The 260006-nt window shown below is 39.1% G+C and overlaps 9 protein-coding genes and 1 long non-coding RNA gene across 14 annotated transcripts in view; 8 read left to right on the top strand and 2 right to left on the bottom strand.

Annotated features, from left to right (window-relative positions):
- The first annotated feature begins 44513 nt into the window (after positions 1–44513).
- eif4e1b (eukaryotic translation initiation factor 4E family member 1B) lies at positions 44514–53393 on the top strand. Its single transcript, XM_056247290.1, has 7 exons — positions 44514–44557; positions 44768–44859; positions 44997–45092; positions 46819–46882; positions 48131–48244; positions 48452–48591; positions 53008–53393. The coding sequence occupies exons 1-7, from the start codon at positions 44534–44536 to the stop codon at positions 53120–53122; spliced, it is 645 nt and encodes a 214-aa protein (XP_056103265.1). The 5' UTR covers positions 44514–44533; the 3' UTR covers positions 53123–53393.
- A 4992-nt stretch (positions 53394–58385) lies between these two features.
- Positions 58386–66586, top strand: casr (calcium-sensing receptor). Its single transcript, XM_056247392.1, has 6 exons — positions 58386–58630; positions 59705–60011; positions 61310–62149; positions 62265–62495; positions 63163–63286; positions 65429–66586. Exons 1-6 carry the CDS (start codon positions 58434–58436, stop codon positions 66571–66573), a joined length of 2844 nt encoding a protein of 947 aa, XP_056103367.1. The 5' UTR covers positions 58386–58433; the 3' UTR covers positions 66574–66586.
- A 1516-nt stretch (positions 66587–68102) lies between these two features.
- On the top strand, positions 68103–84344 carry b4galt4 (UDP-Gal:betaGlcNAc beta 1,4- galactosyltransferase, polypeptide 4). 2 transcript variants are annotated; one of them, XM_056247389.1, is made up of 8 exons: positions 68103–68169; positions 68894–68960; positions 69409–69839; positions 71525–71757; positions 75275–75462; positions 77936–78058; positions 78351–78455; positions 84055–84344. In XM_056247389.1, the coding sequence occupies exons 3-8, from the start codon at positions 69554–69556 to the stop codon at positions 84194–84196; spliced, it is 1077 nt and encodes a 358-aa protein (XP_056103364.1). In that variant the 5' UTR covers positions 68103–68169; positions 68894–68960; positions 69409–69553; the 3' UTR covers positions 84197–84344. The 2 variants fall into 2 exon arrangements, with proteins under 2 accessions (XP_056103364.1, XP_056103366.1); XM_056247391.1 differs by lacking the exon at positions 68894–68960 and having other exon boundaries at positions 68152–68169.
- A 2506-nt stretch (positions 84345–86850) lies between these two features.
- On the top strand, positions 86851–127716 carry arhgap31 (Rho GTPase activating protein 31). 2 transcript variants are annotated; one of them, XM_056247387.1, is made up of 12 exons: positions 86851–87030; positions 107146–107248; positions 107388–107532; positions 108544–108626; positions 110211–110318; positions 110641–110783; positions 117914–118121; positions 118351–118475; positions 120038–120097; positions 121213–122019; positions 123311–123447; positions 124528–127716. In XM_056247387.1, the coding sequence occupies exons 1-12, from the start codon at positions 86877–86879 to the stop codon at positions 126730–126732; spliced, it is 4278 nt and encodes a 1425-aa protein (XP_056103362.1). In that variant the 5' UTR covers positions 86851–86876; the 3' UTR covers positions 126733–127716. The 2 variants fall into 2 exon arrangements, with proteins under 2 accessions (XP_056103362.1, XP_056103363.1); XM_056247388.1 differs by lacking the exon at positions 86851–87030 and adding an exon at positions 92244–92702.
- Positions 127717–128916: 1200 nt separating this feature from the next.
- Positions 128917–132024, bottom strand: tex55 (testis expressed 55). Its single transcript, XM_056247289.1, has 3 exons — positions 131144–132024; positions 129895–129957; positions 128917–129171 (listed from the first exon to the last, which is right to left on the bottom strand). The coding sequence occupies exons 1-3, from the start codon at positions 131282–131284 to the stop codon at positions 129115–129117; spliced, it is 261 nt and encodes an 86-aa protein (XP_056103264.1). The 5' UTR covers positions 131285–132024; the 3' UTR covers positions 128917–129114.
- Positions 132025–132772: 748 nt separating this feature from the next.
- zbtb20 (zinc finger and BTB domain containing 20) lies at positions 132773–195501 on the top strand. Of its 3 annotated transcripts, none has more exons than XM_056247384.1 (4): positions 132773–133427; positions 180996–181185; positions 188648–190213; positions 193395–195501. In XM_056247384.1, the coding sequence occupies exons 3-4, from the start codon at positions 188668–188670 to the stop codon at positions 193955–193957; spliced, it is 2109 nt and encodes a 702-aa protein (XP_056103359.1). In that variant the 5' UTR covers positions 132773–133427; positions 180996–181185; positions 188648–188667; the 3' UTR covers positions 193958–195501. The 3 variants fall into 3 exon arrangements, with proteins under 3 accessions (XP_056103359.1, XP_056103360.1, XP_056103361.1); XM_056247385.1 differs by lacking the exon at positions 132773–133427 and adding an exon at positions 135513–135570; XM_056247386.1 differs by lacking the exon at positions 132773–133427 and adding an exon at positions 157998–158072.
- A 23405-nt stretch (positions 195502–218906) lies between these two features.
- Positions 218907–243718, top strand: si:dkey-251i10.3 (uncharacterized protein LOC553498 homolog). The gene is made up of 15 exons (XM_056247363.1): positions 218907–219098; positions 219270–219399; positions 221458–221528; positions 222425–222489; positions 222573–222721; positions 223577–223732; positions 228274–228393; positions 234700–234794; positions 234876–234999; positions 235086–235163; positions 235278–235608; positions 237827–238239; positions 238543–238727; positions 242966–243065; positions 243325–243718. The coding sequence occupies exons 1-15, from the start codon at positions 219061–219063 to the stop codon at positions 243616–243618; spliced, it is 2349 nt and encodes a 782-aa protein (XP_056103338.1). The 5' UTR covers positions 218907–219060; the 3' UTR covers positions 243619–243718.
- A 1826-nt stretch (positions 243719–245544) lies between these two features.
- si:dkey-251i10.2 (uncharacterized protein LOC562682 homolog) lies at positions 245545–251216 on the top strand. The gene is made up of 5 exons (XM_056247383.1): positions 245545–246015; positions 247587–247699; positions 249533–249642; positions 249830–249894; positions 250994–251216. The coding sequence occupies exons 1-5, from the start codon at positions 245823–245825 to the stop codon at positions 251098–251100; spliced, it is 588 nt and encodes a 195-aa protein (XP_056103358.1). The 5' UTR covers positions 245545–245822; the 3' UTR covers positions 251101–251216.
- Positions 251217–251277: 61 nt separating this feature from the next.
- On the top strand, positions 251278–252789 carry LOC130082519 (uncharacterized). Its single transcript, XR_008806779.1, has 2 exons — positions 251278–251775; positions 252680–252789. It is a non-coding gene; the product is annotated as an uncharacterized LOC130082519 (long non-coding RNA).
- Positions 252790–258032: 5243 nt separating this feature from the next.
- The window catches only part of si:dkey-251i10.1 (uncharacterized protein LOC100038774 homolog), a 5080-nt gene continuing 3106 nt past the window's right edge, over positions 258033–260006 (bottom strand). Inside the window, exons 3-4 of the mRNA XM_056247381.1 lie at positions 258570–258710; positions 258033–258452 (exon numbers count right to left, since the gene is read on the bottom strand). Coding sequence (XP_056103356.1) covers positions 258295–258452; positions 258570–258710 — 299 coding nt within the window. The 3' untranslated portion in view covers positions 258033–258294. The remainder of the gene's footprint in view (positions 258453–258569; positions 258711–260006) is intronic.

Raw genomic sequence — 260006 nt, 5'->3', positions numbered from 1 at the left:
TGCAAATTGACATCTGTACAGTAGAGGGCACAGCTCTAACAAACCTTTTAGCTGCTGCCATTCTGGACAGAAGAAGAATAGGACGCAAGATAAGAAAGTTCAGCATTGAGCAATACAAATAAAAATAAAAGAGTGAAACATAAATGTGATGATTATCTAAAGCATTTTTATTTATCGGAAAGGTTGAACAGGATCATCAAAGGTCAGCAGCAAAGACTTTGGTTAATAAAGTGAGATTAAATACATAAAGTATATAATTATTGCAGTTTGCTTAATATTCTGAGTTTGCATTTGACTGGTTTTATTCATTTTGAGGAATACTGAATCTATCACACAATTCCTCTGGACTTACTCACGATTCCTCTCAACAGGAGATCTGTCCGTAAAAAAAATGGGGAAAGAAAGTAACTTGTGTTATGTGAAAAAGTAACTCAGATTTTTTGTTGAAAATTTAAAAGTAATGCGTTACTTTAGTTACTTGAGAAAAGTAAACTAATTACACAATTCAGGTTACTTTTTAAGCCCGTTTAACATAATTTAAGTTGAAATGAATTTGTACAACCAAGATGATTCTACTTATTTATTACAGTGTAAGAAAACGGCACAGCCAAACGTTTAATGTTCACCTAATCTTCTAACATCCCAGACATCAATCTCATTTCTGATTGCAAAGTAAATGTACAGTCCTTGACTATAACAAAGACCCATAAATATTTAACATTGAATACATAACAGAAAGTAATTCCATGCTGAAATGAATGCAATGTATTTTTTTTAAAATACTGCACTGCAACCATATGAAATATACTACTGTTCTCTAACATGTCTATACAAAAGTATATAGTATAATAAATAAATGAAACAGGGAATGTTTCAGGAAATAAAGATGACTGGCTGAAAGTTAGAAAGATAAGGGGCAAAATCTGTTACTTCTTGCTGACTCTTATTATCAGTGGCTGAAGTCCATGACTATATCCTGAATAGCATATTACTTTCATGTTACGTAGCTTTTATACATTAGTCCTAAACAAGTAATTACTATTGAGCAGCTTACATTTTAGACAATAATTGGCCAATTTGCATATTTCTTGACCAACAATGAAAATACTGTAAGTATTTGATGGCCAAGGCCAAGGCCTCAAGTTTTGTGTCTCACTAAGCAAGGCATGGAAAGGCTAAATAGAGTATATATAAGACTACAGTATGCCTATATAATATTCAGTATGGTAAGATTTCGTTCCAAGCATAGGTAGAATTATGCTATGTAAATGTGCCAACGCCAACCTATCACAACAAAATAAACTAAAGCCACTATAGTGGTTCTGTGGTGCCACATTAAAAACATATTAGGAATCAGTATGTGTGTGTCATATTGTTATTCAGGTTCAGTAAGGCAAAGGTACGGGATAATGATTATTACAATTTACAACTTAACAACCCAATAACCACAGGTGTGTTGAAGCTGACTTATAATGTTTGACTGTCGGGTAGTTTTCTCTTTTAAGTAAATGTGCTTAGGTAAATAGATTTTGTATTTTGTTGGTAGAAAGTTGGAGTGACTTTCAGTGAAGAGATCATGTGGATTGATGTAGTTATTTGCTGAAAGAAGCAAAACTAAAGCAGAAAAAGACCAAAGGTCTAATATGCCAACTAGAATGTAATGTTACAAGACTAATCATTAATTTTTCTTTAATAATCTTTAATGATGGATCTCCTAAGGCTTTTCTTCCTAATTATCCATCTTACGTTCTTATTTGGTGGGTATGTACAGTAGTCATGAAATTACACCTGAAATACTAAATAGGCTACTTTATCTGTATTTAGTGACTTTGATCTGAAATCAATCTGACCTTGACTGACAATCAATGTAAATTTGCCTCAAATGTCTTTTGCTGTCATTTATTGTGTTAATTTTTCTTTTAACTTTTCTTCACTGCAAACCCTAATGTTTAAAAGTAATTGTATTGAGTAGGGGAAAATCATATGATACAAATTAGTTTAAATTAATTAACCTTGATGAATATTTGGAGCTTTCTATTTATTTTGAGTTTAACGAACTTGTCTCTAAATGTATATAAACAACTTTTTGTCAGTTTTGATCACAAGACCAGTGATGTATGGGAAGAACCTGTCTGTTATAACTTCTCAGGGCATGCAGCTGGCAACGCATAGATCGATCGGTTATCCGCTGAAGCTAAAGCTTGTGTCACGGTACGGTGCCCAAGAATACTCACGAAGACGAATTGACAAAGAGAATAGTATTTTAATCCAAATTACTCAGGGGAATACAGAGAGACAGGTAGCAACACGCACCAAACACAACATTAAGTCAAGTCAAGTCACCTTCATTTATATAGCGCTTTTAACAATATAGATTGTTTCAAAGCAGCTTTACAGTGATAATAGGAAATTAAAGTAACAGAGATTGTTTTGGCTTTACAGCAGCTTTAAGTTATTGTCCAGCTAAATTTTGTTTTGACTGATTCACTTCCGTTGCAAAGATAATTAGTTATTAACGTAGGGGCCGCTTACACAACACCGTTCTAACAGAAAACCCTTAACGCACTCCGGCCTGCTCATTCGCACAACAACAGTGCCTAGTGGCTTGAGAACGCTAACCTTGAAATAGGTTCCATGTGCAAGCATTGAACATTTTTGAAAAAAAGTTATCATCTAAACTTAAATGCGAATCTATGAAAACTGTGAAAATAATACAGATTTTTTTTTACCGCTTCCATGTGAAGTGGAATTATTTTGACAAATAATTATTTTGACAAAACTAATTCCATAGTTTTATCTGTACTGAGGTAAAGGTAAGGGAAGGAAGCCTTCACAGGTGAGAGACTAGTTGACACTTCAGGATTGCGTTGTCGTCGTGTCCTTCATCAGTTCTGGATGAGCCGAGCGCAACAGGGAGACAATTAAGACGCCATTAAGACAGGTCATTGAACTCAGGAAACATAGATTAATACTATACTATTTATACACTATAAATACTAAACTAAATGATGACTAATAGGCTAATTAATTGATAGCAGGATAACTAAATGAAACTAACACAGACTAAAAAGAAGGTTAAGACAGGAACAAACAAATCATACTCCTGACAGTATACCCCCCTCTGGAAAGGCGCGTCCTCGTGCCGTACAAGGTCCAAAAGAGAAGGGAGGGAGGGGGTTCTGGAGGAGGTTGAGGAACAGAAAAAGGGCAAGACAAAACCAAGTCTAATGAATTAGTCCATGGGGGAGTGGAGAGTGGGAGGAGCCAGGGGAAAGCCAGGAGCAGGAGAAGCCAGATGTAAACCCAGATCACAGTCAGCATGCAGTTTCAGGGCAGGGTTGCAGGGGGGAGGAGCCATGGTGGAAACTTGAAAGATGTAACCAGGGGTACAAACTCCTGCGATGAGCCGGCCATGATGGAGACGAGGCTTGCTACGATAGTCCGTGTTACCAGTGATGCATCGCCACCCTCTGGTTACATGAACGTGTCACCACCGCATCAGAACTGCAACATGGGGATTTTTTTATAGACAATCCCACAATCCCTCGGACGGTAATGTTGTGCGAAATTTGGGTGTCATTTTTGATAAATCTATGAGTTTTAGCAGTCATGTTAAATCTGTGGTTCGTTCCTGTTTTTTCCATCTCAGGAACATCGCTAAGATTAGATCTGTGGTTTCTAAAGAAGAGCTGGAGATGCTTGTTCATGCTTTTATTTCTATTCAGGTTGAATAACTAGTTCTTCCAATGTTTCATTATCGGACTCGCGCTCGGATTGATATAATAAAATCGACGTCATAGTTACTTTCTTCACAGTGTATACAATCGCTAAAGACTGAGGAAGCCTCCGGAGCTGAACTTCAGTTATGGTAATGGGTGTTTAGCTTCCAACAAGCGCTGTAAGCGGTCGACCAATCACAAAAGACTGGGCCGCCCGGGCCAATCAGAGCAGAGCAGGCAGCGGAAAGGAGGGATTTAAAGAGACTGAATCATCGGACAATTCGTTTGAGAATCATTGAAAAATGTGGTGATGTACAATGTATATTATGAGAAAATGAAAGCGTTTGTTGTAGGAGATCTCCAAAGCAAAATTAGTATTTTCACCCCCAAAAAAACGTTTTTAAGACAGTTATTTATATCTTTTGGTGTAGTGTCAAGTAGGACATATCCATTTACATTTCCAAACATTTATTTTGCCATTATAATAATCCAGTGAGATTTTTATATGCATAAGGAGGCTGACAACAGCCAGTATGCTCCACACGGAGATCTGATCTCACCATAATCGAGTCCATCTGGGATTACATGGAGAAACAGAAAAAACGACTAAATCCAGAAGAACCGCGGCAACGTCTCGAAGACTCTTGAAGAAATCTTCCTGAAAAGCTATGTGCAAGTCTACCTGGACAACAGCTGTTTTAAACGCAAAGCGTGGTCACACCAAATATTGTTTTGATTCAGTTTATAGAATCTAATTGATTTTATAAAATCTATTTATGACATTATTTTGGAAAGCTTACTCACTTTACAGCATTTTTACATAAGTGTCTAAAACGTCTCTCAGTACTGTAGCTTTGCAGGAAGGGTTCAAACATCTTGGAGACATTGCTGCAGTTCTTCTGGATTTAGTCTTTCTCAGTTTTTTCTGTTTCTTCATGTAATCATATACAGGCTTGATTATGGAGAGATCAGATCATACCGGCTCTTGTCACTCCTTGTGCAAACAAAAAAATCTCACTGGAATATTACCATTAATGGCAAAATGAATGTTTGGAAATGTAAGCTGACACACTACAGCAAAATATATAAATAGCTAGCTTAAAACTCTTTTTTGGGGGTGAAAATACTAAAGTGCCTAAGACTTTTGCACAGTAGTGTATATATACAGACTTTTGCATGCACACAAGAAACTTTATCGTGCCCTCGAGAAACTATTTACATGCGCACGGGAATTTTTTTCCATGCTTACAATTTACAATTACACATTACAATTTCTAGTTTTATATACTAACCTAATCTATGAAGAAAAAGAGAGGAAATATGCACATGAATTAATAGAAATCTGGGCCTATTTGCTCAAAATTTGGCTTTCCTTGGGGTAGTACCTCTAATATCAAGGCCTAATGTCCAATTTAATGCATCCTTTGTGGCGGCAAAAAAAACATGACACGAAATGGGCTGATGGCACAATATGGCTGTGTGCATTGTCCTATTTGCCAAGTTCAACGGTCTATAAAAACACTGGTGCTTAAAAAAAAAATGTGGTCAAAATTTCATTAGGACAGTACATTATCCTATTTCAAAGCCTTAGGTCTGCTTTAACACATACTCTATGGCGGCCAAGAAACCAGACAGTGAAATGTTCTAATGGTGCAATAGGTGGCATAGTGTCCATTGTCTATGCTAAGTTTAATGGTTTCTCATGCGCACACGAAAGTCTGCATGTTTTATTTTGCAAAGATCCTTTTAGTGGCTCTGTAAGAATGCTAAGAATATCATGAGAAGAAACCGAAAACACTTATAACCTGCATTTTTGCATAATGAAAAAGTGCACCTTGAATTCATTCAGTCATTTTTGACAATCACTAAACAGCTGTCATGAAAACACTTCTTGTATGATAAATTTATTTTCATTAAATTCTTAATTTTCTGTTATGGAAAACTAAATAGAGTCAATAGTCTGGAAATGCAAATATTTTCCATACTCTGCTTTCTTTTTTTTCCATACATTTCCAGACCTGGAAATTACTCAAATCAAATTCCATACTTTTCCAAACTGCGTAGGAACCCATTCCGCGTGTAAGAGAATTCCGTTTTCATGTGTAAATTCCGTGATTCCGTCCGCGTTTTACGCATCACGGAAATCTTAGGGCTCTACCTATGTTCCTATCTCAGAAGCAAGCAACATTTTCTATGGTTTTATTTACATTTTTTTACATTTTTTTTCCAGTATTTCATAGTTTGTATGTAAAATAGAAAGATTGAACTTATTAATTAAAGTTAAAAATCGATTGTAGAATTGCAAGTTTTAAATCAGGATTTTTTCAAATGTGTCTGTCCATTAGGATGTACAGTGGGTTCGAAAGCCTGTTACTGAATCACATTTCCAGTAATGCTGATTGAAATTTCGTACATAAAAAAAATCTATATCACAGTACCGATACTTTTTTTTTTTACTTTTTCACAGAATTTACAGTTCTTGAAGTGCTTGAACATATAAGGAAGATGAGGAAGATATCTACTCGGTTACTATCGTAACCTCAGTTCCCTGAGAGAGGGAACGAGAATTCCGTAGCTATACGCAGTGGGCAAACTCCTTTTCCTCGATTTACTGAAACCTATATGTAAAACGCATTTGCAGCTGCACAGCTAGCACACTGAGCGTCTGGCACGCTCATAGGCTGTGCTGCCGCAACTGCACAACCAATGGCGCGGGCGACTCTGACATACAGCCAATGAGCTAGCTCAACGTCAGAGCCCGTCAAGGGGGTGTGGTTTAGCCTATAAAAGACCCCCGAATTCGCCATTATAGCAGGTTTATACGACTGAAGCGACAACTTCACCCGTTACTAAGTGCGGCCGGCTACGCAATACTCGTTCCCTCTCTCAGGGAACTGAGGTTACGATAGTAACCGAGTAGTTCCCTTTCGAACGGTCACTTCGTATTGCGTAGCTATACGCAGTGGGGACGCCCTGTAAAACGCCGCACCCTTAGTAACTGGTTGCACTGCAACTCAGGCCCCCTGAGCTAACAGAACAAGCCAGAACCCAATATAAGAATATATATATATAACAGACCAGACACTGTCAGGCCTGAATAATATATAAGAGTCAGTAACAACCAACAGAATATACTAACAAACCCCGACACTGTCAGGATTATTAGTACAATTCATAACCAGCCTAAGCGGGTTTTATATATGTATGTATGTGATTATGCACAGTAATTTTTTGTAGACAAGACCAGACAGCATCGAGTCTTAATCATACTGAAAGAACCTTCGCCTGCAGGGAAGGCACCTCCATATTATAGAACTTCATAAATGTGGAAGGCGAGGACCAGCCGGCCGCCTCACAAATATCTTGAATGGGAAACCCAGATGACCAAGCCCATGACGAGGCCATGCCTCTAGTCGAATGGGCCCTGACACCTATAGGGCAAACCTGACCCACTGAAGTATAAGCCATAGAAATGGCATCCACTATCCATCTAGACAGTCTTTGTTTGGTAACTGGACCACCCTTAGATCGGCCACCAAAGCAGACAAACAGCTGTTCTGACTGTCTAAAAGACGCAGAACGCTCCAGATAGACTCTCAGCGCCCTGACAGGGCAGAGAAGATTAACCTCCCCATCCTCGGCAGAAGGGGGAAGGGCTAATAGCGTGATAACTTGCGCTCTAAACGGCGTTGAGAGCACCTTGGGTACGTAACCATGCCTGGGTTTGAGAATGACTCTGGAGTCATCCGCTCCAAACTCCAAACATGCCGGACTCACAGAAAGGGCCTGCAGATCTCCCACTCGCTTGATAGATGCCAATGCCAACAGGAGAGCAGTCTTGAGCGAGAGTGGTTTTAGACCCACCGACCGGAGCGGTTCAAAAGGCGGCCCCTTCAGGGCCCTGAGGACCGTGGAGAGGTCCCAGGGAGGTACTGATGGGGGCCTGGAGGGGTTAATTCTCCTAGCGCCCTTCAGAAATCTTACTACCAGGTCATTTCTTCCCAGTGATTGACCAGCCACCAACGCATGATGCGCTGCGATGGCTGCCACATAAACTTTGAGCGTGGACGGGGTGCGGCCCGCGTCCAGTAGCTCCTGCAGGAAGGAGAGTACCACCGATACCTCACATGACTCTGGGTCAACTCGATTTTTCGAGCACCAGCTGGAAAAACCCGACCACTTCAAAGCATACAGACGCCTAGTAGACGGGGCCCTTGCTTCAGAGATAGTGCCTAAGACCTTGTCAGGAAGGCCCCCGGGTACCCGTTTAGGGGCCACACATGGAGGGCCCATAAATCGGGTCGGGGGTGCCATATCGTCCCTTTGGCCTGTGTGAGGAGGTCCCTCCTCATTGGAACGGGCCAGGGGACCGTGTCTGACAGCTGAACCAGCTCCGGAAACCATGGTCTGGATTTCCAGAGAGGAGCCACCAGAAGGACTGGGCATCCGCTCTCCCTGACCCGTTCGATGACTTATGGGACCATCGAGATGGGGGGGAAAGCATAAAGAGGGCGGTTGGGCCAGGGATGGGCCAGCGCGTCCCTGTTCTTCGAGAAAAACACCCTGCAGTGGGTGTTGGCTCTCGAGGCGAAAAGGTCGATTTCGGCCTCGCCGAATCTCTCCCATATCAGACTGACCGTCTGAGGGTTCAGAGACCACTCGCTTAGGGGAGTGTTGCCCCGTGAGAGCATATCCGCGCCCAGATTTTGGACGCCCGGGATGTGCGCTGCTCTCAGGGAGCTCAGGTTGGCCTGTGCCCATAGGAGGAGGTCCCTCGCCATAGCATACAGGTTGCCCGACCTGATGCCACCCTGGCGATTTATGTAGGCCACCACTGACATGTTGTCCGTACGGACCAGGACATGGTGACCCCTGAGGTTTAACAGAAATGCTTTCAGGGCCAAACCAACTGCTTTCACTTCCAGACAGTTGATATGTAAGCTCTGCTCCGTGCTCGACCAGAGGCCGGAGGCAGGCTTGCCCTCGTGCAGCGCTCCCCAACCCAGGTTGGATGCGTCTGTAAAAACCACCTTCCTCCTGGAAACTACCCCCATGGTCACCCCCTTGTGGTACCAGTCCTGAGCCCGCCAGGGAATCAGTGCTCTTAAACACCCGTGATTCACCATAATGCGCAGGCTGCCTGACTGCCATGCATGGGTTGGCACACGGCGTTTCAGCCAGTGCTGCAGCGGGCGCATGCGCAGTAATCCCATGTGGAGTACTGATGATGCGGCTGCCATTAGACCAAGCAGTTTCTGAAACCTCTTCAGAGGCGCGTGCTCGCGCGCCCTGAATGCGGCTGCCAGTGTCTGCACAGAGAGCGCACGCTCCTGAGTGAGCCGCGCTTTCATTGTCACCGAGTCTAAAACCGTTCCCAGAAAGACCACAGTCTGGCTGGGGTTCAGTTCGCTTTTGGCAACATTGATTGTGAGACCCAGGCATTTTAAATGGCCGAGAATCAAATCCCTGTGAACTATTAGTTCGTCTCTCGACTGCGCTAGCACCAGCCAGTCGTCGAGATAATTCAGCACACGCACACCCTGGCTTTTTAGCGGGGAAAGCGCTGCATCCATACATTTCGTGAATGTACGGGGTGCCAGACACAGACCGAACGGCAGAACGGTGTATTGATATGCCCTCCCCTCGAAGGCGAATCTCAAGAATGGCCTGTGACGAGGGTCGATCTGAATATGAAAGTATGCATCTTTCAGATCCATTGAAACAAACCAATCCCCCGGGCGAACTTGCGCGAGAATTTGTTTGAGTGTTAACATTCTGAACGGCCGTCTCATGAGAGCCCTGTTCAAACGTCTCAGATCTAGTATGGGTCTGAGCCCGCCGTCTTTCTTTGGAATTAGAAAATAGCGGCTGTAAAACCCCGAATACATTAGCGCGGGAGGGACTGACTCTATCGCTCCTTTTGCTAATAAATTCTGAACTTCGGTGCGAAGCACGTGACCCACGCCGCTTCTCACCGATGTCTCGATAACCGCCTGGAATTTCGGGGGCCTGCGAGCGAATTGGAGCGAGTAGCCTTGCTTTATAGTGTTTATGACCCAACTCGACACACCGGGGATGGCTTGCCAGGCCATCACCCGTGTGGCTAGGGCTTGACACACTGAATGGGGGGGACCGCCTAACAAAGGGGGACCTGATACCCTTACACTGTGATTTGTGCACATACTGAGTGTTTGACTGATTATACCGGCCTTTGTCCGGGGGGATTTCAGTCTTACAACAGGGCGGGGGCCGCCTAGTGAAGGGGGACCGTGAACCCGTGTGATGTGATTGTGAAACATACTCTTTTTGTGCTTTATTTGGGTCGCCGTGAAAACGGCGTTTGTTTGCAAAGACGCGCTCACTGCTGCGGGCCTGTTTACAATAATAAAATCCCCAGCCGCCTGAACTGAACAGGGAGCTGTGGGAAGTTTTGCCAGCTTTTTCGAGGGTGGTCCGGCTAGCGCGAGACACGAGCCCTCTCTCTTTCCTCTCCGTGCTAGGACGACTTCGGAGGCACCTGGTCGGCCGCGGCGCTGGGTCGAGGGCCTTGACGCCTGGGGAGCGGGTAGCGCTTCGCGGGCCTTAGCTGGCGTTGGCTATCAGCCGCAGGGCGGGGCTGAGAGGCCTGTTTCACCGGCTTGGCTGGATGAGGCGAAGGCGGCGGCTTGGGCTTGCTGGTCGCGGAGCTCGACCGTTTCGGCAAGAAGTGTCGCATGGCCTGGGACGCTTTCTGTGCCTCTGTGTACCTCTCCGAGAATCCTTTCACCGCCGGGCCGAAGAGACCGGAGCTGGACACCGGGGCGTCGAGAAACCTCGTTCTGTCGGCGTCCTTGATCTCAGTGAGGTTAAGCCAAAGATGGCGCTCGAGCACGACCAAGCTCGCCATGTTTCTTCCGATGGCCTGTGCTGTAGCCTTAGTAGCACGCAGCGCTAAGTCTGTAGCACTCCTCAGGTCTCGAAAGGTCTCCGGGTCCGGGCCAGACTCGTCCATGGACCGGAGGAGTTTGGCCTGGTAGACCTGCAACACGGCCATCGTGTGCAGGGCCGATGCAGCCTGACCGGAGGCGGAGTACGCGCGTCCAGCGAGGGCTGAGGTGTTTCGGCAGGGTTTGTTGGGATGAGCGGCTCTAGCTCGCCAGCTAGCTGCAGTGCTCGGGCAAAGATGAGCTGCCACGGCCTCTTCGAGGGGCGGCAAAGACTCATAACCCTTTTCCGCTGCGCCATCCACGGAGGAGAGCGTCGCGGAAACTGCAGAACCCACACGTGCTGAGTAAGGAGCGCGCCAGGCCTTGGTTAGCTCCTCGTGGACCTCGGGGAAAAATGGCGCCGGTTTGTGACGCGGGGCCTGCTGGCGCCCCTCCAGAAACCATCCATCCAGTCGACTACGAGGCGGCTCCTCGGGCGAGGCCCACTCTAGCTCGAGGTCCGCGACGGCCTTCGTCAGGATCCGAAGCATTTCGGCGTCGGAGTTCGTCCTGGTCGCTAATCCACTGGCCACGGATTGAGAAGCGGTGACGGGGTCGAGAGAGCCCGGCCATTCGTCCTCAGAAGCGGCGATGGATATGCTGTCGTCGCGCTCGAGAGATCCGCCGAAGGAGACGAGGCCCGCCACGTGTGGGGGGGGGCGTTGGTCTCCTGTGAACAGGACCGGTGATGGCGTTTGAGTCGGAGAAAGTGAAGCACGCGGGGACGCGGCCGGCGTGCGTTCACAAATCTCCATACCCTCCGGTTGCCGTTGGCTGCGACGCTTCTTCTTCCTCGGAATGGAAAGCGTGGTTGAAGCGGCATCGCCGTCTCGAGAGAGAGCTAGCCGATTGCGCAGCACGGAGATAGGCATGCAGTCGCAGGCCGCACATCCGCCGGCAGAGAGTGCATTCTCCGCGTGGTCGACACCCAAGCAGGAAATGCAGCTCTCGTGTTGGTCTGCCTCGTGCAGACGGCCTCCGCACGTGGCGCAGGATGAACGAGGCATTCTGAAACAAATCACAATAATATAAAGGATATAGGATGTCGCCGGATAGCCACAGGTGAGACGGCGTCAGGAGACAATCGACGTGCAGGCGAAGTCTGCTGAAGAGAAGCTCGCTCAGGCTGAAAGGCTTGTTCGACGGCGAATTCACAGTAAAAAGCTCAGGGACATGTGTACTGTCGCTGAAGGAGTAAAATCTGCTATAATGGCGAATTCGGGGGTCTTTTATAGGCTAAACCACACCCCCTTGACGGGCTCTGACGTTGAGCTAGCTCATTGGCTGTATGTCAGAGTCGCCCGCGCCATTGGTTGTGCAGTTGCGGCAGCACAGCCTATGAGCGTGCCAGACGCTCAGTGTGCTAGCTGTGCAGCTGCAAATGCGTTTTACATATAGGTTTCAGTAAATCGAGGAAAAGGAGTTTCCCCACTGCGTATAGCTACGCAATACGAAGTGACCGTTCGAAAGGGAACTGTATTTAAAACTTTAAAAAGTAAAAGAAAACTAGCTTCCGGCCAAACGAACACACGGATTTGACTTAAATCTAAAGTGCAACTTGAATATTAATATTTTTTTTACACAAACGCATCGCTTCGCTTCAGAAGGCCTTTATTAAACGCCCAGAGTAGTGTGAAGCACTTTTATCATGGATAAACGCACTTTTATGATGGATAGATGCACTTATGGACTTTCAAAACAGAAACAACCATTCACTGCCATTATAAAGCTTGCAAGAGCAAGGACATTTTTTAATATAACTCCGATTGTATTCGTCTGAAAGAAGAATGTCATATACACCTAGGATGGCTTGAGGGTGAGTAAATCATGGGTTGATTTGAATTTTTGGGTGAACTATTCCTTTAAAGGTATAGTTCACCCAAAAATGATATTTGTCATCACTTACTCACCCTCATGTTGTTCCAAACCTGTATGAGTTTCTTTATTCTGCTGAACACAAAATAAGATATTTTAAAGAATGTGGGTAACAAGAAAGTTGACAGTAGCCATTGACTTCCATAGTATTTTTCCCTACTATATATTTTCCTAATAACTACATATTATATTATTATAATATAATATTATCATTATTATTAATTATTTTGAAAATTACAATAATATTTAACAGTAATGTATCAATTTAGATATTATAGTACAATACAGTATAATTAATTACAGCAGAAGCAGACCAAATTACGAAATACAGTAAAAGTACAGTAAAGTAATATTTTGTAGTTTACAGTACTGATCTTGTGTACTGTAAAGTGAATTATTACACTACAGTTACTTACTGGAAATCGAAATACAGTAACTTGCTGGCAACCGTGCTGCCAGTAATGTACTGTCAAAATACAAGAAAACTGTTAACAGAGAAATTGTTTCAAAGAAGCACACAGGAATTGACTCTAACGTTTCCTCTAACATTCCTAGGTTTATTTTGTTATGAATAAACAAATGTGCAATCTATGAAGCAAAAACCTTACAATTAAAGTTAAAATGTTATAATGTTCAAGTTTTTGATCTAAAAAAAGAAAGATGCACACAGAAAATGACTCTAATTTGACCATATTGATTGATTTGAATATATTTAGTTTGTTACAAACAATGTGCAATCTGTAAAACAAAAACCTAAAAATTAAAGTTGAAATGATACACTGCTGATATGTTTTTGAGAAAAAGCTTAAAGTATAGATCAACAATTTTTATGTTTATTAATTTATTTCATGTTGGTACATTTTTGGGAAGTACACCTGTTTTGACCTGACGTCCATTGAAATGGACAAAAAGATATTACAATTAAAGCCAACATTTTTTATTTTATTTTATTTTTTTATTTGGTCTTATTTGTAGAAGCCTCGTGAGCTGGGAAAATGTACAACTTGAAACATAATTCAGGTCTGGAACATTTGTTTTTTAAGAAAACATCCAGATCATTTGTATGAAAATGAATTGGAAATAGTTTAACCTTTAGGTTCTAAGAGAATGAAGTACAAGTTGTGTGCATTTTACCAAACGGTTGGAAATGTAGGTGGAAAGTATCGATCTCATCTTAAGCATATTCACTTGGCTCTGCTGGTTTGTTATTCACATTTGAAAGAGTTTGGTATGGATGTCATAATAAAACCATTGATAGATGACCTAGAACAGCTTTCACTGTAAGTGTCTGTGGAACAGAACACAAAGTTTATGTTGCTTCAAAAATTCTCTTTTGGTCAGAATGACGAGGCCAATAAGCCTGTTCTGTTGTCTGAATGACTTCTTCAAACTTCAGGGATCATAAAAACAGCTATTTAGAAATGGTGTCTTTTTTTAGATTGTTGCCATTTATAATGGGACATTGTGTTCCTCCTGTCATCGTGTTCTTATTATGTAGAGATTGCAAATATTGTAGGGGTGGAACAGTGAACAAAAGTCACGGTTCGGTTCATACCTCGGTTCAGACATCACGGTTTGGTACAATGGAGGGAAAAGCAAAACAAAACAAAAATTGTACATGTCTCAGGCTGTACCACCTAGTGTATTACTACATTTGAGTAATTCATGTAATTAACGTATTACTATTGGAGCATTTTCCAGGGGTGATAGTAGAAACAAATCCTGAGCCTGAACTTTTTTCCCTGGGAGGTAAGCGGGTCAAGATATATGCCCTGATCAACATAATTGTCAAGCGGGATCCAGGGGTGTGCTCCCCTGAGAGAACAGTTTGATAAATACCGTAAGGTAGTTTTAAAGATATAAAATGCTGGATGATGCATAATTTCCTGCTACTAAATCCAGATAAAATGGAGGTATTACTTGTTGGTCCAAAAAACTATCCACAAAACCACTTACAATACAACTTTAATATAGAAGGATGTCCTGTTACTTTATCCTCTACGGTAAAAGACCTGGGTGTTATACTAGACCACAACTTGTCTTTCGAAAATCATATTTCATATGTTACAAGAACAGCCTTTTTCCATCTTAGAAACATTGCTAAATTACGTAACATGCTATCTGTTTCCGATGCAGAAAAGTTAGTTCATGCATTCATGACCTCGAGACTAGATTACTGTAATGCTTTATTAACTGGTTGTCCTGCATCCTCAATAAACAAGCTACAGTTAGTGCAAAATGCAGACGCTAGAGTTCTTACTAGGTCCAGAAAATATGATCATATAACACCAATTTTATCATCTCTACACTGGTTACCTATCAAGTTCCGTATCAATTACAAAGTACTATTACTGACCTATAAAGCCCTAAATGGTTTAGCTCCTGTGTATTTAATGGACCTTCTATCGCCCTACAATCCATCGCGTTCTTTAAGATCACTAATTCGAGGCTTCTAGTCATTCCTAGGATATCTAAGTCCACTAAAGGAGGGAGGGCGTTCTCACATTTAGCTCCTAAACTCTGGAATAGCCTTCCTGATATTGTTCGAGGCTCTGACTCGCTGTCCCAGTTTAAAACTAGATTAAAGACGCATCTTTTTAGCCAAGCATTTACATAATGCTTACCTTTTATAATACTGCTGAATCAGATCAAATGCATTTAATACTATAAAACTTGAAGAGACTGTAGGTTATCTGTATAGGTTGCATAGTATTTGCAGTCATTACGTTCCTGTATATTGCGTGAATGACGGGTGGTTGGGCAGATATTGTGTTTTGCGGTAGGTGGTATGCCATACGGAACCGTTGTCCACTGAAACTGCCTATTCACGCACCAGTGGGGCTCGACAGCCTTAGTCAACGGGTTGGCGCGTATGGTTGGGCTGCGGAGAGATTGTGAGATTGTGGTTAGGTCTCAGCAGCAGGAGGGATGTAGAGGTCAGTAAGCTGGGCTGAGTTGAGTGGGGGACGGAGGGGGGTGATTTTGGGATGCAAGAGTCACTGTCTTCATGTTTTGTCATTTACGCCTGTGTTATGGAAATCATCATTATGAACAGCAGCTACGCTAATTATTTTCCCTTTGCTTTTCTGCTGTTATCTCGGGACGCGAGTTCCGAGAAAATGGCGTTCATCAGCTCCAGTTTGTATCCAGCCTCTCACGGAGACTTCAGATGCTCCAATCACAAAGCCTGTGAAGTGACGACTCAACACGGGCGATATGGACTCTCTATGGTGGACGGCACTGATCCTCAACAACTCGTCTTAAGACCGGCGTGCATACTTGGACTTCCAAAAAATACTCTAAATGTTCCGATCCAATCTGACTTGTAATGCTGCCCGAATCATGCACTGTTCCTTCGTTGGCCAGAGGAGAACTGGCCCCCCGACTGAGTCTGGTTTCTCCCAAGGTTTTTTTCTCCATTCTGTCACCTGATGGAGTTTTGGTTCCTTGCCACTGTTGCCTTGGCTTTTGGCTTGCTTAGTTGGGGACATTTAACATTTAATATTATTGATCTGCCTTACTTAAGGTGGACGTTGACGCAATTTCTTTTAGAAACAAACTTTGTTATATTGTTTTCATGTTATCACTGTGAAGCGCTTTGATACAATCTGTATTGTAAAAAGCGCTATATAAATAAAGGTGACTTGACTTGACTTGACTAGTCCCTTAAATGATAGATTCTGGTGACTTTTGATATAAATGGACATCATTCAGACATGAGATGAACAAACCAATACAAGCCTATATTACAGTAGCATCTTTGTGTAGAGCACCAGAGCTCCTGGGACCCTGGGGCTGTTCATTAATCCATCCCTGCTTTTAACTACCGTATTTTCCGCACTATAAGGCGCACCGGGTTATAAGGCGCACCTTCAATGAATGACCTATTTTAGAACATTTTTCATATATAGGGCGCACCGGATTATAAGGCGCATAAGATACAGCAGTCAAACGTTTGACTGAGTTTGCGTTATGCATCCACAATGTGCTAAAGAGAATGTAGCGAGTGCGCGGTGCCGAAGGCGAGCCGGTTATTTGTAAGCGTGAGCATATATTATATTATATATATACCAATTGATCCATATATAAGGCGCTCCGGATTATAAGGCGCACTGTCGTTTTTTGAGAAAATTAAAGGCTTTTAAGTGCGCCTTATAGTGCGGAAAATACGGTAGTCACTTATCTGCATACTTATTGCTTGTATAGCATACTGAGACTACAGATACAGCCATACCAAGAAAGGTCAGTGGGTGGCAGTTATAATACTCCAAAGTAAACTAGGAATTGATGAGTAGCCTAACCATTGACTTAAGATAGTGCTACTTAATTTATTATTCCAATATCCAAATATGATACTAAATCACACAGAAAAAAGGACTTTTATTTGTTACATGCTGTCTTTGCATTTGAACATTGCACATTTTAAACGGGACACGCATTAGCTGAATAAACGTTAGCCAATACAAACATATTTATAAAAAATAGTTGACAATGAATAGACAGTAGTCCAATAATAGCAAAACGAATCACTTATCTTAAAAAGAATATCAAGTATAAGTTTAGATGAATCCTAAATATGGGGTTGTGTTAATAGTAAAACGTCGGTCATTTAACGAATTTTTAAAAACAATGATGGATAATACAAAATACTTTGACATTTTGACAGAAAAAAACACAACGAAGAACAAAATTTAAACATAGCCCGTCAATTTACAATGATCTTCTCTCTCTGTGCGAGCGGTGGTGATTGTGAGAGAGAGCTCGCGCTGCACTGAAACAACGGTACTTTTTAATCCATAACTAAGTAACTAACACGCTAGTTTTCATACAAAATAATTATATAACAATTAGGTACTTTAGTTATTTTTAACTCAATAACGTAACACATGCAGGCTACGTTTCACAACACTGAGAATTAATAAATAAACGCCAGTTTCTCCAGACTCGTGCTTATCAGTAATCTACAAATCACAGAACTTTCATAATCACTAAGCCATAGCGATTTTATGATTGAATGATGTCTTCCTCTTATCTGAGTGACCATGAATGACGGAGTATTTTAAGATAATCCATGCGATCCCGTGTGACCCACCCCCCACATTTACAAAATCCTGCAATGCCCCTGCATCGAATCAAGATTAAGTTAACTAAAAACAATATTTTAACTTTCCACATCCACCCCAGGCCGTTTACCTTCAGGAGTCAGAAGTACTGTGACTACTGTACTGTCCTCGTTTATGAAATCAGTCAGATGACGGGCCGCGGGAGAGGAAGCGGGATCGAGATTTTGCGGGATTTTTTATTGCTGTCAATTTTCAGTCTCTTTTTAATGATAGGCCTTACGCATCTGTCAATCATCCCCGCTTGCTATTTGGGGAATGAACCCAGCGCTATGATTGGTCGAACTCCGCTTCTTTTGCTGTTGCTTGATTTGAGGACTGTCACAGCCCTACCTGTAATCCTTTTTTTATGAATTAACCAGAGAAAGAGAAAGTAATATTGAAGCTTGTTGGTTTAATTAATTGTAACTGACTGGGAAACCAAAGTTTTCACAAACTTGCTATCTTAAAGAGGCCGGCGGGTCCTCTAACTCTTGTGGATCGCCACCACTCATGATACTCGTCCTTAGTGCTGCTATCTCTGACTCACTCACTTGACCGTCGTCGACCTGACAAAAAGACTGCCTAAATCGGGGCTACAGATTATGTGTCCCTAAAGAACCCGTGTATCTAACAGTAGTTCCGCATTACATTAAATAATTTGCACGTGAGTTATTTATTTTTATATCGTGCATTCTCCGTGTAAATTCATGCACTGAACTGTGACGCCCGTACCGTTTTAGTTCAATACGAATACATGTACCATTCCACCCCTACTACCTTATACAGTACATTATCCCAGATTAATGTTAATGTATGGTCCTCTTCGTCCTCACTGGTGTATGAGATTCGAAGGAAAACATCAGTATTTTAAGAATCTGACTTCTAATTGTCGAAGTTTTGTAAATATAACAATGACGCTGAGCAATCAGACCGTCTTCCTATTTCCGGCGTGACGATCGAGTCTGTCCCAAAAATACCTCTCAATGCGCCCTCGTGGACTCGCGCCAAGTGCCCTATAGGTCTGCACTACATGACGTCACCAAAGTGTTCTTAAAGGGTTAGTTCACCCAAAAATGAAAATTATGTCATTAATGACTCACCCTCATGTCGTCCCAAGCCCGTAAGACCTCCGTTTATCTTCGGAACACAGTTTAAGATATTTTAGATTTACTCCGAGAGATTTCTGTCCCTCCATTGAAAATGTATGTTAACAAAATAATTTGTTTTTTTTACTTCCTTCTCATTTCAGTTTAAAACAACAAACGTAGAAAGGTCTATAACTAAACCGTGGCCAAATGGCATTGTTAAACATGTTGCCTAATAACCATACGTCCTCACATTCACGTGGAGGGAATGAAATGTCGAAATGAGTGGCTCCTGATAAGCTAACGGTGGCTGCGTTTGTGGTAAATGCGCCCATTTGCATACTGCTTGCTGATCTAACCAGCGGTCTCATAAAACGTAAAAAAATAGGCAAAAAGAGCTCTATTCGGTACGGTTTTCTGTGCGCACAAACCCAACCCGAAGCGTGCAAGTGTGTCTGAATAGACAAATACACACAACATTGTCTAAATGTCCGTTTTGGAGAGTATTCATGTAAACCAGTGGTCTCAAACTCGCGGCCCGGTGATATTTTGTGGCCCCCTACTTGACATTTAAGTTTAATGTTAGTGCGGCCCGTTGTTGCGTGTGCCGCGTTTTTTTTTTAGCCCTTATGGGCTACCATAGATAGTCTCGTGACAGCTTACGGAGGGTTTGTTGTCAATAGTTGTCATAGACAACCGCGAAATACAAACATACTGCGCCTGGAAAAAATAAGCGCGTCGCTTCAATTATGAGCGCGCTTGCCGCGCGCCTACATTTGAAATAATGAACTTGAGCGCGCAAAATATGTGAGCGCGATATGTGAACAGGCCCCTTGGTGAGCTACCACCAAGCAGGCCACGAGCTACTGGTAGCTCGCGAGCGACGTGTTGGAGACCCCTGCTCTAAAACAATGTGAGAATAATCATTTTGAGCTTGTAATATGTGTCCAACAGGTTGATAAGAAGGTTTGCTTTGATTCGTGCAAAGTCAGTAATTTGCCTGAGACACTATAACGTACATGTGTAGAATGAATTTAATAAGACGGGCAGACATGACTGCAAATATTTGTATTTCAAAAGTAATAATTGTTTTTCTAAGTATAATAAAAGGAAATGTGCCTTGCAAAAAAAACATTCAATATCATATTGAAAATAAAAAGGACATGAGCAAATTAGGGCTGTCAGTTAAACGCGTTATTAACGGCGTTAACGCAAACCCATTTTAACGGCGTCAATTTTTTTTATCGCGCGATTAACGGTCTTTTTGGCCCAGCAAACTTTGTAGTTTGTTTCACATGCTTTTGCAACATGACGCCGGCATGCGCGATTAAACCCATTCATTTCAATGGCTTGCGCCGCGCGAGGACGTTCTTCGTCGACCAAAGCGCAAGCGGATCTAGCTAGACCAGAAACAAAACAACAGGCACGACGCCGCACACACTTGTTTGGGCTTGCGAGCCGGCCAAATAGTTGGTTAACGTTACGCGAGACGCCGAAATGGATGCCAATAAGATTCTGAATGGAAAGTTTACTTTTAAAAAGTTGCCAAATGGTTCCATTGACAAGACCAAAGTGATCTGTGTGTTTTGTCGTTGTGAACTGAGCTATCATCATCGCGATTGCACGTCCAGTCTGAAATACCACTTGATGGCCAAGCAAACACACACAGCTGATGCGAATTCTCCGCCCCCTCGTCAATATCAGGACCTCGTCAGTATTTCTTTCACCCTTTTATTGATGGACAGTGTTATATTGTGTGAGAGATTATTTGCTCCAAGTGAGAATGTTAGTGTGAAATTGAACACAGTATATGCCAATGTTGTTTTCAATAAAAAACATTTGCACAAAGCAAGCCCCCGATCCACTTTTCCATGTTGATAAGAGCATTAAAATGAGAAAAAATAATGGGACAAAAAGAAATCAAGAGACATTTAGAATAGATAAAAATGTGCGATTAATTGCGATTAATCGCGAGTTAACAATGACATTAATGCGATTAAATATTTTAATCGTTTGACAGCACTAGAGCAAATATAAGTATCACAAAGATGTTGTGTATAAGGAAAAGACAAAGAAAGTTTGTAAAATGAACTTCAACTGTCAGAAGGACAGCTCATGAAGAACCAATCATGTACAGAAAGGAATGTTCAAATTCAGAGGAATAGTTCAGTTGAAACGTTAATAATAAAGACTGAGAAGATTCGATCAGTTGTGCTCCTTTTTTGGAATACTTGAATACTATTTTTTTGTGGAATACTTGATGCGGCCCAGCCTGACCCAGACTCTACCTCCAGCGGCCCCCAGTTAAGTTGAGTTTGAGACCCCTGATGTAAACTATGTCGGTTATGTCTTAAACAGTTGTGAGTGTATCGGATGTGCATCAGTGCAATTGGATCCGCATGTCATTGGACATGATCTGGTATTAAACCTAATGCGGTCTGTGTCCTTAATATTGGTCAAGCAACAAAAGAAAAAGAGAAAAGCATTCACTGTTGGTTAATAGGTTTAAGGATTAATTATATTTAATTCATACAAATAAATATGATTGCTTGAAAGAATAAAGAATGATGTAGGCTATGCAAGTAAAGAATGCACATATCATAGGGGTGTGACGAGATCTCGTGCCACGAGATCTCGCGAGACTAAAACATGATGAGATTTCTCGTCAGGTGAAAAGTTGTCTCGCGATATCGCCATGACTAAGCGTGAGGGTGAGATTACCATAGAATATTCCACCGCTACACTCACATTCGCCTAAACTATCGTTTTGCTGTTTTTTATAAAAAAAAAAAAAACATTGTAAAATAATGTAAAAGTCTGCGCTGCTCATCCAGCACGAGTTGCCGTTGCAATCAGTGCAGCACGAATCACAGTTCACTGATCGCTTGAGGATGGCGGAGGATTCGTTACGCAACATATAACGTCTGATTTAACGTCCAATATGTCTTATTGTAGAATGCACGCTCAGCACCGCTGCTCCGTATACACAGAGTAGGCGCGATCACGAAAGTGAAAGTAAAACACAAGCTCCCTGATGTGCATTGCGCACAAATTAGGCCGCGAACATCCGTCTCCTAATACCCATCTCTGGACTGTTTATTTGCGGCTATGGACTCAGTTTGCACTTCGAATATATTGAGAGAGTACTGTAATGTCTTAAGGACAACAGACAAGGGAAGCTCTGTTTCTGAACTTATAATCGGAACGCAAGAACAGCTGTAGAGACAAACACACCAGCCTCGTTTCTCTCTACCCGGCCTTTTCCGAACTCACCGCATTAACCCTATAACTGCCGGTGCAAAATAAAACAGCAATTTGAAAACAATTATAAAGAGTCTGTGTGCTAACTTTGATTATGGTTGCACTTGCACTTATTGTTTGATCGATACCCCTTTGAAGCTGTTATATTAAGGTACAAATCTTGCATAGTGTGCCTTTAAATAAGACATCTAGCGCTAAAATGTGTTTTTGAACTCAATCTGAGCGCACCCGCTGCTATTAGTGTCATGGATACAGTGTTCTCTTGTGGCGGCGTGCGCGCAGTCTTTACTCGGACGCGCTCTTCAATCTATCGCCGTTGCGGAGACGCCCTATTCATTCCGGTGAAATCACAAAATAAAATGCACACAAACGTGTCCCTGCTTGATATAGACTGTAACCACTGATGAACATATTCAGTTTTGATGAGAGAAAAAAAAAATACAGAACCTGTAACATCTGACAAAAGATTACCACTAAACCATTAAAGAACTCAAACAAAACTTGCGGATCGATGCATTTATTTATGGGTTGAGCAGTGAGGCTCATTCTCTTTTCCTTTTCCTAGTCTCTTCCGACCACATTTTCTTTGCTTTTTCCATCGTCGAGTATCACGTCTGAAATGTGTGCAAGTGTCTTCGTGCTTCATATGTTATTGTTGATGTAAAGCATGTCGTGATTCTCGCGAGATTTGTCGGGGGCGCTCCTCTCAAACTTGCATTGCTGTTTGAGAGGCATTGCATTGCAAACTTGCATTGAAAAACCAGCGGCGTCCCCCCCAAGCTTTACTACCAGGATGACCATACTACTATACAACCATATCACCCTACTATGAGTTTGTTTACCACCGAAATGACTTTGAAGCTGTTATATTAAGGTACAATTCTTGCATAGTGTGCCTTTAATTTAAAATTCATCAATCCTACCTTGTAACTGTTACCTTCATGTTACTGTTATTTTTGGCCAGAGATTTGTTGAAGATTTGGCTGAATTTTGAATGTGCTTTGCTGAATATATTAAGTTTAAATAAAAAAAGCTGAATTGTGAGTTTGTGTAACTGAATTTTTAACGGTCAATACTGCTTAGAAGTGAAAAGAAAACAAGCAACTCCGAAAAGGCAAAAATAAAATAATAATTAATAAATGTAATTTGAGAAAAAATAAAACTGATTTCATATGGCCCTAGAGAGAATTGTTGCCCTCCTTTACAACTGTCATTAAAGTCGTAGTTCCCCCAAAAATGACAATTATCACTTACTCATCCTCATGTAGTTCCAAACCTGTATGAATGCTTACTTCAATTGATATTTAGAAAAATATTGGCAACCAGACAGCTGACGGTAGCCATTGACTTCCATATGAGAAAAAAATACTTTAGAATTTAATGGCTACCATCAACTGTTTGGTAACATTCTTCAAAATATCTTGTTAAACAGATGAAAAAAATTAAACAGGTTTGGAAAAACGTGAGGTTGAGTAAATGTTTAATGTCCAAAATACAAGTTGACACTGAAAATTAGCAAGGTAATAAAGTAAATAAATAAATAAATAAAGTCTGCAAAAGCTCAAAGATCTGAAGTGTTAAAATGCTAGAGAGTTAAGTAAGTAAACTGATTAATGAACTGCTCATTGGGCCTGATGCTTTCAGTTTTGTTTTTAAGCTCTGAAGGAATTGAAACACATCATAGATGTTAATTTTAATTTTAATTTTTTATTATTTTTTTTACAGGTTGTATACAGAATATCCAGTATGAGTTAATATTTTACTTGCTAATGTTCTGTATTTTATACTCTTACTAGAATGGTTACATTTTAGTTTAAAAACTTGTAAAACACACACCTATGTGTTAACTGGTCATTGGGCATATGATGCTTCCTGTTTTATCTTACATTTCTGAAGGAATTTAAACATTCTACATGTTAATTGAATTGTTACAATATGAATTGAGAATGTTTTGTACTTTATACTCAGAATTTTGTTACTTTTGTGATTAAAAAAAAATGTGAAACATGCACACTTCCTCTGTTTTGTATTTAAAACAACAAAATGCTGGTTAACAAAATGCTCACAAAGCATAATGCTTCTGAAGGAATTAAATTGCACCATGCCCTTTGTTTTCTCTCAGAAGTAGAAAGAACTTTTCTTTTACTATTGTTTTTTTTTTAGGACAAATCAGTTCCGCAGGACATCTGTGATATGATCTGGGAAAATACCAGGATGTCATTTTCTAACCATACCAGGACATAATGGTACATTTCTAACACTAGGGGTACATACATGTTCTTTTAGAGGTACAAACAATAAGGTAGAAAAATTTACCAATGTTCCTGTACCTTGATTTTTCTGTGTAAGGTTAGTTAATAAAAACACAACTTTTCATTGTTAAATCATGCAATCTAAGGTCAATTAAATTATATTAACAACAACTTTTAACTATGATTAATACATTTTAATAAGTGTGTAGTGAAAACCCAAGTGTATTTACTAACAAAACTTGAACAATATACAAAAATAATCTAAATTTGACCATGAACAGAAACATAAAACTCATCAAACAGAGGTACAAAGAACAAGTAAACATATGACGAGGAAACATTACTGCCTGTTTACAAAATAAAAGACATCCAAGCATGAACATGAACAAAACTCCCCTCTAATGGCGGCTCCAGACGCCTTTACAAAATATTATCCAAAACAAAACAAAAGTCCACAAGGGTGTTGGAGTGGAGGTAGTCTTGGGTAAGGGTGGAGGAACAGGCTTGTGAAGGGGAACTGGAACATGGCCGGGACTGAGGAGTTGTGGTAGACATGGACTATGGAGCAGTGGTGGTGCACATCGACTGGCCCATATCTCATGGACTTAGCGGATCCGTCCCAAATGGCACACTCCGAACTTGTGGACTTCCTCAGAGTCAACACTTTGGTGACGTCATGTAGTGCAGACCTATAGGGCACTTGGCGCGAGTCCACGAGGGCGCATTGAGAGGTATTTTTGGGACAGACTCGATCGTCACGCCGGAAATAGGAAGACGGTCTGGTTGAGAATGTTAAGAATGTACTTGATCTGTACTTGATCTGCCCAAACACAGGACTTTTTTCAACATGTAAAAGGTCTAATGTCAACACATCACTAACAGGATCCTTAATATTGTCTGCAGAAAGTTTAGAGACACGTTGTATTATTTTACCATCAAATTCTACTTTCTCTTATGCCCCTTTTCCACCAAAGCATTTTGAGAGCCGGTTCGGAGCCAGTGCCTACTCGAGAACCAGTTCTTTGTGTTTCGACAGCCAAAGAACCGATTCTTGGCCAAGAAAATTGGTTCCAAAGCGGCACCAACTCTTTGCTGGACTAGAACCGTTCTTTTACCACGTCATGCTTACGTTGGGGGCTGGGGATGGGTAACTGTGAACAACAACACGATGCGAATGGGAAAGCTAAGACGTATGGCGACATACACAGTGACGTAATGACGTCGTTCGCTGGGCTCTCTAGTCAGTGGAAAAACAAACAGGTTCTGAGAAGGTTCACAAGTTGAACCAACTTTGAACCAGCACCAGTTCCGAACCAGTTCTTTTTTGGTGGAAACGAGGTATATGAGCAGTCTGGAGATCAATGGGTAAATGGACTGCATTTATATAGCGCTTTCACAGACCCAATGGCCACCAAAGCGCTTTACATTTTGCCTCACATTCACCCATTCACTCACTCATTCATACACCGACGGCGGTGTCAGCCATGCAAGGCACCATCCAGCTCATCAGCAGCAGTTGGGGTTAGGGGTCTTGCTCATGGACACCTCAACACTTGATCAGGTGGAACCGGGGATTGAACTACCAACCTTCTGATTTATAGACAACCTACATGAACCACTGAGCCACTGCTACCCCATAGGCGCCCGGGTAGAGACAATAAAGGTGTGCAGATACTTCTACCAGGCACCTTTTCAGAATCACCCAAGATATTGACTGACGAATGTTTCCAGCATTGTTTGAACTGGTGACAATACTGATGTATCTCCTTAAAATACTGATGTTTTCCTTTGAATCTCATACACCAGTGAGAACGAAGAGGACCATACATTAACATTAATCTGGGATAATGTATAAGATAGTGACATTTAAGTGTTAAAACATTTCCAAATACTTCTGTCATCTCTGAAAGGAATGCATAGATTTGCTAGTTCATCTTTCCTCAATTTAGCTGCCATGACAATATCTGCAATCTCTTTACACAAAAAGAACACGTGCCAATATATGTTCCCAGGAGGAACACGATGTCCCATTATAAATGGCAACAATCTAAAAAAAGACACCATTTCTGAGTAGCTGTTCCTATGATCCCTGAAGTTTGAAATGCATGTACAAGTACTTCTAGATTCGCTAGTTCATGACAATATCTGCAATCTCTTTACATAATAAGAACACGTGCCAATATATGCTCCCAGGAGGAACACGATGTCTTATAAAATGGCAACAATCTAAAAAAAGACACCATTTCCGAGTAGATGTTCCTATGATCCCTGAAGTTTGAAATGCATGTACAAGTACTTCTAGATTCGCTAGTTCATGACAATATCTGCAATCTCTTTACATAATAAGAACACGTGCCAATATATGCTCCCAGGAGGAACACGATGTCCCATTATAAAATGGCAACAATCTAAAAAAAGACACCATTTCCGAGTAGATGTTCCTATGATCCCTGAAGTTTGAAATGCATGTACAAGTACTTCTAGATTCGCTAGTTCATGACAATATCTGCAATGTCTTTACATAATAAGAACACGTGCCAATATATGCTCCCAGGAGGAACACGATGTCCCATTATAAAATGGCAACAATCTAAAAAAAAACACCATTTCTGAGTAGCTGTTCCTATGATCCCTGAAGTTGAAGAAGTCGTTCAGACAACAGAACAGGCTTATTGGCCTTGTCATTCTGACCAAAAGAGAATTTTTGAAGCAGCATAAACTCTGTGTTCTGTTCCACAGACACTGACAGTGAAAGCCGTTCTAGGTCATCTATCAATGGTTTTAATATGACGTCAATACCAAACTCTTTCAAATGTGAATAACGAACCAGCAGAGCCAAGTGAATATGCTTAAGATGAGATCGATAATTTCCACCTACATTTCCAACCATGTAGTAAAATGCACACAACTTGTACTTCATTCTCTTAGAACCTAAAGGGTTAACTATTTTCAATTCATCTTCATACAAAGGAAGTCTTAAAGCATATGGATGTTCTCTAAAAAACAAATGTTCCTTGAAATAAAGTCCATCCTTATAGTCCATCAGAAACATTTAATCTTGGACCTTGTTATTTTCAGACTGTATTTGATTCATCTTCATGGGAACAGTATTTTTTTTAAACTTCTGAGATAGGAACATAGGAATAGGTTTCTATTTTGTGCCCTGAAAGGCCTCTCAGTGTGTGGTGTACAGGCTCAGTGAAGTCCATCTTGGCCTTACAATGTTCTTTAATCATATGCGAAGAACAAACCACCTCCAAAGCTTTATCAAATAAATCAGATGAGTGCAAAACCTGCTGAAGTTCAGGGCACTTTGAAATATCAAAACCACTATTTTCAAGATTATAAGTAATAAAAGAACCATAGTTTTATTTGAAAAAACAAAAGAGAAATTTGACATCATCTGCAATGTCTTATTGTTATTGTATACTTTATTGTCCCCTTAGGGAAATTTGTCTTGGGCACAGTGTATGCTGCATTTCCAGAATAAAAATAAGACATTAAAAAGAAATAAAAATAGATAAGAATTTATAAATAAATTCTAAGTCAATCACAGAATAAATCAATCACATGATGTATCTCACCAAAACAATCCATACAGTAGAGCAAAACATGTAGACCATGTAAACGGTCGTCATACTGCACATCTAAAAAGACCACTGTTATCACACAAATAGTGGTGCATAAACCTTAAGACCAGCAACAAAGTAACAATAAATAAAAATTATAATATAGAGCAATAAATAATGTTAAGTAATCAGTCCAAACCAGAGACAAACAATCATAGGCCTTTGTCCTTGTCATTCAAAAGCCCAATAGAAACGGGAACAAAAGAGTTTTTAAACCGGTTCAATCGACATTTGGGCACTCTGTACCTTCTTCCTGAAGCCAGAAGCACATATTCAGGATGAAGGATGTGAAAAGGGTCAGCTAGTATCCTTTGTGCACCTCTGTACACAGACTGCACATATAATGTTTGGAGCAATGGATGGTCTTTCCATCCCACAATTTTCATTGCAGTCTTGATAATGTTGTAAAGTCTGTTTTTTAATTTTACAGAGAGATTACCATACCAGGCTTGGATCCCATGCCTGATTAGACTTTCCAGAACAGCCTGATAAAACACAGTCATGATTTTGTTGTTGTTGACACCATACAATCTGAGTCTCCTCAGAAAGTACAATCTTTGTTGGAGTTTAGAACATAATTTGTCAACATGAACCTGCCATGTGAGCATGTTATCAAATGTAGATGCCGAGGTATTTGTAAGAGCACACCTGTTTGATTTGAGTATCGGGAATGACAACAGGACTGTGAGCACCGACTGCTCTGGGATCAAACACCATCTCATCTATTTTTTTTTACATTTAAAATCAATTTGTTGGCATCACACCACTGTTCAAAGTTCCTTATATCAGAGTGATAGGAGGATGGATCACTGTCTTTGAACAGTAGACTCAGGATTGCTGTGTCGTCTGAGAATTTAAAGATGAAATTTCCCTTGTGTGAACTTGTGCAGTCATTAGTGTAGTAGAGTGTAAAAAGCACAGGTGAGCTCACACAGCCCTGAGGAGCACCTATGTGTGTTATTTTTGAGTCTGATATTATTAATCCTCACAGCCTGAGTACGGCTAGTTAAAAACGAATAATACCATTTGATCAGGAAAGGGTTAACATTCAACTGGCTCATTTTCTGGATCAGAAGGTGAGGTTGAACTGTATTAAAAGCAGAACTAAAGTCTACGAAGAGCAGACGAGCATAAGCTTTGCTGTCTTCTAGATGTTTTAAAAATCAAGTGCGTAAAACTGTTGACAGCATCATCACCAGTACCTTTCCTGTGCCTGTAAGCAAACTGTAGATGATCCTGCAGCGGATCAGTATCGGCTCTAAGCAGGGATACCAGAATTTTTTCCAGACATTTCATTACAACAGATGTTAACGCTATTGGTCTGTAATCAGACCAATAGCAATATACCAATAGTTCTTGTTGAACTGACAAATGTAGAAAGTTTTTCTCTATGCATTTAAGAATGAATCCAAACAGATTATCTCTGAAATCTTCTAATTGTTTATCTAAAAGTGTCGTAACTATTTGAGGATCAGAAGAATTTGGATCAGTCTCAGAATTTTGCTGATCCGGGTTCAAGCTGTGTTGTGCTGTACGGCTGACTCTTCACTGGGACAGTCACTTTTGTTATCAGATTGTCCAAAAACAAAGCATCTGTGCTGATCTATACCACAGGTGATACTAAAATGTGGTTCATGTGCATGTACAACTCCAAGATGTTGGATTAACTTCACAAGAGTGAATGTCCTTCGAGTGCACTTTGGGCAATGGTACAGTTGAGGCATGATGAGGATCTAATACAAAAGGTTTATCATACGATGTAAAGTTACTGGCAGTGGCTTGTCTCCCTCTTCCACAATGTTGACAATGCGCCTCTGAAGGAAAGTCAGTGTGTTTTTCAGGTGTGGTGGATATGCAATGTTCTGTATGTACTTGAAAGTAAAGTACATACAGAAGGCTGTTATAAAGGCTTCATCAAGGCTGGTCCACTGGCACACTTCTATTCCATCTACATTCACCACACTGAGCCCTCTTGTCAGGACACTGACAACACACTTACTGTAGAAAAGGCCCGAAAGTTATGTCAGTGTTATATTATTTAGTATAGTTGACCATATTAGGCTTTATGTTTCACGTTTACTTCCGTTTATTCAGTGCTTGTAACGGTAGCCGAAGCGCGCGCTGGTCTGTATACTATCTGACGTCACACAGTTAGTATGCAGTATGATAGAGATAGTCAGTCAGTCGGTCGGATTGTAGATGTGAGCTGCACCTTTCTTCAGAGTGTGCGTAAATGAAAAGAAAACCACTCAGAATTACACTCACCCTCAAACTCAATCACTCAAGAAAGAGGAATAAAGATACAGATTTAGAACTATTTCTCCGCTCTTTATTTCATACTCTGGAAAATTTGGCCTTAAGTGGTGTTCTGGCCGACAAACCTGAGTGAACTTGGTGATAAACCCAGAACTAGCACCTAGACTAAGCGTCTACCTATTTTCTTCACTACATTGATGGTCCTTCGAGTCGGATCACTGAGTTTACATCAGAGATGGAACTACATCAAGAGTATGATGCTAGTGGTGCACGTCCCAAACGGCACATTCGCCCACCTGTGCGCTATGTAGATTATGAGGTCGATCATAGAGGCTACATTGGTCAGAGGTACAGAGAGGAATCAGAGAGTTCTCACCAGGAGGGAAATGCCAGGATGACATCCCTCACCTCCCCACCAGACTCTCCTCTTCGACGCCAAAGGCGGGATGCTATTCTTCAGGAGATGGACCTGGGCTATAGGGCGGAGAACCTACAGCACAGCCAGAGGAATCAGCTAGCCCCCCAGCAGTTTCCAGAGAGTGAGTTTAGGGAAAAGCTACGAGATTACTCTACTCCCCTACCTCCAGCGCTGCACCCCATACATACACAGCATGACAGCCAAGTTGAGTTAGATGACATTCGTCATGAAAGACACCTCCTGCAGCAGACACAGCGGCACATGGCATCAGACTTGGTCGAGCTTAGAGCGCTGCGAGCAGACATGAGACAGTTAGTAGATTCTGTTTGCAACATGCAGAGTCCAACCTCTCTTCATACCAGAAAGCCAGAGTTAACGGTGATGTCATCACGGCCACCTGTTGAAAGTGAACCTAACCCTGAGGAAGAGGATGATTGGCCGGCACCACCACCATGGCCAGACCCAGTAATTGACGAACTTCAGCCTGGTGACCCACCTATGCTAAATTCACTTATTAGGAGAAAAGATGAGGTTCCAAGAACTAAGGAAGAAGCACTACCAGCCCCAGCTCTTGACATGTTTGTGGGCCAGCCACAAGTTTATCACTCAGCACGTGGGGCCCTTCCTACTGCAAAGCCATGGAATGACACTGTCCGTCATCCACCGCCCTGGTTCAAGCCTGTTCAGTTTCTGCCACAGCTACACGGATTACCTCCTGCTGAGCCCAAGTACTCTACAGCTTATGGTGGTCAACGGAGTGAGCTTGGCTGTAACCCAACGCATGGCATGGACACAGTCACTGCCTTTTAGATCACCTCAGGGTCATAACTCCAACGTCCCAGAGCCAAGTTACCGTGGGCCACGCCCAACAATCCGCAACTTCGCCAGTCGGGACCCAAGTGAGTTCGCACGGCTCAAGATCTCATTGGAGAACCTCTTACCACATGACGCATCTGAGCTGTTTAAATACCAAGTGTTGGTCGATCACCTGCAACTAGAAGAAGCTAGGTTAATAGCAGATGCTTACCTTAACTCCCAAACACCCTTCTCAGACACAATGGTTGCCCTAAATGATAAGTTTGGCCAACCACATCAGATAGCGCTGAGGCGTATTGCTGCTGTGCTGGACTCACCCGACATAAGACGGGGAGACTTTGCTGCATTTGAGAAGTTTGCACTCCAGATACAGTCACTCGTGGGAACGCTGAAAACACTAGGCCACCAGGGTGAAGTGGAACTATAATGCGGCTCACATGTTGCTCGTCTGCTGAGCAAGCTGCCATCTGAGCAAAGAGCCGAGTTTCGCCGCTGCATGTATCATCAGGGAACAAGAACCCACACCTTAACTAATTTTTCAGATTGGCTGAAATACGAGTCTTGGTGCCAGGACTTTGAAGGACAGTTAGCTGTGAGAGGAGCGCGGGAGAAGCCGGTGTTCCGACAAGAGGGTAGGAAGGGTAAGCAACCTACCACTGTCCTCCATGGTGTGAAGGACACAGCTAAGAAACCCGAGACTCCAGTGCCATGCAACTCCTTCAAAGGGAACAAGAGCAAGCCATACTGTCCATTCTGCAATAACGAGGAACACTACCTTAGCCAGTGTACAGAGGTATCCAGGCTAACAAAGGATCAGCTGACCGAATGGATAAAAAGGAACAAGAGGTGTTGGCGATGTGCACGGCCACACCAGGCGGCTCAGTGCAACTTAAAGAAAACATGCAGCCTCTGCCAAGGGAAACACCTCCAGGTGCTGCATGAGGTGAATATGAGGTCACCTAAGGAGGCATCATCGACACCAGCAGCGGAAAGCCATGGCATAAGGGGCACAACAGAGGTTCTGTATCTAGACAGACCCACTGAAGGCAGTCGGGTTCTTCTTAAAGTTGTCAAAGTCCGCATTCACCATGGTGACCAATCAATCAACACCTATGCCATACTTGACGACGGTTCAGAGAGAACTATGCTGTTGCCAGATGCTGCAGAGAAGCTAGGTGTTCAGGGGATTCAAGAGGACCTACCACTACGCACAATTAGAGATGAAGTGCTGCATCACTCCGTGGTGCATCAGTGTCGTTCTCCATTTCTTCGCTGTCAAAGCCAAAGACTAAGTTCAAGGTTATAGATGCATTCACCAGTGCTCGTATTGGACTAGCTACCCATACTTACCCCATGGAGCAACTCAGGAACACATACAAGCACCTCATTGGCCTTCCCATTCAGACCCTTATGAATGTTAAGCCCTTGCTTCTCATTGGGAGTGATCACCCCCATCTCGTCACTCCCATTGAACCTGTCAGATTGGGACCTCCAGGAGGGCCTGCTGCCATCCGCACAAGGCTGGGCTGGACACTGCAGGGCCCAGCGAGTGTAGTCTGTCACCTCACCCAACCACGGCAGTGTCTATTTACAACAGTAGCACCCCAGGTGAGCGAACTGATGAAACATGTTGAGAGATTATGGCAGGTCGACGATGTCCCATTCAGAAGCGAGAAACTAGTTACTCGTTCAAGACAGGACCAAGAGGCCATCAGCATCCTGAAGACCAAAACCATCAGGGTAGAGGTTGATGGCATTCTACGTTACGCCACCCCGCTGCTACGCAAGAGAGACATGCCGCTCTTTCAGGCTACTGAAGAAGCCGTCATGCCCAGTTTACGAAGTGTAGAGAGGCGACTGGCGAGGCGAGTGGAGATGGAGAAACTTATCAAGACGGGCTGTCATCAAGTGTGGACCGAAAGTTTCAGCCGAGGAAGGTCGTGAGGAATGGTATATTCCTCACCATCTGGTGAGCCATAATGGCAAGAATAGGCTGGTATTCAACTGCTCCTACCAGTATCGAGGGCAGATCCTCAATGACCATCTACTGCCTGGGCCGACATTAGGAGCATCACTACTGGGAGTTCTGCTAAGATTCCGAGAGCATGCAGTTGCGGTTAGCGGAGACATCAGAGGCATGTTCCACCTAGGGGTGGGCGATATGGCAAAAATATCATATCACAATTTTTTTCAGGAAAATCACGATTAACGATTTTATCACGATTCTTTTTCATGTTGGTTTTACTATTTTGCAAGTGACTGAGCATTACAGCCAAACTAATGTCCCTATTTAAAAAAAAAAGCCTTATAGGTAACAAAAGAAAAAAGAATGGCAGACATTTAGGCCAAAGTGGCGAAGATAAAAATCTTTATCATTATTTTCTTTGTTATTAAGAATTAGGAACAAAGATACACATTAAGCATACACAACTTAATATACAAATGAAATAAACAGTGCTTTATTTTTTCAGCTACAGTAGGGGTATTTAACAGTAGCATTGAAGAAAGTAATTAGGCTAAATGAACAAATACGAAAATAAAACACAACATAGACTTCACTGTATAAATTATACATTGATTATTATTAAAGCTACTACTAAAGTTCTCAGTCAAGAGCAGTGAGTGATTTCCTCTTTGTGTTTTGTTGTTTTATTAACATTAAAGGGATAGTTCTCCCAAACATTTTAATTGTCATCATTTACTCTCTCAAGTTGTTTTAAACCCGAATAAGTTTCTTTCTTCTGTTGAAAATAAAAGTTATTTGGAAGAATGTGGCTAACCAAACAGTTGCTGTACTCCAGTGACTTGCATAGTATATGTTTTCCTACTATGGAAGTCAATGGGGACCAGCAACTGTTTGGTTAGCCACATTCTTCCAAATAACTTTTATTTTCAACAGAAGAAAGAAATTAATACAGGTTTGGAACAACATTAGAGTGAGTAAATAATGACAGAATTTTTATTTTTGGGTGAACTATCTCTTTAAGGACAAGAGGCAGCTTGTTTACTAACTGGCTACTGTCGCTTTAAGAGCTGCACGCGACGCGTCTAATATACACGCATTTGACAAGCCGATTTTCTCTCATTTTTTTCTGTTTGCTTTCACTTTAGACATAACCAACTTTGTTTATGTAAACCTTGTGTGTATTTGACAATATTAGCGCAATAAGACTCGAAAGATAACTTATAACGTAGTCCAGTAAACAGACGCTGTTAGACAGGCTTTTAGTGCCCGTGTGCTTCGGGTGTATGCGCTCAGAAAGCACACGTCAGAACAGCGCATCAGCACGTGAATTACATGTTTAACCAGCAAGGCTTTAAAGCACATGCAAATAATGAACTTCTGTGAACTGCAGTGTCCCGTTCCTCTGCGTTAACATTTGTTGTATGTTGAGACGGAGCTCGGCGCCAGAACTGCAACTGATAAAATGCACGATACTACGATATTTCTTCAAAAGCAGATCGTGGAGACATTTTAATCGTCCACGATCAAAAACCGTGATATCGCACACCCCTAGTTCCACCAAGTTCGCCTCCTCCCAGAAGATCGTGCTCTGCTCAGATTCCTTTGGCGCGACGTCAGTCAAGAAGGCCCTCCTGCAGTGTACGAGTGGCAGGTGCTACCGTTTGGTACAACATGTAGCCCCTGCTGTGCTACATTCGCCTTACAGCGCCACGTCTCTGATAACAGCCAGCCAGATGAAGAGGTGAGGTTCTCAGTTGAGAAATGCTTTTATGTAGATAACTGCCTCCAGAGTGTTCCCAATATTGCTGAGGCGAGGCACCTTGTAGACAAGCTACGAGCCCTTTTTGCGTCTGCAGGCTTTGATCTGCGTCAGTGGGCAAGCAACGAACCAGGTGTAATAAGTCACCTACCAGAAGAGAGCTGCTCTGCCAGTGTTGAGCTATGGCTGGCTCAGAACAAGACAGATACCCCAGAATCTACTAGGGCTAAGCTGGCTCTTCCACACGGATGTCCTTGGCTACAAGCATCGCCATGTGGAGTACGGGGTTCCCACGATGCGTAATATCTATAAGGTGCTGGCGAGTCAGTACGACCCCTTGGGGTTCATCCTACCCTACACCACCAGGGCTAAGATAATTGTCCGACAGCTTTGGGACAAACACAGGGGATGGGATGATCCATTACTACCGCAGGAGCTTCTGCAGCAGTGGAAAGACTGGGAAGAAGAATTACAAGTCTTACCTCAAGTCACCCTGCCCCGACCATACTTGTTAAAGGACGTGGACACCTCCGGTCTTCAGAGAGAGGTGCATGTATTTTGCGACGCCTCAGAAGAGGCTTATGGATCAGTGGCATACCTCCGGACCACTGACAGACAAGGTGAAGTGTATCTGTCATTCCTGATGGCCCGTTCTAGAGTTGCTCCCAAGCGATTTCACTCTATGCCCCGATTAGAACTCTGTGCTGCCCTTACTGGTGCACAGCTCTCGCAGGTGGTGAAGAGGGCATGGCCGAGATACAGGAGCTAACTGACAGGCATGCCTGGAGATATGTTGATACCGCAAGAAACCCTGCTGATGACATAACACGAGGGAAGAAGCTGAGAGAGCTTGTTCAGCCAAATAGATGGAGCCTGGGACCTGCCTTCCTCCTGACCTGTCCAGACTCATGGCCAGAGGACCCTGCTGTTGAACAAGCAGAAGATACCTCAGAGCTGCGCAAGTCTACTTTCTGTGGGGTCGCCGCAGTTGCATCAAGCCAGTCGACTTCAGACGTGAGTCAATACGGAAGAGACAGTGCATGGGGCGGCCAACTCTAATGATAAGCCCACAGCTGAAGACTACCGACAGGCTGAACAGTTAATACTTCAGAGGGCTCAGAGGGATAGTTTTCAGCAAGAGTACAGCCTCCTGAAAGCTGGTAAACCAGTTCCCAGCAGCAGTCGACTCCGCACGCTGTCTCCAGAGCTGGATGAAAAGGGAGAGCTCATTCGTGTTGGAGGACGACTCCGTCGAGCAGAAGGCCTAGAACTGACCACTCTTCATCCTGTCATTTAAGACCCAGGTCAACGAGTGACTATGCTCTTGATCCAAGACTTCGACAACCGCCTACGCCACCCAGGCCCAGAGCGGGTGTTCACTGAGCTTCGACGCTCCTTCTGGATCCTGCGAGGATGTCCGGCGCTACCAGTATAGCTGCGCTGACTGTCGGCGATGGAGGGCAAGACCTGCAGTGGCGAAAATGGCAGACCTGCCATCAGCCCGTCTGCGCCTTTACAAGCCAGCTTTCTACTCTACAGGGATGGACTGCTTTGGGCCATTTGAGGTCAAAGTTGGCCGGCGCCCGGAAAAGAGATGGAGGATCATTTTCAAGTGCCTCACAACGAGGGCGGTGCACTTGGACCTCCTTACCTCTATTGATACTAGGGCTGGGTATCGATTCAGATGTTCAAATTCGATTCGATTTCGATTCACAAGCTCACAGTTCGATTCGATTTCGATTCTCGATTCGATTTCGATTCTCAATTCGACTATAATGAATATAGATGTAATACAAATCTCAGTCTAAATATCAGTTATCATTTTTTAGAATTTTTTTTATTACATTGATCTCACCTAAATGTTTGTTTTTACAATGGGGTAATTTTTTTGTTAAGAGTTTATGCAACACATGGAAGCTTGATTTCAATCTTTGAATTAAATTGAAAAATGTAGCACAAATAAATACAATAGAATAGGCCTAAAGACACAAATAAAGAGACATAAAAAGAAAAGTTTTTGGGTAGGTCAGAAATACTACAGAAACTGAATAAAGTAATCCAATGTAAAATAACACTGGATAGTCTTTTAGTCCTGACTGAATTAAATACATAGGCTATTAATTCTGATTCCTTACACAATTAATGCTATATTATGTTGTTTTGACAACAAAATTAATGACAGACACATATGGCTGCGTTTACTTTAAGAACTAGTGCACGGATCCATTACTGTTTCATTATACTGTCTGTCACACGCATTTTATGCTTATTTAAGACATAACCGACTGTCTTTACGAGGTTACTCACCAAGGCCAGAGTTTTGACATAACTTTGCGTGTTTTTAACTGTTAAAGCGATATAATCCACGAAAAAGAACTTTTGTTACTGGCGAGCTGTTTGTGGGGCGGATTTAGGCTGTATGCACGCAATGAAAAACACGCGCGAGTGCGCGAGCACAGGGTAGTTTAAAATTGCTTGAATGTTTAAACTGGTAAAACTTAAAAAAGACGTGAAAATGATAAACGTTAGTTACGATGCAATGCTGGCCCGATTGTGCAAGTGAATCATGTCCCGACTCCTAAACACGATAGTGTATCGACGCCTGCAGCGCTTGACGCTTGCCTTGTGCAGAGAGAAGACGCAGCACCGCGAGCCCTGAATATGGAAAAAATCGATTCGTGGCCATTGAGAATCGATTTTGAATCGACCACATTTTAAAAAAACGATTAATCGAAAAATCGATTTTTTTGCCCAGCCCTAATTGATACGGGTGCTTTTCTGATGTCCCTTCGTCGGTTTATTTCCCGTAGAGGAACACCTGCCAAACTGTTTTCCGATCAAGGGACAAATTTCAAGGGAGGTGAGCGAGAACTCTGTGAGACCTTCGCTGGAATGTCTAAAGAACAACAACATCTCCTTGCACCACAGAAGATCTCCTTACGCTTTAACCCCCCAGCCGCTCCGCACTTCGGAGGGGTGTGGGAGAGGGAGATACGCTCAGTTAAGAGTGCACTCTATGCCACAGTCGGTGCTCAACCTGTTCCGGAAGAAGTGCTTCGCACTGTACTTACTGAGGTGGAAGGGATCCTTAACAGTAAGCCCTTGGGTTATGTGTCTTCAGATGCCAGCGACCCAGATCCAGTGACTCCCAGTGTTCTTCTTATGGGGCGGCCTGATGGTTCGTTGCCTCAGGTAGTCTACCCCGAAAGTGAGCTCATCTGTCGCCGCCGTTGGAAACACTCCCAAGTTTTGGCTGACCACTTTTGGGCCCGTTTCATCCGACTCTATGTGCCGAGCCTGCAAGCTCGCCAGAAGTGGCAGGCTACACCAGCTGATATTGAAGGGGACTGTGTAGTGATGATCGCTGACCCACATCTTCCGAGGGCCCTCTGGCCCATTGGGAAAGGGGTCAAGACTCATCCCAGCCCTGACGGGCACATCAGGTCCGCTGATGTAAAGGTGAAGGAGAGAATCTACACACGGCCAGTTGCCAGGCTGGTTTTCCTCCCTGCACTTCCTTCTGGGGAAGATGGAAACGGTTCCACTCCTGCCACTACACCCCAGCCATAGAACTTTGTTGCCTTTATTGATGAGCGAATGTATTACATACATTCGGGGGCGGCTGTAGAAAAGGCCCCAAAGTTATGTCAGTGTTGCTATTATTTAGTATAGTTGACCATATTAGGCTTTATGTTTCATGTTTACTTCCATTTATTCAGTGCTTGTAACGGTAGCCCAAGCGCGCGCTGGTTTGTATACTATCTGACGTCACAGTTAGTATGCAGTATGATAGAGATAGTCAGTCAGTCGGTCGGATTGTAGATGTGAGCTGCACCTTTCTTCAGAGTGTAAGAAAACCACACTCAGAATTACACTCACCCTCAAACTCACTCACTCAAGAAAGAGGAATAAAGAAACAGAATCAGAACTATTTCTCGCTCTTTATTTCATACTCTGGAACATTTGGCCTTAAGTGGTGTTCTGGCCGACACACCAGAGTGAACTTGGTGATAAACCCAGAACTAGCACCTAGACTGAGCGTCTACCTATTATCTTCACTACACTGACAGACAAGCTTACTTTTGATATTAAACAAAGTCTCAACTTTCAAATGTGGGTAATTTAAAAAATAAAATTCACCATCCAGCAAAAGCCCAAATGAGCAGACAAACTCTTGTTAAACACATTTACCATTTACACCTTTATCTTATTGAACACATTTACCAGATGGGACCCTCATAATGCTGTCCTTACCTTGGATTAGTGAATGAGGCTGGAGTTCTTCCGTAGACTGAGCGACTTTGACTGGTACCGGCTCTAATACAACAATGGTCTCAGTCTCCTTGTATTGGCGTACAAATTGTTGGAATTTTAGCTGCTTTTTGAAGGAACCATCAAACAGGTAGCCAACCATGGCTTCAGTGAGTCCACAGTCCACTGTTTCTCCATCTTCTGAACAAACACAAAATTACAACAGTTATAGACTTATAGCTGTAAAACACACACAGACTTAAGTAACGTTATGCCCAAATGTGTGGAAACCGAGAATCTCAACTCTATGAACTGCTAAACTGAGCAAAAACAAATACAGTGCCCTTATATTACTTATAAATGGGAGAAAGTGCAGAATATGGCTTTGAGCGGTGAGGGGAGTCTATCTTAAATTCTTCTGATTGGCCATTGCGTTCAAGAAATCAACACATATGTCTGTGATTGGCTACATCGCTCAACGCTGCAAACATGTTATAAATAGAAACTCTGGCCTGTAAATTGTTTCTATTTTGTTTTAGTTGTTCTTGTTGCTTTTCTGCAACAGATGAATAAAAATGTATTCGTTTTTATGTTTTATTCATAGATATTTCTAAACACAGAGTGAGTCCATTACTCCATCAAATCTAGTCCCGCGCCGCACTCTATTGCGTTGGGAGTGCATGTCTCTAGATCAAGGGCCCGGCCCGAGGATAGTAACGTGAAATATCGGCCCGGGTCGGGTCAAGTTCGGGCTCAGGCAGAGAATCTAATGGTGTGTTCTATTATTGTCAACGAACCGACTCGGCCCTCGGATTTGACGCCATTTCCACACTTCATTCGTTCTGGTATGTTTTGCGCGTCCGAGTCGGAGAAAAAACATGGCCACCACCCGGAAAGCTGCTGCTATGGTAGCACTGGCCGAGTACCAGGCGCTTATCAAAACTCAGCCATTTGAACTTCTAAAATTTTCACTTTATTTCATGTTTTAGTTTATCTTCTGTTAGCAACGCTAGCCACGTAAGTAACACCCGTTTCAAACAAGGCTTCATTCAATATTGCACTCACAACAAGACCGATTCCCATACCCACAGGCAGTGATACGGACGCAGTAAGGTATTGCAGTAACGAGTGATTAAAATCTTCATTTAAACAACCAAAGCGGTCCAAAAACAATGAAAACAATTCATCCTAAGTCACACAGGGCGCAGCCATCTTGGATTCCGTATCAGAATTCTTGCTCGGTGTCCTCACGGGTGTCCGAAATCCGAGCGGGAAAATCCGAGGAAAGGGGGTGTGTTGGTGCGTTTTGCTAGGCAACGTCTATCTTCCTAGTCGGAACTCCGACACGGATAAATAATAGAACACACCATAAGCTCTAAGCTAAGTTAGAGGACTCACAGCCTTTCAACACATGTTTTTTTTCTTTTTTTTTTTCGCTGTGATGAGTCGTTCATGAGATCCATTCATTGCCTCTGTCACGCGACAAATTAACAAAAGACTCGGAAGGTAAAGTAATTATTTATGTTCCCTGTAAATTATTTTCGACTGCATTAATGATTTCTGAATTCAGAATATGATCAAGATTGCGTAGGTGGATGTGTTCGGGGGAATTAGCCTGTTAAAAGTATAACATTTTTAAAGCCCCTGAAATGAACGAAATGACTAGGAAAAAAGATTAGTTCATTTTGATGAACGAGATCGAACAAGAGAGTCAGTAAAATGATCCGAACGTCCCATCACGGGCGTGACATGGGGGCGTGGCAGCATCGACGATTCCATTTTATAATTCGAAGTTCGAGATTGTGACTTCATTTTGGTCGATTTCGATGTGACACCCCTTATATCTACCTACCCTATAGCTCTACCGAGCTAATCTTTTATAAATAATAAATGTTGCATCATTGCTAAACAACAATACTTTTAGCAGATTATTTAACATACAAATGATGTATGATTTTCATTCTAACAATATTAATCTTGATTATACGGTATTATTACTTTGTCTTCTGGGCAAGTTTCATCTTCATAAAGACAGAACCATTCATTGTAATCCTGATTTAAGAATATTCTCCTCTGATATAAAGTCCCTTTTTTCTTCTTTTAAGAAAATGTCAAAACCTTTAAACTTAAAGGTTTCTAAAACAAATAATATGAGTCTGTTGTAAAGAACCTTTCATTTTTTATATTGACAAAATGTAATATTCTATTGATTTGTGTAGCCTAATTCAATCTCTCTCTTTTGATGTCCATTTGTTTTCTTTCTCTTCTCACTGTTAATGTCCTGTTCCTGTAAGCTTTCATTTGCAATACAAAATAAATAAATTAATTAATTTAAAAAAGATTGTTAAACATAGCCTACTTCAACTCCTGCCACTGTACACATCAATAACAACAGGGGCGTAAAACTGCCAGGGGCGTATATCTACCGGCTCCGTCAGATTTTGTTGCTGAATTGACAAATGTTAATTAATTTGAGCAGTTTGTGAGATTTCAGGATTTCCTCGTCCTGTAGGGTCATTTCACAGCAGACTGCGCGACGCGGGAAAAAATGGGTTGCACTGCCCAAGACTGCAGGGCCTCTTGCTTAACGTAAATAGCCTACCATAATTTAATGGCGATGACAAGTGGAAATATTTTACGCGACTTGAGTAAATCAACAAAATACCCATGTAACCCAACAAAGCCATAACTTACTTAGTGCAGTTAGCTAATTTACAATAGTTTAAGTCATGCTTGTAAACGTTGTCAATAGCTAACGTTAACATTAGCATGAACAGAAAAGTAAAGCTATGGTTACTTAAGTTACCCCTGAATTTCCTTGCCTCTTCTTCGTTGATCTGTATTCCAGCTTCAATAATTTTTAGAAGTAGTTCATCCGTGGACAAACTCGACAAAAATGGACAATTAACCGACATTTTCACTCATTTCACGCACTCCTATGACTACTTGTTGTGCATGAGAGAAAGCGCAACTCGCATTATGGCGACTTAATTTCGCGCCTTCTCAATAGAAGAGCCAATCGCTGATTGGTAAAGTAAACGCGTCATCGCAGCTGCCGTTAAAACACTAGTCCGGTTGCTATGGAAACAGTTTTCTTTCAAAAAGGAGGACTTGAGAGTGATAAGCCACTTTTACAAAGTTAGTAGGCTAAAATCCCAGTAAATGACTTATTTTTATTTTGTTTGTTTTTTTGTAAATATGCTGCTCACACAAGATTGCCAGAACCAATTTACCAGTATTTTTGAATGTCCTGTTCACAGATAATTTACAGGGAGTTAACCAGTGTGTGAAAAGGATGATAGCCTATTCGTGGTATTTGAATAGACCATATCATGATCCTACATTGATATGGTATTTTAAATCGATCCAGTAATAATTTGCATGAAAACAATGCAACCTAATGACTAGCTGAAAGTTATTAATGAAACTTATATAGGCCATACTGATCAAGAATTTGAAGGAAATTTACCAGTAACCTTTTTGATGTGGCATGAGTGAATGAATCAATGGCTGAACGAATCAGTTGAATTAAAGGAGCTGTATGTAAGATTGTGGCCAAAACTAGTACTGCAATCACTTTCAAATTACTGTAGAGTGGTGTATCCCCTCCCCCTCCTCCCTGACTCGAGGTTGCCAGATCGGCTGCAGGATCCAGCAGGAACGTGACGAGCTGCAGCTGTGGTAACTAGAGCAGAGCTGGCAACCCGGATGCCGCAACACTACTGACTTCGTGATTGGTAGATAGGTGGAGGGTGGAGCATCAGACCAAAACACAACATGACAACATCAACATCAGTTGAGGGCTGCAACTGCACTTTTTAAATGACAATATCCTGGCCAGACTGTTGTCAGTGATATAAGTATATGAAATGTACATGATTTCTTAATGTCTAGTGACATTTCAGGGCCATTTTATGATTAATTGAAATAAATTTCTTACATACAGCTCCTTTAATGAATGTACAACTGTACACCGTACACACAAAGCGCTTTACAATCAAAATGAGTCAATCATTCACTCATATGACTTGTCGCCACCTACTGACATAACAATGTGGCAGAAAGGACAAACTGACAGTCTGTTTTGTCAGGAGAACAATTGTCAATAAGAAAGCAAGAAAGACTGGTCATATCTTTAATGAATATATATTTTATTATTATTAATTAATCAATGGTTTGTACACTCTGGTATGTTTTTTGTTGTTGTTGGATGTATTAATATGTAAATTATGTATACTATATTATTGGCCTACTACTAAAGTTCATTGGTTAATAAAAAACTGACAGTCTGTTTATAGGCTATTATTATATTATATTGTATTATATTATATTATATTGTTATAGGCAAATGTTTCACTCATTACTAAAAAAATAAATGTGCTACTGAAAAAAAATATTCATGAACTAAGAAGTATAGTAAAGTATTTGTGCAATACAATTGATATATTTTTAATATGTATAATATCTAAAAAATGTTAAATATATTATCTATTATATTTTTACAAATATAGCATATTAAAATTATATTGAAACACATTTTTATGTAATGTTTTAAAATATTTTAAAATATATTATATTCTAGCTATCATCAGAGAAATTCATAGCCTATTGGTATACATCAGGCCTTTATTTAAAAAAAAAAAAAAACTAATACTATTAACATAGTTTTTGGTGATCAGAACTGCAACAACAAAAGTTCACAAAAAGGGATTTTGAATAAATATTAAATTGTGTGAATATGTTGTGTTGCATTTTAGAGCCCCATTTCAAATAGCGGTTGACAGAGACCTCTGGTGGTGAGATGAACGCACTGCACTGGATGTCACAAACCCATTCACCTTGATATGAGACAAAATATGTCCCACAACTTCACACCTGCCATTAGTTGTTAGAAAAGTTACAAGTAACGTTTAAAATAAAGGCTCCTTTTACCAAACAAGAGATTTAATGTAAAATTAGGCTTCTATAACATGGCCAAAGGCCGGGGTGTTATAAAATGATTAAAAAACAACAACTGTTTTTGTATATTGTTTTGAAAGTGTGGTAGGTGAGTTTCCAATAATTCCCAATGTCAAAAAATATTTTCCTTTCAAAATCATTATCTTAAAATTTCTGAACTTATAAATGCGAGCGCGTTGTGCGCGAAGCTCAATCAGTCTCGCGCTACAGGATTGACATCATGGCGTCTTGCGCTGTACAGCTGGTGAGCATAAAGCCTACGAAATGTAACCGAAGTACTCATTTAAACGTGTACGCGTTTTATAATCTAATAACGTTTGTGTTGGTTTGCCTGAAATAACATTTAAATACCTTTGTTCATTTACTGAAGCGATTTCATGTCAAAAGTTTAACGGCGTCAACCGTAATGATGTGGTTGTGCCCCGACAATCATATATTTTTTACATTTTACCAGATTGACAAAGTGACGAGGAGGAAGGGGGAGAAAAAGAAATTTGAAACAAACATTTTGAAGGGCCCTTGTATAAAACACCCTTTACAAAACAGGTGTGTTGTTCAGGCTGATTATGTTTGAAAATCTGTCGAGACTTGAGCGTTCCTTCGTTCACTCTCTACCATGTCTGATTAACTTGCTCTTTTCTTGTTCCTTGTGTCATGTTGTACTGTTTTTGTACTGTGTGTAGATGGGGTCTTTGGTTCTACAAGCACGATAAGAGCAAAATGTGGCAAGACAATCTAAGGCTCATCACCAGGTTCGACACAGTTGAGGACTTCTGGGCGTAAGTTCACGGTCACTTGTTTGCAATTAGACAAACAAACCCAGTTGTCCATTTGCTTGGAGAACAAGGGTTTCCAAACTTTTGGAGTCAGGGAGCCCTTATAGGGTAGAAAACTCTCCAAGGACCCCCTCATAATTATAACTGTGATTAAACCCAAATTTAATGAGGGTGAGAGTCATAAACACAATATGGGCAGTCGGATTGACTGGGTTATTAACAGAACAGTTATTGTAAGGTTAAGTTTATCACTGCATTTTATCATACTTTATGTACACTTTTTTAACAGCATTATGGCAAAAATGAGCACTGTAAACCCTGTACATGACAGGGTTTTGCTGACGGACCAACTGTTTCTTTCAGTTTTTCCCCTCCGTTTGACATAAAACACTGTGTTCGTGGTCATCCAGTTTGAAATGTTGATTACAAACACAGAGGTTTTTCAGATTTTCCGTCGCTGTGCTCTCTCCATATCTCCATACTCTCTCCATATCTCCATACTCTCTCCATTTCCATATCTACAACATGCTGAATGCCTGGAAACTGGAAATAACTCACTCTCGCTAAACGTTTACTCTTTGAATTCTTGCACTCAGTAACAAAAGTCGACACCATTGACTAAAAGTTTGCTAAGCAGGATTTCCTCCCAAAGCAAGGCGGTATTTGACTCTGGTTAACATGCCCAGTGTGTTATGAGTGTTGAAGTTTTCTTCCCTATTTGACAAAATGAAGACAATAGCGCTTGCTTTATTTTCTCTAGTCAGGTAGCACTGATTTCAAAAGCCCATTTTGCCAGCGGTGAAGTACTCTTTAAAAATTAGGCCTACAGTTATAATTACTCACTCCATTACAATTTACACATTTCGATAGGAACTTTTGAATTAAATATAGTTCAAGGATTTGATTTCAAAATGTGTGGTAAAAGGTTACAATCGCCAGGCTTTTGGCCCCCTCTGCAGGACAGGTTAATCATTAAATTTTTGAATGACTTTTTACTTTTTTTGTTAATGAATATATATTTTTTTTACTATATAAAATGACTCAATGGGCACCCAAATACTATTACGTTATTAATTTTACCAGTATTGTGCAATAAGATGTATTTGCTATCAGTTTTTTTTTATCTGAGCATTATTGCATCATGTATTTTAAGTCATTTAAAAGGCTTAGGATTTAACTAATATTTTTCTTTCTTTATATTTTTAAAGCAACCAATGTTTTCTTCACAGTATATTTTAATTATTTACATAGAAAAAAAGCTGATTTAAATGATCGATATTGAACGCTCTTTAAAAAAAATTAACATTTCAAAAAATGGTATCAGATTGTTTACTTTTTCGTCTTTTTTTTTTTTTATCTTCCTGGGTGTCGAAGCAGCAGCAATATGGGATGTTAAATGTTTATCATTTAAACAGTTCAAATCACTTTATATATATATATATATATATTGCAATATGGCATTTTGGCCAAATTAAGCAACTTTTCAAACACCCACAGCAAACCTGGAGCTCCTGGGGGGAAAAAACAACATTTAAAATAATCTGATAAATCATATTTGTGTATTTTCCCCAAATCGTTCAGCCCTATCTCAGTTTCCTCACCGGGAGGCCTTAACCTCTACACTTGACAGACTAAATGCACTCTTACATTTGAGTTCTCCACTAAATATTAAGGTGTTTGTCAACTTCATCTGAAAAATGTTTTTCTGATTGACTTTCAACTGTTTCAGATTATACAACAACATACAGCTGCCAAGCAAACTGTCCTCTGGCTGTGACTACTCTATGTTTAAGGTGAACATGGTGTAACTGGTTTCTTACTACTTTTCTTTAGGTTTTTAACATTGTGCATATCTGTCCCGTTAAAGGGATAGTTCACTTTGAAATAAATTTTTGATATGTTTTAGCTTACCTCAAGGGCATCCAAGATGTAGGTGTCTTTGTTTCCGCAGTAGTTTCAATTTTGATATTTTTAGGTCAAACCGTTCTTGTCTGTCAGTCATATAATGCAGGTCTATGGTCACCACCTCAAAGAGCATGCACAGAGAAGTCCAAATTAAACATGATTTAATGACTCGTAAATGTAACGGTACTGATCCACTTGTCCGTGCGACACTTCAGTCGCGCCGCACTCCACTTTATTCCTATGGGTGACGTCACGCGACTTTAACGCGCCCGCAAAGCATCCCGGGAAGGCGGCGCTTCATTTGGAAAAATGCTGCGCGTCAAAAAGCTGGCCGATGCCCAGCTTTATGTAAATGAATCCGTCAAACGCGACGCGTCTATCCAATAGAAGTAGTCTCTCGAGGGGCCTTTGTTCTAGACTGGCCGCTGGGTCAAAACCACGCCCATAGCGGTAAACTTGAGGAACGCGCATCAACTTACAAATGTGGAGAGGGTGCGACACCACGCTTCAGTCGTGTCGCAAAAATGGATCAGTACCGTCAGTACACATTGATGGCCTAAGACACGAAACGAGTGGTTTGTGTGAGAAAACGAACAGTATTTATATCGTTTTTACCTCTTGTAAACACAGCCACGTCCAAGTGATCTGAGGGCGCGGGCGCTTCGGTCTGTGCGTTACAAGAGGTAAAAACGATATAAATACTGTTCATTTTCTCACACAAACCGCTCGTTTCGTGTCTTAGGCCATCAATGTGTACTTACATTTACGAGTCATTAAATCATGTTTAATTTGGACTTCTCTGTGCATGCTCTTTGAGGTGGTGACCATAGACCTGCATTATATGACTGACAGACAAGAACGGTTTGACCTAAAAATATCAAAATTGAAACTACTGCGGAAACAAAGACACCTACATCTTGGATGCCCTTGAGGTAAGCTAAAACATATCAAAAATTTATTTCAAAGTGAACTATCCCTTTAATGACTGAAGTACTGTTTACAGTTTAAATCATAGCTGTCTACATTTAGTTCTGTTAATGCAATTCTATTTGCTCTCAACAAGAAATGTAATTGAATCATTTATATTACACTTCCACAGTGACTCTTTGTAAAGCATGTTCTTTGTTTCTTTACAGGATGGCATCGAGCCCATGTGGGAAGACAGAAGTAATAAATGTGGCGGCCGCTGGTTGATTACTCTAGCCAAGCAGCATAGACACACTGAACTTGACCGGTTCTGGCTGGAAACGGTCAGAGACAATATATTAGCTTGCTTTATTTAACCTTTGGATTTAATTGTTTGTCTGTTGGAAAAAGTTAAAATTCTCTTCTTTCTGATTATAAATTATCAGAACTTATCATTGTGTGTTTGAAAATATTAATTACTTTGTGCTGTTTTTGTTAAACCCTGAACTACAGTAAAATATATGATGATCATACGTTTGTTCTTGTGGCAGATGTTGTGTCTTATTGGAGAGGGCTTTGGCCCCTTCAGTCGGGATATCTGTGGAAGTGTGATCAATATCCGTGCCAAAGGGGACAAAATTGCCATCTGGACCTCCAATGCTGAGAACAGTGAGACCGTTACATACATTGGGTAAGCATGCTTTTAGTTCTATTGTATAAACATATGCATTAGCTGTTAAATCCTGCTTTTTATGGCCAACACTTCTGCTTTATTTATTTATCAGACAATATGAATTCATGTCTGGAAGCTTGTTTCCGCCACGAAAAAAAAAACCTAAGGTAATTGCGACCCTTTTATCTCCCAACTTTTTTTTTTTTTTTTTTTTTACACAATTGTGAGTTAATATCTCAGCATTTTGATAAAGAAAAAGGTCATAATTATGAAATATAAACAACTTTTTTTTTGCACTTTGGAATTTATTACTCTCAAAATTATTAGTCTCAGAATTGGGATATAAACTCGGAAATGCGCGTTTTAAAGTCCGAGTTGTGAGAAAACTCGCAATTGTGAGATAAGAAGTCAGAATTGTGGGATTTAAAAGTTGCAATTACCTTTTTTTTTTTTTTTTTTTTTTTTTTTTTTTTTGGTGGCGCAAACAAGCTTCCATATGAATGAGGGCTTACATCTGACATATTATGATATGCGTGTATTTGAATCCGTGAGTTTTTTTGATTTAATAGATTTGAACATCTTTTGAATGATGTCAGGCAGAGCCAGATGTGAGCATTTGACCACTCATGGTGCTGTAAACATTAATGATCATGAGAAAGGAATTTGTGCCTAGCAACCTAATGAAGCTAATTATCCATCATATCAGACGGATGGGGAACAGCCTGCAGTCCTCCGCTGCTAGGATATACTGTACAGCTGCGAGATTCCCAGTGGTCTGAATCTAAAGTCTAAACAGTATTTGATCTAAAGCATTTTCTATTAAATAATAGTCAGAGCACATTAGGGTTTAATATTGTTTAAGGCACACTTGCTAGGGTTGGGCATTGACACATTTCATGATTAGATTTTGATTCACAAGCTTTCAATTCAATGTTGATTAATTTGGGATGTATCAGGTACAGTACATGGCCAATTTATGGCACGCCACTAAGTTTTGTTCTTTCATCAACTGAAAACAGCATAGTAGAGCTGTACAATTCTGGATAAATTGAGAATTTAGTTTTTCTTGTTGCAAATAGAGATACGATTCTCATGGGTTGAAAAAGTGTAATTTTTTGAATGAAGGATTCAATGACTCACTCATGAAGACATCACTTGTTTCAATATAAATAATACTGGATGAATCAGCTTAAATGTATTTGTCATTGAATTACTCAATCAAGGGATTAATTTAAAGTCACTTGTCGCCACCTACTAACGTAACAACTATCTTCATTTGAAGCGTCAAGTTTTTTCAAAAGGTGATCTGCTCTATTTTAATAGCCTCAATAGACATCAGTGTTTATATCTGAAATATAATCTTTTATTTCAGTACTTCTGTGAATTAATTTGAGTATTTGTAACGCATAACCATACTGTGATGTTGAAAAGACTGTTTGTGAAGCTGTTTCATACCTAAACAAAACTGCTTTCTCTGGATCAGCTGCAGCACTAACGCAGATTTGAGGTTTAATAGACACAGGTGAATCGTTGTCATTTAGGAATAAGATCGTGTAGGTGTTTGAATCGAGATTTCGATCAATCGTGCAGTTCTACAGCATGGACTAAAAGCTCAATTCTTGGGATTTAAGAATAGATATCGGTTCATCAAAATGAGAATCGATTATAATTGAGAAATCAATATTTTGAACCGAGCCCTAGTACTTGCCTTGCGCAGCACTCTTCACTTGCAGACCACAGAAATCAGAAGTAAACATTTGCTACTGTAGATAGAAGAGTGCTGGGTAATTCCAGCGTTATGGATGTGACATTTGAACTCATAATGACAGGTGAAATGTCTCAGAAAAAAAAAACTTCTTACAATATTTAAATTGGAAATGCATATTCTCAGAGCACCCAATCTGGGGAATTGACAGGCAAAATATGTTTTTCTAAAATATATTTAAGCACCCCCAAAAAAGGAAAATATGCATGCGTTATGGATGTGACGGGAAATGACAAGAGTTTTTGGTATACTGTTCGATTTCCTTTAAAGTCTGTGAACTTTTAAATCCAATGTATAAATATTGCTATCCACATGATGAAGGGGTCTTAGCTGAACATAAAAATATAAATGTTTAAAATATATATATTTTTATGAAGTGTATTATGAGGAAAAACCAGCGTTATGGATGTGACAAAAACCCTGTTATGGATGTGACGTGTCTGAAATACATAGAATCTGTTTGGAAAATCAACAATCAAACCATCATGGCACTTTTGTTGATGCATAATGGCTGTGTTTTCACATTAAGAAGACTGTCTGAAATGATTCTGAAGATCCCCCCCCCCCCCAATTATGAATTAGTTATTTTTTTAGCTTGGATCTTACTGTACATCTTAATTCAATATGTAAAATAATTGACAATAAGAGAAGATGAGGGTGAAGGTATTTATTTGATTTATGTATTTCAGTAAGCGCGAGCGAATTAGAGGGCGCCTGTTTCGCGCCTAAACCAATCAGGTTCCTCGCGCAATTGCAGGACGCCTCTCGACTAGGACGTGAATAGGCTACTATAAACACATAGACGGAACATTAAAGCAGAGACTATTACGGAAGACAGTCAAAATAAAATACATAAACAATTAATGTTTGTCATATAGGAGTTCAAATCACAGGTTTCCTCCACAGTCAGGTGAACCGATGGATATTATTGTCCGTAGATGTGAGCCACTAATCATGTAACGCGATCATTTAGACACAAAAAACGTACGTTTTTTTGTGTCTAAATGATCGCACGGTTTTCGGCCAGTTTATGGATTTTAATGCACAGTCGCGAGTCAAAATCATCACATTTTATTTCGTATAAAAATGATTTGACAAAATAATTGACGCAATATTATTAGCCTATTATTATTATTTTGTCAGCGCGATCGTACCGAGCCTAAAGGGACGTGTTGGTGGAAAAAGCACATACAGATTACACAATCAGAGAGTTGCCTATTTCTTTTCGTTTTGATCTTTGCAATCTTTCTATAGATAGGCTACATATCTGAGAGGCATACGTTGAGTTTCTGTTCAGTTATGAGACGCGCTCAAGTTTACGTGTTGCAAGTGATCGCACCTCCATGCTATATTTGCTTATTAAATCCAGGCAAATGGTTGATGAAACTTTGATTTAAAATAAAGATACAATTTATACAAAACGAAATTCACTTTAAATAAAGTCTTTCTAAAAAACAAAACTTGAAATGAAGTGGCCAAAATCATTTCTGTCTTGAAACAGATCACAGTCATATGCATGATTTAATATGAAGCGTCCGTAACGGTCACGTCCATAACGCATTATTATGGTTGTTAAGAGCAAAGTAGTGAGATGAATTGTCTATCCTAATAGGCATAAACATAATTTAGCTTTGTAAATAAAGTTTCAAGTTATTTGCATTTATAATTGTCATATTAAATAAACTAAACCTTTAAAACGTTATGGATGTGACAGTGCACTGAAGCGTCAAGACCTCTTTATTACAGCCCTTATAAATTCAACAGGCAGTGCTGTTATGACCAAATTAGTATATTTATTTCTCAGGCATGCCTCCATCTTTCTGCAAAATGCTTACTGTTAAAATAAAGTTTAAAAAGGGGGGTCTTTGATACCTTTTTTTGAAAGCATGAAATATGGCTGGTTGAAAATGTAATTTAAGCATTGTTGCTCACCTCATATCTGGTGGATAAACAAGGCAATTTTCTTAATTTTTGTTAAAGCACATTAATACAGTATATTACAAACCTAAATGGACAACTTAAAAAGGGTTTTGTTCTTTTGGTTAAAACTTTATTTTTTCATGGTAAAGATGACCTTTGCATGGAATTGCCCTGCTGTTCTCAGATCTGTCGGCCGTTCTCCACCAAAGCATCAGTACATGAACCTGATGTGTGTCAGTATTTAGTGTGACGTTGAACCGATAAACCGATAAACCGAGTTTTGGTGACGTTCCACACTCACTACATTTTTAAATGTTGGACCCTCAGCGATGCCATTTTGGTTTCTTAAAGAACCGTTTTTAAAAGAATTTCTACTTTTTTTCCCTTTTTACAATAATTTTTACAAACTAAAGATCCATTTTATTAGAAACCAGGAACGACCCTTTGGTATTATGGAGTTTTTCAATAAGCTGATTTTCAATAAGCTGATCAATGTGATGCCATTTTGGTTTCTTAAAGAACCGTTTTTAAAAGAATATCATCTTTTTTTCCTTTTTACAATAATTTTTACAAACTAAAGATCCATTTTTCACTATAAAGATTGTGCAATGAAAAGGATCCATGGATGTTTAATGTTTTTCATGGAACCATAGTTGCCAATAAAAGAACCTTTAATTAAAGTATAGGTTCCCAAGAAGACTTGTCTGCTCTACAAGTTGTTCACTTCTCTCATATTGCTTCCCTTTCAGTCAAAAGTATAAAGAAAGTCTTGGACTCCCGCAGAAACTTGTCATTGGATATCAAGCCCATGCAGACACTGCAACCAAGAGCAACTCCATAACCAAAAACAAGTTTGTTGTTTAAAAGTGGGCTTTAGTTTGATACTGTTGCAGGGGCCTAGATGTTTATATTGGTATACGATGAGTATTCTTGTATTCATGTTTTTGTTACTTTGTGTGGCTGTAACTTGTGGCATTTATATTCACATTGATAATATGCAAGACTTTGTAAATGTTTTAGTTGTACTTTTTTGTGGTGTTGAAGGGCTGTAAAATGCTAAGACTTTATTTATTTTATTTTTTTGAAAATTAAAATGATCTACTTTTGCAAATGTTTCTATGGCTGTATGCATGTGTGCAAAAATGCTTTGGCTATCCTTTAAGTTAAAACAAGTCTTAAAAATATGCTGCACTGTTCATTTCAAAGAAGTACGGATGGATGGAGAGCATGTTGTGTGATTTCTGATTTATTAGAAACCAGGAACAACCCTTTGGTATTATGGAGTTTTTCAATAAGCTGATTTTTGTGAGTTATCGGCGTACTGGTGTTATCAATGTCACAAAGTTGCTTTTTTGATTAGTTACCTGGAGTGTAGAAGCTAATCTTTCATTAACACTTTATAATAAGGTCTCATTTGTTAATGTACTAACTAACAATGAGCAATACATTTGTTACAGTGTTTATTAATCTTTTTTAATTTGAATGAAATAACCAAATTTTTTGTTCATGTTAGTGCATTAATGTTACTAATCGAAAATGAACTAACATAGATTAATAAATGCTGTAGTAGTATTGTTCATTCTTAGTTCGTTAAAGTAGTTAACTAATGAAACCTTATTGTAAGTTGTTCCCAATCTTTTTAAGTTTCTGTCCAGAACATTTCTTTGTTTAAAGGAATTTGAGTCTTAATCTTAAGGCTCTGAGCGTGTTAATTAAAATATAGTAGTTTTTTGTTTCAAACGCATTTCTCAGCATTTAACTGTGCTGGTGAAATGGCTTTAGTGACTGATGATTGGTCACTCGCTGCACCACATTGGAAAAAGGAATCATGGATATGTCAATGAACCTGGGTTGGTACAGAAAGGCATGGTTCATCAACAGTAACCATTTGTTGAATTATATTAAATCCTCAAAACAAAGCTTGCGTGTGCTTTGAGTGCTTGCTTGTTATGATCCTGCCAATTACTAAGTGTAAAGAGCCGGTCTTGTTGGCAAAGGCAATTTACACTAACTCTGCCCACCAATGTCTGGTTGGGCCACACAAGATTAAAAAACCCGAGTTCGAATGCGTCTTTTTTTCATTTATCATTTATTTTCAATAAAAATATAGAAAATATTTGAAAAGTGGAAAGTGCCTAACGATTGTTTATTATCGGTTAGGGGAAGGTGTTGTCCAAATAAGGTCTCATCCAAATAATAATGTAGTCATTTACACTATTACTGCATCCTGTTAATGTACAACAATACTGAGGTGCAAGTAGTATCCGCCAGAAATAGTATCTAACAACTCTTTGCACTTTCTGCTACAAAGTGTAAAAACAATATATCACTATATTCACTTAGTGTAAATGGCATCTACAGCTTTGCACTGTGTAAATAGCATCTATAATATATATATTTGCACTTAGTTTAAATCGCATCTATTGCAAAGAAAATATGCTATTTTCACTTGTAAATAGTGTCTAATTGCCTAAAAATTAAGGAGGAAAAACTAGTAGCTACTTTTGGGTACAGTTTTTATTTTATTTATTATTTTGGTCTTTGTTTCACCATAAGAAATCAGATATTTCTGCTAAGACATTCAGCTTTAGGCTCACTTTTGTTTTGTTTTTGTGTGCAAATCTGCATTATGGAACACCTTTTATTCTTTTGGGTTTGAAGTGTGGTGACCATTTTAATATTTCAGCCATGTTGTTGGAGGTGAGTGAAATAGGAGTGACCACAGGATGACCAAAACCAGCCAGAGGAAATGGACTGATGTCTCTGGTTAATGTTTAACCCTTCTCATAGGAACAGCACACACAGTCACAGCACTCAGCATTAATGGAGGAACTCAAAAAATGATCTAACATTCAAAGCAGAGGCAAATAAGAGAGAATAATGATTCACAAAATTAGGGTTCAGCACTACCAACAGTTGGTTGTTTCCGTTGTAAATTGTTTGTCCTAATATTAACTAGGTGTTGTGTAAAGAGATCTGGCTTTTTTCTTTTTGTATGGAATTTGGGACTTGATGCTTTTGTTACTAAGGTAAGTGTCTTTGTTCTGCATTGTTTTTAATACTTATCGGGTTTATAATGCAATATGAATTATATAATGCCTTTTAAAAATATTTTCAGTTGTGATGCCTGCCTTTGTGCAAGGAAAAGCCAATAATGTGCAAATAACTGATCTACCTCGCTACGTTGCAGAGAGAACGATTTTAAATCTGCATTGTGTGTGGGTTCACTATACCATGAAGGCTGGCATGTTTTGCATGTATTTAAAGAGTTTTGAGCACATTTGCCATTGATTCATGAATTATTCTTAAATTATTCCAACAATTTGTGGACAAATGGTTTGTCGAATGATTTACAGACATTTGTGTAATCCTTCATGAATGAGGCCAATTGCATTTTTGTTGTACTTGATTACATTCTAAGAGTGTACAAAAAAATCTAGATTAAGAGTATCATATTTGTCCTCAAACTTAAACTTTTATTCATCAATACTCTCTGAATTTGCAGATGCACCCCATTCTCTAAATGTTAAACCACCCTTAACCTTTTTTCCAGGGACTTGACCAGTTTTTTTGTGGAATAGCCAAATCCTGCTGGAGCATATTTCCAGAGTTAATGAGCTGGATTCTGAAGCGTTACACCTGGGAAGTGACTCTAAACTGGCCATAGTATCACACAGAGATCCAGCAGTGGGAAGGTTAGTCATGTGGAACTCTCAACCTAAGAGAAACCATGCGGATATTTTCAGAAATGAACAAAATTGTGATATCCACCAACACGGTGAAACCGTCATTGAGGTTTAAAAAAAATACAAGCTCTACCTTTCATATTTAAATTCTGCACGAGGTGTAAACATCTGAAATAAAATGGCTCTATTGCATTATTAGACCAATGTTGTTTAAAAATATTAACTCTTGACAGTACAAACAAGTTAAATATTACAAATTGTAGTTAATTCAGTGACATTATTTCTATTTCATTCACCATGGAAGGTCAAGTTGAGCTCATACATCACTCTATAAAGGTCACAGCATTACATGACTCTACACAAATCAATGTTCTATTTTTTTTACAACATTTCTCATCAAATTTATAGCTTTTATACATTGATTCCAAATTAATAACTAAGAACATCAACAAATTTCATGTTTATTATATTTAACGGATGTTCAGCTGTTCTTTAATAGTGAACTTAATTTTGGATCGTCAGTCATCAAAGCTCTGATGAAAACACTGGAGATGTCGTGATGTCACAGACACATTAAAAAAAAACGTACAGATCATGAAATTATTGACTTTAGTAGATTACGGTGTGTCCATTGTTACTGCAAATCTGCGTCAGATTAGTAACAGACTAGATTTCAGTTTTGAGTGGAGCATAGGGCACACCAACTGCGATTTTACAGTTCTGGCTAATATTTGGAACTAATTCAAACATAACAATTTATTACGTCAGGTAAATGTATCATGCCAATTTCATAATCAGTTCAAAGATAATCAATACTATAACATCAAATGCTCAGAGATAAAGAGTAAAAGATGTACCTGGCTCAAGAAATACATAATGCTGAGTGTCTAAAAGACACTCGACATTATGGGCCGATCTCATTACAGCCTCTTGTGCTCTTTCTTTAAGTACTCAGACCGAGACAGAAACTTCTTTCACATGGAAACATTTGCTAACAATGGGAATTTGCATTTTGAGTTGACACCTTTTGAGGGCCGGATGCCATTTGCCTGGAAGACAAACCCTCCTCTGTGTGAACGTTATCTCTAAACTCTTAAAAACGTTATTACCTTTTGGTTTACTTCTGTGGAGAATGAGACATTTGTACCAGTCGCACTGAGACATTTCAAATGATAGAAAATGATAATTGATAATTATTCACATTAAACCATAGATTTTTGGGTGAATTTCGGTGATCTCAGCATGAGAGAGAGAAGGAACGGGGGAAGAGGGAAAGAGATGTAGATTAGGATGATACTGAGGTAAGACTTGCGTCTCAAAGGGTGATGCTAACTTCACGAGAAGCTTTCATGTTATTTTATTTTTAATTAGTCTTCCCACCTCCTTAGTCTTTCTTCCACAGTCTCATGTGACTTTGCCCATTTGTTCTCAGTCACCCCCACCAAACCCACGGCACATTTTAGGGGGTCTGTTAAAACTCAAAGGGCTCAGAGGAGGAATGAGAGTCGCTGCTTCCCACTGTAACTTTATCCATTGGTGTCCCTGTTGGACCGTGTCACTTTAAAAAAGCAAGTGTTTTTTTTTTCTGTTTTTTTTCTTCTCGTTACTTACTCTTCCAATTTTTTTAAGGAGGCACTGCCTCCCTTGCCTCCTCCTCCTCGGATAATATCACACAAGCAAGTCTGCAGAAAGAGTCACTGAAGAATCCCCAGCCCTGTTGAATGTGCCTGTGTGGAATGAGCAAAAAGATGAACGCAGTGATGCTTAAAGAAATTGATTTTGAACAGTACCTTACAAACCTTTAAAGACAGGCCTACTGTCAGTTGATTGATAATTGATGGTATATGATGAGGCCATTTAAAAAAAAAAATACTTGTATTCAACAGCAAAATTCTGGTGAAATAAACAAATTATCTATGATTCTGCAAAAAAACCTCCTCCAATCTGAGGATCGCGACAAAGGCAGCTGAAAAAGTGGACGGGCACTGTTGCTGCTTGGCCAATCGAATTCAAGAACTGTTGTATCAGTATAAAGTAAACATTCATTGTTTTTACTGTTTTGTTCAATTAAGTATCCCTTTTATGTTTTCTTTAGGGATATTCAACATTCAACCAATCACCGTGTGGCGAATCAAAAATCAAACTACTGTAAATTCCTTTCATGGGCCGTGGTTTCCTTAATCCATCACATAATGAACAGGAGAGGAGTTTACTGGAGGAAGGAATTGAAGGATCAACAGATCCGCAAATAAACCCGTACATGATCAGCAATGTGGGTGGACTCCCCAGCTCCTTCACCCCTCAAAAATGTGTCGGTGCATCTGACACTTTGCAATATCTGTTGATTCCATCAACTAAAGAATTGGTTTAAAAAAATAATAATTCTGGTTGAAGAAGGAATTGAAGAAACTAGTGTAAAATCCAAGACTTGCTGCCCTGCCAACATCTACCTTGCTCCATGAAGGCCGCATTAGAAACCAACTGAAGCAATGAGGTTTCAACTGAAGTATTACTTGCATTACTTGGTTCTATTGGGCTTCAGCTGTGTAATTTCTACCTATGGCCCATATCAGAGGGCCCAGAAGACAGGGGACATACTGCTGGGGGGGCTTTTCCCGATACACTTTGGGGTGGCCTCCAAAGACCAGGATCTTGCAGCAAGGCCAGAGTCAACTGAGTGTGTCAGGTAGAAACACAACATGCTAAACTTTTCAAATGTGGTTATTTTTTTTTAAGTGGTTTTCAAGGTCTTTTAACTGACCTTTGGTAATTAACACAACACTTTGATGACTAACCCTTCACATAATTTTGCGTTTTATGTATTTGGGGAAAGATGTATTTTACAGCCATAGCAAATGCAACTCTTAAAGGGATTGTTCACCCAAAAATTAAAATTCTGTCATTAATTACTCACCCTCATGTTGTTCCAAACCTGTAATTCATTTTTGAAACACAAATGAAGGTCTTTTTGATGAAATCTGAGAGCTTTATGTCCCTCCATAGACTAATTCACAACTACCGCTTCAAAAAGTTAATAAAAAGATCCTAAACTAATCCATATGAATTGAGCGGATTAGTCCAAATTTTCTGAAGAGACTCAATTGCTTTATATGACAATTTAGGCTTTTATTCACATATAAACATTGATCAACTCACACATCAGTGGTAAACAGAAGCTCAAGCATGTTTGCTTGACCTGCGAGAACCAATAAGGTTCATTCTCGTGTTACGCATCACGTTTGAGCTTCAGCGAGAGGCTTGTTCTCGCGCATCAAGCAGGTTCAGTTCAGCTTCTGTTTATGTTCGCTGATCAATGTTTAAGTGTGAATAAAATCCTAAATTAAATGTTCATCAGAGAGAGAAAGCTCTCAGATTTCATCAAAAAGATCTTAATTTGTGTTCTTAAGATGAATAAAAGTCTTACAGGTTTGGAACAACATGCGGGTGAGTAATTATTGACAGAATTTAAATTTTTGGGTGAACTATCCCTTTAAGAACTTTAATCAGCATAGAAAGCCATATTTAGTATGAGGTAAAAGAAAACACAGCTGTACTTAGCTAGTGTTTGTTAGCTTACATATACCAATCAGTACAATCTAATGAACATATTTTATGTCTATCTCACAGCCTGTTTTCTTTTGTGTCAAATTACACGTTAAGTCAATTCTAGATCCATTCCTTATTGTTTAACTTGACTACTGTAAAAAACAAATATGACCCAAAGTGTGAGTCTTTATAGAACTACACTTTCTTTTTCCAGGTATAACTTTCGTGGATTCCGTTGGCTACAATCTATGATCTTCGCTATAGAGGAGATCAACAACAGCTCTACTCTTCTTCCAAACCTCACGCTTGGCTATCGTATATTTGACACATGCAACACTGTCTCGAAGGCCCTGGAGGCGTCGCTAAGCTTTGTTGCACAGAATAAGATTGATTCGCTCAACTTGGATGAGTTCTGTAACTGCACAGGGAACATCCCATCAACCATTGCAGTGGTTGGGGCGTCTGGATCTGCAGTGTCTACAGCAGTGGCTGACCTAGTGGGCCTCTTCTACATTCCTCAGGTGCTTTTGCATTTTAACATCAATTAGAGTAGTTTCTGTGGGAAATTAAAAAGTAACAAATGGGCTTGGTAAATGTATTATGAATCAGTTAATTTTGGAAGAAGATCTTAAAGACAGTTGCATTACTGGATTACCTTCAATAAATGCTTTAAGGCAAGACACCACAGGTGAATTGGGTACAACTTTTAACTAATAGATATCACTATACTTCCTTAGTTTATTAATCGCTGTATTAGGTACAGTTGTTTATGGAATGTTATGTTTCAATGATGCATCATTAAATATACACTAATTTGCATACTTTTCTGAACATTGGATAAAGCCAGGTTCAAAATTATTTTTTCATTTTATTGACACATTAAAGGTTTTTACAGAGGGGATTTTGGATACCTCTTTTTATCATTTCATAAATCAGAAAAAATGTCAACAACCAGAAAAACAGAAAAAAAACTTAGGAATAAAAGGTTTTATAAATCAGATGAATGATATATAAACGAACCCCTCAGTAAAAACTTTCATAAAGTGGAGATTTCTGGCTAATTTTGAGAAAATAGCCTTTATGTATTGTAATTGAAATCTAATAATGCAAATGGATAAAGTGTAATAAAATAAGCACTTAAATGTGTACTTTGGATGCTTTTTTTCCTTTCTACTTGTTATTGAAGAAAATTAGCTCAATCTCAAAATTGAACAATTCATGAAAAAAACAAAGGTTTTATCTGTAGTGTCTTGCTTTAAAGTAGTAGTTCACTTAAAAATAAAAATTCTGTCAGTTACTCACTATTATGTCATTCCAAACCTAATCCATTTTTTTATGTGAAACTCAAAGGGAGAAGAAAGTACCTGTATGGCTGCGAATGTCTGAGACGTTACAGTAGTCCATGCAACACTATAGAAGGCATACGTATTCTTAAGCCAATAGCAAAGTGTGATGAACAGACTAAAATTATTAACCCATAACGATAACTGATGAACCGTATGTGTCAAATGAACATCGATGACATCAAACCTCATTGTTTCTCACATGTCTTTTGACATTGTCATCTCAAACCCGACATTAAGCTTCAGAAAGCGCCATATTTGATTGAAAATTTGTAATTTAAGTCTTTTCCTCAATGCTGAAAAAGAAACAAAAATCATATGGCTTTGGAGGACTTGGAATATATATCATATGAGACCTCCATACTTTTTTTGTGTCCTTTTTGGAGCTTGACAGATATGGTCTGTCTCTATGAATTGTCATTTTCTGAAAAAGCTGCATCTAAAATGAACTGTCCCTCTCCTCTACTGTCTTTCAGATCAGCTATGCTTCATCCAGTCGCCTTTTGAGCAACAAGAATCAGTACAAATCCTTCATGAGAACTATCCCCACAGATGAGTATCAGGCTATTGCTATGGCTGCCATCATTGACCACTTCCAGTGGAACTGGGTGATTGCTATCGCCTCTGATGATGAGTATGGCCGTCCGGGGATCGAAAAGTTTGAGAATGAAATGTTTCATAGGGACATCTGCATCGATCTTAATGTTTTAATTTCACAATACATTGATGAAGCTGAGATTCGCCGCCTGGCAGATCGCATCGAAAACTCAACCGCCAAGGTCATTGCTGTGTTTGCTAGCGGACCAGATGTTGAGCCACTTATTAAAGAGATGGTGAGGCGAAACGTCACAGACCGGGTCTGGTTGGCGAGTGAGGCATGGGCCAGCTCTAGCCTGGTTGCCAAGCCAGAGTACATCGATGTCATGGGAGGAACGATTGGCTTTGCACTGAGGGCTGGGCACATACCCGGCTTTAAAGAGTTCTTACAGCAAGTCCATCCAAAGAAGTCCAGCCACAATGAATTTGTGAGGGAATTTTGGGAGGAGACTTTTAACTGTTACCTAGAAGATAGTCCAAGAAATGAGGACAGTGAAAATGGCAGTACAAGTTTCAGACCTCTGTGCACTGGTGAAGAGGACATTGCAAGTGTAGAGACACCGTACCTGGACTACACGCACCTAAGGATTTCTTACAATGTGTACGTGGCTGTTTATGCCATAGCACAGGCACTTCAGGACATACTTACCTGCACACCTGGAAAAGGGTTGTTTGCTAATGGCTCTTGTGCAGACATTAGGAAAGTTGAAGCATGGCAGGCGAGTTACTTACTTACCAGACAACATGGGTTCCCCTCTTCTCTTCTCAATTGTAGGAAAGTTTCATACAAATGTAATGATATTCATATGCCTCTCTTTTTTTTTATTCTAAAAGGTTCTGAAACAGCTGAGACACCTCAACTTCATAAACAGCATGGGGGAGAGGGTGCGTTTTGACAACGGCAGTGAGCTCTCAGCAAATTATACCATCATAAACTGGCATCGATCACCTGAGGATGGGTCTGTTGTATTTAAGGAAGTTGGTTATTACAGCATACATAACAAGAACGGGGCCAAACTTTCCATTGACAAGACAAAAATACTGTGGAACGGCCGTCTTACTGAGGTAAGCAACAGTACCCGAATTTCTTGGCACTTAGATTAGAGCAAATGTTATGCAAATAGCCTAGCTTTTATTAAAGCGATAGTTCACCCAAAGATGAAAATTCTGTCATCAATTGCTCACTCATATGTCGTTTCAAACCCATTAGACTTTCGTTCATCTTCAAAACACAAATGAAGCTAATGTAAGTTAAATCTGACCGTCCATTGAAAGTCTATTAACCCACAACTCTGATGCTTCAAAACGTTCATAAAGAGATCATTAAAGAAATCCATATGTATTGAGTAGTTTAATCAAAGTCTTCTGAAGAGACACAATCGCTTTAAATATTAAAATAACAGAGCACATAGATCACTCAAATTAAATAAACTCAAGCTTTACATGCGAGAACCAGAGAGGTTCATTCTTGTGTCACGCCAACACATCTGAGCTTCCTCACGAAACAATGAGGTTTGTTCTCACGTGTCATGCAAGTACGGTTGAGCTTCCGTTTACCGTATTTAATGTGCTTTATTTATGTTAGCTGATCAATGTTTATATGTGAATTTTTGGGTGAACTTACCCTTTAACTAATGGTGAACCCAAAGGATCCTTGTCCAGTCATTTACAGCAGCAAATGTGACTTGTTTTATTACATGAGCCAATTCATTGTTTCTCTTTTCTCTGCCAGGTACCATTTTCCAACTGTAGCGACGAGTGTGAACCTGGAACCAGAAAAGGAATTATTGATGGCAAACCCACATGCTGCTTCGAGTGTACAGAGTGCTCAGATGGCGAGTACAGTGATCATAAAGGTTAGCAAATTAATAATTCAGCAACTTAATATCTATTAGAACAGTCATTTTTTCAATGGTGGAAAGAGACAGTATCAAAGTATACAAACATGAGTCAAGACTTAAAGCAGGGGTGTTCAATCCTGCTCTTGAAGGACCACCTTCCAGCTGAGACTTCCTAGCCCTTAATTAATTAAACACCTAAACCAGCTAATCAAGGTCTTCAGACAGAGTCCCTCCAAAGCACAGAGCCTTGAGAATAGCCACAAAAAAGGACACAGGAGGAGTTTTTTTTTAATGGATGTCAATGGAGGAGAGGCTTCAGTATGCTGAATAAACTGTTTTTATGAAGAACGGCTTATCACGTAATGAATTGACAGCCTGTCTGCTAATCTAGTTCAACATATTTTCCAATTACAATTTTTTTATTGATGTAAAATTTTTTGCTGTTTTATAAGAGAATTTTGTGACAGGTATGATTTAGCATCAGGCACTTCTTATTCATTTATATGATATCCTGTCATACAAATTTGACTCCAGTTCAATGCTGTCAAGGCCTTTAATGTGTTTGGTTAATAAGGCATATGTGATCCAAGTTGACCGTTACGCTGTCTCCAATGGTAGAGCCACAAAGGTTGATATCTTTCCATATAAGAGAGTTTAACTGTCTCATCTTGAAGGTTGTGCCTTCCAGAGTACGTCATCAAGGTTGTCTCATTTCAGAAAACTTACTATTGGAAAATTGACCGTTATTCCTTGTGAGGCGTAAATTATTATAATCTGTATATGGCCTCAATGATGAACGAGGCCTCCAGAAAGCGCAGCCTTCTAAACGAGACAGCATCTGATTTAGGATGTCTAGAAACTAGTGAAGTTTGATTCTTAAATTAATTGTTCTTTTAAGCTGGTAACTGGTCGAGTCAGTTCACAGAATCGAACCTTAGTTCTTGGTTGATGATGACTCAAGCACATATCGAAGTACAACGCAATCTCATTGTATTGCACCAAATAAGCCAATGAGCATGTCCAGATGACTTACTGAATCAAAGAATCGATTCGAAATGAATGAACCCTCAGAAAACTTTGACAGTTAGAACCGACTTGTTTCCTTCTTTTTGAGTAGGTTATTTTTGATTTGTTAATTTCAAAGTGATTCTTTGGTTCAATAAACTGTCTGGACAAGCTCATTGGCTCATTCGGTGTTTACGTCATCAACCCAGAACTAAAGTTTGATTCAGTCCAATTCTGGGAATTGACTCGACCGGTTACGGGCTTAAAAGAATGATTCATTCATTCAAGAAATGAACATCACTACTAGAAATGTTCTGGCTGGTGAGTTGGAGCTAAACTCCTGGGCTGTGTTCGAAATCACCCCCTATACCCTCATTCACTATTCCCTACATCAGTCCACTAATATAGTCCACTTGAAAGAGTGAATGTAGACGAGTGAGTGAATTCGGACACTGAGTGTCCCGGAAGGGCTGCTGCTTTGGCATAGGTTGTGCTTGCTGTTTAATAATCATTTGAATTTAGCAAACTGGCATACACTCGTTAATGCGGTGCATTGTGGGATTGAATGAGTGCACTCGATAAGCATTTTGGACTCCACTACAAGTGGCCGTCCCCTCAAATAGTGCCCTATTTAAGGGTATAGGGGGCGATTTCGGACACAGCACTGGAGGGTTACCATCCTGTAGAGTTCAGTTCCAACCCTAATCAAACACACCTGAAACAGCTAATCAAGGTGTTCAGGATTACTTGAAAATTACAGGCATGTTGGAGCAGGGCTGGGACCAACGTCTGCAGGATGGTTGCTCTCCAGGAGCAGAGTTGGCTACCCCGACGTAGTCGTAGTTATAGTTAATTAGAACATTTGACAATTACATTTTTAATATCAAAAGTTGTATCCGTTAACATTAGTTAATGCACTTTGAACTGACATGAACAAACTGCATTTTATTTACCAGCATTAACAAAGATTATTAAATGTAAAGACTGTATTCTTAATTGTTAACTGAAGCATGTTAAGCACTAATGTTAAGCACTAACTGAAGCACTAATGTTAAGAATCGAGACCTTATTGTAAAGTGTTAACGTAATTATCAGAATATTGTATTTTCTTCCTGAAAGACAATTAAAATATATATTTTATTTTCTCCACAGATGCCAGTGTTTGCTCTAAATGCCCAAACAACTCCTGGTCTAACGGCAATCACACTTCCTGCTTTCTGAAGGAGATTGAGTTTCTGTCCTGGACCGAACCTTTTGGGATCGCTTTAACCTTATTTGCGGTGCTTGGGGTTCTGTTAACAGCTTTTGTGTTGGGTGTTTTTGTGCAATTCCGTGATACTCCAGTTGTGAAAGCATCCAACCGAGAGCTCTCATTTCTTTTGCTTTTTTCGCTTATCTGTTGTTTCTCTAGCTCTCTTATATTCATAGGCGAACCACAGGACTGGACATGCCGTGTACGGCAACCAGCCTTTGGAATCAGCTTTGTGTTATGCATCTCTTGCATTCTTGTTAAAACCAATCGTGTCCTACTAGTGTTTGAAGCCAAAATCCCCACCAGTCTTCACCGTAAATGGTGGGGACTGAACCTGCAGTTCTTACTAGTGTTCCTGTTCACATTTGTCCAAGTGATGATCTGCGTGGTTTGGTTGTACAATGCTCCACCAGGGAGTTACAAAAACTATGACATTGATGAAATCATCTTCATCACCTGTAATGAGGGCTCCATGATGGCGTTGGGATTCCTCATTGGCTATACATGCCTGCTGGCTGCCATCTGTTTCTTCTTTGCATTCAAGTCTCGAAAACTTCCCGAAAACTTCACGGAGGCCAAGTTCATCACATTTAGTATGCTCATTTTTTTCATCGTTTGGATCTCCTTCATCCCTGCGTACTTCAGCACGTACGGCAAGTTTGTCTCAGCGGTTGAGGTCATTGCCATTCTGGCTTCCAGCTTCAGTTTGCTAGCCTGTATCTTTTTCAACAAGGTGTACATCATTCTCTTAAAACCATCCAGGAACACAACTGAGGAGGTTCGCTGTAGCACAGCAGCTCATTCTTTCAAAGCAGCAGCGAAGGCGACTCTACGACACAGCTCTGCCTCCAGAAAGCGATCAGGCAGTGTGGGGGGCTCCTCTGCCTCCTCGCCCTCTTCATCGATCAGCATGAAGACCAATGGGAATGAAACAGAGTCCCCCTCTACACGCAGACACAGTCAGAAACCAAGGGTGAGCTTTGGAAGTGGAACAGTCAGTCTCTCCTTAAGCTTTGAGGAAGCTAGAAAGAACTCGGTGAAGTGATTAATAAGAACTTTTGGATAAAGAATATGATAATCAACCGTCGTATCAGTCTCCAAAAGTCCTTTTCTCCAAAGTCATTTTCTAGAATCAACCTCCACTAAATGTGAAAACAGCCAGAACACCTGTGCTTCAGGCACAGACTAATCTCTGTCAACAATGCTTAGACCTGCCAGAAGAACTCACTGACACAAAAGAAAAGACTCATTTTCGTGCAAGCCATTTGTTGTCTTTCATTGGCACTTTTTACGTCACTCTTTTTAAGGCATCTGTTATATGTCTTAAATGTAACACAGAAGCAGATAAATAAAACAAAAACACCTGATTTATGTCTAATGTGATTTTCTAGTCCCTTGATAATAGTTGCACTATGTCTCCTGTTTATATTACCAGAGCCAAAGGTCTTTAAACCTGCTCCAGGAACAGGGTTGAGAAACACTGCTTTAAAGCAGTAATATGTTAATCGAAATACTTGTCCTGAAGGTTTTATCCTATTTAGAAATTCACTATTTTTACAGATATTTTAAAATTATATAAATGTACATGAACCAGGGGCCTCATTTATACAATGCACATAGGATTGGATTTGATACTAAATTCCATAGATTTTATTCTACGTCCAAAAGTGAGAAGTAAATCTGGATTTATAAAGGTAGAAACTGACATGAAAATGTTCTTATGCATATGCTAACTTAAGAACATATAAACAATTTTTGGTGCTCATATGCACACGCTGGATTCCCTTGCCCATTGATGACTTCTGATGAACAATTAAGAGATTTTTGTTGCCATTCTGTAGGTGAAGTTGATTGTGCTTGAATTTAAGATGAACAGTGACTTCTTTAAAAAAGGATGCATTTAGGAAGCTTTTTTTGTGCATACAGATGTTTTATAAATCATTCATAGCAATGTAAGCAAAGTGAACAATTAAACCATATAGATTTTTGGACCAGGTGAATTTCAGGTGATTTCAGCATGAGAGAGAGAGAAGAGAGGGGGGAAGGGAGAGAATTGTAAAATGGGAGGTGATCAAGATCAGCTCAAGTGTGATCGTGTCTCGAATGGCGATGTTAATATAGCAAGAGAGTTCAGATGTTAATTTCCTTTGTTTTCTCAGAGAGTTGCCCTCTCTCCCAGTTTTTCCAGTCTTACATTTTTGAAAACTGTTCTTAAACCACAATGGATCATTCAAAAAGGCGTGCCATCATGCTTCGCCAGTTTTTAATACAAAGAAACCTTGTTCATAGAGAGATTACAAGCAAAAAGGGAAAGGAACAGATCCTGTAATACAGCTCATATCTACAGTACATCCGACTGCTTTTCAGAAATGCTTTTCAGAGAACCCGACTTCAAAGCATTAAAAAACGGCAATTTCTCTTCCTCTATAGCTGTTCGCCTTCAGAATATTAAATATATATATAGCGAAGTCCCTGAAGTCTTTGGTTGTAGTTTCGGCATCTGCCTGCAGGTGTTGGGATGGTTAACAGCATCTGTGTCAGTATGACTCCAGCCAATGACGTCCCTTCAGAGCCTGTATTTGCGGAAATACTTCAGTACAGTATATGGTCTTGAGCTGAGGGTGCTGCTGCTTTCACTGTCGTAAGTATTTTTAACCTTTATTTAGTTTCTACTTTTCATATATGTTTGTGCTCTCGTCTAAAAATACCTGTGCTAACCTAGATAGCAAACTAGCATGCGAATCGCTATTTTGTTTTGTCGAATGTGCGACCATGCTAAATCACGCTGTCAAATAACGTGAGTGGTCACTTAATTTTAAGGAATGATGAACCGATGTCGAATTATTTAAGTCGATAAGGGATAATATACAGTTATCCAAATAATACAAGATTGATTAGTTTATAGTGCAGTGCAGTTAGACCCCCACCCAGCCATGATATACAATGTTTTTTCTTTCGGCTGAGTCAAAAGTAAAACAAAAAGCAACAGTTTGAACATATTTAGGGCAATACATTCGTAAACAATACAGTTTATAAATTGTTTGACGTGGCAAGGACAAGACAAGGTCCTGTTACAAAAGAAACTGATGACGAAATGCACACAGTAGACCTAAACCACTGAAGTATGTCAACACGAAACATGAGAATTATAGTGGAGGATGGTGGTGACAGAAGGTGTGTGAAAAGGAAAACGAACAGTATTGTTCAGGGTGGATAAACCTGAGACAGACTAACAGGTAACACCTGCTAGTGAGGAAAGTTATGTGATAATGGTTAATTGATGAATTAAATCTTTTTTGTGTGTGTGTGTGTAAATGTATCTTTTATTTTTGCTAACATATGGCCTCTGTATGCTTGTTACAAAGCATCCCAGGTGCACCTGAAGTTGGTTGAGTGAATACAAAAATTTTGCAGAGCTGTAATCTAGACAAGGTAATTATGATAAAATCTAAAGATAGAAAGATGAAGTTTGATTTATTTTACAGTTTGTTCTCTTCATTTTACTTTTTTTCACAGTGCTATGACTAGTCTGTGCTAAGATTACATTTTGTTCATTCTCACTGTTTAGTTTTTTTGTAGTTCACTTTAATATTACTGCCGTGTGACAAATGCATTTTTAAAATTATCAGTAATTCATGTATTCTCTCAGGCCCTGTTTACACATGGCATCGAGATGCGTTTGTAGGTGTAAACAGGAGTCTCCCTCGTCTACTTGTAATCCGATCGACCAAAACGCATCTTAATACCAGGTGTAAACCGGGCATTAGTTAACATTAACACATGGTCAAGAAAAAGTCACATCAACCATTCTAATACAATTGGGGTTTTTTTACAGACTTGTCACAACAGTTACTTCAACTGAAGTATTTTTCCTCTTCAGATGAAAAAATGAACAAAAAAACAGATGAAAGAGACTTTTGGAGGAACTCTTGTCAACTTTAAGAGTGATTGTTTAACTTGGAGCAGATGCTCAGATGTCTCTTGTTTGCCGTTCTCTGGATTTCACCCCAAACTAAACTTCAGTCATGGGAATCTTTCCCTACATGTCCAAGATCATGAGGAAGGGGAAGTTTCTGTTTCTTCTACTGTTGTGCCTTTGCGTTGTAGCATGGATAGCAACATTCTCAAATGATGACGCAGTTAAAACTGCCCAGGAGGAATCAAATCCACCTGACGACGATAAGAGTATCGGGGGCTTTCGTCAGCTGGAGCTGGAGTCAGAGATGATGCAGAGCATCGAGGAGCGTGTAGAGACGCCTGTAGAGGAGCAGTCTCCCAAACAGAGCTGTCCAGAGCATTCACCCCTACTCCGTGAGTGTGCTCTCATTTTATCTTTAATACGTTTTTGTGGGTTAATCTTGACTGAGGTTGTGTTCTGTTTGCTTGGTTAGTTTTGTCCGGACCAAAAAACAAAAAACTTTTAGTCCTTGACTTGTCTGTTTAGCGTTCACATTGGCATATTAACACCGAACCTAAAGGCATATGTTCACAACCTGATTGGTTGGCTTTTATTTCGAGACGGAACTTACCGAACATCCAAACAATGCTGTGCTCTCTGGAATAAATGCACTCGTTGAATGTGCATAGACGAAACTATGATGGTATTTTGACCAGCTGAGAACTCGTGAAGAGCTTATAAAATGTGTAAAAGAGTCAAAACAGTGTCGGGAATCCCTCCGTCACACACAAACAAAGATCTGCTGTGAGGAGACGCGTTTAGGACACCTGTACTGAACCGTGATGAGCAACATCGCCATTATGACGAGAAAAAACAGGCATGCTTGAGCATTCTGTCCTTGTTAGTGTCGCATCTTGTGACATCATGTCCTGTTTTTGGTTCGTTTACATGTCTTTGGTCCGTGTTGCGTTCATATTTTATTCGAACTTCACCAGAGTTCGTTTGGAAGCGGAGCGAAACTCATCTTTTCAGTGTCTCGGTCCTCTTGTTTGCTGCACCAGGGTTCAGTGTTAAGTGTGAACACACCCTTTAAAAAGAACACAATATTGACCAACGACATCTAAACTAACCAAAAACAGGACGTGATGTCACAAGATGTGAGCCTGTAAAGGACAGAATGCTCAAGCATTCCTGTTTTTTCTCGTCATAGTGGCGATGTCCACATTCAAGCATTTTATACAATGGGCTTAAACAGCTCATCATTTTGCAGCAGATTTAGTTTACAAATAACTGATAGTCATGACCTAAATATGATTTCCATTTACAGTGATTACTTAAATTTGGCTTTAGTAAGTTATTTTTCACACCATCTGTCGCGCACACACTCAAGCTCTGAGGAATTTGGGATGAACAATTTGGTGAATTGTTAACTGTCTTTGACTGGATGAGTTGATGACTCGAGAACAGCTGCAATCTGACCAGTCCAACAGGTTAATTGAAAAGTGTCAATTTCTATAGTTTGATATAATGAGAAACAATGTGTTTTTATGAAGTATGATATTACTCTTTGGACTGTGGTAAAGTAAAAGTAAAGGTTTCCCAAAATGAAAATCTCTGATAAAGTAACTAACGATACTTGAAAATTTGACTTATGTGTACAGTAACGAAGTAGATGCGCATTTGTTGCAGTCCATTGCATCTCATTTTATGTTTCATGGAAAAAAGAAATGATACCGAATTGGAATTACATGTGTATATATTTTTTTAACATATCTTCTAAACATTTGGAAATCTTACAGTAGGTCTGTGCAAAATGAGCTGATAATACTGGGTACAGATGGGAAACCATAAAACTGCAACTCTGAGAGAAATGTGTGAGAATCTCACCACCACCTCTATGTGAATGTCAATGTTTACATATTACTGTTTTTTTTCTTTCCACAGCTGCTTGCTAATTTGGGCTTGTTTCCAAAGATGGGGCCCTGTAATTAATGTGGGCCCCAGCTGGTGCTGTATTTAAAGACTGCACCTGGGTTGTGGGCCTTTCACTCACTTGCGGGCCTGTTTACATGCGTGTTTATTTTTTTCTGCTCCACAGGAGGTTCTTTAAAGCTGTCATTTGAGCCCTCGCTGACGATGGAGCAGGTAGAGAGTGAAAACGGGGAGGTCATGGAGGGTCAATATAACCCCCCCGACTGTACGGCCAGACAGAGCGTGGCCATCCTCATCCCTCACAGAAACCGAGAGAAGCACCTGCTCTACCTCCTCTACCACCTTCACCCTTTCTTACAGAGACAGCAGCTTCACTACGCCATCTATGTCATTCACCAGGTAGGCAAAACTCCCATTAGCTCTGGCAGAAGTTGAGAGTTTTTCTAGTCATATGTTGCTAGGGTTTGCCAACGAAGCTTCCAGAATGACTTGCTTGGTGCCATTTTTAGTGGGTTCAGGTTTTAGTAAAGGTTTCTTGGACCAAAAACATAATTTAGTTTTTTATGACCATTTCCTACCTTCTTTCTGACTTTAAACGGAACCATTTATTTGCTTTAAACACTGTTGAGGCTTAAACGTAAACGCCCTCTTCATACAGTATGTGAAATGCAAAACAGTATTTACTTATGGCTTTGCTGTTGGGCCCATAGTTTGCACTGGCCCATCCTTAAAGGATTAGTTCACTTTTAAAAAAACTTTTGCTGATAATTTACTCACCCCCATGTCATCCAAGATGTCCATGTCTTTCTTTCTTCAGTCGAAAAGAAATTAAGGTTTTTGATGAAAACATTCCAGGATTTTTCTCCATATAATGGACTTCCATGGGAACCAGACGGTTCAAGGTCTAAAAGACAGTTTCAGTGCAGCTTCAAAGGGCTTTAAACGATACCAGACGATGAATAAGGGTCTTATCTAGCGAAACGATCGGCCATTTCAAAAATAAATAAGAAAAGTTGAAGTTTAAAAAGCACAAATGATACACGTTCGTGACTCTCCTGTTCGAACTCGTTCATCAAAATGAACAAATCTTTTTTTCGAGTCATTTCGTTCATTCAACTAACGAAATGAACGAAATGACTCGAAAAAAGATTCGTTCATTTTGATGAACGAGTTCGAACAGGAGAGTCACGAACGTGTATCATTTGTGCTTTTTAAACTTCAACTTTTCTTATTTATTTTTGAAATGGCCGATCGTTTCGCTAGATAAGACCCTTATTCATCGTCTGGTATCGTTTAAAGCCCTTTGAAGCTGCACTGAAACTGTCTTTTGGACCTTGAACCGTCTGGTTCCCATGGAAGTCCATTATATGGAGAAAAATCCTGGAATGTTTAAATCAAAAACCTTAATTTCTTTTCGACTGAAGAAAGAAAGACATGGACATCTTGGATGACATGGGGGTGAGTAAATTATCAGCAAAAGTTTTTTTAAAAGTGAACTACTCCTTTAAATAAGTGTGCTTGCAAAGTCTGCAGTACATTGTTACACACATTCACCAAACAATCTAACTGTTTAAAAATATTAGACTCCCTTTCCTCAAAGTCCATTTGGATGATACTCTTTTTGTTCTTTAGTTATACAAAAACTGTAATGATGGTATTGTTGTCTTCTCCTCATTATTACACTGGGACTGAGGAAGCCAAGTTTCTAACTACTGAATTACCATTTCTGACTTGTAAATGTGGGCAGTTATGTGATAATGTGTTTAGTCTGATTGACACAGATTTCATAACAGTCTGTTTTTGCAGCTTAAAGGGACGATGTGTAGGAATTTCTCCCATCTAGAGGTGAAATTGTATTTTGCATTCAAACGAATTGTGCTCTCCAGTGCCTAGCTTTTTCAAATGCGTGTTGTATCTACGGTAGCCGTTATGTACCAAAAAGCTATGACAGGATGTCTTCTAATAGCACTTCGTCGAGTGTTCCTTCGGGTGAACAGGTTTTTTTTTTTTTAAACAAACTGCAACTTGACACAACGAACAAACGAATGTTACGGTATGAATTACTGACTGTGAAACTTGCCGTGGCAGTGACAAGCGCCTCTCACTGCTCTTCTCCTCCGCTTCTGCTGCTTTCAGTTACGTCACGCTGGCTCTGAACGAAAACACGTTGGCTTAGTACTTTTTGTCCCTCTCTGCTATTATAGTTTTTCAAGATGGCGGAACTACATGGAAGCCTCCGTGGACCTACCCGTCCCATGTATATAAAGATAATAAATTCTTTGTTTACGAGGATAAGTCAGATAATTGGCAGAGGTATTTGTACACCATTGAGGACATATTTATGAATAAAAATATTGATTTTAGATAATAAAATACCTAAAAAAGTATACATTGTCCCTTTAATGTCAACATATGGTCTTTTGGACTGAAGTGGAAGTTTTGAGTTCTGAAATGTTTTCGTATTAAAATCAACTTTCTACATCATGATATGACACTTTTAACAACAGCTGAGAAAAGTACCACCAGCTGATGCTGGTAAAATAAATATATTGCATTGTACAATTTTCATAGAGGAAATGTAAGGTTAGGTGAAGTAAAAATGATAGACGCTGAAGCTCAAGGTTTTTTGAAAGGTATACATTTAATTTTTTGCAATGTTCTCATTCTAGTTTTGCCAGTAGCTCTTTCAGTTTCTGTTAAGCTCTAACAACAATAATTATTTTCTTGCTTAAAATAACAACTCTTTAAAGGCCCATTCACTCCAAGAACAACAACTATAAAGATAAATATAACTACTTGAATACCTAAGCTCTTTATGGCTGTCATTGTTTTTATCGTTCATCAGCTGGAAAACAATTGTTCTAAAAGTGATTCCAACTATATTGTTTCTCTGTGCTGTTATCGTTATAGTTGTGGTTTGGACTCTGCTATTCTTTTATATTTTAAAACGATTTTTAGAACTATATCGTTAAAGTTATCGTCCTTGGTGTGAACGGGCCTTCCTTTAGTCTTCATGTCACTGACTGCATACACCTAAAGAAGTCATTTATTCAAATAATTTCTTGGATTTACCTTTATGGTTTTGTAAACATTTCACGGGGGTAGAATCACATAAATAATAATTTCCGTACTGTAACACAGTATTTACTAATGTTGAAACATTTGTCTTTTTTGGTCCTTTACTTTGTCCGCTTTCCATTCTCACTGGTGTTTTTTAAAACTATATAACAGTAATATATTATTATAATCATTTTCAGTATTATACTATTTTGCATCAGTAATGTATTCTGTCTTAAATTGTTCACTGTTATGTAACCATTTTAAGGCAATCTGATCAAACCCATTTGACAGTTCTATCTCTCTAAAGTATATACTTGCATACTAAAGTATTGAGGAGGGGTAGCTAAAAGTAGTAACACCACTAGTTGAACTACATTTTTCAGTGTGATAAGTAGTTATCAAACAAAACAAAGATTACTTTCCAGTGTGACACAACACTACATCACCTTTTTGTAATATTAAACACAGGAGGTAATAATCAAACGCTCACCTAAAATATCCATTTTCTCATATGATGCACTGGGGACAAACCCATCTTGCATTAGTTTGTGTATATGTGATATAGTTTTTACGCATATATTCTTCATTCTGTCATTTCCCTAAAAATGGAGTAAGCAGTTCATCTCTTCTGTCATTGCACATTCCAAACAAAAAATGTTGGTAATTTTCCAAATGTTAAAAAGTTCCTTGTGTTAAGCCTTTATTATACTTTAGTGTGAGCGTGAGAAAACCAAGTCTGAGCGTGATTCTCTTTAACAGAGGAATATAAAGTTTTTTTTGTTTTTTTTTTACACAAGATTTGCTCACGTCTAAAAACTGTGTGTGTGTGTGATGTATGTGTCTGTTTGTCTTATAGGCTGGAGAAGCTACATTTAACAGGGCAAAGTTATTAAATGTTGGCTACCTCGAGGCCCTGAAAGACCAGAGCTGGGACTGTTTCATCTTCCATGATGTTGATCTGGTTCCTGAGAATGATCATAACTTATACATGTGTGGGAAACAGCCTAAGCACTTAGTAGTGGGGAGGAATTCCACCGGCTACAAGTGAGTATTACTGTCTTCATTTAACAAACACGTTGCAGAGCAAATTACAGACCATTCTGGGATTTGACCCAACAACATTTGGGTTAGAAATACAACGCTGTAATCAGTTCGCAGTACTGTCAGTTTGATATACTAAAGCAACAGAAGTGACAATACTAGTTTAACAACATTTTCCAGTAGTTCAACATTTTCCTGTTTTTGTGATGAGCTGTCAGTGTCCAGAAGTGTGACATCTTTGCATCAACAGTATTTGTTCAGTTTAGTTCTGTACACATTATACAGATTTTCTCTAAGGTGCTGTGCAAAAGTCTTTGGCACATGTTGCCACCTGGATTTCACTGGATTTCACTTTTTATGGATTTTTGAAACCCAAAATGATGGAATTTTTCTTTCCTTTAATGCACTTACACTCACCTAAAGGATTATTAGGAACACCTGTTCAATTTCTCATTAATGCAATTATCTAATCAACGAATCACATGGCAGTTGCTTCAATGCATTTAGGGGTGTGGTCCTGGACAAGACAATCTCCTGAACTCCAAACTGAATGTCAGAATGGGAAAGAAAGGTGATTTAAGCTATTTTGAGCGTGGCGTGGTTGTTGGTGCCAGACGGGCCGGTCTGAGTATTTCACAATCTGCTCAGTTACTGGTATTTTCACGCACAACCATTTCTAGGGTTTACAAAGAATGGTGTGAAAAGGAAAAAACATCCAGTATGCAGCAGTCCTGTGGGCGAAAATGCCTTGTTAATGCTAGAGGTCAGAGGAGAATGGGCCAACTGATTCAAGCTGATAGAAGAGCAACTTTGACTGAAATAACCACTCGTTACAACCGAGGTATGCAGCAAAGCATTTGTGAAGCCAAAACACGCACAACCTTGAGGCGGATGGGCTACAACAGCAGAAGACTCCACCGGGTACCACTCATCTCCACTACAAGTAGGAAAAAGAGGCTACAATTTGCAAGAGCTCACCAAAATTGGACAGTTGAAGACTGGAAAAATGTTGCCTGGTCTGATGAGTCTCGATTTCTGTTGAGACATTCAGATGGTAGAGTCAGAATTTGGCGTAAACAGAATGAGAACATGGATCCATCATGCCTTGTTACCACTGTGCAGGCTGGTGGTGGTGGTGTAATGGTGTGGGGGATGTTTTCTTGGCACACTTTAGGCCCCTTAGTGCCAGTTGGGCATCGTTTAAATGCCACGGCCTACCTGAGCATTGTTTCTGACCATGTCCATCCCTTTATGGCCACCATGTACCCATCCTCTGATGGCTACTTCCAGCAGGATAATGCACCATGTCACAAAGCTCAAATCATTTCAAATTGGTTTCTTGAACATGACAATGAGTTCACTGTACTAAAATGGCCCCCACAGTCACCAGATCTCAACCCAATAGAGCATCTTTGGGATGTGGTGGAACGGGAGCTTCGTGCCCTGGATGTGCATCCCACAAATCTCCATCAACTGCAAGATGCAGTCCTATCTATATGGGTCAACATTTCTAAAGAATGCTTTCAGCACCTTGTTGAATCAATGCCACATAGAATTAAGGCAGTTCTGAAGGCGAAAGGGGGTCAAACACAGTATTAGTATGGTGTTCCTAATAATCCTTTGGGTGAGTGTATATCTGTTTGCTTTAATATGATGTACTGTAAATCAGAGGCAGGACAGTTGAACTCATTCATTTGTTTGGGTTCAGAATTATGAATTTTGATAAGCTAATATTGTTTGTCCTCCACTTAGGTTAACATTCTTTGCAGAAATAAGACCATCGCTTCCTTGATTTTTGCATTAAATTCAGCGATTTCAAAAATCTCTAAATCTTGGAGGGATTGGCATTTGTTTTTAACCTAGCAATCAATTAACCTGTTATATTTGTAGATACTTTTATTTTGTTTTATGATATTTTTATGACATGAAAGAAGCTAAAAGAATTGTTTACTGTGAACTGTTAAGTAATACCTCTTCGGTTGTCCCCCGAAAACTAGGGCTTGCTTATTTTGGGCTTGTTTTTTTGTGTTTTTAAGACCAGCGGCCAGTTGCAAAAACATAGCCAATATGTTAAGACTGTGTCTTAAGTACTAGTATCTAAATTATGTAACTGACTTAAAAAAGTTATAAACAGTCTTTAAGAAAAAAATTGTGATGACTAACTTGTAAGACTAGTCTAAGCAGTTATATCCAACCGGCCTCAGGTCATCTATTTCTCATTCATTTTTAAGGTAGATTGCATGTAGGTTTGTTTTAAGCATCTCAGAAATGCTTTCCCCTGTTTTTCAAAATATGGTAGTTAAACTTCTTTAAGCAGCTTGATATTCTCTGTTCGCCATTAGTATTCAGCTACATCAAATACAATGTACCCCTAAGTAATTTCTTAATTGCATCACTGAGCTGTTTTGTGAAATGACATGCTATAGTTGTTTAATATTTGAAAGACATTTATTACTTTTTGCCACTGACTTCCCAGACTCAGATACAAAGGTTACTTTGGGGGGGTTTCGGCAATGACGACGGAGCAGTTCCACATGGTGAATGGCTTCCCAAACTCCTACTGGGGCTGGGGTGGAGAGGACGACGACCTGAGGAAAAGGTAAGATGAACTTTGAAGGACACAGTTTAGGATGTGCACAAGTACTACACGCTGATTACAATCCACTGACTACTATAAGTGACTGCTATTCTTTTTCCATAATGTAGACAAAATTACCAAAAATGAAATGTTGCTTTTCAGTTCAGGTTGACAACATTTTGAAAAATCTAAAATATAGATGCATGTAGCAGTTTTGAAGCGAGTTCTCTCATTTCTCATCTCTCGTTCGGCCTCTCATCTCTGAACGTTGCTGTATTCTCGTTGATGATTTTAATAGAACCATATTTTTCAGGGTGGAACTTCAGAAAATGACGATACTGCGGCCGTCTCCTGAAGTGGCGCGCTACACCATGGTCTTTCACAAGAGAGACAGCGGCAATCAAGTCAATAAAGACAGGTCAGGTCAAGTGTGAATGAGAAATAAATGTTGCAATATTAGAGTTTAATTCTGGTCTTGCAAGAGACCACAGCTAAAGTAAGGAACATTTTTGAGAGCTTGCTTTTGTTACATTACAACAAGGAAATGAGATTGAGACATTCAGTGTCTTACAGCATACTAAAACATTATGGTTTAGATAAAATATGTACTGTACAAGTTATAAGCTATTAAAACAGTTCAATTATACTTCCTGTCCATGAAAAAAAATTAAAATGTGAAAACAGCCTAAATGAAATCTGTGGCACCTGTTTGAGCACTGACGCCACAGTGTGTTCCTATACAAGCCAAACAGGGTTGAAGTTAACTTTTTTAATAATCAGCTGAATTTAAGTTACCAGTCATCCAAGTTCTACTAGCCACAACACGACTTCTCAGCTGGTCAAAATAATATCATATGTAGGCTATATGGCAAGCCGTTTTAACTTTTATTCATTTCCAGGATATGTTTTCACTAGTTAAAATTATAATTATTGATATCAGGAATTATATTTCTACTAGTAACAATGGCAATTTTTGATATCAGGAATTACATTTTCACTAGTAACAATGTTAATTCTTGACATCAACATTTACATTTTCACTAGTTAAAATTATAATTCTTGATATCAACAATTGAATTGCAACTAGTAAAAACTATAATTCTTGATATCTGTAATTGTATTTTCACTAGTGAAATGTCACCAGGCTGCCATTCAAAATCAATTCTTGATATCAAGAATTTATTTCTTACTAGTTGAAATTCCAATTTCACATATCAGAAATACAATTCTTACTAGTAAAAACCTTTATTTTTGATATCAAGAATTCAATTGTCACTAGTTGAAATGTCTATTCTTGATATCAACAATTGAATTGCTACTAGTAACATTGTTCATTTTTGATATCAATAATTCAATTTTTACTAGTGACAATGTTCATTTTTGATATCAATAATTACATTGTTACTAGTAAGAAAGCCATTTTAGATATCTGAAATAATATTGATATCAGAAAAACATTTTCAGATATCAAAAATGAAATTTTTTACTAGTAGCAATTCAGTTGTTGATATCAAGAATAGACATTTAGACTAGTGATAATTTAATTATTGATATCAGGAATTCGCATTTTTACTAGTAACAATGTAATTATTGATATCAAAAATTATATTTCTACTAGTAAGAAATCAATTCTTGATATCAACAATTGATTTTGAATGGCAGTCTATGGTGACATTTCACTAGTGAAAATACAATTGTTGATATCAAGAATTACATTTTTGATATCAATAATTCAATTGTTGATATCAAGAATTGAATTGTTGATATCAAGAATTCAATTGTTGATATCAAAAATGTAATTGTTGATATCAAAAAATGTAATTGTTGATATCAAAAATGTAATTGTTGATATCAACAATTCATATCCTGGAAATGAATAAAAGTTAAAACGGCTTGCCATAGGCTACGCACATACTCGCGCATTTATCCCAGAACACAGCATTGTTTGGATGTTCGGTAAGTTCCGTCTCTAAATAGGCATTATGTCATAAAAGCCGACCCATCAGGTTGTGAACATATCCCTCCCTATGCCTTTAGGTTCGGTGTTTAAATGCCAATGCTAAGCAGACCAGGAGTACTTTTTTTCTTTTTCTTTTTTTTTTGGTCCGGACCAAACGAATCAAGCGAAAGTGTGAACACACCCTAAAAGCCTTATATTTTATTTTAAAAACCCGTGTTCTCAGATGCCTAGGTATTAAGAACAGGTTGAAAATTGGCCTCTTGTCTCCATGCAAGTGTACTGTTATGCTTTGTTTAGCAAATGTTGGAGGCAAGCGGGTAGCCATGATATCGCAAGTTAATTTTTCAATCTTAGCCCACCAAATTGGCTAGGGAGTTGATGGTTACCTGCCACGGTTGTTTTTCCCCCACATTTGGTGGGATAGTGGGTGTTAATTTCAAACCCTGATGCCAATTTATTTGCTTATCATAACTATAGGACATTGGGCTTTTATCTGATAAGAAGACATTTCATTTATTTTATTTGATAGGGACAATGCTCATTGATCAACAAACAAGTTACGGTAACGCTTCCTTTTACAGTACAGTACTTACATGTACTTACAGTGTACTTACCTAGAAAGTACTGGCTAATATAAGGTAAGTACATGGGTTAGGGGTAGGTTCAGGGTAAGTACCTAGTTATTACCCAGTAATTATAGTTACTATAATAAGTACATAGTAAGTACATGGGTAACAGGACTGTAAAAGGAAGCGTTACCCAAGTTACTTGCTGTAAACAAGCCAGAGTTAGCTACAAGTGCTAGTTTACATCTGTTGTCTCTAGCCAGATCTTAACAGGCACCCTAAAATACAAAAGTCAATAAAAATACACTATAAATTTTATAAATACAGTAGAAATGTAATAAATACAGCTGGAATTTTAAAACAATATGAGCCTACCCTCAAACAGACAATACATTGCTCACCTCACCCTCAACATAATTCCAGTATAAAGTAAATACAGTATAATAAAAAAGAAAAAAAGCAAAGTATGTTCATGGACTTAAGTAATTGGTGTATGGTTACAATTGTAATTGTCCCTAATCCAAGATTTAAGCTGTTTTTTAAAAGAGTAGAGACTATTACACTCCCTTAACTCATTGGGCAGACTATTCCAATAATGTGTAGCTCTGACAGAAAAGGCTGTGTTTCCAATCCTACTTTGTCTATATTGAACTATGCAGTCCCCTCTGGTGGTTGCTCTCGTTACTCTATTGACCTTATCTTTCTGCTTTATAAACTGGCACAGTGGTGGTGGAGCAAGCCCACGGAGTACCTTAAAGACAAGACAGGCATCAGCAAAGTGTCTGAAGTTTTCAAAGCTAAACATGTTGTGTTTTTTGATTATGTGACAATGATGATAGCTATTACCCTTACGATCCAATGTCTTTAATGCTTGTTTATAAAGTGACTCCAATGGTTACAATGTTGTTTTATTGGCTTGCGACCAGCTAGTTAAACAGTAAGAAAAATGTGAGAAGATCATCGCATGCAAGAAGAGCTTTGCGGCCTTCATTGATAGGTATGATCTTATGTGCTTAAAATTTGCCCGGTTAAATTTAACAATATTGGCCACCTTTTTTGTATGGCACTTTTTTGTGAGTCTAGGATGATTCCCAGATATTTAAAGTCAGATACCAGTCTAACCTTCTCTTGGTTAACAATTACCTCAGGGCCATAAGTCACAGTAGTTTGTTTTGTAAAATACATACATACTGTTTTACTTATGTTCAGGTGTAAACATGAATTAATTAGCCATATGGATACCTTACTCATGGCCTCAGTCAGTTGGTGTGCAGCTTGTTGTTTATTTTTAGCATGCACGTAGAGGACTGTGTCATCTGCATACATTTGTAAATGTACAGATGGACAAACAGTGGGCAGGTCATTTATATAGAGACTGAACAAGAGGGGGCCCAGGATAGATCCTTGAGGGACACTTATTTTATAGTTTAGATAATATAGATTGAGTGTTGTTAATGTGTGTGCTTTGTTTTCTGTCAGTTAAGTTTGATTTCATCCATTTGATTGCATTCCCACAAAAATTGAAATAGGATAATTTTGACAAAAGAACATCATGATCGTTGATCGGTGTCGAACGTTTTTTTTAAACCTCAAAATATTGCACCCACCACGCCTCCTTTCTCTAGATTCATTTTAATGTTCTCGATAAAAAAGCAGTTGGCTGTTTCTGTCGAGTGATTACTTCGAAAGCCAAACTGCATTGGGTTGCAGTGGTGTATGACCTTTACTAAGATGAGTAATCAGCTGTTTCGCCACCCATTTCTCTGCTACCTTGGATATTACAGGTAGTATATGAATAGGCCCCATCTCAACATGCGCATAAACTAAGATGGAAACACATTTAGTGAATAAATCCCTCGATGGGCAACACAAAACTCACTCATGTGACTTTGCCTCAACAGAGGATGTGATTTTTTTGTATAACTTGGACTAATCCGCAGACCAATCGAATTTCACAGCATCTCAAATCAAATGTTGGTTTGGTCATTCTGAAATGCCTAAGCCAAAATCTGTCATCATCAGAATAATTTGGTTTAATTCCCTCCCGGAACGGTCTCTCATAATTGCGTTCTCAAACACCAGGGGCCTCATGTACAAAGACTTGCGTTGAATTCATACTAAAACATTGCGTACGGACAAAGCTGTAAATGTGCGTACGCACAAAAAAAAGCAGATGTATGAATCTCTGCGTACTAAGGATCCCACGCATATTCTCTTTGTACATCCCAATTAACGTAAAATTGAGCGCACATGCACGAGCACAACGCCCCACCCAGTCTCCTCCCCCAATTAAATTAATTTAAATATGGTAATTAGTCCAATTTGGCAAAATAAACCTGCAAGAACATGGCTAAAGCAAGCAAGAAACGAAATTTCACTGAAAATGTCTTCTATGTGAATATATAGTAAAGTGTTAATTTATTCCTGTGATCAAAGCTGAATTTTCAGCATCATTTCTCCAGTCTTCAGTGTCACATGATCCTTCAGAAATCATTGTAATATGATGATTTGATGATCAAGAAACATTTATGATTATTATCAGTGTTGAAAACAGGTGTGCTTCTGCTTCATATTTTCGTGGAAACCATGATATAGTATTTTCAGGATTCTTTAATTAATAAAAACTTAAATCAAACAGATGTCGAAATCTTATCTTTTGTAACATTATAAATGCATTTACTGTCACTTTTACTTGTCACTTCAATGTGTCCTTGCTGAATAAAAATATTACTTTCTTTTTTTTTTATCTTTACTGACCGAATTAATGAAGTTTATTTTTTTTAGTTAAGCCAACGCTGCCATTGCTAGACGGGTTGTATCAATTTGGACATGCTTTATATATGTTCTTACTTAATTGCATAATATAATATTTTAATAAGACTCGTGTGACAATAATATGTCAAATAATTGATCAATTACAAATTATAAGCAATATCTGACAGCTGGTGGTGCGATAGAACAATTCGTAGTGTAATGTTTGCCACTTCACTTTATTGCCTCTATGAGTCGCCAACGGACAAAAATCACGACAAATGTACGTACGCCAGACATGAAGTTTACTTGGAGGAACGCACATTCTTACGTTAATTTCACTGTTAGTACATCTGGCCGTGAACGTGAAAGCTGGCGTACGCTGTGTTTTTGTGCGTACGCAGTGTTGATACATGAGGCCCCAGGCATCCGAACGCAAGACAACGTGACAGCGTTTATTGCGTTTGGTCTGCGCGCTCTGAGACACAAGTCATCTATGATGGTGGAAGAAAGAGCCACAGTGGCTTCCCCGATTGCAGCAACTTCCATTTTTATTACAGATGTTTTGTGGCAATTTCACAGGACGTGATGATTTTTCTTCTCTTGAACACATGGAATCACAAATATTTTATGCCATATTCCAAGTTAAATTTGCAACTTTGGATGGAAACATTGCTACTGAAGGGATGCGTAGTTTCAGTGTGGCATCTGACGCTTTGCTTTCACTTTACCCATCACAGGATGCAGCTGTTACGCCGTACTCCCCAGATGTGGAAGAAGGATGGTTTGAATTCCTGTTCCTACAAGGTTCGGTCTATCGACCGAGCCCCACTCTTCATCAACATCACCGTGGACATCGGCAAGCCTGAGCGTGCTCACTGAGCCATGAGTTCGGATGCTCAAGAGACAGCTTGCATTGAAACACAGCATTCACCAGTGCCTGCCAGAGCTAATACGAGGTGTTGTTGCTCCACACCAGGTTGCACTACCGATCTGACCTGTAAGACAAAATGGCCAGAATACTGATCAAACACTGCGTTTGAAGTATTACAATAATCAAGTAGACTTTAAATCGATCAACCAGGTAAACCTTTCAGGATTGAAATTAAGAAACTAATTTAATATTCATTACTTCTACTTTCTCATAATGCATTCTGTATGGCTTGTATTCATTTAGGTCATCACAGAATATGGGAAAACAAAAGAGCTGTAACCTGACTGGTCAGATGAGATATGTTATTATTATGTACAGTAGGCTCAAATATTGATGTATATGGGCAGAGCATGTTCTATGATGTTGATTTCAGCTGAACATGTTCTAATATCGGTCCGGTGGAAACTTGTAGATTTTTTGTAGGTGTTTGGGTCCAGGGATAATGTTTAATCGGTTTCATTTCAGTGAAATGTAGCTGTAGATGGGTTTATTATTTTACATTTAGGCCAATGTTTAAGACAGAACGGCTGTTCACTCATAAAACTGGGTGGTTAATTTACTGACTTTATGATCAGAGAAAAAAAGACTTGTGATTACTTAACATAATATTATATTATATGATGGGCTGTCCTGTCGGGGTTTATATATAAAAACCTTAGAATGATTCATACATTACAGAAACTTTCCAGAAGCCGAGTATGACTTGAAACTGATCTTGACACGCTGAATTTCACCACAATATGGCCATCTTATCAAACCAGCTGATTGATGAGCGTGGGGAGGACAGAAATGCAAGTTTGGATTTTATATGGACGATTATGAACTCCAAGAATCTGTATAGTCGACCTGGTCATTATCTAGTGTTCTGTTGAAACTTGACAAACGGAAATCAAACCCTAGGCTAAAACAGTTACACAACTACTTAAAGAAAGTGCATGAAGATCAAATTAAGTAACAATTTACTTATTTTCTATTACCTTTTTGTCATAATTCGATTTTTATTTCAGAAAATAAAGATTTATTATTTCAGTCAAACCTGGTATCATCCTGGTATCACATAAAATCATCTTAACTCAGTTTTTTACTTTACATTCTGTGGCACGTACACATTTAAAAGATTTGGGTGTTGTAACTCTGAACATTTATATGAATTTTATACTGTGAAAAAATAAATCATGGGCAAAGGTTTGTGAACATTAATCAGAATTTTCCACGAATAGGGTGCAAATTGGGATCCTGTTACTTTTTGTATAGCAGTAAGGTCTGAAATCATGTTCTGTGGAATGGGAAATTATATTTTATATAAATTGTTAACTTGAAATTACCACACGAGTACCTTTAATCCCACTGAATATCTCAACAGCCCCCTTGAAATTGTGATTTAAAAAAGAATTATAATTATTCTATAGTATAAATAATATATACAGTTTGACATCTTGAGGTTTTTCTGAAGGTTTAGCACTTCATCTGATAAATCTTTGTTGAAAAGGAAACTTTACGCCTGTTTTTGTGCCCTTTTCATGGAAAATCCTCACCCCTCATGCAGTGTTGAACCTGTGTGTGTGATATTGAAAAAGCCAGTTTACTGATGTTAATACTTCAATAAAAAATGGCATTCAACAAAGACTGCAGCTTTCTTTCTTTTGTGAAATAGATATACAAGTTTGCTTGTATAATACCATATATGATCTAAGCATATTTACTACTCATATATGTTGATTGGTCATGAAAATCTTTAATAATTGATCACAAATAAATTTATTATAAGAGGACTATCTCTAAGAAATGCTGTTGGAAATTGTTAGCTCTCTCTCTCTCTCTCTCTCTCTCTCTCTCTCTCTCTCTCTCTATATATATATATATATATATATATATATATATATATATAAGTCAACATTTGAAGTGGATCAAAATAGTTCATCAACGTTGTCCTAAGACAAGAACGGGTATTGTTCAAAATTTATGTATAACTTTCTTTATGAAAGGTTTTGATCCACTTCAAATGTTGAGTACTGTATATATTTGATGCAGAGTACAAATGCAAACACTGCAGTTATTTGTGCATTAAAGGTGCATTCAGTAGTTTTGGTGTTAAAAGTTTTACTCAATAAGGAATAAATGGTTTCTATGATGAGATGAATCCAAGACAACATATTAGATCTTACTACTCCCTCTAGTGTCATTTATTGGAATACTAACACAGAAAATATAGCCTTCTGTGGCCTATATATAAATGGAAACATGTGTGAAAGACATGTAACAAATCAGAATTATTCACAGAATATACTCTTTTAAAGATTATATTATCAAAATATGTCAAATTAAAATTAATAGGCTAATTAGTGTGTACTCTATAAAAAATAATTGCATCGAATATACATATAGTCCTCCTCTTATAATACATTTATTTGTGATAAATTATTTAAATGTATCATGACCAATCAACAAAAATATGAGTAGTATATATTCTTAGATTAACTTTTTTTTTTTTTTTTTAAGGAAGGGTACGTGATTTGTTCCAGAAATATTTTTTGTTATGCTCTCTTCACATCCTCATAGCAATCACTAACTTAAGTGGTCTAGACCGAAATGTATTTATAGCTTATATTTATCGTCTGGGGAAGGCATATGACCATAAGCTTTTGTTTGCTCCCTGTTTTGAAGGAGGCATGGCTTTGGAGACGCTCTGAAGGGAGGGTGGGATCTCATGCTTTCAAAGCTAGCTCGCTATTGCTAGCCTCCCGAAACTTCCAGACGAAGGACCAAGAATGTGCATCATCAGGTGTGTTTTGCTTTTTTGTTTTTAATTCATTTATGAAGCCACTACAAACTTAATCGTTATATATTAAATTGTCATATTACAATGCTATCATGTTTTGTGCAGGCTATTAGCTTATTTTGTTTGAAATAAAACAGCCTGACAATCAATTTCACTGCTAAATGTGGTTTTCCGCCATGTTTCTCACTGACACACACCTAAGCTCAAAGAAAATCCAGAGTTTCCTAGTCCTAATTAAGTCTTTCCCCGCCATTGATGGAATTTTCCATGGAATTTTCCTGCTTTCCTTGTTTTTACTGTTATATGGTAGGGGGCGCTGTTATCGCTGTTATCTTCTGAATCTCTAGATCAGAAAGCAGGCACAAAAAAAAAAAGAGAGCAGAAACAAGCGATAAAAGCATTGCTTATGCACATTGTAGCATGATTTTATCAGATTTTTGTTCAAAATGTTGCTTTTTTTAAATAAACGTACCCACAGTGAAGTGTTGATAAAAAAAAAATGGACGAAGCTTGAATAAAACTTCTCTTTTAAAGCAGAGGCTCTGTTTTTCTTTTGATATAGGCTATTGCGTGTTCAGATATTCATAGCCTACAATAAAATATTCTGGGGGCCATTACATTTTTGTGAAAATTCAAAAATGCTGGTGGTGGTTGGTGACTTTTTAAAAACGCTGGCGGGGAAAGAGTTAGGCCTAAGACTTTGTGATGGCGTTCATGTGCGTTTAACTCATATATGTCCGAGTGCTTCAGCAAGTGTATGACTAAACACTTTTAGGGCACAAAGTTGTTCAGTCACAATTCAGACACCATTACAAAATGGCCAACACCCTATAGCCTAGTACACTGTATAGGGGACAGGGAGGGATTTCAGACACAGCATCCGATGCATCCTCATTCCTCAGTATTAAGAACACATCTGGGTAATTTCATGCATCCTCTTTTTGATGATTGGACTTGAACGTTGTCGGTTGATGATGATGTAACAAGACTCAGACTGTTTAAGAATGCATTTTGGGAAAGGGAAACGGGCAGTATTCATTTGTTGGAGTAATGAAACTTGTGGCAAGTTTTTTGGCAAAAGAGCGTATGAGTAGCAGTAACTGTCCACTCCCATAAAGCTCCTCAGTCTGCTTTTTTTAAGCATTTGTTATTAAATTCCCATGGAGAAAATTAATGGGAAAACACATATGGAACCAAGGCTATTGAAAAAGTAGACCGTTTTCACTCTATTACATCATGGACTGGGATTGTCTGACAGGCATCCGATTGAATTCGCCCTTTGTTTGCTCCTGTCACATGATTCAGGGCTGCTCTATAGGAAGAACAACCTTTGGCACATGGTGGCTTGACACAAAAAAGTGTCTGTTCTTCTTATGGTCTAAATGCTTTAATCTGTGCGGTCTGATTTTTCTTTTAATGCCATATTTGAAAGGATCCCTTTTTTGTCTGTTGATAATAATGCTTTCTGCGCCTGCTAGGAAAAGCCATTCTAAGAAATGTTACTGATAAAGCAGCATTTGTAATGTATCAAGTAAAATTAGAAGCATATTTTCCCCATCTTTTACATATATTTTATCCTTAAATTTAAATTTAAATTTATAATGTTACAAAAAAATCAGTTTCAAATAAATGCTGTTCTTTTAAACTTCCTATTCATCAAAGAATTCAAAAGAATTTTTTTTTTTTCTTGAGCAGCAAATCAGCATATTAAAAATGATTTCTGAATGATCATGCGACTCTGAAGACTGGAGTAATGATGCCGAAAATTCAGCTTTGATCAAACGAATATATTACATTTTACAATATATTCAAATAGAAAACAGCTATTTAAAATTGTAATGATATTTCAAAATATATTTTTTTAAAAATCCAATTTTTGGAGAGACTTCTTTCATACAAAATAATTTTTTTACCAACCTCAAACCTTTGAATGTATTGTACATCGACAAAACTTCTCTGAAGGCAAACATTATCTTCCGTCACTTAACTTTATGAATAACATTTTCATCTGCAGCAGAAATGTGTACAGATAGTGAGTTATTTTAAATTTTTCCTACTGATAAAGTATGTTTACGAGCTGCTTTATTCATAAAATTGAATTCAAATATTAAAAAAAATGTATTGATTAAACCTAAACCTGAAAAGAGTACAGTAAAGAGAGGCTCGATCAAAGGCTTGGCATCTGCTATACAAATTATGATAATAAAAAATTAAAAACCTACAGTATATTGGTTAACCAGTATCTGAATATTGAGGGTTGGGGTTAGAATCTGCCCTAGTATTTTGACCATAAAAGTTTAGCAACAACCTTTATAAATGAAATAATAAAAATATTAATAAACCTCCTGACATTTTCTCACACACACAAACGGCAATGAGAATGAGCCTTTTGGACATATAAACAGTTTTAAAATAGTAGAAGATAGATGCTTCCTTACTTGGTGGATCTTTTATGTTAATAATGTCAAGGTTACTGCTTGTGCTTGCATGGCTAAGTTTGTCAGCATATACTGTCCCAGATCCTTTATACTTCCTTCCTCTCAGATCACAGCAAAATACCTCTTTGCTGGCTGTCACACACACATAGATGTATATGTATGTGAATGACAATACACTGATCGCCTCAAGATGGCTGGCGCGTCGACGTGTCTTGAGTGGTCGAATATTGCATCTACGTATACATATCTATGGTCACACATTTGTATTTCTCTGAACAATATTAAATACACACAAAAAATATTTGACACTTTTTTTAATCATTCGACAAAAGTACAGATTGGCTGAAAATGATGCACAATAATAAATACTCTATTCTTTATTTTCTTTAAACATCACATTTCAATATTTCATAGGCTCCAGCCTCCCGTGACCCTAATATAAGGATAAAAGTGGTTTGGATAAGGGATGGATGGATCTCATATTTCATCTCAAGCATGTTCTTTATTGACTTGTTTGGCTTGTTAGTAACCAACTGCACTACCTTTTGAAAAAACCTTGAAAATGGCAAGAATGTTGACGGTCAAAACCAGACATACTGTAAGTTGTTTACATACTGTGCAGTAAATATTAAAATGGTCAGTTTCTTTACTCTTTGTTTACATTATCATAACTTCTATGAAAGATTTACTCCTAGAAGAAAAAGTTCTATATAGAACCTTAAAGAGTTCTGCCAGGCGAGATAGAACTTTTTAGAGGTTCCAATCATAGGATCATTTTATGGATTCAGGTTTAATAAATACATTTAGTTTGAATTAAATTTTCAATTTGATTTAAATTTGATGAATTAAGCAGCTCGTAAACATGCTTTATTAGTTGAAAAAAATTAAATAACCCGTTAAACATTAAAGTATTATGCAATAATTTAGACATTTCTCCTTGTATAGAACCATTTTTTAAATAAATGTTTCTTTAAATGGTTCTTTCTACCCTGCTGAAAAGTCCAGTACTGCTTCTCACCAGCATAAGGTATGTTACGCATGCTGGTCTCCAGCATGGGATGCTGGTTGCTGGTTTGGTACCCAGCATGAGAAGCGATTGTGCTGGTGGACCATGCAGCATAAGGTATGTTTTGCACACTGGGACCAGCTTGCGATGCTGGTGTGCTAGTGGACCAGCATATGTTGTCTTTTGGGTGCTGATATGATTACAGCAAGACCACAACAAAACTGGTGTATGTGTTAAAAGTTGTTTAAGTCTATTTGAAGTCACCATTATGATGATTAGTGTTTCATGGTGTGGCTTTCAGTTGGACACTTGGCCCTTGACTTTGGTTGAATTAATTCTCTTTCAACAACTGTTGAAAGTGCATGCTATCACTATTGACTACAATATTTCATGCTCCTGACTGCAATGGCATACCTTTTACTATGTGCACTTTTTTGGGATCAGTGACTGACCGCTGGATTTTGACATTCGAGCTCCCAAAGGACCATTTACAGTCTTTAAAATCAGCAACTTTTCATTTTGTGCTTTCATTATCTCTTTCTTAGTAAGAGCTCTTTTCATAACCCTGGTTATTGAACAAATAACCTTTGTTTTCATATCAGTTTTTGTTTTGCAATGTACACAAGCTCTTTTTAATTTATTTGTATATAGAGTAAACAGGAGACAAATCCTTTGATCCTTTTAAACGTTTCACCAGTTTAAATTGTTACTGTTTAAATTTCAGATGACTTTAATTAATACTATAATCATAACTAAAACAATTAAACCAGTTTTTCTTGAGAATAGCATGATTATGCTGGTTCTCCAGTTAGACCAGCACTTACCTGCAGAAACCAGCCATGCATTCATGCTGGTTTATGCTGGATTTTTAAGCAGGTTATATTGAACCCCACTGAACTTTTTAGTTCTAAGAGTGCAATACTATTATGATGGATTTTCATAATTCTGGGACAAAAGTAAAACAATAAAAATCTAGACATAAAAGGCATTTGAAAAGTGGCAAAAAATATGATAAGTCACAGTTAAAAAGTTTCCAAGACAGAAAATCTGGAAAAAGGTATCTGTTAGTTTTAATGAAAATCAGCCCGTGGGACATAGATGTGCCTGTAGTTGAAGAAACACTCAAAATGGCTAACTAGCCGTGGTTAACGGGAACCTTGTGTTTTTCCCCCGCTCTCATCTGCTCTGTAAACTTCTCCAGTTTTTTCTGCACCCTCTCTGTGTATCTCATTCTGCCTTTCTCTCTCTCTTTCTCCCCCCATCTTGCTGTCCCTCTCCCCAACGTCCTTCTCTTGGTCTGTTTTTGTTTTCCAAACAAGGTTCCCTTTACAGGAAATTGTGTATTCTGGAAGCGTTCAGGAAGGCAGAGAGCAGGTTTCCTGTTGGAGCCATGGCTACAAAAAAAGAAAAAAGGAGGGAGGAAGAGAGAAAGCGGGGTGGCCGGGGGGGTTGGGTGAAAGGGGTTCGGTAATGTCCAAACTGGTGAAGAATAAGCAGGCAGTTATTTCTCTCTCCTCCCCTCGCTCTTCTACCCTCCCCTTTGCAAAAAAGTTCTGACATTTCAAGCCTCCACTCAACATCAGCACGATGACCTCCTGAACAACGTGGAACGAAAAGGATCGATAGATAGATAGATAGATAGATAGATAGATAGATAGATAGATAGATAGATAGATAGATAGATAGATAGATAGATAGATAGATAGATAGATAGATAGATAGATAGATAGATAGATAGATAGATAGATAGATAGATAGAAGTGGAAAGGACAGGAAACTGTCTCCTCTGTAAAGCTTCTTGGTGGGACTGAAGCTTGTGTCGTAACTTTTCTCCTCAGACTCGACAGAATCTCACCTCTCTCTGTTCAGGGCTGAAGGGAGGAGAGACCCTGATGATGAAGTGACGTTGGGCGTGAACCGCTCCAGAGTTCTTCGCCCACACCAGATCTTTGGTGGCTTAGTCAAGATGTGAGCGGATGATTTCTTTTGTTTGACACTGTGGACTTCCTGATTTTGGGGTTTTCTTTTCTTTTTCAAGCGCATTTCCCCCCCTTCCCATCCCATGCGTTGTGGGACCAATGGTTGATTTTAAGGTGTATTTACTCTGATCTGGATACGTTACGGAAGCCTGATGAAGAATAAGGCTGCCAAGCTGAAGTCCAAAAGGAAAGGAACTGAAAATGCGTTCGGCTGTGACTTGACTGAACATCTGCAGAATTCAGGACAAGACGGTAAATTCCTCTTTTCCGTACTCACTCCTCCTCTTGCCATTCATATAACGGCTGCCCCTTTTTTCAAAGCCCCAGCAGTCATAATAAGTTGACTTTATTAGGAACCCACACCAGAGCAGAAGCCTGGGCCTCTGCGTAAACATTAGCTACGTGTAATAAACCAACACCCATTTCGGGTGCTGGTTGGCTGAAGTGTCTGTGTTTTTGTTGCCATTGAAACAGAAGATACTTTATTCTTTTGAGTCCTTGCGGTGGACACTTTTCCTCTTGCCTGAAACCATTTAACTGGAAGCTATTTGGTCAATAATCTCCCCTTTTTGAGTGTGTTAATGGGTATAAAACAAATCTGAATGTAATCTTAACCTGTTTAGTGCTCATAAGCATTAAAAGAAAATAAAGAGCAAAGGAAATGTTCAGAGGAAGAGGAAGGGGGGGGAAAGAGGAGGAGAAAAGGGAGGACTCGATTTTAAAGATATACTGTTCACGTAAAATACCGACATTCTGTTTATGAAATATCACTACATTTCTCATCAAAGGCTGTTAAACTAAAAGCACCGGTTCCTCTTAAAGTGATCATGTATTATTGAGAATATCACTTAATTCATGTCCATAATATTTCGATATGCCATTGGACATTCATTCTTTGTTAGCTCAAAGTGGAGTTTTTGTTCCCATCCGTAACATCATTTACGGTGTGTGTTATGATTATACATTTTTAATGGATATCAACAATAACCTCTTCATGCTGATCCAGAAGCAGCTTTTCCTCTCCGTTTCCCAAGCTCTCACATTATAAGAGACAAAACACAATGCTGATCTGGAAACAGTGCGGTGCCACCCGTAGTTTGACAGATCCATGTGACTTGACCGAGTTCATCTGAAGCCTGTAACTGTGAAACAGTCTTTTGTTTAAGATCCTGTCTGCTCACATGTTTTGATCGTTGAGGAAAGAATGACCACAAATGCTCTCGAGATATTTATTGGAAACTTTATTTTAAAACTGTGCAAATTATTTGATTCCTTTTCTGTGTTGAAGTAAGATTATATTCTATTGTAATATTGTTTACATTTTTTTAACTACAGTAAGAAAACACAATTGTTAACAGTTATTACTAATACTTGCTTATCAAAAGCAATTCATTGATTTTCTTTCATTACTTAAGCATCTTAGTTTTTTCCCTCACAGCCTCCTTTGGCTAGTGATCTTTAGACATTATATGAGCACAAAATGGATTTATACTTTGTGGATAGATATAAGTGCTAACTAAGTAACATCCACCAACCCCGTTGTGTGATATCAAATAGTGTTTCCAAAGCAATGTTTTGGCAGGAGTTGAGCAGGAAAGTCAGAATCCATTTTGGATGAATTCTTATATCCACCATTCGCCTGGTTACTCCTTCATGAATTTGTAAGACAGTTTTGCAGGTTAAGCTGGTAAAGAAGCCTCGTGTTGGACACCAACACACCAGTATCCCATATGTGAACCAACCTCCAAAACACAACATGTGTTAGTGTTCTCAACAAGATATGCTTTACTTTTCACTGTCAGCATCTCCTTCAGGTGGAATTTACTAAATACACCATATGAAAGCTAAAGCAGTTCAGTTCTAAAGTTAAAACGAAAGCAATCATTTATCAATGATTGTAAAACACTGGAAAAGTATCTCTGTCTGCCAGCAGGTCAAAATGAGAGCTTCCTCTCACAGAACAATCATTCATTCATCCGTCCTGTTGGAGGTCTTCACTGCATCCCAAGCAGAATTACTGAATAGTAAATCATTTGTATTCGCAATTTTTACTTTCCTTTCTTTAAAATTCTTTAAAAAATATATATATTTTGCCTTTACTGAGGGATGTATGGAAGCTTGTTTCCACCACAGAATAAAAAATAAAAAAGGTAATACCTTTTAATCTCACAATTTTTACCCTTTTTTTTTTTTTTTTTCGCAATAGTGAGTTAATATCTCACAATTCGGACTTTATAACTCCGAGTTTAAATTTCACGATTCTCAGAAAAGGCCAGTATTGTGTCTGGAGATATAAAGAATGTCAGAATTGGGAGATATAAAGTCGCAATTGCGAGTTATAAAGTCTAAATAAGTTCGCAATTCTGACTTATAACTCGCAATTGTGAGAGAAAAAAGAGAATTGCGGAAGTTGGAATTGCGGAAAAGTTTGAATTGTGTGATATAAACTCAGAATTGCAAAAAAAAATTCAGAATTGTGAGAGAAAAAGTTGCAATTACCTTTTTAACTGTGAGTTTATATCAGAATCTGGAGAACAAATCTGAATTGCGAGTTCTAAAGTCAGAATTGTGAGAAAGTCCAAATTGTGTGATATAAACTCGCAAAAAAAGTTTCTCGCCATTCTGAGTTTTGTATCTCGCAATTCTAACTTTTTCTTCAGATTCAAGCATTGTGAGAAAAAAAGTCAGAATTGCATGATAAAAAGTCACAATTACTTTTATTTTGATATTCCGTGGCAGAAACAAGCTTCCATAGGGGAAGTGCTGTACTGTGTGTGTTGCTTTTCAGTTACCATCTCTCTGTAGTTAAAGTCTATTGATAATGGAAATCCCTTTTTCTTTTTTTTAGATAAAGTGCTGTGCTACACATTTAGGTGAAAGATTTGTGCTTCAGTTTGTAGATAAGGGTAGATTAAGCATGGGAAGTGTAGACTTCCTCAGACTCTGGATGGTTCATTGGTTCAGGGCTGCAATTGCTAATGTTGTTTCCTACCGTGAGAGGGCTATTTCATTATTTAAAGCAGAGCACTTGAATAATACCCTCAATTCTCTTCTAAATGGACCATGACCCATGCAGTGCCTGGCAATTTATTCTGTGAACAAAGTATTTCGCATTACGCTTAAAAAGTGTTAAGCCTGTTACTCTAGTATAGACCTTATGTAGCCCCGCCCCTTTTCTGTCTTCCGGTTTGTATTTCCACAGCATGAAGGCAAGATCTTACGGATTTATGAATGAGCCGCTTATTTAAAAATCTTCCCGGTCTACTGACATTTGTTATGACATCCGTCGGTTGTCCATTTACAATAAGTAAATCCACTTCACCAGGTAATTCGAGCGCGATGCCATAGAAATATACAGAGCTACTGCAAGAATGGAAGTTCAAAGTAAAAATTTGAATGCACGCTTGTTTCTCTTGCACATAATAAGATCTATACCTGTCCACATCTACCAAACAACAGATGCACTCTACTTTCTGAAATGTAGTCTGACATAAATAGAGTCTCCTCCCCATGTTATAGGCCTAAGAAAAAAAAACTTTTCTGACAATCTCCAATATCAAATTGATTTGAATAAGAACTTGAAATATATGAAAAAATTGGGTTTTTAAATAAAATGCTAAAACTATATAATCTGTGGCCTAATGTTTAGTTCATGCTCTGATATATCAGCGCTCATGTGGGCAAGATGAGCTCAAGTTTGATTTGTATACCATATCCTCCCACTTTTCCTCATCAGGTTTTCTCAAGTGTTTCTGTCCAACAACAATAAAAGGCCAATGAATGATTGAATTTTTTATAAATTATAATAAAATTAGGTTAAATTAATTCGATTGTGGCTCAGAATCAGGCTTAAAAACAAACTGAATTGAAACAAACTCAGGAAAACAGTAATATCAGATCCAAAGTTTCAAGGTCCAAAAAGGACACAAACGTTGCGTGAAAGTAATCCATGGTGGTTTCTGAATCGATGCAATCACTTTGTATGATGAACAGACCCAAATTTGATTATTCACCATCAAATCAAATCACACAACGACATCAGAAACATCAAACCTCATTGGTTCTTATGATATTGTTGGTCAACATATTGAATCTAGGCTCTGTCTTTTTGGCTAAAGGGAAGAAAATGTGATTTTGTAGTGTAAGGGGAATCGGCCCCAGCGTCCCTGCGACACTTCATAGGACAAGTGGTTTGGAAAATGGATGGATTGTAGAGGTGTAGAAACAATTTTCACCCAGAAATTGCTAGTAAATTTCACGATTAATTGCAAAGAAATGACATAACATCGAATTAAATGTGAAATTTTGAAGTAGAACGACTGAAATTGTGTTCCCTTTCGAGAGGTTCCTCCTATTGCGTAATAGCTTACGCTATGGGAAAACTCCTTTTCTCGAGAAATATTGAAGTCTTTATGTAAAACGCATTGCAGCTGCACAGCATACAGCAATGAGCGAGGCAGCTCGGTCATTGGCTGTGCTGCGGCAACTGCACGAACCTATGACGGGGCGACTCTGAACCCGCTTCCAATGAGCGTGCTTCGCGCCCACGCGCGTCAGAGCCCGCCAAGATGGGCGTGGCCAAGGGCTATATATTGGGCGCCCCGTCGTCTGAGTTCTTCAGATTTAATCTCCTCCAGCAAAGAACCTTCTCTTCGCTGGATCCTCCGGATTTGTTGGAGTCTTTTCGCCGCCGCCGTCGACAAGCCTACAGCAGGACTGCTTCGAGGACGCCGGCGCCTTCAGCCGCCTTCGATCACCTTTTCTGCTAAGCCATCCGGCGCACATCATCCTATATCCTTTCAAAAGCTTCAGTGTTCGCCCCCGCAACACTTTTCTAAAAGAGCAAATTAACAAGGCGTTGTTTCAAATGCCTTCCTGCGCCTCGTGTCGAGGCCCTCTTCAGGACGGGGATCGTCACATCATTTGTGCCCGCTGCTTGGGACCGGACCACGCAGAGGCTGCCCTTACTCGAGGCGGATGTCCCGAGTGTGACGCCCTGGGCCTCACCGAGCTGCGCGCTCGCTTCGCCGTTTTCACCGCGAAAGAGCCCACCTCTTCCGTGCTGCCATCTCCTCTGGTCGAGCCGCGCAAGAAAAAGCACCGCTCACAGAGGCCGCCGGAGCACGCGGTTTGCAGTGATGTCACGCCGGGCCAATCCCCGCGTGCTTCACCACCACCCGAAGACTCCCCGCCGCCAGTCCAGTTCACACAGGCGGACCAGCACCCCTCCAGCGGAGCGATGGGGCTCATCTCGTTTGGCGCGTCAGGGGATGACGATGACAAGGATGACAGTTTTTCCTGTGATGCTGCATCCGACGACTGGCCGGGTTCGTCGTTCGAGCCCACGCCATCGACATTAGCGGGCACGCCAGCATGGACTCGGAGATCGTCCGCATCCTGTCTAAGGCCGTGGAAGACCTCAGGCTCGATTGGTCTTCCCCGGAAGAACACGCCCGCAGCCGACTGGACGAGTGGTTCCTGCAGGGGCGCCGACAGGCCCCTCGACAAAGGCCCTCCCCCTTCTTCCCGGAAGTTCACGACGAACTCACGAAGTCGTGGAAAGCCCCTCACTCCGCTCGCCTGAAGCCTTCTTTTTCTTTGTCGCTCTCCTCTGTGGACGGCGCGAAAGAAAAAGGCTATGAGGGGACTCCGCCCCTCGAGGAGGCTGTGGCCAATCATCTGTGTCCACCCTCCAACGCTGGATGGAAAGCTAAAGCTTCTCATCCCTCGAAGCCTTGCCGGTCTACTTCAGCTCTTGCCGGTCGCGCATACGCCGCCACCGGCCAAGCTGCATCAGCGCTTCAATCTATGGCTGTCCTCCAGGTGTTTCAAGCTAAACTTCTCCGCAGTATGGACGAGTCTGGACCCGATCCTGAGGCATTCAAGGACCTGCGCAGCGCCACTGACATAGCGCTGCGAGCTACAAAAGCCACCGCCCAATCCATCGGCCGTGCTAGGGCTAATCTGACTGTCCTTGAGCGCCATCTGTGGCTGACGCTAACAGAGATGAAGGATGCAGATAAGGCGTCATTTCTCGACGCGCCTATCTCCCAAAGCGGCCTGTTTGGACCAGCTGTGAAGGAGTTCGCCGAGCGCTTCACCGAAGCCCCTAAGGACTCGCAGGCTATGCGTCACTTCCTGCCCAAGCGATCTAGCTCATCGCAGAGCCGCCAAAGGCCGCCTCAGCAGCAGCGAGCTAAGACGGCGCCTCCTGTCTCTCAGCCCAGACCTGAAACGGATTTTCGACGCCGCTCGCGCTCTGCCAACAGGAAGCAACCGCCCGAGCGATGGGGACCTCGGCCCAAGATTGTGCTGAACCCAGAGCCTCGTAAGTCCTCCTAGCTACAGGGAGGAAAAGGGAGAGCGCGTGTCTCGCAAGAGCAGGACCGTTCTCTCCAAAACGTCTAAAACATTACCCAGTCCCCTTACAGGCGGCTGGAAATGTCTATACAGCAGCCAATGTGCCAGCCACACAGCTCGCCCACCTGCAAACAAACGCCATTTTTACGGCGACACACAGAAATCACATAAAGAGCCATTTTCTGCCTGTGTCATTAAAGGGTCACGTGTCCACACCAAAGTGCGCATTCCCACATATCAAAACTGTCAACGCAGTGCCAAATGTTTTCCCAGCTCAAGCTGGACGCCCCATAAATGTAGATTGTGTGCCAACTGTCACGTATGCACCACTACACATAAGCACTGTTCCCACAGTTATGAACACTTCCCCAGTAAAAGCGGGAGGTTTTATAAGAGTAGCGCGTGTGCCCGCTGTTATGCACGCACCCCAACTCACAAACACTGTTTATATGACCAAAAACCTCCCGCCCAAGCGGGAAGTTTTATGAAAGTGGCGCGCGTGCCTACCACAGTCTATGCACCCCCACCCATAAGCACTGCCCATACAGTTTTAAACATTTCCCCATCTCACTCTGTGAGCATTACGGCGAGTGTGCCTGTAATCTCACACGCACCCCTGCACTCGGCATTCAACAAAGCTGCTCAGCGCGCGCCCGCGCCGCTGAGAGCTGTAAGCTCGGTATTAGCACAGGGCGATTCGCTGGCGGGAGCCATACGTCACTGCGACACGCCCCCAGCCAGCATTCAGCCCATATGTGTGCGAGCAAAAGCTTGGGAAAATATCCCCGACATGCCGAAATGGGTTTTGAACATAATAAAACACGGTTACTCGCTTCAATTCGCTCGCAGACCACCCGAAATGTATGGATGCAGCACTTTCCCCCCTGAGGCAGCGGGGAGTGCGAATACTAAATTATCTCGACGATTGGCTAATCCTAGCACAATCAGAGAGCCAGTTAGTGACACACAGGTCTTGGATTATCAGTCATCTAGATTGCCTGGGTCTAAGAATCAATTTTGCAAAGAGCATGCTATCCCCCAGCCAGAATATTTCTTTTCTGGGAATAGTGCTAGATCTCGTCAGAGCGCGCGCTCACTATCCGGCGCCTTGCAACATCGTTCAGAGCGGGTGCGCGCGCCCCCGTCAAGCGATTTCAAAGGATGCTCGGTCTCATGGCCTTAGCATCAGCTGTACTCCAGCTAAGATTGTTGCACATGCGTCCTCTCCAACGCTGGCTCAAAAGCCGTGTCCCCACTCACGCGTGGCGCTTGGGACACTTTTTAATCAGAGCGAATCACGGCTGCATAAAAGCCCTGACGCCCTGGAAAGCTGTCGACTGGTATCAGTCCGGCGTGAGTTTGGGCGTGAACACAAGGAGAAAAATGATCACGACAGATGCCTCCAAAATAGGCTGGGGGGCCCTTTACGAGGGGAGGCCTGTCTCCGGCTTGTGGTCAAACCCGGAGAAGCGCCTACATATAAACTGTCTGGAATTGAAAGCGGTCGCTTTGGCTCTCAGAGCCCTGCTCCCGTACCTGAAGGACGAGCACGTCCTAGTCCGAACGGACAACATGACGGTGGTCTCGCATATAAATCGTCAGGGTGGACTCAGATCGAGCTCCCTGCACTCGATGGCCAGGGAGCTCCTCCTATGGTCCCAGCGCAACCTGCGCTCGCTGAGAGCAGCGCATGTGCCAGGTGTTCTGAACCAGGGAGCGGACATGCTGTCCAGGGACAAAGTTCTCCCAGGAGAATGGTCTCTCCACCCCCTGACGATTAAGTGGTTATGGCAAACCTTTGGCAGAGCAGAGGTCGACCTCTTTGCCTCCAAGGAAAATGTGCACTGCCCTCTCTTCTTTTCAAAGAGCACAGACGCGCTCGCCCAAATCTGGCCGAGCCGCCCGCTGTATGCCTTCCCTCCGGTCGCAATGCTACCTCAGGTCATCAGTCGGATCAGGGAGGAGAAATGTGCAGTGCTCCTAGTAGCCCCACTCTGGAAGAACCAGACGTGGTTTCCAGAACTGATGCAGATGATGCAATCTGCCCCATGGCCAATTCCACTGAGGCTAGACCTCCTCAGGCAGGCCAACGGGATGATCCTCCATCCCCGCCCCGATCTGTGGGCCCTCCATGCGTGGCCCCTCAACGGGTTCCCGGGAACCTCCCCAGTGGAGTGTTGAGAACCATCACTGAGGCGCGAGCGCCCTCTACGAGGCGCTTATATGCCCAGAAATGGAAGGTGTTCAGTGACTGGTGTAAATCCAGGAACCTGAATCCTGAGACATGGGAAGTACCAAATGTGCTCGTTTTCCTACAAGAGCTGTTGGAGGCAGGCCGCACCCCCTTCACGCTCAAAGTATATGTGGCTGCCTTAGCGGCATCACACGACCCTGTAGAAGGACGCACACTAGGGAAAAACTACCTAGTTGTTCGTTTCCTGAGGGGCGCCAGGAGGATAAATCCCCCATGCCCCCCCTCGGTGCCGATCTGGGACCTGGCTACGGTCCTGGACGCACTCAAGCGTGCCCCGTTCGAACCCCTCCGAACTGTGCACCTTAAACAGCTCTCGCTCAAAACTGCTCTCTTGCTGGCTCTCGCCTCGGTCAAGAGAGTGGGCGACCTGCACGCGCTGTCATCAAGCGCTGCCTGCCTGGAGTTTGGACCTAACGACAGCAGGGTTGTCCTCAGGCCAAAACACGGGTATATTCCTAAGGTGCTCTCTACCCCTTTCAGAGCACAGGTGATATCTTTGGCCGTGCTATCGTCTCCAGCAGACGAAACCGACGCTAATTTACTCTGCCCGGTCAGGGCACTCAGAGTATATTAGGAACGTTCTGCCCTGTTCAGACAGACAGAGCAATTGTTCGTATGCTTTGGCGGCCGCACTAAAGGTCTCGCTGTTTCAAAGCAAAGAATATTGCGCTGGATAGTTGATGCTATAGCGCTGGCTTATGAAGCCAAGGGCCTTCAGTGCCCCTTGGGCATCAGAGCTCACTCTATGAGAGGCATGGCCTCCTCGTGGGCGTGGTCGAGTGGGATACCCATTCAAGATATTTGTGCGGCAGCAGGCTGGGCCTCACCGTCAACATTTATCAGGTTTTATAACCTACAGGTCCCCTCATTGCACTCTAACATACTGTCGGTCTAACTATGCATAGGCTGGGGTGTGTACATGCTGAGCATTGTCTCCTCCCTCATAGAATCCGTCTCTGACTGATGTAGAGGATTTTTCATGCATGACAGTACATAAAAATGTGCTTGTGTGTTTCTCTGGACGCCCATTTGGCCGCTCCACGTTGTCCTTTTATGAAGCCCGCCTTCGGCTGGCTCGTTGGATAATTACTTTGCTTGAAGGCTCAGGCATCTGCCTCCGGCTTAATAGAGCGAAGTCAGCACGCACGGCGTTTTACATGGCGTTCCCATAGCGTAAGCTATTACGCAATAGGAGGAACCTCTCGAAAGGGAACGACTCGGTTAACGTAACCTCGGTTCCCTGAGAGGAGGGAACAAATATTGCGTAATCTGCCGTGCTTGTGCTTGGTCAGTTTGCTTCAGTCGATTGAACCTAAAGAACTCAGACGACGGGGCGCCCAATATATAGCCCTTGGCCACGCCCATCTTGGCGGGCTCTGACGCGCGTGGGCGCGAAGCACGCTCATTGGAAGCGGGTTCAGAGTCGCCCCGTCATAGGTTCGTGCAGTTGCCGCAGCACAGCCAATGACCGAGCTGCCTTGCCCATTGCTGTATGCTGTGCAGCTGCAATGCGTTTTACATAAAGACTTCAATATTTCTCGAGAAAAGGAGTTTTCCCATAGCGTAAGCTATTACGCAATACTCGTTCCCTCCTCTCAGGGAACCGAGGTTACGTTAGTAACCGAGTCGTTTTCTTGTAAAATGTACTCAAATCTTGGTTTTACTTTGAACATGATATGATGGTGTGGAACACAATTTCTCCATTTGTGTTAAATGGTAGAAATAAGCACAGTAAAATAAAGATTATAAAATGACGTTTACTGTGATAAACTTCAGGATTAACCATGCTGTAAAATAACTGGAAAATGCTAGCCCATCATGATACTGTCTGTTTAGTGTCCTCTAAACAAACCTAAACAAAGCTTAAAGATATCATGGCTGAAGGTATGTTAGGAAGTGATGAAGTTGGGTGGGAACTTTCCAAAGGCCCTTTAGAATAAGAGGAAGTGTCATAAGTAATACCAGCTGCAAGGCCTGGGTGTGTCAGGTTTCCTCTGAAACAAACAAACCATTTTTAACTTCCTGCCCTGGCCCACCTTCTCCACAATAAGCAGCCCGACAGGATAAAGGAAGGACGGTGTAATACTGTAGTCTACATGAAACACCACCGTTTCAAAGAGAGAGAGAACAGAAATGCACATACTGTACAGATTATTTAAAAGGTCAATACACAAAGAACTCTGACTTTAGGTATGTTTCTTATATATTTTGCAATGATGTAGTTAGTTGACGAATATTACTTTATGTATGTAACCAAAATGTAATAAACATTTGGCTTACATATTGTCGGTATGTGTAGGCCTCTCTTTTATTCCTGGATACATAACAACTGAAGATTAGCCTACTTCAAAAGTATTAGCTTTAGGGTACAAGGTTTTTGGGGTTTCGGTCCATAATTTTCTATACTTTCTCATATTTACTACATATATACCCCAGACAATCTTAAATGTGTCTGTTCTAGAGTTTCTCAACAATGTCTCAAACTGTTTAAAGTCTACAATCAAAAGTCAGAGATTTCACTTGGAACTGCAATGTTGTTCCTCAAATATTTCCTAAACAACAAAAATCTGAGCTGTCTTATACATATAGCTCTATATTTCTGTATGTCGTTGATTGTTACTCTTGTAGTTGCTTGTTCTTCTCTTCTTCTGCCATTGAAGTCAATGGCAGCCCATAGAACTGTATGGTAAAAGGTTGTGAAATTTAGCAGTCTTTAAAAAGGATAGTTCACACAAAAAATTAAACTTCTGTTATCATTTACTCACCCTCAAGTTGTTATATGACCTATATATCTTGAGCTATATGTTATATGACCTATGACCAATATTCATTTGATACATTGCATAAACTGCTTTAGCGTAATGCGTCAACACTTTAACAAATTGCTTCTGAAATAATAACCTGAGGTGTGTTTCCAATTTACAATGTAACTTCTTTTGTTTGTATTGTTAGAGGGATTAACTAGCTATAACTGCTCCCTGAAATCGTGGTTGCACTTCCAGTGTTTAATCCACGTTGGTTCAACAAAATAAGACTATAATTATTGATGTCATGCGGAGGTGGTGGAGTAATAACTTCTGCAAGTTAGTCGATTCTAGATCACAGTTAATGTCAGATTATCATAGTACATCTATGCACAAACAACAAAGTCTTTCAGTTTTTTTTATATAACTTTAACAATTGTATACGCTTTACTCCTTTATACATGCGGTTCATTCAGTCAGCAGCGTTCTCCAATGTGTTTTCTCTGAGATGCTGCTGTAACAAACAAGGCTTTACTTATTTCGTTCCTCGACATTTTACTTTATTTGATGTTTGGTTCATCGCAGGTTCCCTCCCTTTAAAGGCATAGTTCACCCAAAAATGAAAATTGTTTGAAACAACTTGAGGGTGAGAAAATGATGACTGGATTTTTATTTTTGGGTAAACTATCCCTTTAGGCCTGTTCACACCAAAGACGAACTTATACAATAACGATAAAATATAGTTCTAATTGAAAAAATATATATACACTACCGTTCAAAAGTTTGGGGTCGGTACGATTTTAAATACTTTTAAAAGAATTCTCTTCTGCTAACCATGGCTGCGCTTATTTTATTAAAAATACAACAAAAATCAGTTATAGTATGAAATATTATTCCAGTGTAAATCAGCTGTTTTCTGTGTGAATATATAGTAAAGTGTAATTTATTCCTGTGATCAAAGCTGAATTTTCAGCATCACCAGTGTCAGTGTCTTCAGTGTCAAATGATCCTTCACAAATCAGTATAATATGAGGATTTGATGCTCAAGAAACATTTATTATTATTATCAATGTTGAAACAGTTGTTGGTCTGTCAGTTGTACAGATTTTTTTTTTTTTTTTAGGATTCTTTGATGAATAGGAAGTTCAAAAGAACGGCATTTGTTTGAAATAGAATCTTTTGTAACATTATAAATGTCTTTACTGTCCTTGATAAATAAAAGTATTGATTTCTTTCTTCCAAAAAATAAAAATAAAATTCTCACTGACCCCAAACTTTGAACGGTAGTGTATATATATTTTTAAAGTTAAAAATAAATAAAGAATAGCAGAGTCCACATTACTTAACTATAACGATAACCACACTGAGAAGAAACCATATTGTTGGAATCACTTTCAGGGCGTTTTTTTTTTTTTTCTGCTGATGAACAATAAAAACATTGCCAGCCAATCAGAATCCATCCTGCTTTAAAGAACTTGAGCATTTAAAGCAACAGGCAAATAAAAACCGTAGCTCGCTCTTCGAATAAACAGAACGTTATCGTTAACCCCTAATATAGTTATCTTTATAGTTATTGTTCTTGGTGTAAACGGGCATTTACTGCTTTTATTTGTAAATGGATATAACTCTCAAATGGAATGAGATATTTTTGCCAAATTTGATTAAGGACACAGAAAAATAGCAGGGCTATAACAGCAAAACATGAAAACGACCTGAACTAGAGAACTATGAATTCAAAATTGGCATGCAGTGTCTTTATTGGACTTGCTGTCATAGTTCATGATGACAGTTCTCATCTTGAGATATATGGTCTGCATTTTAATGGCAAGGTGTCAAAAAAGATCTGATTACACTTTCTGTCAAAATGGCATGTCCTGTAGGAGAATACTGTACATAGAAAAGGATGAAAAATGGCTGTAAAAATGTTTTCTGTGACTGCCATGTGTGTCATCAAAGTGCTCACAACCAAACCATACACATTTCCCCAGACTCAGAAAAAAGCATTATTATTATTATAGTTTGCACTTCATTTTACAGTATGTGCACTTGCGTGTACTTACAGTGTACTTGCCTAAGAAAGTACTGGGTAATCTTAGGCAACTACATGGGTTTAGGAGTAGGTTCAGGGTTAGTACGTAGTTATTACCCAGTTATTGCAATAACTGGGTAATAACTAGGTACTAACGCTGAACCTACTCCTAAACCCATGTTCCCATGTACATATCTGTACATATGTACATGGGAAACAGGACTGTAAAATAAAGTGCTTATTATTATCATCAGTCCTTAATGCAGCTTTTCCTGCATATTAGTGCGACAGTAATAATAAATGCATTACATATTGCATTTTCACAAACGTTTTGTTGCAGTTTTACAGGTGTAGATATTTTCATTGTTTTACTCAATCATTAAACAATCATTTAAAAGAATAGTTTATCATTTACTCAGCCTCATGCCTCTCTAAACTCATGTCTTTCTTTCTTCTGTGGAACACAAACTGAGATATTTTGAAGAACTTTCATGCTGTTCTTTTATTATTCAATGAAAGCTTACAGTGACTGGGGGGATGTCAAGCTCCAAAAAGGTTAAAAACAACAACAACAATCATACAACATCATAAAAGTCCATATAACTTTGCTATATTCCAAGCCTTCTGATGCCAAAATAGCATTTGTCTGAGGAGGAGACCGAAATTTAAGTAGGTATTCACTGATAAACAGTGCTTAAATCTCATCCATGCTCCATACAGTATGTTGAAACATGCTGCCGTCAGGTTGCAAGACATCATTGGTACTCGTGTCTTTTGATTAATCATATAAATAACTTATGTTACACCGACCAATTTTGCACCCGGAGAAAGAGTTTCTCACACGTGAGACTTATAAAATCCCACCTGTCAGTGCTTGAAGTAGGAACTACCAGTACCTGCACTTCTTCGTCTACAGATTACCAGCAAATTTTCTTGTGCACTTTTATATTATTATTATTTTTATTTATTTATTTATTTTAGCACACAAAGCTATCATGTGGCCTCAGAAGACTTGGAATGTAGCGCAAAAGACATAATTATGTCATTATGTCAGACATACTTTTAATGATATTCATTTTTATCTACGGTGTGCTTTTATCAAATTAATGAAATCAGCACAAACATTCTTCAAAATATCTTAATTTGTGTTTCTTGAAAGACTGAACGTCATAAAGGTTTGGAATGATATGAGGGTGATTAAACAACACCAAAAAAATTACTTTTTTGGGTGATAAATTCTTTCAATAAATTGAGCTTTTTTTGACAAATCTGAATGACCATTGATGAATTTGTCCTGTTTTTGTCTAGTTCCTCACGTCCTGAAGACTTGTGCAGACTTCATCGAGAAACATGGGATTGTGGATGGGATCTACAGACTCTCAGGAATCACATCTAACATTCAAAGACTCAGGTTGGCCAGTTTTTAGACTCACACCTCATGCATACAATTGTGTTGGAACTTGGATGGAGGGAAACCCTTGCAACAATCAATTCTTTGTAGTAAATGTGTGTTTCTCTCTCTCTCTCTGTGTGTGTGTGTGTGCATACAGACAGGAGTTTTGCTCTGAACTCTGTCCTGACCTCACTAAAGAAGTGTATCTTCAGGATATCCACTGCGTTGGCTCTTTATGTAAGCTGTACTTCAGAGAGCTTCCCATCCCTCTCCTCACTTATGAACTCTACAAGAAATTTACAGTAAGTTTGTGAGCAAGAAAAAAAAAAGACTAGAGCAGAATAGAAGAATGATGTAGTTGCATCTGATACAGTGGCTTAGTGTCTTAAATAAACGGTACAAATAAAAAAGTGTTTGTGTACAAGAAGTGACATTTATTTTAAGGACAGCGGATACAGAACTATACAGAGATATAGTACAAAGAGGACGGGGGGAAAGAAAGCAGCCAAAGACAGGAAACGAGGAGACAAATAAATTGAGTTCAGTAATGCAAAGAGGTTATAACTTCAAAAAGTAAAAAAAGCACCCTATAAAGACTACTGAATCATATTTGATATGCCAATTTATCAACAAGATAAAAACGTTGCTGAAAAACTACTACTTCATCAGTTTCTTCTTCTACTTTAACACCCTCTGATTGATAATTCATAATTTTATGAACTACATTTAAATAATCTTTTTGCTGTGAAATCTTGGCTGATTTTTATAAAAATGAATTTAAGAATAACTTTTAAATACAGGTGAAACTCGAAAAATTTGAATATGGTGCAAAAGTTCATTTATGTCAGTAATTCAACTTAAAATGTGAAACTAATATATTATATTGACTCATTACATGCAAAGTGCGATATTTCAAGCCTTTATTTGTTATAATTTTGATGATTATGGCTTACAGCTTATGAAAACCTTATATTCTAATTTTGACTTTGGGGTTTTCATAAGCTGTAAGCTATAATATATATTAGTTTCACCTTTTAAGTTGAATTACTGACATAAATGAACTTTTGCACGATATTCAAATTTTTCGAGTTTCAACTGTAAATAATAGGATATAAGCATTTGATTAGTTTTATCTGGACCACTGCAACTAACTACCATATTTGAAATGATTTTTTAGCTATACAAATACAAGTGATGTCCAGGTGATCCATATTGACAGATGTGTGTCCATTGACAAAAATGAAAAACATTGAAAAACAATGTTCTCCTGCATCCAGGAATTAATGTTCCTCCGTCTGTATTTTTGTGCAAAGGCTGCAATGTCAGTTAAAGAGGAGCAGGAGCAGCTCCGAAACATCAGGAGTGCCATACACGAACTTCCCGTTTCACACTTCAGGTACAGCTCAGGCTTATTTTAATATGTCTGTAAACTTTATCTGTACCGGTATATTTACTCACACGTCATTCTACACCTGTATGTCTTCTCTTCTGTTTGGAACACAAAAGGTGAAAGTTTGAAGAATACCCTCGAGTCTTTTTAATATAATGTAAGTTATTAATAATTGGGACTGTCAAACGACAAAAAAGCATCATAAAATATTTTATTTCTAAAATCTTGACCCTAGTTCTCGTATTGCGACAGAAGATATTCATGAAGCATCTATTCTTTTGACTTAAAGCTCACAAAATCTAAGGTACGGTTTGAGGCACGTTTCCCGTACAATGACTATTATTGCTGTGTATCTTCCATGATGCGTTATTGGACAAATAAACTATAGACACAATTGTTTCTCGAAACCATAGTAACTTTGCCAAACATCAGATGTTCGAACCATGATGGTAAAAAAAACTTGTTAATAACATCTCGCGGGTGGTGGAGTAATAACATCTGCTAAGATTGAATTAATGTCAGATTGTTATTGCTAATTTCATTCCATTGCAATAAAAAAGAGCATAATCTATTTAAAGTGATAGTTCACCCAAAAATGAAAAAAAGAAGAATTTTTTTTTATTCTGCTGAAGACAAAAGAAGATATTCTCAAACAATTGACTTCCAATTTTATTTTATTTTATTTTACTACGGAAGTCAATGAGGTTCTAAACACACAACTTTGCGATGATGTCTACGAATGTTTGCTATAGCGAATAACGATTTAAGTGTCAGACTGTTCATCAGACTAAATTATTTCATTCAATTCAATTTACGTTTATTTGTATAGCGCTTTTCACAATCACAAAAAAGTTATGACTCCTTAATATGACGTCTCTGTAACCACTTTTACGATGCTTTTAAGGTGCTTCCTTTTTGCAAGCTCTATTCATTAGAATTGCTTTGAACAGAGTACATTAGTCCAATTTTCTCCTTTTGTTTTCCACAGGAAAAAAGTAAGTTAGACAGATTTACATAAAATGAAAAATGCAAGATTTTCATTTCCAGGTGAACTGACCCTTGTTGTAAGAAATGACCAAGTCAAAGTGTAATGTAGATGTAAACCTGAAAGGAAATGATTTGACTTTTCAACTACAGGTGACACTCGAACAATTCGAATATCGTGCAAAAGTTCATTTATGTCAGTAATTCAACTTAAAATGTGAACCTAATATATGATATAGACTCATTACATGCAAAGCGCGATATTCCAAGCCTTTATTTGTTATAATTTTGATGATTTTGGCTTACAGCTTATGAAAACCCCAAACTCAAAATTAGAATATTGTGAAAGGTTTTCATAAGCTGTAAGCCAAAATCATCAAAATTATAACAAATAAAGGCTTGGAATATCGCGCTTTGCATGTAATGAGTCTATATAATATATTAGTTTCACATTTTAAGTTGAATTACTGACATAAATGAACTTTTGCACGATATTCAAATTTTTCGAGTTTCACCTGTATGTTACTTGAAATGAAGACATGGTGAGTAATACACATGAAATTAAATCGAATGGCTTTATGGCTGTATTTTGTTCTGCTTTCCTAGAACTCTGGAATACCTCACCAAACATCTGGCACATTTAGCTACCCTCAGTCACCAAACCAACATGCATGCTCGCAATCTTGCCCTGGTGTGGGCTCCGAATCTACTCCGGTGAGTCTGGCAGAGGTTTTACTTTCATTCATACACTAGTTATCCACTCTCTACATAATTCTGTATGAGAGTCATACAATTGGTTATACCACAAATATGTAAAGGGTCCTCAGGGAACTCATAGGAGTATATACAATTATATAATTATCATACTCATGGTATTATTATAGTTGTCTGTTGATGATTGTTGATGATGAATGGGATACGTTCTTCGTGCTACGTGCTAATATTCCTCACAAAGATGGATGATTCATTCCTTATCTTCACTGCAATCCACCAAATAAACATGCTTTTCTAAGTACTCTCGTTTCTTTTGGTCCAGCTCCAAGGAAGTGGAGGTGCCCTCCTGCAATGGTGATATAGCGTTTCAGGAGGTGCGGATCCAGCAGTCAGTTGTAGAGTTCATTCTCAACCACACTCAGCAAATCTTCAACCAGGACCTTCAGCCCTCCAAGTCCAGAGAAGGTACATCTAGCATTAAACTGTTGTAGCATTAGCCTGTCAACTCTCAGTTTGCAGGTAGCGTTTTTTATAATTGCCCTTTCCCCCATCACATATTTTAGTTTTCATTTGGTATCATTCGAAAGCTTCGAAAGCTGTGAAAAACGCTTTGAAATTGGACATCGCCTTAACATTGAAACAGGACTTTAAATCCTTTAGGCGGGCTACATTTTTTGTGATATCAACTTCAAATTTGTAACACAAATTGGTTAGACATATGGCTTTGATTTCCTAGTAATTTTAGGGTACGTTTACATGACAACGGTGTACTAAAAACAGAAACGGTTTTACTTTTTTTTTTTTTTCGTGCAGACGTCAATGTTTTTTTTTTTTCCAATGTGTTTTTTCAACCTTATTCCAAAGCATTCATGAATTACAACCATTTAAGGTCAGATCTATGCTCAAAAAGGGGTGTGACATTTAAAGGCACACTATGCAAGAATTGTACCTTAATATAACAGCTTCAAAGTCATTTCGGTGGTAAACAAACTCATAGTAGGGCGAATCATCCTGGTAGTAAAGCTTGGGGGGAGGGGGACGCTGCTGGAAAAACCAGCAATGCAAGTTTGAGAGGAGCGCCCCCGACAAATCTTTCGAGAATCACAACATGCTTTACGGCAACGACGTCACACACATCAACAACAACATGAAGCACGAAGACACTTACTCATTTAACAGGTTAATGCCCCGTTTACACGAAGGGAAGACGCAGATATTTCCCTGCAGTTTGGCCTCTCATTTACACGAAAACCTTGTTTTTATCACAGAAAACTATTATTTCTAAAAACTCCGGCCAAAGTGGAGATTTCTGATAACACCGGTTATGTCTTGCCGTGTCAACTGGGAGAAACGGGGTTTTAGGTTCTCAAACGTCACATTATGCGCCAGAAAATGCTTAACGTCACGTGAGCGCCCAGTTTGGCATAGTTATGATCATAGATATCCATAATAAAGGCTAGATGTCTCGTCCGCGCTGCTGGCCAATGGAGGTCGAGGTCCGCACCTGGCGGCCATCTTGTCACAGGCAGCTCGCTCACTCGTAACATTGTGTTTTAATGGTGCATGTACTTTTTAAATAGCCATAACTTGCTCAATTTTCTACCGATTTTCAAACGGTTTGGTTTTTTATAAACGTCAGAGATGTAGTTATGACACTGCATACTTATGAATAATAAGTGTATAAATAAATACTCATCCAGAATAATAGCCACGTTAATAACGTTTGTAAGAAACCAAACCGTTTGTAAATCCGTCAAGATTTCAACTAGATAAGAGTATTTGTGTTCGTGCTGATCACTCATCTTACATCAGGCACCACAGAGCCCGCCAGAAAGCTTGCCTGTGACAAGATGGCCGCCGGTGATCACGATAGAGACTCCGCCGTAAGACATCTAGCCTTTATTATGGATATCTATGGTTATGATGGCGCTCGACGGCGTATTTATGCGGGTTGATGTAAATGACAACTTTTTTGAAAACAATATTGTGTGCACGATGTTATTATTGAAAACGGAGGGGGGGAAATATTAGTTTCTCTAAATACCCGGCTATGTGTAAATGTGGCCTAAGTTGTGGGATAACAGGAACAATGTAGTCACAATGAACGGACTATGCACTGTATCTCTAAATAGCTGTGCTGTGAGCAAAGATGCCAGATGTTGTTAGTATATTCATTTAAAAACCTTCATTCAGAAATGAAATGTGTAATTTTTGAATGAGAAGAGAAGCAGTGAGAAGATCTTTTATTTTTTTAATGTAAACCATCTGGGCATATTCTGTAACCATGCTGTGCAAATCAAAACAAAATATACAGTAATTGGAAATTACAGCTCATTAAGGTAATTAGCATACAGTTGTAGTCTATGCTCAGTGGAAAGCCATGCGGTCTCACACAGCTTGTGATAATTTGATCAGGGGACTTGTGCTTGCTTTATCCCATTCTCCTAAAGCTCCTGCATTAGCCTCTGCTTTTCTAATAATACTCCTGTTTAGAAATCTGCCTATGAATGTGCTGACCAGAAATAAACTATGTCATATTAGTATGATTGCAATTAAATTAGCTGAGAACGCGCAACTAATGCACAATACAATTGTACAACTCCCTCTGGGTGTTTGCATACTTTAATAATATCTTCTAAATAAGTTTGACTGTGCTTTTCGTGACAACTGTGATGATAAAGTCAGGAAATGGGTCTTAGATGTGGCGTGGGGTGTATACACAATGGCATGAGATCTGCAGCCAAAAATGGACAAGCAAAACAATAGGCAAGTTGCATATAAAAAAGCAAACAGGTAATGGCTGCAAACAAGCAATTGTGTTTTCATTTGTTGTTTACCGTGTTGAAGGTGTATACAGTTATGTGTTTTGAGTAGATACTGTACATTTTGAGTAGATATTGTATGATGAAAACAGGGTATCGGTAATTAAAGCTAAAAATACTAATAACATGTTTGTTAATTGGAATAAAGCTTAAATAAAATAAAATATTAGAAATAAGTGTAAGTTGAATTACTAAATGTAAATTTTACTTTATTCATTTTAAATAAATTAAACTTAAAATAAATTAAACCTAAATAATATTAATGAAAATGACAAAGGACATTACTAAATTACTATAAATTGAACTAAAAACTACTGAAAATCAAAAGAAAAGCTAATTCAAAATATTAACTCTTTCCCTGCCAGCGTTTTTTTAAAAGTTACTAGCCACCGCCAGCATTTTTGATCACTTCCACAAAACTTTCTTGGCCCCCCGAAATATTTTGTCATATATATTTGTATATATATCTGTTCTGTTTTATTCTAGCTTCATGCATTCTGTTTTTATCAACACTTGAGTGTGGGTAAGTTTCATAAGAAAAGTTTCATCATTTTGAACAAAAAGCTGAGGAAATCATGTTTAAAAACATAAACTTGTTTCTGCTTCTTCTTCACCTGTGTTTTGATCCGGAGATTCAGTACTCTTATAGAAGATGCGTAATAGACTTTTGAAGGCCAAAAAAATGGATAATAAATAGCTTTAAAACCATGTCAGTGGGCATTAGATTATTTTGTCAATACCTGCTCTCTCCTCATCTACATCTTTCTTTTTCTCTCAGTCTCCTAATCCTGCCCCATTTATTCCCCTCCTAAAGCTGAACTTTGACTGATAGTCTTTTCATTTTCGTCTGTGTCAGTGAAGAAAGTAAACATAGGCTTAACTCTGATATATGTTTTATGAATCATTTTCTTAAACAAGTTAATTACTCAAGGCTACCAGGTCAGTATTGCCAATAGGAACCTTCAACAAGCTTTGGAATTTGAATAGGAATTTTAAATAATACAAATTATAGGCTACGTTTAACCAGTGTTGGGGAAAGTTACTTTGAAAAGTAATGCGTTACAATATTGCGTTACTCCCTTTTTTAGAAAAGTAATGTGTTACGTTACTTTTGCGTTACTTTTTATCCACCTGGGCTGGGCTTGTTTTTTTATACCAAAAAAGATGTATTTTTGGGCAAATGTAAAGACCCTTTCACACCAAAAGTGAAATAATAAGCCTCAGACTGAAGGAAATGCAGATTTACTCCTGTACAGTAGAGTACAGTAGTGTTCAGTAGAGGGCGCCGCTCAAACAAACCTTTCAGCTGCTGCTGTTCTGGGTAACAGAAGAAGAGGATGCAGGAGAAACAAATTTAACACTTACTTTACCAATAAAAACATCTAAAAAAATCTATTGTCATTTTTGCTTATGGTTTAACCGAAAAATCGGAGGTCAGAAGCAAGTACTTTGGCCAATAAAGATTAAATGCATAAAAATGTATGTTTTATTTAACATATTTGTATTGGAGGTTTGCATAGTGTTCTGATTCTGCATTTCACTGATTTTATTCATTTTGAGGAATATTGAATCTTTTTTGTGCAAGTGAGATGAGTAAATCCACGCTTACATTTAATCTAGAACTATAATAACCATCATGTTTACACACAACGCCTCTGCACTTCGATTTGTCTCAACATTAGGACAGAAGAGCTGTCAATCAATAAAGGGGAAAACAAAGTAACTTGCGTTACTTATTAGAAAAAGTAACTCAGATATTTTGTTGTAAATTTTAAAAGTAATGCGTTACTTTACTAGTTACTTGAAAAAGTAATCTGATTACGTAACTCAAGTTACTTGTAATGAGTTACCCCCAACACTGCGTTTAACGCAGTTGGTGGAATTGGCAGACGTTCCCTCATCATGCGCTGTGCAAAAGCGTCAAAGCATTCTCAGGTATAATAAATATGCAGCATTAATGCAGGTGATTTTGAACGAATATTTAATGTCGATATACAATGGTTACATAATGTTAAAACTAATCCTGCTATTGATCTCTCTGTAAGACCCTATAGAACAGTGGCTAGGGAAAACAAATGTCAGGCAAAATATCGAACCTAAAACTAACTTTACCGCGCTCAACCACCGTGAGTGCATTTCACGCATTTGTGACCGCTCGCGTTCAGCGGGGAGGAAGGAAGGGAGGGAGGTCGGTCGGCCCATATCGGGACCAACGAGATTCGTTGAGATTAATGAATCTATTTATTTATTAATTTATCTGAGGTGCCGCCTTCCGGACCGTTCCGGCCCACTTTAACCCCTGCACACACACCACACTCTTAAAAATAAAGGTTCCAAAAGGGGTAATGGAAGAACCATTTGGTTCCCAAAAAAACTTTTAGTGAATCGTTCTAAAAAGAACCATTTTTTGAGATGATTTGGCCGCTCATTCCACCTAGTGTCAGTTCAGAAATCCAAAAGTATATTTTTTATTAACTTTGAGAAAGGTTTGTGTATAAATATTCATTCTGTTAAATTTAATGTGGTTCTTTATCTGCATCATTGACTCTATAAAGAACCATTTTATTCCACAAAAGTTTATTTATAGTGGAAAAAGGTTCTTTAGATTATTAACATGTTAAAAAAATAGTTATTTTTAGAACGATTCACTAAAAGGTTTTTTGGGAAGTTGGGAACCAAAATGGCTCTTCTATGACACCTATTTTGGAACCTTTATTTTTAAGAGTGCACTGTATAACATTGAAAAGCCGAAAGATTATGTCTCATAAATGACGTAAAATTCCCAATTGCGGGTAAAGAGGATAATCCACGGCTAGCTGTGCATTAAGCGATTTGAATGCACGATTTGGAGGCAAAGAACCATCGGTGATCAGAGTGCATTTAAATCATTTAATGCACACTGTGGATTATCCCATTAATACCCATTCACCTGTATTGACAAGTTGAAGATGTCACTTATGTATGAAGTGCTAAATTTGACTGGATGGGTTAAACAATGTTTATTTTCATCAGTTACCAATTGTTAGGTCTACCATTCTGTCCACTTTAAATCAGACACAAAGATAAAGTAGTTTAATTTGATTGAATTATAGGCCTAACATTTATTTGAATGAATTAGCCTATAAAGAGAGAGAGAGAGAGAAAGATGCGTGTGAATTACCTCTGTTCATTGTCTCTCTGGAATGAAGCTGTGAGTTGAATTACTTCAAAAACAGCATTGTTACAACCTCCTTGCTGAGTAATATAATGTAGTGAGTGTGCAGCAGCGCAATCAATCTCCACTCTCTGTGTGCGAGTGACGTGTGTGTGTGCACTGCAATCGAGTATTCAGACAGACCATGGTATAATAAAAACTGGGTCCCACTTTATATATTAAGTGGCTTTAAGTTCTATGTACTTACATCGAAAAATAAGTATAATGTACTTATTTTGCTCAGGTTGTATTGTAAAACACTTTTGCTGCTATTGAGGTGTGATACGGGTAAGGTTAGAGACAGGTGTGTGTGGTATGCGTAGGTTTAAGGGTGGGTTAAGGTGTAAGGAGAGGGTCAACAGTGTAATAGGCTTTATGCACAGCTTCACTACTTCCTGAACTTCAGCCAGCCCTTTGTTTCCTGTCTGTCATTATTGGACAAACTGATTAATCCAGGTGTGCCTGATTATTGTTACTGAGGCCAGGCACACCTGGAATAATCAGTTTGTCCAATAATGACAGACAGGAAACAAAGGGCTGGCTGAAGTTCAGGAAGTAGTGAAGCTGTGGCATAAAGCCAATTGCATACATTAATTACAGCTGTAATTACATGCAGGTATTTCTAAATATAAGTACAATGTAAAAGCATGTATTGTATCAAATTATTAATTTCAATGTAAGTACAGGTGAAACTCGAAAAATTTGAATATCGTGCAAAAGTTCATTTATGTCAGTAATTCAACTTAAAATGTGAACCTAATATATTATATAGACTCATTACATGCAAAGTGAGATATTTCAAGCCTTTATTTGTTATAATTTTGATGATTATGACTTACACCTTATGAAAACCCCAAATTCAAAATTAGAATATTGTGAAAAAGTTTTCATAAGCTGTAAGCCATAATCATCAAAATTATAACAAATAAAGGCTTGAAATATCTCACTTTGCATGTAATGAGTCTATATAATATATTAGTTTCACCTTTTAAGTTGAATTACTGACATAAATGAACTTTTGCACGATATTCTAATTTTTCGAGTTTCACCTGTACATAGTACTTAAAGCCACTTCATATAAAGTGGGACCAAAAACTGTAATATACATAATACTAAAATAATACTGGATGAAAATACATTTTAAATGACATGCATGCAGCCATGACTTGATGATCTATAATACAGTTATAGATTTCATTTCATTTCATTTTATTAGAGGATAACCCCTTGAGATGGAACATCTCATTTTCGAAGGGGTCCTCAAGATAACACCAAACACTTACACATTCGCACATACTAAAGCTCTTCCTCACAACCAACCACCCCAACCTGTCCCACCTCTGTCCAAAGCATTTTCACATAAACAATATAGTATGACATTAAGATATTACAGGAGAGAACCATATTTGACGAAACCACAAAAACAAACAAATATAACCTACATATACATACCAATACAAAAATGCATACCTATATACACATATGCATACAAACATATGCATATATTATAGATAAAGAATACAATAGTTTTTTTTACTCTCAAGACATGCTACATGCAACTGTTTTTTATGGTTTTGTAGGCCCTAGCATGACCTGTGGGGAGAAGTACGCCACCTTGCCCGCCAGCACACAGTGCGGTCCCATGAAGCTCATGAGTCTTGAGGAAGCACAGGCTCGCTCTCTCAGTCCCAACCATCCAGCAATGAGAGAGAGGCAAAGAGAGAACAGCCTTCCAGATACCAGCACTGCGGCAATGTATCATACAGTAATAGATCTGTCTGACAGCAGGTATGATGCATACCATACATGTATGCTCGCCTACACACTCTCCTAGCATGTGTACTTTAGGTTTAAACATTAACAGCGTTGAAACTGTATAGGCATACATGAACTGTCACCGTTTACAGTAACCCAGTAATGCTTTTTAAAACCCAGAGAACAGCACTTGTTAAACATTTCTACATTTGAACAATTTCCATTACATTCTCAAACATTCATAAACCTTCTCACAACACAGAAGAAAATTCTCAGGAAAATCTAAGAAGTGGAAGTCCATCTTCAGTCTCGGACGATCGGTCATCGACTCCAAAGGGAAACTGAGTCGCAATGGGAGTGTCTTTATGAGAGGCCAAAATTCCTCAGGTAAGAAAGAAAAAGAAAGAAACATCCAAAAAAAACAATAACAAAGATAAAAATGGGAAGCTCTTTGTTCAGTTTGACTAAAAGCAAATAACACGTCAATTGAAAAAAAAAAAAAGTTATATTTTTTATTTAAGAATAGTTATAATAATTATTAGCCTAATAAAAATAGTTCATTTTTAAATAGTATTTTTGCCTGATGTATACAGACGTGTTGATATGCAGAACACATACTGGCTTGCTTTACTGACTGCAGAGATTATTGTGGGTTTTATATTAGTACATAACAAAAATATGCATATTTTAAAACGACAGCACAATAAACATTAAAGTCGGCATGAAATGGAAGTTGTGATCGTCTTTTCTTCCCTATTGTGAGTATCGTTTGAATTCGAGCAACTCTAATTAGGTATAAAAAAAATTTGAAGTAAAACATTTAGATATCAGTCATATTTAATCTGTGCCGTTATGCGAAACACTCTGTTGCAGCTGAATACTATAAACATCAGCCGCCTGAACACATTCCTCAAAGGAAGCAATGGCACAGATTAATACAACTTTATAGATGAATACAAAGTTCAGGTACAGAAATTGAAATCAAATGTAAAATTACACTTCATAGATTTATTTTCATAAATAAAATATAAATCAATCCTTGTTAAAGTTGTAAAACTTATTCAGTCAAGATCAGTGGGTAATTTTCATTTTCTTTAGTTCTTTGTTTAACGTTATTGACACAGATGACATCAGGTATATTAGGCTGCTGTCACTTTAAGAGCTGGACAGATCCAATATACAGTTATCAACTGTTTACATTCACTTAAGCCATAACCAACTGTTCTTATTAGGATATTTTGACATTATGTTGTGTGTATTTGCCCGTTCAAGTGCAAGAAGATACGAAAGAGAATTCAGTATTCATGCACTATATGAGAGGCTGCTTTTTGCGCGTCCTCTCTGGATCTGTGTGTGGCTGTGCGCACAGAAAACAGCATGAGTGCTGAGCTGAGTTTTCTTTCGAAACTTCTTTTGGTTTAAAATGGTTTGTGCGTGTTCTCTTGAATCCACAGTTCTTGCAAATTTTGCTCCGGTGTTCTGATGATTTGTGCTACCCGCTCAGATTGTGCAAAACAGGATTGCACAATTCGACAGGGAAAAATGCTATCTATCAGATTGTGCTACCAACATCATATTCATGTGGTTCTAGGCTTTATCTTTCACCCCTACCCTAAACCTACCCTTAAAATAATGCAAATACAGTGTTGGTAGCACAATATTATAGGTAGCATTATTTGCCAGAACACCTGTTGTCGTACCCAACCTTACTTGTGACACGGCTTCTCGATGAAGATAAAATGTAGGGCGGGACTTGATTTTGTCTATTGGGAATTGATTGGATGGTTGTGGTTTGCTATTGGGTCGATCTCATGTGAGTGACAGGTTACCCCTGCCCTCAAAATTATATTTTCGTATCGTAGCTAATTTAGCTTTTGTTTATGGTAAAATTAAGTTGTAAAAAGCCAAAAACATTATATGTTTTAATGCTTGTTTCCTCTCTTAAACAGAAAAAACTGCTATACGGCCATCCAAAAGCATGGATTCTCTCTGTTCTTTTCCAGCAGCAGGTGGGGCTAGATCTCCATAAATATACTTACCTCAGTGTGCTGTCATTGTGCCTTTTATTTTTGCTTAAAACATTTCAACAAAAGGTTTGAAACAGAGACATATAATATGAATAAATATACAAATATATTAGATATTTAAAAGTTAGTAATTCATTCACTACTTTAATTAAAGGGCTAGTTCACCCAAAAATGAAAATTCTGTCAGTAATTACTCACCCTCATGTTGTTCCAACCCCGTAAGACTTTCGTTCATCTTCGGAACACAAATTAAGATATTTTTGATTAAGTCTGAGAGCTGGATCACTCCTCTATAGGCTTCTTAAGGGATCGAAACTGGCCGGCCCAAAAGTTATTAAAGACATCGTTAAAATAGTCCGAGTGACTACAGTGGCTCAACCTTAAGTTTATCAACTTGCCCACAGGGAAGAAAATGAATAGTTGAATAAAGTCATTATTTTTGTTTGTTTTTTGCGCACAAAGTATTCTCGTCGCTTGATAAACGTAAGATTGAGCCACTGTAGTCACTCGGACTATTTTAACGATGTCTTTCATAACTTTTGGGCCAGCCAATCCCTTAAGAAGCCTATGGAGGAGTGAGACAGCTCTCAGATTTAATCAAAAATATCGTAATTTGTGTTCCGAAGTCTTACGGGGTTGGAACAACATGAGGGAGAGTAATTACTGACAGAATTTTCATTTTTGGGTGAACTAGCCCTTTAAGGTGTCAGTGTGGCACATGGTCTATAAGCAAATTATGAAGTATTATATTACAGAATAGGCTCATGGCAGGTTTATATCTCAAAGAAGGCTTTTTATCTGTTTATTAGTCTGTGTATGACTGAAATATAAAAAGTTAAAACCAACTGGTTTGGTTTCAAGTGGATGTATTTGATGGAAGGCCTATAACATTAACTAAGGTCATGCTTCCTTTGACAAACAGTGTAAGTTTAATGCTTTATTTAATTAATTCTAATAAACAAAATTGGTTTGATATTGTGTTATGTCATACAAACATTTTTAAGTGTGGCTGAAGTGTGAAAATGCTTTTTGGGACTGCTGTATATTTGTGGCTTTCAGGTATCACCATCAGTTTTCTCTTTTTCAATCTCACTCAGATGAGGACAAAGTACCAACAGAAGGAAGCAATGGCATCTTCGTCCCAGTTCTTAAATCCCGGACCCTGGGCTCAGATATCGACTACAACCCGAACAAAAAAGATCAAAATTCGGACTTAGATCCTCATAATGCTTCAGGAGGATGTCTGAGTGAGAAAAGAGAAGGAGCATCAAATGCCTCTTCTTCATCACCATCTTTATCCCCACTGCAGAAAACTCTTCCAGAACAGCTGAAAGTTTTCAAAGGTGACGACCGCGGCGGCTGCCAGCCCACATCTCCTAAAAACCGTCGGATGTTGTATTCTGGATCTGCCAATAATGGATCATCTAGACCGTCTTTTCCAGGCAGCCTGTTTCCGCTGGAGTCTTCACCGCGGCACCAGCGGAAGGCCCTCAACATCTCGGAGCCGTTTGCAGTGTCTGTACCTTTACGCGTGTCTGCGGTTATTAACTCTAACAGCACCCCCTGCAGGGCACCTGGCAAAGAACGGGACAAGGGTTTAGGGGGACTCTTTAAGCCTCCAAAGGAGGCCGGACCTCTGGAAGCCCATCGGAGGGAAAGTATTGGCACTGCTGGATTCCCTGTCCACATCAGTGGCAGCAGTGGGAACTTTACGTTCACAGACTGGGAGACTGGACTAGCCGCTCACACCAACAGTACTGGGTACCGAGAGCACCCGCTCAGTGACAGCAGTGGAGGCAGCGGATGCAGTATCTATAGCAACAGCAGCTCTTTCCCCATGGAGAAAGAGGATCAGACAGGGGAAAGAGATATTACAGATCCCATCACTCTGGGGACAACAAAGAGTATGACGATTGTAGTGTGTGTGTGTGTGTGTGTGTGGTTCAGCTATTCCCTGCATTATGCAGACAAAATATAAAAAAATTTGGTCCCCATGAGGAAAACAGATTATAAATCATACTAAATGTCGTTTTTTGAAAATGTAAAAATGCAGAAAGTTTTCTGTGATGGCGTAGGTTTAGGGCTAGGGTTAATGTAAGGGGAGAGAATATACAAGTTGTAAAGTATAAAAATCATTATGTCTATGGAAAGTCCCCTTAAAACATGAAAACACGACGTGTGTGTGTGTGTGTGTGTGTGTGTGAATATAAGTGTATTTTAATTGAGTGAGAATCATTTTAAATCTGCATTTGTAAGTTGATTAATTACATTTTAATATAGATTAAAAACAAAAAACAAAAAAAAGTTAAACACTGACATACTCTTTTACTCTTTCATTATCATATACACTGCCCGGCCAAAAAAGAAAAAAAAGGGTCGCTGTTCGAATTTTACTAGGCAAATTCATAAGAGTCTATGATTGGATCATTATTGCAGTGATTATTCTAGCATGTTATATGTTTGGAAACAGTTCTTCTTCTAACCCTAATTGATGGAGAGTGTAGCTTTTCATATACAGTAGGAAGACACATCATGGCCATATTCCAGGATGACAATGTCAAGATTCATCAGGCTCAAACTGTGAAAGAATGGTTGGGAGGGAGTTTGAAGAATAATTTTCACACATGAATCGGCTCCTCTGAGTCCAGACCTTAAATTCATTGAAAGTCTTTGGGATGTGCTGGAGGAGACTTTACAGAGTGATGAACTCTTGCATTCACAATACAAGATCTTGACCAAAAATGTATGCATCTCTTGATGGAAATAACATCACAACATTCATTTCCATCAAGAGGTGCATCAATTTGTAGTTTCTTTTACCTTTTTTTTTTTGGCCGGGCAGTGTATTATCAGATTTATTGAGCAGTTAGATGAAGTAGAAAATAATTCAGATCTATATTTTTTTAAGCAATAACTTAAAGGTGAAATGTGTCGTTCTACTAAAAGTGCAACATCTGTAGGTTGTAAACGCTGTGGTGCTTTCGAACATTGCCTTGTTTTGAAACCCGACCAGAACAGCAAGACTCAACCAATGTTGTGTGTTTGGGCTAGACTGTCGGATATTTAATGGCTGATGAGGGAAGTAATTGGCAATCACATTATTTTTGCAATTCTGTTTGGTTATGCTAATGCCGCAGAAATGACACACTGCACCTTTAACTCTACTACTCTAACTGATTATCTGTGCTTTCTCAGGAAATGATACAGAAGTGAGAGAGCTGATAGCCAGTGTGGAGAATTTTGAACCTCAGGTGTCATCTGAGACTAAAGCAATAGGGGAAGAACTGGAAACTACATCAACACAACAAGAAATAACAAAATTGGACAAACTGGTATGATTTGAATTGATAAAACATCAATTAAACAGAATTAAATGTACCCCTGTAGTTTTTAATAAGATTGAAGTACTACTAGTATATAAGAAGACCAAATAATTTTACTGTAAAACTAGCCAAGATGAAAAGATAATAGTGGTATATATTTCTATTCTTTTCTATTTTATTCGGTTCCAGTTTATTCTGTTCTATTCTTATTCACTTAATTCCTAAATTATATTTAGGTCATAATTTATGTATTAAAAAAGTTTAAAGGGTTAGTTCACCTCAAAATGAAAATTCTGTCACCATTTACTCACCCTCATGTCGCTTCAAACCTATAAGACTTTCGGTCAACATTCGTTCAACTTAAATGAATATATTTTTAATGAAACCTGAGAGATTTCTGTCCTTCCATTGTAAGTCTAAGTAACCAAAACTTTGATGCTTCAAAGAGTTCATTAAGACATTCTAAACGTACTGTGTGAATCAGGCGGTTTAACCCTTAAAGTCTTCTGAAGAGACACAATGGCTTTATATGATGAACAGATTTAATTTAGGCTTTTATTCACATATAAACATTGATCAGTGAATGTACATAAAGCACTCAAATATGGTAAATGGAAGCTGAAGAATGTTTGCGTTACGTGTTAGAACCAATGAGGTTTGATCTTGATGTGCATCAATCGAGTACGATTGAGCTTTCATTTTCCATATTTGAGTGCTTTATGTATGTTTGTTTATATGTAAATAACAAATTAAATCTGTCAGTTCATCATATAAAGCAATCGTGTCTTTTCAAAAGACTGCGCAATTCAAATGGATTACATTTACAATTCTTATGAAATTTTGAACTGTCAAAGTTTTGGTGACAGTATCTTCTTCATTTGTGTTCCAAAGATAAACAAACGTTTTATAGGTTTGGAAGTACATAATGACATGATAAATGATAATAGATTTGATTTTTTTAAGTGAAGTAACCCTTTAAGCCCACTGTCTTAGAAAGATATAATTGTGGCTTCATAAATACTACTGGAACAAATGCCTCTAACCAGTCCTCACCTTTTTTTCTTATTTTTGTTTCTTTGTGCTTGACAGGAAGTACTCAACGAGGTGTCATCGTCTGACGTGCATCAGAAAGTTTTAGTCACCGAGGCTAAAACAAATATGCTAGATGAACAAGTGAAGTCCAGCTTCACCAAAATGACTGGAAACGAGGACAGTCTCAAGCTAAGTGGTCAAACACGGAGAAGAAGTAGTTTGCCCACAAATACTGCATCATCAAAGGGACTCTTTATAGACCTTACCAAAAACGTAATGTTTGATCATCCTGGTGCTACTACGTTTAATTCTGTCATGAAGCATTTGCCTGAAAGATTGTTGTCATGTGATGGTGGCTGGAATTACTTGGATAATAATGTTGACAGGACAGACCACAAGAGACTAGAGTCACAAAACATAATAACAACCAGTCTACAACTTTCCCCATTTCTCCACCTAAAGGAAACAGATATTCTCCAAGATGCAGAGCCATGCAGTGAAGAGGAACTAAGAACAGATCCTGTCGAGAAAGACAACACTTCCAAAAGTGACTTGAGAGATCATTCAAGCAGTTATGTAAAATCAGACATTCAGACTGCTCTTCACTCTGACACAAAAGAATCATTAGTAACAAAGAATATTTGTGAAAAAGGAAATAAGGAGGTTATTGATGAACCCAGGAAACTTGACTTAGCAGGAAGAATCAAGGGAAGTTTAGAAAGACTCTCAACTTGTCTGAACGAACAGCATTTCACATTGGAAATTTTGCACCAAGATGACGTAGACACATGGGGAGGTAATTTGGATCAGGTTGAACCATGGGAAGACTTGTGTTCTGCCAAGCAGTGGGTGACAAGCCCTCTCCACTCCCCAACACTTGAGGATCTCTTACCTATGCCAAAAGAGACTATGCCATGTCATGCAATTCACAGCCAAATTCTTGATAAGCCAAAAGTGGACGAGTTGCCCAACAGCAAGAAGGATGAAGCTAAAGAACCAACTGTGCTTATTGACATTACATCATCTCAAACAGAGGCTGCTCTAACATCCTGTAAACTTGTAAACCCAACGGGAAACAAAAATGCAGACACAGATGTAGCTTGCTCTGCACAGGTAACAGCGCATTTTGATAACCGCAAGTGGATGGGAGACAAAGATGACAAACTTGAGGTTCCACAGGTCAAGATATTGAAGACATTAACTGATTCAGACGAGACCACTGAACTGCAAGACTTGAGCAAAGCAAAACAGAAGCGCTCTTCTCCCTCTCAGAGATTTCACCGACAGACATCCCACGAGTTCTGCATTGTGGAGAGAAGTCAAGAAAACATTAAACCTAAACTCAGGCCATGCTCCCTAAACCTTGATTTAGGACACCAAGGTTTCCGAGACATCTCAAATAGTCAGTATCTGAAAGGTGCAAAGCAATCAATTGCACAGGAATGGGTGACACATGAAGCCAAGCATGGAAGCACATCTCTAGAGTTGGAGCTATTCCTGAGTGGCTCCAAGGCACCTATGCGACGCAACTCTGCACCAGTCAGCGTGTCATCAGTTCGCACTGCATTCATGATCAAAACCTGCCAAGCAAAAGCTGTTCCTGTTATTCCACCAAAGGTTCAGTACAGCCACATACCTCATGCCCTACTTGAGGGGAGCACTGATCAAGTCAGTAAGAGTACACCTGAAAAGAAACCTGCCAAGAGCAAGTTGGGAAAAGCAGGTTCTGCACTTCCCCTCCAGAAAGTCAAAGACCACAGGGAGGAGCTGCCAAGCAGTGAACCACCATCAGGGGTTCATAGACAGAAGCCCACGAACAATGCGACATGCAATGAGAATTTCAAACCAACATCCATTCCCGATCTTCCAGTGTTGAGAAGGAAGCGATCTGCAAATGGGGACACCTTTATGGATCGTCCTAGACCTGATCGCTCAACTCTTCTTCAGAGATCGTCCTTTAGAAATCGCCCAAGACCTCAAAGTCTCATCCTGTTTAGCCCCCCTTTTCCAATCATGGACTACCCTCCGGTAGGGCAAGATGGTAAACTAGTCCTGTCTCCCATTAAAGCTGAAGCCTCACCGTTTGACGTCTATGCAAAAGAACTAGCTGAAAACCTCAAAACTCCTGAGGGGGTAACCTTGCGTAATAAAATGACTTTGCCAAAGAGTGGACAAAGGCTTGAGACCTCAACCAGTTGCTTTTACCAGCCACAAAGGAGGTCAATGATATTTGACAACAGAAGTAATAGGCAAATTGAGTGAGAAAAGACTGACTTGTTACTGGCCATCATGTGATAACTAGCAAACTTCCAGCTTATCAAATGTGCCCCAGTCTCAGTATACCCTATAGATGTTTGGAAATCAAGGTGCCGTTAATCTTGATAATCAGAATTGTAAGTATTAAGCTTTGTGTAAAATGATGCTGCTGCTAAGGATTTATATCAGAGATTTTTTTTCTATCTTTGCAAGAAAAACTGAAACATGCTTAAGGATAAACCTGGGAAACTTAGCATGCTCCTACTGTATATGTAAATACAAATTGTACAAGCACATCTCAGTTTAAATCGACTCAATTCCCTTCCTGTGGAGCTGAAGGTCTTTGTGTCTGTTGTTACTTTATCATGATTGGATCATATTATGTTTACAGTTGGAGCATTTATAAATTATCTACATGATGAAATTAGGTGTTCAACATGCCAGCCAATGAGAAAATAAAACTGTTAAAATACTTGACAAAACATCAACAAAAAAACAAACATTTATTTATTCAATAATCTTGTTTTGCCATACAAAACTGTACTCTAAAGAGTAAAAATCACTTTGTACAAATTTTTGGGGTAAAAGTCCAATGATTTGAAGATAAATGTTAAAAGGTCAATGTTCTTGAATAATTCAAACATTGCCTCTAGCTGTGTTCTCTTCTCTAGTGGATATAGTAGATGCAGTTTTTTAATATTTTCAAATCTCCTGATTACTTGGTTAACTGATATGTATGAAACAAATATGGTGAGTTTTCAAAAAATAAGATTATAAAGAAACTGTCCGAATTTTATATAAACCATAGAGCAAAGAAGTTTTGGTTCAAGTATGAGAGGAAGTTTAAGGACGAGAGATCATGATGGTGATGTTGTCAGTTATTGTAACCAAAGAACACTAACCTTGTAATATGTTCTTTTTGTATTCAGTCACATTGGATATTGTATGTATTCCATTCTAAACAAAATAATAAAAGTACTTCACATGTAATGTGTACACTGTGACATACACTTAAGCGTTTCCATGCCATATTTCTATTTGCATATTTATAATGTAAGGGAACGCAGATCTTAAATATATATATATATATATATATATATATAAGATCTGCGTTCCCTTACATTATAATATATATATATATATATATATTACACACACACACATACAAGGGAATGGGGTAAGTTTTGCCACTTACCTGCAGTTGTCTTCTGCAGCTGGCAAATATGAATGATAAAAAATAGAAGCAAATCACGTATTCAGGATGTGTGCAAAAATGGAAAAGTAAACCCTACATAAATGGTACAATAAAGTGGTTCAGGGACACAATTTGCTTCATGCTATAGGGGTAAGCTGTGTCATGTCAAAGGTAAGTTGAATCACTGTGGAATATAGGAACAATTTACATTTTAAATAAAACAATGGCCATAGTGTATAAGAACAAGAATCACATTCCAAAGTCTTATGTTGCAGAATAATATTCAGTTTCATAAACCAGCCAGGGAACGCTTTAATATTCATAATATTTGAATACAGTGAAACAATTTACAATATTATATATATATGTAAAATGTAAAGCTAGCTACCCTTTAGAAAATGATTAATTTTCAGAACTGGTAAAGCATCGATATAAAACCTAATAATTATGCAATGTTATTACTTCACTAATAAATTCTTATAACATCATGTGAGGGTTTAAATGCATCTTATTCTACTCTCGTTTACTCATTACAAACATATTAGAGTTGTGTTTAAAAAATACACAATAAATGCAAATAGACAATGTAACTGTCAACTTATTTTGACATTTATTTTCTTTTAAAAATGAAGAGAACGCATGTAATAAACCAGTCTTGAAACACAAGATGTTGCTTCAGAGTAAATGTAAATAACTATAGAAATACACTGTAAGAAGAGCAAACTATAAACAAAGACTTCCTTCATTTATGCAGCTAAAATACATCATGGAAATTTGAGTACAGAGCAAAAGCCAGCTTGTGCCTGGCTTACAATGTTATGGAGAATACTTGTAAAATGTATAAACTTAGAAGTTGCTCTATCTTATAAAATGTATTTTTTTCAGATTACAATAACAATCTGAGAATTGTGAGTGATAATGTCAGCATACAAATCAATCCATTCTGTGACTCGATATCCAGAGAAAGCATGTCAGTAATTACTTTTTTTTATATATATATTGAGATATTTAAAAATGTAGGTCACTCACAAACTTGATAAATTTGTAAGACAGTTGCTTGGAAACAACAACAATGCAGAGTCACTGAATGACCTGCAGCAACCAACACACCTCACTTAAAGAAATAAATAAATAAAAGTATAAACATGCATTAAATTCCTTGCAAAGCCATAGTTACTTTGCTTTTGAATTCATTATGATTTGACAAATGTATTGCTTGATTCATCACGGATTTTGATCTTCATTTGCACCTGCAAAAGTTTTTGTAAAGTCAGTTGTGACCGATGGTTCACAGCTATTCAAAAATGTCACTTTTTATTATTAAATATAATCCATAAAATGAAAAAGGTACATTTAAATCATGTTTACAAGGCCAAGTTAAATAGGCTAAATTGCCTGAACAGTGACAATATGCAATATATTTAACAAACTCTTTCTCTTAAATAAGACCGCATATATTGTACACACACACACACACACACACAGAGAGAGAGAGAGAGCTATCTAAATGGGGAAATTCCATAGATGTAATGGTTTTTATACTGTAAAAATTGTATATTCTCTCCCCATACACTAACTCTACCCCTAAACCAACCTATCACACAAACCTTTCTGAATTTTTACATTTTCAAAAAAAAATTATTTACTTTATTTTTATTCCAGATACACGAGGACGTACCTAAAGGGAGGTTTTTGGTCATTTCTGGGAACAAATTTGTCCCCAAAATATAGTTAAGTAGGTGTACACACACACACACACACACACCAGGCACAGTATCTCCAATAGATTAGGGTCTATCCTTCTTAAATATACTGTCATCAATCATTCTAGAAAGACTCAAATCAGTCAAGATTCTGGATATTGTCTGAAACAAATATACCGGTATATATATATATACGTGTATATATATATATATTATATATATATATATATATATAAACATGTAAACTGAAGGAAAGTAAAAAAAAAATACCTGTTCTAACATGAACTGAAGTGGATCATCTGGTCTATCAAAAACCAGTTTCTCTGTGATGTCCTGAAATAGCACAAATGAAATTGAGTGAAAAACACAAAACAATTATGCTTGTCTTGGAAGTCTCAATCATCAAAAGGTGCCTTCTGCTGCTAAAATGACATTGGTAGTTAGTAAGGGCTCTTTTAATGCTGTAGAACTTATGAAGCAATATGTAGTAGTTTCATTATGCAATAATTATGAAATAATGCAATCTTTTAACCCCTTCAGAACCTGTTTTTTTTTTTAAACCAATACAATTTATGTTTTTATAATATGAGCAATCCTGGCCTCTTATTGGTCTCTGAACAATCAATCACAAAGAAGATTTGACCCCATGCTTTTTTTTAAGTTTAATGTACATCGCAAAGGACATCAGGTGTTATCTGCTGGAACCTCAAGAATTAGTTGTGTGCCAGGTGTGAAATTTGTGCAAGCCTTTCAAAGCTAAAATAAAGAACTACAAATTATATGTTAATGCATTAATGTTAATTAATTAAATATTATTAATATGACTTTATGTCTTCAAAGTGACCATAAACTGTCCATCAACTTTTCATTGGTTTTAGTGAGAAACAGCCACAGATGAATGACTACACAGCAACACACACACCCTCCACACACTGATGCCTTGATGCTATATATAATGCACACAATATATTCATCAAAACAACCAGCAAGTACACATAAACACACCCACATACACACAAAGACATATATACTCAGATTCACCCACTGCAACCAACAAAAATATAGTTTTTATTGAGACTTTATATCATCATACTTTTTTTTTCTACGTTCTTAACTTATGTGTTATTTTCAAAATCTTCAACCACTAACGTTAGTTAACAAACTCTAGTTCATAAGTATGGTTAAAATATGAGGATTTCTATGTTGATTTAGTCGTGGTGTCCATGTAAAAAAATCTAATAAAAAAATTAGTTGGCAAGAATTTTTTTTTTTTTTAGATTAATTTCTTCCTTGAAGAATAACGTTAGCATATTTCAAATAAAAAGCTCAGTGGGAAAAAAAAAATCAGGTCTGAAGGGGTTAACATAACTAAATTTTTTAACATAGCGAACCGTTTTACTTGTTAGTTCTGTTAGAGCTCTGAATTGTGCTTCGCCATTTTGTGCTAAGCCATTCATCACTGTCTACCATTTTCTTCGTAAGAAAATATATCAGTAGCTGCAGCTTTGTTCTTTCTCACCTGAAAAATCTGAAGAATATTATGAGTCTCCATATAGTTAACAGAGCGTTCGTAAGGGTCCGTGAACACTGACGAGGAGCCACGAATGCTCTCCGCACTCTCGGTGATAAGCAGTTTTTCTGATAGAACAGAATCTGCCATCCCACAAAGTCTATGCTAATGTAGTCAACTAAAAACGATATATATACAAAAAGTAAGTTGCGAAGAGTACTTCCGAGTAGCATTATAACTCAAATAGTTAGCGTTCGCTCTTTAAGAAAGGATATCAGATGCATTACCTCAGTTTAGAACAAAAATACAACTTTTTGTCTTTAGTCCGTTTTATGCAAATAGAGAAATGAGACCGCGTATCTCGAGCAGGACGGTTGGAAATGTCACCCTGTAACCCCTAGCAACTGTAAACAAAAGGCTTGCATGATGTCATTGGGCACAGTTCCCCGGGACATCGCCTTTGATTCGTGAGGAGTCTAGAAAAGGGTTATTAAAAAAGCAAAAAAACTGTGTTCGTACGGTCGAAATATTACTTTTGCAGTTGATGCCAATTTTACGATCTATTTTTGGATAAGAAACTACCTCAGAAGACCTCGGGCTAACGTTTACAATACGACTGACAAAGGGAAGGAGGGGCTAAACTGCTGTTTCTAGGTTGCTAGTCGTCCTCAGCTGACACTTCGGCCTACAATGGGTGCATTTTATGTAGGGCAGACGGTGTGCGTGTCCCCCGGTGAACCTCTCGGCGGAACATTGCTGTTCGTGTTTATAACCGAAAGGGGGAACTCGATATCAAGAAAAGCTTTCAAGCAACGGAAACCTCCTACTAAGCGGAATAATATGGAGGAGAGGGATTGTTACATGTGACGAAATACTTACGTGAGCCAAGGTCGAGCAGCTTTTATCAAATTAATATACAGAAGATATATAAGTATCGGTTTATAATATGCCTCTTTTGACGTTTGACATCACAAAACCTGGGACGTCGCCTAAGTTATATCGCTGCCAATATCCCGACATAATATTCATGTTAATTACTGTTCACTGCTATCATAACACTAAGACAGGATCAGTCGTTCAAAGGATTGTATTCTGCTATATATATATATATATATATATATATATATATATATATATATATATATATATATATATATAAAATAGCGCATGAAAAAAATCACTTAGGCTTGAAGGTTGATTATTCCTCGTCTAGACTACAGTCGACCGCGCGCGCGCGCGCACACGCACACACCTGTCATTGTCTAGACTGGGGGGTGTCGGGGGAGGGGGGGGCTCGTGAACCACTATTGCATTATTTTGTGTCTGTCACAACGACTCTGTGAACGTATTGGGGAACAAAAAAGTTCGGTGTCACTTTTCACGATCTGATTGGCCCTCAATACCGTCAGCAACTCTCCTTACGTTTCCTTGAGGTCAGCTAGGGACGTTAAAAAATAAATAAATGAGAAAATAGAAATGCGTAGAAAGTAAAAGGCACGGGGTGAACAATCTAGCTTGTTGGTCTTCAAACTGACGGGCAGCGTCATCATCCAATGTGGGACCAGATGTAATTTGGATACATTTATTGACACTGTCTCTAACCAATCGAAAGTAGGCTATCTATAAATGATCAACATGAGGGGTTCTCGGATGACTGGCCTTTTGATCGAGGATGGGACATGGATTTCAGGGAGTTTCATTCGCGCCAAATAACAGTAATTTCGTGGTAACGTATGCATTTCTTTATGCTCAAGAATCAAGCAGAAACTCCTCAAAAAAAGGGACGCACTGAAATACTTAACGGAAAACGGTGCACTTGTACAGTGGCCGATCATTAAAGAAACTGAGGATGCGTAGTGTCCATGCTGGTTCAAACACAACAATTGGATAAGGCAGAATAGTTTCACTTTCAGAGCCACAATGGAGCCAGTTTCAGCGCTCCTCGCTGCGCGGAAGGGAGGGCGTGCGGCTCACCGATTGGGGTAAAGTCATGTTGAACGATTTATATCACAACCTACGTGCTTCAAGAAAGTCCATTCTGTTCCAATCGCCAGTAGAAAGGCGTGGCTGCCCAAAATCTTCGACGAATAGTGAAAAAATGGGAGGGCACGAGCGAGCTGCGTGATGTCCTCTCCGAAGGTAGGCTGCAGCGTGTGTTTATTGATGAGATGAAAGAAGATGGAAGTGAGAAATGAAACAAAGTAAGGGACAATATTAATAAACTCAGTCCTTGCCTGGGGAAAAGCTGTGAAGCGCTGTAGCCACTGGAGAAGAAAGACCCTTAAAGCAGCAGGTAAGAAATAGGGAGAGGGAAGGGAGGGGGAGGGAGGGTACTTATACCTACTATTTATGTTAGGCTATTTATAAGAGTAATAGCAGTCGTTCCCTAGATATGTGGTGAAAAAAAACTTAAGCATGAAGCATGAACTAATAGCTCAAACGCAAGACTTGTTCAGCAATATGTTATGCATAAACCAGCCGTGAAGAAAACTTCGCGAAATTACGTTTAGTTGTGAAAGAATTGGCACTCTGGATTATGTGAGTTCTCTCTAAACATCTAATGTTTGTCTGGAATGGAATTAAACAAAAAAGATTATGAAGTGACGTCTCTCGACCATATAATTCCTTGCTTGATCACCCATTTTCTATAGTTTAACACTTGTCAGGCTATCGAGACTTTGTCTGTAGTTTTAATATTATTTCAGTAGGCTGTGTGTTTTGATATTTTGCGAAGTGTTAAACGTACCACTGAACCATGACACGAAAAGCTCAATACGACTCAACGGAGCCGCTATAGGGACTTCCCTATACGACCAAAATATTTGATAGAATAACACCCGCTCTAACCGCGAGTTAAGTGTCAAGAATGATATCGCTACAAGACCTATATGATCTGTTTCACTACAGACGAGATAGAAATGATTATTCAAACATTTCAGCCGCTTATCTGGAGTCCTTTCCGGGCTATTGCTAATATTTTATTGACCCCGGTAGTTTTGCGCTAGCCTCTGGTTTCGGGCTCTCTGAGGCAAACATAATTGTTACCAATATTGTTGTTTTGTGTAGACGCTGTCGGACAAATTCTATACGAAAGTAGCCTATGGAGTTTTGTAGGGAGTGTATCTGGCGCTTTACCATGTCCGTTATTTGTCTTCATTGAATTAGGATACGCAGCCTAAACGAAGTGACCGAAATATTAGTCCTCGTACCAAGAAACCGAAATTTAGATAAATGCCCATCTTGTTCTGTATTCTAATGCTTGTACTTACTGAATGACCTCTTTTTGACTCCGTGTTGTGAAGTGCCAGCTTGTTGCCTATAACGCACGCGTTTGTAGGCTAAGCAAACAATAAATCACTCGGCCATTTTAACACAAAAAAACTTAATATGGCAAAGCAGAGAGGAGCGCTTCTTCAATATTTTGGAGGTTACGGGGCCTTCGAGCAGCGTCCGATCACAGCGCTGATTGTATTGTTATCTCAGTGTAGTTCGAGACGGCGGGTATGAGAACCATGCAGTGGAAAAACACACCAGACACATTTTTCATTAATTTATCATATGCCCTCTGTTTCCCGACGCTGTATTATAAAATGTCTGGCTTATATAATCTGTGTATTTATAGCTAATGCCATGAAAAGGTTGTCAGTTATGTTGGGAGATTCTATCCGATGTTGCCTACTTTGATTATTGGGATGTTTTATCTGAGCTGAAAGATGAAAAACCCTGTTGCAAACACAATGCAATAATCTTATTTTTAATACAAATGTTAGCAATGTGTAGGCTATGTGTGTTTGCTTTTTTATTATTTGAATTTGCTGACCGCCAGTCTCTCAGACGGTCAATGCGGCCTTGGAAGTTTGACTGAACCCCTTTACTTATTGATACAAAAACACAACTATTGAAATAGCCTACTTAATTCAACGTTAAGGATTTTTTTTTTAAAGTAAAGTGCTGGTGTATATGGAATAGAGGCAGATTGTATTATTAAAAAAAGAGGTTTGCACGTGTAAATCATGGCCTCTGTTCTATTAACCCTGTGTGCTGCTCTAGATTCGTTGCTAGCTTAGAAGTGTTAGCAAGTCGTCAGTCTCCTAAACCTGTGGATGTCTGAATAACATTTTTTTTCTTTAACCTACTTCAATCAATGTTAAATGTCGGCAGTTTCACGATGAAAACTTTCATCTCTATCTTTGCATCTGATTCAGAAGAGGGTGATGTATAGGCTAGTTGTGCATTAACGTAAGGCAAACAAACTATAAATCATCATAAAATATTATAGCGTTCTTTTTGCTTCTAATATTATTGCAAGTGCATACCTATGTTAGAAACAATATTTCTTTCACAAATTTATTTTTTTCCCACTGTACTTTTTTTTCCCCTTTAGCTGCTACCGGCCTCATTTTCATGGTTTTGTAAAATTCTTCGTGTCTTTGCAGGTAGGGCAACGTCGAGGAAATTAACTCTTTCTATATCATGTCGAATTAGGTTTTTATTTTAGTCAGCTCATTTTGTAGAAATGCAAGTTATATAGGCTATTACTTTATGAATCAAGCGTTCCCCCCACGTGTTCAAGACTGCTCTGCTTAAGCTACACGTTGTTCTTTATTGTGCACCTGTTTAATTCAGTTGAAATCCGTTTTTAATCGCGTGTGTGTATTAATGTTTTTCAATGCTTCATGGATGATTTGGGCAGTGGGGATGGGGAGGAGGGCCTTGCCTGCGTGCAGGTCGTTTGTCTGTCAGCTTTACCGAGTTTTAAGTTGCTGTATGCGTGAAAAATACCTTGAGATGTATGTTTTACGTTAGTATACGATAGTGTATACAAAAACTTCAAAATAAACTTGCAAATACACTGTAAGTCCCAGCAGTCGCACTATAGATATAGCAATGCTCCTCCTGGAATTAATTTTCATGTGTTAATGCACCATATAAACGAGATTTTTCTTATTACTTTTCTGTAATGAGGCTATAGCAGCTCAGTTATGTGATGCTTGGAAACGTGTGACACTTTTGTCTGTAAAGATGTGCCTTTTAAGGGGGTATGTACCTGGATGTACATGTGAGAGTTTATTCTTAAGTGGCTTTATGTTTCTTATTTAAACAATAATGTATTGTTGATAAGTTGTATCATATAACTAAACATTAACTAAGAGCACTGCTTTCCCAAACATGAATTATCAATATGTAAGCCTGTATTTTTATATGGCTTATTTGTCTGCTCTAAATATGACTGTGTTTATTAGTGCGATTATTGATCTGAGGGGCATATTGATTGTTGCTTATATATAATGATAAACTTATTGAGTTTAATCATTATGGTGGCAATATAAGAGGTCGTGATCATGATTTATGTTTTTAAACATATTATTTTACCTTCACACTCCTTGACCTTTGATCAGTTTTTGTGGATGTTTAATGATACAGCAAAGTGGTTTAATTTTTGTGTGTGATTATTGATTTGTTTATTTAGCCTGTCATAGATGCCGTATTAATACTTGTAGACTTAGAGTTAGTGGCAACTAATATAACCCTATTCTTAATGTTCACTAAAGTTTTTAAAAAATGTTAAACATTCTTTTGTCTATTTTTGGGGAGATTGAAATGATAAATTTGACCAAAAGACAACAAATAAATCATGATCTTAGGAATATTGGGATTCGTAGATCAAAAGAAGGCATTGTGTGCTGTTTATTTTGGAAACTTCAAACCCTCTTAGTGCTTCAAACATAATGCTCACATGCCACAGCCGAGACCAAGAGTTTGTCAGTTGGCTTGCAATTGATTATTTGACAGAATGACGCATTAAAAATATGCAAAATTGCAATTAAAGAATTGCAGGTGTACAAAATTTCAATGAAATTGTAAGGTGATTGATCACAGTGGGTAGGGCCGTTCTAATTATACTTAGAATTGTATGATAGCAGTTATTACTATACTGTTTGCTGTACCATACCAGAGGTTACTAAGTCAGATTACAGAGATATCTTAACCATCTGACCAGTTTGGACAGTGACCTTCACTAATGTTATTAAATGTCAAGGTCCGATAATTCCTCTTTAAGGAATCTTGTGAGAATCAGGACAGGAGAATGAGAGAATAAAACAGTGCCAAACACACATGTCCACAAGATGCAGAACTGACGGCAGCTATACTTTACATTATAAACACACTGACATGAACTGACATGCTCATCAGCTTACACAAATTTCCTAATACTTTCCTAACAAATTTCCTTATTGTCAGTAGGTGACAGCAGGGGCGTAGAATTTAGTAGGGACGCTAGGGACGTGTCCCTACCAATATCGAGTGACACTGATATATCCCTAGCAATATTTTCGATCAAAACTTTAAATATATTAAATATTGATGTCCCCGTCCCCACCAATTTCAAAATAAAACCTACGCCACTGGGTGACAGTACTAAGAGGGGAGGGTAATTTTTTTTAATCTATTATAGGCGTTTGACCTTTTGGCTTTGCTTTCTTCATGATATAGTTGCAACACATAAATTTCAGCCTGGCATGTGTAATGATATTTCATATCATAATGATCATGTTATATTCAGTTTGATTGCTTGGTATATCACGTGTCTGTGTCACGTGGTTTGAGGAAATCCTTGACCAGAGGATGGTTAACCGCACTCCTTCCCGAATTGATATCCTGTATTATTTAACATAATGTATATATGCTAAGGTTTTAATTATACAAACATGCATAACAAGAATTCTTTATTTATTCTGATGTTCAGGGCCTTACCAGTAGGAGGAGTCATTTTACTTTAGGGCAGTTTTTTTCTTGATTTTCTAAGATAAATTCAACTAATTACTGGTAACATGTAAAAATGCAATAATGCCCTTAACATGTAACTGAAGACAAAACAATAGGCTTAAAAACTAAAAGTGAGAACATGAAAGAACTAACAAAATTCCGTATTGAGTTGAGAATTGCGGCTTATTCAGAATAGATCCATTCAAATACTGTATGTTATTGTACGAATTTTAATACATGATGATGTTTCTCTTACGCAGAAGAACAATTTGACATCAAAACTCATGACATAGCCTGAGGGGAAACCATGGTAACAATGGTCAGACACAAGACAGTGGCAATTTGTACACACTTTGATTTTGCCTGCTTTCTTTCATTGGTCTACATAACAATACAAATATATGACCCCCCTATCCAGTTCTTTTGCAAAAATGCACATATAAAATTCATCAATATGTAAGTTTGCATATGTAAAAATGGCTTAAAGACGACGCAAATATCCCACGAAGACAGAAAACGCGAAAAGATACATTATTACACTCAAAAACAGTAGCCGTTTGCTTTTCACACTGATCACGCAGAACAGTTTGTGAAATGTTGGTTTTTGTTGAAGCTATGAAACTTAGATGCTTTGCGTTAGCCCTCGAGAAAACATCTAGAATTGGGTTGTAATTGGACTGTGAAGTTCTGTTTTTTATTTCTTTTCAGTTTTTTGCTTTTAGTGAATGCTTGCAATGTAATTACTTGACAATTTAATCTGAGAGATCTATCAGAATTAGTGAGCTATCCACTTTTCCTAATTGAGCTGAACATTCCCGTACCCCTCTAGGCTTTATCTTAGAAGAATAAATTCTATTCTTTTTTCCCCCCCTGCATATGAGGTTCGTCTTGATGAGTGATTTCCTAATGTTCACGCTATTTTTAAGAATGTGGAGATAGGGCTGATTGGACTCACCAGATTGCACAGAGACTAGGCTAGATCTTTGATTCCTGTCAAGTTTCGAGATTTGTGGCTTGAGACGTCCACAGTTGTGAGAGGGAATGCTGTACGCAACAGCTTGCGGGTTTAAAAGGGAATTCTTAATATAGGCCTAGATCCAGGTCAAAGTTGAAACCCCTTTGTCTTTTGTACATGTGCCCCTCTAAAAGTGTAATTGTGCTTCCCTGAACAGCAGCTGCTTCGGTGTTCACTAGTGACGGAGACGTCCTTGTGCTTTCCACCTTGATTTATTCCCAGCGATGCATTTTTCCTACTTGTAACACATTGTAGTTTGTACTGTACGCCGCTCACCTCAGATGACCTGAATGAGGCAGCGTCACTTACTCGCGCTATCTTCTTCACACACCCACATCAGGAAAACCAGTTTTAGGCAGCGAGGTTTAGACCTCACCTGGCAGACTAGTAACATTTACCTCAGAAAGAAGAGTTGCTTTGGTACAATGGGGATTTTCCACAGCGAGTGTGCCAACGACTCTTTCCCGCCCTTTTGCATACATAATTGTCAGTCATGTGTTGCAGCATTAACTTGGTGAATGTTTTTCTGCCTAAAGTTCGATGTGAAGTTACACTTGTGAAATAAGCAAGAATGTATTATTTTCAATATGACACTGTCACAACAACGCAAACACTTTTGCTTTCCCAAGGTAAAAAAAAAAACATAAACAAGGGTCGGGGAGTTTGTTTTTGGTACATGCAAATAAAAGCCTTCTTGTTCTTTTTTCTCTTATATTTTAGTGTGTAGGCATGAGACAAAACGCGCACGTCGCAAGGATCTTTTCAGCGTGTCTCTTTAAATGCATAAACGAGTACACAGGCATTTCACTGATGTGAAAAATGTATCTTGGATTCTAATAGGGAAGTTGTATGTTTGCCAAGGTGCTTTCGTGTCCTCAGCTAACCCCGGCACTCATATGGTTTTCTACAAGTCTTAGTGAGATCACTGCCATTTCTAAAGGAAAATATCTGGAAATGGTTTGTAAAAGGGAGATGAAAAAAATAAAACAGAGGTAGTCAAAGAGTTCTCTCTCAGAGTTTGGCCAAGTTTACTTCTTATTTGTTTACAACTGGGCTGTATAAAGCGGGCCTGGCGAATGCAAGGGAGGGAGCTGCTTTGGAGCACAGAGCACTCAGAGATAGAATGTCCTCCATTTTGGAGAAAAGGGCAGCTCCAAACGTGCTCACTGTTCCAATAGGAGAAGTAATAACGACACATGGGTTAACAGAAACGGCGGCACAAATACGGAATCGAGTAAAGGCTGTTTCACACATTACCACTCCACATTGTTAACAAGTCTTTATTGTTACTGGCAAGACTAGTTTTTGAAGACGATCAGTGGTGGGCTGCACGAAACAGTGGAGGATCTGGTGGGACAAATATATAATGTATCATGTTTCTGAGAACTGTCATCGAACGCACACACACACACACACACACACACACACGTTGTGTTTTCATGCTTTATGGGGACTTTTCATAGACATAATGATTTGTATACTGTACAAACTGTATATTACACTAACCCTAGCCCTCAATCTACCCGTCACAGAACACTTTCTGCAAAGAAATGTCAGGGATTTCGGATATTGCCATCTTTGTGGGGACATTTTGTCTCCATAATGTAGGGTTTACCAGGCCACACACATAGCGAGAGAGAGAGAGAGAGAGAGAGAGAGAGAGAGAGAGAGAGAGAGAGAGAGAGAGAGAGAGAGAGAGAGAAAGAGAGAGAGTGTTAGCGAGGTATTTAAGTCCAGAAATATAAAACAAATTTTTTTTTTTGCATATATATATATATATTTAAATCGTGGAAGATTCCAGCTGCCAAAAGGAACTTCAATATGTAGACTCTTTAAAGGTCACGATTGTGTATCTTTATGTAAATATTTTAAAGGCGTATTCTTTCCCCCCGAGACCCTGGTCTTAAAACAGGATCAGTGTGTGTTGTGTGTGTTGCTATAGTTTGAGGACATTTGTCTGTGACTTGCGTCTGGTTCAGAGGGGAGGGAACAAGCTTCACGTTATTGCAGTGTCTCTATCCAGGTGTTGTTTATCCTACTCTGTATTATGTGGCCATTTTGGAAAGAGCACTTGACGTTTTTATGGGTATGTATGAACTGGGCCAGCTTAAAGAGGACAGCTGCTGAGCTGAGGAAACATTTCGAACGTTTCGAAGTAAGAATGGCCTTGAAAACTCGCTGCATAGGTGTGCATACCTGTTGCCAGGACAGTTATTGTTGCCAAGGCAATTTGGCAGAGGAGCAAGTGTGTGAATTGTTTTCTGGCCAGTAACATTTTTGAGATTTTTTAATCTACAATTTCCTCACTGATTAGCAAAAACGGAGAATATGGAATCATGTTTTTATACTTTGAATCGCCCAGGGAAATGGAAGGTATACCGCGTGTACTATCGTCATACAGTACAAACAAATACTATTTTTAATATACACTCTATGATTATTTGCGTCCAGGACAGTTGTTACAAGGCAATTGGACAGAGGGACAAGTGTTGGAAGTGTTTCTGTATCGTTTTCTAGCCAGCCGAACACAATCGGCATTCTACAAAAAGCAGAGAACAAAGAATTATACTTATGTTGCCTACTATGAAACATTTTGCAGCGTAATTATCTTTTGATTAGGGTTGCAACAATTAATTGATAATAATCAATGATGTCACACAGAACAAGATACAGCAGAAAAAGTGCACAACACAAGTATGAGAGCAGTTCACAATAAACCTTTTAAAGAAGGTCACGTAGTAGTGTGTGTGGCTAGGTTTCTGTGTCGAGTGCTTTGAGTGCTGGGATTGTTCAATACAGTTGTAAGGTTTATACTTTTTACTGTTCTTATAATGTGCGTTTTGTTCTAAAAGTATGTGTGTGTGTTTCTGTTTATATATATACTGTATGTGTTTATATATATATGAGTGTGTGTGTGTGTATGTATGTATATATATATATATACGTGTGTGTGGGTGGGTGGGTGTGTGTGTGTGTAATATATATATATACATACATACACACACACACACACACACACACACATATATATATTATATATATATATATATATATATATTTATATATAAACAGAAACACCCATACTTTTGGGACAAGTTGTTTTGCACACACACACACACACGTATATATTTATATATATTGTGTTGGTGTGTGTGTGTGTGTGTGTGTGTTAATGGGCTAGATGTGGAGCATGCGCTTTAAGTATAATAGAAAATAAAACGTTTAATTTTTTTTTAAGATTAATAAAAAAAATTCATCACCAAAACTAATTGCTGTCTTACCTTTAATCACAGTCAATATTGTTGCTGATATAAGTGATTGTAATTCTATAGAAATATATTATTCAGTAGTATTTACAGTAGTAGTAGTTTAGTAGAAAAGGTACATAACGTGTACCAGTATGTGGATGCGTTATACAAGCAACTCTTTTGAGGATGGCATTTACTTGCTTATTTTGTAGAATTCATTTTAACATATTGATTGTACTTTTTCCTACACTTTAGGTGTATGTAGCAAGACTCTTTCACACATACAGGCTTTTATGGAAAATACATTTTACCATTTAGAGATCAGGACCTGTTGTGAAATACTGGTAAATGAGAAGCTGTAACATTACAGTTGTAAAATTGTATTAGTTGTAGAGCTGCACGATTCTGGATAAACTGAGAATCACGTTTTTGTTGTTGTTGTTGTTGTTTTTTCAAACAGATGTCACGATTCTGATCCGACAACTAAACAAAATAATGTAATTTACTAGATGTTCTGACAAAATGTTAATTGCTGGTCCATTTAAAAATTGTAATACATTTGAATGACTTATTTAAAAAATCAGTTTGACTGATAAATAAATACTTCACTTGTTTCATTTCTGGATGATTCAGTGTTTCTGAATGAATCTCTTGAATGAATGATTCAATGACAAATACATTTTTAAGTCACTTGTCGCCACCTACTGGCGTAACGATGTAATCGACACTATCTTTATTTGAAGCTCCAAGTTACTTTCAAAAGGTGATTTACTGTATTTTCATCGCTACCATAGACATCAGTGTTTATATCCGATCTATAAACTTTTATTCCAGTACTTCTGTGATCATTTGAATATTTGTAACACACTGTGTGGTTGAAAAGACTGTGAAGCTGTTTCATACCTAGCCTTACTGCTTTCTCTGGCTCAGCGCAAATGCAGATTTGAATGTTTGGTGTGATTTTGTCAAGTTTTTATAGACATCGAATCGTTGTCATTTAGGAACGAGATCGTGTAGGTGTTTGAATCGATATCGCAATCTTTGAACGATTAATCTTGTAGCTCTAATAAGTTTTAAAATGACCGTTTTGATGCTTTTGTGAACAAAGCTGGAAAAATTATGGGCATTAAAAGGTTAGGGCACACTGATGTAAAAAGTTTGCTTTGGGCCATTCATTAAGTTTGGACAGAGATGGGAAAAAAAACCTGCAGTGTTTTAAGGTAATTTTCGATGATTGAAACACAGAGTTTACTGGTATTTTGATGCCAATGTGTGAATAGAATCTTAACGATAAAAAGATGAAAAGCAAAGCCGTTATTTATGTGGACAGCAGGTGTGGTATTTTACAATTATACAGCAGTTTAGGTGGTTTAATGTGTTAAAGCTTCTAATGATAAATTGTCCAAGAGTATCCTATATAAAGAGATGGAAAACTTCTTTAAACTTATTGACCTTGACATGATGAATCATTATGTTTGTTTTCCTGCATGTTAGCTGCACCTCATGACATTGTTGGTCACACTAACTTGGTGGACTTCAATTTATATATATATATTATAATATTTTGATAAAACTGCTTCCCTTTTTTTCTATAAATTAATAATAAAATACTATGCCAAATTAATTATTTCATCATGGCTTTTTTATTCACTATGACATCAAGACGATTGTTACAACCTGACACTTTTCACTTCATGCCCCCAAAAATATCAAAATGAATTTTCATTGTGAAATGAAAAACTTGTTCATCATCAAGATGGCTTTAAGAGGATTCCATTCAAGTCATTGTATGTATGAATCACATTTCTAATGTATTTTCGGATAAATTAATAGATTTTGACAAAAAAAATTAGTGCCATGTCACTGACCCACCCGTTTCCAGGCAGTTGTTGCCAAGGTAATTTGGCAGAGGTGAAAGTGAATTGTTTAGCCAGTCTGACACAATTATACAAAAAAAATTTGTAGCAAAAGTAGAGAATTTTTTTCTTATAGCAAATGCAAAACCCAGTTTGTATACACACATATTTGCTAATCTGTTAAAAAAAAAAAAAAAAATAATACTTGACAAATGAATTGATTGTGAAAATAATTGTTAGTGGCAGCCCTATGTTTTAACACCATTCATGCAGCTGTTGGTACTTACAATTCTATAGCATTATTTTTCATAAGCATCTAGGGAAAAATACTAAATGTGCAACAATGTGTGGGGTTATAGCTTATAAGCAACCCTTTTGAGGAAGGCATATTATTTTTAGATTTTAGCGAATTTTTAATTCACTTGATGAATACTGCGTGTTATGACCCCTCATCAAAAGGATTGTTCAGATTTTTTAATTCACACATCCAATTAAGTCACATCCTTATTTTCATTGATAAGGTGGAAAACATTAATGAGATTTTGGCAGTTTCTCGGTAAATCTTGTGAAATGGTTGGCTGTCCTAGCACGTTGCAATTGCAACATAGTTATTAATCTGACGACGTAAGGTTTCTAAAGGCCTTATATTTTGACACTGGAGATTTGGCAGACTGGGCTGCTTTATTGGAATTACTAGAAGAAAAAAACAGTACCATTGTTTAAGAAAGAAAGAAAGTGCCAGAAAGAAAAAGAAAGAAAGAAAGGTTTCCTGTTTACAGTCAGTGTGCCGTCAGTGTATTCATTTCCTTGTGTGTAAATACAGTATGAATAGGTATGTACACAGTTTCAAAGTGTGTTCCTATTTGCTATCATTTCAGTCAAGATTCTAGGTTGATTTCATTACTATCTGTCATTTTCAGTGAAATATTCCATGCTTTACATAATTTTTTTCCCCCACTAACTGTAACTAATAAGTTTATCATGTAATCACATCTTGTCTGACACCATGATATACATGTATGTACGCATGGCGACTAATAATTGTAATCTATTGACAGCCTAAATATACATTTATATATATATATATATATATAAGTGTATATTTAGGCTGTCAATAGATTACAATTATTAGTCGCGATTAATCGCACACTAATCGTGAAATTAAGCATACACCATTTAACTTGTTTAACACTTGTTTTTTTAATCATTTGCTATATCCAGCGAAGTAAACCATCAGATTGAAGGGCAATTCTCACAAAACTATTTTCTGCAAGCTTTTTTCTTGGTAAATTTTGATGTCTTTCCAAAAAAGGACACTTGGAGACACTAATGGCGCTTTTCCACTACACAGTACCAGCTCGCCTCGGCTCGGCTCGGCTCGACTCGACTCGCCTTTGTTTGGTTTTCCACTGTGTAAAAGTTGTACCTGTACCTGCTTTCGGGTACTTTTTTTCGTACCACCTCCGGCGAGGTTCCAAGCGAGCTGAGGCGAGCTAAGCCGATACTAAAATGTGACGTGAAAACAATGCCGACTGCTGATTGGTCACAGAGAATCTGCGTCATCATTGCACGCGCCAGATGGAGTATTTTAAATAGTTTGGCCAGAGATAGTTACTAAACTTACTACTATTATTATGGCAACTCGGAAGAATACGCCGTGGTCAAACGAGGAGGTGCAGACATTCCTTTGTTTGGTTGCCGAAGAGAGGATCCAGCGAGAGCTTGATGGGGCAACGAGGAACGAAATGCGTCGCTATGACGACCGGGTACTATTTGTGGCGGTACTTTCTGCAATGGAAAACGGAGCGAAAAGCGAGCCGAGTCGAGGCGAGCCAAGGCGAGTCGAGTCGAGTCGAGCTGGTACTGGTAATGGAAAAGCGCCATAAATAGCCTAATGATATTAGGAGGGCCCTATTTTAACGATCTAAGCGCACAGTCTAAAGCGCAAGTGCACTTAGTGCGTGTCTGAATCCACTTTTGCTAGTTTAACGACGGGAAAAATGGTCGGCGCACCCGGTGCATGATCTAAAAGGGTTGTTCCAATTCTTTAATGAGTAATGGGTGTGTTTTGGGCGTAACGTGCAGTAAACCAATCAGAGAGTCATTTCCCATTCCCTTTAAAAGCCAGTTGCGCTCGCACCACGGCGCATTATGGCGGATAGTGGAAAGACTGAACGCGTCTCCAGAGCGCAAACGGATCTGCTCGTGCGCGAGGTTAAAGCACGCTAGCAGACCATCTACGGGACAAGCCGGATTCCACCATGGGCCCTATCTTGCACTCGGCGCAAATGACTTTGTACACTGACGCATGTATCATTCCTATTTTGCACCCGCGCAAAGCGGGCTTTTCCCTCCACAGACGCACGTCGGTAAACTAGGGAATGAACTTGCGCTCCCTGGGCGGGTCGGCGCAAAAAGGAGGCGTGTTTCGGCGCAAACATTCCCTAGTGCTATTTTGCAGTTCCAGAAAACAATTGCGCCACTGACCAGAAAAAACCTAGTCTAAAGTCAGTGGCGCGTTGCGCGTTGTTCATAATGCTATTTTAAGCGCGTATGCTTGGCCATAATGTAGCGGGTGCACAACGCGCATACACTTTGATTCTCTCATCAACACAGATGCAGCAGTTTTTATTTTTGCAAATCATACATTATAACAAGGAAAAATATTAACACATGAGGGAAATCATGGTGGTGTCCATGAAGATGTAAAAAAAATGTAGTTTTTTTCCTCCCACGCCTGTTTAACTGACGCTGATTTGGGTGGGTTTCTCCCATCCCCATACAACGTCACTTCTCTGTCTTTCACGGTCCTGACAAGAACGTCGGTCTCCTCGGCTGTGAACCGCTCCTGGCGCGCGCCTGGTCAATCCGCCGTTATAATAGCAATCCGCCATGCAACAAGCGCGCCTGCTCTTAAAGGGTATGTTGGACGACGCTCTGATTGGTTTATTTCACGTTACGCCCAAACCACACCTATGAATAATGAAGCTACTTCAGACCAATCTCTTTTAGATTTGTGCCAGGCGCACGAGGCATTTATCCCGCCGGGAAAATAGCAACAGCGCCGGGATCCGCCCACAAAGTTACTTGCGCTTTGACACTTGCGTTTCAGATCGTTAAAATAGGGCCCCATATCTCTATGTACACTATATTAATCTTTTACATTGTAATCCTTTTATTTTTAATATTTGCCATGTTTGTGTGCTGCTGCGCGTCCCTGTGTGTGTGATAAGCAGTGTACACGTGTTGTGCACCCGCATATAGGCGCATATTACTAATGCGCCCTTTAAATTACAAAAAATAAATAAATACTGTGCCATTGACTTTAGACCAGGTTTCTCTCTAAACATGGTCTATTTCAGTTGCCTCAAAATAGCAACGTGCCAACAATGCACCTACCCACACCTGGTTTTCAGACCAGCAGCCCATGGGCGCACAAATAGGCGCTATTTAAACAACGCGGCGCAGGACGTGAAAAAGATAACTGCGTCAGGCTGAAACGAGCAAAAAACATTGCATAGCATTGCGCCGGGTGTATGATAGGGCCCAAGGAGTCCATATAATTCATAGATTTATGCACACCAAAGCCCCATGAAGATTACAGAATTTTTTTTTCGGAATTTGGGGGTAGAGTATGTGTGCAGTGCAAAAGCAAAGAGCTTGTTTACATTTTAGACAAGTCAAGTTGCAATACCGAACAGGACCACATGGAGATGCTTAAAAAATGTAGTGAAATGTGTCTGTGCATAAATACAATGCGATCAGTTGCGCACATACAGGGTTTGTTTGCTCATCAATATAACAGACTCACCGCATGCTTACTGTATGACTCCTGTACGTCACCGCAATCGTCTTTATCTTGATTGAAATCCTCATCCGTCAAAACTTTACTAAGCGAGACAGTGGTTTGCTTTATCCAGCTGAGAAACGTAGTTTGCGTTCCATCTGGCCATACAGCGGTAGGGTGTTTTGACATTTTCCGTTTCATTATTTCACACAGAGGGATGCGTGAGGGCGCGCACTCTTCAGAAACAATGACAGAAAATTACAGAGCTCGTGTTTTAAAGCGAAACACACACTGGAATGAATAATTCTCTGAAAACACAACATGAGTTTCTATTCTCTCTGACTTCTCTGACGTGATCAGCCTGGTTTTCTTTACATTATAGCACTGTTTGAATGAATCAAGTTTAGTCGACTATTAGTGGGCAGCCCTAATTACTATTGTGAAGTTTTGGTTATTCATTTTGAACCCTATATTACCTTCTTATGGCCAGATTTACTAAATGGCAAATTAGAGTGAGACTGCAATCTCATGAAAGCACTGATGGGAGTGGAAAGTTCTGCGGCTGATCTACTGACAATGCGCACATTAAGGAACACAGACGCATCAGCGCATTTCTATTATGACCAACACCATCTACCAAGAGCAGCGCAAATTAGCGTATAGGGTCACAAACAAGCAGAGCCGATGATAATCAGGTGTGGGTAATCTACTATAACAACACGGGCGCAGCAGATTAAAAATAACGTGACTTGGTCAACAATATGTTTGCATAACATCTTCCTCTGGCATTCCAAATTAATAAACAAACACAAGTGGAGAAAATGTCATCCTTTCTCATGCGATCTCTGGCAACTATCTCAGCATGTCAAGCGCAAAAGGGTTTAAGACATGCTTAAATAATGCCGCAAATTAAGCGTAGCGTCAGTTCTGGCAGGTCATGTTAGTCAAGCTCGCATCAGCTGACTCTCAGCTGATCCATGTCTACCTATAGGAATACAACGCCTATTGGGCCTTTCACACAGGACGCGGAAAGCGCTGCGCTGCGCTATGAAACCCATTCATTTCAATGGCTTGCGCCGCGCGAAGACGTTTTGTTGCTGCGTCGACCAAAGCGCAAGCGCAGCGGTGCGCAGCTCGCGCGCATGCCGCGGTCAAAGTTCAAAATAGTTCAACTTTTGCCGCTGCGCTCTGTGACGATTACCAGCGCGGCAGGGGCGGATCTACCGGGGTGGCATAGGGTGGCAAATGCCACCCTAAAAGAAAGCCTTGCCACCCCTGCTGCCACCCCAGTTGGCAGCAACGAATTAAAAGTTATGGCCAATTTGACAATTTACGAACGCGAATCTCCAATGTCCGACTGCAGTGAATTCGCTCCATGCATAATATGACGACCGTTGACGTTCGTACTTTATTGTGTGGGCAAATACTTCCAGCGAAAACTTCCGGTGATCTGACCGCGAGAGCGGGAGACAGCGAGAGCAAGAGACAACAGCGACCGAGTTCCATTACCAGAGAGATAAGTTTTCAACCCGACCAAATTTTTAAATGCATATCATTTTCAGTGTATTTCACCTGTGCGTTTCTATGCTTTATATTACTGCATTTATTTTGTGCAAGTGAGATGAGTAAAGAACATCTGTTTCATATATCATTATCTGTCTGGAGTTTATAAGCAGTAGCCTACAGTATTTCACTACGTGTAAAATATACACAAACTTAGCTATATTAAGTTGTTTGTGTACAGTTAAAAATATAAATGTAAAATATGTGATAATAATATTGATCGAGCAATTGATGTAAGTAAGTAAAAATACATGCGCAGAATTAAGAAAATATTATTTAATATTTGTGGAGATAAATTTTAGCCTATCATAAAGCAAACGTGTGAATGTTCACAGGGTATTTTATTTAACAACTCTAATTGTTGTAACTCTATACCGTATATTTACTGTATACTGTATATTTACAGTAGGCATAATTGTCATTGCGTATGTATGCAGCATGAGTCCAATACAATCTTCTGTTCGTGAACAGTTGTATTTCATTCATTAATCTGACTAACGTTATGCATCCGTGCATTTAATTGCCATTGGCTCGTGTGATAGTAATATGGATCTTAGTAGTATTTAAATGATATAATTTATTCTATAAATTGATTCTTGTTGGGTGCTCAACAAAATAATATATATAAAAAAGGGAAAAAAGGTCGACACACCTTGGCTCCAAGTTAAACGCACCCCTGCCCTTATACTCACACAGGGCTGGACTGGCCATAATATTATAACTATTATTATATAGTAGTGTAATGTAGACAGACACTATATCACAACTAAAAAGAGTTTTGAGTTTTTCTTTGTTCAATTTGCACACTGAATATGGGTTGGAGCTCTTTATTTTGAACTCTCAAAGTGCACCAGATTGATGAGTTTAACATTAAAAAGCACAAAATTTTCTTACGGGGGAGCATGCCCCCGAACCCCCCTAGACGGACAGGGGTGCACTCTGCACTCACCATAGATTTCCCAAAATCCTATGGGAAAAACCGGTATGCAGCTTATAGCTTCTTGGGAGTTAACTGTGGAGTATAGTGTGTAGCCTATACATACGATTTCTCATCAAACTGTGTTAACTGTGATTAAATTCAGTATATATACTTCTGCCATGTTGCCACCCCTCAAAAATTCCTGCCCCCCTCTTGCCACCCCATAAATATTTTTCTAGATCCGCCCCTGCAGCGCGGCCAATAGAAACGGGACATCCAAACAAACACGGAAATCAAAATGGATAAATGGCTAGCACTGTGCACGGGACGCAATTTTTTTTTTTGTAGGGTGGTAGGAGAAGACTCATTAATATTCATTGGGGAACTAATCCGCAATTGGTTCGCTGCCACACGTCACTCAGATTGACATGGCAGATCAAGACGGTGTCCCCGCAAAGATACAGAAGTTTGTGAAGTTCGTGAGCGGTCGGATTTGGATAACCAAATGTTGACAGGTATGCCTTACCTTCGTGAAAGTGTCTGCTGTCACGAAGGAGACGATGTCTGTTTTCTCTATCACATCTCATTAGAGATGCGTCACGGCGAGCCAATCAGGGATTAGTTCCCCAATGAATATTAACGAGTCTTCCCCTACCACCCTGCAAAAAAAAAAAAAAATCGCGCACGGGACAGATACATAGTTTACTGCTGACCGAAAGGAGGAACAAAAAATCAAAATAACTAACGTTATTATACTGACGTGTAGAACTCCCGCTTAAAGTTTTTGAAAACTCCACCTACTTTGCTCTGGCATAGCAGCGCAAATCACGTTGTATCTGAAGGGCAACGCTGAACCCAGCGGCCAGCGCAGCGCATTCCGCGTCCTGTGTGAAAGCCCCTTATCGCTGTACATATATAAGCTCCTTCAGTATTATCAGCAGCTATAGTGTTTCTCAGGAGCGAATTACCCTCCTCCATCCCCAGCTCCTCCTCTCATCAGTTAGTATGGCATTCTGATTCCCCTTGAATCAGAATAAATTCTCGAACTATGTTGTATTTTAAAATCTTGAATTAATGATATCTGCACAGGGTTCCCACGGGTTCTTGAAATCCTTGAAAGTTTATGAATCTGAAAAATAAATTTCAAGGCCCTTGAAAGTTTTGGAAAATAAACATACATAGATACAGGTCCTTGAAAGTGCTTCAATTGATTTTGTCCAAGAAGTTTTCTGGGAAAAAAACTAATATGATTTCCTCCGGTCTATCCGGCGGTGTATTCGCCAACACTTTGTAGCCTATGAATACTAGCTTGCTTGATTTACGTTAGTTACGCGCATGTACGCATCACTTAAAGGTTCTCTAAGCGATCCTGGGTGACGTCACTTCTTGTTGACATTCGAACTATTGTCAAACAAAACGGAGGCTAGCTAGACCCTCCCTCCTCCTCATCCGCACACTAACCCCCCCAAACCACCCCCCCAAACCCTTCTTGTCGGTCATTGGCTGGAACAGTTTGTTATGTTTCGGGGAGCGGGTCGCCGCAGTTTGTTTTTGTTGCCGTTTGTGGAGCCTGGGCTGTCTACAGAGATCGCGTTTCTTTACAGTGTGTTCAGGGGACAGGCAGCCAGCGGATAGTGAGGAGATGTTTGCTGTATGTGACAAAAAATGTTTTGGCCTAAAAAACGCGTGACATCGCTTAGAGCACCTTTAAGTGTTTCCCGTGTGAGGTACTTTGTGTTGTACGTTGCCATGATTTTCACGCGTGCACAAAACTACTACAATGGTACCTCGACGTTTGTTGTTGAACACAACAAATGTGTCCCCACATTAAGTCCTTAAATTTGAGGGTATTGGACCTGGAAAGTCCTTGAAAGGTTTTTGAATTTAAAGTTAACCAAGGTGTGGGAACTCTGTCTGCAATACATTCATGTTGGTTCTGTTCTGGTTACCCTAAGGGGGGTTATTGCTGCTCTCACTGCTCTTATCCATGCTAGGCTGCATGGATGCGCAGGGAGTTCTGGCAGAACAGAACCATGATACCGCCAATGCTAACTATTAGGGCTGTCAATCTTCCTCTATAATACTATTCGAATTCCATTCCTTACTTTATTTAATATTCGAATAATGTTCGAATATTAAATGTTCAAATTCATCCTATTATTAATATTTACGACTTTACTCAGGCTTATGGATCGCCAATGCCACTATAGCATGTGGTTGTTGTTACACGTTCTGTCCACTAGAGGGATATCTAACATTACAATAAACATTTTATTCGTGCTGAATATGGTTGTAGCGCTACCGATGGTTTTCGGCTAATATCTCCGCTAAAACACCACCAAAAATTCTGAAACTTATATCGTTCTTTTCAGTTCGACTAGACGGTTCCAACGATTTTGGTGCTCGCCGAATCCGTTGAGTTTTCACCGAGATATTTGCGCTTCACGGGCGTTTTTTACGTTGTTAAACATTTACCATTTTTGACAGTATTGTTATGATGATACAGCGTGGATAACGTGCACAATTGTGTTACGATTCAAAAACGTTATTGTTCATCAGACGAAACAAAAGCATTTCATTTTCACATGTGTGTAAGCCAAGGTGGCGAGAAAGGCAAGATTGCATATAAAAAAATTAATGAATGGGAATAGGAGCAGGCTTCACTCAATGATTAAACTTAAACTTTAAGAATGCTGGCCTGATGATTAGAATATATAACGTTAAACAGGAAAGAGGCCGCACTATGCATAAATTGTTTTATTTGCACAACAAGGCACGCGCCGAAACGCGTTTGTGCAAATAAAACAATTTATGCATAGTGCGGCCTCTTTCCTGTTTATATATATAAAAAAAATAAAATATACATAAAAAAACAATATTCGAATAGTAACTTCAGCATTCGAATAGTATTGATTTTTTAAATATTCGAATTATATTCGAATTTCGGAATTCGTTCCAACAGCCCTACTAACTATGCAATTGCCAATCGTATTTGACGATAGTGGTCCTGCCAGAAATACCAGTTAATTGATTACCGCAAGCCTTCGTAAATCACGTGGCTCATCCCATAAATTTTGCTTCTGAAAGAGAAACTCCAACAAATGCACATAAGGTCAGCCGCAAAAATAACTGTCCACCCTTTCAACCCTAATTTGTCTTTCCTGACAGTAGTTGTTTTGTTTTTTTTACCACCAAAAGAGGGTTTGCGCTGTTGCAAATTGTTAGTAACTCTGGCCTGTAGCCTACTGTTTATTTTTCAGTGCTTATTATTCAGGCAGATTTTTTTTTAGCATTATTTTCATAGCTCACTGCAGAGCCATGGGTGGAACAGAAAGTCCAGTTAAGGCCACATCCACACGAAGCCAGAGCTTTCCCTATCCGATCTTTTTTTTTCCTCGTTCGAAATTATTTTTCCGTAAACCCGGCTTCGTCTCAAGAAATATGCGTACACACGAAACCACTGAAACCGACTGAAAACAATGTGGTATACATGCCAGACCAGTATGTGGCGCTGTAATTCTGCCACAGAGATACACTAAACAAGGAGAAGAAGACGTGGAGCATGCGCATAACCTTGCGCGCTCTATACGAACCCAACACGACAGCACGACATTGCTCACCGTAGTAGCATAGTAGCAGCAGATTTTGCTTTAGTAAAGCTAAGGCTCAGTAGCTTCTGCAGCACCATAGACAGTAAAAGAAATGGACAGAGCGATCTCATTGGAACTCAGTTGAGACAGTTGAAGCCCATTTTTAGCGATTTTTGAGCACTTCCGTTCCTGACGCGCAGACTCAGACCGACTCAAACTAAGCTTGATGACGTGAGCAACCTGACTGACAGACGTTAATCTTCTAGTAGCTGTGCCAAGAGGAATCTGAATCATTCCCTTCCGAAACTTGCAGAGCCGGAGATCGTGAGTATTAGCTGTCCATGAGCTCGCAGCAGGAGCAGCTTTACAACTCTCTATGGGCTTCTCCCTTGACTTTATGCCTCGACGTCCCCCCGATTGCGCGCGAGTTTCTACTCCTGTCTGTACGGTAATTTCTGTACAGCGCGACAGAGAGTCGAGTGGTTATGACGCAATCGTTAGCCTATTTTTACTAAATCTGTTTCTACGGGGCCATAACGTAACATAGAAGGTAATGGAGCCTTTTATACATTGTCGTGTTTCTTTAGAAATAAATAATGGACAAATGGAGTCTTTAAACGCCTCAGATGTAAAGTTATTCGCTGTCAAAGTGACGCCAAAATGAATGGGAGTCAATGGAAATGCTAACGCAAGTGAAGTTCTGCTACAAGATGGCGGCACCCGGCCGGCTTCAACTTCCGGTCGATGGATTACCCCCTTGTGCAGCACGAACACAAGCATATAGTCCGCCATTGTTTTTGCTGTTATGTGTGACGTAGCGGTGTGTGACTAATGCTGACACGTGGTGTGATGACATCATCGTTTCACAAAATGTACGTATTGGCCGTACACACGAAAACGCAAGGGTTTCGGTTTCAGATTTATCCACTCTGGGACCCGGTTTCAAAAAATAGCGGATCCAAAATGACGGATCCATCTGGACGAAACGCCAATAAGGCCCCGTTTACACAAGAAAGATTCCGGGTGAAAACGTAAAAATATTTTATCGGATGTGCCTTTCGTTTACATGGCAACGGCGTTTTGGGGGCTTAAAAACGCAAAAAAGTGAAACCACCCTCCAGAGTGGAAATCTTAAAAACGCTCCACCGTCGCGTTCCCGTCTAAACGGTAAAAACGCAAATCTGCTCACGGTGGCTCTCGTCGCGTACGCGTTTACGTCACAGGCATGCGCCAGTACAGGAAAATAACAACCAACATGTCAGATTATTTCCATACGTCGGACCTTCAAGTTGCCCTAGCAACTCTAAAAAACATACAAGAGTCTTTTCAGCAGTTGTACAAAATATTCTAAGATATTGGTGTTGTTGTGTGGCAATGCTTCACATTGCCACCTAGCCGCCTGGAGTGCATACTACATCGAATTTCACACACTTTTGCGTCACCATATGCACGCGGATTTCCCAACCATAACGCTCGTCTAAATGCAGAATAAAAAGTGATAACGCAACGCCACTTTTGCGTTTTCTCTTCAGATCGTTTCCGTGTAAACATAGCCTTAGATACAAAATTTGTAGGTATACAGCTAAACGCGTCTCCGTGTGGACAGGGCCTAAATTGTAATCTGGGCGTAATGGGTTTAGCTAGAAGGTCCAACCACACCCTAACCCTACCCATAACCCTATCCCTCCACCCGTTAGATCCACCCGGACATCATTTGGCTCTACTGTGAGCACGACTTGATATTAAGAGTATCAAGTAATGACATCTAGTGCCCACACATGAACGATTAGTGGTTTGTGATCTCTAGCCAGGTACAGGGGTGACCGCAAGAAAACTCCAGTACATTAACTGCCATTAAATGACTATGTTATTGGCATTGTTTTTTAAAGGCTGCATTTCCTTCAAGAGGGGTCTAAAATATATTTATATATATACTTTAAAAATGCAGTTCATCATGACCCCTTTAATGGTATAAATTAGGCTATTTATCTATTTTGTATGGAAGCTTGTTTCTGCCATGGAATAAAAAAATGAAAAAGGTCGTTGTGACTTTAGTCGCAAGTTTAGCTATATCACGCAATTCTATGAAAAAGGTCAGAATTGAAAAATGATCTTTTTCATTTTTTTATTCGGTGGCGGAAACAAGCTACACTCATTTTGGATCACCATACATTGATTATTAGAAAATGTTGATTGCTGTTGTTACAATAGGTCCGTTATAACATCCAGAGGACAGATAAATATGCCGTCTGCTTAAATCTAAAGTGTACAATGTCACATGTCCTAAGCCCAAAGTAATAAAGACAAGCTTTGGTGAACCAGGCTGAATTCATTGAGTCCATTTTTGTAGGCTGAAGTGTATTTGCTGACTTTGCTCTGACTATCAAAAGGCATTCAATTCTCAACAGTCGTACACAACTAAAAACAAGGCATCATTTTTATTCTAAAAACCTTCACATTCCCCATTGATGCCATGCAGAGAGGGTCTGGCGTTGCAGATCGGGAGTCGAGTGTGAACTGAAGCACTGGTGGGAGTATCACCACTCTGATCTTTTTAAGGATTCTCATGACTTCCTGTTTCTATCGGCTATCCCCCTTTTGCTCACGATATGATTTTTTTTTTGGCAGTTGCCTTGAACATCTGTACCAACATGATAAGACTGTAATTGTACCAATATCTGCTCCAGGGTTCGAATAATTTTAAAGACTGTCACATGAACAGTCAAATGGTCCATCTTGAAAATATCTTTGTGATATATTCAGTTAAATAGGCATAGAAAAATGCCTGTCACAGGGCTCTTTTTCTCTCCTTTTTTTCCCCTTTTACAATTTTACACCAAATATAATGCAACAGAACTATAGTTAATAGAAGTGACTGAAGAGTTGCCTTCGAATTGGAATAAAGCATAATGAGTGATATAAATTAACATAGGGATTTACACTTTAATGAAGCGGGCAAATGGTATGGAATTATTTATTTATTATTTCCCAAGTGGATGATGCTTGAGATATTTATTCAAATGGATGTTAAGTGTACTTAGATGTGTTATACGCATCATATTTCACTAAATCATGTCATTAAAATCTCAAGATGCCAATATCACTAATATATAAGAACCTATTGAATCAGTTGTACAATATTGTTTACCCAAAAATGGGAACATTATGCAGAACAATTTCATATAGCGCACCAAAAAACATATGAGTTTGCAAATTTTCAGTATAATATATTTGCACATGTAATTCTCTGTATGCAGAGTTTAGTGGGAGCCTCATTTGAAAAGAAGCACTGAATCACATGCAGCAAACATAGAAAAAACATCAACAGAGCAAGTTATGTGATCTATGTTCATGGTGCACTAGTGTTTTCATAGTAATGATTTTTGAAATAAAGCATAAACTGTATTATTGATTCAAAACTGCACTGGTTGGACCTTCAGAGACTCCCTATGGTGGTAATCATATGGATCCATATGCTGCTAATAAGTATTTATGGCATTTGATTGAATACCAGTACCTAGTAAGCCAATTAGCAGTAGTTTTTGCACAAAAGCAGGAGAAATGTTAGTTTTTAATAAGCTGTCACTCAGAAGGGCCATTTGCCTTTTGTGATATTCCAAAAAAATGAAATGTCAATGAACAAAACCACAAATTAAAAACACAATTTTTGGACAAAAATAAAAACCATCCATATTGTGTTTCACCAAAAGAAGAGTAAAAATCAGACGCATCCCAGCCCAAATCCCAAAGTCTGCATAATGACAACTTTATTATAACACAGAGGAGAATGACTTTGACAGCAAAACAAGAACAAGAGCTTCAGCTAAAGCAGGAACATGCGTAACTTTACGATTAGATGGCAATAGGCCATAAACACACAATTTAAGCTTCTCTCCGGAAGACTTTCTTGGCACTTTGCCAAAAGAGCGTGAGGTCGTTTTAGGTCAGGCCTGGTGTGTTGTTGTAAAGGAATTGCAGAGCATTCAACTCTCTGTATTTCACTTCCTTGTTTTTCACGTGCCGGAATCACATTTGAGAAATCAGACACTGAGAAGACGGCAAAGCGGTGGAAGGTTGAAGAGTATGTCAAAAGAAAAATTGTGTGTTTTCATGTAAATCGGCAAACAGATTTTGTGCATCTGAAATGCAGAAGGACTCGCCGAGCACGCTCACTGGGGATCAGTCTGAACAGGTCAGGATGTTTAACATGGGTTGTTGTTGTTGGTTTTTTCGCCACGTCTGGTTACAGCATTATTTGTGTGCTTTAGAAACGAATGATATTCTTGTTTTAAAGGTCTAATCATGTAGGAATTCGGTTTGTCACGTTTTGCATTTGAATGGTTTAAATACTTTCAGCCTGGCGTAAAAGCGAAAGATTTTGTCCTCAAACACTCACAGACTGTTTTAAAAAAGAAAAAATTGCTCCATTAATGTGCATCCTGTACTAAATTTGTTGCGCGTTAAAAGGGTTCCAAAAGCAGTTGCTCTACGTTTAGTGAAGCCACCTATTCAACTCAAAATGAACGCTAGCTAAATAAATAAATGATGAATGCCGCCAAGAGGACGGCACATATCTTGTCATCTCATTCGGCGACTGGTAACAGTCCGTTGTTTTAGCTTGCTGAGGAATGTTTGTATTGCACAAAATCATGAACAAAAAAAGAAAAGACAAAAGTGATATTTTATTCATTAGGACTGTCTGTCTTTGTGTATTCTCATGCAGTCTGGTCTGCATTTATATGCTAACATAATTTACTCCTCTAACCTAAGGCAGAGTTTACCATCACCTCGACAGACCTCAACAGAGTGTGTGTGTGTGTGTGCAGCCAGTGTTACTAATATCTCATGATGAATGTGTGTGTGTGTCTGTGTGTTGATCTCAGATTTACTAAGTAACATGAGGAGCCATTTCAAAATGTAGAGACCTCTCTCTGGCTGTTTTGGGGATATAAATCGTTTTTGTTTTTTTTATGTAGATGTCACCTCTTCTTAAAAGCAAATATAATACATGAGCAAAACAATATTTCTTAATGCATGTAGTTATTGTTTTCCACAAACGGCAACAGCATTTCGCTTTTTACAACTGATGGGGTGTGTAGGTGTTTTTAATGCAAACCTGCCTGTAGGGTTCACACAACTGGAGCAATGGTAATTAAATCCTGAGATTGATTGATCATTTAGTGATTCTTTTATCAAGGATGTTATTGTCTATTTTAAATGGCAAGCAAATCGAGTTTTACAGGGCAATAATTTTACCTTTACAACATCTTGACACCGGGGCAGTATTTACCCCTAAAAGGTGCATGTTAATACCTTATACTGTAATATGTACCTTTAAGGTACTAATATGTTCCTTTTAGGGGAAAATGAAGTACAAAGAAGGGCACTGCCTCAGTGAAAAGCTGCTGTACCCCTAAAGATCCCATTTTTGCACATTTGTGTGTAATGTTGACTAGATTAACAGCATGGATGCTTAGGGGAGGATGGAGAATGAATTGAAAAGCTGGTTGAAAATCTGCTATGTGATTACACTTACAGGTGCTTGCATTAACCCTGTAAAACAATAATGTTTGACCTATTTTTTTATTTTTATACTGATAATTAAAGATCAGATTGAATGATGGCCCTTATATAGACTCCAAATGAGTTTCAAATGTCTGACAGCACCAGTGAAAGTGCTTCTGTTTTTTTCCTAATATTTTCATTACAAATTATCTTGTCAAAAAATGTTAAATGAACATGAATTTCACAATTTCTAAGTGTTTGGTATGTCCTCCTTGTGCTTTAATGACAGCATGCACTCAAACAGTCGTGTAAAATAATTTAGGGCCAGATCTACTAACAGGGAAAATTAGCGTGAGAGCGCAATTACAAAAAAAAGCGCCAATGGGAGTGGAAAGTCCTGCACGTGATCTACTAATGACGCAAATTAAAGAACACAGACACAGCCGGATCATTTCCACAATGACCAACTCAATCCACCGAGAGCAGCGCAAATTAGCGTCTGGTTTAAGACATGCTTTTTTGGGGTAAATAATGGCACAAACACCAGTAAATTGACGAGCGCAAACCTTAGTAAATCAGCGTTCGTGACTCATTTAAATACTCTCCTCCCGTAAATTTTACATCTGTAGGGAAACTCCTACAAATACATGTGCAATAAGTTCAGCCACTAAAATAACCCTGTCCACGCCTTCTCAGCGCTAATTTTTCACTACGTGTCTTCAGTAAATCCAGACAGTAGTTTTTAACGTCAAAAGAGACTTTGCGCTGGAGCAAGCTGTTAGTAAATTTGGTCCTTAAATGTCACAATGTTTCTTCGTTTTTTTTCTCCAAAATCCTATTACTGTTTATTTTTTAGGTTGATATAAGATTTTAAATCAAGATTTTCAATTTGGTCCCGCAGAGATCTGAACCCCGCTGTATGTAGTGCAATTCAATGTCAGCAATTAATAACTAATTGCTAAATTTGCATAAACACTTACTTTTTTATAGTATTTACTCACAATAAGCAAACTTATTGGATTGACACTATAGGTCAAGCACAGTAATCGGCCGATGCAATTCTCAAAAAATGGTCTGATTGATCAATCTAATAATAATTAGCATGTTTTAATGCTGCATTTAGTAGATTTCCTTTATAGAAAAAAAAGATATCGATGTTGTAGGTTGCAGTGTGCATGTTTGCAGTAAGGACATTTTTATGATTTTGAACTTGGACCTACAAGCAAGGAAAAAGTATGTCACACAGAGTATCAGTGATTCATTGGATTTGAATTATTCTTGCCCATAAATCTAGACAAGGTAGACACTGCCGGTTTCAATATCTTGCCCTGTTCCTTTCTTGCTTCCGTTCCTTCTAAGTAATTTTTTTGTGGTTTTCAAACATACTTCCAACCGTGAGTAATATGGTATTCTGACACTTGTGATGCAGGCTATTAACACCTAGTAGACATCAAAAAGCACTTAGTATTTGAAAAGGAAAGCAGGTCAGTGTATACCATTCGGCATCATTAATATATTTATGTTGGTTTTATGTACGAATATAGTTCGGTACCGTTATAAATAAATTCTCAGCGCCACCTCTCACTCTTATTGTTTCTGCTGTGTGCCATTAAAGACCAGGCTCAGAGGCAAAGGACAATGTGTGAATGCCGAGCATTGTAAGTCGCATTTGCATATTTGAGATTTATATTATTCAGATGCTTGACATCCTTTCCCAGAAACCCCCCCCCCCCCCCCCCCCCCCCCCCCCCTCCCTCCCTCCTTCTCTCTGCCCGACACCCCACCCTCACCTTTTTCTTGCCTTGCCTCTCTCTTTGTTTTCCCCCCTCTCCCCCCATCCCTGATAAAAATGATTTCCAGTCACCACACTGCATGCTTTATGAGATGGCCGCCTCATTAAAAAGCGTCTCTGATTAACCTGAATTTCGGGCTCCTTTCTTACTTTTTCTCTCTGCCTGTCCGTCATCTGCGTTATTATTCTTTTCTTTGGTCCCAGTCACCCTGTGCTCTTTGTCGCGGCAGCAGGGCACAGCCGTCTGAGCGTCTTCCAGACAAACTGACCTCTAGGGACGTATTGACAGTTTGTGTTACTGAGTGACAGAGAGCCACGGAGTGACAATGACAGAACACACAGAAAACGCTTCCTGTAGTCTCTCAGCAGTTTTTTTTTTGTGTGTGCAATAAATCTCTGAGAAGATTCCCTTCTAAGATTAGAGATTTTTTGGGAGAGGGAAAACAAGGGCTGTGAAGGGGGGGTGCTTATGGTGGAGTTTTTTTCTGGAAAAAGGGGGTGGGGAGGGATCTAATTAATTTTGAAGGATCATCGGCCCCTTTCGTCCGAGGCAGAGAAAGAGGCAGGGCGGGAGACGGAGGGGTGAGCGAGTGGGTGGAGCGAGTCTGAGAGAGAATAAGTGAGACAGGGGAAGGCGGGGGGACAGACAGACCCCTGGACTGATTAGGATTCTGGGCAGGTAGCAGGCGGCTGCTGTGCACCCACTGTGGGCCAGGCAGGAAGGAGGGGAATGGCTGCCCACCCGCCCATGTGTGTGTGTGTGTGTGTGTGGGGTGATCTCTGGGAGCAATTGTTGACGTTCAGGGTTCCTTGCACTTTTGTTACCTAATTTCACCTCAGATCACTCCAAAGGCTTGTCATATTTCTGACAATGTTTATCAGAGAAACTACTAAACTACAAGTATGTCCCGAAGTTATAGAAATGATGTCATTGCATATAGTGCATTGCATACTGTTAGAAAAAAGGTTCAGTGAGGTTCTATAGAACACAAGGGTCCCTGACTTAGAACACTTTGCCAAAAAGGCTCTATATAAGGAGGAATTGCTAAATCATTGCATAATTCTTTCATGTTTAATGGGTCATTTCAAATTTTCTAGCGATAACATGTTTTCGAGCTGTTTAATTAATCAAATGTAACTTTAAAAAAAAAAAAGTCATTCGTAATCATTTTTAATCATTTTCACAAAATGTTCATGGCCCCTAGAATATTTTGTTGTATGAATATCTGAACATGCAATATATCAAAAGAAAGAACAGACCCTCTGCTTTTAAATGACAACAACGACAAAAACAACGTTTTATTAATGCATTCTTTTTTTAGTAACACCTGAATGTGGGTAAGTTTCTTAAAAAAAGCAACATTTTGAACAAAATTGCGTTTTTGTCAAAGACTATGTCTATCGGATTCAGAACGATGATCAAAACATATATTGAGCAGATCGAGTCTAAGGTTGCACAGTCCTGTACCTCGTCCTGGGTCGAAATTTGCATTCAGTAACATCAGGTAGTTTTGATTTATATGCCGTTTAATGTTGACGATCGCGTTTTTTTACACATGCATCTGCTTACATATGAAATCGCTTGTTTCTGCTTCTTTCCGCCTGTAACTGTTCTTTTTTTTAGAACCATTCAGCCTGACGGTAGTCAAGCGACTAATGTAACGCAATAGTAGGTTCAGCAAGTAAAAGTCCCATTCATTTTGTTTTTAAAAATACTTTCTTCCATAGACTCTTAAAGGGGTCATATAATGCCATTTTTGTACAAGCTAATATGATTCTTTAGGGTCTAAATTAAAAGTTTGTAATATACTTTAATTACAAATTCTCATTAGTATTGTAAGAAAACACTTATTTTACCTGGTCAAAAACAGCTCTGTTTTCAGCACGCCGTTTCAGTGTATATGACTTTAAATGATAATGAGCTTTGCTCACCCCGCCTCTCTGTTCTGTGCGTACACCATTTGTAACACAATAACACAATAACCATAACGCGTTGTTCAGTATAAACGTGGGATTATGAATTATATTGAGAACGTCGTACATAGAAAACATGCCGTAATGTACCCTGAGTGTAAACCTTAGACGCATTCATTGTGAAGCGTGCAGCTAGCGATTTGCAAAGATTAATATAAATATTAATATAAAGTTTAATAAAACGTTACACTCACTTCAGTTGTTCAAGAGGTGCAGCAGGAACACGAATATCTGGTACCGATTCTTTTTTCAGGAGCAGCTTCTTAGCAAATCCAGCTTTACACTGACCCTCGTTTATAAAGCAGTCTGGTGAGAAATGATTCGTGCAAACATGAGAGCATTGACGTTGCTCGTGGGGAATATTCCCTTCGAAAACAAACTCAGCCACCGCGTCTTCAGCGGTTCGGATTTAGGAACATTAAAATGACTGCTGTGTTCGTTATTACACCCAAGAACAGAACACCACAATCGCTTAGACGCCATTCTGCTCATAGACAATGCTCCAGCATATCAACAATGACCACGCCGGTCCGCGCGCACTATGATTGACAGCTCGCTCACGAGCGAGGGCGGGTCTGTGTTGAAACGCTGCTGTCAATCAACAATCGTGGGAGGGGCTTCCGACCGTGTGACGTCACAAAGTCGAACGGCTCGATTTGAGGCAGGGGAAAACATATAAGAAGATAAAAAAAAAACACTGGATGGATTTTTATCATTTTATGATGGTTGTGTACAGGCACTGACACACACATTTCAGTACAATCAACTTGTAAAAGTGCATGTACCATTATATGACCCCTTTTATATACAGAGACAAACACTGTGGCTCTGTGATGCTTTTAAAACATTGTTTCGTTTGACTCTTCCTACCAGCCTGGCGTAGCAACATCGCATGTGGCTTGAGTTTAATGCTGTTTGACTGACCAGGGGTTGTTGTGTATGAAAACTATCATTATTTTTGAAAGTTGTTATGCTAAGCTAGTGGCACGTGTAATGTAACAATATCTAACCATTTAAGACAGAACTACATTGAGCTCTGAGGTTAAGAAACGATATATGCCTCTGTTGAATGGGCAAGCGTTACTTCCATTTTATGCAAGTTATGTGTGTTAAAAACACGTCAGTGAAAGCAAATGACACAGTTGATTCAGTCCAGTCAAACTACTCTATTGTTTTGTATATAACTCAATATTTTGCTATTGCCCTTGTAAAAAAGAACTACACTTTAGCAGCACACTTTTAAAAAGAGTACTTATTATGGAAGTGATATATTTTAAAAGAAGTGCGAACTGAATGTAATGTTTTTAGACACTTAATTGCACGTTAATTGTAAATAAATGAAAATGTATTATAGTCTAAATTAGCATTAAATGCAATTAGCTTTTTTGACCCCACTTATAGTAGGAATGAAGTACATGTAATTTCAAAATTCTTCTATTGTTTTTTAAAATATGGTTAAAGTGTACTTCCGAATGTACTGACAACAAGCATGTCATTTCTATTGAAACTTGTATGTTATGTATTTAAATATATTTGTAATTACACATTTGTAATGATGAAGTTGCCATTTAGTACATTTTAAACTTAAATTTAAAAGTAAATTGAATAACAGATTACAATTAAAATTGCAATCAAGTACATATACTGTGCGTAGTGTAATTCTTTAAAGCACAACAAAAAAGTAAAACAATGATTTAAAGGCACAAGCTTTTTAAAGATTTCTGCATTAAAATATCCAAGTTTGTGCTTACATTATCTCAAATGTTTCCTACAATGTTTAAATCCAGAGAAATTCGCAGTTATAACCATTGTAACGGGCCGTGTCATAGCGTCGCCTGTCAATGACGTCAAATCCACGTTCGGTTCTACTTCTGAAAAAGTCATGGAAACACCAAAGATGATTTCATATATTATGTGTTATTAGACAGATGAGCAACCGTTTGGATAACTTTATCAACAGAAAACGAATCATTGTTATATAGCTCAACACGGTTAGTCTTATTGTTTGAATCTCATGTTTTCTTGATTTACTGCGAGTAACATGAATGCCTCAGAGGCAACACTATTGTGTTAAGTGGCTAACATGGCATAATCACAAAGAGCTTTATTTGTAGTAACAGTAATACAGCATTTTCTCCACCACAAAATACAAGTTAGTCATCTCATTTTTTCTTTTAGACTAGTCATAGCTTCAGTACATAGAAATGTAGATTGGTATAATTTGAAAGTAAGACTGATTACCTCTTGGCAAACTGCTAGTGGGTCAGACTAGACTGTAAAAAAGATGGACGACGATGCACCTGCACTCTCCCCAAACTGTCAGTTAAGGATTATCCTAAGTATATACAAATGATATTAATTTAAAATACACATAGCTTACTATATAATGCGCATGAAAACACATTAGTGTGTAATAAAACCAATTGAACGTAATTTGATGAACTATTATTAATATATAATATTAATATTATTAATATATAATATTAATAATAATAGCCTATTAAGTGAATAATTGAACATCATTCATTTGTTTTATTTATAACACACCAGGCGTGTAAAAGAGACAATCGTCTATTTGGGACTAGGCTATTATTTGAAGTTTTACGGTACATTTTTATTGTTTCTTTTAAAACAATGCCGAATTTTCTCTCTTTTTTAGATTTTTGACATTATTTTACATAAAGAAAAATGCATGCTGCACATGTTCTTGTGAAATAAAGTATATTTTATATAAAATGCCCATAAGTTTCAAGCATTATTTTTCACCATCATGATCAGGAAGTAACTCTCATAATACAATGAAACGGATAACTATATACAATTATATTACACAAAATCAATGTTTTAAAATGCTTATTGTACTATACCTTAATGTATCATTATAATACGTAGGCCTATAAAGAATGACATTTCGTGTGTAATAATGCCGTTTCGTGTCTAAGCAATTACGCTCCAAAACGTTAAGTGGCGTTACTCGGTTTAGAACGTAAGCTCCGCCCCTCAATTCCGGTCCTGACGCTGGTGTTAGAACGTAAGCTCCGCCCCTCACTTCCGGTCCTGGCGCTGGTGTTAGAACGTAAGCTCCGCCCCTCACTTCCAGTCCTGGCGCTGGTGTTAGAACGTAAGCTCCGCCCCTCACTTCCAGTCCTGGCGCTGGTGTTAGAACGTAAGCTCCGCCCCTCACTTCCAGTCCTGGCGCTGGTGTTAGAACGTAAGCTCCGCTCCTCACTTCCAGTCCTGGCGCTGGTGTTAGAACGTAAGCTCCGCCCCTCACTTCCAGTCCTGGCGCTGGTGTTAGAACGTAAGCTCCGCCCCTCACTTCCAGTCCTGGCGCTGGTGTTAGAACGTAAGCTCCGCCCCTCACTTCCAGTCCTGGCGCTGGTGTTAGAACGTAAGCTCCGCCCCTCACTTCCAGTCCTGGCGCTGGTGTTAGAACGTAAGCTCCGCTCCTCACTTCCAGTCCTGGCGCTGGTGTTAGAACGTAAGCTCCGCCCCTCACTTCCGGTCCTGGCGCTGGTGTTAGAACGTAAGCTCCGCCCCTCACTTCCGGTCCTGGCGCTGGTGTTAGAACGTAAGCTCCGCCCCTCACTTCCGGTCCTGGCGCTGGTGTTAGAACGTAAGCTCCGCCCCTCACTTCCAGTCCTGGCGCTGGTGTTAGAACGTAAGCTCCGCCCCTCACTTCCAGTCCTGGCGCTGGTGTTAGAACGTAAGCTCCGCCCCTCACTTCCGGTCCTGGCGCTGGTGTTAGAACGTAAGCTCCGCCCCTCACTTCCGGTCCTGGCGCTGGTGTTAGAACGTAAGCTCCGCCCCTCACTTCCGGTCCTGGCGCTGGTGTTAGAACGTAAGCTCCGCCCCTCACTTCCGGTCCTGGCGCTGGGGTTCTGAAACTGGTGGTGCTGCGGGTCTGCAGCTGGATACTATAGATCTCCTCCCGAAAATCCAGAAAAAAGTCTGTTGGTGCCTCAGTGACAACTTGGCTCAGAGAAGCTGTCAATCATGACGTCAAACACCCGTTTTTATAGCATCAAATAACTAACTAAAATCAAACTTCTTTAAAAAACGAACACTACCTAAAATGACAGAATCCATCTTTGGGAAAAACATTTATTTGGTGTGTAATTTGATTGTTTGGTTTGTCTCACGTCTCAACCGATTACAGGGACCTATAGAGCTATACTGGGACCAGCCTGGGGACGATCGAAACGTTTTGGCTTCACTTTTCAGGACATGTGTGGCACACTTGGGTCAAACTGACACATGTCTGTTATCAGTTACAAAATGTTTATCATAAACTAGCCTTAAGACCAAGAATCTGCCCTACCTACATTTATGATCAGGAGCCGCTACTCGTTTTAGATATAATTTAATAATTAATTACAGCTGTTAAATGTGTAAATACATTCAGGTCTCTTTTTTTATATATATATGTACAATGTAAAAACATCTACATAAGAAGTGAATCGTATGTATCAAATGATTAATTTAAATGTTAGTACATAGTAGTTAAAGACAATTTATATAAAGTTAATCTTAATACAATCTGCACTTGTGTACTTCAGTGTGTTCAGAAACACAGTCGTGAAAGTGTACTCTCTACTTACACTTAAGTGGCCTTTTATTTCATTGATATCATATTACCTGCAAGTAGTTTTTGTAAATATATATTTTTAAGATTTGAAGCACACTTCTTTTTTTTTACAAGGGTAAACTTACAAAAATATGAATTAAATAATGTTGTATTTTTATACTCGATGACTATAAATGACTCATTTTACATTGTACTGTTGTTTTTTTAATCGATTATGTCCATCACAATACTTCACGAGATAAGTAGTTAATTCCCCAATAAAAGTCTTGTCTTTTGTTCTGATTTGCATGTATTGTTTTGCTTTAAATCAAAGTTGGTCGTTTTGTGATTCATTTCAGAGCTGGTTGTTTTGGTTCAAGGCTTTAAAACACTTTTCTGAAGAATTTTTTTGCAATCCGTAAAAAATACTTGCAAAATCAAGGCCACCAAAAAAGTGGGTGGCCACTTAGTATGTAATGTAATGCTTGACGAAATATATGAAATATTCGAGAGGCTAATGGAGTGTTTTGTGAAGCTTTCATGTCTGTTACATCTAATGTACTCCTAAAAAGCTTTTGAAAGATCTTCATACTATGCGTCCTAATGAGCTCCTTTTATTAAAGTCTCTCTGCACACGTGTGTTTGCGTGTTCATCAGGAAACGTTTACCTCCTCTGCCCGTATCAATATGCATGAAGTATTCATTGTTGTCTGTACTGTTTGTCATGCTGCATGGTATAGACAAAGCACCTTCTTTCTTTGTTTATACCGAGAACGTGGCTTTGATCATGGCCTCCGTTCTCTGCCATTTATATTCATATGCATATATTCTGGCGGCGTGGATGGTGATCAAAAGCATGTGCACACAATATATGCAGTACAGTATGCATCGTGGACTACATTAGCGTTAATTCATCACCGTCTGAGGCCTTGTTACCATGCTGTTGTTAATTAATGAGTATTCTGATGGTGATATGATATGGATAACAACATACAGCTACAGCGTCATGGCAAAGCATAGCTATGATCTTTATCTGAAACTTTGGTGTGTAAATGGTATCATCATGCATCATATATATAGCATGAACATGAATGATTGTGCGGCTTATTAAGGAAACAAGAGCTGTGATATTACTTGTCTAAGTGATTGGTCTTGTGAAAAAAAAGTGCGTTTAATTGTATTGGATGTACTTGTACTTTAAGTCTTAAAAGTATTATTTATTTTTTTAAATGGACTTGCATATAAAATATAATATTAATCAAATAAAAAGGCCACTTAATGGTATAGCTACACTATACATACTTCTGTCATTTGTCCATGCCTGTTTATATCATATCCTTCAATAAAGGAAAGATGCTACTATAAAAATTGAACCTGAAATTTGGAGTTTGCAAGCAAAAATGGAAAGTGACAATATCTGTGATAAAGCACGAATCAACATAGTTTGCGTAGCATATGCTGTGCATTGACTATAGGATCACAAGACAATGTTTATGTTGGTAACAATGCCAGTCTCTATTTCCCTAAATATAGCCTATAGGTAAGTTATAAGAGTTTTTTATCGTTTTATTCATCTGATATGATTTAAAACAATAAAACGATTGTTTTAAACAAGTCAAAAGAACAGCGGCATATAAGCCACTTACCTGCTCAAAAGACATTTTTCAGATATACTTTTATTATTGGAGGAGTTTTGATGTTGTTAGTGAGATTTGCACTGATGAGGCAAGCTAACATTTTAAGTTATGTTTTTAAAATCTTGTGTCATGCTTTAAAGAAGTACACTTAGCACATGCTAAGTACTTGATTATAATATTTTAAAGATAATAATTATTTTAAAAATGTACTTAATGTATCACAAATATATTTATAAATATATTTAAATACATGACAGAAGTTTCATTAGAAATTATATTAAATTATTTATATTACCATAAATGCTTCTCATTACAACTGACAACTAAGTCCTACTGGGGGTAAAATTGGGTAAAAAGGTATAGCTAATTGTATTTAATATAAATGCAAACTAATATTTTACATTTAATTGCAATTAACATGCAATCAAGTGTCTGAAACCATTACATTCAGTTTGCACTTTAGTATATATTCCTTTGGAGTATATGATTTCTGTAATAAACATGTAGCCTAAGTCCTCGTTTTAAAAGTATGCTAAAGTGTAGTTCTTGGGGAATACCATAGACTTACAAAAGAGGGATCTGAGCCCTATTAATCCAGAATATCATATAGACTTTTAGGTGGGCTCTTTTGGCAGCAAGCAAACACCTGAAAACGCACTGTAGCAACCCGATAGCTACGTGCTAAAGCTATTTTGCACAAGCAAACAATTTAACTTACATTTTTCTTCAGAAAATGTTGAAATATAATCTGACAAGTGAGCTATTTTTAGACTCAAGGTATGTCCCAATTCGCGTACTTGTGCTCTATTCTATGCTGTTTTTTTGTATAAATAATATAGTGTTGACACAAAAAATTCCAAAAAGTGTTGGAAAAACTTCATGCACTAATGTCTGACTGAAGTAAAACACGCATTTGTTCATCCATGATGCTGAAGGATTGCACTAAGCAGGTGTGGCGTAACGACCCCAGGGGCCCTGATCAGAGAGGCGTCCCGACCGGAAACCACCAGCCGGCTTCACGTTAATATCAGGTCGATCTACAATGCCTATTAAAATTAGTGTCTATCAAATTAGTGTCTTTTAAAATCAGCTTCTGCCTGGAATGATGGTGGATGGATTGGGGTCACTGTCATTAGTACTTGATGTTTTGTCAAACAAGCTGCTGGACAGTAATATTAATTTGACAGACAAAATAGTAAATTTAGCAATTTTGGCTTCTAAATGTCTACATTTTTATGGTTTCATCATGATCTCAGCAGCCAACAATATGTCGTTATGGTTTGTACATATTTATGCTTCAAGTGAACACATATTCTGGGTTTACTAAAAGTCCAATCGACAAATGTTAAATCAATTTTGACTGATGACTGTGGAATGACCGTAAAAATGAAGAGAACAACTTTACAGCATTATAATTAATGCAATGCTTTTATTAAACTATTAGCTTCACATTTCTGCTTTTAAATCCTCCAAGAAATGGCCCCATTCACTTCATTCTTAAGTGCCTCATCATAATCTTTTTCAGAAGATCAATTTTTGTGTGTGTGTGTGTGTGCTGACCAACATTATGCCACAAATACTTAACATGTATTGAGCCTACAATACTCTTTAATGTAGTCATTTTCATTTACCTTGCAATGAAAGGTTTACACAATGACCCCGTGTGGGGATCTGCCTAACATCTCTAGCTTCTGTCAGGTGGCTGATCAATTTGCCTTAAAATTTGCGCCACAGATCTGAAAGGATACACAGCCTTGCAACAACAAACGATTTTGCCTTCCTTTTAAAAGTCTGTTTATTTTGCTGTCTTGACTGCTCAGTTCTAAGATTACTTGGATTTTAATATTATTGTTGTTGTTGTATAGCATTGTGTTTGTTTCCTGCTGCTGTGACCCTATCGAAATAAACCGGCAACACATTTTTGAGTCATGACCATCCACTGCCACAGAGCACCTACAAACAATAAAATTACTCATCTGCTCATTTTTATGCATTGAGACGTTTTGTAAGTTTAGCATTGGGACATTTTGTAAGTTGTAACTTGTATTAAATGTCTAGTCATAACAGGTCATACCCATCCGTTGCGCAAAAATTTAGCCAATTCCGGTGGGAAAAATACACCATGTATTTTAGTAGCATATCAAACCAGAATGGATGACCCATTAACCCTTATTTGTTTATTTAAAGGTACACTATGTAGCTTTTGAGGAAGAACATTGTAGTTACTTCTCTCTGTTTGAATGTAACGCATATCTAACAACAGAATTCCTTTAATGTCTCTTGATTTCTAGTGATGTATTAAGCTTGTGATGATGTTTCACTGCATGAATGGTTAATGCAAGTCGTATCTGGCCTATATTATAGACTTCTGGAGTTTATTGGCATTTTGTAATGTAATCTTACACAATGCCTGTGCCATTGCTGCAATATGGAGAGGATTATTTTTGCGGTTGTATAATGCAAGGGCACAAACTCCAGTCAAACTCGTGCCAAGCATAGGCTGGTATTCACAGGTGTAACGTATCAGAAATAATAACCTTGTTAATCAGAGCACAAGGGAGCGAGTGACTGATACTGTATCTCTGAGAAAGTAAAAAATGCGCAGTAATGAGATAAATCTGTGAGTTTCGGAAATGCAAAGTGATAAGAGTATCATAAACAGCAAGGTCGTTGGAGCTTTGATCCGTTAAAGACTTTTTAGTGATCATGCACTCTAAAAAATGCTGGGTTGTTTCAACCCAAATTTGGGTCAAATATGGACAAACCCAAATGTTGGGTTAAAAATGTAATTAAAAAATGTACAGTTGAAAGTGAAAGTTGAAGTTGGGTTAAAGGGGTGATGAACTGAGAAATCAAATTTTCCTTGAGCTTTTGACATCTAAGAGGTCATCAAATTATAAGAATATCCTGTAAGTTTCAGAACTGAAAACGTGCTTGTTAGTCCAATAAAAGCTTTTATTGACACCAGGCTCAGCAAACGACTCGTTTTTCAAAGTGGGGAACTATGACGACAAAGAGGATAAAACACCACCCCCGCAGAAGAAGATCAACGCCTACTTCAGCACGGACGGTTTAGCCCCGCCCACCGATTCGCGCATTAGACGAAACTCATTATAATATGCAAAACTGTTATCCACTCACAGCAGTGGGCGTTTACTTCCAAGTCTTCAATGCGAGACGCCCATAAAAACCGAGCGTTTTTGAGCTAGGCTCAAAACTAGGGTAGAAAATAGCCTATTACTTATTCATTTTGATGTTTTTGAATGTAAAAACCAAGCGAACGTCATAAGTTGACCTCAGACAACAATATAAAACAATTTAAAAAGCCAGTTCATGACCCCTTTAAAATTTTAAATTACATTTGGGTTTGTCCATATTTGACCCAAATTTGGGTTAAAACAACCCAGCATTGTTTAGAGTGTGGGTATTATTTTTCCTTTTGTCCAGTGTATGAGTATATTTGCATGTTACAGAGATCTAATATACTGCGATTTGTGTTGATTTCTAAGTGATTTTGCCGTAGTGGGATTCTGTCATTGTAATTTTAGCATGCAGAAAGACCTGGTTGAGTGGTATTCAAATGGCGCACTGCGATTCCGGTTCCATCCGGACCACGGGACGTAATTGCACCATTTTACCGTTTCTACAGTTTAAAGTGAGCAGCGCGTCAAAACAACGAATCGGCTCACACCACAAGTGCTCAGGGTCATTTACCGTAATGATATTTCGCCGTTACATCCTCTAATATGTGTATCTAGAGCCAAACGCGCTACATTCAAGCCCTTTACGCTCAGTGCGTTGCTTCTCTCTCGCTAAAGACGTAAAGCGGCAGCAGATGACGCGGTTATTTTCACAACAGTAGCAGAAACGGTGAGCAACAAAATAGATACTTCTGCTAAACGAGAATGCAGCAAATACAATGATTTGTATCTGTCATACAGATGACACCGTCCGGCCGGTGAATCCCCGAGACAGAGTGACCAGACATCATTTATTTTCAGTGACAGCTGGTGATTTCTGGTGATGCGAGCAGCGGTGACCATTGGTGACCGAAGTTGAGCAGAGCAATGCTTTAATGCAGTACAGTAGAATGCAGTGACACATTTGAATAGGTTTTTTACTTACTATCACAGCAATGCAAGAGTGCACACTAACAAATTTCAGTGTCTCATGATGAGTGTGATAATGTCAGCTATAGAGAATGCATCACATTATGAATTGCCTTCTGACACATTTCAAAAGTGCACCAAAACCCAAATGTGAGCTTGGTTATCTAAGAGTTTGCGTGCATGTGCTTGCGTTAAGTATGGGCCTTAATATAAGATGCATTTGAAATTGTTGTATGCGGCACAGCTTGTCACTTAACTATGTGCATGTTTAATTCAACGAGTGATGTCCAGTTATCATGGGGAGAAAAATGATTTCGTATTTTAAAAACATCACCAAAAAAAAAGTGTAAAAAAAAGTGACTAATATATGTTCTGGTTCATTTGTCATACTGAAAATGGAAGGTCAAGTGAAGTGCGCTGAATTGTGGGATACAGTATTAAATTAGCGTGCTCTTTTGTTTACTGCACATTTTGACTAATGTAATAGGCCATATATGCATAGAATGCGCATACTACACACAGTATGCATAATGATAAGTACAGCATTTTATGACAAGCGTATCCCATTGATTTATAAGCAAACTAGTTGTACAGGTTTTAAATGCTTTAGAATTCTAGTAAAGAAAATAAAAAACACATTGTCTGAGATTTCTCTGTCTTGGTGCAGAGCGTAATTGATCTTAATCACATTTGTTCACACTATCTTGCATTCAAACAAGTATAGGATAAATTCGACTTATCTGTAATGCTGATTAGCGAGCGAGTTTGGCGAGTAAGGGGGAGGTTTGGCACCTGGCATGTGTTGACGGTTACTGGTTACTCTCCACACAGACACACAGCTAGCAGGCAAATATGGTGTGGTCTGGCAAAGAGAACAACTTGTACGTTCTAGCTTGAATGGTTATCACAGAACAAGGCTTATGACAATGTAACGCCTTTCATCTTGAACCTTTTTTTCCAACATCGACATTTTGCATTTTTGCTCATATATATACAGTGTACATGCATACATATATATATAAAAACTGACCAAACAAAAAGAGAGCACTTATTTCTTCTTATGGGCGCATGGAAAATTTAAGAGATTTTGAGAATTCAAAGACCGCATTGTTTGTTGAAAGGTTATCTGTGAAATTCAGTGTTGCATCTCTGAAGAAGAAAAAAAAACATTTTTAATTGCATGCATCTGTGTTGTCTGCTTGAGGCGTGCAAATACAATGGAAAATATGCATGGGTAAATAAAACTAGTATTTGAAGAAACAAACATCAACCTTTTCAACAAATATCAACATTTTCTAAGGACAATGTGAAATATTAGGAGAAAACAGAGATGTGTAAATACTTAAAATGACTGTACACAGATTGTCATGTCTGATTTCTCCCTGGCAACAAATTCAGCTTGTAACGTTGGAAATAGTTGTTTTTTTTCATGAGCTGTTTGTCAAAGTTCAATTATAAGCTATCCATCAGAATAACATGAAGAGCTTTTTAAAAGTTTGATTAAAGCGGTAAGCAGATCCACTTAAACTGTAATAACACCTAAATTAACAATTTGATACAATGCAGTTATTGTGTACATGTTTTTTAATTTGTGCTTATATTTAAAAATACCTGCATGTAATTCCATCTAATATTACACTGTTGACCCACCTTAAGCCCAAAGTACAGTTTCCACTCAGATATTGAATGTATATTGGACACAAGTAGGACCCAACCATTCAAAGACACATGTTCCCTATGGTTAAGTGTTGTTCCTAAGCATTAAAAGAATGTATTATTTACTCAGTTATGTCATTCCTAACCCATATGCTATCATTGTTTTGTGGAATACGCCAAGAGACTTTTTGAAGAATCTTCCATACCACGACAGAGACGAAATTAAAAAAATTAAAGCTGCAAGCAGCATTTATCTGGGTTCAAGCAAGTAAGGCCTTTAAGCACATAAGCATTAAAGACATTACGTTTTATTTAGCAAACAAGTAACCACTGACATCATCATAGATGGAAAAGACCATTTACAGCCAATACAGGCAATTTAATATATGGTTTTCAAAGCTTTTTTAACAGTTATTGCGCCACCTTTGGTCCGATCTCCATAAAATTTTGCATGCTTCTTTACAATATGTCACATATGCTCACAAATGTTCGTGAAGAGTTTTCATTTAGGATTTATAGGCTTTTTAGTGTATTTTACCACGCCCATTTTCTAAATTACCCTGTTATAGCCAACCAAATGCAAAATTTCAACTTTTTTTTTTAGAATTATTGATCTAGAGAGTCCAGAGAATTGTCCTAGATTGGTTTGGTTCTGATCGGGCGAAAAACCCAGGACTAGTTCGCAAAAGTAGGCTTTTAACATAATTGCAAATATTTAATGAACGATTTGAATGACAGCAATGGTTCTTGAGGCAAAGTTGTTCAGGATGAGGAGATCTATCAAATGATATGCATATTGTGTGGATGTGTGCAACACCACGTGATCACAGAGCCGTAAAACTCGTTAGCGCCAACTAGTGGCAGATTTCTTTTGTACTGCCATCTGGAAAAGTTTCAAGTCTCCAGCACTTACGGTTTGGTCTGCACGATGTGTTTAAGGGGAGAAGAAAAATAATAAAAATCCTAACAATTACAATAGGTTTTCAGCACTTTGTGCTCGAACCGCTAATAAGTGTTGTCCATATGACTTGGTGCTAAATTAAAAATCTTCTGAAGCCATATGATAGGTTTTTGTGAGGAACAGGCCAGCTCTGCTAAAACTGCGGTCAAAACCTTCAAACTGTCATTATATGGAAAAGAGCTGCATGAGGGTTCTTAAAAATGTCTCCTTTTGGGTTCCATAAAAAATACATATGTTAATATGCTAATATACACACAGTATGCACGCATTTCTTGCATTTAAAAACCCCATGAAATCAAAATCAAGGTCTTTTAGCTTTGAGCCATCATATGCTAGTGCACTCCAAAAAGTTGACCAAATAAACTTTTACGCATTTTAAATCTTGTTCGCAGAGGCATAGACAAACTAAATGCGCTTTTCTCCCCACAATACCACCTGTAACTGACTAGCAATAGCCAGTAACAAATGAACTTCTCTTTGACGGTTTAAATAAAGCACAATGCTATGGCGTGAGATGCAAAAAAGAAACCCGCTAGACATGACAGCAGTGACTAAAGCCATCTGTACGTTAACACACACCATAGCTGTGTTAGAAAGAAACACTCACGTACTGCTTGCTGCAGTATAAACTGATTTTTCTTTTTTTTAAAAAAAAGGGTTTTAGTGATATTAACTAAAATGTCATAGTATGCCACACTGCTTGTCATATGACTTCATTATATGTGTAATGACATATATGTTTCATTTAGCGATTTAGCATGTTGTGTAAAACTATCCAATAAGCAAATTTTTGTGTTATTATTTTAATAAAAGTGTATTGCACATCAATTAAAAAATAGCGCAGGTGTGCAATGCAATGTAGGCTGTTTATGGTTGCCAAGCAACACAGCAACTTGCTGCATTAATATCAAATTTGATTGATGTGTGGTGTGGTCACAGGTGTGCGAATATCGGCGTGCGACTTTTACAACGGCTTTCGAGTGTGGCTCATCCAGAGTCGGCTGGATCTATTTAATCACATGTTCAACCCTAGCATCTATAAGATGTTTGTGCTTTCAATGATAAAATGATTGTCTTTCGTCATCCTGGTGAATGCTGAGGATATTACAGAAAGATTCAACAGAAAAGGAGAGAGAGTTTGTGCGGATAGTCGGCTGTTTTGACACGATGGATGGTGACTGTGACCTACCGATGCTGGATCCATTCACAGGGCCAGAACATGCATGAATCTCAGGCTAACCACTTCACTGCATGATGAGGAACGAGAGAGGGAAAGAGTTAGGGGAAGGTAAAGGGTCATCAAATCTCAAAGGATTTTGTCTTTTTTAGGGCTTTTAGTTACATATGAAATGCTGCGATCTGACAATGTCAGGCTGTGCCTTGTCCTATTCCTCATTTTGAATGTGCCTTTCCAAATAAATAGAAATGTATATTAAGCTCTTCTTGTGGAAGAGCAAGGCCTGTAAAGTGCTTAAAGTCTATGTTTGATGATACTTGGGAATCATCCATTTTTGTGTCACCAACCAAAACAAATAATTAGAACTTAAAGTCGGCATGAAACACAAGTTGCGATCGTCTTTTCTTCCCTATTATGACGTATATCTAAGTGAAACAGCTTCTCGAAAAAGAAAAAACGTAGAGCGGAACTTGATTTTGTTCACAGGGAATTGATTGGATGGTGGTGGTTTGCTATTGGTTGATCTCATGTGAGTGACAGGTTGCCCCGCCCTCACGCCAGTAAACGCATCATCAGAGAAGGGAAGAGACTTCACTGCAAGAGGGAGGGGGGGTATTTCGATTAAATATTACAAGGGCACATTAATAAAAAAATAATAATCATGTGCACGAATAAATTCATTCCAACAACATTCCATAAAAAAATTTAAATAAGATTTGTAATATTGCACCCAAATCATTTGGACCACCTGTGATACTTTTATGGTCCTCTTATGATCTCTAAAGCTTCATTCATTGAAGTCGCATGTAAAAACGTGACAAGTACAACTTTTAAAAATTCTATTATTGACAAATATTGACAGAATTGTCATTTTTGGGGGAACCAAACCTTTAAAATAGAGTGTGGTTTAACAAGATGCCTGTTGTAAGCTGGACAAAACACTTGTTGCTGTGTTTGGAATAGAAAACTCATGCTGTCATGATTTCCTTTATTTATGTGCCCCCAACTCCGATACTCGATACAGAGCTGTAAAAAAAAAGAGATAACACCGTCATGTCATCCATGTGTGGTCATCTTGTAAATAAGATCGTTTTAACGAGTGTGCTGCATTTTGTCAAGACCTAAATACATTTCTTGTTAAATTCAGCGAGTGGCTCTCGGTTATCTTCTTAGAAATTAATAGAGCTTTTTTGCATTTTAATGTGTTAATGACAAAATGTCTTAATGTTTCAGAGTGCAATCCAACTTTGCATCATGAAAAAGATGTTAATAAGGCCCCTCCCCCTTTTATTTCTTTTCATATTTCTTTATTTATTCTCATCTCAACGCATTTGATGAGTATGCTCTTCTCAATTTTGTCATTTCATTTGAATATCAACATTTATAAGATTTAGTCAGTTGAAACATTTTTGAGGTTTATTCATCTAATCTCTGAAAGATAGTGATCTGAAACTGTATTATGTTGAATATCAAAGTGTTTTTGTGTCTATTTGTTAATGAGGGATTTGTGGACACATTAATGTGTTCTGTCCCCGAGAATTGGGACACAAGCACACGAGTGACGTGTTATTGTAAGTGTTACTATTTTTTTTTATTTAAGTAGCCTAATTCGTTGGGTTATTCTTCTGTAATTCCATGAGATATACATGTATGTACATTTCAAACGTCTATTCAAACCTATAGGTTAATCGGGTCAAATCATTGTGTTGATAATATGGCATATCTTCAATTAAAATATGTGCAATTAAATATGTATATATTCATATGCCTGTATATGTCATAGAATAAATTTACCTTTCAGATGAATCTCTTTTTCTGGCATTCTGCTTTGTCTGGCATTGGTTATTCAATTATTCATCTAAATAGTCAAAACACAAATCAAAATAGATTTTTTATTTTTTCATTTCAGCATCTTGCACATGCTAAACCTATATCAAAATATGTTACAGTTTACAAATAAATGCATTATTGTCTTAAGGGGGCATCTGACCCTACTAATTGTGGTTTATACCACTATTGAGACATGTTCCTCCCCGAAGGTCGAGTATATTGTGTATTTGTATACAGCTTGCATATTTTGGAAGCATATGTAGCATATGAGTATTCCATGAAGCTTATAGAGAAAATGTGCATAATTTTCAGTATTTGCAGTGCAAACAAAAATAGTAATGCAAAAATAGTATGGGTAACGTGAATTCATAACATGCCTAGAGAGTGGGCATTAGGTACTTGCCTTGCATGATCAGAATTTAAATTTATATTAAATAAAATAGTGCTGACTTCTATAGTTGAATTGGGGAAATAAATCAACATACTCACTTTTTTTTTTTACCTCAGAGAAGGAATTTGTGTGTGTGTGTGTGTGTGTAGAATGAGAACGTGATCGTCTGTGGTGTAGAAAGGATGGGTGTGGCAGGCTGACTGACCATTCTTTCATCTCTCTCTTGCATAATAACACCTGGCCCAGTGAGCATATGATTTCTCCTTCGGCAGAGTTTGACCCTGTAATTGGTGGTGAAGTGTGTCCACAAGCCTGTCACAAATGTGTCTGTGTGATAATCCAGAGGGAACTGCTTCCTGCCTTGATAGCTATAGACAGGAAGTTTCAGTGTTACAATCTCTTCATACTGTAGGTTCACAAAAGAAAGGAGGATTGGTGTTTTTATTAAGGAGGCATGATGGACAGATGTTTTTAAGATCTATATTTGCCTTGTTTTGGGTTTATACCAGTGCTTTTCTGAGCCACTGATTTTGCTTTAGGGATGCATTAATTCTGATCAAAATAATAAAATTTTGACAAATATCATGATTGGGTTTATAAATGCAATCAGGGCTAGGTGATATATTGAATATGAATACCTTCCTTATCCTATTTTTTGTGAGCATGAGCGTGTTAAGTCAGAGATGCTGTGGTGTGTTCACACCGAACGCGAATAGAGCGTCAAATACGCGTCTATCGCGTCTAGTTAGACGCTTGAACATTCGCTCGAGTTCAAATTTTTCAACTTGCGCGGAAGACATTCGCGTCAAACGCGTCGCCCAATTCGCGTCATTCGCAACGCCCGGCGCGAATGATGCGTCTATTCGCGTCTTTGCATTGACTTTGTATGTAATCTACTCGCGCAAATAATTCAATTCGCGTTCGGTGTGAACACACCCTTATTGAAACTTCAATGGAAAAGTTACTAATATAGTTGCTAATTTTGCATGAGAAAGTCTGCATTTTCATTATTTAAAATAAAACGACGGAGCACCTGTTACAGCTTTTAAAAACGCGAGACGCGGGCAGTGGAATGGGGTAAAAACGCAAGGTCTAGTTTTTTAAAAGTTGAACTGATTTTAGATTGTAGAACTCTCGAGACGCTGCAAAAGATGCGTGTTGACATAGAAAAACAATTGAAAAGTAGTGCGTTGGAATGGAAAAACAAGTTCTGTGTGAACGGCTCTTAAAATCCAACAACGTAACCAGCACTAAAATTCCTGAACGCGGAGTGATACACGCGCTGAAACTGGTAAAATATCAGCGCTCCTGGAAGGCCTCTCGTCCAATCAGTTTCGAGGACCGTAATTAATTGTCAAATAAAATGAACAGTCTTTGATTTCTGGGTGCTTGTTGACTGCTTGTTAATTTGCTGAAAAAACATATAAATGGATTTAACATTACTACTCCGAAAATGTTGCACAACTTGCCTTTGAAAAAAGGCATGCAATAAATGTTCTCTCTGCTTTATTCGCAGGGCGTCATTGATTCTGCATGAGGTTAGATTGTGGCCGGAGCGAAATGAAATGAGTGGCTAACGACTGACCTCTTCCGCTGCACCACCACCACCACCAGCAACCTGTAGCATCTAACCAGTGCCTCTTCACCAGCCTGATACACAAACGCACCCACATACACACAATTACCTAACAGAACACCATCAGACTGTAAGTTTGCCCAGCTTCATTCATTTCTGGTTGATTAATGCTTAATAACAGACCGTTTTTCCAGCTTGTTTTGCAATGTGATGACCTGCAAATATATACACCCTCTCTTCCTTCCTTCTTTCTGATATTAAAAAATGACACCACAGCATACAGAAGAGAAAGCCATCTGTTTGCACCATATACTTTGTGTGTTGAATATACACAAATATAGGCATAACTGTATTTAGGTTACAGGAAGCATTATCCTAGAGCTGCAAACTGAATTCTGTATCACTACTGTACATCTGTAGTCATGTATATACACGTCATGCTCGTGGTCAGGGGAAGGCTAAGCTTTCCCCAGCCTTACACACACTCCGCTTGTTTATTACAGTAATGAGAATATAATGAAAATCATTGAAAATAATGAGAATTACATAAAATCTCAAAAGTAAAATGGATGCATTACAGTAATGAGAATTTAGGGGTGGGGGATGAGGAACGTGCTTAATTGTCATGAAAATAATGGCATGATACTAACAAATGATTGTGGTCCTAAAATATGCTTCATTTTCTTTTTGCAAAATATTAATTCTTTTGATTTCAGAGTTGAATATGTTTGCTTATCAGCATTGTTGTGCTCCCTACAGACACACACACACTTGTCTAACTGCCATCGAATTGTCTGCCAGTTCTGTTTCTTAAAAGGATACCCTTGTGAAAAATAAGAACACTTTAGCATACTTTCAAAAAGAGTACTTGTTATGGAAATAATATACTTTAAATGAATATATTTACATGCAAACTGAAGGTAATGTTTTAGGACATGTAACTGAATGTTAATTGCACTTTATTGAACATGCATTATAGTTTAAATTTATATTAAATGAGATGAAATTTCTCATGAAATGAAATTTTAAGTACATTAAATTTCTAAATTACTTCGGCTATCTTTGAAATATGTTTAAAGTATAACGCTTAATGTACTGACAAGCATTTATGGTAAACCAAAATATACTTTAGTTTAATGTAATTTCTATTGAAACTTGCACATGCAATTTAGTTTCTAATTTTCTAAAATATATTAACTTTAAATGTAATATCAAAAAAACACACTACAGTTCAAAGTATATGAGCTTTAGTATGTTAGTCAACACATCAAAATAAGTCTACTTCTTTAAAGCACCACAAAGATTATTCAAACATAATTATTTAATTGAACTTCTTTAAAGTAAAGCCTTTCATTTGAAATTATTACAAAGTGCGCTTTTTAAAAGTGTCTTGAGAAACTCACTTTAAGAAGTTGCCTTTTATTTAATTAATATTATATTATCTGCAAGGACCGGTTTTAAATATACTATTAAGATATGAAGGTCCTGTCCTGTCCCAAATGGCACTTTTCATATGCACTTACAATGTCGCACAACTGTGGACTTACAATGGCCTCCATGTGTGTGTGATCGTGGATCCCACTAGACCATAGGGCGTCCCATGGGTCATTTAAGGTGTCAGAGGGGTGCTCGCGAGCGCTCCCTTTGCGGTCGATATGCAGCAGACGTCTTCCTGACAGTCAAAGTGGCTTTACGCCACGAAAGAGCAGATTCTTAAGAAGACTGCAAGTATTTAGGGTGCTATTTGGAACAGGGCCATAGTTAAGCGCACTTCTTTTTCACAAGGGATCGTGTAGAAATGTCCTGTGTTATGAACTAACCAAAACATCCTAGGAACAAAACAAAAAAATCCCCTTTTTGTCCCCATAACGTTCTGTTGGGAACACCTGAACAACATACACACACACACACACACACATAAAGGATTTTAAAAAAGGTTTAACATTTTACAGAAACGTGTCTAGACACACAAGTACATGGTGTTTCTGCTGTCTAATAGAACACTTTGCATCGATAACCTTCAAAAATGATGCTTGCTTGCAGTGTCATCCTTTAAGTCTCAAAGGTTGCATGTTGTTTGCTATGAATCCTAAATGAATGGTCTGTTCTGCTAACCTGTCTTTTCACATCCTTTTTCACCACACTAACTAACATTTAAATGCTCTTGAAACCATATGAGTAGATAAATGACATTTCAGTGTTTTCTTGGGAATAGTAAACACTGCTATTTTAAAGTTTGCTATTGTAATGAGCTAAGGGAGTGTAGACTTTTATCCCCGTTGTTATTGAATCACGGGAGCGAACATGTTGTTCATGTTTAAAGTACACTGCCGTTCAAAAGTTTGGGATCGGTAAGATCTTTAATGTCCCCCCCCCCCCCCCCCCCCCCCCCCCCCCAAAAATGTCTTGCTGACCCCAAACTTTTGAATGATGGTGTATAATGTTAATAAAAGCTTTCTATTTCGGAGAAATACAGTTCTTTTGAACTTTCTATTCGTAAAAGAATCAAGAAATTGTACATAACTGTTTTCGACATTGATAATAATTATAATAAACGTTTCTTGGGAAGCAAATCAGCATATTAGAATGATTTCTGAAGGATCATGTGACACTGAAGACTGGAGTAATGATGCTGAAAATACAGCTTTGATCACAGGAATAAATTACTTTTAAAAATATAATCAAATAGAACGTTTCAAATCAAATAAACGCAGCCTTGGTGAGCATAATAAGAGTGAGCAAACTTTTGAACGGCAGTGTAGATGTTCAAAATAGATGTATACATCATGCTACTCAATCCTCATTCCTTATAGAGAAGACTTCAGTCCACATATGCATCAGTGGAAAACATGATACATTGCATATACATTCCTGTGTGGTTAAAATAACTCAGCTCTGTCTCTGACATGTAACCCTCACACACACACGTTCATACACAGTCTGATTCATGCACTTTAAACTTCACAAAATACATAATACAGCTGTTTATGAGTACTAATAATACTGAAAATAACATTAAACAATAACATATAAGTCTTCGTGGAGCCAAAATGACAATGTGTAACACTGAGAAGTGCTCAGAGAGGAATCCACGTGGAAATGAGTGAGAGAAATCTGAAAAGGAGCAAACAGTGTGTGCTTTCAACTTTCGTTGTGTGAGTTTCTGTAAGGTGACGTTTTGCAAAGGGAGCTAATGTCACTACTGTCCACAGCGAACACGATTGATATTCAAAAGTGTTTAAACTCTTCTGGGCATTTTTTAGGAGGTTTCAAAGCCTTCTGCTGAAAAAGGGCGCAGCACCTCATAGAAAGTAGACATTTTGTGTTCTCTCCAAAAGTGTTTGAATATACAGACGTGTGCTTGCAAATGCGGACCAGCATTGATGTAAGCTTCAGAGAAGTCTGAAAATAATTCATTGCATGATTAACGATCCCATGGACCCATCATAGCTTGATTGATTTGATTTACTTCATTTTTGATTTCAAATGTAACGCAAAAGCGAAACACATGCTGCATGTGCAGACGAGTGCTGGCCAGTTCACACACTAGCTCAAGACTGCCCTCTGTCTGTGAAAAGACAAGCTTTTTTAGGTCACTGTTTTCCAGCCACTTTTCATAAATAATGTCTCCGGTGTGCTAATTTGTGATAGTTTAATGCTGTTCGGTAGGATTTACTCAAATGGCCTGGCATTGCCATCTGTTATGTTGTCAAGAGCAACATTGATTATTCAGTGTGTTTTTCAAGATTGTTGCTATTAGGCTAAAGCAGGGGTTTCAAACCTGCACTGCACATTTTGTGTGGCTCCCTCATCTAATATGCCTCATCTAACTCATCAGCACATTAAAGACTACCAGACCTGTAGTGTGTGTGTCAGAGACAGGCATGTGTCCGAAATCGCCCCTTAATAGGGCACTATTTCAGGGAACAGCCATTTGTAGTGGCGTCTGAAACCATAGTGGACATTATGGAGTGCACTCATTCAATCCCATAATGCACCGCAATAACGAGTGTACAACCTATGTTAACTCAACGGCTAGAGAATACCCATAATGCACCGTGAGGGTCGCTCTGAATGAATTTCCACGACTTGCCAGAAGATTTCGCAGCTGAATCAACCATCCGCTGGTCCAATGTGGCCACAGCGTAATATCATCCAGGAATAAATTCATTTTTAATTGATTATTAAATTAAGGTTTATACATAGTTTCCATGTCAGAGTTCAAGATCAATCTTTTCATTACTGGAGCTGCCAGTTTGCTAAGTTTCAAAATGATTATTAAACAGCAAGCACAAACTTTACAAATGCGGTGCACTCAGTGTCTGAATTCGCTCATTCACTCTTTCAAGTGGACTAATAGGGAATGGCGACTGAGGGTATAGGTTGGCGAATGAGCCATAGGGTGCATCTTTTTTCTTGTTTGTGCATCCTTGTTTCCTTTCCTCGCGTCTCAGCTCCACCCGACATAGGATGCGAGGGAAGGATGAAAGGAAAGAAAATGAGGACGGAGGAATCGAAGGAAAGCTCATTTGTATATTGTAATTTTCTTGATCACTCGATCACTTAAAAGTGTCATCAGCTGCGCTCAAGGATCTTATGGAAGCCAGGGAAACTTTGAGGCCTACGTGACTATGGAAAATCTTGAAGGTCACACGTACTGTATGCTATACTGTATATCTTATCTCATCTCACTGAGAGTACACAGAATGGTACACAGTGGAGAAAACATTCATCAGTCATTAGTCAAACTGCTCTATTCTGTGTACATGTAATGTACACTTTCCTGATCAGTGGGATTACATTTTCTTTTTTTAATAGTTGGTTTATTACTTTAAGCAGAAGTAAGAAGGTTTGAAAACTAAACAAATGGGATGGGATAAACCCTGGGAAATAACCCAGATGCATGCTTATTGGGTAATAGACGATAACAGAAATGGTATTTATTTGTAACAGGATAGTGAGATGATCAGCTGGCATCTCGGCTTTGTTGGTTTGTCCTATATTGTCTAATCTTTTGGCATCTGGAACTTCTTGACTTCCAGAGATTTTTTGCTAAGAGGGAAAAGACTTCATTATTCCACTCGTTACTCGCCTTCTCGCGGTGCAATTAGAGAATCGAGAGGTTCAAGATGACTAACTTTGATCTGTTTCCGGGTCACAGGCTGGTGGAGCGAGGGAATTTTAATATTGAGAAGCACTCATGCAACATGTCCTTCCAGGACAGGTTTGAAAACTCCTGGGCTAAAGGATAAATGTTTATCATTTAATATCATCGTAGCTTTACATCTAATGTGTGATGCCCTGATCTAGATGTATACATTTTAGATTTAGAAATTAGTTCTAGGTATTGTAGAATTATAGTGCTTTACTGGCTAAAGGCCCGTTCACACAAAGGACGATAACTATAAAGTCAACATAGATCTAAAATTCGTTCTAAATATAAAAGAATAGCAGAGTCCACAACACAACTATAAAAAATAACAGCACAGAGAAATGATATCATTGGAATCACTTTCAGAACAAATTTTTTTCCAGCTGATGAACGATAAAAACATTGATTATCGGTCTTGGTGTGAATGGGCCTTAAGGGTTAACAATTGCATTTCATTTTCTGTCTTTAGGATAACATGATATTTTGTTTTTTCAGTGTTGGATTATGGTATTTTTTGTAACACTTTATTTTTACTTAAATATAATACTTGAAAAATAACATGGACTTGGATTTCAACATTAACATTTTAGGCTACAATGTATATTATGTAAGCCGAGGGATATGCAGTAGTCACTATTTGTTTTAATTTGCCTTCATTAGTTCAAATATTTAAATAGTTTTGTTGTGTGACAATACTAAAAGTACAAATATTCCATGCAATTATATTCCATGCATCAATTCCATGCACTATATTAGTATTACTTGTGAAACTGCATCCATAATTTAAGCAAACAATTAGAAAAATTCTATTTTGACACATTGTTTCCAATAGTTAGTCTAATGCTGCATCCATGCGAATAAGTAAAGCTTTAAAGAGATAGTTCACTCAAAAAGGAAAATTTGAGAGCATTGCATTGTGGGATATTGTTTGAATGTTTGGAATGGAATACTAGCTTACTACTTATTGAATACTGAACACTGTATATTAACTACTGAGTTCTAAAAAGAGTAAGTGAAACAGTAGGTATTATTCCTCAATAAATGTTATGCTGCTTGATAATCACATGACCTCACTATATTTGTCAGATGACCCCATTACATTAGCAAGTGGTGTCCAATTACTTAACCCTGATAATTTTGTATTATAAATCCATGTGTGGATGGATGGCGGAGGTTTCGATCCTGCTCCTTGAGTACCATTTTCCGGCACAGTTTAGCTCCAGCCTGTTTCAACATTAATATGTATATATATATATTGCAAGCCTACATTTAATAATCACATGTAAAATATACTACCACACTTCTCTTACTCTTGCTGCAGTGTATAGTACTGGGGTGTACAGTAGTGTAGCTCTTAAATAAATGCTTAGAATGTCATTTTTCACAGCACATCAACAGGACATTGTTCTAAAATAACAGAGACTGTGATACTCTCTGCTGTTTGCTACATTCTTACAAAACAAGATGACCCATGACCATTTTGTCCATAAGGTAGAGACAGAAAATGAATACACATTCTACAGAAAATATGTCAATGAACAAAAGCAATTAAAGGCCATACACATTCCATAAGATTATGCAAGATTGAAGCACATGACTGTGGTTATCAATGGTTTATTTATTGGTCATTATTAAGGCAATTAAATTACAGCCCTAAAGCAATGGCAATCTCTATCTATGCATTTCACAGTCTAAGCTTTGTCTTCTTGATTTTCTAAAATAGCGTGCGTGGAAAGTTCCAGGGACACTCCTTCTGTTATCTGTTATATCATCATAAATCTAGCATTTCTATTATTTTGTGTTTTCTTAAATCATTATATTAAATAGATTTTCCACCTCACTCTTAACTTTTTGAAAAAGATCCTTCAGGTTGCAAACATCCCAATTCAACATCATTGATGCAGGAAAAGTTTAGTATTTGATGTGATTTTTAGTTTTAAGTATTTGATTTTGTACAAATACTGTAGGAATCCATTTTGAACATACAGTGACACCCACATATTGTACATCAACAAAAAGTTCACATTTTTTATTTTAAAATTTCATTTGAAATTCATACATTTAGCTTCCAGTAGCTGACATTGTAAGTGTAGCTTACAGTACATATTTTTCAGAAAATTAAAATTCATGTCAAGTTATCTATAAAGCCCTTTTTTCAATACAGATTGTTTCAAAGCAGTTTTACAATGATAACAGGAAAATGATTCGAAAAAGAGTTCATTTCGGCTGTACAACATCTCTAAAAGAAAATAGTGTCATTGTTCAGCTGAAGTCAGTTCAGTGTTGATTCAGTTCCGTTGTAAAGATCGTCAATTATTACATTAGTTAATTTCATCTATAATGATGATCTCATCGCCAGTGTCAGTGCAGTCAAATCAACATAATATTGCTGGATATGTGATTGATCTGGGTTGTGTTTGTGTTTGTGTCTGCCACACAGGTGACATCAGGTGCAAGGGGATGACCGAACGCATTCACCACATTAATCTCCACAACTTTAGCAATTCTGTACTTGAGACCCTCAATGAGCAGCGAAACCGCGGGCACTTCTGTGACGTGACTGTTCGGATCCATGGTAGCATGCTGCGAGCTCACCGTTGTGTGCTGGCTGCAGGCAGCCCCTTCTTTCAGGACAAGCTGCTCCTGGGCTACAGTGACATCGAGATCCCCTCTGTGGTTTCTGTACAGTCCGTCCAGAAACTGATTGACTTCATGTACAGCGGTGTGCTGCGGGTCTCCCAGTCCGAGGCCCTGCAGATCCTCACAGCTGCCAGCATACTTCAGATCAAGACCGTTATCGACGAGTGCACCCGCATTGTTTCACAGAATGTTGGCATTGGTGGATCTGGCAGCTTTTCCGTCGTCCCAGGGGACTCGGGGCAGGAGACGCCACGGGGAACTCCTGAGTCTGGCACGTCCGGTCCCAGTAGTGATGCCGAATCAGGCTACATGCAAACATCTCACCAGAGCCTTGACCGCGTTTATTCCTCGCTTTACTCCAGCTGTTCTGGGTTGGGCCTGCAAAATGGTACCCGTGGAAATCGCTCCCACTATGCCGGTGCCGCGGTGACGGCCAGCTACGACTCGCCCCTTCAACTACAGCAGAAGGAGGGAGGGCAGGACCCTGCCTGGATCACACGCATCCACGAGCGCTCGCAACAGATGGAGCGCTTTCTGGTCACGTCGGAGACTACGCACTGCCGCAAACAGCCTCGTCCTGTGAGGCTCCACACTGGGGATATTCACATCAAGCAGGAACAAGGGGACGAGTACAATTGCTACGGGCTTGTGGACTGTCGCGTGGACAGCGAGCAGCTGGAGTGCATCGAAAGCGAGCCCAAAGGCGAGAGCTTTGACTCCGGCGTCAGCTCTTCCATTGGCACGGAAACGGATTCCGTCGAACAGCCTTTCTTGTCTGGGTTTGGTCGAGACAATTGTCTGAATAAAGTCCAGCAAGGTGAGCGGGGAACCCCTGTGCAGATCGAGGTCAACGATTCATCTCCCGAGCAGACCCAAGAAGCGGTTGAAGAGGGTAGTGGAAACGGTCCTTCTCAAGAGAGCGCTGAGCTTGGAATCCATCAGCCGCCTCAAGCAAACCTCGCAGCCTCCCAGTCGATGCCAGGCGGGCCATACCTGCGGCCAGGTGAGCCACTTACCAGCAACCTGCGCATGCCCCTCACCTTGACCAGCAACTCCCAGGTAATGGGAACGGCAGGCAACACTTACTTGCCTACACTCTTTGCAACCCAGTCAGCCAGCGACAACAAGCCTTTCCTCTTCAGTCTGCCCCAGTCCATTGGGAATCAGCAGCCCCAGTTTGTGGCAGTGCCCTCTCCCAGCATGCCTCCGTACCCCAGTGGACTGACGGTGCCACCCGGTGGAGGTCAACAGCAAGGTGGTGCGGCGGGGGGGCAGCATGGGGAAAAGAAGCCCTACGCGTGCACTCTTTGTTGTAAGACCTTTACTGCCAAACAAAACTTCGTCAAGCACATGTTTGTGCACACTGGTGAGTACCCTTGGCCTTCATCTCTGTATTATGTATGTAGTTACGTTTTATTATATCTAAATTGCTTTTACAGAAAAGCTCATCTGAAACAATTAAGGTAAGCTTTTGATTCGAAATGGATAATTGGTAGCAATTATTAACTTCTCTGTGAATCATCCTTGCTGACTGTTCTCTGTGGATTAGGTATTATGTTATAAGTTTATTTTTTAGCAGTTTGACTAGCAATCATTAGGACCTCAAAGATATTGATATGATTCTTCAGTTTTTGGGCTTTCAGACACAGCTCAATAGAACCAGAATATGCATCATTTATGAAAAGTGTATTTTTCAAGCCTGAATGCCAGAAATCGAGTAACTGTTCAGTCAGTGCATAGCTTAAGGTAGCAAGGCATAGCAAATGTGTTGAGTTCCTTTCCCCTCACTTTGGAAACCGCAAGTGAGATTTTTGCTGTTATAAAATGCATACGGTACAAGTGGTCGTGCGAGTGACTAGCCACTTAAAACCTAAGAGCAAAAGAGGACTGTGATTAACACATATCAGCAGCCTATTAACTATAATTTACATTAATAGTTAACCGTTTTTAAGCAAATACCTTATCCTGTTCTGTACCCTCTCGAGGCATGACAAGCCATGAGACCAAAATGATTTTTTTATCATGTGTGCCAAAAGGCCTTTCTTGTGTATACTTAAAATATTAGGATAACTACCATAGTCAATAATTAAAGTTTTTACTTAATGAACACAGAATTACCAGATCAATCTTTGACTTTGACTCTATGAGATACATCCTTAATAGCTGTTTTCCCTTAGGCAAAGTCTAAGCTTTACACCGAATATACTCACGCTATTTGCCAAATGCATGCTAGTTCAAGTTTCCTCATTGTATGTATACTGTATATATATATAGGTGTGATCTTTTCCCAGGAAAAAGTCTGCGCCTGTGTTTTGACATGCCACCGAATAATTGACATTTTGGGAAGGTGCTTTTTTTTTTTTCAAACCAACTTTCAAGTACATCCTTGACTCTTTCCCCGGCAGCGTTTTAGAATGGGTGGGTAAAATCTGACGTTCTACATTCGCTATGTTGTCATGGGATAGTAAAGTGTCCATCATATGCACACTTCAGAATCTCGCCAGAAGTAGTAGATCATCCGGGTGCTTTTTGCCTACTCTTTTATGAGTACTGTGATTTTGGACATACTTCTTTTGTCACATACTGTTTTTCGCTTCCTATATAGTAGGGAATTCGGATGCAGCCCTGGGTTAGTCAGATCTTATTCTTCGCTTGTTTTTGGATCCGGAGAGGCTGTACTATTCAGTAGATGCGTAACAGCGCCCCCTACCGTATAACAGTGAAAACACGGATTGCCAGAATAACTATTCTTTTGCAAATAGTATTGCAAACAATTATTCTGAACCTTTGTCTTGAGCCATATCAGTTGTGAAGCAGCAGCAGAACAAACTGGTCTCACACAGTAAAGTACCCAGCTCTCAAAAGTGCATTCAGTATGGCAATGTTGAGTTAAGTAAGATAATTAAATTTGACGCTGTGAACTCCTGAAGTAGATTACTATGCAATAATGATCTGTCTTCGGGACTAAATGTAGTCTCTGTGTAATCTTATATGTTTATTTAAAAAAAAAAAAATCAGACTTTGATCCCTTATGCTGCCATAATCACATGAGCTTTTATCTAATAGTATAGCACAAAAGATATTTTACAATAACACCAGGTGTTATTGCCTGTCAGCTCAAAGATTGTGGCTGCCAAGAACATAAATATGTAAATAAATGTTAATATTATATGGCCTTTCAATGGAAATGATATAGCTTCTGTATACTGCAGTTTCCAATATTTTTAAGTATAATAAAAATTGACACTAAGTTACTGTAATTGACACCAAAATTTACTGAAACTGATTTTTCATTTCAGAAAGGAACAGCAATATACATTTACTTTTATCGCATAGTTCTTTATTTTTTTTCTACCATATTTTTTAAAATCACTTTTCTTGTTTTATAATGTTAATATATGTTCTGTAAAGTTATGGCACAGATCTACACCAGTTTGTTCCAGCTGACCAACATACATAATAAAATTACAAAACACAGTTGCAGTTATTTCTAATTAATTAGGCTATTAATGCTCATAATAACAGTATTTTTCAAATGTTCAATCTTCATTGAAATACCATGTAGAAATGACTGCCCTACAAACTTAATGTGATTTCTGATGGTAATAATGACCATGAAAAATGTCCAAACTTTTTCCAGTTCAATCTAATTTAAATGAAAACATTTTGAGTCACGGTCTATTAATTAAATTATACTATTAACATGCAGTTCATACACAATGACTTTTCAAATACTCTTTTGTGATAAACATATTTTCAGATTTTGATCGTCAATACCATCATCAAATCAATATTCATTTTAATTACACGAGGTAACACCGCACCTAGACCGTAACACTTTACTTAAAGCCTTCATGTATAATGCATTATAAAGGTTTTCATAATAATAATCTTTTCATAAATAATTGTAACCAAAGTTAAAATGCATTGTAATATTTTGCTTGTTACATCTGAAATTGGTTGTTTGGTTTGTCATGTGTTTTAATGCATTTTACTTTCTAAAGGTGTGTTCAATGAATAGATAAGTATTATAAGGTGCATTACAAGGGATAATTAATAAAGGTTTTAAGTTAAGTGTTTCCTAAACGCTTTATGCAACTTTAGATTAGTTATGTAGACATCACTGGTGCAAAAAAAAAAAAAAGTTCTCGATGAGAAGAGGAACATGTATGAAATTTTAATGCAGCTTAAAAATGTTGGCTGTGCTGAGCTTTCAGATTTCAAAATTTTACATTACTGTTGCTAAGCAACCACGGCACTAATTAATTCCATAATTAAGATTAATAAATTTAGCAGCATTAGTAACCTGCATGCGAAGTTCAACTTATCAGCAAAAGTTACGGATGTTTTAAAAAGCAAGAATGACAGGAACAATCATATTTTAAATTTGTACTTTCTTTGTCAACAATTAAATTTTGCCATTTAGAATATATGCACAGAGAATTTCATGTCAAAAAAATTTCAAGTCATTTGATAACGGTTTCTGCAAGAGTGCTTTAGTGAATGGTTCCTTTCTAATAATGAGTCTGTGCTCTGTGCTCTTGCAGGTGAGAAGCCGCACCAGTGCAGCATCTGCTGGCGTTCGTTCTCGCTGAAGGATTATCTTATCAAACACATGGTTACACATACAGGAGTCCGAGCGTACCAGTGCAGCATCTGCAACAAACGCTTCACCCAGAAGAGCTCCCTCAACGTCCACATGCGCTTGCACCGCGGAGAGAAGTCCTACGAGTGCTACATCTGCAAGAAGAAGTTCTCCCACAAGACCCTGCTGGAGCGCCACATGGCCCTGCACAGCACCGGGACCGGGGTCTCCGTGGTCTCCGGGGTCTCCGGGGTCTCCGGGGTCAGTGCCACAGGAAGCGTCGGAGGCCCCGTGTCCATCCCAGTCCCGATGGCCGTTCCCGAGCCGGGAGCGGGAGTGGTGGCCCTGGCCATGCCGGTGGGAGGGGGCGGAGCCGGGGGCGGAGTCGTGAGCACCGGAGTGGGCGTGGCTGCGGAAGCAAGCTGCCAGGAGGGGACCACCTACATGTGCTCCGTGTGCCCTGTCAAGTTTGACCAAATCGAGCACTTCAATGACCACATGCGCAAGCATGTCTCCGACGGATAAGTACAAACTTACGTAAACATGAAAAAGAATGAAATGATAAAGAAAACGGCACTAGATTTTTTTTTTCTTTCTTATATTGGGGCATGAAGAGTAATGAGTATAGACACTGGCACATTAAGTTTTCTAGAAAAAAAAGAAGCGTTTAATTTCTTTTCTTTCTTTTTTTCTTTTCTTTTGTCCTTGCTATTCTTAAAGAATAAAAAAAAAGATGGTGGCCTTAAGGCTGTGTAGTTGGATAATGATCCACTGGCTGGATCCATACTACTGGCCTCTAAATGTATGCTTTCCTTAAATACTGATTTATGTGTTGAACACTACCGAAAGGCCTGCGAAAGAACACACAAGAAAAAAAAATTCACATGCTCGCACACACACACACTCTGGCATACGCAAACACAAATACACATACCCATGCATGCACTTACACGCACAAACTACTTATACACACTTATATATGGTAGAGGTATTTTGTACGTATGTGTATTTGTGCATGTGAGCGTGCGTGTGCACAAAAATAAACATTGCAGTGAATTTTTTAAACTTGTAGATCTTTTCCCATGTAGACCGTATTGGACACTATAAGCGTCCAAGCTTACTGTGGTATAGATTATTAAAAAAAAAAAACTTTGAAAAAAAAACAAACATTTGGCTCTAGATTCATTCTAAAATATTGATGGTCACATGTTTGCCTTTTTACATGCGATAAGAACAGGAGAGTTGTTCAATTTGACACTGGGTTTTTATTTATTATTATGGCATTGAGGGATTATGATGTTGATGTTGTCAAGGTACAAGCCAGTTTTACTAACTGTACTAAAATGGGAATTTTCGAGTGGCTTGACGGATGAATGGATGATTATTACGATTATGACATTTTTTTTCCTTTTCTCCCGCCACACTTTTTTAATGGTTCAGGTCAAGTTTACAAAACAAACAAACAAAAAAAAAGTTTATCGATGACAGTATTCGAGCAAAAACTTTGAATGCCGTTAATAATTTCAAATTCGTTTCGCATACACTGCCACTAAGAAGACGACTGTTAGTTGACCTCTTGTTCCGCTTCAAAACGAAATGTGATATAAAGTTTTTCATTTGCTCCATGGTTCTGGTTTTTTATTTTTGAAGGAGGGGGGAAAAAAAGGCAGATATTAGTATGCAAACATGCCCAGAATCCAAGTTAATTGCTGCTCCTCACATGCTCACTTTGAGACTGTTATCAGCTGTAGAATCCACAACGTTATGTGGATATTTCTCGAATTATTAGTAGTTCTCAGTGAACATGGGAAACGTTAAGCTATTTGGAGCCACGGGCTAGATTAGATCAAAAGTGAACTGGACAGAAATAACCTCCTAAATGCGTAAAAATGGTGTATTTCCTGTTAGCGGTGACTACTGTGACTCAGTTGTTTGGGCCGGTGGGGTGACTAAAATGCACTACTCCTGTTCCTTAAGCCCCACCTGGTGGCTCAAACAGCCGTCCTTGTTTTTTGCCTGATTGGAAATACAAGAGAGAAAGGGAAGGGTATAGGCAACAGAAAAAGAAACATCTACTGAACCACAATAAAACAAACACGGTCATTCTTCTTTAATATACCACAGCTCTCCAAACAATAAGAAACATTCCCAGTTTTACCGATATCTAGACATTGTGTGTGTACTTCGGAAGTGAGTTCAGAAGGTTGTATTTTTTGGTGTTACGTCACTCGGAAGCTCTGTGTTCATATTTGGCTTTGTTATACACGTATTTTATGGATATAAAAGACTCATTTGCCGTGCAACTGCAATCAGGCAATTTTTGCTCACTTATCTGAGTAGATACACCTTTGAAGTGTCGTTAAAATGTATCAATCAGTTCATTTCGACTTTTTTCCATTTTGGGATTTGGTCGCATAAGTTGTAGGTTTGAAATACAGTGCTACTTTGCACATTTACTTCAAAATCCTGTGCTTAAACATTGACTTGTTTTACTTAAGAAATTAAATTCTATGATTTTTTTTTTCTCTTTTTTTCATTGTTTATAAAGGAAATATCTTTTCTTAAAAGCTTGATAAGAGGACTGCATTGTTTTCTTGCATATATGTTGCACTGCTTAAACCAATAAGTGCACTACTGTTACCAGAGATGTTCTAGTTTTTAGAGATAATCTTTTTTCTTTTTTTTTTAATCAAATATTTGGTTCTATAGTTCACTTGTGTTTGAGTAGCTTTGTTCCTTTTTTTATTTTATTAGATGATTCAATTTTTCATGCCTTTGTTATCATCACTTGCTATTGTATTTACTTTGTGCTGTTTATGCAAGGTTTTTTTTCTTCTTCTTCTTCTTCTTCTTCTTCTTCTTCTTCTTCTTTATTTATATTTAAAGCATTGTGAGCTTATCCCTGGTCAGATCCTAATGATGTATTGCTTACACCACTTCCATCCCTTCCCACATCCCGATGCAGTTAATTCATCGAAGCAAATGCTCGGTTTTCTTCTCATTCATACCAAACTAAAAAAACAAAAAACAAACATTAAAAAAAAAATCCATAAAACCACAAAACCACATTTAAAAAAAAAAAAATTGTAGTGTGTGCCTAAATATATGATAAATGTCTTTTAGAACAAGTACGTTTCTACGAGAGGGTCGTTGTGCAAAGCTTTTAGTGCTGTCTAGGGATCAAGCACATTTATGTGTGTGTTTGTATGAGCATGTGTGTGTGTGTGTGTGTGTGTGTATAATCCTCTGGTATGTCTCTATGTGTGTGCTGTACAATTTGTGACGCCTGAACTGTAGGGCTTCCTTTGCAATATGCAGTACAGGTACGGCAACAGCGACAACATGTAGTTTTAGACACTTAGGAGTGCATTTGGTAACTTTCTCGAGAACAATCATTACTATATTCCCTACAATAAATAACACGAGGAGGAACGTGATGCTGTCGAGGCCCTTGCTTTACTCTGAATTATATGATCTGGCCTAACCCAGTGCTGTCCCGGTGAATTCGACGACAACACGCCTGTTGAATATTCTGTATCGTGCTGTGAGACCAAACATCGCTTTTTATGCTGCAAAGCTTGGCCGCGGGCTGTTTTGTATCGGTCTGAGGTGTTGCCTTAGACTAGCAAACGTGTTTGTTGAGAGTTTTGTGAGAAGCTTGCCGTGCCGTGATGAGTAGCCAAACGAGAAGAATGTTCTGTTGGTCGCATTTGGCCTTTCTTTGGATAATGTTGGCGGTGGTGATACTCGAAAGAGTCCTGTCTCATCCATTTGTAGTTGTCTTGGTTCTCAATTGTTGATATCGCCCATAGTAACAATCCACGTGAATTTTTCGAATACACCAACCTAAACATGAACATTTCCACCATTAAAACACTTAATGAGTGCTACTAGAGAGCAGATAAATCAAGATCACTTCCAAATGGTTTGCTAGATAAGCTATATTGTTCAAATAGCATTTGTTGGGTGGGAGGGGGTTTGTCTTTAAGGATAGCCTTAATTAATGTTTGAATCAAGCAACCAAATGCAATATTGCTTGTGAAGGTGCTGTTGCAATTTCTTGCGCTTATTTTACACATGGAAAGGGGGGCAGAGAACAGAAGGAGACAGAAAAGCAACCTTGCAATACAGTATTGGACGAGTGATGGTTATGGAGGACGTATACGTTTAGCTACGTGCAAATGGCTGATTTCTCTTCTCATCTTGGTATAGGCTCATAACCACGCATGGAGGCAACAGACGCCGGTCCTCGTATCAGGCTTCATATATTAAAGCCGTCTCATCTCGCTTGTGTTATGAGGCTTTAATGTCCGACATTACTGTCACTCCGTGTTTGTTCATATGTAAAAAGCGAAAAGCAACAGCGACGACTACGAGAAAAAAAAAAAAAAGAGTTTTTATCTCACAGAGACTTTGTTTCGCCAAAATCGTGTAATTTGTGAAAGTGTAATAATCTGCACGAAAACATTGCGACACAATTCAGATGCTTAAACGTCACAGTCGTCGATCCATCGCGTCTAGACTGGACACCGTTCTCGTGGGCTCTAAAAAGCACTATGACGATCACTTCTAGACTTTTTACATTACTTACAGTATATATTTACAGTTCATAAATGTAGAATTAGCTTTTATTTTTGTTTCTGCTTAAAATGGTAATTTTACAATACATATGAATTTTCTTCAGTGTACAGTATAGATACAGCGTTCTCTTTGCTATTACAGTAAGTCTTCTTTTCTCCTTGCTTTTTAACAAAGGTACATTTTTAAACAAAAAAATAAAAAATCTTAATTTATAAATAATATCTATTCCTAGAGTATAGGCTTGTGGGCACAGAAAAGACCTTGGAAAACATCACCAATATTTATGTAGGAGCAGAAGATGTTTTGCTCGCTTGACAGAGTGAATATTACTCGGAACAGCCGAACAACGAGAGTTTTTCCGTAACATACAAACTATATTGTGCATCCTAGTGGATTTGACGATCTAACGCTTCAGTCAGTCTCGGATTCAGCCCATTTTTCTTCCCATCTCCATTTTTAAACGGTCAGATTCAATCTATCTTTCATCTTGCAGTTTTTCCTTCTTCTAACAAACAAAGACGTGATATTCTCTACTACACGATGGTCAAAATAATTCAAAACAAGAGTATCCATGTGTTCATCAGCATCTACAACAGATAGTACTGTAACCAAAACAACACCTAACACTGTACATGTGGAGTTTTACAATGCCTCTCCTTTGTAGAAGAAAAAAAAAATGATGAAGTGCCTCTTTTTACAGCTCCAAGCTCAATAAAGCTCACAATAATACTGTTATTTTTATTCTGTAATAATAATACAGTAAAAACAAAACAATATTCACTGCCTAAAATGAAACACACACACACATATTTATCAACTTTCAGACAGATCCCTCTATGAGGCAAGTAAGAGGATTACCAGCAATAATAATCACAAAATAGATCTGAAATGTCACAAAAAGACTTTGACTTGTAACATTCAAGGACCACTAATAAGTAAGGGAGTTTTATGGTGTTTTAACCCCTGAAATCACCAAAATGAAGCTTATTTTATACTACAATATACAGTGTTATATTGTGTCCAAAGTGCCCCTGTTAAAGTTGACTTCAATTCATTTTTCTATCCAAACCTGCCTTTATAATTTAATGATTATACGTATTTGAAATGCCCTATTGAAAAAGTCTGCATTTTCAATGTGCAGTTTATTGGACATTTATGTATCTGAACGAAACAAACAAACAACAACGTTTAAAAAAAAGAAAAAAAAAGATTGTTCTTCCTTTCTATTTCCTCTTCTTCCTCTCTTCTCTTAGATGCTGAATTTGCTTGAGATGACATCTTTCCTTTCGAAGATGTTAATGCTATATGCTTTTGAGCAGTTGTTGTTATACATAATCAACATAATATTGTGTACACCGTAATCAATATTGCAATGGTTTGTGTGAAAAGAGGTCATTGTTGTTCTGTAATTTTGCCAGATTTTACAGACTCGTCTGTAAACTGAAACTAGAGTATAGAGACGCAGTCAAAGCGAACTGTTTTTTGAAGAATATAACAGAGTACATGAGAACCGTTTTAATCTTTGTAGTCGGTAGACAACCATATCATACGTTCAATACCAAATTTATTTGATTTGTTTGCCAGAGGTTGAATATGTAAGCATGCTTGTGATTACACACTTTTCTAACACTTCTCTTTCCGCGTTACAGCTCTGAATGGTATTCACTATTGATTATATGATATTCTTCTGCTTGTATCATAGGCTCAAATCCAAAGACAAAGCATTTACTCTATTTATGATGACAGAGTTTGTTCGTTCGTTTGTTTGTTTTTCAGAAACAGAAAATTATACATATATTTACAGGACAAAGTACAATACAGATTTTAACAGGAGAAGCAAGCAAACATAAAATATCTTAAGATGAATCATATATATATGTGTGTGTGTATATATATATATATATATGAAATTTCAGATACAGATACTGCAGTTTCTTAACTAATCACACAAGGCGTACTTTTAGTATTAATGCTGACTACACAACTGTAACACATGACATGCACGATTCCCACTTTTTACTGGAAAACGCAAGTGTGCTCATTTCATTTGCATGTTGAGGATAGCGTTTTCTTGGCCTCTGAAACCAGGGAGTTCATCTCCTATTGTGAGCCTAGGTGGGATTTGGATTCGGGATTGTTTGAATGCTTTTAGCCACAGTTTTCAGCAAGGCCACTCAGTGGATTGTATTTAAGGGCCTGCAAGGAATGTAGTGAGGGCCGGACAGATGCTGGTGCTTGTGCTGGGCTTTTCTTAACTGTGCGCTACGTGTTTTTGTGCTTTCTCTATCTTCCACAACCGCTGTATACACGGAAAGGAATCAGTCTGTCCTGTTAAAATGCAATCTTGTCTGCGAGGTTGATTTTTACCTCAGTTCATCAGTAACAACAGGTGTTTGTATAATACTAGCATTTTTTATCAAATAATTAATCAACTAAGCGGTCGATGTTACAGATTTTGTTCTGCAGTTACAATGCCTGACTATAAGCGTCGTAATGAAGATTTCCTAAAACAAATACATTTTTATATCAATTTTTACTGGTGGAATATAATCTGATGTTGGACCAAAGTCAAGAATACATTTTTATCCATTTCTAAACTTCCCCCATACAGGTGAAACTCGAAAAATTTGAATATCGCGCAAAAGTTCAACTTAAAAGGTGAAACTAATATATTATATAGACTCATTACATGCAAAGTGCGATATTTCAAGCCTTTATTTGTTATAATGTTGATGATTATGGCTTACAGCTTATGAAAACCCCAAATTCAAAATTAGAATATTGTGAAAAGTTTGAAAAGGCTGTAATACATAATCATCAAAATTATAACAAATAAAGGCTTGAAATATCTCACTTTGCATGTAATGAGTCTATATTAGTTTCACATTTTAAGTTGAATCACTGAAATAAATGAACTTTTGCACGATATTCTAATTTTTCGAGTTTCACCTGTATGTCCACAAAAAATGTTTTGACGTCAAGAAATATTGACGTCAAATTTGTGATTATTGACGTTAATGTATTAAATAAAAGGTTTCTAATGTTTCTCATATGTTTTTGAATGAGAACGTGCTTACAATTTAAAGAAAAAAAAATTAAATGTATTCTCAATAATGATTTGGAGAACTATGAATTTCTTTGATTTTTATGCCATTTTAATTCTACTTCCCTAAATTAAAAGTGTTCCACCTTAATAAAAATTTTGAATTTTGAATGGAGGAATTGAATTGGCATTAATAAGACATCCCTAATTAAAGGTACACTGTGTAACTTTTGGCCATCTAGTGGTTAAAAACAAAACTGCATGCATTTTGTGGAAGAACATTGTTTTGGTTGTGCGTCGGCTCTGCGTGACTGCGGATGAATATAGTTATCCTGCTGCTCATAAAACATATAGGCTTAAGATTTAACCAGTTTAGTTGGAAAGGATCTCAAGCTGACGAGCTGAAGACGTTACTGTAGCTTTACCCATTAACAGGGTTCTCAAGTTTTATTAAAAGCTTGGAGTGAGATCACATGTGGTTAGGGGAGGAGTCTAAATGGAGCCCCGCCCCCGCCTATCCCCGCCCCCAATTTTACCCATTGTTCATAATTAACCAGCAAAAATTGAAATTATAACAATTGGTAAATCTGATAAATGACAGAGCAATTCATCACATCAAATATAGGCCTACTCTTTAATGTTATATTTCAAAATTAGGCTACAAATATATAACAAATTGCTCCAAAATGTTTGGAAAAACAAATATTTTTGCATTTTTCCCTGACATCTATGAAAAATACAAATGCAATGGCAATGATTAGGCTAATGTATGTTTTGACAGGATATACAATATTATCAAGAGCACTCTGCTTTAGCCTTAATGTAACTAGAAATACTATTAATACAGTATAATATAGAATTTAAAATAAACTGAAGAAATACATCTTCATTCCTTCCCATACCCAATAACATTTCCTTAGCCAAACTGAGCCAAAGCTTTTGGCCTGGTTGCAAAGCAGTTGTAGAGTTTTTGACTGCATCAATAATGTATACGATGGGCTATATATTAAATGTTCTAGTCTAAAAATGTTAGGCGAGCTTTCTTCCAACTTACTTTCTCCATCACGACGTGTTTTTCGCGCGATGTCGCGGTGGCCGAACTTCCGTGTGTGTTCGCGGACTTCGCGCGTCTATAAGTTGCCTAGTAACGAATGCAATCTGGCCGAGATGCGGACGCGCTGGCGGCAGGAAACTTATCTTTGTGTGCATGCGCCTCGTATACAACGTTATATATAAAGCTTGCAGGACAACTTGGTTGGCATTGCCTTTTCAGCGTGAGAAATACACGGTGTGGCGTGGTGTGAGCGTGTGAACTGGTTGAATTGCGTGTGTCTCACGGCCAATGCGTGAGACTTGAGAACCCTGCATTAATACACACGCTACTTCATTGAGAATAAATTCCAGCACAGCGTTACAACAACCATAATGAAATGACCCTTCACAATAGATGATGCTTTACAATCAACTCTGTTAGAGAGATACATATGGCAATTTATCTGTTCAATAAAATACCTTTGAGTAATACAAACGCATCGCTACAACATTTCAAATCCCTCAGTTCTCGCCATTTTTATGTATTTATAAATATTATATCATTTTTATGTATTTTGATTCTGAACACAAAAAAAAGTTACTTAGTGTACCTTTAAAGTCTGAATGATGGACAGCCCTGCTGTTACTGGTGACCTGGGATGGGGTTTTACTCCTTTAACAAGTGCCATTTTGGGCTGCATTAGTTTTCTGAAACATCGATACAATTTGGCTTCTCTATTAATCCCTACAGACTGTTTGTGGAAGGTAATACAGCTTTGTGGGGGGACAGAAACAGAGGAGAATATGACACAACATGTTGATTTATGGAGATTTAGACAGATAATTCATTAACAGTACCTAATTAGTCACACTAAATAAGCGCTTTTATGTTTTTGGTAGAAACTACTTTCACTTTCAACTATGATTTACACATAATCTCTATACAAGTACCATAATGAGAAACAGCAAATGTAGGCATATTTACATGTATTCCTTTGGTAGATGCCTTTTGATACATATAGTTTAGTGTAGCAAACAGATAGATAATATACTTAGCTCTGTAATAATATCTCTTAAAATGACCCATTTCATGGAATCTTCTTCACACAGTTTATTCCACAGGATTTCAGTCCTGTAGAAAAGCGAATCTTGCATGTATGCTGAATGTTTGGATTCGCTGCCTATTTGGTTTAGTCTGTTTTCCAACTTAATTTCGACTGACCCACAGTGGATGCTTGCTTGGACTTTAGACACTACTCATTTGATAAGCACTTATTTCTGATCCTTCTAATACCATTCTTTTCTGTAATCTTGATCTGAGTTTAATGTAGAACTGAGGAACCGTCATACCCTTAAACACTCCTCTAAAATGTCTAAAGTGAGATTTTCACCTTCATTTAATGTACTGCTTAGCTTAAGAAATATAAAACATAACAAACACAAAAAAAATGCCCTGGTTATAGACGTTATTCTGTTATCAGTGAAGTTTTTCGGACATTGATATGGAAATGCTGCAATACAACTGCTCCTTTGAAGGTGGATGTTTGGGGCCACAGTTTTTTTTTTTTTTTTTTTTTTTTTTTTTATGCATGTCAATAGGAAAATATTTTATTTGAAAAAGGCTTTTGGAATCTTTCCATGATATAATAATTTTGCCATAGTTCACTTGTTTGTTTTCTTTATTCTTTTATTTGAATGCTTTAACCTTTGTTTTAACCATTCTTACTGTACCAAATGTGCTATTGCTTGAGCAACACAAAGCAAACAAATTAAATATCCAAAGCTCCTAAAGTCGAATTTGAACGTAATTCATCAAATTACCAATTTTTTGATATTGAGTCTGAAAAGGATATTGTATATCCACAATATAGACCACCATGCAGGTCTGAAAAGTTTCTGTTAACACCAAAGAATTATATGTCAATTTCAACAACAGATCCTGAAATTTGGTTATGCTTGTGAAATATGTGCATCATTTTCATTGTGTGCTCTGATAACACTGTGGATGGGCAGAAAAACACCCTTTTTTTGATTCCATGGAGACTCCTTTAAATAGTTTTACCCAATTTTTGATATGTCAAAGTTAATTATGTCCTAATATCATTAGCTTCAGCAACATGAAACAAACATCTAACATGAAAGCAATTGCACTGATGCGAGATAAATTGATTTTCATCCTGTTTTTCTTTCTTCCTTATTTCAGCTGCTCTGCTTCCTGCAATGGATGTTAAGATTCACTCGTTATTTGTCAGCATGGACCAAGCGTTTCATTTGTTGTGTTTGCACATACCTGTTTGATTTTTCCAAAAAAAATCGGCCTTTATAAAACAGCTCTATAGCAAAATTTTGTTTCAACCTTAAATTAGATATGAAATCAAATGGATAATATATTATGGAAATACATGAGACATTAGTACCGCCGTTTTATCTTTAAGGACCAAATTCCCATTTTTCTTTGTAACATAATTGTGATATCATATAATCGATGTAAAAGAAGGTGTAATGTGAATTTTTGGATGGAATCGCTCATATCATAGTAGGATTTTACCCCTTGACAAATAGACAATGTAGTATCATGACATGGGATACTTTACTTGCTTATATCTACTGACATATTTAGATTTGTGCTGTTTTGTGCTGTTTAGGTGACTACATTAGAACCTAGCTGAGTTAAAAATCAACGTTTCAAAAAGATTTGGTATTTTTCGCTGTTTGAAGCCATATCTTTAAGCCTTGTTTTATTCTTGCACTAGCACATAATTTATTTTCACAAACTTCATTATCTTTTTTTTTTTTTCACAAGTTTATATTGAAACATTCAAACTGAGCAAAATGTGGAGCTGTTGTAGTAAAGGTATTAAACATTTTACAGTATTCAAACAACCTTAAAATTAAAATCTGCGGTTGTCCTTTTCATTTGTGTTTGTCCAATTACTATCATTATTGTATAAGAAATGTGTTTGCTTTATGATACCTGCTGTTTAGAGATATAGAATAAGGTCTGTGTGCGTGTTTGCGCGCGTGTGTGTGTGTGTGTGCGTAAGGCCATTTTATTTTATTTTTATATGTCAAACACTGGACTAGAATAATTTTGTTTTTAAATTTGTGAGACATTTTTTGTGCGACGTCAGTCGAGCCAAGTCAAATTCTGATTTGGTTTGAATAGGGCTTTCACGAACACAAAGCAGCACGGTACACAGGATTGTTCCAGCCAAACACATTCAGTTTGTTCAGCTACACAGGGTTGTCTACACTCAACTGTCTCTCAAATGAATTTGAACTCCATTTTTGCCGTTTTTTTGAATCCCCCTAATACCATAGAGATCTATTTCCTTTCCCCTCCCCACAAAAAAACTAAGAATAATTAAAGAAACCAATTGCATGAGACAATATCAAAAGGCAAACCACTGAGAGAAACCACTAAACATACAGTAAACCACAGTTGATCCCTGTAGCAATCCGCATTGACTTAAACCCAAATACCACTTCTCAAACCAGAAAAGAATTTTGCACTAAAGTTATTCTTGGTCTTCTTCTTCGATAAATAGCAATAGAACACCGAACATAAACGTGAACCAACCGTGTAAAACAACAAAAGCTTTCTGTGCTCTTGAATTATGCTATTTTGTTTAAGAAAAAGGTGTGTTTTGCATTATTTGTTTATAGAGATACAACATTGAAGATGTGTGATGATGCTGAGGCTGTAAAGTTAAAGAAACCCCGTATAACGTGTCCCAAGTTGTAGGTACATTCAATCAAATGAAATGCTTCCTGTTTCCTCTTGTGATCGTTTTGAACAATCATTTTCACCTTTTTTTTTTACAAGGAAAAGAAGAAGTGGAGAAGGCAGGCTGTCCCAGAAACATGACGACATGTTGTGTGTGTGTGTGTGTGTGCTGTTTCAACACTAATGAAATATTTACAGGGGAATATTCTCACAGGCCCGGAGAGATGTGCGAGTCAGAGGCCTTAAATTGAGCGCAAACATATACTTACGGCTTCTTGTTCTTAAATGAGTCGTTGCTAAAGCATTTGTCCGTACTGCCATGTTTCTGGGACTTTATTTTCTCGTAGATCAAAAAAGACATGGTGCGGCGGTTTCAACCTGCGAATAGGAACGGTTCTTTTCCGACGGCACGCGTTAAATCCACTTAAATCTTCATGTTGTCCATAAAGGAAGAACGTGTGATTGAAGCTGGTTTCGATCTATGATAACGTCTAGCAATCGTGAGTATAGTGATGGTTTCTGGAAATAGTGGCTTTCCTGTTAAAACTGCTTTGTGGTGTTGCTGGGTTCGTCTCAATATGATGCGTGTTAGAGGAAGCATAAGTATGTGCCTTCATGTAATCTTCTTGGTGAGCTTGTTTTTCAGAAGCTGAAGCCAGCCAGTTGTGTTTGCACTAAAACCAAATTGCTTTTGTGATGTTGGTTGTTTGAGCAAGCTTGTCGCGTCACTTTAGCAAGTATGCATGAGGGGTCGGTTCTAGGGAAAGAGCTTGTGTCTTTTGACTTCTAAACTAGTGCAGCTTAGCAAATCCCTGGAATAAAAGCTCTGCTTCGTTTCGATCACGTCATCGGATGACTTCGTCGTGATATTCCATATTTAAAAGAAGCTCCAAACGCGCATACAAACATACCATGCGATATTTAACATGTCCGTGGAAAAGCCTGTCACACATTTTCTCTGAATCAGTGGGAGTGCATGAGTTCATGAGGTCGCCTCGAGACTATTGGTCATGCTATTATTGGTTTGTGTTGCATTTGTAATTTATTTTTGTTTTGTTTATTGAAACCTAAAAAAAAGGCCTACATGCTTTTCAGTCTTACAAATGCACCTTATTCTCACCTGTCCGGAACAGACAGGCTTTGTAATATCTCTAATTTAGCACCTTACTACACAGCATGATTTCACTTTATGCCGGTTTTGCTATACTTCCATGCATATGATTTGAAAGAAAAAAATAAACCTTATATATTTTGTGAAAATATTTAAAGGGATGTGCCAAAGTTTGGAGGCGATCTCCCTTGTTTGTATGTTTATTATTACTTCTTTTTTTTTTTTTCCTTTTCCTTCTGCTTCAGTTATTTCAGTGGTATCTCATGTAACCTTTCTTACAAATGTGTTTAGAAAAAAAAAATATTTCAGCAAACAGTATCATTACTTGCCATTTTACAGTAAGCCCTGTATTTTCACGTATATTTACCAGTGATGTGTATTTGTTATTAAACAGAAAATAGCCGTAAAAGCTTCATTATGTTACATAATATTGTGACTTTTTTCGAAAAACTGTGAAGACTTGCATATACTTTATACAGAAGTATTAAGCCTTAATGCAAAAGACTAAAAAAAAAAAAAAGAGTGGAAGAATAACTGATTGTTGCAAAGTAAGGATGATTTTTTTGTAAATGTTACCAGCACCTTTTTTGTAATTTTCACTCTCTGAGGTATTGTAAGTTCACTCTGTTTGTGAAGTTTGAATATGAAGGAATAAAAAAAAATAGTACTTTCCTGTACATTAAAGGATGGGATGATTTGTGTTTTTATTTCTGGACCTGTGGCTGTTTTATAGAAATCTGAAGTCGAGAATGTATTTCTGTAAAACAGCCCCTGGTGGATTTTGTGCAAATATCAATGTCCAAATATATCAGCCAAAGAAAAAACAACAACTAACAAGTAATAATGTTAAGTGAGATTTCATTTGTGTATTGTAAGAGAAAATGGCTTTACTGTGTATACATGACTGCAGGGCAAGAAGATTCTACAAGTCTTACAGTCCCATTTACAATATTGACCATACAGTCTATTACTGGAGGCATCGTGCCTTTATTTGTACACACTGAACACTATAGATCAGTGGTTCTCTCAACCAGGGGCCGGGGCCCGCTCAGCGAACTTCTAGGGAGCCTCAAGATGACTTCAAAAGATTAAAAATAAGACGAAACAAGCATTAAAATGAGCTAAAACAACTTATTTCTTATTTTAATTCACCCCCTCAACATTTATTTGTTTCATTTTAAAAGTGTGATTTGTAGACCTGGGCCCGTATTCATAAAGAATCTTAATGCAAAGAGTAGCTCCCAGTGACAAAATTCGAAGAAAATTTTTAGAAATGTGGGCGTTTACTCTTAAAATTAAAGAAAAAATCCTAGTAAAGAAAAAGGTAATTCAGAAAGTATCTTAACCCTTGAAAGAGGTCTTAAGGTCAAAATTGTTAGGAGTACGGACGAGGACTTTTAAGAGGCTTAAGAGTTTCTTTAGCAGAGGAGAAAATGGCAGAAAGACGAAGAGGGAGAAGAAATGTGTTGCACACAATGGATGACAGTGAGTTCAAGGGATAGTTCACTTTGAAATTAATTTTTGGTATGTTTTAGCTTACCTCAAGGGCATCCAAGATGTAGGTGTCTTTGTTTCCGCAGTAGTTTCAATTTTGATATTTTTAGGTCAAACCGTTCTTGTCTGTCAGTCATATAATGCAGGTCTATGGTCACCACCTCAAAGAGCATGCACAGAGAAGTCCAAATTAAACATGATTTAATTACTCGTAAATGTAAGTACACATTGATGGCCTAAGACACGAAACGAGCGGTTTGTGTGAGAAAACGAACAGTATTTATATCGTTTTTACCTCTTGTAAACACAGCCAGGTCCAAGTGATCTGATGGCGCCGGCGCTTCGGTCTTTTCCGGCAAGCGCCGGAAGTGATCTCTCACGCGTGTACGTCACTCATTGTTTACAGAACAGAGATTGTAGGTAAGACCGCTAATTAAAATGGTACTAATTTGCGCTTATCTGGGACGTTTAAACCGTCGTAAAAAAAAAAATAATAATAAAAAAAAAAATTGTATGAGTGACGTACACGCGCGAGAGATCACTTGGACGTGGCTGTGATTACAAGAGGTAAAAACGATATAAATACTGTTCGTTTTCTCACACAAACCGCTCGTTTCGTGTCTTAGGCCATCAATGTGTACTTACATTTACGAGTCATTAAATCATGTTTAATTTGGACTTCTCTGTGCATGCTCTTTGAGGTGGTGACCATAGGCCTGCATTATATGACTGTCAGACAAGAACGGTTTGACCTAAAAATATCAAAATTGAAACTACTGCGGAAACAAAGACACCTACATCTTGGATGCCCTTGAGGTAAGCTAAAACATATCAAAAATTAATTTCAAAGTGAACTATCCCTTTAATAAGACGCTATAGATTGACACCCGGCCCGAATTTTCCTTTAAGGATGGCCTTGTGTTCGTCCACTAAATGGGCTAACAGTAAACACTGTTCCTCTGTCCAGTCGGGCTTTCTCGTCCTTCTTGGTTTTGATTCCATGTTTGTTACATTAAAACCAACATTCAAACCACCACTTAAATAGACATGCCAGCAATCAGTGTAATTGGAAAGAGTGGAACAATTTTTATAATTCTAAGCCAATCAAATAGAAAATTAACAGCATGGTAAATTAAAAAAAAGGATTTATATACACATATATAATGTGTGTGTGTGTGTGTGTGTGTGTGTGTGTGTGTGTGTGTGTGTGTGTGTGTGTGTGTGTGTGTGTGTGTGTGTGTGTGTGTGTGTGTGTGTGTGTGTGTGTGTGTGTGTGTGTGTGTGTGTGTGTGTGTGTGTGAGAACGGTCAAATATGAAAAATTACGCATGTAATTTCAATGTGAAGGCTTAGAATAGACCCTACTTAAAATCACTCTTTTTTTCCTTCTTGGACAAGCAACCAATCACAGTCTTCAAAAGATTTTGTCATACATAGCAACGGGGTCAGCCCCGCCTCCTCACACTTTTTGTCTTTTCCTTACTCTCAGATTGGTCCCGAATCGCTCTTAAGCTAAGACTCCTTCGTAAAAGTTTTTAAGCTGAATTAAGAGTTTTCTGAGAGGAATCTTTATGAATACGGGCCCTGGAAAACATTTCATAAAATAACTCCTTATCCTGTAAATCATAAATAACTGAAAAAGTCAAGGGGCCTTTGAATATTGTTGTGGACGTATAGTCAAAAAGACTGAGATCCACTGCTGTAGATAGTTCAGGAATGTTGGGTTTTATGTCCTCTTGGTTGGGGAATGTAAATGTGTTGCCTAATGTGACAGCTGTATATCGCAACTGTAACCTTTCATTCAAATGGTTTTAGGACACGTGTGCCTGGGTAATTATATTCTGCTGATCCTGGAACAACATTCCGGTCCAAAAATGTAGTCCATATCCATATCCATATCCATAAACCTAGCCCTACCCATAGGTTACCCCTAAACCCTGAGGGAAATGATGGTGAGTAACTGACTAAACTGTAAACCTGTTCCTCAAATCTGATTGGTTGATTTGAATGTTGTTCCAGGATCATCAAAGATGTCGATCCAGGAACATGTTGGTGAAATCGAACATGCATTTGGCTGTCAAAGTTTGCACTGACGCATGTGTTTATGGAAAAGGGATAGTTCGTACAAAAATGAAAATTCTGTCATTTATTTGCTCTCATGTCATTCCAGATCTGCATGACTTTCTTTCTTCTGCAGAACTAAAAAAAAGTAACTGATGATAAAATTAACATTTCTCTGTGAACTATCCCTTTAAATATATGTATCACTGTTAGAGCAACTAATTTACAAGATAACTGATCAGCTCTCTCTCTCACACACACACTCTCTCTCACACACACACACACACACACTCTCTCTCTCTCTCTCTCTCTCTCTCTCTCTCTCTCTCTCTCTCTCTCTCTCTCTCTCACACACACACACACACTCTCTCTCGTGCGCGCACACACACACTTTCTCTCTCTCTGTCTCTCTCTCTCTCTCTCTCTCTCTCACACACACACACACACACACACACACAAATAAAAAAACATACACACACGTTTCCGGGTTTTGGCCTACAAAAATATGTCATCCCTGCCGCACTCTATAAGTCAGGACTATTATTTCCATAGGCATGTGTCACTATTTGAGGAAACAGCCACTTGTAACGGCGTCCGAAATCGGTGAATGACATCAAAGTACCATCAAAGAGCGATTCAAAAGCATACGAGCACCTGGGGCCTGTACCATGAAGCCGGTTTGGGTGGCTAGCCCGATTTGTTTCAGTTTAGTTTGCGCCAACCCTAGTTTAGGCACCATGAAAGTGGTTTGGCTTTTAGCAGTGAGTGTTCATCACCATAGTAACTTACGCTCCACGGCTAACCTGGTCCGGGGCAGGTTAAGCTCCAGGTAAGAGATCGCAAACTGAAACTGGACCAATCAGCTGTGAGCAAAGGATAAAGTCACTCCAGCTGTTTCTACTCCTAATTAAAGATCACTACATAGCAAAAGATTTTTAAAGACAAAATCGTCTGGCTTTTAGTAAAGCTTATTTAGAAAAATAATTTTGTATGATTTAGATATTATTTATGTAATTATTAATCAATCACACATGTACAATTTTAGTTTATAATTTTTTTTACGCACAGTTTAAATGTATAAATATATAAAGGTAATATAAATATGCTTTAGAATCAACAGATAAAGCTATACAATGACTACATGTGAGCTTAAATGTTCAATTCTCTCTATAACTTTATCAACTGTATAAACTAAATTCACAACTTTTACTCGCACTGATATAGCAAGACTTTTTCTTTTGGTTGTTGTGTTTCCTAGACTGCTATTTTCTTCTTGTGGTGTAAATTTGTTTAAAATCGTAATATTTTTCAATCTCGTAATATTCTGCAGAAGAGAGAAGAGAATCACGCTGCTGCTCTCGCGAGAAATGAATCGCAGATTCACTCTTTCTCAGCATGTGATTGGTTATTCGCTACTGATGTCATCATGCCTAAACTCAGGATCAAAGCCTGAGTTGACAGAGAAAGTTGATGACCAGCATGGTACCAACAACAAAGCCTAAACTAATCCTGTAACCCTGAGTTCTCTTACGAGAGGTTCTCTCGTATTGCGTAAGGTAGCTTACGCTGCGGGAAAGATTCATCTTTGCTGAGAGTTTGAAGCCAAAAAATTATTTCATAATTTGTATCCATTGACAACGCAGTTCCTCTGCGGCAGACCTAGAGCAGGCTAGCTAGCAGCTCATTGGTTCGCTCAGAGAGAACTGCTTAAGCCTATGGGAGAGCGGGGCTGAACCCACTTCCAATGAGAGGCGCCCGCGCGCTCATTGCGTCATGGCCCGCCAGAATGGGCGTGGCTATGGTGTATATAACAGTCTCTCACGCTTCTGCTGTCCTGAGAAAAGCCGTCGCCGTCAAGAAGGCATCACTCTAGCGAGCTCCCGGACCCTGAAGAAGCCGGCCGTCTTCGCCACCTTCAGCCGCCCTGCAAGCTAGCGCCATCCGACGACTGTATCCTTCTCTTTTCTCTATATATCTAAAAGAGCCGAGCGTCTTTTTAAAGATGTCTCGTTTTTCCTGCGGCTCTTGCCGCGCTCCTCTCGAGGACGGAGACCGCCATGTCATCTGCGCTCTCTGCCTGGGACTCGAGCACGCAGAACTCGCCCTCGCGGATGGAGGATGCGACTTCTGTGAGAGCCTGCCGTTGTCGTCCCTGCGGGCACGACTTCTGGCAGCAAAATCCGCTCCCGCGCCGCCTCCCTCTTCGCCGCGTAAGAAGAAACGCCGCTCCCAGAGGCCGCCGGAGCCCCCTGCTGAACCGTGCGGGCCGCCGCCGCCGCTTCCCGCTTCCCGCTCTCCCTCCCCGCCCCTGCCGGACATACAGTTGCCGCCGAGTGGCCGCTCTGTCGCTTCCGATGACGCCGCGGAGGAGAAGGATTCCTGTTCACTGCTCGCATCAGACAGTGAAGAATGGTAATCTCTCGGATCCACGAGAGAGTCGGCGGGGATCCGCGCCGGGATAGAGGAGGAACTAATGCGCCTCCTCTCACAGGCCGTCGAACGCCTCGGTCTCGAGTGGTCTCCTCCACCCGAGCAGGCCCCGAACCGGATGGACGCAAGCTTTTTTCATCGGCGCTCGACCCCCGCGTGCAACCGGGCCGCCCCATTCCTGCCTGAACTTCACACAGAGCTGACGAAGTCCTGGAATGCCCCGCTCTCGGCTAGAAACCGCTCCGATATATCCGCCTCGCTGCGCTCGGTGGACGGAGCCGCCGAAAAAGGTTACTCAGCCATGCCGCCCGTTGAGGACTTGGTAGCCGCACACCTCTGCCCGCCCTCTGCTAGATGGTGCTCTTCCCCCACGCTTCCTTCGAAAGCTTGCAGAGCGACCTCGAGCTTTCATGCTCGCGCCTACGCCGCCGCCGGTCAGGCCGCCGCAGCGCTACATTCTATGTCTGTCCTCCAAGTATTACAGAGCGATATTCTCCGTGAGTGGGCCGAAAGCGGTAGAAACCCCTCCCCCGCTGTCACGGATCTGAGAAGTGCTACGGACCTCGCCCTTCGCGCCACTAAAGCCGCCGCACAAGCTCTGGGGAGATGCATGGCCAGCCTTTGTGTTGCTGAGAGACACTTATGGCTCACGCTCGCCGACATGGGAGATTCTGAGCGCGCCGCGTTTCTTAACGCGCCCCTCTTCCCGACGGGCCTTTTTGGATCTGCTGTCACGGGAATCGTCGATCGCTTTTCCGAGGTCCAGAAAGCTACTCAGGCTATGAATTTGTTTCTGCCCCGCCACGCTAGCTCTTCCGCGGGCCGCTCTCGCGAGCCTCCTGCCAGAGCTCCACCACAGCGCCCCCCTCCGCAGACTCAAACAGCCCAGCGCAGACAGGGCGGCCGCCCTCGCTCTCGCTCTGACAGCCGCCGCAGACCGCCGCCCCCACGGGGCCCGCGACCCAAGATCACGCTGAAGCCTGATCATCAGAAGTCTGCCTAGCAAAGTTAAGAAAACGACGGTGCTCTCCCGCTGCGGCCGGACCGCCGTCAAAGCTTCGCCCTCTGCCAGTCCCCGTTGTTTCGCCGACTGCTGTAGTGTTGACCGCCACAAACAAGCCGGTGTCCCAGCCCGCTTGCGAGCGACAAAAAGCCGTTTTTACGGCTACCCAGAGAAATCTCAAAAAGAGAAAATTTGCCAGTTGTGTAGAAAATGTGCCCACAATCATGTGCTCACCCATACACACAAGCATAACATATCCCGTGTCTCTCTCAGAGCCTCATCACATGAAACGGGCACAGCCCGCTCTAATATCAGAGAACATAAACACGCCCACGAGCTCGTGCGCGTGTCCCCTCTCTGCTCGCTCTGTTTCACGGCCCATAGACTCCTCTCTGAGTGCAAATCCCGTGTCCAGCCCGCTATGTGCAGCAATCAGGGCGATATAGCCATTCGGCCACTAGCCGCATGCTCCAAAGCGTGGGAAGCCATTCCAGGCATTTCCCCGTGGGTGCTAAGCATTATAAAGAACGGCTATCTGCTACAGTTTCGCCGCCGCCCGCCTCGTGCGCGCGCGCGGCTCGAATCTACTGTCAGCCCGCTGGCCGCCGGCACGCTCCGCGCAGAAATTGCGACGCTGTTGCAAAAGGGCGCCATAGAGAGAGTCCCACCATCTATGACCGAGTCGGGGTTTTACGGCCGTTATTTTCTGGTTCCCAAGAAAGACGGCGGCCTCAGACCGATTTTAGATCTCAGGTCTTTGAACAAAGTGCTCATGAAGAGACCGTTCAAGATGCTCACTACCAGGAAACTCCTCGCGCAGGTGCGCCAGGGGGACTGGTTCATCTCTCTAGACCTGAAAGACGCCTATTTTCAGATCCAGATAAATCCCCGTCACAGGCCATTCTTACGTTTCGCCTTCGAGGGTCATGTTTATCAATACGCCGTTCTCCCGTTCGGCTTATCCCTGGCGCCCCGCACATTCACGAAGTGCATGGATACGGCGCTCGCCCCCCTGCGGAGCCAGGGGCTGCGCATATTGAATTATCTGGACGACTGGCTGATTTTGGCCCAATCGCAGACGGAGCTTCTGTCGCACCGCGCAGTTCTCCTCGACCATCTGAAAACGCTGGGCCTCTCTGTCAACTGGACAAAGAGCTCCCTTCAACCCAGTCAATCGATTTCCTTTCTAGGAATAGATTTGAACTCGGTCACGATGACGGCTCGCCTGTCTACACAGCGCGCGCGCAGTGTACAGCGACTGGCCGCCTCGTTTCAGATGGGCACCCGCACACCTCTGAAAACTTTTCAGAGGATGCTGGGTTTCATGGCCTCAGCCTCCGCTGTGCTTCAGCTGGGCCTTCTGCACATGCGTCCGCTTCAGCTTTGGTTAAACAGCCGTGTACCCCACCGCGCGTGGAACACGGGCCGCCAGCTGATCAGAGTTACGCAGACATGTCTCACGGCGCTGCAGCCATGGACAGTAGCAGAATGGTTTCGACAGGGCGTCACGATGGGGACCTTTTCCCGCCGAAAAGTCATCTCGACAGATGCATCCAACACGGGTTGGGGTGCAGTCTGCGAGGGCTCACCGGCCTTTGGCCATTGGTCGACACAGGAAAGCCCCTTACACTTAAACTGTCTGGAAATGCTTGCGGTCGAGAACGCGCTTTCGCGCTTCCTCCCGCTCATTCGGGGACACCACGTCCTGATCCGTTCGGACAACATGGCTGTGGTCTCCTATCTCAACCGTCAGGGCGGTGTCAGGTCCAGGAATCTCTTCCTACTGACACACCGCATTTTAGTTTGGTCTCAGAGCCGCCTGCTCTCGCTCAGAGCGACGCATGTGCCGGGCCATCTGAACGACGGTCCAGACATACTGTCCAGGAACCTCATCTCCTCAGGAGAATGGTCCCTGAACACACAAATGGTCCAAATACTGTGGCGGCTATTCGGCAGAGCAGAGGTGGACCTCTTCGCGTCAGAAGAGAACGCTCACTGCCCAATATTTTTCTAAAGGAGCGAGGACGCGCTAGCCCAGGAATGGCCTCGCCGCCTGCTCTATGCATTCCCTCCGATCGCTCTGCTACCACAGGTAATTCAGAGGATCAGGGACACACGCCACTCGGTGCTCCTCATAGCCCCGCGTTGGGAGAGTCAGAATTGGGTTCCGGAGCTCACTCAGCTGTCACAGACAGCCCCGTGGCCCATCCCAGTCAGAGCAGATCTCCTCTCTCAAGCTCGCGGCACGATCTGGCACCCCCATCCACGGCGCTGGGCGCTACATGCATGGGTGATCAACGACTATTCGTCGATTTGCCAGAAGGAGTAAGAAACACTATCATACAGGCTAGAGCACCTTCCACGAGAAGGCTCTATGCGTCTAAATGGTCTGTGTTCTCAAAATGGTGCACCGACAAACATCTGGACCCACGGTCATGCGAGGTGCCGTCTTTGCTTGTTTTCCTTCAAGAGATGCTGGACAAGGGCAGGTCCCCCTCCACTCTCAAGGTTTACGTGGCAGCCGTCGCGGCGTTCTCTGAACCCCGACGCGCTCAGTCCCTGGGCAAAGACGAGTTAGTCATCCGCTTCCTCAGGGGAGCTAAGAGGATGAACCCTCCGCGCCCCCCTTCGGTTCCTATCTGGGATCTTTCTATAGTTCTCGAAGCTATGAAAGCACCCCCGTTCGAACCGCTCGAGTCTGTGGACCTAAAATACCTCTCGCTCAAAACTGTTTTTCTGACGGCTCTGTCCTCAGTAAAACGCGTGGGGGATCTTCACGCGCTCTCATCCAGCGCCGCGTGTCTTGAGTTTGGACCGAATGATTCTGTTGTCATTCTCAAACCTAGACATGGCTATGTCCCGAAGGCGATTGGTACCCCGTTCAGGGCTCAGATTATTTCCCTATCGGCTCTGCCTTCATCCGATAGTGAGCGCGACGCCAATCTCCTCTGCCCGGTGCGGGCTCTGAGATTGTACACTACGCGCGCTGCCGCGTTCAGACGCGCTGAGCAGCTTTTCGTGTCGTTTGGGGGGCGCACCAAAGGTCTGGCCGCCTCTAAACAGACACTGTCTAGATGGATAGTAGACGCTATCGCCTCTGCTTACGCATCTAAATGCCTGCCCTGCCCTCTGGGCATCAGGGCGCACTCCACTAGAGGCATGGCCTCATCGTGGGCATGGTCCTGTGGAATTTCCATTCATGACATTTGTGTGGCCGCGGGATGGGCCTCCCCGTCCACTTTTGTCAGATTTTACAACTTGGAAGTTCCCGCCTTGCAGGCAAAATTACTAGCTGTCTAACGACCAGCTCCCTAAGAAGCTGCATTACTGGGAGTCCCTCACACAACCGGTTCGCCCCTTGTGCTCTCCTTAAATGCTTATACACTTCATGTGCCCGCTCTGCCGGCCTCATACATGCTTATGTATACACTTCATGTGCCCGCTTTGCCGGCCTCATAATACATTCACTCCACGTTAAAAATCCCCCGGTATCACCCTGGGATTCATGAGTGGATTCATAGCGCGCACGGCGTTGACCAGGTGTTCCCGCAGCGTAAGCTAGCTTACGCAATACGAGAGAACCTCTCGTAAGAGAACGAATCGGTTACCTAACGTAACCTCGGTTCTCTCTAGAAGAGGGAACGAGTATTGCGTTCCCGGCCGTGCTTGCGCTACTAGCGTTTCGCTTCACGCTGAAATAAATCAACATATAAGCCTGGGAGAGACTGTTATATACACCATAGCCACGCCCATTCTGGCAGGCCATGACGCAATGAGCGCGCGGGCGCCTCTCATTGGAAGCGGGTTCAGCCCCGCTCTCCCATAGGCTTAAGCAGTTCTCTCTGAGCGAACCAATGAGCTGCTAGCTAGCCTGCTCTAGGTCTGCCGCAGAGGAACTGCGTTGTCAATGGATACAAATTATGAAATAATTTTTTGGCTTCAAACTCTCAGCAAAGATGAATCTTTCCCGCAGCGTAAGCAAGCTTACGCAATACTCGTTCCCTCTTCTAGAGAGAACCGAGGTTACGTTAGGTAACTGATTCGTTTGTTCATCTAGCACAGTGTTTCTCAACCTCTCCTGCAGGGACCCCCTGACAGGCCATGTTTCTGTTTTAACCCTGAAATGGCACACCTGATTCAAGTCATTAAAGGCTTAATGAGTAGTTGACTAATTGATTAATTGAACTATTCCTACTCTAATTACTCATTAAGCCTTTAATTACTTGAATCAGGTGTGCCATTTCAGAGTTAAAACAAAAACATGGCCTGTCAGGGGGTCCCTGCAGGAGAGGTTGAGAAACACTGATCTAGCACCATGGTACAGGCCCCTGGTCTCTCTAATCTCTCTCGCTGTAGCCTACTTTGATGTCAAACACCGATCAGTCTGTGCACCAACAGTTCAAGTCGAACACACGGAAATACCGCTGGGCAACGCTTAATCACATCCAAAATAAAAGTTTTTGTTCATATAAATATATAAACATATAAATATAAATAAGTTATATATAAATAACACATTTTTCTAAAAATATAAACATGCATGTGTGTGTATTTATATATGCAAAATAATTATACACAGTGCACACACATATATCATGTAAACACAAACTTTTATTTTGCATGTGATTAATCAACGCCCAGCACTAAAAGAAATACTATGGAATTCCATGGATGCGGCCACCTATCTGGTTACCAACATTCTTTCAAATATCTTATTTTGTGCTCAACAGAAGATAGAAACTCATACAGGTTTGGAACAATATGAGGGTGAGTATATGATGACAGAATTTTCATTTCTAGGTGAACTATCTCTTTAAGATATTATTCCTCGTCGTTCTTGATGTTCCAGACTCCAGTCCAGTTGGTGTCAGTCCAGAGAGCGCTGAATCCTGCACTCCAGCACAGGAGGGGGCGCTGTGCACTTCTGCTGGTTTACACACGGTAGAAAACGCTAGAATCAGATGCTGGAGACGTGCGTCGTGAAACCGTGTCTTTTAGAATTACATATATATATGTAACATGTTGGTCTTTCAGAGTTAAGAGACATATTGACTTTCGAAATCTCTGATTCTCCAAATCAGGTCGAGGACACATGAGAGAAAGCCACAGTTTTTACGCTTCTCCTGGACACGTGGTTAAACTGCAGCATGGCCAAATCAAGCTCTCTTCAGAAAACAACATTAAGGTTTGCTCGTGACGTCTTTATCTTGTTACGTATCTTTTCAGACATCCAATGTGTATTTTTTTCTTGCATATTAATACGAAACATTGGCTAAAACCAGCACCAGTTTAAAATCCGTCATATATGAGCATCGACTCTTTCCTCTAGCATGTCTTGTTTTGTATTCCTCCACAGTAAAGGAGTGAAGGTGACTTTCACTAAAGCTGCTGATGAAGAGGAGCTTCCCAATGATAAAGAGGAGCTTCCCATTGATGAAGAGGAGCTTCCCATTGATGAAGAAGCCATCAGTGCCAGTGAAGATGAGGTACTCGCCATCATCGTGTCATGCTGTTATTACTAGTGTACTTTCCATAATGTACATATTATTTATGTTTTGCCACAAAGAGTTTGTGTGATAAAATTGCCCCTTGTTGTTGTTGTTGTTTTATCTATGTAGGACTTGGGTTTCTTCCTGAAGTCAGGAATGGTTTTAAACAAGACATTATTTTATATTATTATTTATCATTTTAATGTTCCTTGAGGTTCACTTATAATATAATATATATATACACACACATGCATGTATGCATATGTGTATATATAATGTTGCATGATGTTTATATACACACAAACTTTTATATTTATTAAATATGTTTTATACACACATATAATGTATTTTGATTAATTTAATTGTTGTGGAGATATAGGCTGATGATAATCGGCCTACATCTTATTAATGCAGTGTCCAAACCTCACAAAACTTGGCACACTTGGACAACAGGAAAGTTTGAGGAAATGTGCCAAATTTCATGAATTTCTGATGCTCAGTGGGCTAACAGCCAATATATATATATACTTTTTTTTTTTTTGCTGTCTCAATGTGACAATTTAGGGGAGTGGGAGTTCAATCTTATGGCCTGTTCACACCGGGACCAATTTCGCACCCGATATTCGCTGACGTTTAACGCCTCGTGACTAAACAAAGGCCGCCTATGTGAGTGTGCACACCGACACGAAAAACGCCACGCGTAAAAGCGGCATTTTTTTTAAAAACGCCTCGGGTTCGTTTTTTTGGTTTGACGCACCGCGTCAAAAACTATCCGACCAATGAGATTGACACTTTTGCTCACGTGTCTGGAGCTTCTGAAGTTACAGTAAAACACAACTTGGGGGCGCTCAAGAACAAAACGGTCTTGCCGAGCACACATACGTAACGGCGAAGAAGATATACGCCAAGTAGCGTCTACACTGCCGGGAAGAAATAAGACGAGGAAGATGCAAGGCAAGATGAATGTAGAGCTGCTGGTCTCGTTGGTGTCGGAACATAAAGAACTATATGACAAACGCGACAGCGACTACAAAATAGGACTATTTCGGTTTTACATTAAGCGCCATCTAATGTCAGGGAATGAATTTGCATGTTCACTCGGCTCATCGTCAGCGAAAATCGCTTGGGTGTGAACACAAAAAACCCGTTGAAAAGCGCTGACGAATAACGCGCGCCGATATTCGTCCCGGTGTGTACGGGGCTTAAAGCTGGCTGGCAGGAGCCGCCACTGGCATGTCACGTGACCTATCAGTGGCTGGCTAGTTTTCTGGCAGTCTGCCTTTGCCAAGTTTCAGAAACCATTGATTTTTGGCAGGTTTTGTGTTCCTCCCTTAAAGCTCATTTATTATGCATCTGTTGACGGCTGACTCCTTGAGCGTCGACCAAAGCGTCAGTAAGCCGCCAGTCTGATCATGGTTCATTTGACTGGTTTAATTGGGATAACAGTCCCCAAAACATCAATTACACTAAAGAATATGCATGAGATTATATTCTTAATAAGAAAACAATTAATTACCTTGTAACGAGAGTGTCAGGCAACGCGTTATACTCGCTGATCAGCCGCAACTGACTGGATGAGCGTCTGTAAGCTGCCAGTCTGATCACAGCCATTTGACTGGTTATATTGGGATAACAGTCCCCCAAAACATCAATCATACTAAATAACATAATCATATCAACAGATGCGTAATAAATGAGCTAGAAAGGGAGGAACAGAGAACACAAAAACTGTCAAAAATCAATGGTTTCTGAAACTTGCCAAAGGCAGACTGCCAGCCACTGACGGGTCACGTGACACGCCAGTGGCGGCTCCTGCCAGCCAGCTGAAGATTGAACCCCTACTGATTTAGGGGCTGCAATACTAATGTTGTCTACTGGAGAATAATATATCCTTTTAGGTCTAATCTTTCTCTATTTGAATGGTTGATCTTGTTTAATTTTTTTTAAGTTTCTTTTGGAACTGTCATGTATTTTTGCAAGCGGTTTCATCAACCCTTGAACCCTGTGCCAAATCAAGCCAAAATGTTTCATTCTTCTCTCTTTCTTTTTATACAGGAGGGCAGTGATGATGAGAGGAAACACAACAAGCTCCTGGAAGCCATCAGTTCCCTGGGTGGAAGAAAGAGGTTTGAGACATTTGAGATTTATCTTTTTAATACTGGTCCATTTGAAATGAAGACGCTTCACTGACAAAAACAAATTTCTGGACAGACTGAACCGAAATCTGAAAATTGTAATGCTTGGAACATGGAATAAGTAAATAATTCTAATTGGCCTAATTCCGAATTTGGTAAGGCACGTAAAAAAGAATAACACATTCTATGGAGCCCCTAAAGGGACATGGTTAGGCTTTCTGCGGAGACATCAGATTTCACTTATCAGGTGAAGATAGTAAGGAGAGATTACTGGGAGGATTTGGTGCCTGAGCATCAAATATAATCTTGTAAAATGTGTGGTCAGTACCGCTGCTTACTATACACAGACGACGCATGATTGCCAATTGGAAAGTGAAAGGTAAAAGCGATTTCAAAACCCCAAATATTGATAGCAGCTCCCTAATACCTGCAAATTATATACAATATAAATTACTCAACTATATGATTGCGAGAGAACGCAAAAGCATTGAAATATATTTTTTCCTCCCATCTTGTAATGGATTTTTTTTGCTTTTTTAATGCACATTGTGCATCGTTTAAACTCAGTTTTCTAGATAAAGTACCTCTTGGAATAAATCAGTCGTCCTGAACGTTGATGCCAGTAACTGTGGCAATTTTCGATGCAGCATGAATGACTTACAATCGCAACATTTTGGGCAATCACAAAAGAAAATCAAAACACTACATTTAACTCACTAGCAGGAAGGCCTCGCGATCCTCCTAATATGGCGTCTAAACAAGACAGTTACCCAGAATTCAACACGTCAGCTTCACATTCTCCACTTTAGCAGTCAGAATTGACCTGCTTGTGTACTTATGTTATTGTACATTGTTCTTATTAACAGTTTGATTCTTGTTTATCCTAGGAAAAAGCAGAATGAGCGTTCTGAAGCGAGTGTCCAGGTCTCCGAGTTCTCCGTCAATGCAGAGGGTAAAAGCAGAATGCATCGTACTTTATTCACATCTTGATCAAGATGGAACATCAGTCTTAGGTTTTATTCATTCTGTATAAAGGCACTGGAGAGAAAATCAACCTTTCTGACCTCCTGGGGACCGTGGAGAAAACCTCAGGAACCTCCAACAAGACCAAGAAACAGCTGAGGAACCTACAAAACAGTAAAGAGACTTTGGAGCTGCCTCTCAACAAACAGCAAACAGAGAAGGTCATGAAACGCTGCGTTTTCAGTTCAGTCACTCGTGCTGATAAACAGAGAAGCTTGTCACTTGTCCAAAACCTCTTTTTAAATCAGAATGTTTTTGAATGATTAGCAATCATCAGGGATGTCATTTTAATCGTGTACTCCATATAATCCTCAAATTCATGTCAAAGCAAGTAGAAATCAGGGGTGCATTTCCCAAAAGCATCGTTCGCCAACTATGGTCGCAAGTTCAGTTTAACTCTATTGGTAACGATGGAACTTGCGCCCATAGTTGCTGTGTGGAATCACACCCCTGAGTGACATTTAGTTTCAATAATCACTGGGACCAAGTCATTTACTCCTCTTGGTGCTCAAGACTCAATTTAATATGATTTTTCTAGTCTGTTATATTCTGATGACACCCTTGAAGAGGGTTTTAACAACGTCAGGCCACTTTCAGTTTGAGTTTTTACTAAAAACAGATCTTTCGGCTTTGGAGAAACTCACATATATTGTTAAAGGAAAATCTGGAAAGTTTTTCAAAGTATGGAACCCCTTTATAGAATTTTTGAAGGAAGCTGAACCAAATAGTTTATTTTCGGTGTAACCAGGAATAACATTTACCATGTTATGATATTAATGTACCATTGTCTTGACATTTGTATAGTATAGATGTTGTCTCTTTTTTTTATTTTTTATTTTTATGTAAATGTTTCAAAAGTCAATAAATACAATGTAAAAAAAAAAAAAAAAAAAAAACACAGATCTTTCACGTTCTACTAGTTTTACCCAGTTTACTGAATGACTTTAACCTTAGAAGCTGGCATGGGCTGAACATTTTTTTATTTGCTGAATGTTTTCTCTCTACCATGTCCACAGATTCAGAGAGGGATAGCATATGAGAAGGCCGCTGAAGAGGTGTCCTGCTGGAAAAACATCATATTCCAGAACCGTAAGGCTGAACAAGTGGTGTTTCCTCTGAACCAAGAAGCCTTAGGACCTAAACGGGTGGAGCAGGTCGTGGCTGGATGGAAGGTGTGGATGTTTGTTTGTTTATTTATGGTAACAACAAAACAATGACACAAACTGAACCATGACAAATTTGAGCTGTCATTGTTTTTGTTTGCTATTATCCAATGTTGTAACACTGAACGATTCATTATTTATTTTCAGGAGAGCCTCTCTACCACATTTTTGTGTGTAATAAGTTAATAAGCTATGTTGCAGTAAAATGCACCACATTGTACAATTGACCGTTTGCAAAGACCCGCCCCCTTTAGTTACCGTTGCTATGTCCGACAAGCCACGCCCCTCTCACGCCACACATCATGTTCTGAGACGGGACAGACCATGGGCCTGTACCATGATGCTAGATGAACAAACTCAGGGTTACAGGATTAGTTTCCAGTTGACAAAACCAAACCAATCCAACCAGGCTTTGTTGGTACCATGATGCTGATCATCAACTTTCTCTGTCAACTCAGGCTTTGATCCTGAGTTTAGTAGTTTATGCATGACATCAGTAGCGAACAGCCAATCACATGCTGAGAACTGCGATTCATTTCTCGCGAGAGAAGCAGCGCGATTCACTTCTCTCTTCTGCAGGATATTACTAGATTGAAAAATATTACGAATTTAAACAAATTTACACCGCGAAAAGAAAATAGCAGTTTAGGAAACACAACCAAAAGAAAAAGTCTTGCTATATCAGTGCGAGTAAAAGTTGTGAAGTTAGTTTATACAGTTGATAAAGTTATAGAGAGAATTGAACATTTAAGCTCACCTGTAGACATTGTATAGCTTTATCTGTTGATTCTAAAGCATATTTATATTACCTTTATATATTTATTTATTTAAACTGTGCGTAATAATAATTGATAAACTAAAATTGTACATGTGTGATTGATTTAATAATTACATAATATCTAAATCATACAAAATTATTATTCTAAATAAGCTTTACTAAAAGCCAGATGATTTTGTCTTTAAAAATCTTTTGCTATGTAGTGATCTTTAATTAGGAGTAGAAACAGCTGGAGTGACTTTATCCTTTGCTCACAGCTGATTGGTCCAGTTTCAGTTTGCGATCTCTTACCTGGAGCTTAACCTGCCCCGGACCAGGTTAGCCGTGGAGCGTAAGTTACTATGGCGATGAACACTGCTAAAAGCCAAACCACTTTCATGGTGCCTAAAACCTAGGGTTGGTGCAAACTGAACTGAAACATATCGGGCTAGCCACCTAAACCGGCTTCATGGTACAGGCCCCACTTTACCTTTGATGTGAAACAAAGTCTCAACTTTCAAATTTGGTCATTTTTTTAAGATATTTAAACAATAAATACCATTTTGTGGCTCTTAAATGTGTCTGCCAGATCGCTGTAGAGCCTCAGTTAAAGCTGCTCGTGAACCGATCATCTCTTCCTTCTAGTTAATTTATAGCATCAAATTAGCACAAGAAGGAATGTTGTTTTAACCGTGGAAAGACGTCAGTACACTGTTTTTCAAGTTCAAATCCACCAACATTAATCTACTATCTCTTCTCGCTGCGTTGTCGGACAAAAATGGCGGATGGTGGATTATGATTGGTCAGATCGCATGTCAATCAAACTCCCTGTGACGGGTCAATTTCAGACAAGAATTTACATTTTAGAAAAAATTCAACATTTAATATATATAGAATGTTTAAAAGATAGATAAGAATATCAAACACACCAGATAAATGTGTACACTAAAAAGACATGCAACCCAATTTTGGCCTCAACTCTAGTCAGAAATCATTATTATGAGTCGAGTATGCTTGGAACTTCTGCGCTGACAGAGCTATAATAGCACAAACCAGTGCAATTACCAGTTTAGTCGGTTTAAATGCGGAGACCGCAACAGTGTGAAAATGTATGATATTGTGGCAAGTCTAATATATATGTGTGTACTAGGGGTGTGCAAAGCAGCCGGTATTTGTATCTGTATTTGTTGAGGGGGGAAAAGTATTTGTATTTGTATTTGTATTCGAGTAAAATTCCAAATAGGCGTAAAAATACTTTTTTTTTGCGTTAGACTTCTAATTTACGTTATAGTGTAAGACTTACATTATATATTTATACTAAGAATACTTAGTATTCTTTAATTATATCCATTATAATAATTATGGATATGCAAAATTGGTTGATGTTTTTCCATAAATCCAGCAATGAACATGTAACAAGGAACGTCATTGAAAAGATAATAACAATATGATATAATAAAATGCTTCCACACAGAACTTGAGCAAGTTTTTTTGGCTGGTGGAGGACCAAGAAAGAATATTGTTGTTCTGAGACCATTTACATCTAAAATAATGATAATGGCATAATAATGCAGGTAGGCCTACACCTTTTCAAAGATCAAACAACTTTTATTTCTAAAGACTATTTAACACTGAAAATGGAAAACATTTTAAATATCCACAATAAATGAACAAAACAACCAAAAACAATAAAAGCAATGGACTCTCAGTCTCTGTTAACAAAAAATGCACTTGAATAAATACCAAAAACAATAAATAAAATGGATGTAAACAAAATCTGACCCTACCCTATGATAAATTATTTTTTATTAAAGCATTAACACACAAACCACTGTTAATTTAACATAAAAGCAAGCAGCTACTGCGTGGTCTGGCTGGCATGACTGAATGTGCTCAAAGTGCGCTCCCTTAATAATCCCTAAAAAGCAGACAGTTCATCGCGATCTCACACATCTCTGTTATTATCAATGAATCTTTCATAATATCCACACTTTGTTTGTTATAATTAGAGGATGTACCAGCATAATTCAGCACTGAACAAAAAGTCCGTTTTGAGCGGTGAGGGGAGTCTATCTTAAATGCTTCTGATTGGCCAATTGCGTTCAGGAAATCAACACATATGTCTGTGATTGGCTACATCGCTCAACGCTGCAAACATGTTATGAATAGAAACTCTGGCCTGTAAATCGTTTCTATTTTGTTTTAGTTGTTCTTGTTGCTTTTCTGCAACAGATGAATACAAATCTATTAGTCTTTATATGTTTTATTCATAGACATTTCTAGTTTGCGGGAGTCCCGCGAATCGTTTTATTCTCCCGCAACCCGCACACACAGAGTGAGTGCATTACCGCCCGCGCTCGGCCATCAGATCTAGTCCCGCGCCGCGTCAAGTTCGCTTCCCGAAAGTTATAAACTGCCTCCGGAACCCAGTTAAGGTACAAAAATCTATTCAACAAAAATAGTGATGCAGTTAAGTGTTTTTCGCTCAGCCGAGCTGTTGTTGCTGTGTGGAGCAGCCTGTGTCAGTCACCTCTTCCTGAACGTCACACACTCACTCTAACGGGCATGCACTGCAGTGCGGTCTCACGAGGAAACGCAGCTTTTTGATATAAAGTTTTTCTTGTTCCCGAATACAAATATTTTTAAAGTATTTGTTCGAAATAAGTATTCGTAAAAAACACGTTATTTGTGCCTTTCCGAATACCGTATTCGGGTTCGGCTCCACCCCTAGTGTGTACATATATCTTACATATCTACAAGTGGGTTGCATTTTATTATTAGGAGCAGGGCCTGTGGATAAATCACTTATTTTTTCATTAATTTACTATTGCGGGAAATGAAAATCTTTGTCTTATCATTTTGCGAGCAAAGAGGGATTTGGTGATAGAAGAAAAATGTAAATTATACAGTACAGTATTTCGGGGGCCTTAAATGTGCATTGTGTAATATCTAGGAGGATCTGTCGACAGAAATGCAATATAATATACATAACTATGTTTTCAGTGGTGTATAAAGACCTTACAAAATGAACCGTAATGTTTTTATTACCTTAGAATGAGCCGTTTCCATCTACACACACCGCGGGTCCCCTTACATACCGACATGTTTCTACGGTGGCCCTAAACGGACAAAGCATTGCTCACTATATGTTGTTCTTCGTGCAAAGAAGCAAGCTAAAGTCAGCGAATAAAACACTGACACAATGATGAACAAGTAACAATAATATTCACAATAACATTGTTTTACTGAATAATTAAGTAAACCTAATTTCTTAATTTATCTTTGTAAAGAAACCTCATTGCTAAACTGCTACTCTCTGCCGTCTCAGACGACGACATCTTTCCCTGACGGCCTCCGGCCTCCGTAACTTCTGTTGGTTGCAATTTGCAACCTCACCACTAGATGCCGCTAAACATCACTCTGCACCTTTAAGTAACAGTTCAGTCACATTAATAACATGACATTCAAAAACTAATGGCCATTTTTCACATTTTCTCGTCTTTGTTTTGTCTAAATCACTTTTTTTTTCATCCAACTGTACTGTAATTCAGTGATACAGATAATTACTATTATCTTCAATACAATTCACACATTTTATTTGTATTGTGTCTTTCACAATACCTCGTTTCAAAGCCGCTTTACAGAAAATTCATTTTTAGTGTTATCATCATTGCAAATGCTTCTTCAATGTAATTGTTTCTCTCTGCACGCTGATCAGATGTAACTAAAACGTATGTTTGATAGAAGCACTTGCTTTTATTTTAATAATAACTCTGTGTGTTCTCTGTGACAGGTTCAAACTCCTCTTGAACAAGAGATTTTCAGACTCTTGCACAACAACAGCCAGCCAGTGGTTGACCCTGTTTTGACTCCCGTCGAGGAGGCATCGCTTAAAGCCATGAGCTTGGAGGAGGTATGACTTTGATAAGGGCATGTTGACATCACATGAGTTACTATTGCAACTACTAAGACTACTACCAGTGCTCAGGGTGCACAAACACAATGGCATGGATCTGCATGTGTGCTTTTTACCACACAGTCCGAACAGAATGTGTACAAGTGGGAAAATGACAAAGAAAATGTACAAGCACAGTAATCCACAGCTTCCGTACAGATATTAAAGCTGCAGTCTGCATTTTTTCCTCTTTGTCGCCATCTCTGTTCGAAATCTGCAATTGCAGTCATTCGCGGAATTATCAACTTTAGGTGAGTTGTAGTTCGACATGCACAGCGCGGATGAACACATTGAGGAGAGTGTGCAGCTGTCAATCACCGCGCCGGTGTCGGTACTGGCATTCAGAATCACAGATTATTCTTTTTGGAAGTATGACCAACATAATAATTTTCACCGGAAAATGTCATCTGAACAAGTAACATCCACTTTTGTTCTGGTTCTGACATTGCAGTAAATCGCACTGATTAAATCTAAAAATCGCTTATCACGCAAAACCGTGCGAATTATACTTTGTTCTCAACTCAGCATTGCGAGACTACATGTAATGTCCTTCCGATTAGAGATGCGCGGTTGGCGGTTACAGCCGCGGATAAACCGCGGATCGGGCGGATGACGTGACGAAGAAAAATATTTTTATTCAATTCGGGCGGGTGGCGGGCGGTTGAACCAATCAAATGAAAAATATATGTATACATTGTTAATTATTGTTATCTGACTATAACTACATCCAAAAAAAAATCGAGCACACTTTGAAATAGTCAAATTTTCATCAGGCAGCTAGTCGAGTCTATGAGACTGCTTGTTATTATCAGAGATGGCAACGCCGGTTAAGGAGGTGCGTGACAAACTCAAAAAAGGAGACTTAAAAACAAAGGAAATAGAAGGTCAGAAAAGTGTTGCCTGGAATAAGTTTTACAAAGTGGTAAATCAGTATGACACCAGTAGGGGTGTGACGGTTATTATATAACCGTGAGACCGACGGTTATAGTTGAACACCGTCATTAGAACTCTATAACCGCCAAAACCGTGCTATTAAAATATTGTTTACAAACATTTTTTATCATAGTGAATGTTTAAATACTAATATCAACTTAAGAGGGAAACGGAGGCTGCTACTGCTGGAGATGATTCGGGAGAGGTCTGTGCACCTTTACCGATCAGAGCGCGCGCTGACACGGAGTAAAGCCTTGTTTATACTCGACGCGAAGGTGCGCGCGGCAAAAATGACGCGTTCGGTGCGCAAGACCGGCAAGACCCCATTTGGCTTGGCTGTGTGCACGGCTTTTTTTTGTAACAGCGCGTCCGAGGATGACCGACTTCAAGCCGAATCTGCCCGAGCATGCACGTCTCACTGCACCGGCACGCAGTTTGCGCGTCTAAATTGCAAAGTTCATTCCAACGTTTTTTCGTTAAGGTTTTGTTTACTGTGTGTGATTTATTAAAAAAAAGCACGTTCATTGCAAACGTTTGTTTGTTTTGTAAGTTAAGGATTTGTTTACTGTGCGATACATTTAATGGAAAGCAAATTCACTTTTAGTTGTCTTGCTGTTCATGTTAAATAAACGTAGAGCCAGTAGCTAATCAGTGTCTGCTTGTTTATTCAAACTAAGTTGTCCTATAACAGACGAACAGTTATTCAACAACCCCCCCCCGACGACGGTTATGTTACGAACCGTCACATTTGACTCACGTCATAATCGTCATCACCAATTCTGAAACCGGCACACCCCTAGACACCAGTGCTGCAAGCTATGTAATTTGCAAAACCTGCGAAGCAGATTATGTTCATGACAGCCACAAGACGGGTAGGCCTACGTCTAATATGGTGCATCACAAGTGTGTGATGTGATACCAGTTTTTTAAAGGGGTCATATAATGCCATTTTTGTACAAGCTAATATGATTCTTTAGGGTCTAAATTAAAAGTTTGTAATATACTTTAATTAAAAATTCTCATTAGTATTGTAAGAAAACACTTATTTTACCTGGTCAAAAACAGCTCTGTTTTCAGCACGCCGTTTCAGTGCATATGACTTTAAATGATAATGAGTTTTGCTCACCCCGCCTCTCTGTTCTGCGCATACACCGTTTGTAACACAATAACCACGCGTTGTTCATTATAAACGTGGGATTATGAATTATATTGAGAACGTTGTACATAGAAAACATGCCGTAATGTACCCTGAGTGTAAACCGACGCATTCATCGTGAAGCGTGCAGCTGGCGATTTGCAAAGATTATATAAATATTAATATAAAGATTAATAAAACGTTACACTCACTTTAGTTCTTCTGAAGGTTCAGCAGGAAGACGAATAGGTTCCGATCCTTTATTCAGGTGCAGCTTCTCAGCAAAACATGAGAGCGTTGCTCGTGGGGAATATTCCCTTCGAAAACAAACTCAGCCACTGCGTCTTCAGCGGTTCGGTGACTGTGTTCGTTATTACACCCAAGAACAGAACACCACAATCGCTTAGACGCCATTCTGCTCATAGACAGTGCTCCAGCATATCAACAATGACCGCGCCGGTCCGCGCAGACTATGATTGACAGGACGAGCGAGGGCGGGTCTGTGTTGAATCACAAGCTGTCAATCAACAATCGCGGGAGGGGCTTCCGTTTTATTGACGTCACAAAAACGAACGGCTCAATTTGAGGCAGGGGAAAACATATAAGGAGATTAAAACAAAACCACTGGATGGATTTTTATCATTATATGATGGTTGTGTACAGGCACTGCCAACACACATTTCAGTACAATCAACTTGTAAAAGTGCATGTACCATTATATGACCCCTTTTAAACATTGTTTGAAGCTAAATGTTGCTTTTATTTTCAGCGTGAGCCACTTTACAAACGGCGCCCCATACAATAGCAGCATGTTGAAATTATGTGCCAAAATGCGTTTTCTATTAGGCTACAATGGAAATATTGTACAGTAGCCTATCAGATAAGGTCAGGTTTGCTGAAGTGCGTTTAATTTAGGCTATTTACAGGGTACCCGCGGGTCTTAAAAGCCTTGAAAAAGTCTTGAATTTGATCATCTCAAATTAAGGCCTTAAAGGGATACTCCACCGTTTTTTCATATTAAACTATGTTATTCTCTTATCTAAGACGAGTTGATACATACCTCTCTCGTCTCAGTGCGTGCACTGAATCGCTCTGTCGGGCGGAGAACTTTGAGAGCAGTTAGCTTAGCCCCATTCATTGTATATGGGCCAAACACATCCACGTTTTCTCTATTTAAATATAGTTACACGAGTAGTTACACGACCAAGTATGGTGACACTAAATAAAATGTGGCGCTTTTTATAAGTGGGTAAAATGGATAACTATAATGTATGGCGGAATAGCACTTATTGGGAGCACTTCGACTCGGCGCTGTAATATCTTCACTCGTGAAAAGTCCTCTCCCCCCTCTCCCTCTCCCTGTCATTTCCGTCAATAGAACCAACGTGACCTGCACGCCTGCAGTAGTAGTAGTTTTTTGTGCAGAGTTGACGGAAATGACAGGGAGAGGCAGAGGACTTTTCACGAGTGAAGATATTACAGCGCCGAGTCGAAGTGCTCCCAATAAGTGCTATTCCGCCATACATTATAATTATCCATTTTACCCGCTTATAAAAAGCGCCACATTTTATTTAGTGTCACCATACTTGGTCGTGTAACTATATTTAAATAGAGAAACCGTGGATGTGTTTGGTCGCTTCTAACTTCATCTCTGTTTGGCCCATATACAATGAATGGGGCTAAGCTAACTGCTCTCAAAGTTCTCCGCCCGACAGAGCGATTCAGTGCACGCACTGAGACGAGAGAGGTATGTATCAACTCGTCTTAGATAAGAGAATAACATAGTTTAATATGAAAAAACGGTGGAGTATCCCTTTAAAAGCCTTGAAGTTTGTATACCAAGTCTTGGATTTCGTTACAAAGGTCTTATTTATGTTTTTGCCTTTGCTAGGATTAAGTTCATACCGTAACTAAATTAACTGTTACTAATGTAGGCTAATTCAAAAAGTATGCAGCGTTGAGTCAGAGACAATTTTGGTTGTGCACCTCGCGCTCCACGTCATAGCAGAAAAAGCGATCGCGTGCGCACCCGTTACTATGGTTACTAGGCAAGTGAGGTACAGAACAAGATAGTACCTAGCCTAGTTTAATCCGCTGTGGCCACAAATGACAGAATTTAAACCCCAAATAAGAGCTTTTCTGTTAAAAGAACATATTTTCTACCCGGTCTTTTCAATAGTATCTGGCAACCATGCGTGCGCTCTCTCTCTACACTGCTGAAGCGCGGATTATCTGAAAACACAGACAAGCTGGTTGGCAACAGTTGGCATTCAGCGATCTTTATTTAAGATGTTCTACTTAAATTAAAGTGTCATTCAGTCGGTCTGTGTTCTGTCACGAGCCGTTTGTGCGACTAAATCTGCGATCAAAATGCAGGCTGATATATCCACCAGTGTTCATACGAGCAAGAATGCAATGTTTCCCGAATATCCACACGATTTCAAATGTGACATTGATTTTATACAACAGTAAAAAAGAAAAGAAAAAAGGGTAAAATTAAGTGATGTACTACATTTAAAACAGCATTGTCAGGCTTGCTCTGTTTTGCAACGAAATATGTGGCTTTGAACGAATCGTGAGATCCAATTAATGAATGACTCAAAGACTCACTCATAAAGAATAGGGAGTTACCGCCACCTACTGGCAAATTTAATGAACATTGTTTTATTGAAAGCATTCTTTCTTTCTTTTTTTAAGGTATTACAAAGGTAAAAAAGGGATAATTATGTAGAACTGCACAAGTGCTACTGCTAAAGAGTGCAATGTCAATAATTTCTCATAAGTCTAATTGAATTGGCCTAGAGAGAATAATTATTATGACATTTTCTGTCTAAAGACTACATATAAAATAACTACCAAAAGTAAAGTAACTCCAGTTTGACTAAAAGTTGACAAAAAATGCAAAGACTTTTCGTCAACTACAACTATAAAAAAACTGGATGACTCAAATGTGATTAAGACCAATAAACATTTTCGTCTTAAGACTAAATAAAAAATGGCTGCCAAAATTACACTGGCCTACATACACGTGCGCGCTACAATGCTGTTGCGTATGTATTAAATGAATCAAATAAAACATTTTACTTAAATTATCAGTCAAGTAGCCTCCTTGTACATAATTATTTTCTAGGTTTTAAAATGTATACAGATTTGACATTTTCCCCTCATACTTCTGTCGGAATGGGTACGAAGTTGGCATTGAATTTCATTTGAAATGGTATTAAAAAGGTCTTAAAAAGAAACCTTTCTGGATCTGCCATCAAATTAATCAAGTTTAATTATATCTAGTGCTGTGAGAAAAGGCTATAAATCTTCACCTCCAACATCCTCACACTCATAGCCGACTAGCCGAGACTCCTTTATGTGTACAGATGTGACGTGATGATGCAAATACATGCTCGAATCTCCCGCAGAAATCCACCAGTACCACTGGAGTTAAAAACATTATTACAAGCTTACCGCTTTGAATCGAGCTACGGCAAATAGATAGCGTTGAACACTGGTTGGTTATGTATTTTATCAAATATGTATTTTGGATAATTCTTAACCTAAAAAAAGCTACGGACTGCAGCTTTAAGAATAAGCAGCACTGATCACACTGAAGCACTGGAATAGAGATGACATTGTTAGATTCTATGTATTTAATGGATATAACATAAGGAACAAGAAGCTTTAGTATGAAGGGCTGCCACATCTCAAGCATGAACAGCACGTGTTTTGTCGCTGCCCATATCAATGAATGAAAGCGTTCACATCGGAAGCGTGACGGCCAACCCTCTCATGCATTACCATGGGCAGCGACAAAACACATGTTGCTCACGCTCTGCTGACGCTTGAGATGTGAAACAGACGTAGGGGTTTGAATCGAGATTGCGGTCTTTTAATGGTTAATCGTGCCGCTTTTGCTTTAATGACGGCATGTACTTGAGCTAGCATGGCTCCATTGATGGGTGTCCATTTCTATAAGGAAGCCCTTTAGTACGTGGCAGTTATAAATAAAATCTGGTTAGGTAGAATCCACATTTAGGGCAGGATACAGTTGCCACATTTCTCCCGTTGCACTGTATACATATGGATCCAAATTGATGCTTTGCTGATCAAGCAGAACATTAACTATTCTGTCTTTGTTTTTAGTTCTGCTCTCATACTCAATATTCTTTTTATATTTTACTGTGACAATGTGTTTTGCCTGGCAGGCGAAGATTCGTCGTGCTGAGCTTCAAAAGGCAAGAGCGCTCCAGTCATACTATGAGGCAAAAGCCAAAAGAGAAAAGAAAATCAAGAGTAAAAAGTGAGTTCTACAGCTGAACGTTTCTGACCATTTTTTTTTTTGTTTGTCTGTCAATTTAACTAAAAAATATATCTTTCTCAGGTATCACAGGGTTCAGAAGAAAGCCAAACGCAAGGAGTTTCTGAAGCAGTTTGAAGAAATGTGTAAGAGAGATGCTGAAGGTGCTTTGGATGAGCTCAAAAAGATGGAACTGTCCAGGATGAAGGTGTGTGGTGAAACATGGAAGGAGATAATGAATAAGTGAGAATCATTTGGGTTAAAATATATTTTCCTTACATGTTTTCACTACAGGAGAGAATGTCTCTCAAACATCAGAACAAAGGCAAGTGGGCCAAATCAAAGGCCATCATGGCAAAATATGATGATTCGGTAAGTTATTATTTTTATACCGGAATGAGACTGATTATCAAGGGATGGAAATCATGAGTAATATTTAATGTCATTACTAAAACGCAATCGTGATGTTTGTGTATCTCCCATCAGGCACGTAAAGCAATGCAGGAGCAGTTGCAGATGAATAAGGATCTTACACAGAAGATGGTGGTGCTTTCTGATGATGAAGATGAAAGTAAGGACGAAGAATTGGAGACCGTTCCTGATTTTGTGAACGATCCTGAGCCGATCATTGACTCGGTCAATCCCTGGATGAAAGGCCAACTTACACGTGAACAGCCTGAGGTCAGGTGCGTCACACCCGAGGAGGCTGAAACCCCAGTAGAGGAACACGAGGAAGAGGAACTTCTTGGAGAATTTGAGAGGAAGAGGAGGCTGAGGCAAATTGATGAAGAGGGCTCGACTCCTGCGGAAGAAAAGGGTATGAGACAAGAAAATAGTTTACACACAAATTACAAATCTGTCATTGTTTACTTCTTCTCCAACTATATGATTTCTATCTGCTTGTCAAGCAAGGAACGCTTGTTACCAAGTTCAACATCTTTATATGAGCACTGCTTATTCTTGTCAAACATTTAAGCTAAGCTTGTAAAAAATCACAGTATACGGTCTCTGGGCTCACGGTGTCCCGAACACCAATATTGAATTGACTGTCTGGCCAAGTAAGATTTTTGTATAGAGATAAAGTTTAGGATCATGATTTTTCTGTAGTGTTACAGCATGGTTTGCTTTTGGCATATGGTTTTAGACCCAGGTCGTGTTCTAAATCGCCCTCTACACCCTCATTCACTATTACCTTCATTACTCCAGTAATACAGTGCACTTAAAGCTGCAGTAGGGAGTTTTGAGAAAACGTTGACTTAGCCTGAAAATTTGAACAAGCACAACTTACAGGTCCCACCCCCTTGCTCTCTGCTGCGCTACAGCCCTCCCTCCACAGCTCGTCCTCCACAGCGGAGCCTGTCGTGAACGCGCAGGCTAGTAAACAGGGCCACCGATGACGGCGGATAAAAAGTTATATGGCACATTCACTAATAGGGACTAAACGTCAATAATATGCTTTACATTGACTATGGCCTGCCCATACTTTGACTACAAACTTGGTCCTCAAATCATGATGTATTTTGCAATAGCCTACATGTAACTTTATAACGTTGCACTCTTTCTATAAGTTATAAATAGCTAGTAAGATAACGTTAAGATAACGGTAACTAACGTTACAGTATGTAAGTAATTATTCTAGCGATATATAATGCTAGATAAGGTGTGCTAGTACATTATTTCAGCAACATGACAAGCCAGTGAATTAGCAGGTTTCAATTGTTGCTTAGCAGAGTGCGTGACATTTTATCTACATGTTATGCGGTTGGAGTTTTGACACCGAGTCAATGGGCTCTGTGTAATTCTTTCTTTTTCGCTTGTTCATCGTCATCGGTCTTTTTCCTTTTACCTCTTTGTTTTATGAGCAGGTGTCACTCGAGAATTGGCAGTTTAGGTTGTTTCTCCGTCATAAGCACAGCTGCAGCACGCCGGCAATCTTGAGTTTGAACGACGGCTCGCGCTGTGCAAGAGAGGGGTGTGATCAGCGCGTACACGAGCGTGATTGACACTCCTAAGACATTCCTCCTGGCTCTGATTGGTTGTTTCTGACCGGGAGTGTGTATTTCTGCAAATGGCCATAGGACCACTAGGAGGAGCCAGAAGAGCTTGATTTTTACACAGATTATCTGTCTCATATTCTACTGTCAGGACATAATGACAGTTTTAGCAAATACATGTTTTCAAAAGTTACCTACAGGAGCTTTAAAGGATTGAATGAAAACTAACGAGTGGATGATTCAGCTGCGGGCGCCATCTTCTGGACAGATGCGTGAATACATTTGACACGCTACTCTCCACATTTGACCACATTTTGTAAATGGCTGTGCCCTAAAATAGTGCGATTTCGGACACAGCCCTAGAAACGGTGATGCATGACATCAGACTTGACGTGCGGATAAAGTCCAAACATCAAAAGTAGACTGAAACTGTCTGTTTTTGACTCAAAACTATTGAATGTCTTCAGAAGACTTGTACAGTGCATTTGGACCGCATGACAGCTGTTAGTCAGACTCCACTTGGAAAAGAGCAGATTAAATATTCTGCACAATATCTGCTTTTGTGTTCCACGGAAGAAAGTCGTACAGGTTTTCATCGAAATGTTAATGCAGAGTGTTCAGCATACAAATGTTGTCCTATTTTTGCATGTTACCAATAAGTAAAAAATGGCAGACGGTCTGAATGAAATTCACTCTGAAAGTTGGTGGCACTTGTAGAAAAGTAGAAATAAAAGCAGTTACTTCGGGAAACAAAAGCTTGAAAATTTCTAATGGACTAAAAGGAGTAGGTGCTGTTTGATAATATATTCATCTGTGTTTTGAAGATGAATGAAATGCTTTCAATTCTCATTTTGGGGTGAATTAACTCTTTGATCCATTACTTGTTCATTGAAAAATGCCTTGTTCCTTTAACTTCTTGGCAGCTTACTTCTTACTTTTGTAACATTTCAGGTGATTTAATAGACTTGACCTACTTGAACTTGAGTTTTAACTGGCAGTGTATGTGATGATTTTCATTCTATTTGTCTTGTATTCTTTTAGCAGAACATGCAAGCGAGGTGGTTGGCGAAGATGTGGTGGAGATTCCTGACAATGAGGAGAATGATGATAAAGAAGAGGAGGAGGAGGAGGTGGAAGAGGAGGAGGTGGATGTTTCTGAGTTTAACACCCTTTTCAAGCTTATGAGGAGTGAGAAGTCACAGGAAGGGCAAGAAGATGGAGAGGGACTTTTGGATGAAGGACCGATTCGAGTCCAGAATATTGAAGATCTGGAGGTTTTGGGTGAGGTTTTCGAGCCCCAACCCACTGTGGCTCCATCTCGGCCTCAAACAGCTGTTGCAGAGGCACCTTCAGCGCCAACTAATAAAAAGAACATGGAAATCAACCTCCGTGAAGTGCTTACCAAAGAAGCCAAAGTCATCAAAGTTCCCTTTTTGCCAACAGTGGTTGAAGATGTGAGTTGAATGGCTTCACCTGCGGGGGTGGTGTGTATGTAACCAATAGATCTTGAGGGTAGACAACACATTTTATTTGACCAGCATGAAAGCAAGACTGTCAGATATAGATGTATAATGTGTTCTCGTGGACAAAAATACTCAAGCACGGGTTGTGAACATAGACCTAATATTCTGTACATCATTGAATCATCAACCGTGACTGAGGTCTATCTCCGTTAAATTTGACATTTAGTTTGAGTTGTTGCAAGAAACATCAAATGCTGCTTTTTCTTGTTTAAAATGGTTTCGCTTTCTTGTTAGGAGCATGATGAACAGATTTCTATCATCAAGGAGGCTTTTGCTGGGGATGATGTCATTTCTGATTTCATGAAAGACAAAAGGAAACAGGAAGCTGCAGCGAGGCCCAAAGTGGTGGACCTGACCCTGCCAGGCTGGGGGGAGTGGGGGGGTGTCGGGCTCAAACCCTCCCGCTGGAAACGCAGAAGGTAAGAGTGATGAATGAATAAAGTTTCAACACGTTTCCCGTCTGTCTTGTTTGTGATTGACACGATCATATGCTTTTCTGATTGGTTTGGAGCGATATCCTATGGTCTGACAGCATGCCGTCCAGACCGGTGATTAAAGTGAAACTATGACTTTGAATGTCTGTAATCACTTTAATGACTAAAATCGTTAAGTGCACTGCCAATCTTTCATATGAATACAGGGCTCGACATTAAGGATTTTTTGTAGGACAAGTAGAAGAGAAAATTAGTTGTTCGACCGGACAAGTTAAATTTCAAACAAAATAAAATGCCATGTTACTTCACGTTATGTGCCACTCGTTAGGTCTATTTTACAGATTTAATTTTACCGATTTGAAACGAACACATTTTTTCGCACTGCCTGTGAATGTCCTGAATGTGACTCACAGAAAGACGCGCGCCAGTATAATGCGCATGCACAGACCGCACGCCAGAAGTTCTCTTTCGCGCTTGAACGAACATCAACAACACACACAATTAAGCCAAAATGTAATTTGTCGAGTATCTTCATAACATAAGAACAGTCTTATGATGGACATAAAGAGTTGTGACTCGTGAGAGAATGAGGCGCGTGTGATATCCGCGTCTCTGTCCACAGCGGCTGCTCTTAAAGGGCCAGCTACCAATAAAGCGTTCTGTCAGTAAAGTTACTGAAAGAACAAAGGGAACAGAGAAAATTACTCACTGCTCTTGACTAAAGAACTTGTGTAGCTTCAATAAGTAGTAGTCTATATATAATTTATAATTTATGCAGCCCAGACTGTTTGATAACTTTATTCAATTTCTGTATATGTCCTACCTGTTAGACAGTTAATTTTTATCCAGACATCAATGGCTTATTGATCATTATAGGTGTTATCAATCATTTAGTTGTTATTGCTAATTTCAGAATTATCACTAATCTGTGTGTGCATTTAGTTTAGAACCAAACAAGTTGACTCATGAAACCATTTGTTTATTATATCGCAATCGCATATCACAACCGCAATATTGAACTCAATAATCGCAATATGACATTTTCCCCAAATCGTGCAGCCCTAGATAAAATTATAAATCTTTACCCGGCAAGTGACTTTTGTGCATGGACAAGAGAAACATAAATTTACTTGTCCGAAGGACAAGTGCCTCAAAAAGTTAATGTCAAGCCCTGTGCATAACATGGTTATGAGAACAATATTGAAATGGAATTTTGGTCACTTCATGCGGTTTCTCAGATCGATATTTTCGAACTGTACGGTCTTAAAAAGCCTTAAATTTGACTAAAAAATGTGCAGCAACCCTGGTTTTGTAAAAACACATTTAAGTGTAAATGGAATCATTTTGATAAATCAGATTTCATTTGTAAAATCGCACGTGACCAGGTGTAAACGGGCCCTTAAATTCACTTTGCGTCATTTTGCATAGATACAATTCAATTTAATTTATAATAATTTTACATTTATGTTGTGTATATGTCTGATGAATCTCATAGAAAGCATTAAATAACCCTCCATCATTCACTCTTCATCTCACACAACTCAAATGGCAATGCACAAAATTGACTAATTTATTTGGAACAGTCTTCTTTTTAAACTGTTGTTGCATTAATAATCTAGCAGTGTAGTATTTACTTGATATCATCAATATTACTGAGACCACTACTGATAACTTAGTACAAGTTTTTAAGTCAGCCATCTTGCATATTATTGCTGTATGGTACCCATAATGCACAGTATTGAAGTGGACTAGGTTTTAAATTCACACAATATTCTATGAACAACGTCAAACATCTTAATCGCTTAGAAAACCTTGGAATTTTAAATGTATGATAAATGCTACTGGCTTTTTTCTTTTTAAAAAAAGGCATGTGCTCTTCATGTTTAAATTGGATATGTCAACACTTCGAGGAAAAAACGATCTTATCAAGCTGATTCGCATGGACTTTAACATGCAGAGACAACTTTAATATGCAGAGACAACTATAAGCCATTTGTTGATTACAATGCAAAACCCTGTGTGACTCTTCAATGTTCTGTTTGTCTGAGCATTTAACAACCCTAAACGGCGACACTGACTCAAACCGCTTCATTTCAAACTCAAGCTATTGGTGGAGACAAGGGGAGTGTTTGAAAACAGTCATTGTTTTAGCAGTTCTGTCTGGTGATGCAAGTTGACCAGAAATTACACACTTAACCTTTAAACGTATAGTCCACATGCAATCCAAATTTCCCCTTTTTTCCTGTGCACATTATTCCTGAGGAAAAAAATGTTTTTGTAATCTGTGATCAAAATGTAATAACTTTCCTTTTTTGACTGACATCACCTCGGCCACACCGACAAAGAAAATAATGCTAACTAATGTGATTGTAACGTTGAGTTGAATGTAACCAATTGACTTTATATTGAATGTGTTGTTTTGGGCTGCTGTTTTAGGTAATAAAGCTTTTCTCAAATGTTACCAATAGTTAACAACACACTCATTTAATACTGTTCATGTTGTTAGGGATGTGATGATGATTATGTGATAATGCATATATTTGATTATTGATTTTTATAAGAGTAATATTAGAGGTGGGCATAGATTAATTTTTTTTAATCTAGATTAATCTAGATTAATATTGAAATTAATCTAGATTAATCTAGATTAAAATGGCTCATTTGAATTCTCCCGAAGGCATTCAGAAAATGTGTGCTACCCAAATAATGACTAAAAGTAAGTCTTTGAGAATAGTTTGCCTCGCGTAGGGATGTGCATTTCTGCCAAAAATGCCATTCGACAATCGAGGAGCAAAAGTCGAATATCGTAAAAAAAAAAAAAACCCCAAAAAAACCTGCAATGACAGAAAGGGAGGCCAATTTCATCTTTAGCGATTTGTCATCAAACAAACTGTTTATTAAATGAACAAGTAACATGTTTTCGTCCTTTTTTTTTAACATAGTAGGCTAATTGGAAGAAGAAGAAAAACAATACGCACGACAGTCCGTTTTTGCATCGCCAATGCTCGTTAGATCAAAAAATAATGTCATCATATGTCATAAGAATTTTATGTGAACCTGCCTTGTTACTGCAATAGCCTCATTTTTAAACAAATTAGTTTCAATCAATGTAAACTATTCGTGTGATTATGCCACTGCGCAATACACGCGCAATACACACACATGCATTACCTGAATGAAATGAAATCGAATGTATCGTCCTGTGGAATCATTCATTCACAGACAGCTTACGAAGATGTTCAACTAATAAAGATCTTCATCGCTGGCAAAAATATGATGCATTTGCAGATTTGCATTCACTAGACTAGACTGTAGATCGGCCACTTCATCCAACGCTCTTGATGCTCTTAAATCTTCCTGTTTCGACTCCGAGTGTGAATTGAAAGCGCTTCAGACGATTCAGTGCGCGAGGAACTGAACAGATCAACTGATTCGCGAACCGATTTAGACAGATCATCTGACAACTTGTTTGATGAAGTCTTTGAACAGAATCGATTCAAAGAGTGATTCATTTGTAAATGAGCGTCGCTCATGCCCATACAAAGGACACAGCGCGCTTGGAATAAACTCATTTAACAACGTATTGCATTAAAATAAAGTAACGAGAGGAACGTCGCCCAACGTAACAAAGTAAAAGTACACCTTGTGTCCCTGACAGGAAAATACCCTACTGCGCGATCTGTGACAGTAGGCGCGGCGTCATACTACACATTAGAATTGCGCGAAAATATAACGATATTCGAAAAAAGCTATTTACGTTAACGCCGATAACGGCCCAGCACTTAGTAATATATAAACACTCAAAAGGATATATGAATATAGATATATATTGAAGAGACAAGGGATTTTGAGCAACCCTTCAATGTAAAAAGGGTTATAACAATAAAAACGTAATGAAAGGTTTGAAACGAGTGCTACCGTTAAAGAGGACCCGTAATGCCCTTTTACAAAGTCTTGGTTTAGTTTTTGGGCTCTACTAGAATGGGTTTTCATGCTTGAATGTAAAAAATAACCCCTCATTATTTCTCACATATTTGACATTGTTGCAGCCTCTCTCTTCTCAGTCTGTCAGCATTGCTTGGTTTAGTTTCTGTCTCTATGAAGCCCCTCCTTCCCAAAAGTGCAAAGTGCTCTGATTGGTCTGCTGGACCAGTGTTTCGTGATTGGTCAAGCGCTTTGTGCGTGTTTGCGAAATGGTCCTAACGGTTAATTTGTCTCTGTAGGTTTAGGGTGAAAATGGCCCCACCGCCTCCCAGGCAAGACCAGAAACTGCCTGATGTCATCATATCAGAGAAGAGAAATGCATCCCTCGCTCCCCATCAGGTAAACACTCAAAAATTGATAGTATGATATATTGAGTATTAGAATCTCATTCTTGTGAGAGTGCATTGAATTTCTGAATTTCAGTTGCTAAACAAAATAGGTGATTTTTTTTTTTTTTTTTTTTTTGCATTGACTGTAGCGTGACGAGCGGAAATTCAATTCAACATCTCGAGTGCGGCCAATTCAAATGCTATCTGATGAATTGAAAGGAAGCCCAATCCTGCATTTCTCTAATTATTATTATTTTTTTTTTTCTCAGGTTAGTCATCTACCGTTTCCCTTTGAAAACACGACACAGTTTGAATCTTGCATCCGTACTCCTATTGGGCTGACGTGGAACACACAGAATGTTGTGAAGAAGATGACAAAACCTAAAGTTGTCACGACAATGGGTGCGATCATCGAGCCTATGGTCAAAGAGGACTTAATAAAGAGTAGGACCACAGCGGCTAAAGGACCAGCAATCATGTTTAGAGAGGACAAAGGGGCGAGAAAGGGCGCAAAACGGCCATCAGAAAGAAATCAAAGAAGATCACGGAAGAGGAAAAAGTAACAGACTTGGACATTTGTGTCTTCCGTCAGTGGATATATAGATTTTATTTGTGAGGAAAATGTTTCAAGAGGACATCTCTAATAAATCACCAAACAAACTTTTTGTATTTCTTTTCATTTCACACATATATCGATTTGTATGTAACTGATGAATGATATATGAGTGTACTGTACACCCACTACAGGGGCCAGTTGTGTAAACGGCCTCTATATTCAGACTGTTGTAAGACTGGAAGAGACGGCTACTCTGAGAAAACAAAGGAAACGATCATTTGAACGCTCTCTAGAGAAACTAGCATCCCCACCAAAGACGAAATCAATCACCTCAGTATTGTGTTAATTTACATTTCTTTCACTTGTCCTCCATCTCTTCTCTCTCTCAATCATGCTGAGGTAACCTGAATTTCACCCAAAAATCTATGATTTAATGTGAACGATTATCATACAACTCTACATGTTTGGTATCGTTTGAAATGTCTCAGTGCGACTGGTACAAAGGTCTCATCCCCACAGAAGTAAAACAAAAGGTAATCACCCTGTAATGCTAAAAGTCTTTCAGACACTCATCCTTATGTATAATATTTTCCTGACTCAGGTACATCTTTTACTCTTTATCTCTGAGCATTTTGTTTTGTATTGATTATCTTTGAATTGATTATGCAATTGGCATAATACATTTACCTGACATAATAAATTGTTACATTTGATTTTATTCTGACTTACTCTGAAATCATTTGACCTCTAACTAAAGATAGTGTTATTTTAATTCAAGTGTATACAGATCCATGGGAGCTATACAAAATATCTTAGACTAAGCGTGAATGCGACCATCTAGGATATTAGCCAATTACCAATTATTTTAGTGACCAAAAACTGATGAGTTTGAGATCGTGAGACCCGCGTTAAACAGCCGTCGAGAGGACCTCATAGCGACATAGATTCCTGATGAACGGGTCAAATATAAAGTACAGAGTTGAAAAGAACAATCAAATGTGTAGCCAAACTATTATATAACTGACCAATTGGCATTCCAACCTAAATTCAAGGTCGTGATAAAATGGATTCAGGTAAAAGTTTAATTGGAACTAAATTACTTTGCCATGTTGACAAGACAGAAACGCACAGAAACCTTCACCCGCTTATCGGAAACTGGTTGGACCGATTGGGCAGGCCTTACACTGTCTTAAGAACTGGTCTGTCCAACTAGCTATTAGTTAAGGCTAATCAGTCTTAGACCAATTTACCTTTTTGTGTAACTGCCTTAAAGAAAATAATGACCAGTATGGAAGTATCTTTTTAGTTAAAACTAAAATTGTGCCATTTACTCACTCGTGTTGTTCCAAACCTGTATGATAAGATATTTTGAGAAATGTCTCCATGTTGTTGTATGGTTTTGTATTTTTTTCTTGCCCATACAATGGAAGTCAAACTGTTATGGTTATGCCAGTTATTTTAAAGACAGCATAAGCTCACTTTTTAAGGTGTTTGTTAGGATTCAAACGAAAATATAATATTATGATGAAAACGGGTATTTCATGATTTTAATTGGTAACATTTCATATCTATTGTGAAAAACCACCTGTGTGAACATGCCTTAAAAAAAAATCACCTTCACTCCAACTGGTTAAGTCATTGCTAACAAAGACGAGTAGAAATTTATGTTTGCATTTGACATTTGGTAATTTATTTTTTTGTGATCATACGTGTGGCTTAAGACTATAAATACGTAGGTCTGTGTACATTTTCTAAATAATAAAGCCTTTAACCTAAGTTTTTAACAATTTAACTAGTGAATGACATCACACGCTATAATAGAAAAGGCTGTTTACCAAACACCAAATGCTTACATCCCACATGACGAACCAACCAACCCATATCAGTGGCCCAGAGCATGAGTCTGGCGAGGAGAATTGCACATTTCCATGCTTATTTCTTTCCCAACAGAGGCTGTCTTTGTTTCTTTGTCCAGATCAATGACAGATTCCCGAAACCGAGGAGAATCCGCCTCACCTGTCCTCACCCCATGTGGATACTTTATGCACGGGAGGGGCAGCATGGCGTGTTGCCGTGAAGTATTCATTTTTTATGCAATTGTGACTCAGCAAAAGTGCCTTTCAAAAGTCGAATGTCCACTGCAAGATCTGTGTGTATAAATTTGTTTGCGTTGGATGTTATTATTTCAAATGAGCTGTTGTTTCAGGAACGATGGACGCTGTGTTTTTCGGGGTTGTCGTACTTCAAATTTTGACGTGTGCTCTGTCCTTTCCAAACGGGGCTCCAGCTTCAACATGTGAGGATATGATGCCGAGGCATGGAGGGATCCAGCCCCAGCCGAACCCTGCTCCATACACCATCCAGACCAGCAGCACCACTGTACAGCCCGGGAAACCCATCACAGGTGAGGACCATTGCAGAAAATACGACGGGTCACTGCTGTTTTTAGAGGAAACTTTTTAGAAATTAATTCTTCTTGACAATCTACATGCATGATTTCTTCTAAGATCTGCGTGACTGAATTCAAAGTTCTCACTAAACTGTCATGGGAATCATCCATATTTGGAATATCAAGAAGTTTTATGTCATGAAAACTCAGGCCAATTTGAGTTTCTAGCATTAACAGGCCAATTTCTGTTAATGTATTAACTCCATTTTTAAGTTATTTTGCAATTAATTTTTTTAGGCATGTACAGTATTGGCCTTCACCCTTTCAAATGCTATTCTTTTTTTTTTCAAATATTTTTTTAAGCATATTGCGTAGATGTGCTTTGAGTCAATTGTTTTAAAATACATTAACAGAAATTGGCCTGTTAATGCTAGAAACTCAAATTGGCCTGAGTTTTCATGACATAAAACTTCTTGATATTCCAAATATGGATGATTTCCATGACAGTTTAGTGAGAACTTTGAATTCAGTCACGCAGATCTTAGAAGAAATCATGCAATGGTCCTATTTTATTGTTTTTACTGATAATGCAATGAAACATGCCAAATAATAATTTTGGCCAGACCGAAATACAAAGAAACTAGTAACACATGCAGAAACAAGAGAGAACCAACAAAATATTAATAAATGATTATTTTGTACTCAGTGTATTCTTTTTCCTGTGAGCTTCTTATTTTTCTAAAAAATACACAAATGGTGTGCACATCCCAAACATCCAAATTGGGCAATGATTGTGCCTGATGAAGACCTGGGGGTCGAAAAGTTGCCTTTTAATAAATTCTTTTGGAGCAGTAATTTTTAGTGTGCAGACTTCACACTTCTTTATTTGTCGTCTTATTTTTCTAAGCATTTTTTTTTTTGCAATTCTTTTTTATAAAATAAAACCTGTAGCTGCAGTTTGCCTTTTTTTAATTTGCTAAATAATATTGTCAGATAAATACTAGGGCTGTCAAATGATTAATCGTGATTAATCACATCCAAAATAAAAGTTTTTGTTTACATAATATATGTGGGTGCACTGTGTATAATTATTTTATATATATAAATACACACACATGCTTGTATATATTTAAGAAATATTTTCATGTATATACTGTATATAGATTTATATATAATTTATATTATATATAAATATTTTATATATAAATAATATTTTTTCTTAAATATACATGCATGTGTGTGTATTTATATATATACAAAATAATTATACACAGTGCACCCACATATATTATGTAAACACAAACTTTTATTTTGGATGTGATTAATCGTGATTAATCATTTGACAGCCCTATACCTTAAACGGGTTTAGTTGTGTTCAACCAGGTGTTTGTTCTTCCCTCATATTTAAAATATATATATATAAATTAAATATATATAAAAAAGTTTCCTCATATTTTGGTTTAATCAAACTTGTAGGGTCATACAATAGTGGCCAAAAGTGATGTCTAGAGGGGATATATCATATCAATACCTAAAAAGTGATAGCATCTTCAATTGAAAATGTTTATTCATTTGTTGTTTGTCAGTTGTAATCAAAGGTCCAGACTACCGTGGCGTTCTCCTTGAGGCTCGCTCTGGAACCGACACAAAAGCATTAGGAACCTGGCAGACTCCTCCAACTAACACAAAGTTCTTAGAGGTAAGGCTTTCTGTGGGCTATATCTGACACACACACATCATGGAGACGTCTATTTGATGTCTGCATTTACATCTGCAAAATGTATTTTGCTCATCTGCAATATGTCTCTGTTTCCTGTCAGATGTTAAATTAGACATTTAGAAAATGTCTTTAAGATGTTTATGGTAAAACTTCTTTTTCTAAGATGCTTATCAGATGTTTTCCAGATTAAGCGCCCTTTAGCAGACATCGTGCCTGTGCGATCTGGGGTATAAACATAGTGGTACAATAGAAGCGTAATATATGATTTAAATAATACAGAACCACTTAAAGGGATAGATCACTTTGAAATAAATTTTTGGTATGTTTTAGTTTACCTCAAGGGCATCCAAGATGTAGGTGTCTTTGTTTCCGCAGTAGTTTCAATTTTGATATTTTTAGGTCAAACCGTTCTTGTCTGTCAGTCATATAATGCAGGTCTATGGTCACCACCTCAAAGAGCATGCACAGAGAAGTCCAAATTAAACATGATTTAATGACTCGTAAATGTAAGTACACATTGATGGCCTAAGACACGAAACAAGCGGTTTGTGTGAGAAAACGAACAGTATTTATATCGTTTTTACCTCTTGTAACCACAGCCACGTCCAAGTACTCTGATGGCGCGGGCGCCTCTGTCTGCGCAAGCCCCGCAAGTGATCTCTCGCGCGTGTACGTCACTCATTGTTTACACAGAGATTTCGGACATTTTACCTTTCACTGTGAAGATCTAAACATATTTAGATATACAGGAAATCGCAATGGAAGACGATTTCGGAAAGAATTTAGAAAAAAAGAGAGATATTACGTCCGAAATCTCTGTGTAAACAATTAGTGACGTACACGCGCGAGATATCACTTCCGGGGCTTGCCGACGCTTGCGCAGACAGAGGCGCCCGCGCCATCAGAGTACTTGGACGTGGCTGTGGTTACAAGAGGTAAAAACGATATAAATACGGTTCGTTTTCTCACACAAACCGCTCGTTTCGTGTCTTAGGCCATCAATGTGTACTTACATTTACGAGTCATTAAATCATGTTTAATTTGGACTTCTCTGTGCATGCTCTTCGAGGTGGTGACCATAGACCTGCATTATATGACTGACAGACAAGAACGGTTTGACCTAAAAATATCAAAATTGAAACTACTGCGGAAACAAAGACACCTACATCTTGGATGCCCTTGAGGTAAGCTAAAACATACCAAAAATTAATTTCAAAGTGAACTATCCCTTTAATTTAGAAATATTAGACTGCACAGCACCCCTAAAAAATGACCATGATGATCAAAGTTTCCACGCTTCAATGTTATGCAAACTGCGATGCATGGAAGATTCTTCTGAGGGATTTCACATATATAGCCATTTTGTAAAATTTAAACTGGCTTCCTTGTTTTTGTTTTTGTGGTATGACCAATTTATGTTATAGTATACCTATAAGTAAATCACAGCCGTTATCCCCCGTATTTTGTAACGCGGAAGTAAACTATGTTCTGTGAATATGCGAGACTTTCGATTCATTGGGGACTAAGCCTATATGTAAATAAGTAGAAGAATAATAAAGTGCAGTAAAGGTAAAACTATCTGCACTACAAACCAGTGTGTTACGACAATACATTAAAATAATATGCTAAGCAATACCGTTTGCAATATCAAGCAGCATAACAAGCTGTTTGTACACCGATAAATAACTGGAAGCGAATGACAGCGGAAGCCAGACACATTCAATTTACAAATGGCCGCTCCCACTCTTGTGTTGAAAATAAGGTCGATAGATTTGGTAATTGTAGTTACTGAATGTCACTTGTGTTTCCTAGTGTTCAGGAAACCCGAAAGGTGCCATCACCCATGCCAACACCAACATCAAAAACAACTCCACCGTCTATACCTGGACTCCACCAGCTACAGCAAAAAGCATCTTCTTCATGTAAGAGTGAACAGTTACAATCTCAAATTGACACTGCATGACTGTAGGCCTACTAATGCTGTAAGTTGTATTTGGTTCAAATTGTGAAAAATGAAGAATGTGATATTTGAATATCACTTTTATTCCTCTCTCAAATAATCCATAGAAATGTTTAAAACACTTCATTATTTGTCCACTACTTCCTCAGGGCCACCGTAGCCCAGCAGCGCAGTGTGTTCTGGGTAAATGTGAGGTCGCCGACTCTGACCCAAAGTGAGTAACAATGGAAACAATTCGCCTTTGGCTATGCCACACCCTAGAATGTAGATTGACCAATCACAGCGCAGCCGAGAACGAGCTCCCACAGAGGTCCGACACTTTTTCACAGCGCTCCATTGACTTTAACACAGGCGTCTCATATTTTTGGTCTCGGCAGGCTATTACCATCGTAGTTTTATCAAAAATATGGTTAAACGTTGTGCCTGGGGCATTTGTAACACAGATACGCGTTTCCCAGAGAGGTTTTTTTCCCTTCACAAAGTCAAATCCTGACAAGTGTCGTCTAGCTAGCACACGCTGCTAATAAATACAACGTTATACTCGCGTAGTCCGTTTGCTTTGTAATAACGATTATAGAAGTGAATAGAGACCTACCCAGCTTTGCATGAACAGTGTTGCTCCTTGATATTGTTAGTCCCAGCCTCCGTCTCGATTAGTAGGATATGCGGTGGTTCATTTTTTGACTGTGACCGGTATGCTTTTGCCTCTATTTGGATGCTTTGTTGTTCCTTGTATGTCGTGAATATAGCCTTCGAACGTATATTGCAGACCCTTTTGCCCACTTCTATCGGACACTTTATTTGCTGCTTTATAAAAGTTTGATAAAATTTCAGCAGGAAGAGCTGTCACAGCATAAGCCATATTGATACCAGTTTGTTTGTCGGACGTAGCAACGGTAACTAAGGGGGGCGGGGCTTAGCCAAAGGCGAATTGGTTAATTCTGGAATCCCTATAGTTTTGTACATTTTATGTAGAATTAAAGCGCTGTCACAATACCCTTGTACAGAGTCTTGATTTAGATTTTTGGGCTCTACTAGAATGTGTTTTCATGCTTGAATGTTTTCACATATTTTGCGTATTTCATTTATTTTTCGTATGGGTGGGAATTATTTAAAAGAAGAAAATTGTGACGTGTTTGTTTCCGCAACTGAGGCGTTTCAGGGAGTTCAGGAACAGTGACACTGATATAGAGAATAACTCCCGCTGGAGCTCACACAGCAACATTACACACTAAAGAACATGTAAACATGTAAAACAGCATTTTTGTCCCTTTTTAATAACACTCTAATAATCTTTTCTCTCCTATTACCAGGTGGAGGAACATCGCTTGATGTGAACAATAGTGCTGAAAGAACTGCCACTCCTGTCCTGATGCTTCTTGTTGTTCTGATGGCAAATGTTCAGTGTCTAGTTGCTTAAGAATGATCCAGACTGAGTAAATTATACTAGCTCACTTACTCAGTATAAAATATTTAATCAGCATTGAGTGTTTAGATGCACAATTTCATTTGTCTGACTTATATTTAGCGGATAGTTAAAAAAAAGAAAATGCATTATTTTGTGCTTTGGGTTTATTTTGGGTTTTATTTCATGCCCAGCTGAATATACACTATGCCTTGTGCATAAACTCAGATTTTGCTACTCTGGTGAAAAATCTGAAACATCATCCTGATGATTGCACAAAAAAAATATTTTTATTTAAAGGGATAGTTCATCCAAAAATGAAAATCCTGTCATCATTTACTCACCCTCAAGTTGTTCCAAACCTGTATGAGCTTCTTTCTTCTGTTGAACACAAAAGAAGATATTTTGAAGAATGTTGGTAACCAAACAGTTGATGGGCTTCATTGACTTCCATAGTATTTCTTTTTCCATACTATGGAAGTCATCAACTGTTTGGTTTTATGACACATTGATGATTTAGTTATTGGGCGTCATATTTGACAGTAATTGTGATTTTGAAGACATTTATGTATCTATCATAACTTCAATGGTGGACTACCTTAAACAACTTTTAGATGGATGACGCATTATCTCCATTAAAGCTTTTTTTAAAACCTCAGGAACCTCAGGTGCTCTGACCAGGTCCAGAAGGTGCAGGGGCGGACTGGCCATCTGTGTGATCTGGAGAATCACAGAACGGCCGGTACTCCAGGACGGCCGGCGGGCCGGCCCACCACCCGCCACACACGCAGTCACAGACATACCAAGTCTCCCGGAAGTTCCGGGAGTCTCCCGCATATTGATAGCGGCTCCCTGATGCCCGCAAATTAGTTAAAATCTCCCGGAATCTAGAGCGAGTAAGAGCACGCATGGCATAAATTGTTATTTACAGAGTGGAGCGAGCTAGAGACCTTGTGTGTGTGTGCTAGTGTGTGTGTGTGCCTCATGAAGCGCATACAAGGACCCAACCAGTGCGGGCTGGCTTTTATCTTTACTACTCCCGAACCGAATTAATCAGAAATTAATTAGCAAGTTACTTGCTAGGGATGATGTTAGGAAGTGATATTCAGCTTGCTACATTTTTAATGATTACAGTAGTTAAAACAGCTAAACTTCAACATTTTAGCTGTAAAATGCAACATGCAGTAGCTAATATTAAGAAATATGTTGTGCTTTTACTTTTAAAAATGTTTGTAACGTTACAGTTAATGCTAACAAACTTTGAAGATTTTTAATACAGAAGTTACATTTGTAATGGTGTAGGGCCAGCCTATTTTCATTTAGATGTGGTATTATTATTTGTGCAGTAGCTAAGATTAATTACTGCATAAATTAATTAAGATTATTAAGTAATAAATTCATTTTAAGACAGCATGGAATAGATTGTATAATATGCTGTTAGCTATAATTTGGATGGTAGTATCATGAGCCACAATTGAAGTCATGTGACAGGCGGCAGGCGTTATTGTTGTCGAGTTTCCGCGCGCCGATTTCTTTGGGCCGGGCCTAGTCAAAGTCCAGGGCCGTTTTTTAGTCCCAGTCCGTCCCTGAGAAGGTGTGATCGCATTATCATGTCTACACTGGTGACCATGTGTCTGGATTATATCTGCGCAAATTAACATTTGTATGTCTGTACCTATATTTGCATTAAATATGTGTCAACTGAAGGTTATGCTGTCTTCAATGGAGAAGATTGTAAATTTTATCCCAAAAAATCCATTAAAGCTGCTTTGGAACAATGTGTTGTAAAAAAGTGATAGGGCCGACCACATTGAAATATTGCTTATACTGCCTACTATGTTTTTAAAGTATGTCAAACTTTTCAAAGAGTAATATACTACATTATCGGCACCATAGATATCCATAATAAAGGCTAGATGTCTCGTCCGCGCTGCTGGCCAATGGAGGTCGACGTCCGCACCTGGCGGCCAACTTGTCATAGTCAGCTCGTCACTCGTAACATTGTGTTTTAATAGTGCATGTACTTTTTAAATGATCATAACTTGCTCAATTTTCTACCGATTTTCAAACGGTTTGGTTTGTTATAAACGTCAGAGATGTAGTTATGACACTGCATACTTATGAATAATCAGTGTATAAATAAATAATCATCCAGAATTATAGCCACGTTAATAATGTTTGTAAGAAACCAAACCGTTTGTAAATCCGTCAAGATTTCAACGAGATAAGAGTATTTGTGTTCGTGCTGATCACTCATCTTACATCGGGGACCACAGAGCCCGCCAGAAAGCTTGCCTGTGACAAGATGGCCGCCGGTGATGACGATAGAGACTCTGCCGTAAGACATCTAGCCTTTATTACGGATATCTATGAATGGCAAACATCACTATGTTGCTAAACTTTAACCGGGTTAAAGGTTTTTTTCCCCTTTTGATGAAACAGAAAACGAATAATAAACAGATTTATAAAAATAACAAAACTGTTTCAGGTTGCGTATGCTGATTCTCAAACGTTTCAACATGAGGCCCTCTTCATGTAGGGTGCATCGCTTTGGGGCCCCCAAAGAAAATTCATGACGCAATTAAATTTAATTTTAACATTAATTTACTATTCACAGTAAATGCAGATGAATATTGAAAATTGAATTACATATTTTGTTCTAGAACTTCTGTGCGGCCCCGTTTGAGAACTGGCGTTTGCAACCCGGTTCCCTGAGAAGGGGAACAAGACGCTGTGTCACGGAGATGATGCTATAGGAACGCCATAAGCGTGAACGATGTCTGAAGAACGAATAACCACACGGGCTTCAGGAGTGGCAGAGCAAGACAGCTCTGGCCCCAAATGCAGAACATTTTTAATGGGGGCCCTCGTTTGAGGAGCCCACATGCACGTGCATACCCTGCGTACTCGATCTGAGCACCTTGATAGGCACAACCGGTAATAAAACATAAGGCAATATGAAAACAGTTTCCAGTTCTTGTTGTTTAATAATAACAATACAAAAATATTACACTGTTCTTATTTAACAAATCACCTTAATTCAATAATGGTAAAAAAAATGCACTAACAGAAAACAAACACTTGTGACTGAAATTAAAACCTCATTTCAATTTCAGCTTGAGTTTGGAAATAAAACGAACTAAAATAACATTCTAATATACACTCACCTAAAGGATTATTAGGAACACCATACTAATACTGTGTTTGACCGCCTTTCGCCTTCAGAACTGCCTTAATTCTACGAGGCATTGATTCAACAAGGTGCTGAAAGCATTCTTTAGAAATGTTGGCCCATATTGATAGGATAGCATCTTGCAGTTGATGGAGTTTTGTGGGATGCACATCCAGGGCACGAAGCTCCCGTTCCACCACATCCCAAAGATGCTCTATTGGGTTGAGATCTGGTGACTGTGGGGCCCATTTTAGTACAGTGAACTCATTGTCATGTTCAAGAAACCAATTTGAAATGATTCGAGCTTTGTGACATGGTGCATTATCCTGCTGGAAGTAGCCATCAGAGGATCGGTACATGTTGGCCATAAAGGGATGGACATGGTCAGAAACAATGCTCAGGTAGGCCGTGGCATTTAAACGATGCCCAATTGGCACTAAGGGGCCTAAAGTGTGCCAAGAAAACATCCCCCACACCATTACACCACCACCACCAGCCTGCACAGTGGTAACAAGGCATGATGGATCCATGTTCTCATTCTGTTTACGCAACACATTCTCACACCTCTCACCACAACTCTTTGTGGGTTTGTACACCACAATGAGCGTTGTTAAACTCACCGATGAAAGCGGTTGCCTATGAACGTGCTAAACCTTTGCGGAGAGGGCAATTGATATCAGATTGTGGGGGTTTTAAACATAAAAAAACAGATGGAGGGCCAGATAAATATGATCTGGGAGCCACCATTATACTAGCCCTGGCATAGATCATTTATTGTAGCCTATTCCTTTCTATTTTTATTTATTGCAGTCTCGACTCTCGACCCATTCGCAGCAGACCATTGCGGTGAGCTTACCCAAGACGTCAAATTTCAACGCTACAGGCTCCGGTTCAGAGATCTATAGTCTATCGGACTACCCTGCACGTTGAAAAATGACGACAAAGGTATACCCAGTGCGTCAATAAGTGACGCCAGGGGGTCATGACCAAGCGTCCATATGTGACGAGTTGGGGTGTGAGAATGTGTTGGTTTACGCCAAATTCTGACTCTACCATCTGAATGTCTCAACAGAAATCGAGACTCATCAGACCAGGCAACTCCTGGCAACTCCTGGCCAATTTTGGTGAGCTCTTGCAAATTGTAGCCTCTTTTTCCTATTTGTAGTGGAGATGAGTGGTACTCGGTGGTGTCTTCTGCTGTTGTAGCCCATCCGCCTCAAGGTTGTGCGTGTTGTGGCTTCACAAATGCTTTGCTGCATACCTCGGTTGTAACGAGTGGTTATTTCAGTCAAAGTTGCTCTTCTATCAGCTTGAATCAGTCGGCCCATTCTCCTCTGACCTCTAGCATCAACAAGGCATTTTCGCCCACAGGACCGCCGCATACTGGATGTTTTTCCCTTTTCACACCATTCTTTGTAAACCATAGAAATGGATGTGCGTGAAAATCCCAGTAACTGAGCAGATTGTGAAATACTCAGACCGGCCCGTCTGGCACCAACAACCATGCCACGCTCAAAATTGCCTTTCTTTCCCATTCTGACATTCAGTTTGGAGTTCAGGAGATTGTCTTGTCCAGGACCACACCCCTAAATGCATTGAAGCAACTCCCATGTGATTGGTTGATTAGATAATTGCATTAATGAGAAATTGAACAGGTGTTCCTAATAATCCTTTAGGTGAGTGTAAATATATCTGTTGACTTCATCAATGCATTGGCACAGGGAGTCAATGGGGCTGTAATCGTTAGGCGATAGGGCTAAGTAGATCTGCATAGCTGTGGTAAGCAATTTGGTTCTTTCTCATTATTTGGCTCATTGGGAGCATATACAGGTTGAATAGGAGTGGCACAAGAATTGAGCCTTGAGGGACTCCACAAGTCATGGATGTCCACTCAGACTTATGGTCTCCTATACTCACATAATAACCTCTCCTTTCTAAGTATGACCTGAACCATTTTAAGACTATCCCAGAAAGCCCGACCCAGTTTTCCAGCCTGTCAAGAAGTGTGTTGTGATCGACAGTGTCAAATGCAGCACTGAGGTCGAGTAGTACCAGCACTGATGTTTTGCCTGTATCACTATTTAAGCGAATATCGTTTATTATCTTTATGAGCGCTGTCTCTGTGCTGTGATGTGGTCGGAAAACAGATTGAAAATTGTCAAAGTATCCATTTGAGATTAGGAAGTTGTTTAGCTGATTGAAGACAACTTTTTCAATGATCTTGCCTATGAAAGGAAGATTGGAGATCGGTCTATAGTTGCTTTATGGTCTTATCTAGATTGCTCTTTTTCAGGAGGGGCTTGACAACTGCAGTTTTCAGGGAGTTTGGAAAAGTCCCAGAGAGAAGTGAGGACTTTACCACTTCTAGGAGATCTGCTTCTAAGCTGTTTAACACACTTTTGAAAAAGGAGGCGAGGAGTCTGTCAAGAGCGCAGGTTGATGTTTTAAGGTGCTGTACGGTTTCTTCCAAAATTTTTACCATTAATTTCTTCGAAATCAGACATAGTAAATTTCTGCGGATCTGAGGATATGATCTGTCTGACCTCAGTGCCACACGAGGATATGCTGATCACCTTTCTGATATTATTGATTTACTAAGAGAAGAAGAAAGCAAACTCACTGCACTTGCTGTCTGAGAGCATTTCACTGGGAATCTGGCTCGGGGGGGGGGGGTTTGTTAGACTCTCTGCAGTAGCAAAAAGAGTGCATGTGTTATTTATATTTCTGTTTATAATATTCGAGAAGAAAGTCTGTCCAGCTTTGCCTAGTTCCATATTGAAAGCGCGGATGCTGTCTTTATAGATGTTATAATGGACTACAAGGTTTGTCTTTCGCCACATGTGCTCTGCTTTTCTGCATTGTCTTTTCATATTTTGCACTGTTGTTGAGTTTCTCCAAGGTGCTTTTTGTCTGCCACTCTTCTTCCAATTATCATCTATTACTCTGTACTTTTGAGTTAAAGGACTCAAGGAGAGAATCAACAGTCCGCAGATATGCTTGGTGTTAAAGATATGAATAGCACACTAGTGTTCTCATTTAAGCATCTCTTCTTGACAGACACAGATCTAGCTTCAATAGTAGGAGAGATCAATATTTCAAAGAAAATACAGAAATGATCAGACAGTGCTATGTCCTTAATAACAATCGATGAAATGTTTAGACCCTTACTGATAAGTAAATCTAGAGTGTGTCCACGATTGTGTGTGGGTCAAGTATTTATAGCAGTTATGATTTCTTTTGCCATATTGGTTTCTGCATTATCTATGTGAATATTAAAATCCCCAGCAATAGCAAAGCAGTCAAACTCTGAGGTAATTGTTGATAACAGTTCTGTAAGTCCTCAGCAAAGGCTGGAGAGTATTTTGAATTTTATTTCAAAGGGAGCAGGGGCGTCACTGAGGGGGAAATGGGACGGTGTACAGTGGAGTCCCCTGAGATCCTTATGGGGCCAGAAAATGTTTTTTAAATCTTAATGGAACAAGGGAATATGGACCCTTTAGTTTATGTGATTCGTATTCATCATTTTTTTTACTCATTTAAAATTCTTAATTCAAAATATGAGTAATATGTAAAGATTATTCAATTCAATTTGATGGAATTTTACAGTTAATTGAAATGCGTAAATCTTGAAAAAAGGCTTACAATGTTTGTTTTTTTGAGTGTATTTGATATCTGAATGACAACATTGACTCGTGATAAGTCAGGGAAAGAATTTAATGCATTTAAGAAAATAAAAACTGCACATATATCATATAACTAGTAGTACAACACCCTTAAAAGTTCCAAGGGGTTTTTGCAGTGATGCCATGGAAGAACCAACGTTGTTTCCCTAAAGAAGCAATATAATATTTTAAATATTCTAAAGAACACTTTTGTGCAACAAAAAGGTTCCATGGATGTTTAAGGTTCTTCATGGAACCATAGATGCCAATAAAGAACCTTTATTTCTCAGCCTCACGAGTAAAGCATTCACATGCAATTCACATAATACACAGGGTTGAACGTTTTTTCTTCAAAGAGTGTAACTCTGTGAAGTGTTACATGATCTTCTTGAGCTCGTCGTACAGCACCAGGACGAAGGATCCACCCATGCTTCTGAGAACATTAGACCAGGCACCCTTGAAGAAGGCCTTGACACCTTCATCACGCGCAGTCTTCCTCCAGCAGTCCAGCGAGCCGCTGTACATTATATCAGCTGAAATCAAAGAATTAAACACTCATGACATTAAAGACTGGACATAACCAAACAAACACAGATTTTGGATGGAACATGGGAGGAAAACGTTTTTTTTTTTTTGGGATAGGCTATTACCTCCTTTACGTCCAGACTGCATCATCATGCAACGCCGTACCGTGTCGAAGGGATACGATATGAACCCAGCGACAGCAGTGACTGTGTGAGCGATCATCCAGCTGACCACGATATGAGTGTTCTGAGGGTCGGGCAGCATGCCTGGAAAACACACATGCTTCAAACAAATACCAAAATGGATGCCGTTGCCCAATAAGGGTTAACAATTTAAGACCAACAGAGTGTTTTAGTTTGAAAACATTCATTAAAGTATTATATTTTTGGCTAAAGCAGAAAAAGATCAACATAATTTTACATGTTGCATGTTATAGCTTTCATTCATGGTACATGGTAGGCTACAATATTACTATTTTATTTATTGTCTCATCGCATTGACCGTTACGAATTCAATTACATGAATCACATAAATGATGTATTCTCAACTCAAAATGGCCAAAGGAAACAAAATTGTATTAGTTTGCATCACTGATTACATCACTGATTACATTTCTATCGTAAAACAGCGGTCAAATATTCATCGCACAAAGTTTCATCGCACTGGAATTCGCGCTCAGCAGCTTCTGTGAACATAAATCTTTCATTGGATTGGTCACCTCAAATATTTTGACATTGATGAGTGGTGACACACTGCTGACAGCTCAGATGAGAAGGTCCGTTATCTTGGTGTTGTGCAATATCCTTACAGCCCTAAAGTAGAGTTAATTTGGGCAATTATTTCACAACCTTTATTATATACCAAGGTATGGACCTCTATGGCCCTGAGTGTAGAGCTGTAGGGCCCAATAACTGAAAGTGTGAAGTATTAATTTTTATTAGGGCCCAAAGCAATTATTTATGTAAATGCTAGCAGCCATATCACCCTGTAGCCCAAGACTGGTTGCCCACTGAAGGGCTGAGCCTGGTTAGTACCTGGATGGGAGACCTCCTGAGAAAACCAGGTTGCTGCTGGAAGAGGTGTTAGTGAGGCCAGCAGGGGGCGCTCACCCTGTGGTCTGTGTGGGTCCTAACGCCCCAGTATAGTGATGGGGACACTATACTATCAAAAAGAGCACCGTCCTTCGGATGAGACGTTAAACCGAGGTCTTGACTCTCTGTGGTCATTAAAAATCCCAGGATGTCTTTCGAAAGAGTAGGGGTGTAACCCCGGCGTCCTGGCCAAATTTGCCCAGTGGCCTCTGTCCATCATGGCCTCCTAATCATCCCCATATATATATACACTGATTGGCTTCATCACTCTGTCTCCTCTCCACCAGTAAGCTGGTGTGTGGTGGGCGTTCTGGCGCAATATGGCTGCCGTCGCATCATCCAGGTGGATGCTGCACATTGGTGGTGGTTGAGGAGATCCCCCCTTCCACGTGAAGCGCTTTGAGTGCCTAGAAAAGCGCTATATAAAAATGTAATGAATTATGTATTTATTTTATTTGTTTGATTGTTTTT

This window comes from Rhinichthys klamathensis, unplaced genomic scaffold (genome assembly GCF_029890125.1).
Source record: "Rhinichthys klamathensis goyatoka isolate OS25496 unplaced genomic scaffold, OSU_Roscu_1.1 h1tg000046l_1, whole genome shotgun sequence".
Classification (NCBI taxonomy): domain Eukaryota; kingdom Metazoa; phylum Chordata; class Actinopteri; order Cypriniformes; family Leuciscidae; genus Rhinichthys; species Rhinichthys klamathensis.
This window is presented reverse-complemented; position numbering and strand designations above follow the sequence as displayed.

Excerpts from the sequence above, each read along its gene's own strand:
- eif4e1b (XM_056247290.1), top strand. The coding sequence starts at position 44,534 with ATGGCGTCTTGCGCTGTACAGCTG. Across the intron at positions 44,860-44,996 it reads AAACACCCTTTACAAAACAG|ATGGGGTCTTTGGTTCTACA; the intron begins GTGTGTTGTTCA and ends TACTGTGTGTAG. Across the intron at positions 48,592-53,007 it reads GAGACCGTTACATACATTGG|TCAAAAGTATAAAGAAAGTC; the intron begins GTAAGCATGCTT and ends CTTCCCTTTCAG.
- casr (XM_056247392.1), top strand. The coding sequence starts at position 58,434 with ATGAGGTTTCAACTGAAGTATTACTTGCATTACTTGGTTCTATTGGGC. Across the intron at positions 58,631-59,704 it reads GAGTCAACTGAGTGTGTCAG|GTATAACTTTCGTGGATTCC; the intron begins GTAGAAACACAA and ends TTCTTTTTCCAG. Across the intron at positions 62,496-63,162 it reads GGAACGGCCGTCTTACTGAG|GTACCATTTTCCAACTGTAG; the intron begins GTAAGCAACAGT and ends TTTCTCTGCCAG.
- b4galt4 (XM_056247389.1), top strand. The coding sequence starts at position 69,554 with ATGGGAATCTTTCCCTACATGTCCAAGATCATGAGGAAGGGGAAGTTT. Across the intron at positions 75,463-77,935 it reads AGGAATTCCACCGGCTACAA|ACTCAGATACAAAGGTTACT; the intron begins GTGAGTATTACT and ends CTGACTTCCCAG. Across the intron at positions 78,456-84,054 it reads AATCAAGTCAATAAAGACAG|GATGCAGCTGTTACGCCGTA; the intron begins GTCAGGTCAAGT and ends TACCCATCACAG.
- arhgap31 (XM_056247387.1), top strand. The coding sequence starts at position 86,877 with ATGACCATAAGCTTTTGTTTGCTCCCTGTTTTGAAGGAGGCATGGCTT. Across the intron at positions 110,784-117,913 it reads GCCCTCCAAGTCCAGAGAAG|GCCCTAGCATGACCTGTGGG; the intron begins GTACATCTAGCA and ends ATGGTTTTGTAG. Across the intron at positions 120,098-121,212 it reads CTGTTCTTTTCCAGCAGCAG|ATGAGGACAAAGTACCAACA; the intron begins GTGGGGCTAGAT and ends AATCTCACTCAG.
- tex55 (XM_056247289.1), bottom strand. The coding sequence starts at position 131,284 with ATGGCAGATTCTGTTCTATCAGAAAAACTGCTTATCACCGAGAGTGCG. Across the intron at positions 129,958-131,143 it reads ATATTCTTCAGATTTTTCAG|GACATCACAGAGAAACTGGT; the intron begins GTGAGAAAGAAC and ends GTGCTATTTCAG. Across the intron at positions 129,172-129,894 it reads TTCAGTTCATGTTAGAACAG|GTGCAAATGAAGATCAAAAT; the intron begins GTATTTTTTTTT and ends AAACTTTTGCAG.
- zbtb20 (XM_056247384.1), top strand. The coding sequence starts at position 188,668 with ATGACCGAACGCATTCACCACATTAATCTCCACAACTTTAGCAATTCT. Across the intron at positions 190,214-193,394 it reads GCACATGTTTGTGCACACTG|GTGAGAAGCCGCACCAGTGC; the intron begins GTGAGTACCCTT and ends GTGCTCTTGCAG.
- si:dkey-251i10.3 (XM_056247363.1), top strand. The coding sequence starts at position 219,061 with ATGGCCAAATCAAGCTCTCTTCAGAAAACAACATTAAG. Across the intron at positions 222,490-222,572 it reads GTTCTCCGTCAATGCAGAGG|GCACTGGAGAGAAAATCAAC; the intron begins GTAAAAGCAGAA and ends TTCTGTATAAAG. Across the intron at positions 243,066-243,324 it reads CATCCCTCGCTCCCCATCAG|GTTAGTCATCTACCGTTTCC; the intron begins GTAAACACTCAA and ends TTTTTTTCTCAG.
- si:dkey-251i10.2 (XM_056247383.1), top strand. The coding sequence starts at position 245,823 with ATGGACGCTGTGTTTTTCGGGGTTGTCGTACTTCAAATTTTGACGTGT. Across the intron at positions 246,016-247,586 it reads GCCCGGGAAACCCATCACAG|TTGTAATCAAAGGTCCAGAC; the intron begins GTGAGGACCATT and ends GTTGTTTGTCAG. Across the intron at positions 249,895-250,993 it reads GTCGCCGACTCTGACCCAAA|GTGGAGGAACATCGCTTGAT; the intron begins GTGAGTAACAAT and ends TCCTATTACCAG.